Here is a 288,358-nt window from a genome sequence, read left to right on the forward strand (position 1 = left end):
AAAAATGCCAGAGGCAGATTTTAACCAGGGAACTTCAAAGAGCTAGAAATGGTCCAAAATGACCAATTACTACAGATTCTTGTGCTGAGGTCACTTCCCTCAAGGACAGGTAGGCTATTCAAGGCTCCCCACTCCCACTGGTGAGCTAAGAAACTTCCTTCTATCCAAGTAAGGCAATGGACAACACATGAACTACAACACAGCCCAGGATACAGCAAGGCCTGTAAACTGGTCTAACTAGTTTAGGAGAGGCAGGAAAACAAGGAATATTTTTTGTTTTTGTTTTTAAATAGAAACACACAGAAATGCAGAAAAGGCAGTAAGTCAGTAGTACAGGCTAGCACACTTTAGTGGGCAGCCAAACAATTAAATTAAACAGCAAACAAACACTTTTCGACTTGAATTAGACTAATTTCGACTAAAATGTACTTTTAAGTGCAGATAATAAAAAATGCAGTAAATAACTATGAAAACAGTTAAAGCTTGCTCTAGGTAAGCAGTAGAAGGTAAAACAAATATAAAAAAACAGCAGGATACTTAATCAGGAAAGCAGTCGCTTTTTTTCAGTTCTCTGTAGCCAGGAAGACTCAACAGGACCACGTGGAGCTGTGTCTGAAACCCTGCTTACAGTTTCTGCTTGTTTCTTTCACATATTATTCAACAGTTGTAACAAATCAGCTCTAACACATACAGGTACTGTCAGAAATGAGCAATGGATGTGATCATATCTGTTTATTAAACCTACTTAACCAAATCTCCCCAATCTTCTACTCCAGATGGGTCTTTTCTGTTCAGTTATTTTGTACTGCCAGCTCTAAAAGCTATCACTAATATCTTTTTAAATACTTCCCTTTTCTATGTTTAATCATAACGCTAGTAATATGCTATCTAAAGAACAGCATGCATAGTTTAGACATAAATTACTTGAAGCTGAACAGTTTTAGACAACTGCACAAAATATTTCCATGCTTAATTCTCCGTGCTCTATATTGTTTCAAGCAATTTGCATCCCTCTTTTCTTACATTTGCTTTTGTTTTTCTGATGTTATAAAACATGCATTCTGATCTGCAACATATATTTTTATTCTTCAGAATTATGACAGGCATTCAATTGCTTTAAATCAACTTAATTGTATCCTCTGTGGGATGTGCAAAATGTACTTTGCCTTACCGCGTATAAAACCCACTCCATTACCTTTTACAGTATATAATTATTGTGTTGTGTAGCATGCATTATGTTTCCTGTATTTTGCTGACTTCTGTTCTCCACCCACACATCACCTAGTCTCTTGTTATAATGTATTGTCAAGTGAAAAAAAAAACACAATCTGTGTGACAGGCCTTCTGAGAAAAAAAATGTTAAATTCTTTCTACTGCTGATACCACCTGTATACATAAGCATGCTTTTTGATTTAGGCTTTTGACTGTTTCTTATCCCCCTGTATGACATGCAGCCCTCATTTTTTCTTTGAGCATGTTCGTAAATTTCTCTTCTTAAATTGTCACAGAAATCATTGTGGCTGAAATTTGGTAAGATTCAAGATGACTGTCCCTGCTTATGAGAAATACGAGTTTGTAACATCCCCATAAAAACAAAGCACAACTTTCAGTGCGGATATTTTTTATATACGCTGCATCTCACATGTATCGCACAATGTATTATGTCTGCAGTCTGCAGGTGAAGAGTTTGTTTTACAATACTTGGCTTTTTCTGTTACATATGGTCTGTTTATATGTCCAGAAAATTCACAAAATAAATTATTGCAATGAGTTGTACTTGGCTTAAGTCTGGATACTGGGTGACTTCCTATTTTTTTATTTCAGATGAAGATTTTTCACATTTGTTTTAGCAGTAGTGTAACAAAAGGAGCTACTGCCAGCCTAGCTATATGGACTTTTTAAATGGTTATGTGCCATTTGTGAATGTCAACATGCTTCATGTAAAATGCTTGTGTGACGGATGTATTAAAACTGTATGTCATATTGTACAGACGTGCTGAAGAGATATTTTGCAAAGTACTGAGCAGAAATGTATATGCACTATTGTAACTGTTTAGCTGTATATATTTTTAACAGGGGAGACCGCAACACAAGAAGTATTATATATATTATTAGTATTATTATTATTATAGTATTAGAAGTATTATTATACAGCAGGAACTTCTCATTGTAACATTTGCTAATGTCTGTTATGTACTTCACAGATAAAGATTCTAGTTGTCTACTAATGTACTATGTTCTTCATCTGTAAATATGTTGTAAATAATTGCTATGTTAAATTGTTAATCACTATGTAATCCAATGTAACTACTGTCTGTTTATTTTAACTGTGGAGCTTTTCTCCCCGAGCCTCCACTGAAAATGGACCTACGTCCAGTCGGACACTCCCGGTCAACAAATGTATATAAATAAATAAATAAATAAATAAATAAAAAAGTTAACTTCAGAAGAATAGTTGAGACTGAAGTACTTTATGGCTGGGCCATAAAAAGAGATGTTATCTTTCTAAGTGCAGCAGAAGACATATTGTCTAGAACTAGAAGTTTTTTGTATTTTCTTTAAATATGGAGGAATGTAAATTATTTTACAATGTCCACCATTTGCCAGAATATCTGAGGTCTATATATTTTCACAGGTAGATGCTAAATGTTACAGCTGCATCAATGGTTGTGAACCTGGGAACTGAAGTCAGAATGACAATAAATTATGTAATTCTGCAAGTATCCCAGCAGTAGTATTTGGGATATTAAGTTAAGCACTCTCTGAGAGAGAGAGAGACTGAGCATTTTTGTATTTTGTCTTTGACCTGACAGCATCAGCTGGAAGACCGAGTCACCACATCAGTCTTGCCTTGCTCTTTAAGTAAGTTAACTAGGGTACAGTAATTTCTCTTAGATACAGTCAGAAATATAGCTGAGTTTAATTTAGATGTTTTCCTTTATTTATTTGAAACTGTCCTGCAATGTTTGTGTCTTGTTTGTGTCTTTCGGGTTTCCTGGTTAGGGGTCGCCACAGCGGAACTCCGGTCCGCTAATGATTGGTAGTGGATTTTTACGTACCGGGTTACCAGCCCTGACGCACAACCTTCAACGAAGGCACGCCCCATTCACATATGCCTCCACACAGAAGACGCTCTAGCTGGGAATCGAACGGGACAACGTCTTGCTATGAGGCGACAACGCTACCGCAGCACCACCACCGCAGTGAGACTGTCCTGCAATGTTGTTTTAAATATCTCCTATGATTTTGAACTCTAATGTAACTGTGATTATTTACTGAGTATTTTCTTGTTCTTTTATTATTTATTATTAAATATATTAAAACCTTTCATGGTGGCTGATATTTGTGAGACATATTTAAGTTCTGAGAGAACTTGCATATTTATTTGGTGACACAGTGGGCCACTCCTAATAGCCTTGCTCTTGGTCAAACTACTATTTGGATTAATAGTAACATTACACAGTAAGCTTGGACACCCTCTGTTAATGGTCTTAAAGTAGCTGATAAAGAGTTGGCTGGTGGCAGTAATAACTACCTTATAGCCTGGACAAAAGGGGGCATAACTAGTAAACCCATGCCAGCCTTTCCCAGGTGTGTGTGTGTGTTTGTGAATAAATCTTGTGAATAAATCAAATCTGAAAGAGTGTGTGTGTGTGTGTGTGTGTGTGTGTGTGTGTGTGTGTGTGTGTGTGTGTGTGTGTGTGTGTGTGTGTGTGTGTGTGTGTGTGTGTGTGAATGTGTGTGTGTGTGTGTGTGTGTGTGTGTGTCAGCTACTTGGGCAGGGACACAAATCACTGGTTGGACAAAGAGGGTGCTGGAGGTCTTGGCTTAGCCGCTCAGCTGAGATCTCAACTCTATAGCTGTGCCAGTGGGGAGTCATATTAGGGGTCTGGAGAAAGAGGGAGAAACCAGCCCCAGACTGACTATGGTCTCTGTGTGCTCTTAAGAGAAATTGCACTTTACTGTGTGTGTACTTGTCATCCTCCCAATGTATATCCCCCACTGGTGCTAGTGGTGAGGATTGAGGCTCCTTGATTACTGGGCCTGTGTTGGGACATCACAGTAGTATACCCATGTGTACATATTTAGAAATGTATTTCATGCATATGGTGTACAATTTATGTGTTGACATCTGAATGCATTGAGACGTAAAGGAAGTACTAGTGTTTTTGAGATTTACCATTTTCCTATTAATTATATTTAGCAGCACAGTGGCTCATTAGTACACTAGTAAGGTCTCTGGCTCACAGTCCCAGGGTTCATTCCAAACCTCTGCTCACCGGATATTTGCACATGTACACATACACACACAAGTGTACCTGTGTGGAGGAATGTGGGTTTGTGTATGTGTATATAGATGTGTGTGTGTGTGTGTGTGTGTGTGTGTGTGTGTGTGTGTGTGTGTGTGTGTGTGTGTGTGTGTGTGTACGCACACATACATATATATATATATATATATAAAGGGCAGCACAGTGGATAGCATTCTTGCCTCACAGCAAGAGGTTCTCAGTTTGATTCTTGGCTGGGGTGCCTTTTGTGTGGAGTCCCTGTGTTCTAATTGGTTTCCTCTGGGTGCTCTGGTTTCCTCCCACATTCCAAAGACATGCAGTTGGTGGAGTGGACATTGTAAATTGACCATGGGTGTGAGTGTGCATGCAAGTGTATGGTGTGGCAGTACTCCCACTGCAGGACAAGCGACCCAGCGGTGTAAACCTTGGCTCTAGATAATCATCACTGTTGAAGTGAAACCCTGACCCCATGTGCAAAAATGGGAAAAAGGAGTTGAAGATGGATAGATGGGTATAGATCTCTGTCTCTATGTATGTATATATATATATATATATATATATATATATATATATATATATATATATATATGTAAAGAGAGAGATAGATATAGATATCTATGTATGTATACACACACACACACACACACACACACACACATACATGCATTAAATGTTATTCCCTTCACCTTATGCAACACAAGGAATTTGTAACAAATATCTGATATAAAACAGGTATCCCTCCTGTCTGTAAGGAACAGTCAAGCCTCTTCTATTGTATTGAAAAGTTTCCTAAAAGGCCTCAGATGACTTATGTTGCACTCGGGTACTTAATGTGTCTATCCCCTACAGATTTCACTGAGAGGATAATGGGTATTTGCAACAAAATTACCACTGTCCAAACCTACCATGATCATCATATATTAGTATGGTCATAGTAACAAGTCAAAATTTCAGCCAGTCTGTAGTAAAGCAGTAATCTGTTTAATTGAGCTGTTTTGTAGTTTGACAGACGTGTTCCCCCTAGACTCATGAATCATCCTACAAAACCTGAAATTGAAAATTAACAGTCACATAGTATGATGAGTATATAAATGACTGTACAGAAGGAAAATCAAGTAAAACTAATTTTTGTAGGCACATAGATCATGTAACTGATTATACAGAAGAAAAAAAATAGATAACAAATGGAAGGACTCACATTTCACAGACTGTGCCCTTTAGATGGTCATCATCTACTCAATATATTTATTATTGATTAAATCTATGGAATATTTGATTAAGTAAATATAGCATTGACTGTAAAATTTATACTGTCAAATCAGATTTCAGATGCACTCATGCCTCATTTAGATCTATACAGGTGGTGTTCCAAAGTCTTAATTTCACATTTAACAAATGGGTTGCCGCATCTTTAAATTTAAAAGTATTGGACCAGTCATGCAATACTGCCAGTAAACAGTCAGCAAGACAAATATGTGGGGATATTTACTGAACTGGATTCAGAAAAAGCTCAGCTTACCAGCCAGAGGCACTTTTAGCGTAATGTAACCAAAGTTGGCCATGAATATTTCATAAAACATTAATGAGCTAAGTGTTAGCTGCTTGCACTTAGTTTTACTTGCCAACCCAATATGCATTTTTGGCACTTCATTTGCATCAGTGGGCAGTGTCGCACATTATAATTTCCAGAACATAAGCACACACACACACACACACACACACACACACACACACACAAATGTACCCATACAATTATGTGCAAAAATATTCAGGGGAAAATGCTGTTATGTAGGCTGTGTATCATAGAGGGATTAAACCAGGTGGGAAAATGTGAGAGTGAGCAGCTGATGTTGATTCACTCATCATGGTAGAAGGGCAGTGGTCCAGGCCACTACAATGCTGACATTTTCTAGAGAGATAAGTTTATGATATGCAGCACAGAAGAAAATTTCATTAGATATAAGAAAAGGCACCAACCTAAGAAAATGTAAATATAGTCCTGTATGGTTTCTTGTGCCCTCAAGTACTCTGTCTCTGGTGGGAGGATGTAGGCTCCTCATCGTAGATACCACCAGTGCATAATGGTATGCCAGCTGGTAAGAGGTGGAGAGCCTGGTGACAACCTTGGTAGTCTGGTAGTTTGACACCTACACTGGCAAGCAGGAGGGCATCCTCATTGACAGAGTTGCATAGCTGCCTGACCCTGGTTAGTGGCCCACCACTGGTTGTGCCTATCCAGGAGGATGGTTTAAGAAGTGACTTACCTTTGACTGGATATGGCACTGGGCAGCATGGGAGTAAGTTACTACCTCCATCCTATTCTCCATCATGGTACTCCCTTTCCTTGTGTATGCCTTCCCTACTCAGCTTGTAGTCCAAGCCTTACCATTGTTCATTGTCCTGCCTGTGCCTGTGTCTCTACTTTGTGTTCCCCATTTGTGTTAGCACCTCCCCATTGGTCTTTGTCTTTTATGTTTGTCTGATCCTACTAACCCTACTGCCATCCCTATACCCTCTTTTCTATCTACAGTTTCCCCTTTTTGCTTCCCACCTTCCTTTCTTGAATAAATGAAAAACATGCATCTCTCTTCCCCCAAAAAATATACCCTGGCTTTCCTTCCTCATCCCAGTTTTCAGTTCCACTTGTCTTTCTGTGTGTCCCTCTGCTTGCACCTTCCCCTTTCTGACTTTCCTGTATATCCATTTCCTTCCCATTTGTAGTCAGAAAATAACAGTGACTTTGCAGTGTAACCCCTTATCAGTGCTGTCAGCTGTGCTGGTAGCAGTGCATCAATGAGCTTCTGAATGCATGTCATTGTAAGCATGCTACACGCACACTACTGAGCATACCTCTCAACCTCTTGGAGCAAGACATCTGGACAAAGCCATAAATAAAAGTGGGACAAAGGCCCCAAAATAGGGACAATTTCTAAATATTGCTCTTAGAAAGTTGATAGAATAACAGGTTTTGCATTAGCATGAATTTTCTGAAGAATATGAATTTTGAAAATCAAATGTCTGTCATTATTTTATAACTTCAGTCTTTAATGATTTGTCACTAATTTCCCAGAAAACCACAGTTTTATTAAAAAATGGACCAAAAGTATGAGACAAAAATCTGGACATTCTGCAAAAATCTGTACAGCTGAGAGGTAGGCTACTAAGCTTATTAGGTCACATAACTGCATTCATACAGTGCTAGTCATTACACTAGTGAATTTTCTAATTAGTTTACTTGTCTCACAACATTGCTCCCACTTCATTGTTTTCATATTTCACCTATGGTATTTTGTCTTTACGTGGCCATGTAAATGTTTTTCTAGATTCATCCCATTAAAATGGTAAACTGAAAAAAAAAATAATATAACAATAATGTAATAATGCTTCTGGTGTAGATGTTCAGTTCTAGAGATCTATAAAATCTTTCCATGCAGAATCATCAGAATTGTAATTGAAATATTTGCATCGTTATATAAAAATCATGCATCTCCTCCTTCATAGAAATATTTTATCATGATTCCTATTTTAAAGCAGTGTAAATACCTTTTAGATTCTAATTCAAATAGATCCATGTCTTTACTGAGCAGAGACCATAACATTTTATGTCTATATTAACAGCCAGAATCAGTCTTAATCCCATCTTTAATTCATAAAGACCAGACTCCATGCCTGCTGAAAAAAAACACAAATTCAGGATAACATAAAAAAATAACAATATTGGGCCAGGGTTTTAAAGACAAGCTTGGTTGTAAGTGGTAAGGCTACAGCAAAAGGGGCCTGTTATTGAGATAATGGAAACTACCAATTCAGAGACACATTAGCTGCAATAAGGAAAACCTTCATTATCAGCTAATTTGCATTTCTCTGACTCACTTGGTGACTGTCACAAGCAGTAATATGCCCTCACAATAATCACTCATGGTGACTGATGTGTCATGTTAACACAAGCACCACTTCATACATTCCCCTACATCCATACATGCATCCAAGTACATCCTCAGACACACACACAAACACACACACACACACACACACACACACACTCTCTCACTCTTTTCATCAAACATCTCTGTCACCTGAATGTACTGATGCACATCCTCGTTCATTCACCCACACACACACACACACACACACACACACACACACACACACACACACACACACACACACACACACACACACACACACACACACACAGATGTACCTACCCTACCTCTCCCCTAACTAACCCCCTTATTGCAATCACCCAGACAGACAGACAGACAGACAGACACACACGCATGCACACATGCAAACACACATACTCATCTGACACCACTGATATGTCTAAACACACAAATACACTCACACATGCAGCCATGCACATACAAACACACATACACCCACACCCAGTAATATCTATTCACTAAAATCCCTGCCATTTACCTCTAATGCAGTCTCAGCCATTGAAAGTAATGGGTGAATACATGCTTTTTGCTGAGTTAATTACTACTTCTGGTGGTAAGGATTTATCTAGCCAAGCAGTTCTGTAAATCACTTGGCTGCATAAAGCACTTATTGCAGACATTTCTAGGAGAAGAGCACATGTCTAATTACTACCCCTACTACCACTACCCCAGAATGCATAATTAGCATTTGCAATAGGTCAGAGAGACAGCCCACCCCAGTGCTACACCTCTTTGAGATAAGCACTCTGGAAGGGCAGTCTAAGAATTGTAAATTGTTAACACAGGTTGTAAAAAGGGCTTACAACTGGTGCTAAGCCTTTTTAAAGCTGTACCTTACACCATGCAATTAACAAGAAAAATTTCACTTTAATAGGACTTGACCTTAAGAAAGCATTTGATTTTTTTGACTGGTCATATCTATTCAGAGTTTTTGGAAAATATAAAATTGTTCACTTGTTTATGTAAATATTTTTAAACATCTATATATTAACTCCAAAATGTATGGAAAAATTATTTGATCTTTATCAAAGATAAAAATGTTTACAGATAGCACAAATGAATGACTGCAGTGGTGGTGCTGCGGTAGCGTTGTCGCCTCACAGTAAGATGTTGTCCTGTTCGATTCTCAGATAGAGCATCTTCTGTGTGGAGACATGCGTGAATGGGTGTACCTTCATTGAAGGTTGTGCATCAGGGCCGGCAACTCAGCACGTAAAAATCTACTGCCAATCATTAGCAGATCGGAGTTCCACTGTGGCGACCCCTAACTGGGAAAAGCCGAAAGACACAACAGCAAAAAAGCAATGTTGTCCACCACCCCATTAAGTTTTGCACTGGCAAATGAACCCTTTGCAAACTATACTAGAAACAATATGAATATGAAATGTTTTGAATTTGATGGGGATTTGAAAATTAAAGTTTCTGAAATTGGTCAGTATTGATTAGTGTAACATGTGTAACCTTGATTTTTAAATTATTTAATGCCTGTGGGTACAGCTTGTCAGTTCACGGCAGTTGTTCCTGTCTGGCGGGTTAAACTTAATGTTTTGAAGATATACATTGTTTTGTATGTTTGTTCTAAGTTAGAAAGAATGGAGTATTCTAAAATGTCTTTAGTTTTTTTGTTTAAGAGTTTTCTTTAAAACAAAAAGTTGTGAAAATGTGACATAGGTTCAAACAGCGATGAGAAGAAACAACTATATAAAAAATCAGCTTGCCAGACATTATTGTGTACATGTAAAACAAAAGTCGAAAATGCGCATTCAAAAACTGTCATGTATAATGAGTGGGAACAATTGATTTTTATCGTAACAGCTATGCTTATCTTGGAATGTAAATGGCTTTACAAAAAGGAAAGCATATTGAATTATATTTAGAAATGCAGAGTGCAAATAGCAATGCTGCAGGAGACACGTTTGGAAGAAATGAGCATGTGAATTTGTCAAATTACAAAGAAAGGATTTCAGGATGGATATTCAGTAGAATATCAGGGACAAAGGAAAAGGGGAGTAACAATACTGATTGTTAAAGGGGCTCCAATAGTGACAGGAAAGAAAAAAAGACAGTAATGGTAGATTTGTTCATAGTATCAACCCAGTACTGATGGATTTACTGCACATCAGCAAGTCAAATGGCATCATAAATACTCAATCTAGGGATATAAACCTCTTCTGCAACATAAACAGAATGGTTTGTAGGGACAGGTATATCTTGCAGGAGACCTCTGCTCTGAAACAGACTCTCCAGCTACATAAAACAAAGTTCATCCCTGTCCATATTCAAGTGCAACTTGAATCTATGGATGAGAAACAGAAAGTTTACCCCAGGAATAACACTGTCCCTTGTACTGCTAATGGACAGAAGTAGCTCCTAAATGCTTTATCCTATGCATGTGTCCCCTCATATTATCTATGGTATGATTCCAGTTGTTATCATTAGGAGTAATGTATAATTACTGACCATGGGATGGATAAGGCGAATCTCTAGCTGAATGGGATAGGTTAATTCAAGCACAAAAGGGAAGTTGGCTAAGCTTAAAATGGCCCTCAAGGACAGCTAGCCTAGTACTTAACTATGAACCTAAAAGGGGCTTTTGGCAAGGGAGGAGGATTATGCCAGCATGTATTTACATTCCAACAAAAACTGCTATTATAGAGTTTAAGAATATTTTGGGGAAAAATGATCACATTTCAGCAGAGAATATTACTTATAGGTGTGGACTGGAACTTGCTTTGCAATAATGAGGGTGCATCGGGGGATCTAGAAGGGAAATATAATGAAGAGGGTATATTTCTGAAGAAATTTATGAAATTATTTGCTACGGAAGACATGAATTCAGGAGCAGGAACCAGGACAAATTTACATGTTATTCCCCAAGGTACAATAACTGGGCTAGGCTGGATAGGAATTATATTTCACAGGAACATGTGCATTTAATTGAAAACTTCAGCACCACCCAATAACTATTTCAGATCATGCACCGATAAAAGCTAAAATAAAAATGCATGGTAATGAAGTAAAAATGAGACACTTGCACTTTCCCACCTACTTGTTAAAAAGAGAGGAATTCAATAATGGGTAATGAAAATTATTCAAAATTTATTAGGGAGGATAAAAATTTCTTCAGAACAGATAGCTAGTGAGTGGAATAAAATGAAAAAGGAGTTGAAAATAGAGTACATATAAAAGAGAACAGCTATGGTTAAGAAGTACTAGGAATTATTAAAAGGGCTGACAAAGGTTAAAGTATTGCAGAATAAGGGGAATTTCATGGAATATTAACAGAAGCAACCACAGAGAGCTAAAGAGAAAATAAAGGAGCAGTTGGATAATAATAATGGGTTTAGAAAGACTACCGTTAAGCAAAGAGCACAAGAACTTTTAGCAGAGAGACTTAGGCAACACAAAGTAGAAAGGCTTGTCAACAAACTTAGGCAGCCGATGATAAGAGAAATAAACAGAGACCCTGTAATGATATTAGAGATATTTTGAAAACTTTATGAACATTTGTATAAAACAGAGGAATGTGGAAACCAAGAAAGATCATAAATGGAAATATTTATGGAAGACTTTATTATTTCAAGCTTAGAGGAAGGTGAGGCACAATAACTAATAGTTAGATAGGCGGAGAAGAGATAAAACTGTTATATATAATCAACCAGTAGGAAAGTCTCCAGGAACAGATGGTATTCCTATGGAAATTTGGAAGTTAGGAGGGAAGAAAATGATGAAGATCTGGAAGATTTTGTTTAGTAGTATTTTCAAAGGAGAGGAAGCATCATCGTCTTGGAAGAAGGGTGTGATGGCTGTATTAGCCAAAGAGGGATAAGACTTGTCAGATCCAGCTTCATATAGACCCATTTTAATTTTAAACCATGACTATAAAGTATGTACATCTACACTAGTTTAAAGAGTGTTAAAGGTGTTGGCATAAGCGATAGATATGGATCGATGTAGTATTGTGGGTGGGAGGCAAATATTTTACAACATTAATTGAACAATGATGATTCAGAGGGAAACAGAATGTAAGAAAATGCTGCTGTTGTTTGTGGATCTTGATGCAGAGAAAGCATTCCACATTAAGCTAAGTTTTTTTTTCATAGAACGTTTTCTTTTATTTTTAAACAAGAAACATCCTTATTAAATTATCATGTATGACACAGGCAATCATACATGAAAACAAACCATACTGACATAATTTTAGTTGCAAACATTATACATCACAAACCATGTTGACATAATTGTACTTGCAAACATTGTGCATCACTTTTAATCTATACAGTCATTGCAAGTCAAACATTATATAGCTCATGCAAATCCTGCCTTCTATTAAATCTCGTTCCTCCTGTGCATGTACTGTTCCTACAATTCCTATTTTTTCCTATATAATTTGCTCCTAACCTTTTCTAAAGATCTCAATTCCAGTTGTTTTATCTCTGTTACTATATTCACTACTCCCAGTAAAGTTTGTTTAGACTTTGATTTCCATTTTGTAGTATCTGCATTTTTGGCAGAGCACCATAATTAGACTCAGCAAGGCCTTACTATGTCTAGGCAATTCTGATTCTGTATCATAGCTCAAAAAATAATTTCTTTAGTTACACCATTCTGCTCACTCAATATCTCTGAAAGAGCAGTCTGCAGGAGAATCTTTAAAGTCTGCCAGTTCATTACGCTGCTAGAAAATATTTTCCCACTTACCTCTTTCTTCCCCATCATACCTTCAACATTTGCTGTCTACCTGAAGAAAAATTATTTGGAGTTTACTTGGGGTATGAAAATATCTACGTAAATACTTCCAAGCAAAGATTGTAAATCTTCTAGACTTTGTTGCATATTTGGGAGACATACATATACCCCCATTGTTTCTTTGTGAATTGCTTATCCAGTCTCTCTTCCCAGTCCTTTCTAACATCCTCTGATTGATTCGTATAGTCATCATGCAATATTTTGCATGCTCTACTAATTATTCCTTTTTTAACAGCAAATTCTTTTCTAGATGCTACTAAAACTCTACCAGATCTGGTCTTTCATTTAGGGTCCCTGTATTTCTTTCTTTTTGCCTATACTCTGATACCAGTCATTGACAGAGAAGGCAATCTCTGTCCTGCAGTCCAAATAAATGCTTGCACTTATCTGTTCTATTACCTTTCCATCTCTAACTATATTATTGTCTGTATCCCTAATGCAGTCATCCCTATATCAGCAGAATCTCTTTTCAATTCCAGTATTGACTTAGTTCTTTTAGAACTTTTTCTGCTATTTATAAATATAATATTCTGCATGGTTATTATATTCTCTCCTTAAGGCATCTCATCTAAAATCCAAGTCTCTTCTTGTTTGTTTCGCCACCACTATCCATATCATCAATCATCTTTGAATTTACAGGAATTACAGGCTTCTGATTGGTATGTTAACTGTAACTCTGAAACTAACCTTCAAGTCTGTTTCCTTCAAGTCTGTCTGTTTTCTTCAATTGGAAGAATCTATTCCAGCCTATGGACTCTTGCCATATTCATATTCCAGATAAAAAATCCAAGTTAATTGCTATTGTTATCCACAACTATCCCCTCAAAAATAAAAATATGGCTGATAAAAAAAAAAACCTGACCTGACCTGTTTATGCCTGTTTAAAAAAAACTAAACTTTCTTAACCTTGTGTATCTTATCTTCCATATCCATATAACAGAGCTTCCAATTTCTCAATTTTGTATTATCTTTTTGTTTAGTCTATCTCACATATCTTTTAGTTTTTACACATTATCTTTTAATCCTTTTTGAATCATATTTAATCCATACTCATAAGTAATATGGTTAGGTACATAATTTACAGCTATTGCCTTTTGTTTTAGCTTCATTAATTTTGCATCCAAAAAAATTTGAAACTACTCAAAAAAATGTCTACACAACATGAGATTTCTTTCTTTATTGGTATTATAAAATAATAATAATATCATCTGCAAACAGAGCCATCTTTTCTCTTACCCAATTATATCCTTGATCCTCTGAGCCTCCCTTCCACAAACCACACACTGATCCCTATTTCTGGGGACTTGCCTGTTGATTGGTTTATACATCACATTTTCATTCATTTCCTATTTCCTCCTAGTATAACAATTGAGCCTACAAACATTTCCATTTTGTATATTTTCTTGATCTCCATATTTCTCTGCTATATACAGACTTTCAAAAAAATTTCTGAAATATTTTACCTACCTCTAGGATCTCTTAACTTCCTTTATTATAGCTCCTACTTAAACTTACAACCCTTTTTTTCTTCTTGTTGCTGTTGCCTTGCACCAAAAGTTTTTGTGATCTCTTGCATTATTCAAAAAAACAAACTTAACAGCAATCTTTTCTGAACTCATGTATATTATATCAAGGTAATCTTTATTTTCTTTTAGCACTCTGCAATTGTTCATCTTCATAGTCTTTTCTTTCTTTCCAATATTTTAATTTTTTACATTTCCTGTCCTCTGAATAATTTCTTTCTTTCTCTTACCATATTCTCTTTTTCTTTTCCACCCTATTTTTTTTAAACTCCACTTTTTTGATCCTTTCCACTACCCATTCCTTAAATTACTCTGTTTTTTCAACAGGTAGGTGGAAAGAAGTAGTGTCCATTTTTTATTTCATTACCCTGCATTTTTTATTTAGTTAGTTATTGCACATGATCTGAAATAATAGTTTGGATATGTATCAAAACTGTCAAATTAATGCACATGTGCATGAAATTATAAAAATGAGACCACAATAAATAATTTCAAAACTTTTCCCACCTTTAATGTGACCTACAAACTGTGTAATTCAATTGTGGAAAATTGTGTTATGGTCTGATGAGAGCAAGGTTGAACCTTTTGGCCAAAATTCCTAAAGATGCATTTGGCATAAAAACAACACTTTGCATCACCAAAAGAACACCATTCCCACAGTGAAGCATGGCTGGTGGAAGTATCATGCTTCGGGGTTGCTTTTCTTCAGCTGGAACTGGGTCTTTAGTCAAGGTGGAGGGAATTATGAACAGTTCCAAATACCAGTCACTTTTGTCCCAAAGCCTTCAGGTGTCTGCTAGAAAGCTGAAGATGAAAAGAATTTCACCTTTCAACACAACAATGACCCCAAGCATACATCCAAATCAACCAGAAGAAAATTTAAGTTTTGGAATGGCCCAGCCAGAGCCCAGACCTAAATCCAATAGAAAATCTGTGGGGTGTCTTGAAGAGGGCTGTACACAAGAGCTGCCCTTACAATCTGACAGATTTGGAGCGCTTTTGCAAGGAAGATTGGACAGATATTGCCAAGTCAAGATGTACCATGCCGATAGACTCCTACCCAAGAAAACTGAATGCTGTAATTAAATCAAAAGGTGCTTAAACAAAGCATTAGTTTAAGGGTATGCACACTTATGCAACCAGCTTATTGTATATGTTTTATTTTTTATATTTTTTCCCCTAACTGATTTGTTTGTTTTTCAATTGAATTGTACAGGTTATAGGTCACATTAAAGGTGGGAAAAGTTTTGAAATGATTTATTGTAGTCTCATTCTTTTATATCACAAAAACCTTGCATTTTAACAGGGGTGTGTACACTTTTTATATCCACTGTATGTGTGAGACCATTAACATTTAAAAACAATATTGAAAGGCTCATTATGTTAAAAAATGATTTCCACCTTTTATCTGTAACAGTTTTTTTTTTTGTTAAGCATGTAGTACCAGCTTTTGTGTTACATGCATGCACTAATGCTTGGCAAGTTGACCTTTTATTAAGTTGGTTCTTGTCTTATCCATTTGAGCCTACGTCACATCTTAGAAAATTTTTTTGTTTTATTAAAAACCCTCAAACAAAATAAATACACCCCAATCCACCCCAAAAACCTATTAACTTAATATTAACACACATAACTATGTACATATTCAAATATTGAAGTTTTACCTTCCTAATAGAAACAATTGTCCCAAACTGACAGCCGAACTCACAAACTTGGGTTAACCTAAGAGGAAGGTTATCCATACTAAGACACATGTACAGCCTGTGTTTCTACTAGGTGGTGTCTGGTTTTGTCCTATCTTTATTGCTCTCCCAGAATGAGAAAACACTTGAATACTTTCAGAAAACATTACCTCAGCCATTGAAAGACAATAAATGAAAGAAGTATTCTGTTTTATTGCTCTTTATTAGATTGTCTCCATGGAGACATGGGAACCAGATAAAGGGACGCTTAACTTTACTGTATTCATTGTTCTTTTTTATTTATTTGTTTTCTCTTAAAACTTGTTACTAGATAAAACCAAGAGCCTTACTCTATTCATTTCCCTATGCAAGAATGAGAAAAAGCACATCATTTTTTTCTTGTATCATATTGTTTTCAACAAACCTTTTGTCTTTTTTTTACATTGCAGTGCCTGTGTTTCTTAAAACTGAACAAGAAGAAAGATAAAAGAATGAAACAAAAGCAGGGGCAACTGTTTAGTTTAGTATCCTCATTACACTTGAAAATAACTGAGAAAACGTTATAGCATGCAGATATCATGCACTGTAAAAATATTACTGTTAAGAACAAAAGTTTCTTTTACTTACAATTAACTCTTTCCTCTTCTCCTCCTCTAAGTGTTCATCCAAACAATAATGACATGAAGTAGGGCATATGCTTTCAAGTCCACTATACAAAGCTATGTCAAACCCAGAGCTGTTGGACATGCTCCACTTAAAGAAATCCCAATCCCTCCGAGCTACACACTTTAGGGACCTAAACCTTGTCACCACAATAAACAGAACATGCCAGAGGGATAGATTCCTGTCTCAGAGACTTCCCATACTCTGGAATAAACTACCTATTTATATCAAACAAATTTTCATTAGCACTCTTCAAGAAAAATCTTGATGATTGGATGGGAAATAGGAAATTCACCCCGGGGATCACCTCTGTGGCTCTGCTCGACAGTGGCACTAGAAAATAATTTTCTTGGGTGGCAAAAACTAGGGTACCTTTTTGGCTGGGCTTGTATAGGCCCCAGGGCCAATAGCCTAGTACCTACTTATGAACCTATGAACCCTACAAGTTTAACAAAGTCAAAACAGTCCAATATTTCAAAGTTTTCTTGATCTGTCTTGTTGCACAAATATAATTAATGCTTTATAATCCCACATTGTTAGTCAATTTCCAAGTTGCTGGTTTTATTCCTGTTTATATCCATCTCCCAAATACAGTCTCTGCTTCCTTTCCAATGTACTCTTGGTTCTTCTAGTCAACTCTTGTGCTTTTTTCTGTCTGCCAAGCATTTTCTGTTGAAACACTGGAAAAGGTTTCACTGGCAGTTTCTCTGTGGTGTTTATTATCAGAAGAACAAGAATTAGAATCTCCATCTGTTTCACAGACCACTTCACAGACTCACCACAATACTAGAGGCACTGTTCATATCTCCCCTCAACTATTCAATACATATACATCATAAAATTTCTCTTTCAAATGCTTTCACTCCCATAGCCCTTCCCACTCCTTTTACGAACAGTACCAACTTTTCTCCAAACTAAAGATTCTCACACACCACTACCTTTCCCTTATTAAACTCCAGTCTGACATACACCCAAACCCAGGCCCCTCTCACTCAACTACCTCTGACCCACTAGATCCCCTCAAGATAACTACTAATATCTCCCACATCCCACCACTCAAAGGATGTAGCTCTGACCTACTTGTAATACATTTCAATCTTAGAAGCCTCCTTAACAAAGTTCATGAATTCCATGCTGCCCTGGCCCTGTACTTCCCAGACATAGCCATAATTACTGAAACCTGGCTCAAGCCACACATAAAAACGGAGGAATTACTTCCTGCAGGCTACAGTCTCATCAGAAAAGATAGATTATCCAAACGTGGTGGTGGTATTGCTGTAATGTTTAAGGGCCATCTAAATCTAGTTCAACTCACCACTTCTCCACCACAACTCCCCACAGATGAAATCTTATCTACATGCCTGCATATCAACGCTGAAAAATCCATTATTATAATAGCCATCTATCTGCTCCTGCAAACAACCTCCCACTCATTGAAAACATCCTAGAATGGGCTCCTCCACTTTTTCTCAAGAAACTACAATACTCAGTGACTTTAATCCTGACTGGCTTACCTGTTCCTCTGACACCCCTATCAACTTCATTAACCTATATGACTTCACCCAGAATATCTCTCAACTGACACGTATTGACAAGGTTACCAACAAGCATACTTTACTTGACTGGATCTTAACAAAGAAATCCAAAAATAGTTATGTTACAGGATGCCTCCCTGATTCCTTAAGTGACCTGTCTTACCAGAAAATGCACCCAGAATATCAAAAAGGTTACATATCAATATGTACGTAATAAAAAACAGTTATCCCCCTCTTTATTCAACATATTTGTATGTGGACATGACTGGTCACCACTAAAAACCCTACAATTGGCCTTGCAGTACAGTACTTCAATAATACTTTCCTGCAAATACTCAGTAACCTTGCTCCAATCAGGAAAATTCATACTAAGTCCAAACAACTTCCCTACCTATCTAAAGAAGCTATTCTTCTTCTTAAACAATGGGACAAAGCCTGGACACTTTATCACAAAAACAAAAATAATAACAATTGTGCCTCCTATCAACAGCTCAGAAATCTAGACAAAAAGCAAATAAAACAAGACAAAAAAACTTACTTCCAAACATGCCAACAAAAATACCAAAACAATCCCCAAAGAATCTAGCAAACAATAAATCTCCTTCTTAATCCTGGAAAACTAACCACTCCAGCCTCAACAACTAACTGCTCCACAGACTGTATAGCTACCCAATTCAATACCCACTTTATCTCCTCTAGTACCTCATTACTTAGCAAGACTACCAATTCCACACTTTCCATACCACCCTCCTCCATGGACCCTAGTACTACTCCTTTCTCTCTTAGACCAATCCAAAGTAATTATATACAGAATCTCCTTACTAAAATAAAACCTTGTACTCTTGCTGCAGATCAGCTACCAGGAGAATTCCTAAAAATTGGTGCTCCATCCATCTCGTATCCTATATCTATTCTTATTAACCACTCTATCTCCGAACGGTATACTCCTCTTATGTGGAGAATATCCCATGTCATACCTCTTCACAAAGGAGGTCCCACTACCGACCTTTCCAACTATAGACTCATAGCTATTCTTTCACCACTTGCCAAAATCTTAGAAAAATATCTACATAAACAGATATTAGACTACCTCCTTAAGAATAACCTACTATCTAATACTCAGCATGGCTTTCGCCCCAAACATAATACTAACTCTGCTCTCATAATTTTTACCAATACTGTAAACCTCCTAAAAACCAAAAAACACCTTGTCTCTGCCAACTTCCTTGATATGTCAAAACCCTTTGACACTGTTATCTCATCAAATTCTCCTCAACAAACTTGCTTCGTTAATTTCAGCTCTGAAACCTTATGCTGGTTTTATAGTTATCTCTCTAACCATAAGCAAGGTACCTTATGGGAAAATAAACTTTCATCCCTATTACCCATTGGTGTTGGTGTCCCACAAGGCTCTATCCTGAGCCCACTTATCTTTATTATTTTTACAAATTATCTTTATTCCGCAGCTAAACCTGACACCATCATTCAATATGCAAATGATGCTTTCCTTTTCTGCTCCGCCCCCACCTTAAATGAACTCCAAGGAAAAACTCAGACTGCCCTTCAGAGCATCAAAAAATACCTATCAGGCCACCAAGTCATTTTAAATCCTAACAAACCAAAGCTTACGGTATTCTCCAATTCCTCCAGAAAAAGCACATAAACCCATCTCTCTATCTTTGCCTCCAATGGCACAACAATTAAACCCATTGAACATACTAAACTCCTCAGTGTTACTTTAGACAGCAGCTTAAAATTTGACAGACATACTGCTTTAACAATCAAAAAAAGTACATATAAAACTTGGTGCACTGTACAGGACTAAACCATATCTAACCAGTCATGCCAGAATAACTACAGCTAAGACTCACCTCCTATCCATCCCTCTCTACTGCTCACATGTTTTCACAAACGTTCGTAAATCAGACTTGAATAATCTTGAATCTTGTTATAATAAAATAGCTAAATTTGCTGCAAACCTCCCCCATAGATCTCATCATTGTACTTCCCTACAACAACTTAACTGGATTGAACTCTCTAACTTACTCACCCTCAACCAGCTAATAGTAGCCCACTCTGTTAACCCAAAGCCTGACTACTGCCCAGCCTTATCTGACCTTCTTCAACCCTATTCTAACCTTATCTCACTCAGGTCAGCAGATAAAATACTGTTCAAGGTTAACAAAACCCACAACTTTCATGATGACTCATTATATTCTCACACTATAGCCAAAGCTTGGAATTCTCTTCCCCAGCACATTCTATCCATTCCTGATAAACACAACTTCAAACAGCTCCTAACATAATATTTCTCAAATCACTGGCTATGCTCCTGCACTTCCTCTGGCTAGGCAATTCCTACTCTGAGCTTCCATTATCACTTGCAGTTACTCTCCACTTTCAACCTGCTTGTAGCAACACTACTCTTCTGCCAATCGAATAGCAAAAAAAAAAAAAAAAAAAAAATTGATACTATGACTTCAGATGTTGTTTCATTGTTTTAATTTTTTACTGTATTGCAACTTTGTGTATATTTTGTCTTTTGTTATTTAAACTGTGATGAAGATTTAAACATTGAACTATTTTACTCTTTTCCAACTTTGTTTATATTTTGTCTTATTAGCTAATCTATATTAACTATATTCCTATGTTTTAACATTTGTAACCTACTTTATGTATGCTGTTTTATTACTTTTTAACTATTGTAACATCTCTTGGGAGCTTTGCTCCTGGGGTCTACCTGGTTATCAAATGTAAATAAATAAAATCATTTTTGTTGGACAAACGTTTGTATTTCCTCCTTAGCAAGTTTTGCATCAAAAATGATTTTGTCCCTCTAGGAAAAAATACTCTGAAGTTAGCTGGATACGGCAGTTTGAATCTCACACCTACTTCTCGACATTCCCTGATTAGTGAAATAAATGTAATCCTCTTCTGCCTGGTGTACAGTGAGTAATCATTTTCCACAACCATTGTACTGTCTTCCATTTTTAGTACTTTGTCCTTGTGCCACAGTTTTGTCAGAATAACCTCCTTCTGCTGGTTGGATTGCATCCTTACTATTAAAAGTCTAGGTTGCTTTCTCATGGCAATATTTGGAACATACACATGATATGCCCTTTCAATTAACAACTCCTGCTATGGAATATCAGTCCAGTTGCTTATTTGTGCTTTCATAAAATGAATACAGTCTGTTCCTTCCAGCTGCTATGGTATAGCAGAAAATCTCAGTTTTTCCCTGTGTGCTCTGTCCTCTAATTCTATTATTTTTGAAAGATCTCTTCTTGAGCAATCTCATATTCAACCAGATATTTTTTCACTTTGACCTCCGATGTCTGCAGTTTTATCACCTCATTTGAATATCTGTTTAAAGTTTCTTCTATTTTATTTTGTTATTTGAGTTGATATTCTCTATCAGTGTTTCATTTATTTTAATCAGCTCTTAGCACATTTGATTTTTTTTCCCTCTAGGTTACTAGAAGTCATGTCTTGTAACAAAGCTGGAGGTTGCACTGCTTTTTGCTGAACAACTGCAGAATTCTTCCCAGTCAGTGTTTTTTCCTCACCTTTTGTGGTCGATTTTCTTTCATTTTCTCTGAATTTCATTTTGCAGGCATCCAGGCATTGCATTACTAGCCAGTTACTGAAATTTACTCAAACAAATTAGTTTACTGGCTGTCTCTTCTGAGTTGCTGTTTTCAAACTGGGTGAGCTGAAATTAAGCTGTTACTCAATGTGCAGCCATCTTTGAAGTCCATTAAGCTGGGATTTTTTGCAAAGGGCAATCAAAACCTTTGCATTCCATGATATAATGATAAGGATAAGGTTAGTTAGGAGAATGTATGAAGAATCTGAGGCAAGAATTAAAGTAGTACAGTTTCTCTCCTATAAGTTGTGTTTGAACAGAGGAACCAGGCTGTGGTGTCCTCTTTCCCATTCATTATTTGCTTATTTTTAGAGCCATTGACAAAGAAAATAAGAGACTTAGAAATTCTAGGATATAATTGATATGCTAATCACGAAAAGTTGGATTTATTTGCAGATGATATTATTTTGTAGTTGATAAATCCAAAAAAGGACATTTTGGTGTTGTGGAACATTTGAACATTTTATGTCTTTCTAGGATACAAAATTAATGCAGATAAAACAAAGGCTATAGCCATAAATTATGTACCCACACATGAACTGGTTCATCAATGCTCATATTTATGGGGACATGATAAAATGACATATTTAGAAGTATGGATTAAAAATTATTCTGATGTGGGAGCTAAGGGTATGTGGGAAGAGACTAAACAAAAGATAAAAAAACTGAGGAACTGGAAGCTGTTGCTTATGGATATTATTTATTTATTTATTTATTTGCAGTTTAACCAGGATAGTCCATTGGGCCAAGATGAGCCCTTATTCAATGGAGGCCCGGGAGAAAAGCTCCATGTATATACATTTAAAACAAAAACAACTTGAATTAATACAGAAATAATACTAAAATATATAAAACTGGGATCTTCAGAACTTAGTATCAAGATTACACAACTCTAGTAATAAGAACAAAAGTCAAAATGATAAAGTGGTGATAGTAACAAAGGATCTTATAGTGCACAAAGTAATAAGTTTGGAACAACCAGAGATGATGGAGCATTGTGTTATGGGTGGAATGCTAAAGTGTACAATCTGCAAGGCATAAAATGGAGTAATTAATGGTGAAAAAGAAGTGAGGAGGAAAAGTAACATGGAGTTGGTAGAGTTATGGGTGAAGAGGTTGGGAGAAGGGGGTTGTTAGGAGGAGGTTAGGAGGGGTGAGAGCAGGAGCATTCCCAAGTTGAGGAGAGATAGCAGTGGAACAAAGTTTTAAAAGAGGGCAAGTTCTGGGTAGTTCGGATATGGTGAGGAAGTGAGTTCCATTTGCATGCCAGAGAAAAAGACAGAAGTTGCCCAGGTGTACGTAAGAGTTTGTACACTTCAAGTAGATTCTGGTTATTGGACCTGAGGAATCGATTAGGGAGATGCCTGCTAAGGATGGAGGAGAGAGTGGGGCATTGAAATGGCTTAAAGATAAGCTTGTGAGCAGTAAAGAGCTGAATGTAAAGAGATAGTTGGGGAGATGTACCCAGTTTAGGGAGTGTAGGGTGATACAATGGTGAGAGGAGAATTTGGAGCTGGTGGCAAACTTGGAGATTTTATTGTAACATGATGCCAATTTAGCCTTAAGGGAGGTTTGTAGATTGGTGAGGAGAGGGGCCCCATACATGAGGGAGGGGAGGAGGTAGGTAGTAGAGTGGGTAAGCATAGATGGAGAAGTAAGGAAGCGATTATTATAATAAAGCATTCCAAGCTTCTGGTGAGTTTTCTTGATGTTGTTTTGGAGGTGAATGTCGAACTTTAGTTGTTCATTGATAAGGACACCCAGAAGTTTAGTGTAGGGGATGATTTCAATAGGAGTCATGCTTTGGCTTACTATAGTGAAGGAGTTTTTGTCTATTTTGATGTTTTTACATGGGGAAAAGATCATAATTTTGGTTTTGGCTGCATTGAGAGCTAGGTGGTTATTAAGCATCCATGTCTCAATGCTGCTAAAGGCAACCTGAGTAATGTGGATTAGTTTGGGGAGAGTCAGCAGAGCAGATCATAGTAGAGTCATCTGCATATTGGACTAGTTTGGTGTTTGGAATACAGTGATGAAAATTGTTGCTGAAGATATTAAATAATAGAGGTCCCAGGATAGAGCCTTGGAGGACACCTGTCAGAGTGTCAGGATAGGAGGAGGCACAGTTTTTCCACCTGACAGCCTGCTGCCTATTTGAGAGGTAACTGGAGGATCAATTTATAGAAGAGGAGGAGAGGTTAAGTAGAGAGAGTTTGGACAGAAGTAGGCTATGGGAAATGGTATCAAAGGCTTTCGATAGGTCTAGGAGAAGGGTTGATACAATGTTTCCAGAGTTGCGAGAGTGGTTGATTTTATCCAGGAAGGACAAAAGGGCTGTGGTGATACTATGACCGGGTCTGAATCCATGCTGCGTTGGAGTCAGCAAATGGTTTTCTAAGAGGTAAGGTAATAGCTGTGAGTGAATACATTTCTCTAGAATTTTGGAGATAAGAGAGAGAATGGCTATGGGGTGGAAATTGGAAATATCTGTGTTGTTGCCCCCTTTATGTAAGGGAATGATGAAGGCTTTTTTCCAAAGAAGGGGTGTGTAGGATTCTTGGATGGAGTGATTGATTAGAATACAGATAGGGACTGCTATGCCGGTAAGTTGTCTGGGGCATTAGAACATGGTTTTAATTTTAGGAGGAGTTTCTTTATAGTGCTGACAGGAATGGTTTTGAGGGTGAAGGGAGGGAGGTGGCTGGTGCTGGTAGAAGGAGACAAGTTATGAGTGTGAGAAGTGGATGGCGGTGATGAGTTGTTATGGAATGATGTGGTAAGCTTGGCTGTAGAGTCTGTGAAGAAGGAGTTAAATTTTGAGGCCAATATTTGATCAGGGGAGCTAGTGTCAGGGTGCAGATTGTCTTTTTGGCTGGGACTGAGCAGGGCAGTGATGCTACTCCAGAATTACTTAGACTTGGATTTGTGGTTGTTCTGAAGCCTACAGTAGTAAGATTTGTGATTGAAAGTGATTTGCATTTTAACTCTATTACAGAGCTGTTTGAATTCAGTAAGGGAGCTAGATGTCTTGTATTTTTGTGGATTTTCCATGATTTATCTGGGGTATACATGAGAGTTAATGTTTCTCTGGAAAGCCAGGGGGCAGTTTTAGATTTTATTCTTTTAGTTCCAGGTGGAGCGAAGCTGTTGAGTAGGTTTATGAATGAGGTATTAAAGTATGTAACGGCTTGGTCAAGTGGAAGAGTTCTTAGAGGATTCCAGTTAATCTGTTTCAAGCAGTCAAAGAAGGATTGAGGGTTAAAGTTGGTGAGGGTACAGATTGATATATAATTATATTGTAAGTGTAGGGAGGAGGGTGAACGACGTATAAAGGCAAACAGGTGATCACTAAGGGAATCGGGCAAGGTGCCAATATCAGAGATATTGTTGGAATGGGAGACTAATATCCAGTCCAGGATGCTGCCTGAAGAGTTAAGTTTGTTAGGCCTTGTAGGGGAGTTTATTAATTAAAAGAAATTGTAAAGGTTTATGTTTTGGGAGTTGTTGGCTGAGTGACTAGAAGTCCAGTTGATGTTAACGTCCCCAAGTATAATTGTTTCATTGTTTATATTGGATGAGAACCAGGAAGGTATGTCTTCCAGTATGAGGATATTGTTGCCAGGTGGAATATATAAGGTAGCTGTAACTATGTTTTTGTGGTTGTTGATTTTTAGGAGGGCCAGCATTAATTTGGCTGTAGAGAATAGGGGAATGGGGTGAGTGTAGGGTGTCACTATTAAAGAGGAAGAAAAAAGCAGAACTACTCCACCTCCTTTCTTTTGTATTCTGTCATGTCGTATGATTTGATAGTTGGGGGGGGGAGTAATTTCAGAGTTTTTCAGATGAATTTTGAGACGTTTCAGAGACTGAGACAATGTCAGGTAGGTTATGTGAGAGCCAGGCATGGAAGATGAGTATTTTATTACAAAGGCTTTGGCCATTTATTGTAGTGAAAAGGAGAGACTTGTGGAGAGAGGTTGAGGGGGTTGCAGTTGAGTTAGTATTCTGGTTGGCAGAGGGGCCAGGGTTTGGGTGTATGTCACTGGATAGGAGGATAGAAATTAGTTCAAGAAGATGGGATAAGTGTTATGTAGAGCTCTCAGGGTTGTGGTTGAAAGGATGGGAGAAAATGGGATAAGGCTTTTGAAGGAATGGGAGTATATTAGAGGTGACTAGAAGCTTTCTGTTAAAGAGGAGAGAATCACTGTTGTTAAAGAGGTGAGGGGAGATATTGCCAGAGTAGAATGCTTCTTTTTTGGGATGAGTAGAGGTTATGTGAAAGGTAGGGGAATAAGTGAAGCCAGGAAGGTAGGCAAGGTGGAGTAGGATGAAGAGGGAGGAGGGAAGAATTATTGTGAGTATTTTTTAGCAGGTATAGTGTACATAGCTACTGTGGTGCAGAATGGAGGTATAATGTGATGAAAAGGAGGCTAAGATAGCTGATTATATGGATTGTCTTTAGAAAGTGTGGATGTTGTAGTTGGGGAGTGAGGAAAGATTGACAGAGGACAAGGGGTGGATTAATTAGAAAGGGGAGGGTAATAGTTAATAGACTGCTGGTTATTATTTGATAGGTTGACTGAGGATATAGTAAGATACAAGCAGTGAAAATGTCTTTAATTCCTTTAATTTTATATACAGGTCAGGCATATGTTTATCAACAGGAGGAGAAGTTATGTACAATAATTAATAAAAAGTTGAAATTCATATGGAAGGGAAACAGGGCAAGTGTTTAGTGGAATAAGCAGATCCTCCCAGTTGAACAAGTTGGTTTAAGATTACCTGATTTGAAGGGACATTTTAAAGCTATACTTTTAAAGCTGATATGCATTTTGCAAGCAGAAGGTATATTTTAAAGTGGAAAGGGATGATGATGCAGGGGGGAAATAATAATGGGGGTGGAGAAAGGAAATTTTGCCATTAGGGATGATTGCAAGTAGAAGTACAGAAATAGGCAAGTGAAGGGTGGAATTTACTGGGGAAAAGTGGCAAAGGAACAAAGATATTTAAAACAAATAACTAGAAAGGGAGAGGTAATAAAGTGAGATGAGACCAAGAAGACGTTAGGACTGCATGTTAGAGACTGCCTTATCTATCAGGGATTGATGACGAAGAGTATAGGTAAAGAGAAAGGGATGGGGGAGTCCTGAATGAAAGGTCAGCTGTAGAAGAATTTTTAGTTGAATCTAGAAAAGAAGCTGCTGTGAAAAAAGTGAGAAGCAGTGATGCAGCGGTTATTGTTGCTGCTTCACAACAAGAGGTTCTCTGGTTCTATTCTCGACTGGGATGCCTTCTGTGCGGAGTCTGCATGTCCTTCCTGCATTCACATGGGTTTCTTCCAGGTACTCCGGTTTCCTCCCACATTCCAGAGACATGCATCTGGAGCATTTCTCCCTGGGCCTCTGCTGAAAATAGTCTCTGTCCTAGTCAGACTCTCTCGGTCAGCAAAAGTTAAATAAATATTAAATGAATAAATACATACATAATTAGTAGGGCACATAAAATATTGTGTAATAGCTATAAGAATCATTCCGCAGACATTAAAAAAGATTGGGAAGAGAGACTAGAAAAGCAATTTACAAGTGGAACAATGGGAGGACATATGTATGGCTCCTAAGTATGCAACAAAGTCTACAGGATTTTCGATTTTTTTGGAAGTGCATAGATAGTTTACTCCCCAAGCAGTCTTCAAAGAAATTTTCCTCAGGCAGATAGTAAATGTTGGAGGTCTGATGGTTAAAAAAGAAGTAACTGGGAATATGTTTTTGGGAATGTAATGAGCTGGCAGATTTTAAAAATCCCCTACAGAATACTCTGTCAGAAATATTGGAGGACCAAATCTTTAACTAAGTAAATGATTCTTTTGAGCTGGGACACAGGATCTGGATTGCCTAGACGTAGTAAGGCCTTATTACATTTAATTATGTTGGCTGCCAAAAAAGCAATTAGTAGAAATGGAAATCAAAATTTAAACCATCTGTTTATTTGAGGTATTGAATATTGTATGAAAATGGGATCTGTAGAAAAGGGAAAGAGCAAATTAGAGACAAATAAATGAAATTTTTGGGAACAATACATGCCAAATAATGTTCAGGTGGAGGTCATGTTAAAGGGAAGAAGAGAATTTTGCAATTTATATAATGTTGGACTAAATGGAAGCTGTAGCATAAAGAAAAAAAAAAACACAAATGTAATGTATAATGCATGTAAATGAAAAAAAAGTTAGTATGATCTATTTTTTCTATTAATGTATATGTGCCTATGTTTTTAGTGATAGTTTACTAAAGATATTATAAAATCAAGATTACGTGTTAGGATTAGCCAAAAGAAAAGTCTGACAGATGCAGGTTTAACATTTACACTCAAAGTTTACTAGATGACGCTTGCCTTCAAAAGAAACATCACATGTACCTTACAAACTGTAAGATGATTCTTAAAGCTACACTGCTACTAATTACATTTATTATAGAAACATTTCTGCTTCAGCAAGCCAAAAAAGTGTCTTTCTTTATGGTACATTAGATGGCTAACACTGTTAGAAAGTAGCTTTACATGTGTGCTAAACAAATATATACTGCCCGTTGCTCTTTAGCTTATCTGGCCTGTAGCTCTGGTATCCATTTAACCTGACCTCAGAGTTCTTTAAAAAGGACATGAGTCAGAGCATCAGGGTGACATGCAGTATAGGTTGTTAGCAAATTGCTTCTTGTTTTTCAGGGTTTGATTTTTTCAGCCTCTATGTGCCTGCTGTTTGACACTGAGAAGTCACTTAACCAGGCAATCTGCTGGGGCAACTCAGAACTTTGGTTAGGCTACTCAAGGATCTTATGCATTCCATGCCTAGTAAGCACCTATGAAGCTATGAACATACAGTAATCAAGGCTTTTTTGTTTTAAACACCTTTATTGAATTATAACTCGTGACACAGGTAAATTTACATTCATGTAAAACTAATCAATCTGGACTAACAAGTTCACTTTTACAGACATTATATTTCACATATATTGCTGTATATCATATAAACTAAGCAACATTATATAAATTATTCAATGCCTACCTTTTTTTTAAAACAAGAAACATCTTTATTAAACTAGCACTTCTAACATAGGCAATCATACATCTATATAAATGAAAACAAACCACACCAACACAATCCTAGTTGCAAGCATTTTACATCACAAACCATACTGACACTCCCAGTTGCAAACATTATACATCACTTATAATCTACCCAATCAATTTTCTTCAAACATTACATTGCTTATTTAAGTCCTGCCTTCTTTTAAACCTCACTCTTCGCCTGTATGTATTCTTCCAACAATTCCCATATTTTCCTATGTAGTTATCGCCTACCCTTTTCTAAATATTTCATTTCCAGTTGTTTTATCTCTGTTACAATATTCACTACTTCTAGTATAATTGGTTTAGATTTTGATTTCCATTTTCTAGTAATTATTTTTGTGGCAACCACCATAATTAGACACAGCAAGGCATTACCATGTCTAGACAATTCCGATTCTGTATCATAGCTCAGAAAAATCATCTCTCTCATCAGACCAATCTGCCCACCCAGCATCTCCCATAGTGCATCCTGCAAGGAATACTTAAAGTCTGTCAACTCACCACATTCTCAGAAAATATGTTTCTAATTACCACTTCCTTCCCCATCACACCTACAACATTTGCTGCTTTCCTGAGGAAAAATTCTCTGGAGTCTATTTGGGATAAGGTGATATTGATATTTAAGAACTATACTTCTAACATTTTTGGCATATGAATTAATATTCTTAGCACATTCAGCACATTTCCATACACAGTGAGAATATAGGAATGTAGGTGGCTATTTCCTTGAGGTATTATACTTTGAATTCATAACACATGCTTATGAGGTGTAGGTCCTTTCAGCATCAGCAGAATTTGCACCATTGTAAAATTAAGATGACTGTAGTCCTTCCATTTCTAATGACAAAAAATAATTTAGAGGAAGCTCTAATAGGATGGGAGCAGTTACATTTACAATAAGAGCCATTACACCTTGTCATGCAGGGGATGACGTTTCAAGTAAATAAACTTAGTAGAAGTGTAAGGTATGCACAGCAAACTCTGGATCGTACCTGCTTGAGAATAAAACATACAGAGATGTCAGATGTATAACAATGGTGTCAGATGTCTAACACAGTTTTTTATACCCAAAAAAAGAGGTTTAGTCAAAAATACAGTAATACACTAAATACATTTAAATAATAAAAAAAGAGTATGAGGACAGCAGGGAAAGAATGGGTGATGCTAATCTGTACTGTCGGTTAGCTGCTTTACTTCAGCTGAATACTAATGATTTATGTCAACATGTGTGACTCATGGTCAGAAAGGGAATGTCTGATAAGTACCCAAGGGAGTGGTGTAAACTGTGTTCAGAACAGAATGCTCAGCAGCGTGTATGTTGTGCAACGATCTTCGGTAGCTTATCTAACCTGATAATACAATGTAACTAACATTCTCTTGTATAAAACTGGTGTGGGACAGTAAAATAAGATTCACAACAAAAGGGTGAAGTGAGGTGAGTGCCAACAAAAATGTACAAATAATAATTTTCTTAAGCACAGTGACTACGGGAGGCCTAATTCTTTCTGTCACTATATAATTTTTGCAGTATGCTAAAACTTCATATTGAAACACTAAAAGCTCTTATGTGTACAGTACTGCACACACACACACACACACACACACACACACACACACACACACACACACACACACACACACACACACACACACACACACACACACACACACACACACTGTGCAGCCGTAACTTGGATGTTATCTACCTTGCAGTTGCAGTAAAAATGATAACTTCTGTTTATGAAGTCACAGGTTCCAGACCGTGGATAGATTAAATCATGAAGGTTCTTAAAAGTAGTTTAAATGAAGTGATAGACTTTATTTAAATGGACTTGTAGAAACTTTTTCATGGGCATTCTGAGTGCTTTCCCATTATCACAAAGTATTACATGCTGCATAAAGCACAGTAACAAAGTTGTTAGAAACTGTGTTGATAAATATTGTACTCAACTGGGATAATTTTTAAACATGAAACTAAGATACATAGTTCAGCTACTTGACAAAATAGTAAGAGTTTGACCTTGGTTATGTTTTGTCATACAAGATAATTATGTAAGAGCTGTTATTTATAGAGCCACTCAGTTAATTGGGGAAACAGATAAGTAACATCTGCCACTGTCTGAGTCATCATTGGTCACATAAGCAAAGGAAGGAATAGCAATTCACATCTAAGTGTGAAGAACTGGACAGCAGAGTATACCAGCAGCATGAAATTTACATTACTTCTAAAAAGCATGTCATTGAACCATTTAGTTATTTGTGAGACGGCGCAATAAAGCAATGTGCAGCAGACTTCATCTTGGAAAATCTCAGGAATTGGTGTAAATGAAGTAATACTTCATTTCAAGAGCTATACAGAAAACTGAATACAAGGTGTTTGAAGCTTTCCCGTATCTATGAGAGGAAGACTGAATGAAAAGGCAGGGTGAATATGCATCATAATACAGAGGGATTAATGTGTACAGTGGGAGAGGGATATCATCAGAATGGTTCCCATCTGCCATCTTGGAGTAGAACAAATTTAAAATTAACTTTAATCTTTTAATTCATTCAGTTATAGATTCATAGTTGGATACACAAGCCCAACATATATATATATATATATATATATATATATATATATATATATATATATGTATATATATATATATATATAAAGAACTTCAATGCCAGTATCACAAACATATTTTCTTAAAATGAAAGTATAGCAAAAAAGGGTTAAGGTTATAAAATGCTGATGAGTTTCATCCTGTAGCCCTGGGTTTAAATCCTATAATCTACACTTTCATGCTGTCTTTCTGATCATGTTACTTAACCTAGCACATTCTGAACGAAGACAGAATGTTACAGGAGGACCAGAAGAGTGCAGGCTAGAGGAGAAGTTGAGAGAGAGAGTTAAGGTGCTTTAGGTGTGTGGTAGGGATTTGACACAGTCGTTTTTTGAGGTGATAAAGGATGTGAGAGATAGGAAGGAGTCAAGAGTGTAGCCAGGCATACTCTTTGTACTCTATAGAGTAATTTTTTTTTTCTGAGCATCAGAAACCTTGGGGCTTTATCAAGCCATATTATCTCTATAACCATTTGAATTAAATATATATAACTTGCTTACAGAGAAGATTACAAATTAAAAACAATATCTCTAATAGTTTTTGACTGAGCACTAATTGCTGGGTGGGGGTAGGGGCAACAGCTTGAGAGATGCACCCAATTTTTAAATGTCAAGTGGGTTGAGTGGGTAGCAATAAAAGTCAGTGTGTACAGAATGGAATTCACTGACTATACCCTTGAAGAAGTCAGGCACAAATCATGAAGAGATGACTCAGTGGATAGCCAACTGGCTCACAGATAGGACCCAGGAAGTTAGACTTGGGGAGTCCACCTCTACAAAGAGGCCAGTCACAAGTGGAGTCCCTCAGGGATCAGTCCTTGTACAGCTTCTTTTTGGCATTTACTTCTCAGAAGTCAAGGCCAAAGTCAATGGTCTCTGGCTGACTAAATTTGCAGATGATTGAAAATTAGGAGCTGTCATTGACTCTCACACTGTCACAAATGTTCCTCAGTAGGGGCTGACACAGAAAAACAAGTGGTGTCAGAGCCATGGACTAAAACTAAATGTTAAGAAATGCATAATAGTATCCTTTGGGAAGTCATCCATCCCTGGTAACTATCATATTGACAACACACCACTTAGAGATGACCCAGTAGTCAGGGACTTAGGGACACACATAGATAGTAATCTAGCCTTTGACCATCACGTGTCTACAGTGGTAAGGAAATCATTCTATGTTGCGCAACTTATAAACAAAAGTGTGGCATCTAAGTCCAAGGAAGTCATTGTTCCACTGTATTCGGCATTTATCAGACCTATCATTGAGTACAATTCCCCCTTTGGTATGTACCTAACCAGGTATATCCAACAATTGGAAAGTCCACAGAGGTTCTGCACTAAAAGAATAGAGGGTATAAGTAAAATGTCCTATGCAGACTGCCTCAAGGCCCTATCCCTGTATTCTGTCTCCTACAAGCTTTTAAGGGAGATCTATGCCTGGAATACAGGGCATTGTCAGAACCCACTCTGATGGACCTCTTCAGTGGAATACATACAAGTGGAGCAGGAGACAGCAGGGTGGTGTATGGAAACAGCAACACAATGGATGAGCAAGACTCAAGGAAGTAAGAAGGAAGAAGTGGAGTTAAGCATCCAGGAAAGAGAAGACAAGGAGAAAAAGAGTGAAGAGACGGGTCGCGCAGTGGTGATAAGTGGTGAAGAGAAACAGAGACAGACGTGGCCAAGGATATAGCAACACCAGCTGAAGAACTGGAAGGAAGTGATCATCAAAGTACACTCAGGCAGAGGGAGGAAGGAAGGAGAATCAGGTGGAACAACTGCTTTACTTATGTTTCACTTTTGTTGACTGTTAGTTGCATGAAACATTGTCTTTTTACAGGAGAGATCCATGGTGTTCATACTAACAAGGGAAAATTTGGCTAAGATGCAAAAGAAATTCCCTTACTCTCCAGTAGGAGTGCCAGAATAGCAGAAAGGAGTGAAGCAGACAACTGTGATATCTCTTGATATGAACTTTCAAAAAATGATAGTGTTGTATTCAATGAGATTAATAAAGAGGGACTCTGTACTGCTAAGATTATTGAACTTGATGCTGTTTAAGTTTCAGGCTGAAGTCGATTAACTTCTGTGGAGTACCATCGCTCAATCTTAATCCTGCAGCTGCCAAAAATGTTGTGGAGCTCTATGTATTCCTTGCTGTTTATTCCCTCACAACACTTGCTTTTCTGCAACCTACATAACTTCACACAAATAAGATTCTCAAGAGACACTACCTAGAACATTTGCAGAGGTACCTGTTTATAAGTGGAGGGCTCATATACTGAAACATTTCTTATTGTAAGTCAAGGTGACCACCATGGACAGGTATTACTTTTGGGAGCATATGATACAGTGTTTGAACATATGCATGTATTAGGTAGGTACATGCTCTGGCTTATTTTCTTACTGAAGTACTTTACAATGTCATGTGAGGAAGAACCTTTAGTATAAGTGTGTAAGGCTTTTGAATCTGTTAAAGACAAAATACCTTGGAAACATTTTTGTTCTGATTTATATCTCATCGGGCATTGTACAGTTCAAAACATTGCTCAGAATGCTTATTTCACCAACAAAAGCATTACCTTTGTACTTTTAAGAATTGTGAAGTAATTTCTCCACTGAGAAAGGTACAAGAACGAGCTTGGACTGGATACTACAGGATGGGTGAAGGAAGTTGATTTGCTTGTAGAAAAGAATAAATTAAAACATTTCGATAATCAGATTGTAATTTTTAATAGCAGATGTTGGCTAGCGAATATGTGTTCTTTTTTATATGGCAGCCTTTCCCATTTTAAAGTACAGTATGATAGGAAATTATGCTCAGACTCTGGACAGTTAGGTCATTCTGGGGATGAATATGTTCATAAATGTACCAGAGGTGATGGTTCAAAACAATGAAAATCTAGATGTTGAAGACTTGAAGTCACACCTAACACTGATATCCTTCTACCTTTTGTTCTTGCCTCAAATGTACCCAACAGATTCACATCTCCAGCAAAACTGGGAAATGCTTCTACATAAGTCTCACATTCACTATGCAAACATCTAGGAACCCCTAATGACCCTACTGCTGATTACATTTAGTTTCTTTCTTCTAATCCTGTTTTTCCTAGAGCTCTCTGACCAACAATCCCTCCGTTACCCTCCTGACACATTTTCTCCCATGGCCTGGTTAGTATCCCACATCCATGGAAGGGAACTCATCCTTTAGGGGGGGATAATTTCTGGTAACCACATTTCATTTTCAAAGCCGGGGGTGAGAGGCGAGTACTAATGGACCATCATTCTTGAAAGGCATGGGGTTTCTACTTATGAAACTGAACCCCTCCAGTGGTGGCTGATTTGCTTAACTAACATACGCTGCCTTACCGATGCACATACCCACTGCCTTATATGTGTACATGGAGTCACTATCCCTGCACTGCCTGGCTAATGATGAATGTTAATCTGTGGTTCTTGGTACTGCATACTGTAAACAGTCCACTACACTGAGATGTCAACAGTGCAGTAAACTGGACTGCCCCCTCGCCATGGGAAGCCAACATCACTTCTCACTCCAACAATCCCTGTCTGGCTTGCGCAGTATCTAGGCCACTTAGTCAAACCCAGGTTATTTGAGTCATAGTCAGGGTTTTATTTTACTACAACATGGACCCAGGAACATGTTTTTTGTTTTGGCTGATAGTAATATGTCTACTGACACAATGACACTAAAAAATAATATTGTTGCCCCTAGCTTAAATAAACAACTATGAGACTCTTAACCATGAATGTTAACTTCTTAAAAAGTCTTCATAGCTGGTGAGTAATAGAATTCCTACTTTGATGTTTGTTTTTGTACAAGAAGATATGATTTATTGGGTCTACTTCACATAATCGAACATCCAAATGCTCTCATTTCATATGGTCGAGACCATATGATCGAACATCTGAATGTTCGAAAATGTGAAAAATAAATAAATAAATAAACTAAACAGTGCTAGCAGGGGGCCAAGCCCCCTGCACCCCCACACCCCCACTATTTAAATATACCAACTCCAAGATCGCACTATATTGCGGTAAAGGGAACTCTTCCCGTTCTGTGCTCTATGGAGATTCTCATTCAGACCAGACGAGCTTTTAAAAGTTCCATCATATGGTCTCAGCCATATGAAAGTCGAGCTTTTAAAAGTTCGACCATCTGAAGGGGACCCCATTTATCCTTGCACGTTAGGATCTTAGTTTATGCATAATAGAGGTAGTTCTTTGGTGAGGACACATGTTTTGGAGTGGTCTTTTTTAAATAATGTCTACATGCTCAGAAGTTATGAATTAGTACTATTCCACCAGGGAAAACTTTATTAATTGATTAGTGTATTTGTTATAGTTTTGACAGTTGATTTCTGTACACATGCCTGCATTTCCTAAACAGATGCATGATTTATGGCAGTTGCTACATTTTACCTACATTGGTAAACATTTCCTACTATTAGGTGGACATAAGTGATTCTTGTGTAATTAATATAAGGAAAAATTGTAAAGTTGATGCTGTTGACATTCATCCCTGCAAACAATCTTTTGCAGGATTACAGTTTGTTCTCTCTTGGCCTTACTTAACATGCATATTATAGGGAAAACTTTTGTTTTTAACAGCAGACATGCACATACATAAATATACCATTTAATTAATACATACTATGAAACCGTAAACACAATGTTTTTTGTATCATTGCCAATAGTGTCCTTAAGATAGACACTAACATGTTGGCATGCACTTTGCCCCTGTACATAATTTGGATTTGGATTGACCACTTAGCTTTGTGACATATGTATTCAGGTTCTGGGTACCTTATACAAAAATTATTTTAGAATACAAGTACAGGATATGGAAAATTATGCTTCCTTCTGAATCTTCTTATAAGAAACATCCCTTTAGTTGTCATAAAATCATATGTCAAGATAGCAAACTTCTAGAAGATTTGGTACAAATGCATTTTTCAGGAAAATAAACTCAAGTTCGAAGACTGGTTTAAATGACAGATGCTCACAGTTAAGAGAAAGAAAGAGGAAGTGTAAGACAGAGACCAAAGGTTAGCTTCCTATCAATACTGCTAGTTTAAAAAAAAAATGGAAAGCTGGTACAGTGACATCCTATACAGATCACTTAATGCAAGTGTGAAGGATAATAATCTAGTCAGGGAGGAAATTAAGGGACAGGAAAGATGGGGATAGTTGTGATGGGAACATTAGCTTATCTGATGATGTGATATTAAAATAACACATAATCAGAAATGGGCAGAAAACGAACAAAATGAAATATTCATCTTGGAATGGTTTGAGCAAATGGTGCCACATGGAACAATGAAAGGAAAAATCTTGGATCTTGTTTTCACTAGGCATAAGTGAAGTAAGGGCCAACAAAAATTGACAAAAAATGTTTTTCTCAAGCATGGTGACTGCGTTGCTTTATTGTTCTCTTTCACGAGTAGCTGTGGATTGCTAATTGAGTTGTTTTCATAAGTTAAGTACAATTTGGTGCTGCTGGTATCTTCTCCTTTCCTAGTCACCCACTCTCAGATATGAATTCTTGTTCATTTCCTAATTTAATATTTTTTTATTTATTGACATTTGTTTACTGGGAAAGTCTGACTGGGTAGTGGTACCCATTTTCATCAGACGTCCAGGGAGAAAAGCTCCCCAGTTCATTAAGACATACATATACATGTTACAGATATTCACAGTTACAGTGTGACAGCTGTATACAATTTGCAAAAGTCAGAAAAATAAGTGATGTTTTATGAGTATACACATTACATAAAATCAGATTAAAAAGGATACACATTATGTAGAATCCTACCAAACAGTATGCTATTAACTGACTCACCAAAAACTAAGAATGCTAACGGGGTGAATAGAGGAGACATAATATGTGACCAATAATTTATTCTGGCAGACTATTCTCATTCTCCCCAACAGCTTTGTGCATCTGTGAACAACAGCTCTCCCATAAAGTGGCCACACAGCACTATAGCTCACAATGCTCATGGAAAACAAAGTAGAAAGGCCTACAAAGACTCAAGTCTGGAATTGCAGAGTAGTTGATTATGACATAATAGGATGGTATATAAACGGGAGCTTGGATGGTGACAGGAAAGCAAAATAGTGGAGTAGCAATGGGAAATTATATTAAGGATAATCCTGAAAGGCATAGCAATGAAGCACTCTGAGCACCCTGAAGTTTAGTTAGCTTAAACCATCAGATAGTGGACAGTGTCCAACTATTCAGGTCAAAACAACTAGAAAAATATGAAAGAATAGCCTTTTGAGTTATTTGAGCTAAGCTAAAACACCAATCAGTAAGAAATATTTTTGAATTAAATGCCAAACAGTAAAAAAAATTGTTGCAATCAAAATTTCTTCATTTTTACAAATAAAACAGCTTCACGTTCTTTGTACCAAAACAACAAATCTTCTTGTTGCAGTTAAAAATATATTCACTTCTTAGCAGCAAAACAACAATTTTTTATTGGGTGAAACTTATATAAATTAGCAGATAAGTGCTGTGCTTATGTAAAGAAACTAGACATAAATCTTATGTTTATACATATTTCAAGAACAAAGAAAAATTCAACATTCTATTTAATGCTATAGAAATGTAAACATATAATTGTGATTGGTTAAAACTTAAATATCTTTTAGAATATATATTAGAATATAGGTGGTTTTAAAATTCCAGTAGCTATCTTGCTTCCAACTTCTGTGTGATTGAATGGGGTGTTTGCAGCCAGGAAATTCAGCAGTAAAACCTGAAGGAGAGAACTTTGAAAAAATGGTGTGCTAAAAGACTTATAAATGCACCTATGAGGATAGAGTAATTGGGGTCCGTGTGTTTGGTGTTTTTTATAGATACTTAAATGTGTACCATTAGGTGCTAACCATCTACTCAACTATGTAGACTAACTTGCCTAAACACATACTACACTATCTTTTGCCTGTGTGATTGGATAGAGACAATGTATGTGAGAAATCAGGAAGTAAAATCTGACTGGGTGAAAAATTGAAATGCTGGTCTGCTATGGGTCTTTTAACAAACACCAGGGAGTACTTTGTACTTTGGGTTATATGTAATTGGTATTTTTTTATATAGAAACTAAGTGTTGTTCTTGTTGGTATACAGCAGATTATCAGTTAAACAACAGTAAATGTTTAAAAATAAATAGGAGAATTTAAATAATAAGGAAAGCAACCCCACTTAAAGTGACTCTGTATGTTAAAAATTAATAAATATAGCTTGCATGTAGAACAGAGCTATACATAACATATTACTGAAGTATTGGTAGACATATAGAGATATGTAGAGAGGCAGATCTGAAGAAGCATTAGCAAAAGTGCTGCAGACAAGATATATGTATTAATTTTCAACATGCAGAGATGTTTTTTAAGTGGGGTTACATCCTTATTAAAGGTAGGAGTGGGCAACAAGCTGTTCAGCTGGATGAAGAGGTGGCTGGACCACATCGAACACAGGGTGATAGGGGAAGCTATCAGAGGTAAGAAGATAACAGATGTCGTGCAGTTATCGGTATTAGGCCCTGATCTATTTAATATGTTTATCTCTGTCCATATGTGGTGCATAGCAAACTGGATAAGTCTCTTATCAGGTTACACCAAGTTTAGGGCTGGTAGATGATAAGAGAACAACGCTGTAGAGAAACCTAAGGACATGGGAGGCATACTCTGAGAAATGATAATTCCACTTTAGTCCATCCAAGTGTAAAGTGCTGCACCTGCAGAATGACACCTAAGGAGATACCATGCAACTGGGAGATTCAAGCTAAAAATCCAGAAGAAGACAAAGCATGTGGGATTATTATTATTATGAAAACCCTAAACCATAAAGCTAAAAGTAAAAGGGTGGGGGCAAAGGCAAACCAGATGAATCCAGAAACAGGAAGATGACAGTGCTCCTTTATTATGAGGTGGCTAAGTCACAGTTGAAGTATTGTGTATAGTTATGAAAGTTTTGTAGGGTAGAAAGGTCATAATATCAGAGAGTGTAGACAGGAAAGTGTGATGCTTTATTTTTATCCAGCCAGTCTGTCTGCTGATCAGATCTCTATCAAGAAAGGAAATACAGTTTTGGACTGCAGGCTAGAGATGGCCTTCCCTATCAAGGATTTATATCATAGTACAGGCAAAAAAAAAAAAGAAATATGGGGATCCTAAGTGAAATACCTACACTGGTAGAGTTTTTAGTAGAATTTAGGAAAGAAGCTGCTGTTAAAAAAGGGATAATTAGTAGAGTATATAAAATATTGCATGATAACTATAAGAATCAATCAGAGGAGGTTAAAAAGGATTGGGAATAGAGACTGGATAAGCAATTCACAAAGAAACAATGAAGGGCTCTATGTATGACTCCCAAATATGCAACAAAGTCTAAAAGATTTAGGATCTTTGCTTGTAAGTGTTAACACAAGTATTTTTATAGACCAAGTAGACTCCAAATAATTTTTCCTCAGTTTGATAGCAAATATTAGAGGTGTGATGGGGAAGAAAGAGGTCATTGGGAACATATTTTTTGAGAGCGTAATGAGTTGGTAGACTTTAAAAACTCCTTGAGGACTACTCTATCAGAAATACTGGGTGAGCAAATTGATATAACTAAGGAAATTTATTTTGAGCCATGATACCGACTCAGAATTGCCTAGACATAGCAAGGCCTTGCTGTGTCTAATTATGGTGGCTGCCAAAAACAGAATTACTAAAAAATGGAAATCAAAGTCTAAACCAACTGTACTAGATGTAGTGAATATACCAACAGGGATAAAACAATTAGAAATGAGATCTTTAGAAAAGGGATATGAGCAAATTGCATAGAAAAAAAATTGGAATTATGGGAACAATATATACAGAATAATCCAAATGGAATATATAACCACAGAGTAAAACATGGTTGTCATGGTCATAAAAAAAAAACAAGCTTGTTTTGATTAAATAAAAACATTTAATCAAGAATGAGATAAAACCAGGAAAGTGCTTTCACATACGGCTTCATCAAACCTTTTAAAAACATATGATCAGAACAAGGTATTTAAATAACTTTCCAATTAAATTAAACCAATACACATTATAATAGAACCTACAGGTAATTAAAAGGTCTGACATCAGTTCCTCTACCAAAAGACTCATTACGTCAGTTCCTATAAGCATCGTGTATAAAACCTCATAACATTAAAACATTTGTAAAGCTCAGCATAGAAAGTTTTAAACATGTATAAAAGACACATATATGCAACCCAACATTTAATTTCTCATAACATGTTTTTTCAGAACTGATTTTTAATGAGGCTTTCTCGTTCAAGCCTTTACCTTGATCGGCCCGTAACCTAGTAATCCATCTGATCTCTTTATTCTCTGTCTGCACCAAACTATTTTTGAAATATATAGAAAGGCACTTAATACCTATATTGAATAAGAAAATTATGGTTTTAAGTGACAGAAAACATTTTTGAATGATTTGTACCATCATATAAAGACGCAATCAAAAGCAATGGAATTTTACTTTATACCACTTGATGTGCAGTCACTGTTTACAATGATCCCTAACAATACTGACATACAGTATGTTAGGAGTTATTTGTTTAAGCACAGTGACTACACTCAACAGTTAATAGATTTAATTTGCTTATTTACAGAGACAGTTGTTGAGAATACCATCTTTACCTTTGATACTATTACCTACATAAAATGGCATAGCTATGGGCACATCTAATGCCAGTAGCTACGCCAATATGGTAATGGCTTCATGGGAAGAAGAATTTATGTTTAATACAAAATGGTATAGACAATATGTTTCTTTTTATCACCAATTCGTTGATGATTTGTTCCTCATCTGGATTGGCAAACAAGATTAGCTGTATATCTTTTTAGACTATTTGAATAGAACTACAACTTTTTTGAAATTGTCTATGGTCAGTTCTTCTAAAGAGATTAATTACCTGGATGTTTACATTAACAAAATTGAGTAATAGTGAACTAGATATAGCAATGTATAGAAAACTGTGTTATAAAACAATTTTTAACACAGACACATTATTTTACATTACATTTTTAAAAACATAGTGAAGGGAGAAGGTTTAAGAGCCTGCAGGCTCAGTGCATCTGAAGAAGGATTTAATATGGAAATGTCTAGTCTTAGGACTAGGCTCACTATCAGAGGGTATGGTGCAACAGAGATTAGTGATACGCTGGCACAAATACCTATGTTAAGACAGGGCATAGGTTCACCTTATTTTTCTGCTAGATTGAATCCTGTCTAGAACAGCTCTACTTATACTATGAGCTCAAAAAAGGTTAGTGTACAACTTTTTTACACTAATGATATGAAAGGAACTATTAAAGCTATTAAAAGACATTGGGAAATCCTTATAATCCACCCATGCATTAGAGAGATCATAGGTGATCGAACATCTTTTACTTATAAAAATAAAAAGTCTTTAAAAAGAATTTTATGTTATCCAAGAGATTCTATTAATCATGGACAAAGTCTTAGTGAGAAGTTTATAAGAAATTGTTCTAAGTGTAATTATTGTGATTATATAGATAGCTCCATTTTTTTCATACATCCAGAAACTGGCCATAAACATTGGTTTAACATCGGTGCCGATTGCACTATACAACATGTTGTATATCTTGCCCATTATTTGGAATGTCAATCATTCTATGTTGGCAAGACTGATCGAATGTTAAAAGACTGCATTAGGGAACATTTATACAACATTCGCATTGACTCTATAAACAGTGCTCTTTCTAAGCATGTTTTAAGTACCGCTACACTACAGACATTTAAGTTTATGGCCATTGATAAGAATATACCAGATATATGATAAGGTGATATAAGGAACATGACAGAGAATAAAGAGATCAGATGGATTATTTGGCTAAGGGTCGATCAAGATAAAGGCTTGAATGTGAAAGCCTCATTAAAACCAGTTCTAAAACATCATGGTTTGAGAAATTAAGTGTTGGGTTGTGTATATATATATATATATATATATATATATATATATATATATATATGTGTGTGTGTGTCTTTTATACATGTGTTTAATACTTTTTATGATGACTTTTACAAATGTTTTACTGTTACGAGGTTTTATACACGGTGCTTATAAGAACTTAAGTAAGTGAGTCTCATGGTATAGGAACTGATGTCAGACCGTTTAGTTACCTTAGGTTCTGTTATGATGCTTGTTGGTTTAATTTAATTGGAAAGCTATTTAAATACCTTGTTCTGATCATACATTTTTAAAAGGTCTGATGATACTGTATGTGAAAGCCCTTACTGTTTTATCTCGTTCTTGATTAAACATTTTTTATTTAATTGAAAAGTTTGTTTTTATGACCGCTCCAATTGTGTTTTACTCTGTGGTTATGTTTTACGATTGGATTTTATAGCCTCTATTGAACCACCGAGCATTTACTCCCATAGTCGTTATTTTTTGGTATTTTTATCCACATGCAAAATAATGTTTTGGAGAAGGAATAAGGTTTAAAAGAAGGCAGAATTTGAATGAGCTATGTAATATTTGATTGACAATGACTGGATAAGTATAAGTGATGTATAATGGTTGCAACAAAAAATATGTCAATATGGTTTGTTTTCATTTATATAAATGTATGATTGCCTATATAACAAGTGATAATTTAATAAAGATGCTTCTTGTTTTAAAAAAAGAAAGGAAATATGGCTATTGGCTTCATCCACTAAAGTGACTGCATGGATCCCCCAAAGCTTCATTGAGCATTCTCCAACTTGATGCATCTAATTCAGCTAACATAACAGACACTGAAAGACAAACATCTGCTGCTTAAAGTGGATGAGTTGCACTGACCAAAATGTGCAATCTACCAAAGTATAAGCAGGTGAAAGAACTGTGAATAAAAAAACAAACAAACAAACAAAAAAAACTACTGCATGAAAGTTAGAAGAAAAAGATGCTAACCTGAAACACAGAATGGCGCACTGTTGCACAAGGGCAGTGGCTCAAGTGGTACAATAGGGTCACTGAACAGGGGGGTGTAGTTACACAACAGGAAGATGGGTCTACTTCATATTATCGAAGTTTCAAAACTCTGAACATCATATGTCCAAAGACCAGATAATCAAAATTTTGAAACTTTGGAAATCAAAGTAAAAAAATAAATAAAAACAAAACAGTTTTCTTTCATTTTTATTTATTTATTTATTTGAAATTTGTTGACCGGGTTAGTCCATCTGAGCTAGTGCCCTTTTTCAGCAGAGGCCTGGGGAGAAAAGCTCCACAGTACAAATAAAGCAAGTAGGAGAAAAATTTACAGTTCAGCATTTGCAACTAAAGATTTCACTGTACAGGTTTTGTGAGTGAAGAATTAAACACCAGTGGAGAAGGATAAAAATAAAATATGTACAATAAAAAGTATTTACATATAGTTTGAAACAGATAGTCTAGCTGAGGCGCAAGTAATAGAATTTAGGTTATGAGACATAATAAATCTAAGAGTGAGTATACCAGTGGTTCATAGGAACAAAATGGTAAGATGTAGAAGAAATGTAGTCAATGGTGTAGTATTTGAGTCATGGAGGCTAGTTTGGCATGGTACAGTCAGAGGGGAAATAAGAGGGAAAGCTAAAGAGAGAAAGGAAATTAGTATAATGCTATAGGAGGCAGGAGGGGTATGGGGAGTTAGAGTGGTGGATAAATGTAAGAGAGTGGCGGTTAGCCTAGATAGCATAATTATGGGAAAGGAGGAGGTAGTAAGGAGAAAGAATGGAAGAGGAGAGAAGGTAGGGAAGATTTTAAGTGGAGTGATCGCAGTGGCATTTCCAGGTGCTGTGGAGGTAATTTCTTAGAGCTGTCTTGAATTATTGTGCATGGGTGATATTTCTGAGGGGCATGGGAAGCTTATTCCATGCTAGTGCGGGAAGATAGCTAAAGAGGTTTTGCCCTTTTTTTTTAGGTTTATGAATCTGTAAGAGAGATTGGTCTGAGCTTCTGAGGGAATGTGGTGGGGTGTAGAGGGAAACAAGAGAGGATAAGCTAGGGCAGGAGGATGGCTTCTTGAGGATAGTGTGGATGAAGAGAAGTTGAGTAAATAAGAGTAGATTATGGAATTCTAACCAGCTAAGTGTTTGGAAAGCAAGACAGTGGTGTGATTTTTGTGGTAAGTTAGCTGCAAATTTAGCTATTGTGTTATATGTGGTTTCAAGTTTGGATAGTAGAGAGGACTTTAAGTTAGTAAGGATTTGAGAGCAAGAGAAGAGGTTAGGGAGAATATAAACCTGGGTAAGACAGATTCTGGAGTTTGGGGTGAGGAGCCTTTGATTTCTATAGAGTAGGCCGAGTTTTTGGTGGGTTTTCTATACACAGTGATGAACATAGAGGTCGGATTTAATTTGGTCATCAGTGATTACTCCAAGGAGCTTTGTGTGGGGTTCAGTAGAGATATTGGTGTTGTAAAGTGAAGAGATGGTGAAAGAGGACTTAAGATGGTTGAGAGATTTAGGTAGGAATAGGAAGAGTTTTGTCTTTTTTAGTGTTCAGTATGAGATGGTTGTTACAAAGCCAAGTTTCAGTGAGTTTAAAAGAAGTTTCAGTTAGGGTTAGCAGGTCCGAGGGGTTGTCTGCAATTGTGGTGATGGTGGAGTCATCCGCATGCTGCATGAGGGATGACTGTGGGCAAGATGTATGGAGTTGGTTGGTAAAAATGTTGAAAAGAAGGGGGCCTAGAATTGAGCCTTGTGGGAAGCCCATTTTTATGGGGAGAAAGGAGACAAGGCAGAGAGCCATTTGACAGATTTCTGTCTATTTGAGAGGTAGCTGTTGAACCAGGAGATAGTTGTGGGGGAGAGGTTGAGCTGGGCAAGTTTGGAGAGGAGGATGGGATGGGAGGCAGTGTCAAAGGCTTTGGAGAGGTCTAAGAAGAGGCAGAACACTAGTTTATTATTGTCTCTGGCTAGGAAGATGGAATTGGTAAAGGAAATGACAGCTGGTGGTGCTATAGTGGGGATGAAAACCATACTGGGTACAGATGATGAGGTTTGATTGAGATAAGACCGGATTTGTTTATGGACACAGTGCTCAAGAATTTTGGAGAGGGGAGAGAGTATACCAATAGGGCGATAGTTGGAGAGTTCAACAGAATTTCCACCTTTGTGAACTGGTAACAAAGAGTTGGGACAGTGAATTTGCATATAGAGCAGTTAATGAGGGTGGAGATTGGGTAAGCTATGGTGTTAGCAGCAGCCTTTGGGAAGATAGATGGCAGGTTGTCAACTGATGGGGAGCATGGTTTAAGTGTAAGAAGAAGACTTTTAATGTAGCTAGTCGGGATGGGGTTATGTGAGAAAGGGCAGTTTAGGAGTGGAGGGGTGGTGGGTGGTGTGGGAGTGGTATGGTTGGAGATTGGCATGCATTTGCTAATGGTGTCAATGAAATAGGTATTGAAGACAGAAGCTGTTTTTAGGGGAGATTTATTGGGGCATGGGTTGGGTGTAGAGGGGTTTCCAGGGTGGAGAATTTGTTTGACAGAATTCCAGAATTTATGGGGATTTTTTGGTTGTGCAGTTAGGGGTGTGTGGTAGACATTTTTCTTATCAATGTTAATGTGTTTTTTGGCCAGGTTATGGAATTCCCTATATTTTTGGAAATGTGCGAGTGACTTTGTATTTGTCCAGAGTTTCCATGCAGAGTCTCAGTTATGTATAAGAGACTGGGTTGGCTTGGTGAGCCAAGGTGAGCAGCATGATTTTACTCTGACAATTCTGGGTGGTGCTAGGGAATTAAGGGTGTTTAGGAAGATAGAGTTGAATTGGAGAACGGCTTCATTGAGAGAGAGGTTGGAGAGGAAGGACCAGTTAGTTACAGAGTTGGTAGTTCAAAAGTGTCAGGGTTGAAGTTGGTAAGCTTACGTCATTCTTTGAATTTATGAGATCTCAGGAGGTGAGGGGAGAATCTATGTACTCTTACAGGGGAGTGATCACTAATGGAGTCTGGTAGAGATTTGGGGTGGTGATAGAGGTTAGGATGTGAGACAAGAATCCAGTCAAGGATAGAGCCAGAGTTTGTAGTTTTGTGGAGGAAAGTGGGAGATGAGATAAGCTGGGTGTAGCTGTATAGGTTTTGGCTGGTTGTAGAAGAGCAAGAAGTGATGGCTAGCCAATTGACATTAACATCACCTAGTATGATAGTTTTGTTAGGTATATTATCAGTTGTACAGTGGATAATTTGTTCTAGTAAGGGTATGTTATCTCCAGGGGGTATACAGATAGCAAGAATAGTTAGGGTTTTGTGTTTATTTAGTCTGCAGTTAGCAATGATAAGTTCGGCTGGGTGAAAGGGGGAGTGGGTTGGTTAGGGGTGATAAGGTAAGGAGGTCAGAGTACATTATGGCTACTCCTCCACCTTTTTATGTCTTCTGTCAAGGTGAAGCCATTTTACATTTTTGCAGGGGGGCAAGCCCACCTGCACCCCCCCACCCCCTGCTACTTAAATATACCTACTCCGAGATTGCACTACAATGAGGAAAATGGTAAGGTTCTCATTCTGCACTGTATGAAGATCTCCATTCAGAACATTCAGAATTTTAAAACTTCGATCATCTGGTCCACGGCCATATGAAGTTCGAAGTTTTGAAACTTCGATCATCTGAAGGGAACCCCAAGAAGGCGTAGGGACAAGCCAAAGCAGGTTGACTAAATCAGCAAAAGAACAACTGAAGGCTTTATTGCAACTGCTGTACAGTAAACAATTCACAAGCAAAACCAAACTCCCCATGAAGCAGTTTGCCCCATACAGAATATAAAGAAGGAGGTACAAACACCCCATAAACACCTGTAAAACATACAGAAGGCATGTACAGGTAGGTGAACAGAGCAAACTTCAGGGGAGAGACTAGCTAGTCTGAAGGGATCTGCAAGAAGACAGACTAACCACTACTAACAGGTGATGGCATGGCATGGCAGGATAGGCTGTGGGAGCTTAGAGATGATATACAGGGTATGAAGAGCCAAGGGGGCAAGGTCATGGTGCAAATGCCTACAACTTTAGATGGTGGATAATGACCCAGACATAGGTACAGGTGTCATATATTTTCTTCTCAGCTAGCATCTTACATTTATGATGCGTTGGGGAGTATGGAAGACCATGGATCCATGGATAATGGACTCTTTAAGGACATCCTAATAGTTATTTTCATGACACAGTATACAGATGAGCTCATGAAAGCTCACTGTGTTCAGCCTGCACAAATCTTGAAGATGGCAGTGCTACCCGTCTGCACTCTTCTGTGTTTGCAACAAGGCCTGCTTATTGAAATATTTGAATATGAGAGAAAAGGCTGGGGCAGCCTGGTGGAACTAGGGACATGGGTACTTTATTGCTGTTGTCAGCCCTGAATGTAATTATCCTAAACCAAGTGAAGAATGGCACAGCTTCCCTGGAGCTCCCCTACCGCATCAGGGTAAAGGAGGCTGGTACCTCATCTGGTGGCAGATTTGCAAGCACTAAAACCTCTTTCACCTCAAGTTGAAATTAGGAATAGACTGATTACTTTAGACATAGCCTAACTTCTGGACCTAGTGCCACAAGCATCACCCGAGATAAATAGCCAGCCTTGGGTTCTAGAGTCAGAGAATGCTGACTGCACAATATTGCTGGCCATCTGCTCATAGTACAATAGTATGTACTGGGGCAAAGGTGACACCATACTTGTCAGACAAACATATTATGGTATCAAACACATATTCATAACCAGTCTGTGACTTGGTGGTCATTAAACATTAGGCCATAAGGCTGTATAAGGATATACTGGACCACAACTAGGCTGCTATAAAATTGTATACATTTACTGTCTATGTGTGTGGAAGACAGCATCCATTATCCACATGGGACTGTGTGCCAGGTATTGGATATTTTAATCTGTAATCAGCAGGCAGACCTTGTGCCATCCTTCCCCAGTGTCATCATTCCTGATAATGAAGTGCCCACTGTATAAGGGACATCCTCTGGCCTGATGTTCAGGACACTAGAAAAGATCTTCTAGGAACTATGTAGCCCATTCCTCCTTTGCCTCCAAATCATTTGCTGCAGTACTTTCCTAGGGAGGTACCACACCCTGTCTTTGCTGGCCCTTTTGGCACACCCCTCCACAATGGCAGCATGTCTAATGACATGGATGCTTCATACATGATGAATTTAACAAGCAATGCAGTCACTACTTCATCTGAGTTTGGCAGATGGTGATGGGCAGCTCTCCTAACCAGCTTTTCTCTATCAAACAGTAGCCAGAGTAATGGCCCTCCTCCTGCATTTAGTTTTACTAGTGCTGTACTACAGGACTCAGTGCTGAGAGCTCTCTTGTTTGGAATATACTTCTCTGAAGTCAATGCTAATGTAGAAGGCCTATCACTGACCAAGAATGCTGATGAATGCAAGTTGGGAGCAATCACTGAATCCCCCAACAATGTAGATATCCTTCAGAAGGGTATGACTTGGACAAATGATTGGTGTCAGAACCATGGTCTAAAACTAAATGCAAAACAAAAGCATAATTATACCTTTTGGGAAGTCAAATACCCTGCAAATGACAACATTGATAGAACTCCCCTAAGAGTGGACCCATAGGTGAGAGATTGCGGTATACATATAGACAGTAGCCTGAACTTTGACCACTATGTATCCACTATGGTGAGGAGGTATTTCTGTGTGACACAGCTTATAAGTAAGGGCATGGCATCTGGATCCAAGGAAGTTATAGTCCCACTGTACCCGATCCTCATCAGACCAATAATCGAGTACAATGCACCTTTCGGCATGTACCTGACCAGGCACTTACAAACCTGGAGTGGCCTCAGAGGGTCCTTACAAAAAAAAAATACAGGATGTAAACATCATGTCCTGTGCAGATCGACTAAAAGCCCTATCCCTTTACTGTGTGTCTCCTACTATTAAGGGGTGATCTATGCCTAACCTTCAAGGCACTCTCAAATCCAGCCTTGATGGAATTGTCACACATTCATAAGATGAACTGCATGAGGATTACCCAATCCAAGGATCTAAACCTGGTCTGTGACATGAACAAAAAGTGCTGGAGAGACATATATGTGTCTCAGATTACCCTTTCTCTGGAACAGGCCTCCTATTCATAAAGAGTAGAGCCCCTCCCTAACCCTCTTCAAATGCAGTTTGGATCAATGGATGAGAAATTGTAAATTCACTCCTGTGATGGCACCCATTTCCCTTATGGACAGGGGCAGTCTGTAAAACACTCAGAGGTCTAGGCACAAACCCAAGCCATCCTCTACCCCCCTTAGGCATTGATAATCAGGTAAAATCTGGATAATAATGGCTAGGCCTGAGCCAATACCCTACTATTCTCCTGTGAACCCATGAACCTATGACACCTATGTACTTCCACACACAGGTTCATTGCATCCAGGCATTGCTGACAAGCTGTTTGTGGAACCTGAAGCCTTCAGTGACAAGTATTGACATTCTACTGGGATAACACCATCCCATAGTCTGTATCCATGGTTTCCAGTGCTACTACTTTGTATGTACTGGAGAACATTTTCATCACCCCTAGAACACATTTGTAAGTGTTTCAGTAGTCAAGAGGGTATTCACCATTTCTCCAAGAGCCATCTGCTATGGAGGCTGCCATTACACTTCTTATAGCAGCCTAGTTGTCAGAAATATGATTATGTGGCAACTTGCACTTTTGGCTTTACTTTTCAGCTTCTTGTGTTTATCCACTATTATAGTCAATGGCTTGTGTGTCAGGGAGTCATATGGGAAGCAAGTAATTCAGCATGGACATGAAGCAGGACTTACTGTATCAGCTTTCTAAATTTGTAAGAGCAATATTTAAAAAATGTCCCTATTTTTGGGCCTTTGCCCCCCCACCATTATTTATGGCTTTGTTCAGATTTCTTGCTCTAAGAGGTTGAGAGATAGTTATGTATATATATATATATATATATATATATATATATATATATATATATATGTGTGTGTGTGTGTGTGTGCATTTGTGTGAGTGTGTAAGTACTAGTCGAAACAGTAAAACTGTCGATCCACACAACTTCGGACAATACTTACCAAAACAGAAAAACATCAACCCACAAAAGAGAAAAAAAATAATTCAAACAGATGTTTTTGGAGGGCAACCCCATGTGCCCCTATAACCCCTGCTAATTACACATACCAACTCCAGGATCACTCTACAGTGGGGAAAGGGCATATTCTCAATCCATACTGTATCATGATATTTGACTGAAAAGGATGGTACTCTTTGAATAGCTGATTTTTGATCAGCTGCACAGGCTTTCCCGCCATCAATGAAAACATACACAGATGAAATGCTATGGTTCCATTTAAACATACAGTACATACATACATACATACATATATATGTATATATATATATATATATATATATATATGTACACACTAATTCCATGACTGCTATGCTTTGAAGAAGGAGAAGTGATCCAAGATACCATAGTCTTGAACTTAGTACATAATTCCCAACATTCAATATAAGTATTTCAACCTTCATAGAACTGCATTTCTAGTCCTTCATATTGTAGCAATCACCTTACTAGAAGTTGATGGTATTGTTTAATGGATATGTACCTAAGAAGGACTTAACATACTTCTTTATAAAGTTGATGGTGGAAATATTAAACTTCAGCTCTAATGATGTACCTATCTTTATAAAGCGAGAAAAAAATCTGTCCCTAGACCCAGTACAAAACAAGGCAAATCAAAAGATGGAGCAACACAAGAATAGGAGGAAGATGGTACTTGAATGGATTCATTCAAGTGGGTAGTATGACCCTTGGCACTGACTACCTTACTGCCCAAGAGTTCACATATCTTACTCCTCAAGATGGTGAAGGCAATAGACTATATATCTGGCTAATTTCTGATGAATTACAGAGTAATATGAGAAATGGCAGTATGGCTCCACCCATGTATTCACATTGTAGTTTAGGGCAACAGAGTACTGATGATGACTCAGATGACCCAGGACAAATTAGCAGTGCAGGCAGTGTGGGAACTGGGAACTGGGAGGGACTGTGTCTTGCCAGCTTGTCCATCTCAAGGGAAGGGAGGCAACCCAGTATGTAGTGATCCCAGTAGGAGGCCATGGAAAGTACAGCAGCAGGTAAGAGTTAGGATGTGTGATGTGATCTGTCAAGGAGTATGCACACACTGTCGCCAGATTTAGGTGTGAGTACAGACATACATAGGCATCAGCACGCAGCCCTTGATGATTATCCTACATCAGTGGCACTTAGACTAAGGCTGGGGTTGGGCAGTTAGTCATGCAAACAAAAACATTTGATGTCCACTGCCTAGATAACAGTCTCGCTGTAATTATGTCTCACCCATGCAGGGACTGAATGAGTACAATTAGCAATGAGAATGTTGATGGCCAGAAGAAGTGAAAGACAAAAAGGTACAGGGAAAAATCCTTCCAGTAAGGGACACATAAAAAAGCTCATTGATCCCATAACCTGTCCTTTTAACAGTGTTGTAGGAAGGTGGGACAAACAAGGTGCCATTATTTAGGGGATGCTGGCAGTCTGACAGTTTACAAGTTGTCACTAAGGGATCATGGTCACTTAGCTTTTAAATTGTTACTTTTGTAGGTAGCTGATTGTTTATATGACAGCTTGTAATCTGTTTAACTATAAAAATAAATGTTATTAGATTTAAAGGTAGTTTAAAACAAAACAAACACTAGATTAATGGTTTACAAGCAGTCATGATTGTATGACAGCATGTAAGTCATCAAACTATTTTTCCCCAATTTCATCTCTATCACTCATTTCATATCTCCAACATCTGCTCTTCACTTGAGGCAAAATCCTCTGAAATTTATGTAGAGTATAAACGTACCTGTATAAACATTTCCATGAAAATCTATTGGACTTCATAATGTATCCTGGGGTCCTTACAAATGTATTTCCATTGTTCTTTTATAATTTGATGTTCTAAACTTCCCTTCCATTCTTTTCTGATCTCCTCTGATTGATTATTATAGTTATCATGTAATAATTTGTAATTCCTACTAATTACCTCTTTCTTAATAGCATATTTTGCCCTTGGTTCCAATAGAACGATACCAGAGTTGGTCTTTCATTCAATGCTCCACTACCCTCTCTGTCTTTATCTATATTCTGTCAACAGTGCCTGATACAGAAGGCAATCAGTGAGCTGCAAATCAAGCAACTAGTTGGCTTTTTCCCACTCTGTTACTTGTCCCTTTGGACTTATTTGCTCCCAGTGGCTCGGTTCCTTTGCTAGTTTCCTCCAGTTTCTTGTGCAATCCATTGCTTATTTTCCGTATCCTTAGTTGTTTGTATTCCTATTGGGAACATTTCCTTTCTCCAGCCCCTTGCTGGCTTATTTTTTATATTGTTGTCTGACACTTTATAAATATAATACTCTGTGTAATTATTTCAGTTCTCCCTACGGGTTTGCCTCCAAAATCCTAACCTCTCTACATCCTTTGTCCTTCCACCTTGTGCTATTATCATCATTTTCTCCTTTTGTCTTTACTTCTGCTTGTGTTATATATTAAAGTCTTAAAGAATTATTTCAAGTCAGGTAGTCCTACCCCCCATTCAGTAGGAATAATCAGCTTATCCCATTTTACCCTTGCCCTCTTCCTTCCCCAAATAAATTCCTTCAACTCCTTATTAGTTGTCATCCACAATGTTTCCCCTGGCTGATAAAATAATACCTGTCCTTTGTATGTGACCAAAGGAACTAAAAACATTATCACTGCCTGTCTGTTATTGTCCATGTCTGTGGCCAATGACTTCTAATCTCTTCTGCTTGGTATCTTCCCATGTATCTTTAGTTGGAATAACAGAATCATTTTAATCCATATACCTAGAAAAATCAACTTTTCATTACTTACATAAATATTGATTTTGTTGAACTAGTTCATATGTAGGCACATCATTTACCACAATAGCTTGTGTTTTACCTTCATTTATTTTACATCCCCAAAATACCTGAAACTGTCTTAAAATATACCATAGTATTCTAATGTCATAGTCAGGATTTTTTAGATATAGTGTAATATTATCCACAGAGATATTTTTTCCTGACTACCATGCTAATTGTATCCCTTAATTTGTGAATCCATTATTTTTTTCACTAAATGCTTTAAGTATATGGAAAATAGGAGAGGAAAAAAAGGACATCATTGCCAATTTGAGACAAACATCTGAGAAGCTAAGGCTTGTATGAATATATAAAACTGAAGGTATTTTATTCTACCCCGGGGATATCATAAAAACTGTTTTGAGACTGGTCCACGTAATGTTGACAATAACCCCCAGGTAATTTTTGGATTCACTAATTTCTTTGGTTTATATAAAATCTTTGCATATAAATTTACAGACTGGTGGATTTGCTAAAAATGGAAAGTAGTGACAGTTCATCACATGATTACATAATACGGTAGGAATGTTTCCTTTACATTGTAAGACCAGCAGAATGCTGTTGAAACCTAGAACCTTTTACTACATTATGAAAGGCAGAAATCAGAACTTTAATCAATTGTTGAATTTTTAAATTAAAGAAGGGCTGTGATTCATATATAGGTGCTACACATCTATGCAGCATGAAATGGTATGTAGCCTGTAGCATGATGCTGGCTGCAGCTAATCAGGTAGATATTAGGGTTAGCACATTAGTGCAAAACAAAGACATGATGTTATGGGGAAGCATAGTGCTAATCAGGTGCAGTGGATGAGTAGAACCTCAGAAGGGCATGTGACCAATGTTGCTGACATCACTGCACACTCACAATTAAGTGCCACATAGCCTCTAGCTGTGGTTGTCCAGATAGCCCAAGGAAGCTCAGCACAGCAAAGAGACAACCCAGTTCATCAGACAAATAGGAAGAAAAATGGAAGATAGGAAAGTAGTAGCAGCAGACTATGAAACACAAAAGGGCAACCATTAAGGTACGACAGGCTTGAAGGAGAGGAAGGTTAATTTTTTGTGGGGTAGGGGGAGAGAGAGAAATCCATTTTCAATCTATAAAGAACAAATTTAAATGGAGAAGGTAGCAAAGCACAGTTGTGAAAAGGACAGAGGGATAAGGGAAGATAGCAGTGATAGACAAGTAAACATAACACACAGACATAAACAGAGACAGGAGTTATAAATACAAAAGATGAAGATGAGAATAGATGGACACAAGATAGAGCGGTAGACAGCTGGTGACATGGAAGGCTGGACAATAATAATGTATAGGGAATGACACATTAGGTAGAAGAACACTTGGATGGGAAGAGGGTAAGAGCCATGAATGGATGCCACACTGACAGAGAGGGCACAATTCAACCATCAATCTCCTCTATGTCTGATATCACTGGCACACTGGGCTTCTGGCAGCCTGATGGTCAGGGCCTGCCAGGCACATGACTCAACAAACCATGCAAGGAGGGCCTTCAGTGTGCCAAGGCAGACATCCAGTTGTCAGTGTACCTTGGCAGATTCCGGCCTCAGCAGCTAATGCAAAATATTATGTGAAACCACTGTAAGACACTGTCAGATGAACCTGTCTCCCCCTCCTAAGAAGTGACCATGGAGGCTACTATTAATCTCTCTAGTTCACCTTCAGCAAAGTGACCACTGTGCCCTTGCTGAGAGACTCATTGACCCCCAGGTAACTGAGAACCAGAGGCATCAGCTGGCACTGGCTGAAGTGACTGTTCCCATTCCACCAACTTTACTACAAGTGAACCCATGGAGCAATGGGAAAAAGAGAATACATTACTACATACATACATAAACAAGTGCAGTTAAACAGTGGAAAGGCACACATGGCATATGTGCCCCCCTGCAGGAGAGTCACTCAAACCTCCTGTAAAATCCTGCCATGTAGAGCTCTTGTTCATCAGCCACTGTAAAATAAAGTGTGCACACCTCAGTACAGGGGTACATCAGGTAAAAGAACAGAAAGAAAAAGAAAATGGTTACAGTACATGTCCATTCCTCTCTTTCTCTCTCTCTCTCTCTCTCTCTCTCTCTGTGTTTCTCTTTCTCTCCCTGCTAAACTCTGGCTCCAACTACTGAAGCAAGTAAGGATGGTGCCAGTCCATGTCAGTACTCATGTTGGCACTGCCCACCAGAATGGATTATGCCAGTGACATCACTCGTTATCCTGTCAAGTTGAAATCATGCATCCGCCATCCACCAGTGTCCATTATAACCCCCTATCAGGCATTTCAGGAAGTCCGTGTATATAGAAAGAACAAGAAAATCTTGTTCTCCTTAACACATCATGCTGAAGCTTTGCATTCCACAGTGCCTGTAGTAGCTATGGTTACTCATGCAGGTTCACTTAAGGAGTAGATTGTAGTTCTGGGTTCATAAATACATGTTCAGAACTTGTACTGCAGCTGGGAACTACCAAATGTCTATATCCCAGTGCCGCAGCATTATGGCTGTATACAGGCTGTGCGCATCAACATAGTGGTCACATGCTTTCCTAGAACCATGACAAGCATGGCTAGTGCCAGTTACTGTGAGCAGAACATTTTGTCCTGCCTGTAAAGCACAGACAGTGGTACTACATTGCCCCATTAGCATAACAGAGCCATGTTGATCAATTAATGGTAACATCACAAATGCCAGCCATTTGAAAAAAGTTCTAGCTAATGGCACTTACATCAAACCTCAGAGTAAGTTTTTTTTTCTGTTGGGGCAACCTCCTCTGCACCCCCAATATGGGGGATACCCAAACACCCTCTGAACTTAAATACATGTAATCCAAGGTTGTACAACTGTGAAGAAAACTGAAACCTTTAATATTGCTGAAAGTGCTTTTGGCAATGTTATTTAACACAGCTCACATTCTGCACATTTGCTGTCAATTGATTAACAGTTTTTTCAATACAACCACCATGTTAAGACAACCTTGTTGGCATGATATAATGGGTAGGTGCCATTTTGTGTGAGAACACTTACAGATGAAAAACTGTGGAATATAGGACTTTGCATAGTAATTTTGTGGTCTTAGAGATACAAATAGTGAAGGAAGAAAACCCATCTGGTAATGTACCTTTACCTTATCACTGTAATCAACACATGGAGGACAGCAGTAAGATAGCTGCCATGGGGCATGTGTGAGGGGGAACACAGCTCCAGCTGTGGTGGTGGGCATACCGGACATGTATAGGATATCTAGGGAAGGACACTAAGAACATGATGACCCCATACATGTAGGTAGGTATGGTAATGCATTGTAAGGGAGGTGTAAAAAGGTGTGCATAGCAAGATATGGGACCAATAGGCAGATCCAGAAAAGGGTGCAGGTAACCCATGCCCATTGCTGCAGTGTGAACACAGTGCCAAAGAAACAGCTGCAGATCAGGGGAGAATGGGGCAATGGCCATAGATACATAGTCTGGTTCATAGACCAACTAACTGATATATAAGTAGAGGCTTTCCATAGGTCCCTGAGAGAGGTACCAGCAGGAAACATTCATGACCCAGGAGACAGAAGTGTTACTGCAGGTTGTGCATACACAGGGCATGTACATCCTGTGCAAATGTAGAGATGTCAAAGGGGTAGGTGTGGCAGGGAGTTGTGCAGGACATACATTTTTTGAGTGGCTATAATAGTTCTGTGCAACAGTTGTGGTGATGGGTAACCAATATGAAACTCTATGTAAAGAGCAAGGCATGGAACATTGCTGAGGACATGTCCACTGCAGAGGGTGGATGGCTAACACAGAAATGGCTCACAGAGGTGGAGGAGTTCTTGGTGATGCTGTCTAGGGTGAAGGAGCAGACTTTCATACCAGGTGGAGTGGCACAGATGTGGAAGCAGGGCTGGCAATGACCTCATTAGGGGATACACCAGTTTAGTATTACCTGCAACATGTGTACATGGCACAGTGCACTGCATGTGTGACGAGTCATCAAGGACCTCCTGCTTATGTCTTTTCAGGTACCCCTGGGCTGCAACTGCAACAACCCATGCATCATGGTATGTATGTATATTTCCATATGTTATACATGTATCCTGTTGTTTAACACTTGCCAAAAGTGAGTATAGTTGTATGCTTATGCTTAGTTATATCTCTTATATGTGCATACCCATTATAAGGGAGAGATGGGGTGGGGTATAGCACTGCCATGACTCCACGTCTCACTCTGATGTGGATAAAACACTCAACATAAATCATCAGATGTGCAGTTTAGTATTCCAGATGCAGACTGCTGCTCCCAACAGCATTGTGGTGATGGTAAGTGTGTTTCATGGCTTATGTTATGACACACAACACCTACACAGTAACATGGAGCAAAGGGACAGGTAGCAGACGTTGCTACTTAGCTTTTTCTGGTGCCAAATGTTGGTTCCATGGATGCTTTGGTGAAACACATGGCAGCTGCCCTCTAGTTTGTCTCTGTTGGCCATGTAGTCCATCGCCTGGGAATGTGTGAATGTGAGGTGGTTGGACTTGTGCAACCATACCCATACTACACAGACAGTTACTGAATTGGCCTCCTCATTGTCAGCTACTGCCACAGAATCTGCTACCTCCGGCCATTGGTGATATCACTGCTATGGGTACAAATATTCCTCGGGAGCAAAACCTGAGATTCTCACCAAGCTGCTCTTGAGTGGTCTAATATTTCTACACTTTCAGGATTCCCTTTCAACACATGGAATGCCACACCTGCTTGCTGCTGTCATACAGGTTGTGGATGACAATGGTCAATAAGCTTTTGACATGGGAAACTGTGACTGGATGCATGCACATAATGATGTAATTCTGTACCTTCTCTGCTACTGATTGCATCAAGCCCCAAGACTGGACACCACTACAATGGACATTACTAATGGTCATGCTAAAGCATCTCAACCACATCACTGAAGAGTGTGATCTCTGACTCCGTACAACATCCCTCCAGAGTAATTGCTTACCAAATTCACCTCCCATGACCCTTCCCCATTTGATAGTGTTACTATCACTTATCTCTGTGACAGCTCAACAACCATCTGTACAAGTGACAATGACTATGCCCTGCTCATCTCTTAATCTGCATGGGTTTATATCTGATGCACAGCCTGAGTATGATAATGTATGCTATGATGACCCCCCACTGGACCAGTAATCAAGAAGCCTCAGTCCTCACCACTGGCAACAGTGGGGGACATTCACTGAGAGGATGACAAGTACACGCACATTATTTCCAGATGCAGCTCTCTGCATCAAGTGCAATTTCTCTTAAGAGCACACAGAGACCACCAAAAGTCCGGGGCTGGTTTCTCCCTCTTCCTCCAAATCCCCAGTAGCACTCCCCATTAGCACAGATATAGAGTTGAGATCTTAGCTGAGTGACCAAGCCAAGATCTCCAGCACCCTCTCAGTCCAACCAGTGCTTCATGTCCCTGCCCAAGTAGCTGACACACACACTCTTTGAGGTTTGATTTACACACACACACACACACACACACACACACACACACACACACACACACACACACACACACATGGGAAAGGCTGGCACAGGTTTACTAGCTATGCCCCCTTCTGCCCAGACTATAAGGTAGTTTTCACTGCTACCAGTCACTCCTTATCAGCTACTTTAAAGCCCTGAGATAGAGAGATAGCCCCTTTATGACGTAGGCTATAAAGTGATTTAATTTCAGATATTTTTCTAAAGTTTACTGGATTGAGTTTAACCTCCTGTACCCCAGTCTCAACTGTTAAAATTTATACAGTTAAAAAGTTACAATAGTGCATGTACCTTTCTGTTCTCTTCCATAAGGGCACACTGTGGATACATTTTAAACACAGCACTGTTACAAATACATTTTCAACACAAACATCTGTACAGAGCAGTTTGATATGCACATGACATGCAGTTCTACTACATTTGTAACTCAACCATCTTATATGTTCACAAATGACATATATAATTATTTACAAAATTTCAGCTAGCTGTACTGGCAGTACCTCCTTTTGTCACACATGCATAATTTTATTATGTGTTATTTGTGTCATACTCCACAGTTGTGAACCAGATGCCACCTCTTTGCCAAAGTAGTGCAGCTACCTCTGCCTCGCATGTGGTACCACTGCTGCCTGTTCATCCCCAGACTGTACTCCATGCTTTTCTCCTGTTAGCTCTACTGCTATGGTTGACCCAGCTGGGACATTTCTAAACTGTACTGTTTCTGCAGTGCCATATTATGCAACATGGCACACACCATAAGTATTTTTCCTGTAGAACTCAGGTACAGATTGCAGCATACCATCTAAACTGTCAAGGCATCTGAGACAGTTGTCCAAACACCTGTTAAATAACTTCCATGTTTCTGTATGAGCTGTGTTGTATACCATCTGTGTCATGGGCTACAGGATGGAATGTAGAGAGGAGTAACAATCCATGGCTCCAAAGCATTTCCCATATCTCTTATAATGCACAACAGTCACACCATTGAATGTGGTGTGCTCCCTACTTGCATGATAAGTGTGTGTATAATGTCTTATGTATACCACCTATGTGTGCAGCTGCTGACTAGATGACCATGTAGGAAGTCTCCCAGCAGGAGCCTTTGGTATAGGTCAGATATGTAGCATATGTGTGAATCTTGGAAACTGCCTGGGTGGTGCATGCATACACTGTATAGAATTTCCAGGCCATTACACACACTGGATAGTTCAGAGAGTAGAAGATCTTCCTGCCAATGTATCTCAGTCCCAGTGGACCAGTTGGCAGTGTATATGCAATCTATGGTTCCCCAGAGCTCAGTGAAATGAGCTATGCTGGAAAATACCTGCATAGTGGTTGTTCTTTACTCTTCAGTCCTGGGGAACCAGATATGCTCCTACACATGTTGTAGCATTATGTTGAGGAATTAGTGTAACATACATGAGACTGACACATGCAGTATTGCTAACATGTCGCTCAAAGGTCACTGGAAGGTTCTTGTAGCTAGGATGGTTAATGCAACACATACTTTTGTGTTCATTAGGTTGGGCAGCCCATACAACCCCTTGATTCCACTTGTGAGTTACATAGTTTAAGTAGGTCACGTGTCATTTCCCTGTCTGCATGGCACCAGCCCTCTGTCTGTTAGTCTATGAGGTGATGGTATGTAAGACAATGATGGTGTCTTCTGTGATGGCATGATTGCCCACAGCATGCCATGTCATGGGCACTAACTCTGATAGTGTCAGTAACACATGTTCTGCAATAGCTACTGCTACTCCCAACATCTCCATTTCCATGTACACCAAAAATCCCCAGGGTTCAGAATGCATTTGTATAGAGGTGCAGTGCACCTATTTCATATGCTTTTGAATCAGTATAACACATTTGATGTCACCATCTGCATAATCCATGTGCCTCATCTGCAAAAGATTCCTTACTTCCCTATAATCATGTGGCCTTTTGCATGTGCTACATACTGTGCTGTCTTTCCACTTGTGCAACTCTGAATGGCCAATACCCTCCACGTTGTCACTGCTTGCAATAATTTGCATTGCACATTGTACTAAATATCTGTGAATCCCAGACAAGGTCTTCTTTTCAAGAAAAGGTAAAGCTAAACAATTACAATCTACAGATTTAAAATTTTAAATCCATATTTTTGACCAGCTTGAGACACAGACATTATTTATAGATGCAAATTCAACAACTTGAAATAGTTTTTGTTCTTCCATTGCTTAGATGACAAGCAGACGGGGTATTTTGTTTAGATGCTTTAATACATAGAAACTCATGAGGATGGATAGCAGCATCATAAAATATAAACAAACTAGTTAACAGATAGACCTTACATACATACATGCTTACATCTCAACAGCTAACTTCAAAATGTCAGTCAGGCTTGCATATGCTCAGTATTTATACACTTGTGCAAGCCCTTGGATAGCTTCTTAAAGATACATACACACGCACATTGATCTACATTCTCCCTCTTAAAAAGATTGCCCTTTGTAAAAAACAACATTAGAGTTAGACATGAATTACTGCAGACATTAGAAACACAATGTTCATGTCCAAGTTGCTTTGTATCTGTTACAGGGTTTAGAGATGCGACTATATCTTGTAACATAACAATCTGGACTACATTTAGCAACAGGGACAGTCTTTGGTGAACAACTCATATCAGGAACTTCTGGATTCATCACAGGAATGGAAATATTCTCTGGAACTTCCTCTGGAACTGGAACACCAGACAACTCACTTTGAGATAAAGAATCTTTCTCATAGGCCATGTGCTGTGGTATAGGCTGTGGTATTAAATGCTTCTGATTCCACCTAAAGTCTGCTCCTTGTGATTCCACAATGTATGATCTCAGCTCTGAGCAAATAACCTTCACAACACCAATCTGATTATAACCTCTGGACGTCTGCATCCTTACCACTTCTCTGTCTTATAATGGCTTGAGAGGTTTGCTGGTTTTATTGTAGTAGGACATATGGGTTAAATGCTTCTTGAACAGATTGGTTTTCACTGACTTGTTGTTCTTGACACATGGAACCAACAATTGACTACTGATTGGTAATGTGTTTCTGGTTTGTCTCGACAGAAGTCTCTGAGCAGGTGAACCAAGATGTTTATCATGAGAAACATTTCTGAGATTAAAGAGATTCTGGAAAACATCACTATTGTCTCATTTTGATTTCTCTAGTAACTGTTTTGCACTTTGAACTGTATGTTCTGCCAAACCAGTTGACTGCAGGTACTCAGGGCTACTTGTGACATGAGTAAAGTCCCATTCTTCAGCAAATCTTTTGAACTGTTGGCTTATAAACTGCATGCCATTGTCAGAAATAACTTTGTGCAGACTACCATGCACTGCAAAATTATGCTTCATCTTAGTAATGACAATACTGGATGCTAGGTTAGGAAGCAAGTCAATCTCAAACCAATTGGAGTAAGTGTCTACTAGCACCAAATAATGTTGACCACTCCACTCAAAGATATCAGTGGCTACTGTCGACCAAGGTAGTTTTGGAATCTGGTTTAGCTGAAGTGGTTCTTTCTGTTGATGCGGCTTAGTTCTATTACACATGGCACAAGATGAAAGTGCTCTCTCAATGTCTAGTGACATAGAAGGCCAAAATACTAGCTCTTTCGCCCTTCTTTTGGTAGAATCAGTTCCTGGGTGACCACAATGCAAGATAGTAATGTACTCTGGTTGCAGGGACTTTGGAGCAATTACTTTCAGATCTTTCATAATGATACCTTTGTCAGACAAAATCTCATCTCTGTATGGAAAATAAAGTTGCACTTCTTGAGGTAAACTAGATTGCTTTTACTGACATCCTTGATTGATAAAGTGGTTGAGCCTCTGTAAAACTGGATCTGTGGCTGTGTGATCTTTTAGCTCATCAAGACGTGTGGAAGAAAAAATTCTCACTTCCATTATTTCAAAATGAAGATTCTCATTCTCTTGCTGTTCTGTGTGTTTCTGGGCGATCTGGATAATGTATCCCCAAGATAAAGAACTTTGCCTTTCTTCTAAACAAGACTGAAGTTATACTTCTGCAGTCTCAACATCATACGTTGCAGTCTGGCTGGAGCTGAATGCATAGGCTTTATCAAAATAGTGACTAGAGGTTGGTGGTCTGTTTCGATCTGGATATGTCTACCATAAAAATAACCGTGGAACTTTAAACAGCTAAACACAATTGCCAAAAGCTCTTTCTCGATCTGGGCATACTGCAGTTCTCTTTGGGTAAGAGTTCTTGATGCATAAGCAACAGGTTGATCTTCTTGTAGAATGACTGCACCAAGACTAAATTTTGAAGCATCACAGATGTTAGTGGTTTGTGAACATAATATCTGAGAGTTTTTGGACTAGCAATTCTCTGTTTCAGGACATCAAATGCTCTTTGGTATTGCTCTAGCCAAGACCAGGATACATCTTTACGTATCAGCTCTCTAAGCGGTGATAAAAGTTGGTTCAAGTCTGGAATGAACTGCCTAGGTAGTTAATCATGCCAAGTAAACATTGCAGGGCTTGAACATTGTCTGGAGCTGGCATTCAAGAATGGCTGTTTGCTTAGAAGGGTCTGGTCACAGGCATTACTAAATAAATGACCAACATAAGTAACTTCTTGTAGCCTGAATTTGCATTTCTGTGAACTGAGCATAAGATTCATTTGATGTGCTCTTTCCAGATCTTTTCTGAGGTTTCTGTCATGTTCAACTTCACCATGACCTCCTGCTAGTATGTCGTCTACTATAATAGCACAAGGATACCCAGAAAATATTTGCTCCTTTGCACGTTGAAAGACTTCACTTACAGAATTTAGCCCAAATGGCATTCTCAAAAATCTGTACCTGCCAAATGGATACTGAAAGTAGTGGGCAATGGTGATTTCTTATTAAGCTGAATCTGCCAAAATGAACTCCTTGCATCTAAGACAGAAAAAAAACAGTGGCATTTGGCATCAGGGCTGTGACTTCTTCAATTGTGCACATTGGATGATGAGATCTTTTTAGTGCTTTGTTCAAATCTCATGAATCAATACATATTCTGATGTCATCTGAGCTTTTCTTATGAGCACCACCATGGAAGATATTCACTCAGTTGGAGTTGCAACTGGACAAATCACAGCTTGTTGCACCAATTTATCTAGTTCAGCTTTGACTCTGTCTTGCATGGCTATTGGAACTTTTTGAGCTGGCCTGATAACTGGACTGACCTCTGGGTCTAACTTCATGGAGTACACAACTGGAAGCTTGCCTAGTTTGTCTTCAAAAAGATCAGCATAGGTAGAAAAAATGTACTGGGCAAAATTAGAGTAGTGGTCTTTTATGCTGACTTGGTGGACTTCCTTATTAAATTAAAGCAGTCCCATTTTCAAACTGTGCCCTAATAATGACTTGACGTGCCTTTTGACCACATAAAATAATAAGTTGCAGCATCTGCCAGCAGAGTAACATGAAAGCACTACTGAGCCTTCAGTCTGAATTTCTTCACCTTCATAAGCAACAAGCTTTGCACACCTTGCCAAATCAAGCCTTTCACAATGACACACTCTAGCAAATGTTTTTGCTGACATAACATTGCACTTGGAACCTGTGTCAACTTTGAGCTCTGTGGGTTTGCCATTTATCTGAACAGTACAAAATACTTCATTTTTTGCCCTTAAATTTACTGCATAAACTGTTTCATGAAGCACTGATGCTATCAACATAAAGAGTGTGTGTGTGTGGGGGTGGGGGGGGGGGGTGGCTAAGATGCTGAACTGATAGCTGCACTTCATTTCAGCTCTCTTACCTCAATACAATTCCTGACAGGAATTTTACAAAATAATATTTAATTTGAAGAAATATTTATTACTAACTTATTTCTAATAACTTTGAGCATCTGTAAGGATAATTTTATTGTCAGAACTTGAATAATTCCTGTCAAATTAATTACTGGAAAATCAGCACCAATATCAGCTTTACAGCATGAGTCATTTAAGGAATACAGCACAAGACTCTTCTCTCAATAAAGACCTGCAATCTCTCATTACAAATATACAGGAACTTACAATAAAAATCGACAAGATGGACAATAAAATAGATACTTTTAAAGAAAAGTGCTCACAACAACTGGAACAGCTTCAAGAAATGTTTACACAGCAGAAAGGACAGATATCACTTATTGAACAGTCATTAAGTGACATTGACACTAGAGTCCAAATAGAAGAACAACAAACTGAATTCTTACTTCAACAGAACACATATTTACTAGAAAAGCTTGATGATATGGAAAATCGAACAAGAAGAAATAATATTAGAATATATGGTCTACCAGAAAAATCTGAAAGGGACAATATGATAAACTTTCTTACCACCTGGATACCAGATGTAACAAAAATACCTGAAGCTCTTTCATATGGTATAGAACGTGCGCATAGATCACTAGCAGCTTCTGGAAATAATTTTTCTCCAAGTAAGAACAAGCCGAGATCTATACTTGTGAGACTTTTTTCTACACAAGATAAAGATCTTATATTAAGAAATGCTTGGGTAAATTCTCCCATCAAATACAATGATTCATTAATACGATTTGACAATGATTATTCTACAAAGGTGGTTTCAAAAAGAAAAGAATTTCTACCAATAATAAAAGAAAAAGCAATTGAAAGTCCATCTTTTATTCCCAGCAAGACTGAGAGTTTTTCTACCAAATGGAATAAAAATCTTTGAAACAGTAGATTCAGCAATAAAATACCTTACCAACAACAACATCTTAACACATGAAGAATCTATGGACTGGACAATAAGTACACCGAAAAGAAATGCTGAAGTAAATAATTGGAAAACTGTTGAGCAAAAGAAAAAAAAACTAAAGGACAAATAATCTTACATATGTTATATTCTGTAAAAATCTAAATAATCTAAATAATAATACTAACAACAAAAGAAAAGTTCTTACTGTCTTCAAGTTACACCGAAACAGGTACTGTTTTCAATTATACTTTAAATGTCAAAATTAGCATAAATTTAAATACATTTATCTCAAATCACATCAATATACTAAGCATAATTTAAACATTACTCTATTTTTCATTATTATCCATCTATTATTTTCATATTCTTAATCAGAGTAATCAACGCATAATAATGTTCTCAAATATTTATTTATTTATTTATTTATTTTCTCTCCTTGTGTTTTGTTGTTTTTATTTTCTCTTCTTTTTATAAAGTCTTCATTAACTTAAATACTTTAATCAGTGTATGGTTATATTGCTTAATAGGTATAGTAATGGCTGCTATATAACTTATTATCAGTTACATCCCTGACGGCATTACTTTTTATAAGTTAAAATGTCCCTGTTTGGATAAACGTTAATGCTGGGCGGAAATGTGTTGCTTTCGAAATGAAGTATTTCAGTTTAGATGTATTATAAGACTACTTTAAATAATCTTAAAAGATGTTCTGCCTTTCACCCATATTGATATAGTACAGTGAAAAAATATGTTTTAAGTGACATTTTAAGGCTATAAGTCAGTTGTGTTGTGGCTCCGGACATCCGGAGTTGAGAGATGCTTGTGACTAGCTTAGTTATGCTGTTATCTTTTCTTTTGTAGAGAAATAAGGCATAGCATGTTTAAAATGCAAAGTTTGATAGTTGTGAACACTACTCCGCAAACTAGAGTGCTCGCGTGCACACTACATGAGTTTGTCACAAAGTAAGAGAAGGGAAAAGAAAAAAGAAAAAACACCTTTTCCCGCTTGGTTCTCGAGACAATTTAACAGCCACAAACATCACTAGAAACCCGAGTTACTTATTGCTTGTCGCATTTACTTGTGTACGCCATCCCCTGACTCTTTCTAATTGACGTCTAGTCAGGAAATAAGCTAGGTTCACATTTAAAGATACAGGAATATAAATTCCTTCTAAGGAAACATACATAACATATGAGGTTCATCTAAATATACACAGATATATACTTTTTGAAGCACTTTCAGCTTATGGCTTCTGATGTCTTTTAGCACCTTGATAGATAAGGACATATATCTGCTTGTCTTTCTGTCAGTTTAGTTTTCCAGACATTTTAGCTATCCCTTACTACGTTTTGTACAGCAGAGTTTAAAGAGCAGAAATTAATCATCAGCAAATAGAATCACTGCTGTTTTACAAATTCTCTAAAGAAACTAGTAAATGGCAAGCAACGGGCAGGTTTATTTTAAGGAAAATTGCCATTTGCCACACTGGTGCTCCTACAAAATACTACTAATGTCCTGCTGCCACAATATGCCCTCAAGTGGACAAATGGGATGCAACAAGAAGGTTAAATGTACATTTAGCAAATCAAGCATTTAAATAACAGTATAATATACTAGATAGAGAAAGTAAAAGCAATAATCATATAAACAACTATAATAAGTAACATAACAACAGAGGATTTAACCCAATGTGTCAATTATACAATATTTATATCCCATATAGGTTTGAACTTTGTCGAAGCATCTGTGTTCTACACACATATTGTATTAAATCCAATTTGAGTAGAAGAGGGAGAGGCTTAGCCCACACCCTAATTTATTATTAAGTTGCCATGCATTGTGAACATATATTGTGGCAGGTACTCAGCAAGCTATCCATCCTTAGATGGCTCATGCTGTTCCCATTTACTCATCTGAATAATGACTGCGGCTGTACTCTTCTTATTATATTACCTGGCTGTGGCTTCACCCTTCTTATAATATTACCTGGCTTTTTGCATTATCAAGAATGACACAATACTAGTGTATGTGGGTATATCATGTTACTGTTAGTGTAAACAAAAATGCTTGACAATGCAACCGTAATTCTCAAACCTTTCTGCAGACAAATGTATAGCATTGTCTAGCAGTTGAGAGCCTGATTGTTCCTGATCAGCAGACCTGTATTTTCATGTTCCAATATCACTACATGAAAAGACACCAGTATTAGTCTGCAAGTTTAGTAAGCAGTAAATTCATCAGGGATTAATTCGAGGGGACACATATTATAGCTAAAGCACTTGACATTTGATAAGTGTATCCTCTCAATGATGCGTTCTATCTAGTCATTAACTGTAAAACAACTTTTTCTGAGAAACATTGTTGTAATGCCATAGTTTAAATACATTTTGTCTATTTACTGCAAAGTGGGTTAGGAATTTTAACCTGTAACATTTTCATACATAATAGTTTAAATCTTAGCAGCTTCCATTATTTTAATATGTTCACCAGTATACTTTTTAAATACTATAATGAGAAGCTCCGGATGTTTAATTCTAAACTTTTATTTAATCATAAGATTAAATTACTGGTGTTAAGTAAGCCAAAATTATATCTCCAGCACTTATTATCAGCAGATAAACTCACTGGTTAAGTGTCAGTCTAAGCTGTAAGAGTTAATATGTGATATACATAGATGTTTGCTTTGAAAATGTGGTCAAGTGCACTGTAGTTTTAACTCTGTACTATGTCTTTTTGATTATACAAAGTCCCTCTGAAAATTGATAAAAGTGTTAACAGCAAAACACTCAGTCAAGTAACAACATTATAAGTAGTCTCTTGGATAATGGGAGATGTCTAAATTTTTATCTTGTTGTCTCCAGCCATGGGAATTGTCTTTGAAAAGCTGAAAAATACAATCAGAGGAACATATTTAATGTCTTCTAAAGAAATATTAATATACTTGTACATTGTATTGCATTTCAGTTTATGTTAAACATGAAATATGATGTGGTTTTAGAACTATTCATGTTTTTATTCCAGTCTGACTTTGCAAATACTAATTTAAACACTGGTTTTGGACTTGAGTAGTCTAAAAGCCACAAGCCACGATGCTTCGCTAGGGACGGCTTGCACCTGTCACCCCTGGGCTTTTGGATATTGGCAAAGGCTCTTGCTACCCCCATAGTGCCTTTTTTAGGCAAGGCTCAAAAGACAAACCCACCTCCATAGGTATCACAAGGGATAAGAAACTAAGAGTTATGCTACTCAATGCCAGAAGTCTAAACCTCAAGATGCATGCACTCGAAACTCTCCTTAGCATGGAGAACATCGATATCTGTGTAGTAATAGAAACCTGGTTCAAGGCTCCCGAGAGCACCCCAGCACTACCAGGTTATACCTCATACCATGCTTTTCAGCCCCAAAACTTGGACCGAACCACAAAAGGATGGGGAGTATCAATATTCGTCAAAGGTACCCACACCTCCAGGTTGGTGGCACAGCACAAAGCATCAGAGACTATACATGTGCAACTAACAGTGGGTAAAACTGCCTTCCAGTTTATAGCCTGCTACAAACCACCCTCCCAAACCCAGGAAACCACTCGGCCTTCCTGAGAACACTGGAAAATATGAAGGTCTCTCCAAACACCATTATATTGGGCGACTTCAACTACCCAAACATAGACTGGGAGCATTACTCTAGCTCCAACACCCTAGCCAAAAGGTTCCTAGAATTTATAAACTCAAATGCTATGGAACAACTTGTTACCACTCCCACAAGAGGGGAAAACATACTGGACCTGATCATCACCAACATGGGGACTCTATGCTCCAGACCAGAAGTGTATCCCTCACTGGTAAGATCAGACCATAAACTAATCTCACTGGATATTCACAACCTGACCCCACCCCCTGCCCAGAAAACCACAGTGAAAAACTTCTCTAAAGCAAATTTCACACTCCTCAAAACCGAGGTGGAATCCTTCAAAGCCCCTGGGCCTGTGGAAAATATGGCCCAGACCGCAGAATCCTTTATAAATGCATTCTATGAACACCTTCAGGAATGCATGGATCATGCAATCCCAAATAAAACCAAGACCCAATCCTCCAAAGACAGACGTCCTGTCTGGTGGACCCCAGCCATAAACAAACTATACAATAGAAGGAGGAAGCTACTACATGATAGAGCAAAATCCCAAAAAGGGAAGGCATCTCTGATCAGTATTAGCAAAAAACTACGGGCACTCATAAAATCATCTAAAGCCAGCTTCAAGAGAAAAATTGCACAGGACACTAAGGATAATCACAAGGCTTTCTTTAGTTATGTTAGGAACCTGGGTGGGAATTCCCAGATGTGCTCAGAATTAGTCCAAAATGACAAAAAATACACCGAACCCACAGACATTGCCAACATCCTAGCTGACAGGTTCAGTGCAAACTTCTCCCCCCTCCCCACCAAAAGGGCGAATATCTATCCCAGCAAAGTGCTGCCCCCCTGACATCTCAGATGCTCAGGTAAGAGCCGCCCTCTCCAAAGCTAAAAACACAGCATCAATGGGACCAGACGGTGTCCCGAGCTGCGTCCTACATGAACTCCAAGAAGAGCTAAACCCAAACATAAAACTACTGTTCAATCTCAGCCTTACTACAGGATATGTACCCAAAGAGTGGCATACAGCAACAGTGGTCCCTCTCCACAAAGGTGGTGCCTCAACGGATCCTGGAAACTATCACCCCATAAGCCTGACTAGCTTGGTCTGCAAAGCTATGGAAAGGGTCATCATGGACCTCATAAATAAAGATATTGGGGACCTACAGACACTGGATCCTACCCAGTTCAGCTTTGTTAAGGGCAGATCCTGCCTCTTAAACCTGGTCGATTTCTATGAAACAGTCACCAAGGCCATTGACAAGAGGAAGGTGGTCCACAAAGCCTACCTGGACCTCGCAAAAGCCTTTGATACAATACCCCACTCGGGCATTATAGATAAGCTCACCAGCTTAAATATAAACCCCTATGTCACTAGATGGGTTGCAAACTGGCTCAAGGACAGAACCCACATGGTTAGAATTGCTGGAGCCATGTCAGACTCCAAACCAGTTACAAGTGGCGTCCCACAAGGCTCAGTCCTGGGACTTCTCTTGTTCGGTATATATTTCTCGGAGGTACAGGCAAACACGGAAGGACTGTGGCTGACCAAGTTCGCAGATGACTGCAAACTGGGCACCATAATCAACTCTCCAGCCAACACAAGCATCCTCCAAAAGGGCCTCATAGAAACAGACAACTGGTGCCAGAGCCATGGCCTCAAGCTAAACGCAAGTGTCTGGTAGTCATAATCTGGAAATATAGCATTGGGAGACCTACACTAGAATGATGCCAGTCACCAGTGGATTTCCCCAAACATCATTAATGGAGTACTCCTTCTAGCCATTCCCTTCTTTGCAGTCACAGTCACTGTCAGTGACCTCTGACTGACTACATTAGCAGGTGATTGCATATTAGGAGCTGTCACTGAATCCCACACAGAACCAGCAGTTATCCAGGATGGCCTGAGACACACATTTAGTTGTTGTCAGAGCCACTGACAAATAATAAATGCCAACAACCACACAATACTATCCTTTGGGAAGTCATCCACCCCTGGAAAATATAGTAGTGTCTGCACACTGCACACAGCTGAGCCATTACTTATGGAGTTATGGACAAAGAGAGTAATGTAGTCTTTGACTTTCACTGGTCGGTAAGATGTGAGGATCCATTCAATTTTGTACAGCCTATGCAGAAAGGTATAACATGTAAATCCAGACTCAGTGAGTGCAGTGGCACCTTTGCTATGCCACTACACAGGCATATCTTACAACTGTATCAGCCACACAGGTTCTGTACTAAACCAATACACATTGTAGATAACATGTTCTATGTAGTCCGTGTCAAGACTGTACATGTGTAGTCTGTGTCCTACATGCTTTGCATGGAGTGTGTATCGCTGCCATACAGTGAGGTGTCAGATCCCACTGTGTACCTCCCATGTGTCCAAGGCAGGACTAATATATGCCTTACCTGTTCTACCCACCTGTACCTCCCATGTATCCAAGGCAGGACTAACATATGTCTTACCTGTTCTACACACCTGCACTGTCACTGTGGAATAAATAGTACATGCTGGAGAGATGGGTATGTAACACAGACACTACACCCTATATGTAACAGCCCCCCCATGCATGTGAAGCACACATCTCCTGTAACACACATCATGTGCAGATTACACAGTGGGGTGTAGAACAAGACAATCATAATTGGTGTAGGACAAATGAGTGTAATGGACACAGAAAATTTGTAGATGGGTCATCTCCATCACCACAGCTTGTAGATGTGTTAGCTGTTGAAACCCTGGTGACACTTATCAAGGGTATCAGACCTTTTCATAGATTAGGGATGCATGAGTAGGCTGAATGACACCATTGTCCTTGTTAGCCTGTTATACACATATGAACCTATGGAGCCATGCACATATAGTGTTGTACCTTGCTGAAGACATATTTCTTCTGTGCTGACATTCCATTCTGTGCTGTGACGTGTATGGGTTTATTGCCACTGTGTATCCATAGGTGTCCCCTACAGACTCCTGAAACTGAAACATAAACAGGTCCATGACACGCTTTTCATTGTGTAAGTATACAGCCATTACAACATCATACAACATAAGGTACATAAAATTATGTGACTTACTCATTAAAAATGTAAGCATACAGTATCTGTTAGTAACCAGTACAAGTGGCATGGCAAAGCAACACTGCATTACAGAAGTACATATTAATTTATATAGTCACCCTGTGCATCAGACACATAGCTTCATTTCTCTGCATCGATGACAAGGATGACAGGGATGTGGCATAGGTATCATCACTTGCACAGGGTGTTGTGTGGGGGTGCAGGAGGCCTAGGGTGACCCAATAGGTTGAAAGCAGGTGTGTGAGTCAGGAAGGGAAACAGGCAAGATGGATCATGGAAATGTGCCTTGTGTGTCTGTAGGTGACCTGATTGTGTCAGTGGAGTGTGAATGTGTGTGTGAACACAGTCAAGCTCAATGCTAGCCCTACATGTGTGTATGTTGGATAGCTTTGAACCATGCATGGTAGAGATGACAGTTCACAGTCTCTGCCCCCGAACATGTGAAATGGCTTTGCCAGGAGTTGCACTGGCACCTCTATGCCCAAAATCAGAAGCAGTATTAGTACCTGACGGTGACTACTGTCTGCTGGGGCCATATCCTACATGAGACACCCAGGACCACAAGCCCATGGCCCGCCAAATCTTGGTGTGGACAGCACACTCCCTTCTGGAGTGGTGGATGTACTGCCAGTATGGGAGTGTATTTGTGCATGGCCACGAGGACTGTCAGCAGATGAGGTTGCTGACCTAAGTCCATGAGTCCAATGCTCAACTCCAACCAGACATTCCAGCACAATGTGCATTCCAAGACAGATATTCTGCAATCTGTCTCAGACCACCTTCTTTCCACTGCATCAGTGAACTGATCCAAGGTGTCACCAATGTGGTGGAGGCAGTCACGGATGTCAGACTGTGCTGCATCCATAACCCTGAGCATACATCTGGAGTTCCTTTCAGAATGTGCCTGTGCCTCCATGATGGCCCAAAACATATGCCAAGTGACCCATGATGTGACACCTGCAACAGGTGGTGGAAGGACAGCAGGCCTTCTACCAGCATCCCTATCAATCCACCTGTATGGAACCTCACCAACTCTCTGGCTATGGCCAGTGTCTACGCTCACTGGAGCTATAGTTGCCACACTTTCCTGTTCAATGTCCCCACCCTCTGCCTGTCCAATATATTTGTGGCCTCCAGGGACTGGGTATGTGTAGGCATACTGACTGTGTGCGATGATATTGAGGGCAGAAGAGGGAAGTCAACTTCTGGGACAGATTCAGCCCCTGAAACCCCCACCTGTGCCTCATTCTGGCCACCATCATCAACAGAGTCGGAAGAGACACTGCCATCAGGTTGTGTAGGGGACAGAGATCAAACCCCCTGGCCACCCGTAATAAGAAAGGGAAAAGGAGTACAATAATACCTGCACTATTATGCTCTGCAGTACTATGTTGCAATATATGTAAAGCTCTATACACTGTTGTCACTAATACAGACCTGTTTAAAATCCAACATATAGTAGGACATGAGGGGATTACTTTTCCCACAAACAGCTGTAGTTACTTTTAAATAAAAGCTCTTTACACAGCAATCTCATCATCAACAATGAGGTACACTGTTGACATTTGTGAAGACTCTGCACAGTTGACACATATGACGATCTATAATGTCCTGACAATACTGTCACATCTATCAGTGTGGTCACACCTACAAGGCATAGGTAGGACTCTAACATGTGTGCAGGCAGAAAATATCTGTGTAGTTAGCAATCATGCCAACAGTACAGCAATCCAAGCAGCAGGCCTGGGATGACACTTTAGAGAATACATTTGTGTAAATCTACATCTGTAACAAAACAGTGTTGTGCTTACCAGGAGCAGGACCACAGCCTTGTCAGATACCTGATGGACCTGTGAAAAGTTGAGGAGAAGGTAATGTAAGTACCACCACATGTTGCACTATAACAAGATAATATGTCCATATATCTCACATTTACAGAAATTACTGTGTTAATTGTTATGTTGGTCAAAATATGAGCATGAGATTCAAACTGCAGTTAAACGCCTCCCACCCAATGAAGAAAGACCTGGCACTCACATAAAAATATGTACACCCTGACACACTGAATGCTACAGTATTCCAATGGAGATCAGGCTAAGCTTACCTGCATGGTTCTCTGCCGTGGCAACTGTGGCACCCACATGTACATTTTACGATGTGATGGATACCTGTGAGCTGTTGTGTTCCTAAGTTCGCCAGGAATTCCTCAGTGGCTGGGAGTGGTTGTTCTGCTGCAGGCCCTCCAATGGTAACACCCTGATCCCTGGCTACATATGCTGCTCTTCTACAAGCAACATTAATCATGTCTGTTGCACGGTGTTGAACCTGTTCATATATCCTGCCCTGATGACCTATGGCATTCACATCACAGACAAGGTCAGCCCACAGTGTTGCCCACTGTTCCCTGTTTTGCCTCCCCTGGACAGTAGGAGTTTATGGTGTTGACAGAGGTCTTCCTGTATCATATCATTCTCTGCACCCATGAAAGGGGCACAGCATCTGGGATACATTTTTCCTGAAAGACAGCAAAATGGGAAGACATGTCAGTATCACATACGTGGAAGTACACAATTTAGAGATGCAACAAGAGCATAATGGCTAGCAGTATCCACTGCTTGATAACACATGTCATATTCCAGTGTGTAAGCATACTAAGCATGTGGACACAACTAAGATACCAGCGACAGTCAGCTGTTTCCATGTGTGCCATGACAAATTCTGCTGTGTGATCATACACCCAACACTGGAGTCCATTGTAGTGTGTCCCCTGTGGGCAACACCCTTGATAATATGTCAAAGCAACAGTGCCAAAGAAATAGCAGTGTGCTAATACAACCACTATAAAGGGACAGTCCCATGAGATCAGTGTGTCACATTGAAAAAAAAACATTCCACCCTTGATGTATTGTACGTCCTCTGTAGGTGTAACAAATCTAGAGATCAATGACATGTCATTATCATAGTTCTAAGAAAGGCATAATGCCTATTCAGACATATGCCTCATGTTGTAAACAAAAAGATTGCATACCTGATGGAGTGTTGATATGTGCAGATATATAAAGCTTTTGGCAATGCGTTTACTGTGTGAAGAAAGTATCATACAGACTGGTCCCCTAGCCAGCTGTTTACCTTTTTAACATGCTTCTCATTACCAGGTGATTGCCTCTTAACCAATCTGTGGTTCTGAAATGCTAACTGCAACTAACACAGCTGATTTGCAGTATCATCAGCCAATGACATGCAACCACTGAACAAGATAGAAGGCCTTCATGTAGATTAGAAGCCCTTTCAGATATGTTGTGCTAGCCATTACTGGGGTCAAGAGACTACGTCATCACAGAGGGTAGGTCTGTAGCAGCTACTTTTACATCTGATGTGTGTGCTACAGGCTGCAGCTGCTGCTGCAGACAATAGGCATAGGCAGAGACTGTAAACACTTTGGAGGACAACAAGCTATAAGAGTAACTGTGGGAGGTGTGTCAGCCTTGTTGTAGAGGCAGAGCCAGAGTGAGGGTACTTCTTCCACTCAAAGGGTACCCCTTCCACTCAAATTAAGGACTGTGTTTAAGGTAAGTATGTTAGGCAACATTATCACTAACACAGTAATAGGCAAGATGTTTGTTGTGTCCTTGACCAACATGGGGGTAAATATAACATTAAGTCAACCATTTGGGCAACTGTCAGACCATGTGTTACAGTGTGTTGCTCATTTGGAATGTGCATGCTGGCAGCCCTTGACACTAGCATGGGCTTTATATGTGTATGTTAGTTGTGCAGCTGTGCTAATCTGTAATGTGATTATGAAAGAATTGTGTACGTCACTCTGATATTAGTGGGCCTCATTTAAATTACCTGAGTTAACATCCACTGTGAATGCATATTAATGCATGACCTGACACTTTATGCATTTACAGTGTTGCTATAGGGATATGTGAAATGTGTTCCTATCTGCAGGTCTGTGACTTCTGTGACAACCCACCACTAGACCAGTAATCAAGGAGCCACAATCCTCACCACTAGCACCAGTGGGGGATGTATACCTACAGGATGACACATAGTATTTCCAGATGCAGCTTTCTGTATCAACTGCAGTTTCCTAAAGAGCACACAGAGACCACAGTCAGTATGGGGCTGGTTTCTCCCTCTTTCTCCAGGTCCCCAGTAAGACTCCCCACTGGCACAGCTATAGAGTTGAGATCTCAGCTGAGTGGCCAAGCCAAGACCACCAGCACCCTCTGTGTCCAATCAATGCTTTGTATCCCTGCCCAAGTAGCTGACACACACACTCTTTGAAGTTTGATTTGCGCGCACACACACACACACACACACACACACACACACACCTGGGAAAGGCTGGCAGAGGTTTACTAACTATGCACCCTTTTGCCCATACTATAAGGTAGTTATCTCTGCCACCAGCCAACTCCTTATTAGCTACTTTAAGGCCCTTACCAAAGGGTGTCCAATGTTACTGTGTAATATTAATGCAAATGGTAGTTTGACCAAGAGCAAGGCTATTAAGAGTGGCCCACAGTGTCACCAAATAAATATGCAAATACTCTCAAAACTTAAATATGTCTCAAAAAGATCAGCCTCAATTAAATAGTTTAATATATTTAAAAATAAAAAATAAAAGAACAAGAAAATACTCAGTATATATTCACAGTGACATCAAAGTTCAAAACCACAGGAATATTTAAAACAACATTGCAGGACAATCTCAAATAAATAAATAAAAATATCTAAACTATGCTTCACTATATTCCTGACTGAATCTTAGAGAATTACTATACCCTAGTTAAGTTACTTAAGAGCAATGCAGATGTGGTGAATGGATCTTCTAGTTGTCAGGCCCAAGACAGAATACAGAATGCTGTGTCGCTCTAAGAGACTTCTCAAATTAATATCTCAAATATTACTGTTGGGATAGCGTGCAGAATGACATCATTTAACAGACTGAGCTACTGAGTCACTCTTACCACAGGTGTATTTATCAAGATATAAGTGCACACATACAAGACGTGACATATGTTTTTTACATCCATCATTATGTGAAAGGCTTTATATGGATGTATTTCTCTACCAGAGTCCCAGTTGAACATGTATGTTGCCATTAATGTTTTAGCAGGTATATTTCTAAATATTGCTGGTAAACATCCACATGTACCTGCTATTAGAGACCTCACTTACATCCATTATTCTGTGTCTGGCTTTCTACTGGTGTACTCTTCCACCAGACTTTAAGTTACACTCCCATTTTTTCCATTACTCTTTAACCAAGTTTGCGAGACGTGGCACAATACGCAGCTCTGCTTAAACTCACTTAATGACTGTAACTTGCAGTTTATTTCACCTATTTTTCTAAAAGTTACTATACTGAGGTTAACCTCCTGCATCCCAGGATTCTGTGTCTGGCTTTCTACTGGTGTACTTTTGCTTAAACCTTTGCTTAAACCTGTTTTACTTAACAGTTGTGTGGCATGACACATTAATGCAGTGGTCTGCAGGTGTGATGGTCTTGGGTTCGAACTAGGGAACAGGTGTTTATTTTGTACATGTATATTATCATTTAAAACACATATATTTTTTTTGGGAGGGACAGATGACCAGTTTTTTTTTTAAGGTGAGAGTGGATTGTTGGGGAAGGGACATAGGTACATGTGGGGGAGGTAAGTTGGGTAGGTGAGGAAGCTTTTGCAGACAGACAAGACAGCAGATAGGGGTGGTGTGTGACACAAGAGGGGGTTGAACACCTTGGACGGGGAGGGTGTTGTGGAATTGCAGTCTCATGTGCCTCCATAAGGTAGCAGCATGACCCATGTCCTCACCCATGAGACTGTTGGCACTGCTCCGTCACTGTCCTGGGGGTGGCAGTGGTGGAGGGTGGGCTCTGGGGTGAGCCTACCCCACCAGGGTGGCCAGCATGCTGTCCATCCGGTGCAGGAAGCATCCAAACCCATACTACACAATCCTGTGCACCACACCTGGCTGTTCCTCATGGGTGACAACTCCCACTCCACCACCACTCTCAGAGGGGGGATGAGCCCCGTCCTGAGGAGCAGAACTACCCAATGGCACAGGTAGTGCAGGAGCAGCAGAAGGGGCACCACCAGGCTGGGTCCCAGATGTGCTGGACCCCGATGCCACGGTTGGAGGAAGCAAGGTAGGTGGATCACTGGAGACTGCCTACCTTGACGCGTGGTAGTAAATTAGTTATAACAATAAATTAAGGTTAGTAATGACCAAACCAATGTTAGTGTTAACATAATGGAACATAATATTGATTAATCCAAATACATATTAAGGTATATTATGTGGAACGCAACAATAAATAACATAACAGTAAGTATGCTAACAGCAAGCCAGTATGAAATAACCCATAAGGCCAACAAAACAGTTAGTTTAACAGAATATATTAATATTAAATCATGATAATAAATAATAATAAATTAAAGAAGATAAGGGCTGGGGAGAGAGAGAGAGAGAGAGAAAAACATACCATTAGTGACATTGCAGATGATATTCATATACAGACTGCTAATACATAATTCTGCAGGTGTGCAGTGTCAGTGTAATTCTTCTATAGATGATGTAGCATGTACATACCTCTCAAGCTGTTAGCATGGGACAGTATGGGCCAAGCACTAACAAATGCAGGTACAAAAATACACAGAGCTGTTTCACATAATGTGCACATACAAGACTACCAAGGTGTTCTGTAAACAGATCTGAAAATACATTGCAGTCGAGGTAATCATTTATCTGCTAATCATGGACCAGACAGATTGGGTGGTTGTATTTACATTACGAAAAATCATGACAGTTGGGAAGTATGTTTGTGTACATTAAGTAGAATAGACAGCCATCATGTCTTAGTTGGCCGGCATGGGAGTAGAATCCAAAAGCTGTGACTGCAGGGGACATCTGCAAATAATGTCATGTGACTCCACTCTTTTCATCATTCTTGACAAGCTAATTCTTTATTTTTCAGTGAGTACTGCTTGGTGCAGTGGTTAGTGTTGCTGCCTCACAGCAAGAGGCTCTCCAGTTTGATCCTCGGCTGGGGTGCCTTCTGTGCGTAGTCTGCATGACCTTCCTGTGGTTGCATGGGTTTTCTCCGGGTGCTCCAGTTTCCTCCCACATCCCAAAGACATACTGTAGGTGGATTGGATCACTGGAGACTGCCTACCTTGACGCGTGGTAGTAAATTAGTTATAACAATAAATTAAGGTTAGTAATGACCAAACCAATGTTAGTGTTAACATAATGGAACATAATATTGATTAATCCAAATACATATTAAGGTATATTATGTGGAACGCAACAATAAATAACATAACAGTAAGTATGCTAACAGCAAGCCAGTATGAAATAACCCATAAGGCCAACAAAACAGTTAGTTTAACAGAATATATTAATATTAAATCATGATAATAAATAATAATAAATTAAAGAAGATAAGGGCTGGGGAGAGAGAGAGAGAGAGAGAAAAACATACCATTAGTGACATTGCAGATGATATTCATATACAGACTGCTAATACATAATTCTGCAGGTGTGCAGTGTCAGTGTAATTCTTCTATAGATGATGTAGCATGTACATACCTCTCAAGCTGTTAGCATGGGACAGTATGGGCCAAGCACTAACAAATGCAGGTACAAAAATACACAGAGCTGTTTCACATAATGTGCACATACAAGACTACCAAGGTGTTCTGTAAACAGATCTGAAAATACATTGCAGTCGAGGTAATCATTTATCTGCTAATCATGGACCAGACAGATTGGGTGGTTGTATTTACATTACGAAAAATCATGACAGTTGGGAAGTATGTTTGTGTACATTAAGTAGAATAGACAGCCATCATGTCTTAGTTGGCCGGCATGGGAGTAGAATCCAAAAGCTGTGACTGCAGGGGACATCTGCAAATAATGTCATGTGACTCCACTCTTTTCATCATTCTTGACAAGCTAATTCTTTATTTTTCAGTGAGTACTGCTTGGTGCAGTGGTTAGTGTTGCTGCCTCACAGCAAGAGGCTCTCCAGTTTGATCCTCGGCTGGGGTGCCTTCTGTGCGTAGTCTGCATGACCTTCCTGTGGTTGCATGGGTTTTCTCCGGGTGCTCCAGTTTCCTCCCACATCCCAAAGACATACTGTAGGTGGATTGGACACTCTAAATTGGCCCTAGGTGTGAGTGCGTGCATGTGTGTGCCTTCTGTGGAAGGTTGGGCCCCAGGCTAGCAACTCGACACCGTAAAACTCCACTGCCAATCATGAGCAGACAGATGATCTGCTGTGGTGACCCCTAACCTGGAAGAGCCGAAAGAAGAAGAAGACTGCTTGATTTCTTTCTAACTTAAGAATATCTGCCTATATACTTCATCCTTAAATTTTCAGGGTCTACGTATTAGTTTCCCCTCAAGTGTTTGGCAGTGCTCTGTACAGATTCAAACACCTTGAGTGACATTTTTCCTGTAAAAGAAATATATACGGAAACAGCTCCAGTACTTAGTAATAATGACTATCCCTCCTGGCATGTCTAAAGGTCAGTTCCCTGTGCTTTGTCCTATTAACCTGGTGAACTTGGGCATTCTGAGGCAGTGTAGCAACTGCCTCATGTACACAGACAGTCCTCTTCTCTTACCTCAAAACACTCAGACATGTGAGAGATGCACTTATATATCCGAATTGGAAGCCATGCACTCTCAAGCCAAGACCGGAATAGCTGGTCAAGAGGAGAAGGTCATCTGCACCACACCACATGCAACACATAGCACTCCAGAACACCCACCATCACAGCTCTCATATAAAAACACAAACCACACACCTACCTTCATGGAGGCTCTCAATAGAAATCTACCCAAAGAGCAGAGACCTCTAAGGCAGAAACGCATCGACCACCACAACACAGCACAAACCACAAGACATATAGTTCACCTACACAGTGTGCGCCTCAACCTAAGACCCTAAGGCAAAATAGTTGGCCCAATACACTAATCCTAGGTGACTGGATAGTGAGGCACCTGATGTCCCACTCACTAGGTTGAATAAGGAGAAGGTAACAGTCAGCTACCAGGTGCCAGAATCTGACACATAACACATGCACTCAGGTCACTCCACAACAAGTACAAGTATGACTCTGTCACTGTCCATGTGGGTGTGAATGACCTGAGATGCACTTCCCTGGACTACATAAAAAGAGACATGGAGGAGCTCTTGGAATATGTGGCCCAGGCAGGTATGACCCTAGCCCTGAGCAGCATCCTACTGTCACTCAGAATGATACTGCAGTACAAGCAGAAAATGACTGACTTCAACAATTGACTAATTTTCTGGTGTCATTCAAAGGGGATCCAGTATCTGTCTGCTTGGGATGACATGACTGGCAGACCTCGATGCTTTGCCAGAGATGGCCTGCATCTGTCACCCCTGGGTTTCCGGATACTGGCTAAAGCTTTTGCTACCCCAATAGTGCCTTTTTTAGGCAATGTTCCAAAGACCAAATTACCACCATAACAGCTATAAATAAATGCAATCTGAGGGTTGTGCTGCTCAACACTAGAAGTCTAAATCTCAAGATGCACTTGCTCGAAAAATTCCTCAAAATGGAGAGCATTGATATTTGTGCTGTAATGGAGACCTGGTTTAAAGCAGCAGAAAGCACCCCTGCACTACCAGGCTATAACTCATTCCACATCTTTCAGCCCTAGAACATGGACCGAAGCTCCAAAGGTGGTGGTGTCTCCATATTCATAAAGGATTTGCACACCTCCAGACTAGTAGCCCAGCTAATGCATCTGAGATATTTCAGGTACAACTAACATTGGGTAGGATGGTGATTCAGGTTGTAGCCTGCTATAGGTCCCCAACCATGTCCCAAGACTCTCACTCCACGTTCCTAAGCACCCTGGAAACTATTAGGGTCCAACCCAAAACTCTCACAATAGAGGACTTCAGTTACCCCTCTATCAACTGGGAAAACTACTCATCCACCAATACACTGGCCCAACGCTTCCTGGAATTCATCAATTCCAATGCCCTGGACCAGCTCATTCTTACCCCCACTAGAGGAAGCAACATCCTTGACCTAGTTATTACTAACATGGGCAACCGTTGCTCTACACCAATAGTCAATTCCTCCCTGGTTAGATCCGACCACAAACTAATCACCATGAAAATCCACATCTCACCCACACACCCCTGCAAAAGTAACCACCATGAAAAACTTCTCCAAAGCTGACTTTGGGCTCCTAAAAACAGAGGTGGCTAACGTCATGGCACCCATGTCAATGGAAAATAGATGCATGACTGCTGAATCATACACCGATGCACTGTACGAACATGTACATAAATGCATGGAACTAGCCATACCCAACAGAACCAAGACGCTCTCCTCCAAAAAAAGGAAGACAATCTGATGGTCCCCTGCCATTAATAAACTCTACAACAGAAGGAAGAAACTGTTGCAGGAAAAGCTGAAGTCCCAAGACTGGAAAAACTCCCTTATTAGCCTCAACAAAAAGCTGAGATCCCTCATCAAAACCACTAAAGCTAGCTATGAAGGCAGAATTGCTGCTGACACTAAAAACAACCACAAAGCCTTCTATAGTTATATCAGAAATCTCCACTGCAATACCCAGGTTTGCTCTGAGTTACTGCACAATGGTACCTCCTATACTGAGCCAACAGATATTGCCAACATACTGGCCGACAGATTCAGTGCCAACTTTACCCCCACAAAGGACCAATCACAATACCAGAGAAATGCCAGGCACCCAGCATTACTGCAGCACAGGTCAAAGCTGCTTTGTCCAAGGCCAAGAATACAGCTTCCATGGGACCCGACAATATCCCTGGATGTGTTGTACATGAACTACAAAGTGAATTGGCACCACATCTGTGTGCTCTCTTCAATCACAGCCTCACCTCAGGCTTTGTCCCTATCGAGTGGTGCACTGCTACAGTCATCCCTTTCCATAAAAGGGGAGTGACTACAGACCCTGGGAATTATCGCCCCATTAGTCTGATGAGTCTGATATGTAAGGCTATCGAGTGCATCATCATGGACCTAATTACCAAGGATATAGGGAATCTCCAAACTCTAGATCCCATTTAATTTGGTTTTGTGAAATGTAGATCATGCCCGCTCAACCTGATTGACTTCTTTGAGTCAGTCACCAGAACTGTGGATGAGGCCAAGGCAGTTCATACAGCCTACCTCTATCTGGCCAAGGCCTTTGATACCATTCCCCACTCAGGAATTATTGATAAACTCACCAAACTAGGCATCAACCCATATATCACTAGGTGGGCTGCAAATTGGCTCACAGATAGAACCCACAGTATGAAAGAAGTGGACTCCCAAGTCAGACTGACGACCAGAAATGAGTGAAGTCCCTCCTGGGTCCTCTCTTCTTTGGCATCTACTTCTCAGAAGTCCAGGCCAACACGGAGGGACTCTGGCTGACCAAGTTCGCAGATGACTGCAAGTTGAGAGCCATTATTAACTTTCCAAGTGATGTAGACATCCTACAGGAAGGCCTCACTGAGACCAATGACTGATGTCAAAACCATGTCCTTAAGCTTAATGCCAAAAAATGCACCATCATCCTCTTTGGGAAAAACTCAGTTCTCACTAATTACCACATCGATGGGAGTCCACTGAACCCTGAAGGCGTTATAAGAGATCTAGGGACACAGGTTGACAGCAACCTCTCCTTTGACCAACACATTGCCACTGTGGTCAGAAAGTCCTTCTATGTGCCAGATCTCATTACCAAGGGTTTTGCATCCAGGAAGAAAGAGGTCATCATCTCTCTCTACTTTTCCCTCATTAGGCTAATCATCGAGTATAATGCACCATTTGGCATGTACCTCACTAGACACATGCAACAGTTGGAAAGGCCACAAAAATACCTCACAAAGAGGATCCTAGGCCTTAAACACAAGTCCTACATGGGCAGACTAAAAAAACTCCAGCTATTCTCTGTCTCATTATCATCTACTAAGAGGCCATCTCTGCTTGACTTACAAAACCATGTCTGATCCAGCTCTGTTAGAAATGCTACATCTAAAGAAATCCCAATTCCCTCCCTGTCACACACTCCAGAGACCTCAACCTTATTACCACAATCAACAGAACATGCAGGAGGAGCAGGTTCATAACCCAGAGACTGCCCATGCTCTGGAATAGCCTTCCCATACATGTCAAGCAGAGCACCTCACTGTCCTTCTTCAAGAGAAATCTTGATGAGTGAATGGGAAGTAGAAAGTTCACCTTGGGGATCACTCCAGTGGCTCTACTTGATAGAGGCACTGGGAACTAATGTTGGTTAGCACAATGCCAGGGCACTTCTATGGCTAGGCTTGTAAAGATTCCAGGGCCATTAGCCTAGTACACACCTATGAACCTATGTAACAACTGACTGCAGCAACTTAGAACAAACAAGCAATGAAAACAGCCCTACTGCAAGTATTTGGACACATTCAGTTATAACACCACAATCCTGCTTTACACTTTATTTGTATTGCTGCTAAGTATCTAAGAAGTATACACATGATACCTGCCCATAATTTGGGCTTCCTCACTCATATACTTTGCTCCTGGAGTGGGAGGAAAAGAGAGCATTATGTGACTGAAAGTGGCCTGGAGACAGCCTTGAACCATACTGTGGGTTGTGCAATACATTTATCAGGCAATTACTGTTGCATTCCACAGTTATTGCAGTTTTACAGTTGACTGCAGCAACATTACAATAGACAGGCGATGCATATAGCTGTACTGCAGTTATGTTATGACACCACAATCCTGATTTACACATTATTGCTTACTGTTATTGGCATTGTTTATTGGTTATTATTTACTGCACTACAGTTTTTATTGTTTATTGTTTATTGCATTACAGTTATCATAAAATATCCATACTTACCAAACTCACAGTGCATCCTGGCCAGGGAACCGGCATGAGACTGCATGTTGCGAGCCCTCTCAGCTGCAGCTGTTGGAAGAGAAACACACCATTATGCATATCGGTTTTGGACAGATTCCGCTTGTATTTTAGTAAAGTAGTGGCAAAAGTACTTACATATATGTGGGGCATGCCCATCCCTCACCTCTTGGACCCAGGTGTCCAAAGTTCCCCTCTTCCATCACTTCAGGTCATCATAGTGGTGACAACAGTGCTCACCAGTGCGGGAGATACCAGTAGCACTGGTAAGATCCTGGGTTAACCGATCCCAGGCCTCAGCCTTACATTCTGAGCCCTGGTAATTGCTCTACAACATACTAGGTTCATAATTCTGTACCAGGAGCCCAACAAACACTCTGGAATCCTGCACAACCCACCTCTGCACACAAAAGCGCGCACCCTCACCAACACTGCCTGGCATACCAACAGTTAGTAAGACTCTAACAAATGTTGCAGAATTCCCACCTATTGGCCTTAATATAGACTGTTCCCCCCCCCTTACATGTCATACTGCAACATTCCAAAAAGCGCCATGTTGTTTAGGGTCACGCAATCCTGCTTAATGGAGCTGAGCATTGTGTAAACTCGCACAACTGTGGTTTTAGGGAAGCTTAGCAACGTGCAAACAGTAGTAGTCAGTAATCATGTTTAAGCAGTGCTTTGCACCGTGCAGCTCTTCCAAATGTAACAAATTTGTTTTTACATTAAGTAAAACACTCATTTTCATTACAAAAAAGGTATGACTGCTAGGGACTCGAACCCATGACCTACTAAGCTTTAGGCCATGACTTTAACCATTTAGCTACTTGGATATTATGTAAACTAGTATACCTTCACTTATACTACCAAGCTACCTGTTATGTTGTTAAGTCCCATGTCACACTGCGCAAACGGGCTTAAACATAGCCAGAAATAAATAATTAGATCCAGTTTCTATTTTTAGATGGCTGGCAGGTGTCTGTTCTGTATGTGTAAGCACAGCTCAGCTTTGCTGCACTCCACTCCGTGTAAACATATATATATATGTGTGTGTGTGTGTGTGTGTGTGTGTGTGTGTGTGTGTGTGTGTGTGTGTGTGTGTGTGTGTGTGTGTTTGTGTGTGTGTATTTGTGTGTAAACGGGATTAATTACATCTGGTTTCTATTTTTAGATGTCTAGCAGGTATCAGCTTAAGCACAGTTTGGCACTGCTGCACTCCGCTCTGCACTGTGCAAATGGGTATTAAAAAATAAAAAAAAAATTAGGAAATTAAAACACTAAATATTCAGTCACATACATTTCAACACTAGCAGGGTACATTACATAGATTCTTACCTTTATATAACATCTGTCCAGGAATTCTCTGGACAATCCACAACCATGGGATAGCCACTACGTGACTGCCTACACAGATTCAATATCCCTGTTACTATGCTCTCCCTCGGCAGTGCACCATTATTAATATTCGTGGTGTGCTGCTGAGTGGAAACCGGGGCCGTGTACACAGGTACATTCCATGTAGGCTCTACATGGAGCCTACACAGAGTTTGTTGAATCCTGGAGAGTGTTTATCAATCTCTTATATTCAATTTGCCATATGCAGTAAATCAAGTGACATCCCTCATTTCATAAGGAATTGTTTTATTATTTAACATATTTAAGGCATTTTGTTCCATATTACAGTTCCCTATACGGTTTAATAATTCTACTTTCTTATATTGAATCAGAGAATACAAATCAGTTACCCCTTTCACTGTATGCTCCTCTATATTTAGCCTCATTTCTTAACAGGCCTCCTCGCTTCTACATTCTTTCTTTTGCTTTTCTTACACTGACTCCCAGACCATAACATATTACGTATTTATTTGACCTACATACACTCCTCCCAGCATTTCCCAATCCTGCTTTACTGGGTTTACTCTTAACCACTATATGAAAGAAAAGACCAATACACCAAGTTTTCTTTCCATATCCTTAGGTATCCAAAACAGATATTCAACATATAACTTATTACTAAGTATCACACATCTGTTAAAAACAAATACTTTCTTTTTCACTCATGCTCCATTTCTTCCATTTTTAACCTACTTTTGCATTTTATGCAGAACATCATTCCAATTACTTTCTACCATTCATTTTAAACAAAACTTCATACCCAATATTTTAATATTATTTTATTCCTTTTTAAACCCACAGTCTATATATACTGAATATGCATACAGAAAGTTTCACCTTTATCTCTATTAGTAACAGCTTTCTTGTGTTGCCTGTACTCATGCACTATTTTTTGACTAATTTAACAGAAATTTGTTCTCCACACAGACTGTAGTATCTTCAGCAAAAGTTATCACCTTAGTTTAGTCCCCATATCTACCTCATTACATAATCCCTCTATTTCTTTTTCCTGTTATCTGATTAGTAAGCCTTTTATAATGCACACAACAAAAGACTAACTGGACATCCTTATAACAAGCCAATATTTTTGTAAATTGCTTTACATATTTCCCTATTTACTAGTGCTTTTCTATAATACATTATATTTACTAAAAAACTTCATCCAATAGCCAATGCTATAATCTGATGTCTGACTCCTACAGTGGCAAACTATCTGGAAATATACAGAGCTAAGTATATTTTTGGTTCTTCAGAATTGTGTACTGTAAATTGTTGCTGGACTAATTTTATTCAGAGTTGTACACTGTTATTTTTGATTCACTGTATACTTTTTCAGATCTCTGCTGAAAGTGTTTTTGTCCCACCTCTCCCTATTTTCTGCTGTGTCTTAAGTTGGTATAACTGGTTTTTACAGCTTGTGTCATCTGACTATCTGAAGGATTACTTGCATAATAATAGACCCTGTTAGTTAACAGCCTGCATTATCATTGCTAGAACCTGTGTCTAACAGAACTCTTTTCAAACTATCTGGAAATATACAGAGCTGAGTATATTTTTTGGTTCTTCAGAATTGTGTACTATCAATTATTGCTGGACTAATTTTATTCAGAGTTGTGCACTGTTATTTTTGATTCACTGTATAATTTTTCAGATCTCTGCTGAAAGGGTTTTGTCCCACCCAGCCTCCCTATCTCTGGTTTGTTGTTTAAATTTGTTGGCTTTTGCAGTTGCCCACCCCACTGTAGATTTGATCTGGGACACTCCCCCCGGTCCCATCTCTTTACCACATTCTACCTAAAGTCTGCACTTGTTTTTAGTCATTTTTAATTTAATTGCATTTTTTTTAAACTGTGTTTGGTCTAATATTGCTACATACTCAAGTGTGCTAGCTTGCACTGCATTTGAATTGTTTTACTGCTGTTTTAGCTACTTTTCTGTAAAAACTGTAAGCTGTTTCCTACCTTTCCTGTAACTAGTGTAGTCCAGATATAGATTTGCTGAATCCAGGACTGTATGTAAGCTTCTGAGCCACCCCCCCCAAGCCTTTCTTTGTTGGAGGGAAGCCTTCTAGCTTGTCAGTGGGAGTGGTAAGCACTAGGTAACCTGTCTACCACATAAGGAGTGGTTCTGGCCCAGAAATTGTAGTTATTGGCCATCTGGACAATCTTTTCCATCTCTCTCAACTTTCTGATTTGAAAGCCTGCATTTGCACTTGTTTCTTTCTTGTAACTAGTCTAGTGCAGATACAGATTCTTAGTTTTAGCACTTGAATTTGCTTACTCGTGCTTAGCACTTGTTCAGAACTTGTAAGCACTAAATAAGCCACTAATTACTATAGCACTAAACCTTCTTCATTACCTAGAAGAAAACAGTTTTTGCACTTAATTTTCTCACTTGCTTAGAGAAAAACAGCCCTTGTACTCACTTTCCTCACTTATCTAGAGGAAATTAGTTTTTTATTCAGGCATGTCCAAGAGTCAGCTCCCAGTGTTCTCTCCTGTCTATCTGATGAATCTGGGCATCTTGGGGCAATGTAGAAATTGCCTCATGTACACAGACAAACCTCCCCTCCTACCACCCAACACTAAAACCTGTGAGAGATGCACTTATCTCACCAAACTGGAGGTAAAGCTCTCTCCAACCAAGACCAAACTTGACATTCAAGAGGAGAAGGTAAACACTTGCACCACACCACACTTATCACATTATCTCAGTAAATTTACACCACCAAAATCCACACATAGAAACACAAAAACATTCGCGGAGGCTCTCAGTAATAATCTGCCGAAGCAACAGAGACCTCCAAAGCAGAAACGCAAGCAACTTCCACCCCCCAACACAACCCAAATGACACATAGCCCACAGACTCAGTGTGCCACTCAACCACAGCCATTAAGGCAAAACAACGTATCCAACACACTAGTCATAGGTGACTCTATAGTCAGGCAAACTGATGTCCCACTCACCAGGCTAAAGAAAGAGAAGGTTACTATCACCTGCCTGACGGGTTCCAGGATCCGCCACATAACCCATGCACTCAGGTCACTCCACAACAAGTACAAATATGACTCTGTCATTGTCCATGTTGGTGTGAACAACCTGAGACGTACCTCCCTAGACTACATGAAAAGAGACATGGAAGAGCTCTCTGATCTTGTAGCCCAGGCAGGTATGACCATAGCCCTGAGTAGCATTCTGCCATCGCCCAGAATGATACCACAGTACAAGGACAAAATGATTGACTTCAACAATTGGCTGAGCTTCTGGTGTCATTCTAGGGGGATCCAGTATCTGCCTGCTTGGGATGACATGGTCAACAGGCCACGATGCTTTGCCAGAGATGGCCTGCACCTGTCGCCCCTGGGATTCTGGATACTGGCTAAGGCTCTTGCTGCCCCTTTAGTGCCTTTTTTAGGCAAGGTTCAAATGACAAATTCACCACTGTAACAGGAACAGGCAAGCAAAAACTGAGGGTAATGCTACTCAATGCTAGAAGTCTAAATCTCAAAATGTACTCACTTGAGGCACTCCTTAAAATGGAGAACATCAATATCTGTGCAGTGACTGAGACCTGGTTCAAGGCTCCAGGGAGCACCCATACACTACCAGGCTATAACTCATACCACACTTTTCGGCCATGTAACCTGGACCAGAACACCAAAGGCAGAGGTGAGTCCATATTCATTAAGGATATCCACAGCTCCAGGCTAGTTGCTCAGCATAATGTATCCGAGGTTATCCAAGTGCAACTAACTCTGGGCAAAACTGCAATCCAAACTGTAGCTTGCTACAGATCCCTCACCATGCCTCAAGATTCACACTCCTCTTTTCTTGATGTACTGGAAAATATTAGGGTTCAACCAAACACCCTTATAATGGGTGATTTCAACTACCCCACCATTAACTGGGAAAGCTACTCGTGTACCAACTCCTTCACACAACGCTTTCTGGAATTCATAAACTCCAATGCCCTTGATCAACTTATCCACACCCCCACCAGGGGCAACAATATCCTAGACCTAGTCATTACCAACATGAGTGACCGGTGTTCCACACCTGAAGTTAGCTCCTCGTTGGTCCGATCTGACCATAAGCTAATCACCCTTGATATCCACATCCCACCCCACCGACCATTAAGGAAACCACGGTAAAAAAATTCTCCAAAGCCAACTTCATGCTTCTTAAGACAGAAGTGGTGAACTTCATGAAACCCATGGAGATGGACAATACAGTTACGACTGCTGAATCCTACACAATGCACTCTATAAGCACTTACACGAGTGCATGGATCATGCTATCCCAAACAGAACCAAGACGCTATCCTCCAGAAAAGGAAGCCAATCTGGTGGTCCCCTGACATAAACAAACTGTACAACAGAAGGAAGAAATTGTTGCAAAACCGAGTAAATTCCCATGAGTGAAGGAGCTCCCTGGTCAGCCTCAGTAAGAAGCTGAGATCCCTTATAAGTTCCTCCAAAGCTAGCTACGAAAACAAAATCACCACTGATTCTAAGGACAACCACAAAGCATTCTATAGCTTTGTCAAGAATCTCAATGGCAACACCCAGATCTGCTCTGAGTTACAGCACAACGGCACGAAAATTACAGAACCAACTGATATTGCCAACATCCTGGCAGATAGGTTCAGTGCTAACTTTACCCTCCCCCTACCCGCTAAAGGGCCCATATCTATACAGGAAGAATGCAGAGTCCCTGTAATCACAACAAAACATGTAAAAGCTGCACTCTCTAAAGCCAAAAACACAGCATCCATGGGACTGGATAACATCCCAGGCTGCATTTTGCATGAACTTCAGAACGAACTGGCTCCCCACCTAAGCACCATGTTCAATCATAGCCTCACATCAGGCTTTGTGCCCACTGAATGGCGTACAGCAACAGTTATCCCACTCCACAAAGGGGGAGCCACCGCTGATCCTGAGAATTATCGCCCTATTAGCCTGACGAGCCTGGTCTGCAAGGCCATGGAACATATCATCATGGAACTCATAAACAAAGACATTGGTAAACTCCAAACTCTGGATCCCACCCAGTTCGGGTTTGTGAAAGGCACATCATGCCTCCTGAACCTGATTGACTTCTTTGAGGCAGTCACCAAAGCCGTAGATGAGGGTAAGGTGGTTCACACAGCCTATTTTGACCTCGCCAAGGCTTTCAACACCATCCTCCATTCTGAAATTATAACTAAACTCACTAAACTAGGTATAAATCCCTATGTCACAAGATGGGTTGCCAACTGGCTCACTGACAGAACCCACACTATAAAAGTTGCACACTCCAAATCTGACCTCAAACCAGTGACAAGTGGAGTACCACAGGGTTCAGTCTTGGGACCTCTCCTGTTTGGTATCTACTTCTCTGAAGTACAGGCTAATACATAAGGCCTCTGGCTAATGAAGTTTGCGGATGACTTCAAACTAGGAACCATAGTCGAGTCTCCAAATGATGTGTAAATCCTACAGAAGGGCCTCGCTGAGACAGATACCTGGTGTCAGAGCCATGGCCTCAAGCTCAATGCCAAAAAGTGCATTGTCATCCCCTTTGGTAAAAACTCTGTACCCATGAACTACTACATAGACAACAGTCTACTTAACACCGAATGTGTGTGATAAGAGACCTTGGGACCCAGGTGGACAGTAGTCTGTCCTTTGATAGTCACATCGCCACAGTAGACAGGAAGTCCTTCGACGTGGCACACCTCATCATAAAAGGGTTCTCATCCAGGAAAAAAGAGGCCATTGTTCCCCTCTACTCATCACTCATTAGACCCATTATAGAGTACAATGCCCCTTTTGGAATGTACCTCACAAGACATCTGCAGCAGCTGGAAAGGCCACAGAAGTACCTTACAAAGTGGATTACTGGCCTCAAACAGATGCCCTACACTGACCATCTCAAAAAACTCCAGCTTTACTCCATAGCATATCGCCTACTCCGAGGTGATCTCTGCCTAACATATAAAGCTATGTCAAACCCAGAGCTGTTGGACATGCTACACCTAAAGAAATCCCAATCCCTCTGAGCTACATGGTCTAGGGACCTAAAACTTGTCACCACAATAAACAGGACATGCTAGAGGGATAGATTCCTGTCCCAGAGACTTTCCATACTCTGGAACAGGCTACCCATCTATGTCAAGCAAAGTTCTTCTTTAGCACTCTTCAAGAAAAATCTTGATGAGTGGATGGGAAATAGGAAATACACCCCGAGGAGCACTTTTGTGTCTCTGCTCGACAGTGGCACAGGAAAATAACTTTCTTGGGTGACGTAAGCCAGGGAACTTTGTTGGCTAGTCTTGTGTAGGCCCTCAGGCCGATAGCCTAGTACCTACCTATGAAACTATGAACCCATAACTGTTGATGCCAGAATGGAAGTATTTTCCTAGGCCTTTCTTCTGTATCACAGATACATATCCAAGCACACACACACACACACACACACACACACACACACACACACACACACACACACACACACACACACAAATCAATGGACAATTCAGTGTCACAACCTAGCCATCACATGTCTCTGGAATGTGGTGGTAGGTGACTGGAATGCACTGAGAAACCCCATGCAAACACAAGAAGGACATGTAGACTGCACACAGAAGGTGTCCCAGCCAAGAACAAAAACATAGAACCTTTTCCTTTGAGGCACTTGCTGCTAAATACTTTACCTCTTTGCTAACTCCAACTTTTTTTATAATACTTCTCCCAGTATCCTGGTATTAATCTTATCAAAGTTTTTTGTTGAGATTCCAAGATAGCTGCAGTCAGAAAAGCAGATTGATTAGCGCTCTCACATTATGAAAAAAACAAAAGTGGCATGAAAAAGTCAGTAAAGGCTGACAATAAGGGTAAAATTCAGTCTCTGCTTAGTCACTACACTGCCTGGATGTCAGCAAGGAAAAAAATCTGGCTATAGTAAGAACAAATTGACTAGAAAATGAGATGAAAAAACTCTGGTGGGAAAGAGCCTTGCAATTTCAAATCCCAGAGCAGCTGTTTGTCTCCCCTGGTGTGTAATCATCCTCCTTAATCCAAACCATTCTTCAGGTCAAGCAGATCTCTGCCCCCCCCCCCCCCCCCCCCCCCTATATCAAGCAGTGGAAATTTCAAACTTCTCTCTTGAGCACTGGGCACTCACAGACACTTGTCCTGCAACTAAAGAGACTAAACACTAATGTAGGTGCTTAACTACCAAGTGTCCAGACAGTAAAATACCTTACCTGCATTCACTTAAACAAATGTTAGTGAGTGTAGTAGTACATTCTGCTGTATAGTTCCTTAATCAAACCTCCGTACTGATGTCACCAGGAATAAACAGCTGTATAATGCTCTCCAGTTAGTGCCCCCCCAAACTAAAGTCAATTTTCTTTTGAGAAATACTCAGATCTATAAAATAGCATTTCATTTTCTCTCCTGTTTCATCTGTAACTAACTCCAGATTTAATTCGATATCCTTTTAAGAGTGTCAGTGCAAAATTGGATAATGCCTACACTTGCCTTGATTTTACAGTATAAAGTAGAGTGACTGTGGAAAGTAGCATACCTTTTCTTAAGGTTCACTGAGTGGTTTCTATTCCTCTTGCACTTCACAGTGGGTGTCTGCAGAGTTCATTTGACCATTGGCTAGCCTTCTTCCCTGTAGTCTTTACCCCTCCCTCCTCCAGCTCTTGTTCTGTATTGGAAAGCCTGAGGTAATTTAAACCCAGGGTGCCATTTTGTTTTGTTTCAAATCCCACAGCAGCTGTTTGTCTCCCCTGGTGTGTAATCATCCTCCTGTAAGCTTTTACATTTAAGGTATGCTATACATTGTGGTTTAATACATAATTCTTTAGTACAACAGCTTATACTATCTGTTTCTGTTATTTTTTAACACTGCAGGATACCTTTAGATAATTCTGCTTAATGGACTGCTGTCACATATGCACCTAGATATGTTCTGTTTTCCTTGTTTACCGTTATAGAGCTAGAAGGGCTATTTCACATGTTGCATTTCACTGCTCTGTCTAACTGCATTGACTAGTTTTTAAATATATTCAAAGTGTATCTTGCTTAATTTAGTAGAGAACTGCTTTATGTATTATTTACATTTTACCTTTGTATGTTGCCATTTATGTTATCAGGTGCTGAAGCAGGAATAACCATTACCTGATGATTTTGTTATTGACTATTGCTAAACCAAGTCCAATCTGACTGGTCACGCAGTATGTGCTGTCTTAACCTAATGCTCTCTTACATTTTTCTTTTATGTTTCTTTCAGTAATCCAAACCACCCATCAGGTCAAGCAGATCTCTTCCCCCCATATCAAGCAGTGGAAATTTCAAACTTCTCTCTTGAGCACTGGGCACCCACAGACACTTGTCCTGCAACTAAAGAGACTAAACACTAATTAATCCAAACCACCCATCAGGTCAAGCAGGTCTCTGCCCCCCCCCCCCATATCAAGCAGTGGAAATATCAAACTTCTCTCTTGAGCACTGGGTACTCACAAACCCTTGTCCTGCAACTAAAGAGGCTAAACACTAATGTAGGTGCTTAACTTCCAAGTATCTAGACAGTAAAATACCTTACCTGCATTAACTTAAACAAATGTTAGTGAGTGTATTAGTACATTTCTGCTGTAAAGTTCCTTAATCAAACCTCTATATTGATGAGTACATCACCAGGAATAAACAGCTGTATAATGCTCTCTGGTTAGTGTCGCCCCCCCCCCCCCCCAACTAAAGTCTATTTTCTTTTGAGAAATACTCAAATCTATAAAATAGCATTTCATTTCCTCTCCTGTTTCATCTGTAAGTAACGCCAGCTTTAATTCTAAATCCTTTTAAGAATGTCAGAAAATTATACTCTGTGCCCATAACATAGTCTATAACTTAGTGCAAACGTACAGTTTAAAATACAGTTAAAAATTCAGTTTAACATATAACCATTTAAGCTAACACTACATACTTACCAAAGCCTAAAGAAACACTTGGAGTTAATGTTAGCCCGCTGCTCTTGGGCTTGCTCCTCTCCTCTCCCTGCCCCCAATTTCCACCTGCCCCCACTACTTCTACTTTTATTCTAACCCTTAATCATCTGACCAGTTGTCCAACCCCTAATTCCCTAACAACTAGCCCAACCCAATCATCCTACCTCCCCCCACCCTCTAATCCATTTACATCCCACACTGATCCCACTCCCAACAACACATTCCCAGACAAAACACCTCTACCCTCACACACAACCAACCAGGAATCCTAGTTGTACTACTCACTCAAAGTAGTATCATGTTACCCACACTCACATCCCTATCACTAGCTCTACTATTGCTAACCTTCCTAACTTCCTTACAAACAGACCTACTGCTGCACAACTTTTATGTTAAAAAGTTTTTTAAATGTGGTTTTTATATTATGTTTTTAAGTTGTATTTGTCCTTGCATATTTATTCCATTAATTGATGCAAAGGTTTTATTGGTTAATTAGTTAATTATTTAATGTGAGGAGTTATATAAGCATGTGTATTTTTGTGGGTTGTGTTATCTGATGAAGTCTGAGGACGAAAACGCATTGTGTGTTGTCAGCGTTAATAAAACTTTGTGGATTACTACTTCGTGTTTGGCGACTGCTTTTTCCAAACTCCTGGTTTGGTTATTTGGTTGCTGTTGGAGTTCTTTTTTCCCTTTTTTCTTGGTTCCTTACAAACAGACCTACTGCTACACAACTACTCCTATCACACTACCCACACTAGCCCACCCTCTCAAACCCACTCACACTTCTACATCTGCCCCACAATCATAAATCTTACAACTACATATTACTCACTAAGAAAAATGACACCATCTCACCATACTAAGAAAAATTCTCATAGACCAAGCTCACAAACAATTATTATTAAAAACACATACTGACACTTCTACAAGCTCTGCTAACCTCTGGTGATATTCGCCCAAATCCAGGTCCCCTCTCAGCCAGATAAATATCTGACATGCTGATCCTAAAACTCAACATAAGAAGGATTACCAACAAGCTAACAGACCTACATGCATTCATAGCCCACTATAACCCTGATGTACTCACCATTACAGAGACCTGGCTTAAACCCAGTATCCAAGATGAAGACTTTCTCCCCCCAGGGTATAAAACACTTAGATCTGATAGAACAAGCAGGAAAGGAGGAGGAGTAGCCATTCTCTTTAAAAACACCCTTAACCTCCAGCTCCTGCACGCCACACCACCCACTTTTCAAAATACTGAAGTCCTATTTTCTGTCCTATCCATAAGAAACACCAAGGAAGATCAATATAATATGCTGCTACATACCTCCAGGCAGCAATTCACTCATAATAGAAGACATCCTACACTGGATAAAGGACAATCTACCTCAGGAAACAATCCTACTAGGAGACCTTAACACTGACTGGGCAGCCTGTAATTCCAGCAGCCCCTCTACACATATCAATCTATATGGATTCTCTCAGCTAATTGAAGAACCAACTAGAATAGATGAGAAAGAAAGAATCCATACTGGACTGGACACTAACCAACTATCCCAAACAAAACTATACAGTAGGCTGTCTCCCAGATGACCTACGTGATCATCTCTCCACCTTCCTACTCCACAAACACTCCAGTCACCCCAAACCAGTAGTCTACAAATTCATACGAGATGACCGTAACCTTACCTCACAATACCTAAATACTGTCCTAAGCCACTGCAATTGGGAACCACTATGAACACTTGGGTTAGACCAGGCAGTAGACTACTTCAATACTACTTTCTCTAACATCCTTAACAGTCTAGCTCCCAGCAGAAAGATCAGAGTTAAAGCCAACTATGCACCCTGGCTAAATAGGGATACCAGAGCCTTACTAAAAGCTAGAGATAAAGCCTGGAAAATCTGGAAAACTGACAAGCCCCCTAGCTCCAGGCAATACTAGCAACAGCTTAGAAACAGGGCCAAGGCTGAATCCAAAATAAACAAACAAAAAATATTTTCTTAGCGCCCAAAGGGAATTCAAATAATCCACAAAAATTCTGGCATGCCTTTAACTCCCTACTAAAGCCAGGCAAAACCATTACTCCAGCACCCAGCTCTACTAACAATATCCTAGACATAGCTTCTCAATTTAATAACCATTTTACTAAATCCATCTTAGCCCTGTCTGGTCAAATAACTAAAAACAGTCTACCTCAATCACAACCTAACCTATCCCACATCACCCCCTCTTTCAGCCTATCACCAGTGCCCACCTCAACTATCAAAAAACTTCTCCTAAAACTAAAGCCAACCACACTGGCAGCTGATAAAATACCTGCTGAGTACCTAAAAATGGCTAGTGACTCCCTATCATATCCTGTCTCCATCCTAATCAACCACTCCATACTAGAATCCTACATACCCAAACTCTGGAAAGTATCTCACATCATTCCTCTCTATAAAGGAGGTAATTCTTACGAATTCTCCAACTACTGACCTATTGCCATCTTTTGCCCCTTATCCAAAATTCTTGAGAAATGCATCCACTTGCAAGTGATGACATTTCTTAACACACACAGTCTACTATCTACCACACAACACAGTTTCCGTCCACATCACAGCACTACCACAGCCCTTCTATCCTTCACTAATCATATAAAACTTCACAGGAATGATCACAAATATGTATCAGCCATTTTCCTAGACCTGTCAAAAGCATTTGATATGGTCTCCCACTCCATTCTGCTAGACTCACTAAATCATTATCCTTCACCTCCTCTGCTATAGCCTGGTTCAGAAGCTACCTATCTGACAGGCAACAATCAGTCCAGTGGAAAGGAACTCTGTCTACACAACTTTCAACCACCATAGGAGTCCCACAGGGCTCTATACTGGGCCCGCTATTGTTCTCTATTTTCACAAATAACCTCAATAGCTCTACACAACATGCCACACTCATACAATATGCAGATGATCTATGTCAAGCAAAGTTCTTCATTAGCACTCTTCAAGAAAAATCTTGATGAGTGGATGGGAAATAGGAAATACATCCTGGGGATCACTTCTGTGTCTCTGCTCGAAAGTGGCACAGGAAAATAACTTTCTTAGGTGGCGTAAGCCAGGGAACCTTGTTGGCTAGGCTTACATAGGCCCTTGGGCCGATAGCCTAGTAAATACCTATAAACCTCTGAATCTATGATTCAAATCTGGTCTGTTCCGCCTCATCTCCCACAACTCTACATACACTCACTCAAGATACCTTTAACTCAGTAGAAAAATGGATGTCGGGTATCCAACTAATTCTAAATCCCAAAAAGGCAAAACTGCTACTATTTACCCCTAACAGATAAAAAAAACCCCTCTTCTTTACCATAACATCTAAGGATGGCACCACCATCTCCCCTTCTAAACACACCAAACCTCTGGGCATTGAAATAGATAATAATCTCCACTTTGATTTTCGCATCTCACATACCATAAAACTAGTACACAAAAAACTAGGCTCCGTATACAGACATAAGTCCTTTCTCTCACAAAAAGCAAGAGTCACTCTTGCACAAAGCCACCTCCTCTCAACTCTATTATATGCAGCACCAATCTTTACCCAAGTCAGACAATGTGACCTAGACAAACTAGAATCATGCTACAATAAAATAGCCAAGTTTGCTACTAACTCAACCTATAGAACTCATCACTGTGCTGCACTAAAAGAACTAAAATGGCTTGAGTTACCACAGCTACTTAACTATCACCATCTGGGCACAGCCTACAATATTCTCAAATATCCTGAAAAAAACCCCTCATTATCCAACTTACTTACTGTCTATACTGCAAACTGGTACCTAAGATCCAGTGAAAAATCTCTCCTCTCCATCACCAAGGCTAACAATAATGCAGAGAAAATGCTCTACTCCCACACCATTGCCAGAAATTGGAACTCTCTTCCCCTAGCCGTGTCCACTGCCCCCTCCACATCCATATTCAAAAACTCCCTCAAATCGCACCTTTTTAGTACCTGGTTATGCCCTTGTATCACATAACCCTACCCATACCTACTATTAACTCCCCAAACTCCTCTCTGATCACATGCTGGATCTCTGATCCCCTGTAGGCCTGGTCATCTGAAAGGGTACTTTTAACTGTAGAATCTTACTTGATATATTTTCTTCTCTTACCAATGTATAACTGACATTGCCTTTTTACCTATGTTCTATATCTTCTTTTACCTGGAGTGTTTTATTAATTTCTTGTTGTTATATTACTATGCTCAGCATACATGATAAAACCTGTTTTGTGTATTATGCTGGATGCACTGTAACTGACCTTGTCTTTTACCTATGTTCTATATCTTCTTTTACCTGGAGTGATTTATTAATTTCTTGTGATATTACTATGCTCAGCATACATGATGTAACTTGTTTTGTGTATTATGCTGGATGTACTGTATTTGTATAACTTGATGCCGGAGCTTTTCCCTCTGGGCCTCCGCTGAAAATGGACCTGGTCAAGTCAGAATTTCCCGGTTAACAAATGTAAAATAAATTAAATAAATAAAAAGCAGTTCAGGTTTCAGCTTTGGTAATTCCACTAGGCTAGTCGACTCTTTTCAGGGGAGACCTGAAGTAGTATTTATACTTATAGGGGAAAATTTGGCCTAGACATCAGGGGAACTTACCCTACTTTTTTCAATAGGTGCCATGGGATCTTTTACATCCACCTGTGCTACCACCAACTCAAGCAGATGGGACCTCCATTTAACACCTTATCCAAAGGATGACATAGTCTAGAGTGCAGTACCTTCCTTATGCTGCACTATAGTGCCAGTAATCCATCTACCTTGTGTGGGAATAGGACCCACAGCCTTCTGCACCAAAAGTGAGTGTGCTATGTGTTGCACCACTGACTCTATATGAGATGGCTTATAGTAATTTAGAAGAAAAATAAATCAAATGCATTCACATGGGTTTTAAATAAGTGACAGAATGGAGGAATTTATAAAGCCAAATGACATAAGGCCAGAAAGAAAAGAAAAAGCTTTAAGCAGCCATTCAAGTGAGCTGACAAAACTCAGAAAAAAGAAGTTAAATTGAAGGAAAGGCTGTCTGAATATGAAGCTTCTCAAGAAGAACTACTTCAAAAATAGTAGAGTTAGAAGACAGAATATGCAGTGATAACCTGAGACTTGGTGTTGTACCAGAGTAGCTAGAAGGAATGGTTTCCATATGGTTTAAGAGAGTGCAGATGTGCAACTGGACTGGTACTCAACAGCAGGATTTGTTAATTGAAAAGGCATGCTATGTGCATGTTCAAAATCTGGTCATGAGAAAGAAGCTAATATGCAGTGATACCTGCAGAAAGAACTGCTCCTGACAAAATTTTGGAAGAAGGAAAAAATATTAAAAGTTGGGGACACCAGACTGTTTGTGAAGAAAATTCTTCATTGTAATCCAGTCGGAACAGAAGCAAGTTTATCCCTCCAATCAAGGAATATCAAGAGGCAGGTGTGAGATTCAAGTTACTGTATCCGGATATCATTAGAATATTTTTCCTGGAGGATCATACACATTTTTGGATGCAGAACAGGCTACAGAAGAAATAAAAAAAAGTTTTCCCAGCAAAGAGTGAGTCAACAAGCTGAAGGGGGCTCTGCTTCTCATTCTTTTGACAATAACAAAGCCCACAGAATGATCTTGCCTGTAAAACCTTTTCCATTGTATCAAAGGAAAATTATGGAGTGACAGGAGAAAGCTCAGGAGATGGGTAGAAAAATCTAAAATACCTTTAAATAGAAGAATTGTAAAATGTAATTTCCATAAGATGCAGTTTGGACATGAGAACTGTGATTTTCTAAGACTTGACTAAAAAGTCTGCATGTTTGTTGACTGCATTGAATTGATGAGAGGACTCTTAAACATAAATCCCATTTTGTCAATGTTCAGAAGGACAATGAAAGCACAGAAAATGTAACTGCAATTATTTTTTTTCTCTAAGTAATGTGTGTATAATAAATTTATTGAAGTAAAATGCATGTTATATTGTAAAGTATTTCTTGCATTGTGTGCGAGGTATTATAATTGAGAGATGGGGAGGGTGTCTTATCAGTGACTTCTGTTTTTGCTAGTGATATTAAAGCAAAAAAGTACTTCTCTTCAACTGTAATGTGTCTGCGGTTTATACTGTAACAAGATAAAGTCTGGATATAATCAATATAATATGATCTTGGGCTGCTAGGGGTGTAAAAGTGTACTGATCAAATTATATTAAAATGTAATGATTTCCATTGTTTTTCTACAGTTGGAAGTATAGACTAGTGTTCTTCATTTACACTGAAGTCAATTATTTTTTGTTTCTTCCAAGAAAACAGGGTCGAATATAGAAAGCACAAAATTGTAGTTCCCAGCATTTCAAAATGTCTGTTTACTGCATTTGTACAGCTATTACGTTTTTCATTAGAAAGTACCTGCAATTGGAGACAGTAAGGCTACAGGTACAGACAATTCATTAGGAAATGACTGAAGAACATGCTCTGAGGTATTTGCACAGCACACCATTTGACTTATTCACTTAGGTCTAGCCGATACACTTTTTTCTTAAGAAAAAAATCATATAACTGACAGCAAATAAGTTGTTTTTTATGTCTGGGAGGGAAACAGATATATGACAAGGAGAGTTGGTGTATGTGCAAGAGGGAATACAGGCTCTAGCAAGCACTTCCAGTGTGATTAAACTTAACATTTGAATTGATAAACCCTGTGGGTATAGCTGTCTATTTGGGGCAACTGCCCTTATAAGGAGGAGTAACTTCCTTTTTGGAAAGTCTGTATAGATTGGTGTGCTTGCTGTGAGTTTAATAGGGTTGGGGGTTAAAATACACACATATATATATATATATATATATATATATATATATATATAAATAATTATAATAACAATAATAATAACATCTAATTTCATAACATTGAGACCAGAACATCTAAAACCCATAACACTGAATTTCATAACATCTAACAGTACAAATCACATGAAAATAACATCCCCTCCACATATAATGACACCAAACTACCAAACACACTTTTTACTACGTAGCCCCCACATGGGTTCATAGAGAGATGAGAAGGTTGAAAGAGCAGCCTGACAAACATTAGAATGTGCTTGTAAGTTGCAAATTGGAAATCTATTTTCAAAAGAACTATCATGTATAATATATTAAAGTAGAAGGATGTTATCAGAATGACTGCTTTATAAATTTTATCATGTAATTTAAATGACTTTGCAGGTATAGACAAAAGCAAAGAGTACTTAATTATATTAAAAATATATAGGATGCACATAGCGATATTACAGGAGACAAGTCTTAGAAGAAATTAACGTGAATTTGGCAAAGAAAGAACTTCAGAATGGATATTCACCAGGTTATCATGGACAAATGAAAGGTGGGTGTAATAATACTGAGTGCAAGAGGGCGTCAGAAGAGGAAAAGACAAGCAATACAGATTGCACTAACAAGTACTTATATTACACCTAAAACTAATGCTATGAATCTTAAAAGAAATTTTGGAGAAAGAATTAGCCTTCAGCAGGAAATATTATTTATGGGTGGGGCCTACAGCCTGATTTGCAATAGTGAGGATCTATCAGGGGGATATAAAAGAGAAAAACTACAAAAGAGGTTATATTTCTGAAGACATATATAAGAATATTTGGAATCAACATGAGTGACCGGTGTTCCACACCTGAAATTACCAACATGAGTGACCGGTGTTCCACACCTGAAGTCAACGCCTCATTGGTCCGATCCGACAATAGCTAATTACCCTAGATATCCACATCCTGCCCCCACCCCCCATTAAGGAAACCATGGTAAAACATTTCTCCAAAGCCAACTTCATGCTTCTTAAGACAGAAGTGGTGAACTTCATGACACCAATACAGTTACGACTACTGAATCCTACAAAATTGCACTTTATAAGCACTTACATGAGTGCATGGATTGTGCTATCCCAAACAGAACCAAGATGCTATCCTCCAAAAAAAGGAAGCCAATCTGGTGGTCCTCTGCCATAAACAAACTGTACAACAGAAGGAAGAAACTGTTGCAAAAGAGAGTAAAATCCCACGACTGGAGGAGCTCCCTGGTCAGCCTCAGTAAGAAGCTGCGATCCCTGATAAAATCTTCCAAAGCTAGTTATGAAAACAAAATCGCCACTGATTCTAAAGACAACCACAAAGCATTCTATAGCTATGTCAATAATCTCAATGGCAACACTCAGATCTGCTCTGAGTTACAGCACAATGGCACTAAATATACAGACCCATCTGATATTGCCAACATCCTGGCAGCTAGGTTCAGTGCTAACTTTACCCCCCTCTCACCCCCTAAAGAGCCCATCTCTATACCGGAAGAATGCAAAGTTCCTGTAATCACGGCTGCACAGGTAAAAACCACACTCTCCAAAGCCAAGAACACAGCATCCATGGGACCAGACAACATCCCAGGCTGCGTTCTACACAAACTACAGAACGAACTGGCACTCCACCTAAGTACCATGTTCAATCATAGCCTCACCTCAGGCTTTGTGCCTGCTGAATGGCACACAGCAACAGTTATCTCACTCCACAAGGGGGGAGCCACCACGGACCCTGGGGACTACTGCCCCATTAGCCTGACGAGCCTGGTCTGCAAGGCCATGGAACGTATCATCATGGAACTTATAAACAAAGACATTGGTAATCTCCAAACTCTGGACCCCACCCAGTTCGGGTTTGTAAAAGGCAGATCATGTCTCCTAAACCTGATAGACTTCTTTGAAGCAGTCACCAAAGCCGTAGACAAGGGTAAGGTGGTTCACACAGCCTATCTAGATCTTGCCAAGGCTTTCAACACCATCCCCCACTCTGGAATTATAGATAAACTCACTAAACTAGGTATAAATCCCTATGTCACAAGATGGGTTGCCAACTGTCTCACTGACAGAACCCACACTGTGAAAGTAGCAGACTCCAAATCCGACTTCAGACCAGTGACAAGTGGAGTACCACAGGGTTCAGTCCTGGTTCCTCTCCTGTTTGGTATCTACTTCTCTGAAGTGCAGGCTAACACAGAAGGTCTTCGGCTAATGAAGTTCACAGATGACTGCAAACTAGGAGCCATAATCAAAACTTTTAACGATGTGGACATCCTACAGAAGGGCCTCACTGAGACAGATGCCTGGTGTCAAAGCCATGGCCTCAAGCTCAATGCCAAAAAGTGCATTGTCATCCCCTTTGGTAAAAACTCTGTACCCATGAACTACAACATAGGCAGTAGTATACTTAACACCGAAAGTGTGATAAGAGACTTTGGGACACAGGTGGACAGTAGTCTCTCCTTTGATAATCACATCGCCACAGTAGTCAGGAAATCCTTCTACGTGGCACACCTCATCAAAAAAGGTTTCTCATCCAGAAAAAAATAGGTAATTGTTCCCCTCTACTCATCACTCATTAGACCCATTATAGAGTAGAACGCCCCTTTTGGTATGTACCTCACAAGACATCTACAACAACTGGAAAGGCCGCAGAAATACCTCACAAAGAGGATTACTGGTCACAAACAGATGCCCTACGCAGACCATCTCAAAAAACTCCAACTTTACTCCATCACATATCGCCTACTCAGAGGTGATCTCTGCCTAATATACAAAGCTATGTCAAACCCAGAGCTGTTGGACATGCTCCACTTAAAGAAATCCCAATCCCTCCGAGCTACACGCTCTAGGGACCTAAACCCTGTCACCATAATAAACAGAACATGCCGGAGGGATAGATTCCTATCCCAGAGACTTCCCATACTCTCGAATAAACTACCTATCTATATCAAACAAAGCTCCTCATTAGCACTCTTCAAGAAAAATCTTGATGATTGGATGGGAAATAGGAAATTCACCCTGGGATCACCTCTGTGGCTCTGCTCAACAGTGGCACAGGAAAATAATTTTCTTGGGTGGCAAAGGCCAGGGTACCTTTTTGGCTGGGCTTGTATAGGCCCCAGGGCTGATAGCCTAGTACCTACCTATGAACCTATATACCTATGAATTTACAAGCATATTCTCAGAATTTACATATTATTCCCCAAGGTACAATAATTGAGTATTTAATTGACAACTTTGAAACACATCCAATAACTATTTCAGATTGTACACCAATAAAAACTAAGAAAAAATGCAGGGCAATGGTTTAACAATGAGGCACTGGCACTTTCCTACTTATCTGTTAAAAAGAGAGGAATCTATGGAATAGGCCATGGGGAATGACTTGAGAGTTATCAAAGAAGACAGAAATTTCAGAAGGATAGCTAGGGTGTGAAATAAAATGAAAAAGGAGTTTAGAAATATGACAGAAATAAGAGAGAAAGAGATATGAGAAAGAAGTAATGATAATTATATAGAGAAGTTGTCAAAGGTTAAATTATTGCAGAAGAAGGGGAATCTTACAGAACAAGAAGTGTGAAAGTAGCTGACTCCAAGTCAGACTGCTGACCAGTCGCGAGTGGAGTCCCACAGGGATTGGTCCTGGGTCCTCTCCTGTTTGGTATCTATTTCTCAGAAGTCCAGGCCAACACAAAGGGACTCTAGCTGACAAAGTTCACAGATGATTGCAAGTTGGGAGCCATTATTAACTCCCCAAGTGATGTTGACATCCTACAGAAAGGTCTCACTGAGACCAATGACTGGTGTCAGAACCATGGCCTTAAGCTCAATGCCAAAAAATGTGTCGTCATCCCCTTTGGGAAAAATCCATTTCCCATGAATTACCACATCGATGGTAGTCCACTGAACACAGAAGGCATTTTAAGAGATCTGGGAACACAGGTTGACAGCAACCTCTCTTTTGACCACCACATTGCCACTGTGGTCAGAAAGTCCTTCTATATGGCACATCTCATTACTAAGGGTTTTGCATCCAGGAAAAAAGAGGTCATTGTCTCCCTCTACTCTTCCCTCATTAGGCCAATCATCAAGTACAGTGCCCCATTTGGCATGTACCTCACTAGACACCTGCAACAACTGGAGAGGTCACAAAAGTACCTCACAAAGAGGATCCTAGGCCTTAAACACTTGTCCTGTATGGACAGACTCAAAAAACTCCAACTATTCTCTATCTCATATCAGCTACTTAGAGGCAATCTCTGTTTGGCTTACAAAGCCATGTCTGACCCAGCTCTGTTAGAAATACTACATCTAAAGAAATCCCAATACCTCCGCACCACATGCTCCAGGGACCTCAACCTCATTACTACAACCAACAGAACATGCTGGAGGGACACGTTCATAACCCAGTGACTGCCCATGCTATGGAATAGACTTCCCATACATGTCAAGCAGAGCACCTCACTGTCCCTCTTCAAGAGAAATCTTGATGAGTGGATGGGAAATAGAAAATTCACCCTGGGGATCACTCCAGTGGCACTGGGAACTAAGGTTGGGTGGCACGATGCCAGTGTAATCCTATGGACTAGGCTTGTAAAGGCTCCAGGGCTATTCGCCTAGTACACATCTATGAACCTATGAAGAGCTATTACTGAATGCTAAAGGGGAAATAAAGGAGTGTTTGGATAATATGCATACTTTCAGTAAAGTTGCTGTTGATAACAATCCCAGAGAACAAAAACTCTTAGCACAATGACTTAGGCAACATAATGGTTGCTGCAAAATGTAGGGAGCCTATGACAAGAAAAATAACCAAATAGCCTACAAAAGTATTAGAGATATTTTGGAAATCCTTTGAAAATTTGTAGAAAGCAGAGTAATGGGGAAATCAAGAAAAATGCACAAATGGAAATATTTATGGAAGATGCAATTATGCCGGTATTTGAGGAAGATGAGACTCAAGAATAAATAACATGGATAGAAAGGGATGAGATAAAATGGTGCTGTATAATCAATCAACAGGGAAGTATATAGGAACAGAAGCTCTTCTTGTGGAAGTTTGGAAGTTAGAAGGGAAAGAAAGTGATAAATGTCTAGAAGATTTTGTTTAACAATATTTTTACAGCAGGGACAGTACTGACATCTTGAATGAAAGCTGAGGTGGCTGTATTACCAAAAGAGGGTAAAGATGCTTTAGATGCAGCTTCATACAGAGCAATGACAATAACGTCAATTTTAAACCATGATTGTAAAATGTTTGTGTCTATACAAGCAAAGAGAATGGCAAAGGTGTTGCCAAAAGTGGTAGATATGGATCAGAATGGTTTTGTGGAGCTTAGGCAAACATTTGACAATATTGACAGAACAGTGATGATCCAGAGGGAAGCAGATTGCAAGAAAACACCGCTATTGTTGATGAGTCTTGATACAGAAAAAGCATTTGTAACAGTCAGATGGGATTTTAGGGCAATGTTAGCAATGGCATTCCCTGATAGAATAAGAGGGTTAATAAGGGGGATATACAAAAGATCAGAGGTGTGAATTAAGGTGGAAGGGTCTCTCTCCAACAAGCTGTGCTTGATCAAAAGAACCAAGCAGGGCCATCTTTTTTCCCTGTTGTTATTTGCTTTTTATTTAGAGCTATTAGCTCAGAAAATTAAGCACTCACAAATTCAAGAATATAACTGGTATAGCAGTCAAGAAAAGTTAGCTTTATTTGCAGATAATATTATTTTGTACTTATCCAGAAATGAATATTTTGCTGTTGCAAAACATTTTGACACAGTTTTGTGTCTTTTTGGGGATTTAAAATAAATGACGATATAAAATAAATGAGGATAAAACAAAGGCTATAGAGGTAAACTCCTTACTTACACATGATTTGGTTCAGAAATACTAATAGTTATGGTGACATGATAAGATGGTGTATTTACATTATAGCGGCTGAGGATATGTAGGAAAAGATATTACAAAAAAACTGAGAAGATGGCAACTGTTTGATATGGATATAGATAAAAAATAGAAATATGCCTTATCTGTTTGTATCAACCAGAGGATAAGATGTAGATAATAACAGAACTGAAGAAATTTATGTGGGGGAAGAGAGCAAGAGTTAAGTGGAATAAATTGATTCTCCTGATTTAAAGGAGTACTTTAGAGATTTCTCTCTCTCTCGCTTTCTCTTTCTCTCTCTCACACACACACACACACACACACACACACACACACACACACAAATACATATATATCTTATCCTTTTTCGAATGGCACTAAAATTGATGTGAATAATGTCGACACCAAATGATCGACATTATGCACATTGACTCACTACTGTGCATGTGCTGAGCACAATTTTGTAGCATGTAAAAACCTCAAACAAAATTAAAAAGAAAACATTGTGTTTTTCAGGGGACAAGCATCCCCTGCACCCCGACAGCCCCTGGTAATTATATATTCTACTTCCAAGATCACACAGTTCTCAAATTACCTGACTCCTAGAATCGTTCACCAACCAAACACCCTAATAATGGGCGCCTTCAACTACCCCACCATTAACTGGGAAAACTACTTGTGTACCATCTCCTTAGCTCAACACTTTCTGGAATTCATAAACTCCAATGCCCTGGATCAACTTATCCACACCCCCACCAGGGGCAACAATATCCTAGACCTAGTCATTACCAACATGAGTGACCGGTGTTCCACACCTGAAGTCAACTCCTTGTTGGTCCGATCCGACCATAAGCTAATCTCCCTTGATATCCACATCCCGCCCCCCCACCCCCACCCCCATTAAGGAAACCACGGTAAAACATTTCTCCAAAGCCAACTTCATGCTTCTTAAGATGGAAGTGGTGAACTTCATGACACCCATGCAGATGGACAATACAGTTACAACTGCTGAATTCTACACAAATGCACTCTATAAGCACTTACATGAGCACATGGATTGTGCTATCCCAAACAGAACCAAGATGCTATCCTCCAAAAAAAGGAAGCCAGTCTGGTGGTCCCCTGCCATCAACAAACTGTACAACAGACAGAAGAAACTGTTGCAAAAGAGAGTAAAATCCCATGAGTGGAGGAGCTCCCTGGTCAGCCTCAGTAAGAAGCTGAGATCCCTTATAAGATCCTCCAAAGCTAGCTACAAAAACAAAATCGCCACTAACTCTAAGGACAACCACAAAGCATTCTATAGCTATGTCAAGAAACCTGATGGCAACACCCAGATCTGCTCTGAGTTACAGCACAACAGCACGAAAATTACAGAACCAACTGATATTGCCAACATCCTGGCAGATAGGTTCATTGCTAACTTTACCCCCCACCCGCTAAAGGGCCCATATCTATACAGGAAGAATGCAGAGTCCCTGTAATCACAACTACGCAGGTAAAAGCTGCACTCTCTAAAGCCAAAAACACAGCATCCATGGGACCGGACAGCATCCCAGGCTGCATTTTACATGAACTTCAGAACGAACTGGCTCCCCACTTAAGCACCATGTTCAATAATAGCCTTGCATCAGGCTTTGTGCCCACTGAATGGCGCACAGCAACAGTTATCCCACTCCACAAAGGGGGAGCCACCACTGATCCCGGGAACTATCGACCTATTAGCCTGATGAGCCTGGTCTGCAAGGCCATGGAATGTATCATCATGGAACTCATAAACAAAGACATTAGTAAACTCCAAACTCTGGATCCCATCCAGTTCAGGTTTGTGAAAGGCAGATCATGCCTCCTGAACCTGATCGACTTCTTTGAGGCAGTCACCAAAGCCGTAGATGAGGGTAAGGTGGTTCACACAGCCTATCTTGACCTCGCCAAGGCTTTCAACACCATCCCCCATTTTGGAATTATAGCTAAACTCACTAAACTAGGTATAAATCCCTACATCACAAGATGGGTTGCCAACTGGCTCACTGACAGAACCCACACTGTAAAAGTTGCAGACTCCAAATCTGACCTCAAAGCAGTGACAAGTGGAGTACCACAGGGTTCCGTCCTGGGACCACTCCTATTTGGTATCTACTTCTCTGAAGTACAGGCTAACACAGAAGGCCTCTGCTAACGAAGTTCACAGATGACTGCAAACTAGGTGCCATAGTCAAGTCCCCAAATTATGTGGACATCCTACAGAAGGGCCTCGCTGAGACAGATGCCTGGTGTCAGAGCCATGGCCTCAAGCTCAATGCCAAAAAGTGCAGTGTCATCCCCTTTGGTAAAAACTCTGTACCCATGAACTACCACATAGGCAGCAATCTACTTAACACCAAATGTGTAATAAGAGACCTTGGGACCCAGGTGGACAGTAGTCTCTCCTTTGATAGTCACATCGCCACAGTAGTCAGGAAGTCCTTCTACATGGCACACCTCATCATAAAAGGGTTCTCATCCAGGAAAAAAGAGGTCATTGTTCCCCTCTACTCAACACTCATTAGACCCATTAATAGAGTACAATGCCCCTTTTGGAATGTATCTCACAAGACATCTGCAGCAGCTGGAAAGGCCGCAGAAGTACCTCACAAAGAAGATTACTGGCCTCAAACAAATGCCCTACACTGACCGCCTCAAAAAACTCCAGCTTTACTCTGTAGCATATCGCCTACTCCGAGGTGATCTCTGCCTACCATATAAAGCTATGTCAAACCCAGAGCTGTTGGACATGCTACACCTAAATAAATCCCAATCCCTCCGAGCTACATGCTCTAGGGACCTAAACCTTGTCACCACAATAAACAGGACATGCTGGAGGGATAGATTCCTGCCCCAGAGACCTCCCATACTCTGGAACAGTCTACCCATCTATGTCAAGCAAAGTTCTTCATTAGCACTCTTCAAGAAAAATCTTGATGAGTGGATGGGAAATAGGAAATGCACCCCAGGGATCACTTCTGTGTCTTTGCTTGACAGTGGCAGAGGAAAATAACTTTCTTGGGTGGCGTAAGCCAGGGAACCTTGTTGGCTAGGCTTACGTAGGCCCTTGGGCCGATAGCCTAGTACCTACCTGTGAACCTATGAACTTATAATCTGCTACTTTTGTCAAAGTGCTTTAGTGGAAGGAGGCCAAGATGGGATGGATAATATAGTATAAGCAGAGAAAAGGGGAATGCTACATAAAAGACTAGTTCTGGCTGAGGTTTTACTTGAGTGTAGAACAGAATATGCTGTTCAAAAAGGAATAATTATTATGGACTATAAAATATTGCATCATAATCATAAGAATCTATCAGAAGAGGCTAGAAATTATTGGAAAGAGAGATTGCAAATTCAAGTTACAAGGGAACATTTGGAGGACATTTGTATGATTCCCGCATATTCAACAAAGTCTACAAGCTTTAATTTTTTTACATGGAACTGTTTGCACAGGTATTCTTATATCCCAAGCAGACTTCAGAGATATTTTCCTCAGGCAGACAGCAAATACAGGAAGTGTGATGTGAAACAGTGAAGTAACTGGGAACATATTTTATGGTAAAGTGAGAGGATGGAAGATTTAAAAAATTCTTTGCAGTGTAATTTGACAGAAATGTTGGGGAACAAATGGTGGCAACTTGGGGAATGATTATTTTGACCTGGTATATATGATCTGAATTGCCTAGACATAGTAAGACATTACTAAATGCAATGCTACTGGCTTCCAAAAAAGCAATTATTAGAATATGGAAATAAAAATTCAAAACAACCATAACTGAAGTAATGGATATTGTAGAGGAGGTAAAAGAACTGGAGGTGGAATTTTAAGAAAAGGGAAGGTCTGGAGTTGTAGTAAAATTTAGAAGGCAGGCAATGAGCAATTAATGTGATGGAGTGAATAAAAACTATTAAAAAAAAACCTGTAGGTATACTGCATGAAAAGAAGAAATGGAATTGGGGTTATGGGTTTTCTTCTCTATTAATGTATGTGTAGATGTAACATTTTTAAAAATATCATGTTTAATAAGGATGTTTAAAAAGTCTTATCAAAGGCTTTTTGTCAGTCTAAATGTATTATATAGCTATTTTTTTATACTCAACCTAAATATGTATAATATTTTACTGATATGCTCTATCATATTTCCTCCAGTCGTTGCACATTTGTTTCTTGGGAATCCTATTTTTTCATTCATTTAACCTTTTTAATATTATGTCTGCAAATATCTTGTAGTTTGCAGTCATTATATTAATTGTTCTCCAACTACCTACCAGGGCAGTGTCAAAACGGCATTTATATTGTAACACTGAGTGGGGGTGAGAGGAGATACATACATGCCATAACAGCACTTCTACTATTATGGGGCTTGGGGTGTGGGGGAACGCAAGACATCAGGGATTCTACAAATGTGCCATACCAACACGTAAATGATTATGGTAATCAAGGTGGGAGGGAACCAAGGGAGGGCAAACAAGTCAGGGGGGACAGGTAAGGGGAATGTGGTGTGTGTGTGTGTGTGTGTGTGTGTGTGTGTGTGTGTGTGTGTGTGTGTGTGTGTGTGTGTGTGTGTGTGTTTGAATGCGTAACTGTGTATGTGAGAGAGTGACTGTGGTGGGGAATGTCATTGCTTACAAGAATAGCAGTTTCCTATATCACAGTAGTAACTGCCATTCAGAGAAATGCAAATTAGTTAATAAAGAGGCCTTACATTGTTGTGACTAACATGTCTCTAACTCACAGATTATTTCTTTGTGAGAGCAAGGTCATTTTAGCACCAGTAGTACAGTTTGTACTAGGCCCTTTAATGAATTCCTGAGACTATCCTTGTCAATAAATATTGCAAAATTGTATTCCTAGTTCCTCTTATTTTATTATATTTGTCCTTCCTCTTTCTTAATAATACATTAACATACTCTTACTCTTTATTTTTAAATATTCTAACTGTAGTCAATTAACAGTCCATAATCTGACATAACTACTTAAGAGTCCATAACAAAAATGTATACAGAATATAAAAGCTTGTACAAATTTTTCCATACAGATAAATGCAAATTTCACAGCTTATTCATCAAATGTTTTATCCTTTCTGTATCACAACATTATTTTACATTAAGAATTCAAGTATATTGGGGAAGCTGTCTGTTCTTGTCTCTATTTAGATTACTATACTGTCATCTAGAAGTGGGATATTTAGAAAATGGGAGGAGTAAATAGCACACCTTCCACTGATATTGCTTGTAGTTATACTCACCATCTTCAGCAACTATGAAAAATAGCAAAATAAGAAAAAAAGAATGAATTATTGAACTTGAATGTATATGCAGCCTGTTTTAAAGGTCTGCAACATGTAATATATCTAAGAGGTTTTCCGATATACCCTCAGTTATACAACTCTTCATCTTGCATTTTATTGTGTGATCCATAACTTGTATATTAGCAAATGCAACATGTAATTCTGTAAATGTAATCAATGTTCTACAACAAGGACCATAAGGAAATATGTATGTTTAAATTCTGACCACAGAACACTTTGTAACAGGCTTGATTAGCATTGACATTAAAAATTTCATCAGGGTAGATCTGTGACAATTTAGGTTTGTAAAAAGTAGATCCTGTATAATAGGTTCACAGGTTCATAAGATGTTACTAGGCTAGTGACCCAAAGTCCTTACAAGCCTAACTGTATGTACCCCAATATAATATTAGAGGAAGGATACTGCCTAAACTCGAGGTCTTAATTAGCAATGACTGTCCATATCTAGGAGGGTCATAGGTGAAATCCTCAGCAGATATTTATGGTTTGCCATCCAGTCATCCAGGCTACACTTAAACAGAGTCGTATAGTGGCTCTGTTTGATGTGGATTGGTAGCCGATTCTAGAGGAGTGACAACCTCTGAGAGACATACCTGTATCTCCAGCAGGTCTTATTTGTATCTCAAGCCAGGTTAAGCTCCCTGGAGTGGGTGACTGGTGTCCCATTTGACTTGCAGATGTGCAGCATTTCCATTCTGTTTGGATCAGAGATTGCTGTGTAGACCAAGCACAAGTCTCCTCTAAGTAGTCTGTATGCTACTGAGTATAGTAGCAGCTATTTCAATCTTTCAGTGTGTGATGTGCTGCAGACCCTGAATTTTCTTAGAATTCTCTGAGGTCTCAAGTTGCTGCAGGTGCCTGGTAAGGTACACACCAAAAGAAGCATTGTACTTGATTACTGGCCTGATAAGGGACAAGTACAGGGGAGTTATAACCTCTTTCACTCTTGAGGCAATGCCTTTGCTAATGAGGTATATGATGTAGAATGCCTTCCTTACCACAGTAGACACATGGTGGTCAAAGTTAAGGCCACAGTCAACTTGCATTCTCAAGTCTCTCACTACTGAGTTGGTGGTTAAGGTATTTTAATTTATATGATAGCAGGCAAATCATTTTTATTGAAGGGGATGAAAATGCATTTTTAGCACTGAGTTTGCGTCCATGGCTTTGGCACCAATCATTGGTCTGCATAAGTCCCTCTTGAAGTATATTGACATATTTTGGGTCCCAAAGGGAAAGGAGGTTTTACTCCAGGATGTTTCTAGTACCCAGAAAAGAGGGTACTTGGAGACCAATTCCAGATGTCTCTCATCCACTTTTCTGAAGGTGCCCTCTTTTCAAATGTTGTCCCTTCAAACTTTGTTCCCTCTTTTGCTTCCTCAGGCTTATATGGTGCCTCTGGATCCCAAGGATGCTTATCTCCATATCCTAATCCATCCCCCTTTTCAGGAAGTTTTTACATTTCTTTGTTGGCTCGTGGCAATTTTAGTTCTCTGCTTTGCCCTTTCTACTGCCACAAGGGTATTCATCAAATGCTTCACTCCTGTGATTCATTTTTGCAGGATTCAGGAGATCCAAGTATTTCCTTACTTGGATGATCTTCTATTTGAAGCATCCTCTCCAGAGATCCTGTTGCAAAATCTTCATGTTGCCCTTTCACTTCTGCAAGGCCTGGGGTTCACAATAGATTTAAAAAAGTGTTTTCTGAATCCTTCTCAACACCATGTTTTTCTGGGGTACACAATACAGAATGTGCTTATGTTGGCATCCCTCCCTCCTCCCAAGGCCTTAACACTCATTTTCTTTTTTCAAAATCTTCTTCCCCTGGCCTTTATAACAGCCAGGAAATTTCTGAGAGCTCTGCAGTTCATGGCATCCACCATTCCCATGCTCCCTCTGGCCAAACTCCACATGAGATAGTTTCAATGGTTTCTGAAGTCAGTTTGGCTTCAACATGCTCATCCCCTAGAATTTGTAGTTCCTCTTCTACCTTGTCTCAAGAAGGAACTTCACTGGTGGATCCAGCAGTTGTCTCTAAATCCACGGCTTCCTTTTATCGTCTCTTCCCTCTCAGGAGCTGTTCATACATGCTTCAGATGTAGGATGGGAGCCAGCTTTTGGCTCCCTAAAGGTGCAGGGGTATGGTCACCTCTTCAACAGAAAGAGCACATCAATGTGAAAGACATGAGAGCTCTTCTGGTGGTGCTTCAGGCTTTTCATCCTCTTTTTCCCCAGGACCTCTCAAGGTATTTACAGACAATACCACAGTGTGGTACTCCTCAAATAGATCTTTTTGCCTCTGCTCTGAACAGACTTCCTCTTTTTTGTGCCAGATTCCCAGGTCCTCTGGTTTGGAAGGTGGATGCCCTATCTTCTTCTTGGATGGGGATGGTTCTTTACAGTTTCTCTGCCCTTCCTATCATTCCAAAAGTCCTGTTCAGAATTCTACAGGATGCTCCCAAAATCTTGTTGGTAACTGTTCCCTCTTCTTCTGCATTTAGCCAAGGACAATCACCACAAGTTACTTCACATGGTAGACCTACTCACACAAGACAAGGGTTCTCTCATCCATCTCCACCTGTCTACTTTTCATCTGACACTGTGGGTAATATGATTTTGATTCGACATAGACACCTTTTTTCTGATGACTTACTTAGGGTCCTGCAGAAAGCCAGGAAATCAATTACTAGGAAATCCTACTTATGCAAATAGAAGAGTTTTTCTGTTTGGTGTCTTTCTCATAACCTGGATCCACTTTCTGTGGATGTCTCTTTGGATCTGTCTTATGTGTGTGTGAATTGCCCAATGTTGGGTTGGCTTATTCATCTGTTAAAGCCCACTTATCAGCTATCTCTGCCTGTCTTTATCTCCTCCTTTGGCTTCTAGATTTGAAGTTAAACAATTCCTCAAAGGTGTCCTTCATATTAGGCCTCCCAGGAAGCCTGTTCCCCCTCTCTGGGATCTTAATTTTGTTTTGGAAAATTTGACTCAAGCTCCTTTTGAGCCTGCAGCTTCAGCTTCCTTGCAACATTGTTCTTGGAAGACTGTACTTTTTGTTAGTCCTACTACCAGATGGGTGTCTGAGCTCCAAACCATTATGGCTTGTCCTCCTTTTTTGGTGTTTCATAAGGACAGGGTGTCCTAGTGTACTAATCTACTTTTATGTCCAAGGTGGTGAATGAATTGTCCCTTAATCAGTCTCTTCATCTGCCCACTTATTTCCCTTGTCTGCAATCTGACAGTGAGAATGTGCTGCTCACACTGGATGTGCATAGACAACTCAGATATTATTCAAACAAGACTAAGACTATTAGGAAATCTGATCAGCTCTTTGTTTCCTTTCATTCTAGGTCCTTAGGATCAACTGTGTCCAAGCAGACAGTTTCTTCTTGGATTTCTAAAGCTATTTATTTTTGTTATTCCTTTCATGGTAAGAGCCTTCCTTATTCTGTTAAGGCTCATTCTGCCAGAGTTATGGCTTCTTCTGGTGCTGTTTTCAAGTATTTGGATACTAACTCTGTTCTTGAGGCAGCTACCTGGACTTCTTTTCATACATTTACCAAGCACTACAAGTTGGATGGAATCTCCAGAGCTAGAGCTGGTTTTGCTAGGGCCATCCTTCATGGCTTCCTAGAGGGCTCTGCTACTCCTTCCTCCTCCCTAGTTTCTTCATGAGCTTTGGCCCTCTCCCTAATGTAATGAACACTGCAACAGTGAAATGGAACGACATAGTACAGTTGTGTAAAATCTTACCATAACAGTAACTATCTTTCTCTTCACTGTTGCAGTATTCACTCCCTCCTGCCTCCCCCTGGTCAGCTTGTCTTCTGGATGTACAGGTTTCCTCTTTTTTTTTCTTGGACTGGCATTCCTACTGGGGCTTCGGGTTCTGAGAATTGTATGTCTGGACATCACCTTTATACCTTACGCTAGGCAAGGAGCATACATGTGATGTACAGCATACCTTAAAGCAACTTAAATCTTTGGTATACTGGCTGGATGTCAGGCTGCCCTTGGCAGGGGATCCCTAATGTAATGAATACTGCAACAGTGAAAAAAAGGGCATCTGACATTATGGTAAGATTTTACACAACTGTACTTTATTTGTGTACCTACAACTCTTAAATGTTTCCTGTCAGGTACTCCATCAACATCATTTGTAACACAAACACTACACAGACTGCATGGTAAATGAGGATATTATTCTATCTTGTTTGCTAATTTCCCGCCTTTTCTAACTAGAATAGTTTCTGGAATCTGCAAAAGTACCTCACCAAGAGGATCATAGGGCTCAAACAGATGCCATATGCTGCCCGGTTAAAGAAACTCCAGCTCTACTCAGTGGCATACCGCCTGCTCAAAGGTGATCTGTGCCTGACGTATAAAGCTATGTCCAACCCGGAATTAATGGACATGCTGCACCTCAGAAAATCCAAATCCCATCGAGCTACGCGCTCGAGAGACTTGAACCTCAGCACTGAAATAAATAGGACATGCTGGAGGGACAGATTCATAACCCAGAGGCTCCCTTCACTCTGGAATAAAATCCCAGTCCAGGTTAGGCAGAGTCCCTCATTGACTCTCTTCAAGAGGAATCTTGATGAGCGGATGGGAGATCGTAGGTTTACCCCGGGTATCACTTCTATGTCACTGTTAGACAGAGGCACAGTATACTAACCTCGAAAAAGGGCAGAGCAAAATTAATTTAAAATGGGTGGCGAAAGCCAAACACACTCTGGCTAGGCTTATAAATGCCCTAGGGCAGATAGCCTAGTATGAACTTATGAACCTATGAATAAATACGTGCATTTGCAATGTGTGAGCTTGTTTTAGATCAGCAGATCCATCAGCAGATCCTGTTTGGGCATCCTGCAGACTACTACAGCACCAGAAATGAGAAAGAGAGACTTTCTGTGCTAACTGCAAGTACTTTTTGCTGAATTTTCTAATTTTTGCTGATTTTGGTCATTTTTATTATCTATAATTCTCAGAAAGCTTAAAATGTAGACTAGCTACTTATTTCACTGTATTTCTGCCTACAAGTCGTTTTCCCAGTTGTGCACTTGCTTTGCTTTATTTAAAAAGTTTAAATTTTCAAATTTCTAATTTTGCAACGTTTTAATTGAGTTTACTGTTCTGGGCTATACACTCAAGTGCATTAGTCTTTCTGTGCTTATTTACTGTATAATTGCATTGTTTAGCCTGATTTAACAAAAAAAAAAAAAATTCTATCTTGTTTGCAAATTTCCCGCCTGTTCTAACTGGAATAGTCCAGTTTCCAGGCTGTACTGGTTTCAGGACTTTAGTTTCAGTGTTCAGAGCTATCCAGACCTTGCTGTGGTAGGGGGAGGTCCTACTGCTTACCAGTGAGAGTGGGAGCATTGTACTGCCTATTTAACACTAGTGGAGTGGTTTCCAGCTCTGAAATTGCAATTTTATTGGCCATTTTGGGCTGATTTCTATCCCTTTTAACTTTCTGACATAAATAGGCATGTTTGCGTGCATTTGTGCACTGCTCAGTACCGCAGGGCTAAGGTTAAACTATTCCTGGTGCCAGAAACTCTGCTCTTTGAATTTTCCCTTAGAGCTAGCTAGTTTATCAGCAGTAGCACTAAAATCTGTATACCTGTGACTAGCACTTGCTCTAAAACTTGCTAAAAAGCACTAGGAAGCCTAATTTGTTACAAGCACTCACCTCTCCTTGGTAATAAGGAGAAAATAGTCATAGGCACTAGACAGCCTACAATTGCAAGTACCTTGCCAAAAAGTAAGGGAAAACAGCTATTGTATTACACAAAGAAAGCACCTAACCAGGCATGCCCAAGGGTCAGCTTCCAGTGATTTCTCCTGTCCACCTGGTAAATCTGGGCATACTGGGGCAATGCAGCAATTGCCTCATGTACACAAACAACCCTCTCCTCCTACCACCAAACACTACAACCTGTGAGAGATGCACTCACATAGCCAAACTGGAAGCAAAGCTCTCTCCAGCCAAATTTGTGCTAGACAATGAAGAGGAGAAGGTTAACACCCACACAACACCTCAAACAACAGATAGTCCTTCAGAACCCACACATAGCAACACAAAACCCACATATGTGGAGGCTCTTAACATTAATCTGCCCAAGCAACAAAGACCTCCAAAGCTGAAACACAAACAAACACCATCCCCAAATACAACCAAAGCTCACAACACCAGTGTGCCACACAACAGCAGCCCCTAAGGTAAGATAACGTACCCAACACTTTAGTCATAGGTGACTATAATCAGGCTCACTGATGTCTCACTCACCAGGTTGAACAAGGAGAAAATTACAGTTACTTGCCTGTTGGGTGCCAGGATCCACCACATAACACATGCACTCAAGTCACTGCACAACAGGTACAAATATGACTCTGTCATTGTCCATGTTGGACTGAATGACTTGAGACCTACCTCCCTGGACTACATGAAAAGAGACATGGAAGAGCTCTCAGATCATGTAGCCCAGGCAGGTATGACTCTGAGTAGCATCCTGCCATCTCCCAGAATGATACCACAGTATAAGGACAAAATGATTGACTTCAATAATTGGCTAAGCTTCTGGTGTCTTTCAAAGGGGATCCAGTATCTGTCTGCCTGAGACGACATGATCGACAAACCATGATGCTTTGCAAGAGATGGTTTGCACTTGCCGCCCCTGGGATTCAGGTTACTGGCAAAGGCTCTTTCCACCCCTATAGTGCCTTTTTTAGGCAAGGTTCAAAGGACAAAACTACCACTGTAACGGGTACAAGCAAGCAAAATCTGAAGGTAATGCTACTCAATGCTAGAAGTCTAAACCTCAAGATGCACTCTCTCAAAGCTCTCCTAAAAATGGAGAACATCAATATCTGTGCAGTAACTGAGACCTGGTTCAAAGCTCCAGAGAGCACCCCTGCATTACCAGGCTACAACTCATACCACACTTTTTGGCCACCAAACCAGGATTGAAACACTAAAGTTGGAGAAGTGTCCATATTCACCAAGGATATTCACACCTCTAGGCTGGTTGCCCAACACAATGCATCTGAAATTCTCCAGGTGCAACTAACACTAGGTAAGATTGCAGTACAAATTGTAGCTTGCTACAGATCCCCCACCATGCCCCAAGATTCTCACTACACCTTTCTAAACATACTGGAAAATATTAAGATAAAACCAAACACCCTAATACTGGATGATTTCAACTACCCTGCCATTAACTGGGAAAACTACTCCTGTACCAACACCTTTGCTCAACGGTTCTTGGAATTCATAAATTTCAATGCCCTAGAGCAACTAATTCATAGTCCCACCAGGGGTACCAGTATTCTAGACCTGGTCATTACCAACATGGGAGATTGATGCTTCACACCAGTCGTCACCCCCTCGTTGGTCAGATCAGACGATAAGCTAATCACCCTTGACATCCACATCCCACCCCCACCCCACCCCCCTTTAAGGAAACCTCCATAAAAAACTTCTTCAAAGCCAACTTCATGCTTCTCAAGTCAGAAGTAAGAAACTTCATGACACCCATGCAGATGGGAACTAGAAGTTCAACTGCTGAATCCTACACTAATGTGCTGTACGAGCACATTCACTCGTGCATGGACAGAGCCATCCCAAATAGAACCAAGACGCTGTCCCCTAAAAAAAGGAAGCCAATCTGGTGGTCCCCTGCCATAAACAAGTTGTACAACAGAAGGAAGAAACTGTTGCAGAAAAGAGGAAGAACCCAGGATTAAAAAAAACTCCCTCACCAGCCTCAGTAAAAAGCTGAGATCCCTCATAAAATCTTCCAAAGCTAGTTATAAAAACAAAATTGTCAAAGATTCCAAAGAGAACCACAAGGCATTCTATAGCTATGCCAAGAATCTAAATGGCAATGCACAGATCTGCTTTGAGCTACAGCAGAATGGCACTAGATATATTGATCCCAAGCATATTGCCAATATCCTGGCAGATTCAGTGCTAACTTCACCCCCCTCTCACCCCCTAAAGGGCCCATCTCAATACTGAAAGGATGCCAAATTCTGGTAATCATGGCCACTCAGATAAAAAACGCACTCTCCAAAGCCAAGAATACAGCATCCATGGGACCAGGTGACATCCTGGGCTGTATACTGCATGAACTACAAAATTAACTGGTACCTCACTTATGTGTCATGTTTAATCATAGCCTCACCTCAGGCTTCGTGCCCACAGAGTGCCGCACAGCTACACACATCCCACTCCACAAGGGGGGAATCCACTTTGGATCCCGGGAACTACAGTCCCATCAGTCTGACGAGCCTGATCTGCAACCCCTGGAAATATTATCATAGAACTTATAAACAAAGACATTGGCAACCTTCGAACACTGGACCCCACCCAGTTTGGGTTCATGAAGGGCCAATTTTGCCTCCTGAACCTGATCGACTTCTTTGAATCAGTCTCCAGAGCCGTGGAAGAGGGTAAGGTGGTTCACACAGCCTACTTGGACCTCGCCAAGGCTTTCGACACTATCCCACACTCTGGAATCATAGATAAACTTACTAAGCTGGGCATTAATGCCTACATCATTTGATGGGTTGCAAACTGGCTTATTGACAGAATACACACTAAAAGTTGCCAACTCCAAATCCAGCTCCAGACAAGTGACAAGTGGTGTACCGCAGGGTTCTGTCCTGGGACCACTCTTGTTTGGCATCTACTTCTCTGAAGTACAGGCCAACACTAAGGGACTCTGGCTTACAAAGTTCACAGATGACTGCAAGGTGGGAGCCATTACTGAATCCCCAAATGATGTGGATATACTACAAAAGAGCCTTACCGAAATAGATGCCTGGTGCCAGAGCCATGGGCTCAAGCTAAATGTAAAAAAATGTCTAGTTGTCCCCTTTGGGAAAAAACACGTACCTGTGAACTACCACATAGGTGGCAGTATGCTAAACACCGAAAGTGTGATAAGAGACCTAGGGGCACAGGTGGACAGTGGTCTCACCTTTGATAACCACATAGCCACAACAGTTAGAAAATCCTTCTATGTGGCACACCTCATTCCTAAGGACTTTTCATCCAGAAAAAAGGAGGTCATTGTCCCTCTGTACTCATCCCTCATTAGACCCATTATGGAATACAATGCCCCATTTGGTATGTACCTCACAAGACATCGGCAACAACTAGAAAGGCCACAGAAATACCTCACAAAAAGAATCACAGGCCTAAAGCAGATACCTTATGCTGACCATCTAAAGAAACTCCAACTATACTCTGTTGCATATCGCCTACTCAGAGGCAATCTCTGCCTAACATACAAGGACATGTCAAACCCAGAGTTGTTGGACATGCTACACTTAAAGAAATCCCAATCCCTCCAAGTCACACGCTCCAGGGATCTCAACCTTGTCATCATGATGAATAGAACATGCTGGAGGGATAGGTTCCTGACCCAGAGACTCCCCATACTCTGAAATAAGCTGCCCATACATGTCAGGAAAAGCACCTCAATGGCCCTCTTCAAGAAGAACCTTGACGATTGGATGGGAGATTGGAAATTCACCCTGGGGATCACATCAGTAGCCCTGCTAGACAGGGGTCCAGGAAAGTAAATATTTGTGGGAAGCAATAGCCAGGGAATCATTATGCCTAGGCTTGTATGGGCCCTAGGGCCGATAGCCTAGTACCTATCTATGAACCTATTATACCATTAATAAAAATTCATATACTTGTCATAGGTCATACATCACATTAACCACATAATTATATAATGGTTCACTGGAGCAACAGTAGAAACAATCATAGGATCTGCTGTACTATAACAGGCTGATAGTGATAGCAGAATGTCTGTCGACGATGATGCTCTTGTTCTCATGACACAGCCTCAGGACAGTGACACAGAGTGGCAAAGCATACTGGTAAGGTCCCCTATCCCACAGCAGGTGGATAACTCCCTAGGCAGTGACAAAGCCTAACACACTCAGTATAATGATGAAATGACGTTACCATAAGGGGAAGACCATTTATTTTAACACCTCTTTCTTGTGCACAACCTGAACCCCTTGATGAAGATACAACCCTTTCAGAGGTAGCAGTACCCACTGTTTTGCTTGTACACAAGGGTGCCAGGTGAAGACATTTTCCACAATTAACTCCAGAGACACACAAGGCCTTGTCTACCCAAAAGCAGATGTGCCATGATATAGTTCAGGCTCAGGCCACTGAGCGTCAGAGGAAATTGACCAGTAAATGAGGGGTGTTGATGGCCAAGGACAATACAATGCAGATCCTCATGCACAGTATTGTTTCACACATGGAATTTATGTAAGCTTCCATTCTCACACTAGTAAGCACTTATGAGACACACATGGGGGACACAGCTGGACATAGACAAGGGAGTGTCTGCATGAATGGTGGATGAGCAGGCTGTATACCACATATACCCCAAGAAAATACTGTAGGCATTCATGTGGATTCCCCAAATAAGAAGGCAGTTAGGTTACAGATTTTCACAGCATGTGGTAGAACCTTTCTGTCAAGATCTAGGTCTAGGTCCCACAGTACTGTTAGGTCAGTATGAAGAGGTTCCCTGGCATCAAGTAGATCCCATTGTTGGAGTAGCTCAGCATCAAGCTGACATGGCAGTAACTGCTAATGATCTCTGAGACCATCACCAACTCTAGCTTTAGGGGGATATTTTGCATGACGCCTCCCAAATGTAAGTTAAATTTTGAACAGCAGTAATACAGAACTTACTCACCATGAAGTCACTTCACAAATGTGGGGTATATCAGTTCACAGCATGTACTTCACAAAACAAATGCTGCACTTTTTCCTTGTACCTGAAAGAAAGGAGTCAACAGCAAAAATGTAACTGAATAAATAAAAATGAACAGCACCAATGACACATTTCATGATACCAAGAGTATATATTAAGGAAATCCTGCAGTATTCTTGAGGCAGAAGTCTATGAGTTACCCACCATATTTCCAGTTTGTCTCTGAAAGGTCCTTGTGTCAAGTCTAATGAGGCTATAGATACCTTGGTATCTATAGGTAAAGGAAGGATATGCATTTCCCCATTTCTCATTTGTAGGCTCAACAAGTTCACCAAAGTCCTTTTTATATCCCTGCCCACTCTAAACCTGTCCAATAACTCCTGCTCAGTAAAGTTAAGGTGAATTATCCTTAGCCTATACCTTCTTGTCCTATGCTGGTTGGCAATGTGTTGTTCACTGGGTTTTGGCGTAACTGAAACAAAGTAACTCAGAGGGGGACACAGCCAGAATTGCAACAAAACCGAGCATCTTCATGGATGATAAAGTGGGCAGAAAAAGCACAGATTCACTTTTTATAATCCATCTGCACATGGCATAGATACACATCAGAAAATGACTATGAATTGCAAAATGCAGGAACAGATACACATTTACATAAGAAAGTCACAGATTCACCGCGCATTCTTCATTTGCATCTCATTATTCCCTTATTTGCATAAGACACTGTCATTTTCTAACTGATTCACTTTGGCACAGCTAATATCTCAGAATCACATCTGAGCTGTGGTTGTGCATAACCCACTCAAACAGTTGCTCATTTAAGTATAATAAGTTTGAATGCTACCCTTGGACTGGGCTCCTTTCTTTGACAGACGTTACTCAGTACAAGCATGTGATGGGCCCTGCCTGCAAGTACTTCACCAAGGGGAGTTCCATTTCTTTAATAACAGCTAAGCAGTCTATTTTTCTGGCATTTCAGCAAACATCTTATTATCTCTTCTTGACCTGTCTTCCATTTCAACAGTTTTTGCTTTTAACTCCTTTTCTGAGTCTCCATAGCAACTACCTTAAGTTTATTTTTTCAGTGCTTGCTTCAAATTTCAGAACCACATCTGAATAGGAAGACAGTGTGCTCTGTTTCTTCCAAGCTTTTGTTATTTATAGAGACATAGTCTTACAATGTATCTCACATTTTTAGCATTTCTGCATAAATTATGTCAATTTTGTATTCTTTAGCTGCTTGAGACATTTCTAAAAGTGTTCCTTTTATATTTTGGATACCTATGCTCCTGGTCACATGGTCAATCTACCCCTCAGCACTTTTAATGTTTTTTTTCTACTTTTGGCTTACCTGCTTTTTGTGACCTGGAATGACGTAAATCCACTTTTATCATGTTTGCCTGTGACTGTACTTTTAAACCTGTTTTAGGGGACTGGCACTTTATGAATTTTTATCCAAAATGGAGAGGCAGAGTTATGGATAACACTGCCAACACCAAGCCAATACCATTCCAGAAGTGCTGCATTCTTCTAAAATTTAAGTAATTAACTTATTTATTGTTTTCTTGTCTATTTTCTACTTCGTAGAAAATGTAATTATCATGCCTTCATAAATTCTTACCACTCCCTTCCTGATACAAAATGATTTTAAGCACAGCTTTTGCTGTTATAGCCTGCGTCCGTTCTGGAATATCTTACTCTTAAACAACCCATGAACTCCTTTATTTCTTTTCCCTTCCCTTCCTTGTTCTGTTTCATTTTTTTAATTCACTTTTACAATTAGATACTATTCATTGCTCTATAGTGAGCCTTCTGTTTCCACAAATATATATAAAACATTCTTTCTTTTTAATTACATACTCTAAACCAACAGTTATCATATCTCTTGCCAACAGTGAATCATTATATACTTTTCTTAACTCTGGCTAGTTTTAGTTGTATCAGTTTTAAAGTCCCCATTCTATATAATACATTTCCTTCTTAGTAAAAATTGTTAAATTAAATCTCATTGATTTGTTCTTAAACCTTTAACTCACCATATATGTTAATTATTTTTGGATAGCAGCCACAAGTATTCCTCCTTGCTGCAGCCCTCACATCCCAATTAATGCAATGTGTCCTCCTTTATTAATATATGGAATTATGTCAACTCACAGATGGCAATTTCAGTAGATCCCATTTGAATGAAATAGTTCCATGAGAAAAATAGTTCAGTAAACCAATACTAAAGCTTTTTTTACCTCTGCACGCCACATATAGGGTGACACTGTCATAGCCCCAAATTATAATAAAGTGGGATTCATTGAAATGGGTTTCAGTAGGACAGTTTAGAGGGAATGGGGCTCTCTGAGATTGCAGTCAGCCAGCTGTCACATTCCATAATACAGCTTTTTGTGCTCCTATTGAAAGCATTGCATCTCCTCTCATTGCTCCAAAATAATATTTTTTTTCTTATTAATAGCCTACAATTCCTAATATTCCTGTGAAAATAACCACAGCTTTTAGATCTTGTAAAATATTTTCCTCTTTCTTCACTCTCTCCCCTTACAGTAATTTTTCCTAGATTTAACATTTTTCTCATATATTTTCTGTCATATATTTTCATTGATGTATCTTATTCCATTCTACTGTGCCTTTCCATCTTCTGCTTCATTCCTCTATTTACTTACTGTGCGACTGAGCAGGCAACTTAATCAGAGAGTGCTCTGGGAAATTGGGCTAGGCTCCTCAATGGTGTCCTGTACCTCGTGCCTAATAACTATATATGAACCGATTTCCACTACTGTTTTCTGCTCCATATTCTTCCCTCTTCTTTTTGTCTACATGTTTTTCTTCTTCAGGCATCCATCTACAACCCATTTTTCCCATTTTTGTGCATTGGGGTGGGGGTGTCACTTCAACAGTGACAATCATCTAGAGCCAAGGTTTATAAAGCTGGGTGGCTAGGCCTGCCACTGCAATTCTTCCACACACTCGCACAATCATACCTACGGCCAATTTAGAGTGCCCAATTCACCTACTGCATGTCTTTGGAATGTGGCAGGAAACCAGAGTACCCGGAGGAAACTCAAGCGAACACAGGGAGGACATACAGACTCCACACACAAGGCACTCCAGCCAAGAATTGAACCACTGAACCTCTTGCTGTGAGGTGACAGTGCTATCCACTTTGCCACTGTCAGGCAAATCTTTCATTAATAACTTTAAATCAAAACCAGCAGGATATTTTTGATACTTTTTAAAATATTATGTCTTTTATTTAATTGCAACATGTTTTATTACAATTCACAAAATTATGTCCTCTCTTTCTCGTGACAAAAATTACATTTAATACCACATGTAACGTTTTTACTAATAGGGGCATTTTCTCCACTGCATAAACATTTAATATGCATGTAAAAATAATTAAATTTTTGAACCATATTTTAACATTCTCTTTGTTGACCATTATAAAGCATTTGTATTCTGTCCCTTCCTATGTAAAATGATACCTGCAAAAACACTGCTTGGTGGATTTTAGTCTAAAGTTCATCATTTACTCAACTACATTCCCATATTCCAAACTCATTTATAATGGGTCAGGGTCATATAATACAGTATAAGGTTTCTACAACCATGTTGTAATGTAATTTATGTCCATACTCTCACTTTCCAATATCATTGTCACTTTGTTCCCTAAAGGCTGGAAAACTGGCACTGCCTAAAAACAAATTAAAATTTTACGGTCTTTTAGGCATTGTTACTTCTTTTTTTTTTTCAAAATTGCTCAGTAAGCTTATAGAAAAAAGTTTACTTCAAATGTAAGTTTTGTTACCTCTGCAAATGTACAGTGGATATAAAAAGTTTACACACCCCTGTTAAAATGCAAGGTTTTTGTGATATAACAAAATGAGACCACAATAAATTATTTTAAAACTTTTTCTACCTTTAATGTGACCCATAACCTGTACAATTCAATTGAAAAGCAAATTAATATGTTAGGGGAAAAATATAAAAAATACAAAACGTATAATAAGCTGGTCACATAGGTGTGCACACCCATACACTAATAATTTGTTGAAGCACCTGTAGAGACTCCAATAAAGCACTGCAGTGTGATGAAGTAGGTGAAGGTTAGCATGGGCCCTCTTTCTGATCTTGAATTAAAAAAAAAAAACATTCATCATTCACAACTTTAGCAAGTACCATTTTGGTGCAATTTAATTTTTAAATGTGAGTGAAGAGGGTGGGGATGTATTTCAAAGCTCATTGACTTAGGACATGTAGCCTTTTCAATTAAAAAAGGAAGGCTTAAGTTGAGTTTTAAGTTACCACAGTCCGTGTCCAAAGAATATTTCTTCAAAACAGACCTTACAGCTGCCTTAAGATGACTGGGGAAATTACTCTTCATTAGTAACATCTAGATTACCTACATAAAATCTGGGAACATTTCTCTGTACACAGCCTAAAGAAATGTACTTAGAACTAAGATTCACCATATAGAAATCACATGAGTTTACTCACTGTTTGCTTCTCATGCAGATGTCTCAGGTATAGTGAAACTGTTCTAAGAAAACAGAATATTCTGCTATATAGTCCTGGGTATTGACTAGAGTATCTATGGTTTTACATTGGGATGAAACAGCTAGGCTTGAAATGACTTCTGGGTTGATAGTCGAGTAACCTCTTACGATCCTTTGATTATATGATCATTGCATGTCCCCTTAACATGGAGGTGGATGATCTTAGACTTGATGTTGATAAAATTTATTGGCAAAAAGCATAAACTATACAATATTTTCATAAAAAAATACTTGAATGTAGATGTGTCGGACTGCAGAGTCAATCTACTATTCAGAATGGATGGGCAAGTTGTCTTTTAATTTCAGCTATCTTTTTGGACAAAAGAAATTTCTTTTTTATGGGACAGTGTTGATTTTCAGGCCACATACTAAGCCTTCAATTTAAGATTGTGTTTATCAAAGCCAAATGTATTTAGCTTTTTCTCCAGCCCTAATATCAGTCTATGTAGCAAGTTCAGGGATTTATGAAATCATGGGGCTTCATTTTCTTCTGACAAATGACTTGTAGAGATTAGCAGGCAAACATGTTTGGCTACAACCTGACTGATGGCGTTGACCTTGGCAGGACATCTGAAGTAGATGTATCTTTAGTATATCCTCTAGCACCACCATTAGGCCTTCAGGCTTAGTATCTCTCAAAATGCAATGCTGGATCATCTCCTCTGAGACAGCCTGGACAAAAGGAACCAAATAATGAATCTTACAGACTGTTGACCTGAATATGTCTAGTCCAACTGAAACCCCATTATGGCTACAAACATGGCTTGATTCCATAGCCATGTTTATGATGATTGACAAAGTCTGGAGATCATTTGTTCGCAGACTGCTGTAGATATAGCCTTAGTAAAAACAATCAATGCTGCCCATACCCAAGTGCAGTAACTAGGTATGTGCTTTTGCACTCAACTTCTTACTTCTTCAAAGGATGCCATCTTGCTGCTGATATCCAATAGGCATACTATACTACACATATCATTTATAGCTCTTTGATCTCACAGTCGAATAAGGTGTTAAGCTGGTCTGACAGGATCTTCTTGATCAAGCACTGTGCTGATTATTGTAGTAAATTTCATTTCTGTTAGTTTGCACTTGCAGAAGTAATGCATTACTTTGCTCTTGTCCCCCTCCAATTTTTCTTTTTGGGTCCAAAAAAATCCAGTAATGAAGGAAAATTAAGAAAATAATTTTAACAACAATAAACGTGGACATTGCTTACATTTTTGTTGTTATTCTAACCACTTGTTTTCTCTCTGTAATTTATCACAATTCACCATAAAAATGTTGCCTTCCCAGCTGAAGGCCAATCCAGTAAATCTGTTCTTCCATCATAACCAGTGGCACTATGCAAACACTTCTCCAGGTGATTCAGACCTATAAATGTTTGATTCCTCCCTGTCTCCCATATGACCATCACCTGTGTGCAGCACTATTGTTTTTCCACTTAAAATCAATGTAATAATAGCAGACAGAGGGAATAATAAGTGTATTAATTTACTGTACTTTGCATTGGAGCTTTAATGGGGGCACTGTAGCAGTACCATATGTGTACATTCTATTTTAATCTCACCTTATACCTGGCCACTAATAGCTGTAACAAGACTTGGTGCTTACTTCTTTTTAGCTGTTTGGTTTGGTTTCCCTAAAGTGTTTGAGCTGGAATCATTTGTTTCCTTTTTCCTGTAAAATATGTTTGCTCAAGGATGCATTTTCTATTAGTATTTTTCTTTGCTATCTGGTAGACTGATCTGCATGGGTCTAAAAGTGAGATTTTGTTTATTTTCTGGGACTGCCACATTTTATTCATTCATTCATTTATTTTGTTGACAGGGAAAGTCCAAATAGATGGAAAACCCATTTTCAAAAAGAGACCTGGGCAATCACATGATATCCAGACAACTGTATACATACATATGCAGTGTAATGAATTGCTTGAGCATACAATGCAAAAAAAAAAACTATTGTTTAACCACATAATAGTGAGAAAATAAAAGAAATTTACAAGATACATAAGAATATTCATCATACAGACATATTATGCGTGCAATACAGTGATATGAGAAATCATTCAAAGGTAGATCAGAGTGAGTGTTTAAACTAACAAAGTTTAGACCTATAGTATTTTATGAGATGACAGTGTGGTAAAATGAATTTTCATAACAATGTAAAGAGGAAGAGAGTATGGAACAATGTATGTGGCCAAGCAGACATAATAGTACAGGATAAGACAGACTATTACTGGCCAAATAATCATTTTAAACAGAATGGTATAGAATGGATAAGGATAGTGTAACGGGATTATCCAGGTGTGGTGCATGAGCAAAACCTTGAGTCCTTTAGGTATTATTTCAATAGTAGCTTCAAAGATTTGTCTGAGTGAGAGGGGAATGGAATTCCAAACTTTAGAGACATACGAAGAGTACAGTGAGTCATCTGCAGCATTGTTTGATTTAATCTGGATCCAAAGCCGAAGGGAATAGCTTGAAAGCAGTGCTGGTTTCTGTTGAAAATGAACCCTTGCTTCTTGCTAGAAGCTCTATATGAAAAATTTTGATTTCTTTCAAACATTCTTAAACCAATAGAATCTTTAACAAATTTTGGAGAAATCCACCTTTCGTCAGTTTTCTTCAAAGAAAGTTTATTCAGATTAGCACTTTTGTCTTCTAGACTTCATCAGATCCAAAAGGTTAGAGCATAACACTGATCTATTCATCTGTCGCTACAAAGTTTCTAACTCTGACAATGCTTTGGTCACACTACAGCTTAACAAAGTTTGGCTATACTTTTTTTTGTCAATAAGCAGTTGTAGCATGATATCTGAAATAAATCAACAGCACACAATTATATTTTCTTTTCTAGCTTACATAGAAGCAATGTTTGAAACAATTCTACTTGAAGAAAGCCATCCTGACAGTGGTGCATTAGTACCCCACTTAACACCAATGTGGAAAATAAGAGGTATAAAAGCCAGTAAAAGCTAACAATTTGAGCAAAATTCAGTCACTGGTTAGTTACTACACTGCTTGGATGTCAGCAAAGCAGAAATCTGGAGAAAGTAATAGAAACTCAACTAGTAAAGAATAAGAAAAACTGATGGGGAAGAGCCTTGCAAGTGTTAAGCAAAATGCAGTACATGTTTCAGCTCTGGCACAGTCAATGCTTTCATTAATTTAGAAGAAAAATAAATCAAATGTATTCAGTGGTGTTTAAAATAAGTGAGACACTGGAGGAGTATATAAAGTCAAATGACAAAAGGCAGAAAAGAAAATAAGAAGCTTTAAGCAGCTATTCATGAGAGGTGATAAAACTGCAGAAATCATAGGATGAAATAAAATAAAGACTGGCTGAACATGAGGCTACTCAAGAAGAACTGTTAAATAATAACACTAGAAGACAGAGTACACAGAGAAAACTCGGATTCTCTGCTATACCTGAGAAACTGGAAGGAATACGATTAATACATTTTATGAAAGTAAAAATAAACAAATAGACTAGTATTCCACATCAAAATTTGATAATTGAAAGGGCAGAGCATGTATATTTTCCAAACAGGCATGAGAAAAATGCCACAATTTACATTAGTAAAGATGTAATCATACCAGCAGAAAAAACTGCCCCTGTACAAGTTAGGATATCAGTAATAACCATGTTATATCTGCAGTGATGGTGCTGCAGCTGATGTCAGTGGAGTACCTGATAATTAAACATTTAACACTTGTATGCAGGGGCGGCTCGTGGCATTGGACTGCTGGACTGCAGCCCCCTCAGCAAAAAAAAAGAAAAAGTACCTTTTTGTGTTTTGTGTAGTAGACAGTATTCTTTTTTTTGTTTACTTTGTCTCCGAGTCCGCGACTCGGCAAGTTCCTTCCTGCCTCGGCAAGTACGCTCATACACACTTTAACCGCCTCGGGTTGCGGCAGTTTTAAATAAAGACTTTTTTTTTTTTGTTTTTGTTGCAGCCTGGTGAACTAATTAAGGCATCATTGTGATACCCAGCAGTCTATGCGGTTCCAAACCGCATAGAATTGGAAGGGGTTCAGACTGCGACGTCCGCAGGCACGTACATGATGTGCTTGGGCTAAATGCTGCTGATTGGTTGTCGCTCTCTTCCCGGGCTTTATGTGCTGGGAAAAGAGTGAGAATCAAACAGCTTCAGTTGTGGACTGAATGATTCGTGATCGTGACTGAGTCAATCACACAGGGAAGGTCAATCTCTAAGGATTTACCTATTTTTATATATTTATTTGGGCGGCCTAACTATATTAATTTTTGGCAGCTGTGCTGAAGAAGAAAAGTGAAGAAAGAAGTAAAACAATAAGTTAGAAGAAGAAGAAGAAGAAGAACAGAGTACAGTACAGTACAGAGAGTTTTCTTCTTGGTGGTATGTATAATATACATTTTATTTTTTATTGTCCCAGCCAACTGCATCTTTGGGCATATGGCTTTGATCCAACTGAAATTAAATAATTGTTATTGTACATTTAGTCATTTATAAATATGTAAACAAATAGATGAGCCACTGAATCGATATTGATCATAAGCTTGAGTCTCGTTTGCAGATGACTTACACACAGGTGAATGTTGAAATAAGTAAATATCACTTACATGGAAATGTTATTATATTTAGACAAAAAAAAGTTTTGGTATATTTTCATTAAGTTCACTCAATTAAATAATTGAAACTTTCTCAGGCCGTGACAGAATGCATTCAATTAAAATGCATTTTATACATGACTGTAAAAAAATGTCACTGGCATGTTTTGACAGATAAAATGCTTTTGTTAGAAAAGAAATATCAAGCTTTCCAACCTATCTCCATTACAAGTTTTAAGACAGTGTACTAGCACTGTTTCAGTCGAATGCATTGCATTGTATTTCCCAGACAGAGTGTTTCACAGGGCACTCTGTATCACAGGGACAAAATGTAGCATTTAAGCTATGCCATGTGTAACCTGAGACATTGTCCATTCTTGAACACTATGAAATATCATTTGGATAACTATCATTACTAGTAGAGATTGCTATCCTTAAAAAGTCAGATGTGACAGTGATCTTTTGGCAGTGCAAAGACCAGACAACTTGCTTGCATGTTCATAGCTTATCTTTGAAGAATGCATTGAAACAAAATGTGTTATAAGAGTTTGCTGGTCCTACCTAATGCAGAATGTCTAGGCATTGGTAGAATTAGCTGATCTATACTGCGCAGAGCTACCTAGTGCCTGTCTGTAATGAGGTGCCTGGTGCGTATTAGCCCAAAATGTAACAAATCCTCTCAAGCCAGTGGGCCATTAGCAAGCTCATCCCCTGCACTGGGAGCTTGCGTCTCACCCTCATAATTAAGACAATGCTTTAGAATGATAACATATCTCACTTTCCAGAAATGTTGATAACTCAGTCCTCCTCAACATACATTCCCTCAAAGATACTGTATATCAAACATATGTACAAGATATGAGTGTGCACACTGAGCATTCAGGTTAACAAGGTTGATTCATGCACACTGGGTATTTATGTATACAAGGTATACAGACACATTTTTTGGGGTCTTTGTCCTACTTTTATTTATGGCTTTGTCCAGATTTCTTGCTCTAAGAGACTGAGAGGTATGTGAGGTTGCTAATTAAACCCTGGTCACCAGTATTACTAATGAGAACTTCTTACTGTACACCACTAAGCTGGCTGCCTGAGATTCAGTGTTCCTCAAGTCTTGCCTACCTGCTTAAGTTGTTTTGCATTTACCTTCAAGCACTGTGCGGAAAGGAACTGTGGACAGCCAAGGCTGTCAAAATCTTGAGAGGCTTTCATTATAGCCTTGGACCTTGGATGTAACACTATAATTATGTTTGAAAATCTGGGTGCAAAAGGTACCACAGAAAGAATGAAGGTTTCTGCAGACTTGCCTGTTTCTTGCTTAATTGCTTGTGGTGTTTGTAAAATCATGAACATAACAACACTCCCTAGCAGAGAAGTGTTCTGAATGAAAAAAATGCTTAGTGAAACTGGTTGTATTCCCTCTTTTTGTTCTGAACCAGCACGACCTAGGTATTATAATGCATTTGAGTGACTCATAATTTGTTACAAAGGTCAGTAGCAAGTTTGCTGTATCTTAAACGTTACAGCCACAGGATGCATTGCTAAATATCTAATGTCAAGTCTGTTTCACATGCTTTTGAGAAGATTCCATTCACAGTAGAGTGCTCGTGTAACTGTAAGTTAACTATTTTGCTTACGTAGTCTCATCAAACCTGCAGAACTTGGATTGAGTAGGATGAATTACTGGAGACTACTGCCTCAATTCTAACACAGTCGACCATATTCCTCCATCTGTTGTAAAAATACAAATTCCTCTCTGCATTTGTAAAAATAAATGTTTATAGGGTTGTTAGACGTAATGCTTGAATGAAGAAAAATAATGTCATCTTGAAGGAAAAACCTCATCTGTTGAAGATAGGTGCATATTTAGGTTTAGACTTAAAAATGACCGTCCAGGTCACACTTGGAGCAAGTATATTGTGGGTTACAGCTGTTAGTAAAAGCATGGATCCTCATTATTACAATGGGAATCTTATCTACTGTATAGGAAAGGATGTCTGCTGAATTATTAGAGTTTCAAATAACACTACTGAATAATATTTGTATTTTGTTTGAAAGGATCCTTCCAGTCTGTATCACAAGGATTATTTTTTTTTATCTACTCCTAAAACACTGTCACACAATGTATTACAGTATTAGTCCCATAAAAGTTAACATCTTGAAGAAATGATGTAAAGCTCTTCATTGTAGACAAATGCATATTTAGGTTTAGACTAACATGTAAGTACCTACCCTGGTTGCACTTGCAACATACACACAGTGGCGGTTGTAGTGAAAATGTATGGATTCATTTCATTTCAATGAGAATCTTTTTATTTGTAAGTGTAGGATGTGTGCTGAAGTACCAGAGTAAAGTTTCACAAACACTACTGAATATTGTTTGAAGATGATCCTTCCTCTTTGTATAATGAGTACTGATGAAATCCCAAACTACTGTATCACAAAATATTATGACATTTACCCCACAAAGTTAATGTCTTAAAACACTGACTTAAAGAATTCTTTTGCAGGGAAAATCCCCTTACACTCCCAAACTACTGCTTCTCAGTGTGCTAAGTCTGAGGTTACACCACCTTGGTGCTAACCGCTGCACCACCGTGGCCGCCTTACACAAAACAGTTCTGCAGTCCCTAAATATCTGCCATACTGACTGAGCATTTATTTCATGTAAATAAGTATGTCCAGCATTGATCCCATTGCACCATAGCTCCACCCCTGTTTAGTTGACCACGCCCCTTCCTGTTGGCCCTGCCCATTCAGCTGTCTCCTGCAGCCCCCCTTTGATTTGAAGTCACCAGCCGCCACTGCTTGTATGTACAGTTTCCATCGCAAGTGGAACTAGCTTGAGATGACCAATGCCAGCAAAACACTGACCTTCTGAACTGCCTGTATGTGGATGCTGGAGGTGTATAAAAGTACTGGTGGCCATGCCACTTCAGGTAATTCTTACACCATCATCCTTTACATCAGTCATTGCTTCTTAAAGAGATCAGGTTCATAGTTAATATGGTTCATAGATTAGTACTAGGGTAACTGCCCTTGTGGATTATTTTAAGCTTAGCTAATTACTCCATGTGAAAATCAGACCCTGCACCTTGTGTCTATATGGTAGACACCTTAACCATTATGACAACTTTCCAGTAGTGGAAGCTGTACCACCAGTGTTGCTACAGCAAATTGCATTCTGCGTAGCTTTTGCCTTTCAAGGCCTACCATATCATTAGCTCTGTTTCAGTCACTGTGGCAAGGTGTGGTTCCTTCCACTTATATGATTTATGTCAGCTACAATTTAACTGTATACCTTTGCTTGCTCTGCCTGCTTAATTTCTCTTTTTCCCCAAAAAGCATTTTCCATACATCCCTAGTACACCTATGAAAATGTGGTTTTCCTCAGTAGCGAAATTGTCTTTCCTGTGCCTTGTTCACTGACACTGCAACACCTCTTCCCCAGAAATACAAGTTTGGAAATAATTATATAGACCTCTGTATGAGTGTTACTTGTCCTGTGGCATGCATTTCACTGAATAATTGAACATTTGTAAGACAAACAAAAATGACTTCTGTACATGATAGTTTTGCTAACTACCTTTTCTGTAATAAATTTCCCCTTTCAATTCTTCTCTGTTATATGTTGGTCACCTAACTTATTTGTAAGAATACGTACAGTTAAATGTAGGCCCATGATGCAGTAATGGAAGGGTAGGGAAACAAAATAAGAAGCAATGTTTCAGATGTTTACACCTTGAATTGCAAAATGGTTGCCTGCACTTTAGTCTCAAGTATTTCCAATGCCAGAAACCAGTTAGCAGCAAACAAATTTATACATGTGAAAGTAAAGAACACAGAACCAAATGTAATACTCTTACACACCCATACTAATTCTGTATATAACTACAGTACTATTTTAAGATTTCCCACCTTGCCAATAAGTAAGGGGATATTATTGAAGATGTCAAATTAAAATGCACTGATAAATGCCTGTTTCCAATAATTTTATCTTAACTAGGTATGTTTAAATTTTTTTAATTCATACTTTTAATCAACCTTTGTCTAAATGCAGAGCTCAGAAATGGTCAAAAATGGTGAACATTAAAAAGTCTGAAGAAAATTTTGTTAATTTATGAAGTTCTTATGCACATTTGGGCATTTTGGTGCTCAGTTCTATGAATTCCATATGATTTGCTTCTCAACAAATTTAAAAGTCAGCTCTGGCAAGAACACAGTTCAAAGTTTTCAAGGACTGAACCCTCCAGGTATATTAAAATAAGTCCATGTCCTCTATTGGCACACCTAATACAGGCATACCCCAAATATCTGTACTAGGCCCACTTCTTATCTCTCTCTTGAACATCCAAACCTGAACTAACTATTCAACTATAATAATAGGTAATAACCATGGGTACAGCTTTCAATATGGAACAGCATCTCCTATTTGGAGTAATAAACACCCCTTTTTGGAAAGTATATATAGTTTGTGCATATTTGTTTTGAGTTACATGATATTTTTTCTTGTGAAAACACATTTAGTTTTTTTTTCTCTTTTTTTAAACACCTTTATTAAATCATCATTTAGGACATAGGCATACATACATTAATAGAAAAGAAAGGAAACCATATTAACATTTTTTCCATTTGCATACATTGCACATTATACATTATATATATATATATATATATATATATATATATATATATATATATACAGTTTTTCTTTATAACAACTCTCATTTAGTCCAGCACTACAAAAATTGCTCAGTTCCTGCCTTCCCATAAACCCCACGCCTCCACTTGAACATTATTTTGCATGCATTGTTCCCACAAATTCCATTTATTTCTACATAATTTGGTCCTCCCTTTTCTAAAGATCCCATTTCCAGTTGTTTTATGTCTTTTATAATTTTTAATACTTCAAATACAGTTGATTTAAATTTTGATTTCCATTTTCTAGTTCTTGCTTTTTGTCAGCCAATAGAATTAAACTTCATAAGTCCTTACTAATATTAAAGAATTGAGACACTGTGTCCCATTTCAAAATAATAATTTCCTTACTTAGAGTCATTTATTCCCCCCATATTTCTGACACAGTATTTTGTAGGGAATTTGTAAAATCTGTCAGCTCATTACACTCCCAAAAAACATTATAGGAAGGTACTAGGCTAATGGCCCAAGGGCCCTTACAAGCCTAGCCAAATGTACCCTTGTTACCACGATCGTCTATTGCCCCAGTTCAGGAGGGACACAGGTGGAACCCCCAGGGTGAATTTACAGTTACCCATCCAGTCATCCAGATTGCATTCGAAGAGGGCCAATGAGGTGGTCTGTTTGATGTGAAGTGGGAGTCTATTAAATAGTTTTGCTTCAGTTACCTCTTTCTTCCATATCACACTACCAACATTTGCTGTCTACCTGGGTAAAAATTCTATGAAGTTTTCTTGGGGTATACAAATACCTATGCAAATATTTCCAAGCAAAAATTCCAAACTTTCTGGATTTTGTTGCTTGCTTTGGAGAATATGTCCTCCCATTGTTTCCTTTCCAGGCTCTCTTCCCAATCTCTTCTAACTTTATCTGACTTATTCTTATAGTTATCATGCAATATTTTAGATGTCAGTTTTTATCCAATTTTTTTAATAGCATCTTCCATTCTAGATTTGACTAAAAACTTTACCAGAGCAGGTCTTTCACTTGGGTCTTCCCTATCATTTCCCCTTTGCCTATACTCTGATATCAATCCCTGGTAGGTAAGACAGTCTCTAGTCTGTAGTACAAACTTCTGTTTGGCCTCATCCCACTCTACTACCTTTCCCTCTTATTTGCTGCCAATACATTGGTTCCTTTGCTGGTTTTCTCCAGTAAATTCCAAACCCCTCTTGTCTATTTTTGTACTGCTACTTGCAGTCATCTCTACTGGCAAAAATCTCCTTTCTCCATTCCTGTGTTGGCTTAGTTCTTAGAATACTTTCTCAAATTTATGAATATAATATTCTGTATGATTGTTGTTATTCTCCTCAAGGATCAGCATTAAAAATCCCACTCTTTCCTTATTTCTTGAACTCTTACCCTACTTCAACATCATTTATTTTCACTTTGAATTATAACCTTCTGTATGTGTTATGTATATAAACCTTAACTTCTTAGCTCTAAAATATCCCTTTAAATCCAGTAATCCTAAACCATCTTGTTCTATTGGGAAGATCAACTTATCCCACTTAACTCTTGCCCTCTACCCCTTCCAGATAAAAATATGCCTGATCTGTATAAAAAATAAAGGGACTAAAATCATTTTCACTGATTCTATCTTAGTATCCATATCTATAAACAAGAGCTTCCAGTTTCTCGGCTTTAGTATTATCTTTTGTTTAGCCTCTGTCTACATATCCTTAGCTGCTATAACAGAAGCATTTTAATTCATACTCCTAAATATGGGTATTGCTGAAACAATTTGTGTGTGGGTAAATAATTTATGGCTCTAGCCTTTGTTTTATCTTCATTCATTTTATATTCTTGAAAGACTTGAAACTGTCTCAAAATGTTCCCCAACACTGAGATTATATTTTCTGGATTTATCAAGTACAAAACAATACCATTTGCAAATAAAGCTATGTTTTCTTGATTAACATACCAACTATACTCTTAAATTTATGAGTCCATTATTTTCTTTGCTAATGGCTCTAAATATAAAGCAAATAACAAAGGGGAGAGAGGACATTGTTCCTCTGTTCAAGCACATGTTATCAGAGAGGACCACATTTTGATTCTTCCCTCCAATCCTTCATATAGCGTCTTAACCTTATTATTGTATCAAGGAATGCAAATGCTTCCATTGCCCAACTAACATGATCTCAATTTTCTCTATTAAATGTTTTTTCTGCATCAAGACTCACCAACAACAGCGACAGTATTTTCTTACATTCTGCTTCCTTCTATATCATCACTGTTATATTGCTGCTGTCAAAACTTTGCCTCCTCTCCACAAAACCATACTGATCCATATCCATCAATTCTGGAAGATATTTGACATATTTTTAGCTAGTATAAATATAAACATTTTTGTAAAGGTTTAAAATTGAAATGGGTCTATGTAAAGCTGAGTGTGATGGGTCTTTACCTTCTTTGGGTAATACATCATCCAAAGCTTTCTTCCAAGATGCCATTTCTTCCTTTCCTTTTAAAATACTATTAAACACATTTTCCATATCTTCATTAAGTTTTTCCCTTCTAGCTTCCAAACTTCCACTGAAATAGCATCTATTGTTGGTGACTTTATTGCAGAGTGATTATACATCATCATTTTTATCCATCTCCTCCTATCTTAACTATTAGTTGTTCAGCCTCATCTTCTTCTTCTTACCTTGGCATTATTAAATCTTCCATAAATATTTCTAGTTGTTCTCTTGTTCGGTTTCCACATTCCTCTGCTGTACACAAATGTTCATAAAATTTTCAAAATATCTCTAATACCTCCATAGGATTTCTAGTTATTTTTCTTGTCACAGGCTCCCTATGCTTGGCTGCAACCCTTTTTGCTTTCTGTTGCCTAAATCATTGAGCTAAAAGGTTTGTGCTTTGGAGCTGTTCTAAAAAAATAGCTGCTTAACAGCAATCTTTCTAAACTCACATATACTATTCAAATATTCCCTTATTTTCTCTTTAGCAATATCTAGTGGCTGTTCTTCTTTTTCTGTGAGATTACCAATATTCTGCAATACTTTGACCTTTGTCGGCCCATCTACGTAACTCCTATTACTTCTTAACCATATTTATTTCTTTTTTATTTCTACACTATTTTAAACTCCATTTTCATTTTATCCCACTCACTAGCTATCCATTCTAAAGAAATTTATATCTTCCATATTAACTTTTGAATAATTTACACTACCCATTCATTGACTTCCTGTCTTTTTAAACCAGTACTTGGGAAAACGCTAGTGTCTCATTTTTACTTCTTGACCACGCATTTTTATCTGCTCATGATCTGAAATAGTTATTGAATGTGTATTGATGCTTTTAATTAAATACACATGTTCCTGTGAAATTTACTTTCTATCCAGTCTAGCCTAGTTATTGTACCTTGAGAAATAATAAGTAAATTCCATCTGAGTTCCTACCACTGAATTCATATCTTCCATACAAAATATTTGCATAAATTTCTTCATAACTGTACCTTCTTTTGCTATATATTCCCTTCTAGGTCCCCTGATACATCTTCATCATTGCAAATCAATTTTCAGTCCTTATCGACAAGCAATATTTCCTACTAAAAGCTGATTATTTCTCTGAAAACTTTCTTAAGCTCTATAATAGCAGTTTTTGGTGGAATATAAATACATGCCAGCCTAATCCTCCTTCCCTGCAAATAACACCTTACTACCATAAATCTACCATCAACTGTCTTTTTTTTTCTTTTCAGACACTATTGAAGACCCTCAAGCAATCAGTATTATTATTACCCCACCTTTCCTTTGTCCCTGATATTATACTGAATAGCTATCCTGAAATCCTTTTTTTGTTAAATTCACATGCTCTTTTCTTTCCAATTGTGTCGACTGTAGCATTGCTATTTGCAATCTGCATTTCTTAATATAATTTAACACTCTTCCCTTTTTGTATATACCTGTAAGGCTATTTACATTCAAAGGTAATATGCATAGAGTAGCCATTATAATAAAAAGCTATTGTTTCCATCTACTATACATAATTTTTTGACTGTACATATTCAACTTTCGTGTTACATTTACACAGATCAAAAGCTGGCAGTAGGTGACCTAGGCAGTCACCTAGGGCCCTCTGTCTGAGAGGGGCCTGCTGGCTGGGGACTGCCACATTTTGTTTTTAATTAACAAAATTAAATTTCTTCTTTAAGGGCATTTGTTCTTCTTTAAGAAAATGAATACCTTTTATGTCTGTGCATCCCTACATGCTTTGACACACACACACACACACACACACACACACACACACACACACACACACACACACACACACACATTGTACTGTTGCTTCTTCTTGTCCACACCTGTAATTTAAACATAATGAATGTTCCACATATGGTAAAGTTGCATTCTGTAATGCCTGGATCTTACTTCAGGATTAATGTATGTGTTCCAATGAACTTCAGAATTGGATAGAGTAGATGTGTGTGTGTGCATGTTAATTTTCTCAGGTTCAAACCCTATACCTTAGGTACAGAGATGAGTCTAAATCCTTTACACCAACTACCAGAGCACTCAAAGTGCATTTTCAAGGGATTGAGCTTCAGTGTATTTTCAAGGAATTGTGAGCTTCTGTGCATTTTCAGGGAATTGTGAGCTTCAAAGGTAGAGAAGTTTATTGCTGCTAATGCTAAGTGTGTCTTCCATGGGTTGAGCTTCATTTTATTTTCAAGGAATTGTGAGTTTCAAGGGAAGAGTTTATTGGTGCTCATGCTAAGTCTGTTTTCAATGTGCAACTGATTGGATTAACAAATGGTCATTACTGTTTGTGCTATATAATTTGAAAGCAGTGATAGTAGCACAACAGGAAACATACTTGCTTTTTATGCAGAAGTCTACGGGTTCTACTCCCACACCATGTAGATGGATTGCTGATACCGTGTCATACTTTAAGTGGGCTACAGTCCTGAGTGTGCCATACTTTGTATGAGATGCCTTGTAACCATGAACCTGTTGTCAGTTTGTCCATTACCTATTGCAATATTACCTGCTTATCACTTTTTAATGTAACCTAGGCAATTTATTCTTCAAGGGCAGCAGACACTGAATTTGTAGATTAAAAACTAAAATATGAAGTTGTTTGCTAGCAGCAACCTCTTCATTAGTTGCAGATGTCTTTAATATGGAATTATTCAGATTACTTTTACTTTTGCAAAGATTGTAAATATTGACTAATATTGAGTGTCCTTTTATGGCTGAAATGTTCTGAAATGGACAGTTTTGTCTTTATTGGTTCATATATTTTGCTTCATTGCTTAGTGGAAAAATGTTCAAAACTACAAATTTAAAACACTCTAACAAGAGGTGCTGTATTATACAAGGGATATCATTTAATACAATCGGGAAGGTGACTCAAAGAACAAGTACATGTTTGCATGGTCCTAAAATGTGTGCAAGGGGCCTAAGGTTTGAAAATAGCCCAGAGGTAAACTTTATCTGCCACTGGCTAGATGCATTTTCTTTAAATGTGGGTTTCAGTGCTGTTTCATTCACTGTGAGTGTCATGGTGAGAGAAATTTGCTGTTAAAGCTTTTATTGTGAGACTATATTGTTTTGTTTAGCAAATGTCTATCAGTGTTTATGCTATAAAATTTGAAATAAAACTTTTAAATTAAATCCAGATATATGTAATCATTTTAAAAGTAAAGAAGAAGAAAATAGTATGTGCACTGATAGGTCTGAGCAATGTTTATGGTAACTGGGGAGAAATAGCCAAGTAATGGAACACTGGTATGGCTGCAGGTGTGGGATGGGGTATGGGGGGCTGTGTTTTGTGTGTGTGTGTGTGTGTGTGTGTGTGTGTGTGTGTGTGTGTGTGTGTGTGTGTGTGTGTGTGTATGTGTGAGTGTATGCGTGTGTTTGGGGGGGCAGATCTATTACCCTGCCTAGGCCCCCATTTGATCAAGATCTGGCTCTGAATGTATAGATTGTTTGGCAGGCTGATTTTTATACAGTTGCTCCTTCTCATTTCCATTTAAACTTATGTCACATTATACAAGACTTTTTTGCATTAATGAAAACCCTCAAACAAAAACTTAAATACTTTTTAAGAATACACCATCCCCTACTACCTTAGAAAACACACAATACTATGCACATTTTCAATAAATGAAGTTTAACCATCTATATAGGAACAATTGCCCCAAATTGACAGCTGCACCCACAGGCAGTACCTAATCTAAAGTTAAGGTTATCCATGCTAAAGCGCATGTTACAGCGTGTGTTCCCACTTGCACCAATTGTTGTCTTTTCATTTCTTTCTATTTCCCTCCCAGATGTCAAAATAGCTTGCATGCTTTCAGAAAACATTAACTTTTAGCCCTAAGAAAAAAGTACAGTGACTACCATAAAGTAAAAGTAAATTGTGCACTATTCTGTTAAATATATTAAAGTATTTAAGGTTGCTGGGTGGCTACTATTTCTTAGTCACTTCTAATAATTTCAGATTTTATTTTTTACTGAACTGCTTACCATTGTGCCTTTAAATTTTGCACTTCCTTCAGGAAAGAGTATTTAGAACTCTCAAGGTTAATTTTGAAAGCCATGCTGTGATGGAGAAAAGAGGTGGTTTTGGATGAGGTGGGACATGATCTGTGTGTGGATACATTTTTCAAGTATCTTGAAGATTGGTGAGAGGATCGCAGTGGGGCAGAAATTTGAAATGTCATTGTTTTTGCCACCTTTCTGGGAAGATATAAGCCTTTTTCCACAGTTTAAGATCCTGCAACTGATCTGTTAATCAGGATACTAATGGGGTAAGCTATGGCTTCAGCAGCAGCTTTTAGGAAGGAGGGTAGTAAGTTATCTGGGGCTTTTGAGCAGGGTTTTGAGCTTTAAGAGTAGTCTTTTTATACTTGTGGTAGAGATCAGTTGGAGTGTAAAATTGGGGACAGGGAGTTAGGGGAGGGAGGTGGGTGTAGGAAAGTTTGGGAGGGCGAGAGGGATTTGGGGAGAGGAGTGCTATTTATGCTGCTAATGTTTGGAAAATTGGCAGTAAGGTCAGCTATGCAGTTTATAAAGAAGATGCTGAAAAGTAGTGCTGTTTCCTGGGGTGTCTTGTTGGGCTGTGGGTGGGGACTTTCTTTGGTGCCTGGATTAAAGAGTGAGGAGATGGCATTCCAGAATTTTTTTGGATTCTGATTGTGGCTGGATTGGAGCTTAATGTAGTTTTTTTTAAATTTTTTTGGACTAGTTTCTTTACTAGGTTACAGAGTTGTTTGAAGAGCAAAATGAAGTCTTAGTCTTTGTTTTTTCTGTAGTGCTTTAGGATTTTGTCTCTGTGATGCATGAGATCTTTAGAGGGTTTGGTCAGCCATGGTGCAGGATTGCTTTTTATCCTTTTTTTGCGTAAAGGTGCTTGGTTGTTTAGTGGATCTATAAAAGAATTATTGAAATAGTCAAAAGCATTATCTAATGGGAATGTTTTTAGTATGTTCCAGTTTATTCTTTTAAGGATGTCAGAGAAGAGTACGGGGTTGAAATTTGTTAGGTTGTGAGATGTAGAGTACATGGAGACCAGCGAATTTAGGTGGGGAGGTGGTCACTTAAGGAATCAGGGCAGGTGCCGGCTTCAGATATTTTGTTGGGATGTGAGACAAGTATCATGTTCAGGATAGATCTGGAGGAATACTCACAGGATGGTCTGGTTGGGGAGTTGATGAGTTGGGTGAAGTTGAATAGATTTATATTGTAGGTAGAGTAACCCTACTGGAGTTCCACAAGGCTCCATACTCAGCCCACTACTATTCAATATCTTTATCAATAACTTCCACACCTCTATTTCCCATACAGATGTAATTCATTACACAAATGATTCAGCAATGGTCTGCTCCGCCAACTCAATTTCTGAACTACAACTTAAAACACAAACTGCTAGCTCTGAACCCAAACAAAACTAAAATCATGATTTTCACCTCATCCAAGTCCACAATAGTACACAAAGATACTTTCAAAATCTACAGCCAAACTAAATCCATGATAGAAATTCTCCCACACTCAAAACTTCTTGGAGCAGTCATTGATGAACAACTAAAATTCGATGTCCACATACAACAAAATATTAAAAAAAACATCAAAAATTAGGATTGCTTTACAGACACAATCAATACCTAACCTCCTCCACAAGAAAAACCCTCGCATCCACATAACTCCTCCGCTGTCTCATGTATGGCTCCCCTGTACTTATTAACCTCCAAGCCTCCTTAAAAGCAAAGCTGGAAGCCTGCTATAACAACATATCCAAATTTGCAACAAATTCCAAATACTCCTCCCACCACTGTAAGCCACTTCAATCTCTAAATTGGCTGGAACTACCAAATTACCTTGACTACTTACAGCTTACGACTGCTCACAAACTCATCTTCAAACCCTCTGACTATCCATCCCTTAATTCCATCTTCACTCCCTACCTCCCTAACAGGCCCCTTAAACCAGAAAACACAAATTTACACCTAGTTCACGAGCCTAAACGACCTCCTGGACAACTTATGTTCTCTTTCTCCCTTGTCAAAAAATGGAATGCTGTCCTATTATCTCTCAGAACAACTCTTAACCCTGTCAGTTTTAAATCCTCGCTACACTCATACCTCTCCACTACCTGGAACTGTCCTTGCTCATAATCCTATAGTAGCCCACCTTATAACTCTACTCTTTACTAACCTATTAACTCTCTCTCTCTCAATATATATATATATATATATATATATATATATATATGTGTGTGTGTGTGTGTGTGCGTGTGTATGTTTGTGTTTATGTATGTATGTAAATATATCAGGAAGGATGTTTGCTTATCTATAAAACTTGTTTAGCAAATTTCCAGGTTTGATATTACGTTTAGCAAATTTCCAGGTTTGATATTACTTTACAATGTGTTATATACCCAATACTGTTAATTGTATTACTGTACATTACTATTCTACTGTCTTTGCACTATGCAATTTCTATATTACTGTGGAGCTTTTCTCCCTGGGCCTCCACTGAAAGCAGGCTCATTATGGCCCAGTGGACTTCCCTGGTTAACAAACTGCAAATAAATAAATTAAATAAATATTTCATCAGTACAGTTTTACACTCCACCCCTCCCCAGGAACTGAAAATCGCAGTATTTTATTAACTTTAACTGGGTATGCAGGAGTTGTCTCATTTTCACTGACAACCAATTAATATTTAGAGAAAATGATACAGTATGTAAGAGATGTAATTATACAATGTCACCAGAGGGAAGATTCATACAGAAGCACTCAATATCAGATTACATATTACTGACCCAATGAAGAGAAAATGAGATGTCTTACCAATAAATTGGTGCTGCTAAACAGTCAGTCCAAAATCACAAAGAAAACCTTGCACCAAAACCACAAATTAATAAAAACTCTTTTAATGGTATCTTTAATCTGCTTCCTCAGGCTTCACAATACAGCTTTGAGTCAATTCTGTTTTATAATGATCAATTAATCAAACAATTAATGTCTTAAAGGTCAAGAGATACATTTAACACAGTTATGCAAATATGTAAGCTCTGGTTTTAAAGAAAACACTTCATTTAAGCCAGGAGCTGTATCAGCCCTAAAAAATAAAATCCATTTTTTCTCACATCTTTCAGTTTTATTTAAAATGTCACCACCCCTACCACAAATTTAAACTTGCTCTAAAATACAAAATTTAAAAGAATGTGTGATACCTTTCTCTTGTATATGTTTGTATAGTGAATTTGTCAAAACCTGTCTTTTAATTTCTGACACATGACTACTAATACGATTTTTTAACATTTGATTTGTCTTTCCTATATAGAAAGATGTACATTGAGTACACTTTGCCATGTACACAAGATGTTTAGTTTTACGATTACCACTAGCTCATATGTAAAACTCTGTATTTCTAATAGGGTCAATAAAACATACAAGAATATATATATTTACATAAAGAACATTAGTTACATTTTTAGTACCCTTACTATTAACACTGGACACATTCAGCTTGCATTGTTCTTTATAACATAATTTATGTTTTAAATTTAAACTTTTCTGTGAATATAGGATGGTCTTTTCATACTGATATCTCTTAACTCTGGAATATGCAAAAGTATAGACGAGTGTTTCTCAATAATTTGTTTTATTACTGGTGTATTCTGATCATAAGTTAAAATATAACTACAGTCTTGACGAGCATTATGAGTGGGTAGTAAATTTTTGGACTGTTTATTCCTATGCTTATATGAATGTATAAGGGCATATTTAGAATCTCTATCTGCCAATATTTGTTGTTTAAAAATGGCTCCCTTCTCTCTATGATAACCTCTTTTTTCCAAAATCATTAGTCTAATGTTCTAACTGTTGATGTGACTGGTCATTTTTTGTGTTTAATCTACTCACCCTTACCATTTGATTTAACATTATATTATCAAACATATACATAGGATGCATACCATCTCTTGATAGATAAGTACATTTTTAACAGGTTTCTTATAAAGCATAGTGTCCCAGTTTACCTGTTAAAGTTTTTATTAAAGTAATATCTAAAAAATCAATTCTACGATATTAAATGTTTTTCTTAAATTTTAAGAATTTAGTAATGGTATGTAGATACTCTTATCAATTCATATAACATAGTCAATGGACTGTCCCAAATGAAAAAAAGGTCGTCCACAAACCACCTGTAAAAACAACACTGTCCTTATAGTTATTTTCTTGGGTATTAAATATTGCCTGCATCTCCCAATTATTCAACACAATATTAGCATAGGTATTTGCTACAGGGGTGCCCATCGCAACCCGTTTGCTGCTTGTAAAGTTTATCTAAGAATATAAATACATTATTTTCTAGAACTAAATGTAACAGATTACAAATTAGATTTATATTCATATGTTCTAATTGAGGGTGACTAACCACATACTGTTTAAGCATTTCAATACCTTTGTCATTTGGGATGCAGGTAAATAAGGAATCTACATTAAGGGTGACGAAATAACGAGTTAATACTGAATTATTCTCTAACCAGCTAAACAACTGTTCCAAAAATTCTGTTGTATCTTTAATAATAGTAGATGATGTGTTTAAAGCTTGTTTTAATTCATTCTCTAAGTATATAGATATAGGTTCAGTAATCCACCCACGAGATGACACAATTGGGCGTAATGGTGGTTGTGTAATTGACTTGTGTATTTTTGGGATTCCATATATCATTGGAATCACAGGGGAATCCACATTCAGAAAATCATATATCTCCTGATTTACTGCTCCCTATTGTAACATTTCAGATAAACACATATGAACTATTTGAATAATATTATTCACCACTTTTATATTAATACAGGCATAGTCAGATACATCTAATAATTTTAACATGGATGTAACATACTGAGCCCTATCTAAAACAACGCCTCTACCTGAATCTGCTGGTTTTATCACTAGACCATCATTGCTACATAGCGATGTTAAAGCAGATATTTCTTCTTTATTAAGGTTATAAAATGTCCTACTAAAATAATCCTCAGTAACCTCAAAAACACTCCACCTAAACAACACCTGACACAACACTTACAGCCACACCCTTTGCAGGCTCAACTACAAAGCCCCATAAGACAAACCAACATACTATCCAATATTTTAGTCATAGGAGATTCAATTGTGAGACATAAAGATGCCTCACTCACCAGGCTGAATAAGGAAAAAATTATGGTCAGTTATCTATCAGGGGCCAGGATCAGCCAAATCACCCACACACTCAAGCAATTAGACCACAAGTACAAGTATGACTCAGTCATAGTCCATGTGGGTGTAAATGACCTGAGTCGTACCTTCCTAGACTATATGAAGAGAGACATGGAGCTCTAAAATTATATGTGTCCCAGGCTGATATGTACCTAACAATGAGCAGCATTCTACCTTCATCAAGGAGGATGCAAAAATATTTACAAATAATTGGCTTAGTTTCTGGTGTCATTCCAAGGGGTACAATATTTGTCTACATGGGGGGATATGGTCAACAGACCACATTGCTTTGCTGAGGATTGTCTGCCCTTGTTCCCTCTAGTCTTTTGAATATTGGCTAAAACATTGTCCTCTTCCATAGTGTCTTTTTTAGGCAATGACAGACTGACAAACCTTCCAACATAGCAAAACCAACACAAGGGAATCTAAAGTTGTTACTATTCAATGCCGGTAGGATGAACAAGAAACTCCACTCCATCCAGGCTGTCATCACCATGGAGAATGTGGATATCTGTGTAGTTACTGAGACATGGTTTAAAGCCACGGAGAGCACTCTGGCCGTGCAGGGCTACAGTGCCTTCCTCACATTTAGGCCAGCTACTACACAGGCAGAGATCAAGGGTGGAGGTTTTTCACGCTATATCAACAACAAACTCACTTTAAGACTAGCCAAACAGGGCAACAGACTTGAGCTTCTCCATGTCCACATTTTCATAGGCAAAGTCCCATACTACATCTTTGAAAGCTGTAGGTCATCCTCTATGAACCAAGAAACCCTCAACTTGTACTTGTACTTAGTGGAGGCCCTCACCATTAACCAAACACCATAATCATGGGTGGCTTCATCTACCCCTCTATAAACTGGAATACTGACATGACCCCAGACATATAGGCCCAGAGATTCCTGGACTTTGTAAACACAAAAACCTTGGACTAGATAGTCCATATTCCCAGTAAGGGTGCAAACATACTCAAGCTGGTACTCACAAACATCAGAGAATGCTGTCACCCCCCCCCCCATATAGTGCCCTGTCTGGTAAAGTCAGACCACAAAGCTGTCTCCTTTGTAATAAAAGTCAGTTCTGTGATCCTGGCTAACCCCATAACATCTAGGAGCTATTCTAAGACAAACTTCTTACCACTAAGTGATAACTTGCCAAAATTTCAAGTACCTCCAAACAGTGAGAACACAGCTGCCTATGTGGAATTGTTCAGAGAAACCCTGTACAGTCATGTCAATAAATGCATAAAGACAGCTGTGCCTAATGGAAATAAGCCTAAAAGTAACTCAAAAAACAAACCACCCTGGTGAAATCTGTAACATAAACAGGTTGTACAACAAAAGAAAAAAAGTCATAACTAAGATTAGAAAGTGCTATGCCCAGCATGATGAAAACAATCTTATCAGCCTAAATAAAGAGGACAAATTAAGCGTACTAATGTCAAATTCGAAGCAAAGATAGCATCCCAAGCAAAGGACAACCACAAGGCTTTTTTTTTATCTATATCCAAAACCTCAAAGGCAGCATATAGCAGTCTGTAGAACTTATTGAAAATGGAGCCCCTACATGGAGCCAGAAGATATAACAAATCTGCTGGCCAAAAAATGTTCACTCCTCTTCTCCCAGCCACCCCCCAGGAAACACCATCAAAGAGCCCTCCCAATGATCACTAAGGAACAGTCCTAGATATACTGTCTAACACCAAAAAGTCTGCATTGATGCACCCCAATAGCATCCTAGGATGCCTCCTAAATAATCTGAAACATGACCCATCAGGACCACTGGAGCCAATGTTTAACTATAGCCTCCAGACAGGCTTTTTACCGTGCAAATGGAGAATAGTGCCTTTTTTAGGTAAGGTTCAAATGACAAATTCACCACCGTAACAGGAACAGGCAAGCAAAAACTGAGGGTGATGCTACTCAATGCTAGAAGTCTAAATCTCAAAATGCACTCACTCGAGGCACTCCTTAAAATGGAGAACATCGATATCTGTGCAGTGACTGAAACCTGGTTCAAGGCTCCAGAAAGCACCCCTGCACTACCAGGCTATAACTCATACCACACATTTTGGCCATGTAACCTGGACCGGAACACCAAAGGTGGAGGTGTGTCCATATTCATTAAGGATATCCACACCTCCAGGCTAGTTGCTCAGCATAATGCAACCAAGGTTATCCAAGTGCAACTAACTCTGGGCAAAACTGCAATCCAAATTGTAGCTTGCTACAGATCGCCCACCATGCCCCAGGATTCCCACTCCTCTTTTCTTGATGTACTGGAAAATATTAGGGTTCAACCAAACACCCTAATAATGGGCGATTACAACTACCCCACCATTAACTGGGAAAACTACTCATGTACCAACTCCTTCTCTCAATGCTTTCTGGAATTCACAAACTCCAATGCCCTGGATCAACTTATTCACACCCCCACCAGGGGCAACAATATCCTAGATCTAGTTATTACCAATATGAATGACCGGTGTTCCACACCTGAAGTCAACGCCTCATTGGTCCGATCCGACCATAAGCTAATTACCCTAGATATCCACAGCCTGCCTCCACCCCCCATTAAGGAAACCATGGTAAAAAATTTCTCCAAAGACAACTTCATGCTTCTTAAGACAAAAGTGGTGAGCTTCATGATACCCATGGAGATGGACAATACAGTTATGACTACTGAATCCTACACAATTGCACTTTATAAGCACTTACATGAGTGCATGGATTGTGCTATCCCAAACAGAACCAAGATGCTATCCTCCAAAAAAGGAAGCCAATCTGATGGCCTTTTGCCATAAACAAACTGTACAACAGAAGGAAGAAACTCTTGCAAAAGAGAGTAAAATTCCACGAGTGGAGGAGCTCCCTGGTCAGCCTCAGTAAGAAGCTGCGATCCCTGATAAAATCCTCCAAAGCTAGTTACAAAAACAAAATTGCCACTGATTCTAAAGACAACCACAAAGCATTCTATAGCTATGTCAAGAATCTCAATGGCAACACTCAGATCTGCTCTGAGTTACAGTACAATGGCACTAAATATACAGACCCAACTGATATTGCCAACATCCTGGCAGATAGGTTCAGTGCTAACTTTACCTGCCTCTCACCCCCTAAAGAGCCCATCTCTATACCGGAAGAATGCAAAGTTCCTGTAATCATGGCTGCACAGGTAAAAAACACACTCTTCAAAGCCAGGAACACAGCATCCATGGGACCAGACAACATCCCAGGCTGTGTTCTACATGAACTACAGAATGAACTGGCACCCCACCTAAGTACCATGTTCAATCATAGCCTCACCTCAGGCTTTGTGCCTGCTGAATGTCGCACAGCAACGGTTATCCCACTTCACAAGGGGGGAGCCACCACGGACCCCGGGAACTACCGCCCGATTAGCCTGACGAGCCTGGTCTGCAAGGCCATGGAACGTATCATCATGGAACTTACAAACAAAGACATTGATAATCTCCAAACTTTGGATCCCACCCAGTTTGGGTTTGTAAAAGGCAGATTATGTCTCCTAAACCTGATAGACTTCTTTGAAGCAGTCACCAAAGCCGTAGACAAGGGTAAGGTGGTTCATACAGCCTATCTAGATCTTGCCAAGGCTTTTGACACCATCCCCCACTCTGGAATTATAGATAAACTCACTAAACTAAACCTATGTCACAAGATGGGTTGCCAACTGGCTCACTGTCAGAACCCACACTGTGAAAGTAGCAGACTCCAAATCCGACTTCAGACAAGTGACAGGTGGAGTGCCACAGGGTTCAGTCCTGGGTCCTCTCCTGTTTCCTATCTACTTCTCTGAAATACAGGCTAAGACAGAAGGTTTTTGGCTAATGAAGTTCGCAGATGACTGCAAACTAGGAGCCATAATCAAAACTCCTAACGATGTGGACATCCTACAAAAGGGCCTCACTGAGACAGATGCCTGGTGTCAAAGCCATGGCCTCAAGCTCAGTGCCAAAAAGTGCATTGTCATCCCCTTTTGTAAAAACTCTGTACCCATGAACTACAACATAGGTGGTAGTATACTTAACACCAAAAGTGTGATAAGAGACCTTGGGACACAGGTGGACAGTAGTCTCTCCTTTGATAATCACATCGCCACAGTAGTCAGGAAATCCTTCTACGTGGCACACCTCATCACAAAAGGTTTCTCAACCAGAAAAAAAAGAGGTCATTGTTCCCCTCTACTCACCACTCATTAGACTCATTATAAAGTACAATGCCCCTTTTGGTATATACCTCACAAGACATCTACAACAACTGGAAAGGCCGCAGAAACACCTCACAAAGAGGATTACTGGCCACAAGCAGATGCCCTATGCAGACTGTCTCAAAAAAACCCAGCTTTACTCTGTCACATATCACCTACTCAGAGGTGATCTCTGCCTAACATACAAAGCTATGTCAAACCCAGAGCTGTTGGACATGCTCCACTTAAAGAAATCCCAATCCCTCTGAGCTATATGCTCTAGGGACCTAAACCTTGTCACCATAATAAACAGAACATGCCGGAGGAATAGATTCCTGTCCCAGAGACTTCCCATACTCTGGAATAAACTACCTATCTATATCAAACAAAGCTCCTCAGTAGCACTCTTCAAGAAAAATCCTGATGATTGGATGGGAAATAGGAAATTCACCCCGGGGATCACCTCTGTGGCTCTGCTCGACAGTGGCACAGGAAAATAATTTTATTGGGTGGCAAAAGCCAGGGTACCTTTTTGGCTGGGCTTGTATAGGCCCCAGGGCTGATAGCCTAGTACCTACCTATAAACCTAAGAACTGCAGTAATCATCCCTCTGCACAAGGGCTGTCCATCACAGATCCCAGAAACTACAGACACATATGTCTCTAGTCTCATATACAAAGTCATGGAAAGAATTATCTTGGAAAGGATTAATAAGGACATAGAAAACCTTCAAATACTGCATCCAACCTGGTTTGGTTTCACCAAGGGCAGACCATGCCTATTCCACCTGATGCAATACTTTTGAGAATGTCACCAAAGCAATGGATGAGGGCAAAATGGTGTATGCTGCCTATCTTGACCTGGCTAAGGCATTTGATGCAATATCCCACTTGGGCATTGTAAACAAACATATGGCTATAGACATGAACTCCTATGGTATGTGCTGAATAACCAGCTGGCTTTCTCATAGGACCCATGAAGTTAGGTTAGGGGAAACCACTTACACAAGGAGGCTGGGTACTAGCAGAGTCCCTCGGGGCTCTGTGCTTACTCAGCTCATTTTGGCATCTACTTCTCGGAAGTAAAAGGCAATATTAAGTGCCTCTGGCTGACCAAGTTTACATATGATTGCAAACTAGGAGCCGTCACAGAATCCCCCAAGAGACTAACATCCTACAAGAAGAATTAACACATCGAAGTGACTGGTGTCAAAGCCATTGCTTAAAACTCAGTGCCAAGAAATGCATAATAGTAACCTTTAGAAAGTCAATCAAACTAGGAAATTACCTCATTGATAACACTCCCCTAAGAGTAGAATGAGTAGTCACGGATTTGTGTATGTATATAGATAGTAACATAGAGACCAGATTGGCATAATGGTTAAGGTCTTCACCTCCCATTCACAAAGTACAAGGCCAATGCCTGCACAAAGTTTGCATGTTCTCCCTCTGCCTCTGTGGGGTTCCTCCCCATCTCCCAAAAACATGCTGAGTGTTTCCATTTCAAAACTCACCCAAGAATGGAGTTGTGGACAGCAGCACAGGTTCTTGATGGTGCCCTATAGGGGGAACAGTTGTAGAGATCACTCCATTTGGGCATCTACTGTGGTGTGCAGTATCCTCAAGATAGGAGAGCATGGATCACAGACTGTGCACCATGGCAGGGCTAGCCACTGGACAGGGTAAAATATGGTTCCAGATGATTTGGTCATGTTCAATAATGTAGCCAAATGGGCATAGGTAATTACTGGTGATAAGAGAGATGAGGACCCGGCCTACTCTGACCTATGCCAGGGACATTTGATAATTGTGAGAGGGGTGTATGTGCCCCTATTGGCCAGTGTGTGTCCACTATAAAGCCCAGCAGCCCTCAGTCAATTGGGTTACTGGGAATAGCTCCATTGAGCAAACACTGGATGTGAAACTAATCAAACTACCAAACATGAACTAAGAATTGCTACACTCAACATAGGTACACTGACAGAACGGAGCTTAGAAGAGGATGACGTGATGGTAATGAGGAGGCTGGACATTTTATGTATCTTTCATTAAGGGGTGGTTTGTCAAAATTCAAGCCCTTTCAAACCCTGAAAACACAGCAGCCTATGATTAATTGCTCTCAAAAACTCTGTACAACCATGTCATGTCAATGGCTGTACACAGGTTGCTTTCCCTACCAGATGTAAGCCCAGATCTAGCCCCAGAAACAAACCAATAAAGCAAAAATCAGGAAGGGTAATTCCCATAAAGATAAAAAAATCTCTCATCAAACTAAATAGGCAAATAAGAGGGCTAATTAGGTCAAACAAAGCCAACTTTCAGGTTAAGATAGCTTCCCAGGCGAAAGATAACCATAAGACCTTCTTCAACTTTGTGAGAAACTTCAAGGGCAGTACACAGGAGTATACTGAACTGGTGGTTAATGGTGCCACATTCACTGAGCCTGGCGATATATCAAACCTATTAGTAGACAAATTTATTTCCAACTTTACCTCCTCTCACCCCAATTATCCCCAAAGAAATGCCCTCAAAAATAACCCCTCCAACTATAACTAGGGAGCATTTACTAGCTGCTTTCACTAAAGCCAAAAACACAGTCATGGTCAGACCTGATAACATCCCAGGGTGGCTCCTAAACAGTCTAACCCACCCCCCTCCCAAGAAATGTCCTCAGACATAACCCCTCCAACTATAACTAGGAAGCATGTAATGGCTCTGTTCACTAAAGCCAAGAACACAGCCACAGTGGGCCCTGATAATATCCCAGGATGCCTCCTGAACACTCTAAAATATGACTTATTAGGATCCCTGGAGTCACTATTTAACTATAGTCTTAAAACAGGCTTTGTGCTACAAGAATGGAGGACTGCAATGATCATCCTCCTTTATAAAGGAAGACCTTCAACAGAACCTGGAAACTACAGACCCATTGTTCTTAAAACAGTGTTATTTGCAAAGCCATGGAAAGAATTATATTGGAAATTATCAACATGGACATAGGAGGCCTCCAGACACAGGATCCATCCCAGTTAGGCTTTGTCAAAGAAAGGTCATGCTCACTCAGCCTGGTGGGCTTTTTTGAAAAGGTCACTAAAACAATGGATGAGGAAAGTGGTTCATACTGCCTACTTAGATCTAGCTAAAGCATTTGATACAATACCCCACTTGGGTATTGTCAAAAAACTTATGTAACTAGTCATAAACCCTTTATAACATGCTAGAATTTGAGGCAATCAGTGAGGCCACCTCCACAAAGAGGCCAGCCATCAGTGGAGTCAGTCAGGGCTCTATGCTGGGCCCACTCCTCTTTCAGAACTACATCTTGGAGGTCAAAGCTAATGTCAAAGGCCTCTGGATGTTCAAATTCACAGAAGATTGCAAACTGGGAGCAGTCATTGAATCCCCTCCAAGATGAGAACACCCTTCAGGAAGGTCTGACATAGACAAATGCTTGGTGCCAAAGCCATGGCTTAAAACTCAATGCCAAGAAATGCATTATAGTACCTTTTGGGAAGTCAGCCACCCTGGATAACTATGTCATCAATAAAACACCCTTAAAAATTGATTCATAAGTCAGGGATCTGGGAACTTGTGTAGACAGTAACCTAGCCTTCAACCAACGTGTCCTTCTATGCTGCTTAACATATACGTATGGGCATGGCATTTAGACCCAGAGTGGTCATTCTATGACTGTATTCAGTCCTCATCAGACCCATCATAGAGTACAATGCCCACCTTTGGTATGTATCTGACCAGAAACATGCAGCAACTGAAACATCCACAAAGGTTACTTACAAAAAGAATACAGGAAGTAAACGAAATGTCCCAAGCTAATCACCTCAAAGACCTGTATTTTTACTCTGCATCATACAGTCTACTGAGAGGTGATCTTTGCTTGGCATACAAGGCATCCCCAGACCCTATTTTGATGAACATTTTGCACATCTTCAAAACAAACAGCATTAGAACTACTTGATCAAAAGACCTGAATTTTACTTGCAATATAAATAGGACATGTTGGAGACAGAGATATGGCTCTCTGAAACAAGTTCTCCATCCATGTGAAGCAGAGTTCCTTCCTAACCTATTTAAGCACAACTTGAACCAATGAATGAGTCATCAGAAATTCACCCTTGGTCTGGCGCCTATGTCTCTGATGGACAAAGGCAGTCAGCAAATCACCCCATATATAAATCAAAATTGTGGCTCACATTTGTATTGCATGGCTAGGCTTATAAGGGCCCTAGTGGTCATTAGATTAGTATACACCTATGAACTTATGAGAGGGTGACAGCTGACATGACACCCCATCCCAATATAGAAAATTTGGGAAAAAAGGGGGGTGATGATGATAAGGTAGAAAGGAAACCATTCTATGTTGCTCAACTTATAAGCAAGGCCATGGCATCTAGGCACAAGAAAGTCATTGTTCCACTGTATTTTGTCCTCACAGGCCCATCATTGAGTACAACACCCTCTTTGATATGTACTTGACCAGGCACATGTAGCAACTGAAATGTCCACAGAGGTTCCTCACAAAAAGAATATAGGGTGTAAATTGAATGTCCTATGCAGATCGCCTCAAATTCTATCTCTGTACCCCATTTTCTGCAGCTTGTTGAGAGTCAATCAATGTCTAGCATGCAATGCATCCTTGGATCACACTTTGAGACCTTTTCCATATCAGCAAAAAAAGTAGCATCAGAATTACTTGATCTAGAGATTTAAGCTTTGTTTGCAAAATAAGTAGGACACGTTAGAGGGACAGGTATGTGTTTCAGAGAATTCCCCTTCTCTGTACAGGCTTTTTTTTTAAACACCTTTATTGAATTATCACTTGTGATATAAGTAAATATACATTTATATAAAAGTAATCAAACTGTACTAACAAGTTCATGTTTACAAGCATTATACTTCACATATATTGTCATATATCATATAACCTAAACAACATTACGTAAATTATTCAATCCCTGGCCTTTTTTTAAACAAGAAATATCTTTATTAAACTATTACTTACGACATAGGCAATCATACATTTATATAAATGAAAGCAAACTACACCGACACAATCGTAGTTGCAAGCATTTTACATCACAAACCATACTGACACACTCCCAGTTGCAAAAATTATACATCATTTATAATCTACCCAATCATTTTCAGTCAAACATTACATAACTCATTTAAGTCCTGCCTTCTTTTAAACCTCATTCCTCCCCTGTAAGTACTGTTCCCACAATTCCCATTTTTCCTATGTAGTTTGCTCCTACCCATTTCTAAAGCTCTCAATTCCAGTTGTTTTATTTCTGTTACTATATTCACTGCTTCTAGTACAATTGGTTTATAGGTTCACAGGTTTATAGGATGATACTAGGCTATTGGCCCAAAGGCCCTTATAAGCCTAGCCAAGAATTTTTCCCATGTTCCCTCAAAGTCAGCACCTGTTTCCCCTATCCAGCTGGGACACAGATGGGATCTCAGAGGTGTAGCTTCTGTTTCCCATCCAGTCGTCTAGGTTCCTTTTAAAGAGGGCTAGAGAGGTACTCTGCTTGACATGGAGAGGGAGTCTATTCCACAGATGGGGGGAATCTTTGTGACACAAATCTATCCTGCCAACAAGTTCTATTAATGTCACAGACCAGGTTGAGGCTTTGTGTGTGGGTTGCGTGAGTGGAGTTTGTCTTATGGATATGTAGCAACTACATCAAGGCTGGGTCTGAAATGGCCTTTTATGCCAGACACAGGTCACCTCTGAGCAGTCTGTATGAGACTGAGTAGAGGGACAGGGCTTTTAGACTATCTGTATAGACACTGGATTTTCCTGGTCAGCAACCTCTGTGGTCTGTCCAACTGCTGCATGTGCTTGGCAAGGTACATGCTGAACTGGCATTGTACTTGATAATGGGTCTGATAAGGGAGGAGTACAGAGATGTTATGACCTCCTTGTTCCTGGATGAAATACCCTTATTTATGAGGTGGGCCATGTAGAAAGCCTTCTGTACAATGGAGGTAATGTGGTGGTCAAAAGTCAGGTTGCTATCAACCTGGGTGGCCAAGTCCCTCACAACTGACTGTATGCTTAGTACGTTGTTATTAATGTGATAATTAGTGGGGATGACATTTTCACCAAAGGGGATAATGATGCATTTCTTGGCACTCAGTTTGAGGCCATGCTTCTGGCACCAGTCATTAGTTTGGGTAAGACCCTCTTGGAGGATGTTCTCATCACTAGGGGAATTTAAGACAGCACCCAGTTTGCAGTCATCTGCAAAGCTGGTCAAGCACAGACCACTGGTTTTGGCTTGCACCTCAGAAAATTATATCCCAAACAGTAGAGGCCCCAAGACTGATCCTTGGTGTACACTGCTTGTTACAGGTCTACTACTAGAGTTGGCTTCCCCTACTTTAACTGAGCGGATTCTATCAGTGAGCCAGTTAGCTACCCATCTGGTAACATACAGGTTGATGTCTAGCTGGGAGAGTTTATCTATTATGCCCGAGTGGAGGATAGTGTCAAAGGCTTTGGCTGGGTCAAGGTAGGTGGTATGCACTGTCTTCCCCTTGTCCATGGTTTTGGTGACTGTTTCGAAGATGTTGACCAAGTTTAGCAGGCATGATCTCCCTTTGACAAAACCAAGCTGTGTGGGGTCAAGCATTTGGAGGTTGCCAATGTCCTTGTTTATAAGGTTCATGATAATGTGTTCCATGGCCTTGCAGATCAGGCTAGTTAGGTTGATGGGCCTATAATTGCCTGGGTCAATGGATGCTCCACCTTTGTGTAGAGGGATAACAGTGACTGTCCTCCATTCAGCTGGGATGAAGCTGGTGTTCAGGCTTTGGTTGAATAGGGTGTCTAATGGAGCTGAGAGCTCATGCCTGAGTTCATGTAGGATATAGCCAGGGATGTTATTGAGTCCCGTGGAGATTATGCCTTTGATAGGGCATTAAGGACCTGCTCCCTAGTGATGAGGGGAGTGGGGCAGGTACTGGGGATGTCCTGGTTTACTGATGAGGAGGACAGCGGGATGAATTTTAGATTTTGATTTCCATTTTCTAATAATTCCTTTCTTGGCAGCCACCATAATTAGACAAAGCAAAGCCTTACCATATCTAGGCAATTACGATTCTGTATCATAGCTCAAAAAATCATCTCCCTCATCACACCAATCTGCCCATCCAGCATCTCTGACAGTGCATCCCGTAGGGAATCCTTAAAAGTCCACCAACTCACCACACTCCCAGAAGATATGTTCACAATTACCTCATTCTTCCCCGTCACACCTCCAACATTTGCTGTCTACCTGAGCAAAAATTTTCTAGAGTCTACCTTGGGTATAAAAATATCTATGTAAACATTTATAAGCAAAAATCCTAAATCTTCTAGATTTTCTTGCATATTTGGGAGACACACATACATATCCTCTCATTGTTTCTTTGTGAATTGTTTATCTAATCTCTCTTCCCAATCCTTTTTAACCTCCTCTGATTGATTCTTATAGTTATCATGCAATATTTTATATGCCCTACTAATTATTCCTTTCTTAATGGCAACTTCTGTTTTAGATTCTACTAAAACCTCTACCAGTGCTGGTCTTTTGTTTAGGGTCCCCTATTTCTTTCTTTTTGCCTATACTCTGATATCAGTCCTTGATAGGGAAGGCAATCTCTAACCTGCAGTCCAAATAAATTCTTGGTATCTTCCTATTCTGTCATCGTTCCCTCTCTAGTTATTTGCTCCCAATACATTGGTTCCTTTGCCAGTTTTCTCCAATAAGTTCCAGCCCCCTCCTGCCTATTGTCTATATATCCCTAATTGCAGTCATCCATATCAGCAGAATCTCCTTTCTCCATTCTTATGTTGGCTCAGTTCTCAGGATACTTTCTGCTACTTTATAGATATAATAGTCTGTAAGAATATTGTTATTCTCCTTAAAGACCTGCATCCAAAATCCCAGTCTCTCCTTGTGTCTTGAGCTTCCGCCCTGTTTCATCATCATCCCTTTCCACTTTGGATTATAGTTTTTTGCTTGCTCTATGTATACAAGCCTTAACTGTGTAACTCTGAAATACCCCTTCAGATCAGGTAATTCCAATCCGCCCTGTTCTACTAGAAGAATCAGCTTACCCACTTGACTCTTGCTGTCTTCCCTTCTAGATAAAGTCCTTCAGCTCTTTATTAACTACTATCCACAGCTTCTCCTCTGGTTGATAAAAATATGTCTGACCTATGTTATAAGATTAGTCGGACTAAAACATTTTAACTGCTTGTATCTTACCATCCATATCCATATAACAAAACTTCCATTTTCTCAGTCTTTGTATTATCTTTTGTTTAGCCTCTTCTCATATATCCTTAGCTGCCACACCATAATCATTTTAATCCATACTTCTAAATACTTCATTTTATCATGTCCCCATAAATATAGATATTGCCAAACCAGTTTATATGTGGATACATAATTTACTGCTATTGCCTTTGTTTTATCTTTGTTAATTTTGTATCCCAAAAAGACTTGAAACTGTCTCAAAATGTTCCACAACACTGTAATGTCTTTTTCTGGTTTTGTCAGGTATAAAATAATATCATCTGCAGATAGAGACAGCTTTTCTTCACTACCATACCAATTATATCCTTGAATTTCTGAGTCCTTTATTTTCTTTGCCAATGGTTCTAAATTTAATGCAAATAACAAAAGGGAAAGAGGACACCCCTACCTGATTCCTCTGCTCAAGCAGAAATCATCAAACAGGACCCCATCCACTTTAATTTTTGCCTGCGATCCCTCATATATCCTCCTAATCAACCTTATAATTTTTTCAGGAAATGCACATGCTTCCATTGCACTGCTCATAAAGTCCCAGCTTAGTCTGTCAAAAGCTCAAGACCTACCAACAACAATGGTATTTTCATACATTCCCTCTGGATCATCAGTGTTCTGTTAATGTTGTCAAATGTTTGCCTCCCCTCCACAAAATCACAATGATCCATATCTATGAATTTTGGCATTACTTTTGCCATTCATTTTGCCATCATAGACATAAACACTTTATAATCATGGCTTAGTATTATAATGGGCCTGTACGAAGTTGGATCTGATGGATCTTTACCCTGTTTAGTTATTACAGCTACCACTGCTTTCTTCCAGGATGTTGGTACTTCTCCTCCTAAAATACTGTGAAACAAAATCTTCCAGATCTTTATCAGTTTTTTTCCCTCCTATCTTCCAAACTTGTATAAGAATACCATCTATTCCTGGGAACTTTCCTGTAGATTGGTTATACATCACAATTTTATCTCATCTCCTCCTATCCCAACCATTTGTAATTGAGCCTCATCTACCTCTAACCTTGGCATATTTAATTCTTCCATATATAGTTCCATTTGTATCTTTTCTTGATTTCCATATTTCTCTGCTTTATACAAACTTTCATAGAATTTTCGAAATATTTCTAATACCTCTACCTGATCTCTTGTTACCATCCTTGTTAAAGGCTCCCTAAGCTTAGTGACAGCCCTTTGTACTTCTTTTGCCTGAGTCAATGTGCTAAGCATTTTTGTGCTCTAGTGTTATCAAAAAACAGTTGTTTAAGAGCAATCTTTCTAAACTTGTGTATATTATCAAGGTAATCCCTTATTTTCTGCTTAGCATTCTGCAGTTGATCCTCTTCTTGTTGTATGACATTCTCCCTATTCTGCAATACTTTAATCTTTGTCAGTCTCTCTATATAATTCTTGTTGCCTCTTAACCATAGCTCCCTTTCTTTTATTTCCACCTTATTTTAAACTCCACCTTAATTTTTTCCCACTCCCTAGCTATGTTTTTCGAAGTCATTTCTATCCTCTCGAATAGCTCCTGAATAATCTCCACTACCCATTCCTTAAATTTCTCTCTTTTCAACAGATAGATGAGAAAGCACCAGTGTCTCATTTTTTTTATTTCATTACCCTGTGTTTTTAGTTTAGCTATTGGTGCATAATCTGAAATAGTTATTGGGTTCATATCAAGACCTTCAATTAAATGCACATATTCTATGAAATGTAAATTCTGTCTAGACTAGCCCAGTTTTTAAATCTTGGGGAATAATATGTAAATTCACTCCGAACTCCTATTACTGAATTCACATCTTCCACGCCAAATAATTTCATAGATTTCTTCAAAAAGCTACCCTCCTTTGTTATCTTTTCTCATCTGGCCCTCCCAGACACATTTTCACTGCTGCAAATCAAATTCCAGTCCCCACCTATAAGTAATATTCCTTGCTGAAATTATTATTTCTCCCAGAATTTTCTTAAGCTCCATTATAGCAGTTTTATATGGAATATAAATACATGCAAGTATAATCCTCCTCCCTTGCCATTAGCCCCTTAGCACTACAAGTCTGACATTATTATTTTTTTATCCTCTTCTATCACTAATGGAGCTCCTCTTGCAATTAATATAAGTAGTCCTCTTTTCCTATGTCCCAGATATTCCACTGAATAACCATCCTGAAAACCTTTCTTTATCAAATTCACATGTTCATTTCTTTCCAAGTGTGTCTCCTGTAACATACCTATTTGCACTCTACATTTTGATATAGCTCACTATTCTTTCTTTTTTGTATTTATCTGTGGACCATTGTCATTTAAAGACATTACAGAAAGTGCCATTGAATTAAAAGTTATTAATCCCATCTTTTATATATAACACCTTTTTTGTTAAATGTCTAATTCCAACTTTTGTGTTACATGCATATACTGTTTGAAAGGTTGATCTTTTATATATCTGTTTCTTGACATATATATTTGAGCCTATGTCACATCTTACAAAACTTTTTGTTTTATTGAAAGCCCTCAAACAAAAAAACAAACAACCCCTCAATACCCTATTATTTTAATATTAACACACAAAACTAACATCTTCAAATATTGAAGTTTTGCCCTTCTAATAGGAACAAATGTCCCAAATGGAAAGCCACACTCACAGACCTGAGTTAACCTAAAATAACGGTTATCCATGCTGATACGCATGGTGCAGCCTGTGCTTCCACTAAGTGCTAACTGGTTTTGTCTTATCTTTATAGCTGTCCCGGCTGGGAAAACCCCTGAATACTTTCAGAGAACTTTATCTCCTAGCCAGTTTTTCTTTTTTTTTCCCCAAGCCAGTCACTCTCCACCAGACTGTGACCAATTTTTCTTTGTCAGATTTTCTCCATGGTGACATGAGAACCAGACAGCCAATTTGCCATTAACAGATTGTTTCCATGGAGACATGAGAACCAGACAGTCAATTTCTCTTCATCTGATTGTTTCCATGGAGACATGAGGGCCAGATACAGAATTGCTACTAAGCATGCATTCATTTGCTAGAAGCAAGCCTCGTAATATTCAATGTTTTTTTCATTTACTTGATTTCTCTTAGAACTTGTTACTAAATCAATATAAAGTCTTTAATCCAGTCATTCCCCCCATGCAAGAATGAGAAAAAAAGCACATTAATGTTTCTTTTGTCATGCTGTTTTAACCAGGATTTATTTTACATTGCAGTGTCTACATTTTGTAAAACTGAACAAAAAAAAAAAAAAAAGAAGGGGGAAAGAAAGGGAGAAAAAGATTACCAGCACATATTTACAATCCCCATTACACTTAAAACTAACTGAGAAAACTTTACTTTATAGTATGCAACATACTATTAAGAAAAAATGTTTTCTTTACTTACAGTTAACTTTCTCCCCTGTCTCCCCCCTTCCCAGAGCATTTTTCCAAACATTAATGACATGAAGTAGAGTATATACTTTATAGTCCCTCACAAGTCCAACAGATTCTGAAAAAGTTCAATATTTCCAGATTTTCTTGTTCTGTCATATTTCACAAATATAATTATTACATTGTAATCCCACAATAAGTTATTGGTTTTATTACTGTTTATCTTTATGTCCCAAATCCTGTCTCTGCTTCATTTCCAACATATTGTCAATTCTTCTAGTCAGCTCTCATACTGCCTTGCTTCTCTCCAACATTTTTCATTGAAACAGATGAAAAAGGTTTCACAGGTACAGTCTCTCTGTGGTCTTTATTACTAGAAGAACAATAAGCAGAATCTCGTTTCACAGCTCACTTTTTGTTAGACAAACTGTTGTATTTCCTCCTTAGCATGTACATCATCAAAAAATGATTTTGTCCCTTCACGGAAGAATACCTTGAAGACAGCTGGTACAGCAGCTTGAATCTCACACCTCCATCTTGACATTCCCTGAATAGTGGAATTAATTTTCTCCTCTTCTGCCTGGTGTACAATGTGTAATCATTCTCCACAAACACTCTGCTGTCTCCCACCTTTAGTATTTTGTCCATCTGCCACAGTTTTGTTAGAATCAACTCCTTCTGCTGGTAGGATTGCATCTTTACTAATAAAAGTCTAGGTTGCTTTCTCATAGCCAGGTTTGGAGCATACAAATGATGTGCCCTTTCAACTAACAATTCCTGCTGTGGAATACCAGTCCAGTTGCTTATTTGTGCTTTCATAAAATTAATGCAGTCTGTTCCTTCCAGCTTCTCAGGTATAGCTGAAAATTTTAGTTTTTTTCCCTACGTGCTCTGTCTTATAATTCTATTATTTTTTTAAACATCTTTTCCTGAGCAGTCTCATATTCAGCTAGCATTTTCTTCATTTCAGCCTCTGATTTTTGTATCTTTATCACCTCATCTGGATATCTGTTTAAAGCTTCTTTCATTTTCTCCAGCCTTTTGGTGTGTGTGTTGATATACTCCATCAGTATTTCATTCATTTTAACCAGGTCTGTGTGCAGTTGTCTTATATGTTCCTATAGGCTACTAGAAGTCAGGTCTGGAGGCTGCACTGATTTTTGCTGAACAACTGCAGATTTCTTCCCAGTCACTGTTTCTTCCTCAGAAAAAAAAAACATGAACTAGCCAAAACTGACAGTGTTAAAACAGCCAAACCACTAAAATAGCCGCCACATCTGAGGGATAGAGAGGAAACACTTAAAACTTTAGCGTAATAAATTAGCTAAATAAGGGTGTGGCTATAGGTTCTCTAGTAGCCCCTGCTTTAGCTAACATTTGCTAACATTGTTTTGGGGTAGTGGGAATATGAGGTTATTCTGTCCATGAAGGAAGAATGCAAAATATTAGATTACAATAGGTTTGTCGATTACCTTTTTTTAATAATAGAGGGTAATAAAGATGACTGTGTTAACATCATTGATAAATTAAATTCTAAATCTGAATTTTTGCATTTTACCTTGGGGGAATGTGGCTTGGATGTCAGTTTTTCTGGATGTTAAATTAAACTGGAATCAAGACAGTAGGTTTTTTGATAGTAGTATATATAGGAAAATTGTGTTTTCCAACAATTACCATCATTATCGTAGTTGTCATCCATCTTCTTTGAAGAAGAACATCCTTAAGAAGCAGTACATTATGGTCTCTTGGATGACTACAAGTGAGGAGAAGTTTGAAAAAGAGTTGGAATTTATTACCACTTTATAGTTTCATAGTTTCATGGTTTAGTACTAGGCTATCTGCCCTGGGGCATTTGCAAGCCTAGCCCTAGAGATGTGGCTTTCGCCACCCCATGTAGTGGTTAAGGTGTATAGAATAAATTTAGAATACTGTGCCTTTGTCTAGTAATGACACATTGAAGACCCCCTTACTTATTAAAATTAGTTTACTGTGCCTCTGTCAAGTAGCGACACAGGGGTGACCCCCGGGGTAAACCTACGATCTCCCATCCACTCGTCAAGATTCCTCTTGAAGAGAGTCAGTGAGGGGCTCTGCCTAACATGGACTGGGATTTTGTTCCAGAGTATGGGAAGCCTCTGAGTTATGAATCCTGTCCCTCCAGCATGTTCTATTCATGTTTGTACTGAGGTTTAAATCTTTGGCTCTCGTGGTTCTTATGGATTTTGATTTTTTGAGGTGGAGCATGTCCATCAATTCCTGGTTGGACATGGCCTTGTACGTCAGGCACAGATCACCTCTGAGCAGGCGGTATGCTACTGAATAGAGCTGGAGTTTCTTTAGCCTGGCAGCATATGACATATGTTGGAGACCCTTGATCCTCTTGGTGAGGTACTTCTGGGGTCTCTCCAGCTGTTGTAAGTTCCGGGTGAGGTACATACCAAATGGAGCATTGTACTCAATCATGGGCCTGATAAGGGAGGAGTACAGGGGCACGATGACCTCCTTTGATCTGGATGTGAACCCCTTCATGATAAGGTGAGCAAGGTAGAAAGTCTTTCTAACCACTTTGGCAACGTGGGTGTCAAATGAGAGGTCACTATCAACTTGGGTCCCCAGGTCTCTGATTACTTTTTCGGTACTCAGTGGGTTACTGTCTATGTGATAATTTGTGGGTACTTTGTTTTTCCCAAAGGGGATGACTATACATTTCTTGGCATTCAGTTTAAGGCCATGATTCCGGCACCAGTTGTCCGTTTCGGTGAGGCCTTTCTGTAGGATGTATGTGTCAGCTGGTGTATCGACTATGGCGCCTAGTTTGCAGTCATCTGCGAACCTTGTCAGCCACAACCCTTCCATGTTTGCTTTCACATCTGAGAAGTAAATGCCGAACAAGAGGGGTCCCAGGACAGAGCCCTGTGGGACACCACTTGTGACTGGCTTTGAGTCTGACATGGCTCCCGCAATCTTGACTTTATGGGTTCTGTTCTTTAGCCAGTTTGCAACCCATCTTGTGACATATGGATTTACATTTAAGCTGTTTAGCTTATCTATGATCCCCGAGTGGGGTATTGTGTCGAAAGCTTTAGCCAAGTCCAGGTAGGCTGTATGGACTGCCTTGCCCTCATCAATGGCTCTAGTGACTATTTCAAAAAAGTCAACCAGGTTCAAAAGGCAGGATCTGCCCTTTACAAAGCCGAACTGGGTGGGATCAAGTGTCTGTAGGTCCCTAATGTCGTTGTTTTTGAGTTCCATAATAATTCTTTCCATAGCTTTGCAAACCAGGCTGGTCAAGCTTATGGGGTGGTAGTTCCCAGGGTCTGTAGTGGAGCCTCCCTTGTGGAGTGGGACCACTGTTGCTGTACACCAGTGTTCAGGTACATATCCTGTAGTAAGGCTAAGGTTAAATAACATTTTTATATGCGGGTTTAGCTCCTCTTGGAGTTCACGTATCACGCAGCCGCGGATACCATCAGGTCCCATAGATGCTGTGTTTTTTGCTTTGCTGAGGGCGGTTCTCACCTGGACATCAGAGATGACAGGGAGGTTACATTCAGCTGGGATGAGTATTTCTTCTTTTGGAGGTGAGGGAGGGGAGAAGTTTGCACTGAACCTGTCTGCCAGAATGTTGGCAATATCTGTGGGTTCGGTAAATTTTTTGTCGTTGTGTACTAACTCTGAGCATATCTGAGGGTTTCCACCCAGGTTTCTAACATAGCTGAAGAAGGCTTTGTGGTTATCTTTAGTGTCCTTAGCGATTTTTCTCTCAAAGTTGGCCTTGGATGTTTTTATGAGAGAACGTAGTTTTCTGCTAATGTTGATCAGAGATGTCTTCCCTTCATGGGATTTTGCTCTGACGTGCAGTATCTTCCTTCTTTTGTTATACAATTTGTTTATGGCTGGGGTCCACCAGACAGGACGCTTTCCTTTGGTGGAGAGGGTCTTGGTTTTATTTGGGATTGCACGATCCATGCATTCTTGGAGATGTCCGTAGAAAGCATTTGTGTAGGATTCAGCATTGCGGGATGTGGTTTCCATTGGCCCTGTGGGCTTAAATGATACCATCTCAGTCTTGAGAAGTGTAAAGTCGGCTTTTGAGAAGTTTCCTCACTGTAGTCTTTTGTGCTGGGGGAGGAGGTGGTAAATGTATATCCAGGGCGATTAGTTTGTGGTCAGATCTCACCAGTGAGGGCAATACTTCCAGTGTGGAGCATTTTGTCCCCATGTTTGTGATGATTTGTATTATTTGTAGCTAGAGGTTATAAAAAAGGATTTTTGGTAGATGTAGCACTGAAAAAAGAGAAAAAAGAAGTATTTATTTTCCACCTATTCTAAGAGAAGATTTTGTCTCCAGAGGGGATACCTGTTCTGATGTAATGACTACCAATAGAAATTTGATTTGTAATTTAGACATTAATGGTGACAGCCTGGATATTAAAAATATTATTAGTAATAACTGGAAGATAATCCAATACAGGGAAATAGTGAGGTGGTTAAAACGGTAGGTAGTGGACCTAGTTTTGTATATAAAAGAGAGACTAACATCAAAACTATCCAACAGAAGGATACTACTGGGCTGTCAACTACTTGTAGTCTTGCTACAAAAGAAAATGGGATGTATAAATGTGGAATATGTAATATGTGTTGATATATAGCCAAAGGGCCTTGCATTTGTGTTGAACATCTTAAATATGCTATTAGTATATTAGGATGCTATAATTGCAACACCAAGGGCAAAGTATATCTTAGTAGATGTTCTGGCTGAGATGCCTATTACATTGGGATGACAGACACTTACAGGATAGAATTAGAGAGCATGTGTATTCAATTAAAAAGGGGGATAGAAATAATGTACTTTATAAACATTTTAGATGTTGTACTAAATATAAAAAATTCCTTTTTTCTGTTCTTGAACAGATACCTCTAGATATGAGGGTCAGGGACTACAAGAATAAGCTGAAAGTAAAAGAAACAATTTGGCAGTTGAGATTTGGGGCTGATAAATACCCCGGTCTGAATGAGATTATAAATAGTGTGTTTTTTTAAGAAATAGAAGGCTTAAATTAAATAAAGTTTAATATTGTAGTTTTAGGTTTGAAATGTTTTTTTTACATGTTTTTGGTTTATAAGGGGTTTAGATATTTAATTTCTTTTTAATTGTTTTTAATTGGTTATTTAATGTGATTGGTTTAAGTGATCTATTTAAATGTGAAGTTTGCCAATGTATTTTTTCTGAAGAAGTCATTTGTATGACAAAAGTGGCTATTAAAAGTTTTATTATGATAAAGTTTGAAGTGTTTTGTCTCTATCCCTCACATTTGGTGGTTATTTTAGCAGTGTTTCTTCCTCACTTTTTCTAGCTGTTTTTTTTTTCCAGGTGCTCTGTATTTCATAGGTTCATAGGTAGGTACTAGGCTATTGGCCCTAGGGCCTGCACAAGCCTAGCCAAAAAGGTACCCTGGCTTTCGCCATCCAAGAAAATTATTTTCCTGTGCCCCTGTCAAGCAGAACCACAGAAATGATCCCTGGGGTGAATTTCCTATTACCCATCCAATCATCAAGATTTTTCTTAAAGAGTGCTAATGAGGAGCTGTGTTTCACATAGATATGCAGTCTGTTCCAGAGTGTGGGAAGTCTCTGGGACAGGAATCTATCCCTCCAGCATGTTCTGTTTATTGTGGTGACAAGGTTTAGGTCCCTAGAGCGTGTAGCTCAGAGGGATTGGGATTTCTTTAAGTGGAGCATGTCCAACAGCTCTGGGTTTGACATAGCTTTGTATGTTAGGCAGAGATCGCCTCTGAGTAAGCGATATACGACGGAGTAAAGCTGGAGTTTTTTGAGACGGTCTGCGTAAGGCATCTGTTTGAGGCCAGTAATCCTCTTTGTGAGGTATTTTTGTGGCCTTTTCAGTTGTTGTAGATGTCTTGTGAGGTACATACCAAAAGGGGCATTGTACTCTATAATGGGTCTAATGAGTGATGAGTAGAGGGAAACAATGACCTCTTTTTTTTCTGGATGAGAAACCTTTTGTGATGAGGTGTGCCACGTAGAAGGATTTCCTGACCACTGTGGCGATGTGATTATCAAAGGAGAGACTACTGTCCACCTGTGTCCCAAGGTCTCTTATCACACTTTCGGTGTTAAGTAGACTACCACTTATGTGGTAGTTCATGGGTACAGCGTTTTTACCAAAGGGGATGACAATGCACTTTTTGGCATTGAGCTTGAGACCATGTCTTTGACACCAGGCATCTGTTTCAGTGAGGCCCTTTTGTAGGATGTCCACATCATTAGGAGTTTCGATTATGGCTCCTAGTTTGCAGTCATCTGCAAATTTAGTTAGCTAAAGACCTTCTGTGTTAGCCTGTACTTCAGAGAAGTAGATACCAAACAGGAGAGGACCCAGGACTGAATCCTGTGGTACTCCACTTGTCACTGGTCTAAAGTCTGATTTGGAGTCTGCTACTTTCACAGTGTGGGTTCTGTCAGTAAGCCAGTTGGCAACCCATCTTGTGACATAGGGATTTATACCTAGTTTAGTGTGTTTATTTATAATTCCAGAGTGGGGGATGGTGTTGAATGCCTTGGCGAGATCTAGATAGGCTGTGTGAACCACCTTACCCTCATCTATGGCTTTGGTGACTACTTCAAAGAAGTCTATCAGGTTTAAGAGACATGATCTGCCTTTTACAAACCCAAACTGTGCGGGGTCCAGAGTTTGGAGATCTCCAATGTCTTTGTTTATGAGTTCCATGATGATACGTTCTATGGCCTTGCAGACTAGGCTCGTCAGGCTAATGGGGTGGTAGTTCCCAGGGTCTGTTGTGGCCCCCCCTTTGTGGAGTGGGATAACTGTTGCGGTGCTCCATTCAATGGGCACAAAGCCTGAGGTGAGGCTGTGATTGAACATGGTACTTAGGTGGGGTGCCAGTTCATTCTGTAGTTCATGTTGAAGGCAGCCTGGGATGTTGTCAGGTTCCATGGATGCTGTGTTCTTGGCTTTGGAGAGTGAGGTTTTTACCTATGCAGCCATGATTACAGGAACTTTGCATTCTTCTGGTATAAAGAAGGGCCCTTTAGGGGGTGAGAGGGGGGTAAAGTTAGCACTGAACCTATCTGCCAGGATGTTGGAAATATCAGTTGGTTCTGTATATTTAGTGTCATTGTGCTGTAACTCAGAGCAGATCTGAGTGTTGCCATTGAGATTCTTTTCCTAGCATCCAGGCAGTGCATTTCCTAGCCAGTTACTGAAATCTACCCATAAACATAAAAGTCTACTGGCCTTCTCTGTTGAGTTTCTGTTTTTACACTGAGAGAGCTAGAGTTAAGCCATTACTCAATGTGCAGCCATCGTGGAAGACCGAGTCTACAGAGGTATTTTTATACCCCGGGTTGACTCCAAAGACATTTTCCTCAGGTAGACAGCAAATGTTGGATGTGTGATGGGGAAGAAAGAGGTAACTGAGAACATATTTTCTGGGAGTGTTATGAGCTGGCAGACTTTAAAGATTCCCTGCAGGCTGCTCTGTCAGAGAAACTGGGTGAGCAAATTGGTGTAACCAAGGAAATTATTATTTTTTTTAGCTATGATACAAAATTGGAATTGCCTAGTTGTAGTAAGGCCTTGCCGAGTCTAATTATGGTGGCTGCCAAAAAGCAATTACTAGAAAATGGAAATCAAAGTCTAAAACAGCATTGCTAGAAGTAATGAATATAGTAACAGAGAAAACAACTGAAACTGGATCTTTAGAAATGGGTAGGAGCAAATTACATAGAAAAAATGGGAATTGTGAGAACAGTACATGCAGAGGAGGAACGAGGTTTAAAAGAAGGCAGGATATGAATGAGCCATGTAATGTTTGTCTGACAATGACTGGATAAATTATAAGTAATGTATAATGTTTGTAACTAAAATTGTCAGTATGGTTTGTGATGTATAATGTTTTCAACTTAAATTATGACATTATGGTTTGTTTTCACACACACACACACACACACATATATATATATATATATATATATATATATATATATATATATATATATATGTGTGTGTGTGTGTGTGTGTGTGTGTGTGTGTGTGTGTGTGCGTATGCATGATTACCTATGTCATATATGATAATTTAATAAAGATGTTTCTTGTTTAAAAAAAGACGGAGTTGTTTTTAGCTTTAATAAGCTAGCCTAAGTTCATGAGTTGAAGCTAAGAATATGAGGACTTGTAGTTATTCTTAGCTTCAGCAGCTAGCTTAAGATTATGAATTGATCATTCTAATATTATTTTTCAGTTCTCTGATAATATTTTATACCATTCTTGTTATAGGAAAATTTGGATATACTGTATAATTTATGGCTTTTTTTGTCAACTGTAAAGGTTATTTATGTTGGCAGGTCATCAGTGTGATTTGTTTTTGAATTTTCCACTGCACTTTGCTTTGGTTGGGACTGCTAATTCTAATTGTCTAAGAGAGTAAAGAACTTGTTTGTAATGATGAGTACTGCATCAGGGTCTGAGCCCATGCTGTTGAAAGTGAATTTTGAAAAAAATCACCTTAATGTGCTTAAAATATGTCAGAATGTCGATTAACTGCACTCTGCCTAAAAAAAGGCACTATGGGAGCAGCAAAGGCTTTAGCCAATGAGCGTAAGCCTTTAAACGAGAGGTGCAGGCCATCCCTTGAGAAGCAAATTGGACTTTCCATCATCTAATCCCATGCTAATACATACTGGATCCCCTAGAATGACAGCAACTATATATCCAATTGTTGGAGACAATTATTTTCTCTTTGTACCTGGGCATCATTCCTGTTGAATCATTATGGTTTAGACCAGAGTCTTACCTGCATTTGTGACATGCATGGAGGGTTCTATCATGTCTCTATGTGTTTTTCAGGGTTTTGTGTCCCAGAAGATTTAATTCCACATAGAATGTGACCCTTGTTAACTTAATGTTGTAGGTGTATGTAGAGACGGTAAGATGGAAATTCTTCAATGAGACTTATTCTTACTAGTTCTAGGAAGTTGTAGGGCAGTTTTTTTAATGGTCTCAGTGTAAGGAATGTTAATGTGATTTTTTTGAGAATGTGGTGGAGGTGGGGGTGTGAGTGCATGATGCTTACTGTGCATTGTTGTAGGTGAGAGGGATGCCTCCACTTTAGGTAAATATTTGTCTCTCACAAACTGAGTTATTTGTGTTAAGTTGTGTCTTTCGGCTTATCCTGGTTAGGGGTCGCCACAGCGGAACTTCGGTCCGCTAATGTTTGGTAGTGGATTTTTACGTGCAGAGTTACCAGCCCTGATGCACAATCTTCAATGAAGGCACACCCATTCACGCATGCCTCCACACAGAAGATGCTCAAGCTGAGAATCGAATGCGACAACGTCTTGCTGTGAGGCGACAATGCTACCTCAGCACCAAGAGTTCATTATCAGTGAACATAAGGCAATTCCTACACTGCCTCAGGACAAGTACTTAAACTCCAGCTTAAACCCCATCTCAATACTCTCTGGCAATGTCCCTGTTCCAAACCTGATTAACCACTATCATTTACCCTTCTCTTACCTCACTATCCTTAACCGCTTTTTAACAAGGCGCCTCGCCTTTGTAACTGACCTATGTTTTTTTTTTATATGCTGCTGTTGTTTTTTTTTTTCGCAAGATGTGATGTATCTTTATATTGTATTTAGAACTCAACTATCTTCCTTTTTTTGCATTAACAATGTTCATATGTCTGTTATGTACTTGGAGCTTTTCTCCCCGGGCCTCCGCTGAAAATGGACATGTATCCAGTCGGACTCTCCCGGTTAACAAATGTAAAATAAAAAAAATAAATAAATAAGTACTGTAAAGATGACAAGAGAAAGGAAACAAGTTGTTAGACCTTCAATATGTTCATAGCTATGTACTAGGCTAATGACCACTAGGGCCTTTTTAAGCCTAACCATGCATCCAAATCTCTGACAAGTTTGCTACCCTTGATAGGTGTAAGTAGAGGCTTGGGAGATGAAACATTTACAAGCTAAGGTCTGTGAGACGAACCATTTATAAGCTGCTTGTGTCCATTAGAGCCATAGGTGCCAAACTAGGGGCGAATTTCTTATTCCTGAACCACTTGTCCAAGTTACACTTGAATTGGGTTAGGAAGGAACTCTGCTTCTCATGGATGGGGAGCCTGATCCAGAGAAGTCTTTGGGATACATACCTGTCTCTCCAGCAGGTTCTATTTATATCACAGGCAAGGTTTAAGTCTGTAGCATGGGTAATTCTAGTGCTGTTTGTTTTGCAGATATGCAGAAGGTCCACCTGAGTGGGGTCCAACAATGTTTTGTATGCCATCATAGATCTTCCCTCAACAGTAAATAAGAAATGGTTGCTGAACAATAAATCCGGTTTACCAAACGAAACAGGAATAGTGCTGAAAGTAGAAAAAAAGGAACCATGGCTAAAGTTAAAAGCGGCTTTAATAATAAAATGTTAAAATCACTCTTCTTCAAAGTACAAGAAGTTAAAGTAACTCTTCAGCATAATCCAAAAGTAAAGTTGCTAGTAAAAACTTTCATCTTAAGACTTCTACGTGCTAATCTGGGCTAGCCTGAAGAAGCCTTAAGGCAAAAGTTTTTACAAAATTCACTTATAGCAGCATTTTTCCTTATGCTGCCACAACATATGACTTCACTAAAGAGTTCTTTGCCACTTGACTATGTGTATATAGTCAGAAGCATAACTAGCTTGGGGCAAAGGAGGCAGCTGCCCCAGGTGGAAAGTGCTAGGGGGCATGGGCATGATCAGGTTTTTAGTGCATTGCCACAATTCAGAAATGGATGTCATTATTGTATTTGTGGTCTGAACTGAAATGCTTTAGCACTCCATGTATGACATACATTGTAGCAGTTGCTTGCCAAAAATGTACCCTTTGTTCATCATTTACTTTTCTATTCTCCAAATCATGAACCAAAACCTCTTTTGTTCATCATTTACATTTCTGATCTCCAGATCACAAACTAAAACCTTTGGCTAAGTAAGTTTGTAGATAACTGTAAACTAGGAGTCACTGTTAGGTCACCCTCTGATGCCCCTACCCTGCATCAAGAACCTATAGTTGTCAATGCATGGTGCAATAATAATAGGCTTAAATTAAATGCTAAAAGATGCAATATTTTGCATTTGGGAGACAACCCTTCCCCCTGCATACAGCATAAATAATACCACACTCCAAAATTCAAATATTGTTAGAGACCTTGGAATTTGGGTAACTCATTTTCTTTTGATCATCATATAATCACAGCAGTCAGGAAGTCCTTCTACTTAGTGCAACTGATTACCAGTGGAATGTCATCCAAATCTAAAGAGGTTATTCTCCCCTTAAATTCAGCACTAATTAGACCAATTATTGAATACAATGTCCTGTTTGGAATGTACCTCAATAGACATGTCAGACAGCTAGAGATACTCCATGATGTGAGGCACAATGGGGGAAGGCCTTACATGCCTGGATGCTTTGTAATGAATGTATACCAAAATATTCCAATATGCGTTATTACACTTATTTATTTATAAGATGACATGGTTTTTGTTTTTAATGAACTTCTTCTGTCGTGAGACTTGTTTTAGTTGCATGTTGCACACATCCCTCTTAGCTTATTAGATTTTTGGTTTTCTGACCCCATTTTTCTCACACACACACACACACACACACACACACACACACACACACACACACACACACACACACACACACACACACACACACTCTCAGACACACACACTCTCAGACACACACACACACACATACGCACACACACACACACACACACACACACACACACACACACACACACACACACACACACACACACACACACACACACACACACACACACACACCTCAGAATTCCACTATTGTTCATTTTTAGGTGTATACTTTACGGGTCCCCTTCAAAACATCTAAAACCCATAACATATAATTTCATAACACTGAGACCAGAACATCTAAAACCCAAAATATCTAAAACCCACAACAAGGAATTTCATAACATCTAACAATACAAATCACATGAAAATAGCATCCCCTCCACATATAACGACATATAATGACACCAAACTACCAAACACACTTTTTACTACGTTTCTCCAGGGGGGGGGGGGGTCTTGATACAGTGGGGTTAGGAAATTAACTTTTTCCCATTGTAGTGCGATCTTGGAGTTGGTATATTTAATTTACAGGGGGTGTGTGGGGGGGTGCAGGGGGGCTTGCCCCCTGCAGAAACGTAGTAAAAAGTGTGTTTGGTAGTTTGGTGTCATTATATGTGGCAGGGATGTTATTTTCTTGTGATTTGTAGTGTTAGATGTTATGACATTTGATGTTATGGGTTTTAGATGTTTTGGGTTTTAGATGTTCTGGTCTCAGTGTTATGAAATTAGATGTTATGGGTTTTAGATGTTTCAAAGTAGACACGTACTTTACATAACTTAAGTCTACCAGTAAGGTATTTAAAAAAAAGCTTTTGATTAAAAAGGTATTCTTTCCCTATGTCACTTTGTATTTTATCAGCTTGCCTGGAAAAGGTTTTTAATCTGTTAGAATAAAAGAGGTAGCATTTATTATTTGTAATAAGTATACAAGTCTTTTCTGAAATTATAGATCACTAAAGGTAAAGTTATAATGATGTGAGTATAATTGTCCACAAGACAATTGTCTACTTTTACCTACTGTCTATAAAGGAAGTTCGAAGATGTGCATTTCTTTAACACTTTCCTATTTTGTGGGCTATTAACATAACAGATAGTTTTATTTCTAATTAAATGGACGTTATTACTGCCAGTTAAATTTGGTATAGGGAGATAAAGCCTTGACTACAACTCAAGTGACTTGAGTTCCTGTAGCAGTTCATGTACCTGTTGAAGCTGCATGAAAGGAAAGGAGTGATGCTCAACTTGTCGGCTCACCTCTCTTCAGGAGGGGGTCTGATGCACATGCCTGGGCACTTATTCTTATTGTAGAATTCCAGGTGTAGACAGAAGATCCAAAGGGAATGCTGGCTGTAAGTGGGGCAGAGGAGTCTTGAGGGTTTACATCATCCTTGGAAGCAAGTAACATTCCTTGCAGATGGCCACAGCACGTTGAACCCTGGGACATTTATGGGCATATGCAGTGGGGATGGGGCACTAAAATTACAAAACTTTCTGGCCTCTGATGGGCGATGGCTCTGTACTCTGTTGCTCATCTCTTATCTCCTGAAGGAATAAATAGGTAGTGAAGTGAGGCAAGTTTGATGGTCACAGAGGCAAAGTCAGAAGAAAAGTATGCTGGTGGAATTGATTGCATCCAATGACCAAATCTTTTTAAGTTATCCACAGACTTAATCACAGCCTATCACACATAGACTGAAATGTTCTTTTACAAGATATGGAAGAATTTCTACAAAGTGATTCACCCATCCATATTTACAAATACTTGTTGTCTTCATCAACAAACACAGTTATAGAAAGTGCTGCTCACTGGTTTTAAATAGTTTATTATTAGAACAGCATGTAAGATGTAAAAATAATTTGACCCTAAATGTATTAAGAAATCAGTGGCAGATACAGGGAGTGGTGCAGGAATAAGGGCCCACTCCTTTTAAGACTCAAAACCTGCTACATGCAGCGATGAGGCTTCTCCTCAGCTACAAACATACACATATATGATTTAACAGGCTAGGTGTGCTTCCTCCTTGGTAAATTTCTAGATCTGTCACTGATGTTTGTCAAGGCTTGTAGGGTTGACAGTTCAGTAATTTATAAAATTATATTCTTCTAAATTCTGGACACTCAACAGAAAAGTTATTGTCTGCAACATGAGCCCTAAACTACGATTCTGTTTATATTAGGGCACACCTTATGCACATGCAACTTTATCATTTTTTTTCCTGTCAAAATATTTAAGACGTTTCTGATAGGAAATAAAAAAGTTTGAACAGCAGCAGACCTCTGATATGTTTCTGAAGCAGTGAAAGCAGTTTCCCCTGCCTTGCCACCTGGGTCTGGAAAGAGAGAGTCAAAAAAAAAAAAAAAGAAAAAGGAAAAAAACGTTTTTTTGCAGTAAGAAAGAAGTAAATCAAAAGGAAGATGCAGAAAAGGAAGCTGCTTTGAAACCAAAGGAGAAGCAGAAGTGAAAGGGATGGTAAAACACAGGTAGAATAGATTTCAGGGGTAACAGTAGACTACAGATACGAGGAACCTGGCTCCAATAAAGGCTGTCCCTTCCAAGATTCCTCTTGTCAGAGGAATAGCTGGTACAAACACTTCCACAAAACGCACTGTTGGATTCTTGTTAAAAGTTCATGGACCTTAATTGGAAGGGGCAGCCTTTATTGGAGCCAGGTTCCTCATATCTGTGGTTTGGTGCTGTTTGTGGTTGTCGTGTTTTTGGGTAACAGTAGACTACAAAACAGACAGAATATGTCTACAATACAAGAGAGGATCAATCCTGCATATGAAAAAGTAATGAAGTTAAATGGAGCATTGTCTGATTGTATAAAGATGAATAAAAAAAGGATGAAGCAGCTAGAAGGGACCCTCTCTCATCATGTGGATGAGATTTCAGGGATGCAAAAGTCAGAGGTGTGCATAAAACAAAGAATTGCCAAATTAGAAGCTGCCAAGAAGAAACCACAGAAAGGTTGATCTTGCTGGAGGATAGGTCACATAGAGAATATATTTCTCATGAATGACCTAGAGAAGGCAAAAGGAGCAAGCTGTGCCGACTTTATGAAAAAAAGAGATTGCACAATGGACTGAGATACCACCAGAAGAAATCTATACTTAGAACAGAACATTCATGGCAGGAGGAGCAAATAGGAGGGTGCCAAGACCTATCCTTGTCTGGTTTCAGACAAACATCCCAAAAGAGTGGGTTTTGTCTGACTTGTGAAAAAAAAGAAGGCAACTCCAACTAGGTAATAGCAGAGTTTTTGCAGATATTGATTACTTATTGGAAATGAGGCAGAGGCAAAATAAGTTCAAACCAGTAATGAAGAAATGCAGAGAAACAGTCCTGGGGTTCAAGCTCATGTATCCAACAAGTCTAAAAGTATTTTCCCAGGAGAGTTCAAGGTGTTCTTAGATGCAAAAAAAGCATTACTGACAGTGCAGCATTTTAGTGAGACTGGGGGACTTCAGGAAGGAACAGCCAGCGGTGCCAAGAACTGTGCATAAGCTCAAGACAAAGGCCACCCCACTTTTAAGGGACAGATTGCCATTAAAACCTTTTCTGATGTTCAGCAGAAAGGTGGAGGTGAAGCAGAAGGAAGTAAGAGTGCTATCAAAGCTAGTGACAGAAGCTTTGAGAGATGTTCAACTTCCAGGACCTAACAACATGAAACTACCAGATGGAGAACTGCTAATTATAAATCTCTCAAACTGGACTACTACATTTGTGGCAATGATAGCTGTATGCAGGTGCAACAATATGAAAAAGGATAAAAAGTAAATTGAGGGATGAATAATTAGCAAGGAGGCAGTGGATAAAAATGATAGGGGATATTTAGGATAAGGCTAGACCCAGCACTCACTAAGCTATGGTAAGGTTAAATGTATGGTTAATAAGGGAAGGGGAAAGGGAGTAGGTATATAAGAAATAATGATAAAATACTAAGAAAATGACTGCCAAACCCAGTGATAAGTTACAGTTATAAAAGCCATTTGTATCGGGAGAGTTTCTAGCCTGTGCTAAATATGTAACTTAAATTAAGATTCAACTGAAAAGGAGCAAAGGAAAAACTGAATAGTTCCAGTAATTAACACCTTTGAGAAGTGACCAATGGGGTACAGAGACATCGAGAGGAAGAATAAGATTATTGAGAAAGAAGGGAGGATAAGGCAGTTGGCTCAAAAGGTGTTGTGCTGGTGAGTTGTGTTGAGCAGCAAGTCAAGGGGAGGAGCTAGTTACAGGGCACAACTGAAGTGTTCGGAGGGATTCACAAAGAACGCAACAGAAGGTGATGTAGGACATGTCAGCAAGGAAAAAGGAGAAAAAGAAATACAACAGGACAGCTATTTAATTTGGTAGATGAACATGCGGATCAGAGAAAGATGGGAATCTATCCAAATGCGGATAGATTTTTGATGGGAAAACATAGAAGGAAGAGGGGATGAGAGATAAGAAGACAACTGTAAGTAAGATGAAAAGTTTGCAATTAAAAAAGCAGGTATTAGGCATGGCCAAGATGCAGCTTAGTTAGCAGCACTTTTCTTGATATCTGACAGTCTTTATATTTACTTACAGGAAAAATTGAAAAACCAGGACTAATTTCTTCACAAAAATTACAGGATCTTCTTCTTTCGGCTGCTCCCGTTAGGGGTCGCCACAACAGATCAACTGTTTCCATTTCTTCCTGTCCTCTGCATCTTGCTCTGTCACACCAACCACCTGCATGTCCTCTCTCACCATATCCATAAACCTTATCTTAGGCCTTCCTCTTTTCCTGTTACCTGGCAGCTTCATCCTTAGCATCTTTTTCCCAATATACTCTGCATCCATCCTCAGCACATGTCCAAACCAACGTAATCTTGCCTCTCTGGCTTTGTCTCCAAACCTTCCAACCTGGGCTGACCCCTCTAATATACTTTTTCCTAATCCTGTCCATCCTCCTCACACCCAGTACAAATCTTAACATCTTCAACTCTGCCACATCAAGCTCTGACTCCTGCCTTTTTGTCAATGCCACTGTCTCCAACCCATATAACATAGCTGGTCTCACTACCCTCTTATAGATCTTCCCTTTCACTCTTACTGGTACTTGTCTGTCACAAATTACTCCTGACCCTCTTCTCCACCCACTCCATCCTGCCTGTACTCTCTTCTTCACCTTTCTTCCACACTCACCATTACTCTGAACTGTTGATCACAAGTATTTAAACTCATCCACCTTCACCACCTCTACTCCCTGCATCCTCACCATTCCTCTATCTTCCCTCTCATTCACACACACATATTCTCTCTTAGTCCTGCAGACCTTCATTCCTCTTCTCTCTAGAGTATATCTCCATCTCTCCAGGGTCTCCTCCACCTGTTCCCTACTCTCATTACAGATCACAATGTCATCTGCAAACATCATAGTCCACGGGGACTCCTGTCTGATCTCGTCTGTCAACCTGTGCATCACCATTGCAAACAAGAAAGGGCTCAGAGCTGATCCTTGATGTAATCCCACCTCCACCTTAAACGCATCCGTCCCTTCCACTGCAGACCTCACCGCTCTCACACTACCCTTGTACATATCCTGTACCACTCTTACATACTTCTCTGACACTCCCGACTTCCTCATACAATACCACAACTCCTCTCTAGGCACCCTGTCATATGCTTTCTCTAAATCCACAAAGACACAATGCAACTCCTTCTGACCTTCTCTGTACTTCTCCATCAACACTGTCAGAGCACACATCGCATCTGTAGGGCTCTTTCCTGGCATGAAACCATACTGCTGATCACTAATCATCACCTCTCTTCTTAACCTAGCTTCCACTACTCTTTCCCATAACTTCATGCTGTGACTGATAATTTTAATCCCTCTGTAGTTACTACAGCTCTGCACATCACCCTTATTCTTAAAAATCGGTACCAAAACACTTTTTCTCCATTCCTCAGGCATCTTCTCACTTTCCAAGATTTCATTAAACAATCTAGTTAAAAACTCCACTGCCATTTCACCTAAACACCTCCATATTTCCACAGGTATGTCATCTGGACCAACAGCTTTCCCTTCTTCATCCTCTTCATAGCTATCCTTACTTTCTCCTTGCTAATCCACTGCACTTCATGATTCACTATACGCACATCAACCAACCTTCTCTCCCTCTCATTCTCTTCATTCATCAGCCCTCAAAGTACTCTTTCCATCTGCTCAACACACTCTCCTCGCTTGGGAGTACTTTTCCCTCATTATCCTTTATCACCCTTACCTGCTGCACATCTTTACTTGCTTGGTCCCTCTGTCTAGCCAATCAGTACAGGTCCTTTTCTCCCTCCCTCCTTAGTGTCCAACCTTTTATACAACTCTTCATACGCCTTATCCTTAGCCTTTGCCACCGCTCTCTTTGCTATGCACCTCATCTGCTTATACTCTTGTCTACTTTCTTCATCTCTCTGACAATCCCACTTCTTCTTTGCCACCCTCTTTCTCTGTATACTCTCCTGTACTTACTCATTCCACCACCAGGTCTCCTTGTCCTCCTTCCTCTTTCCAGATGTCACACCAAGCACCTTTCTAGCCATCTCTCTTACTAGCTCTGCTGTAGTTACCCAGCTATTCGGTAACTCTTCACTGCCACCCAGTGCCTGTCTTAACTCTTCCCTGAACATCACCTCACAATTACTCTTTTTCAATTTCTACCATTTGATCATTGGTGCTGCCTCACGCTCATCCTCCTCTTCTTGATCACCAATGTCATCCTACAAACCACCATCCTATGCTGCCTAACTACACTCCCCCCTGCCACCACTTTACAAAAATTACAGGATATAATATTTAAAGGTCACTGGTTTGTTTTATCAGAAAAAAAATGCCAGCATTTAACAAAATTTCTGTCAAAACTTCAACAGAAAGGCTACTGATACTGTCACAATATGAGCAACTCAAAATGCAACTTTCAAGACCAGTCTTCAAAGAAGAACCTGCAAACCTTATTAGTCAACATGCCTGAACTAACCAAAAAATTTGATAAAATGGACAGTAAACTGGATTTGTATAAAGAAGAAACCTCCAGACAAATCGAAGTTTTAAAAGAAATTATGCAGCAACGAAAGATCCAAATAACCAGGATTGAAAACTCATTAAATAAGCTGAATGGGAGAGTAACAGAACGTGAACTACAAGTGGAATTTCTTTTGAAGCAAAATACATCTATAATAAATAAAGTGGATGATCTCAAGAACAGATCCAGGAGGAATAATCTTCAGATTTATGGTTTACCAAAAAATGTGGAGGCTCAAAACATGACCAATTTCCTCATAACCTGGCTTCCCAAAGTTTGAAATATGCAAGAAACCTCTTCATATGGAATTGAGAGGGGAGATTGGTCTTTGACTAAATCAACCATGTACTGAAGGAATCTTCCATGAGTGCCTAAGACACTGGCATGTCAGAGACAACCATGATGTGTAATCACAACACACATAATGTCCTGCTGTGTCAAGGGAATAGTATCTGAAAAGTTATCATCTGCAACTTGGAATACTGAATGTGTTTGTTGATGCTGATAAAGGCCAATATGGGAGATATCTTATTTGGGAATAGAACATTTTTCGTTCTTCAGCTTTACATCCTGTTTATTGACCGTAGTCTGTTCCAAAATCTTCCGCGGTGGTGCAGCGGTAGCGTTGTTGCCTCACAGCAAGAGATTCTCCCGTTCAGTACTCGGCTGGAGTGCAGGGAGTGCCTTCTGTGTGTAGTCTGCATGTCCTCCCCGTGGTTAGGTGGGCGTTCAAAAGGCATGCGTAAATGGGCGTGCCTTCGTTGAAGGTTGAACGTTGAGCTGGCACCTCGGCGTTCGTGAAAATTTACTGCCAATCATTAGCAGAGCGGAGTTCCGTTGTGGCAACCCCTAGCCAGGAAAAGCCGAAAGACAACAACAACAAGGAAAAAACAAACCAAAATCTGTCATAGTTTGTTTTTTCTCTTCACAGGACAAAGAACTGTTTCTGAAGTCAGCATGGGCTAATTCCCTAATTAAATATGACAACATTATTAGGTTTGATAATGACTATTCTTCTACAGTGGCAGCAAAAAGAAAGGAATGTTTATCACTAATTAAGAAACTTAAACAACAACAATTAAAAGTTCATATTTTATTTCCAGCCAGACTTCGCATTTTTTTCCAGGAAGGCACCAGAACCTTTGAAACCTTGGATATTGCAGTTTCTTTTCTTTCTAAAAACAACTTCTTACATCAAACAAAAGAAACTGATTGTTTGGAACCTAACCTCAAACATCAAGCTGAGAAGAATAACTGGCAGACAACAGGAAAGAAAAGTAAAAAAATTAAGGACAAATGACTTTCATTATTTAATTGTTAAAATATTTTTTTTTTTGCATTATTAAGCACCTGTAGTTTATGGACAGAGAAACATAAATCTTCAGCATTCTACACAGTCAGGAAAAGGTAACTCATATTAATTTATCTTTATTACTTTGAATTTATAACCAACATTAATACTTAAATCAAATAGACAATACAGTCATAAGTATAGGCACTGCTATTCCTGTTAGTAATGCTTATGGGTTACCTAATATACACTAAGAAACTGAATGGCAACTGGGGATAGTTGTTTTTGGGCTGGAAATTATACTAATAGTGTCACTTGAAAGTTGGTTGCATCGACTCTTTACTTATAGTTGATAGCATTGCTTCTCTTCTAACAAAGCTTTAATAATGTGTTTAGTATAGATAAATAATTAGTTTTTAGCATACATGATTTACACATGAAATGTTTTAAGATGTATAGTAACTCATTTATACAATATTTATAATCAGTTTTTAGAAATTTTTTTTTTTTTTTTTTTTGTAAATCTGTAAAATCTGTGGTAATACATCTCATGCATACCTATATCACTAGGTGGGTTGCAAACTGGCTCACAGGTAGAACCCACAGTGTGAAAGTAGCTGACTCCAAGTCAGACTGCCGATCAGTCACGAGTGGAGTCCCACAGGGTTCGGTCCTCGGTCCTCTCCTGTTTGGTATCTAGTTCTCTGAAGTCCAGGCCAAAACAAAGGGACTCTGGCTGACAAAGTTTGCAGATGGTTGCAAATTTGGAGCTATTATTAACTTCCCAAGTGATGTTGACATCCTACAGACCAACGACTGGTGTCAGAACCATGGCCTTAAGCTCAATGCCAAAAAATCTGTTGTCACCCCCTTTGGGAAAAACCTAGTTCCCATGAATTACCACATTGATGGTAGTCCACTGAACACAGAAGGCATTATAAGAGATCTGGGAACACAGGTTGACAGCAACCTCTCTTTTAACCACCACATTGCCACTGTGGTCAGAAAGTCCTTCTATGTGGCACATCCCATTACTAAGGGTTTTGCATCCAGGAAGAAAGAGGTCATTGTCTTCCCTCATTAGGCAAATCATTGAGTACAATGCCCCATTTGGCATGTACCTCACTAAACACCTGCAACAACTGGAGAGGCCACAAAACTACCTCACAAAAAGGATCCTAGGCCTTAAACATTTGTCCTATATGGGCAGACTCAAAAAACTCCAACTATTGTCTGTCTCATATCACCTACTTAGAGGCGATCTCTGCTTGACTTACAAAGCCATGTCTGACCCAGCTCTGTTAGAAATGCTACATCTAAAGAAATCCCAGTCCCTCCGCACCACACGCTCCAGTGACCTAAACCTCATTACCGCAATCAACAGAACATGCTGGAGGGACACGTTCATAACCCAGAGAATGCCCATGCTATGGAAAAGACTTCCCATACATGTCAAGCAGAGCTGGCCCTCTTCAAGAGAAATCTTGATGAGTGGATGGGAAACTGAAAATTCACCCCAGCGATCACTCCAGTGGTTTTACTCTACAGAGGCACTGGGAAATAAGGTCGGGTGACATGATGCCAGGGTAATCCTATGGGCTAGGCTTGTAAAGGCTCCAGGGCCATTAGCCTAGTACACATCTATGAACCTATGAACAGAGTAAGCCAGGTAGTTCGAGCAACACACAAAGAATCATAAGCACCACACTTGAATTCTCTAGTTTCCTGTCAGAATCACGAGCTGATTACACTGTTTTTTTCTTTTAGAAGTCATCACCTAGCTTCACAAACTACTTCTGAAGCCTGGGTTTTCCCACAGTCAAACAGAGGCACTAAAATGAAAGTAAAAGAAGTATGGTGATGTCACTGCTTTACAGCACTCAGATATAGTTGTTTTATCATTCTAAGCTCTTAATGTGACACACTATTTCACTCTAAGTGTATTAATAGTTTACCACAGATTATAATTTAATGGTTTAGTAAAATATACAGTAAAAATAATAAAGAGTTTTGCTTTACAGCTTTCATGTTAAGTCTACACAATTACTGATTAAATATCTACTTTTCATTACAAACAATTAATTGATTTGAAAGTTTTCTGTCACAAAAACAAATCATCGGATAAGAGGAGGCAATTTCATTTTGTAGTCCACATATCTATTCCACTCTGACATTTATCTGCAAACCATAAGAATAGAAGTCATGTATAAGGAAAAGTTGCTGATTACAGTTTTGTATTTGCTGATATTTCTTTTTAGTCTATGAAGGAAAATGTCAATTATATAGTTTTGTGGTCCTTTTACACAGCAGTCATGACATTAGATAAAGGCAATACATCTAGGGCTACAACTATCTGTAAAAGGGTAACTTTGAACATTAAAATAAGATCACATACAAGTGAAACTTTTAAAACAGTTTTAGTGTGATACAGATTAAGTTACTTGTAAATGTTTCTCAGCCTGTTAACGCAGAAAAGGAAACTTGCTCAATACCTTACTGCTATCTGTATCAGTTCAAGTATGCTGACTGCATTGCCATCTGACTTTATAATTCAATGTGGATTGTTAGGTTCATAGGTTCATAGGTTTATACTAGGCTATCTGCCCTAAGGCATTTATAAGCCTAGCCCAAAGTTTTGTGGCTTACGCCACCCTTTATGTTAAAAAATATTGTGCCCATTAGTTTGTTTTGCCTCTGTCCAGCAGTGACACAGAGATGATTCCCGGGGTAAACCTACGATCTCCCATCCACCGGTCAAGATTTCTCTTGAACAGAGCCAGCGAGGTGCTCTGCCTCACATGGACCGGGATTTTATTCCACAGCATAGGGAGTCTCTGAGTGACAAATCTATCCCTCCAGCATGTCTTATTTATATCCGTGCTAAGGTTTAAGTCGCTTGCTCTAGTGGATCTGGTAGATTTGGATTTTTTGAAGTCGAGCATGTCCATTAATTCCGGGTTGGACATGGCCTTGTATGTCAGGCACAGGTCACCTCTGAGCAGACGGTATGCGACTGAATAGAGCTGGAGTTTCTTCAGTCTGGCAGCATAGGACAGATTTTGGAATCCCTTTATCCTTTTGGTGAGGAACTTTTGGGGTCTCTCCAATTGCTGCAGGTGTCGGGTGAGATACATCCCGAATGGGGCATTGTACTCGATCATTGGTCTGATAAGTGAAGAGTACAGGGGAACAATGACCTCACTTGATCTGGATGTGAATCCCTTCATGATCAGGTGGGCAATGTAGAAGGTCTTTCTAACCACTTTAGCAATGTGAGTGTCAAAAGAAAGGCCACTGTCAACCTGGGTCCCCAGGTCCCTGATAACCTCTTCTGTGCTTAGTGGATTGCCACCTATATGGTAGCTTGGGGTTACCTTGTTTTTCCCGAAGGGTATGACTATACATTTTTTGGCATTTAACTTCAGGCCATGGCTCTGGCACCAGCTATCAGTTTCCGTGAGAACCCTCTGAAGGATATCTGTGTCCGATGTACTTTCCACTATGGCGCCCAGTTTGCAGTCATCTGCAAACTTTGTCAGCCATAGTCCTCCTATGTTTGCCTGTACTTCTAAGAAGTAGATGCCGAACAACAGGGGGCCAAGGACTGAGCCCTGTGGGACACCACTTGTGACCGGCTTGGAGTCTGACATGGTGCCAGCAACTCTGACCCTGTGGGTTCTGTCCTTTAGCCAGTTTGCAACCCATCTTGTGACATATGGGTTTACATTTAAGCTGGTAAGTTTCTCTATAATACCTGAGTGGGGTATTGTGTCGAAAGCTTTTGCAAGGTCAAGGTAGGCTGTATGGACTGCCTTTCCCTCATCAATGGCCTTGGTGACTGTTTCGAAGAAGTCGACCAAGTTCAAAAGGCATGATCTGCCCTTGACAAAGCCAAACTGGGTCGGGTCCAATGTCTGCAAGTCCCCTATGTCTTTGTTTATGAGTTCCATTATGATCCTCTCCATAGCTTTGCAGACCAGGCTTGTTAAGCTTATGGGAATTATCCTATAAAATGTTAGCATGTCAAATAATATTGTATATAAACCAAATCTTTCTATGTATAGGGTTGTTTTAAGTTAACATAAGTTACACTTCATCTTTTCAGGAATTTTAAAATGTATATAATTATATACATATGTCACTGCTACAAGTTGTGTAATAACTTTTCAATAATCTACTCTAAGTAAACCAGAGAAACAATATCTAAACACAAATTATACAAGCTAACTAACATATGGGTTTTCATCTTGTTTTTGTGTTGTTTACACTTAGAAAAGAAAAAGAGAAGGTTTTAACATAAGAAGGAATGTTGAAAGATTTGCTTATAGTAAACGTGCATTATAAAATTCATAAGTACAGCAGTGTAGCCTATATTTAAGCATAAGTGTAAGACAATTTCTAAGGTTAAAGATGATTCATATCAACCTGCATGATTTCTTGATATGTTATTGGGATTGTTAATTCTTGTCAACCTTAGTAGACTGAATTTAGAATATATCAGGCTGGTTAATAACCATAAGTTTACTATCATAATTATCCTATAGAATGATAGCATACTTTCTGACTAACAAGTAATGACTTGTCAGGCTCGGAGTATAGTGCCTGCGATAGGGAGAGGGACACTTTGATGCTTTGTCATCTTAAGTGTAGGGGTTACAATAACCCCATGGATAGAAAGGGGTTCGTGGTTCAGATTTTGATACTACAATGTTTCTTATGTTTTCTTTTTTACTAGCCTAAGTATATTAGTCAAACTTAAAGGAAACTAAAACAGTTTTTTTTATTCACAGCTGTACATAAACAAGAGCTTTTATACATTATTCTGCCTAACAGAATACAAGTTCAATTAAATATACATATAGCAGTATTTAAATATAAAGGCAATCTCAATTAATGTTAATGGGTTAAATAATACATTTAACAGACTAAGTTTATTTAAATATATTAAAACTATAAATCCACAACTGATATTTCTGCAAGAGACACATTTATTAACTGAAGACCTTAATTTACTCAGCTTCAATGTTTATACAGTATTAACAATTCATCACATAAGAAAAAACAAGAGGGTAATGATTTTATGGAAAAATTCTATTATGCCAAAAATAATAAGCTCATATCAAGATAAATCTGTGATGCTTTGTATGAAAATCATCTCAATAAATGGTAAACTGCATACTTTTATTGACATTTATTGGATACCTGGGTTGAGTGCAAGTATAGTTAAACAACAGTTAGAAGAAGTAATCCAGTACTCCAAAGGGAACTTGATAATAGCTGGGGATTTCAATTGTATGCTAGATGATAAAAACACTGACTATAAATACCAGAAGGAAAATTGCAACATCAAAAATAGTAGCAGAATTTGTTGACCTATATAATCTTAAAGATGTTAATGAATATGCAAAAAATATTCTCTGCATTATACATTTTTTTTTCACATAGGTATAACACACACTCAAGAATAGATGGAGTACATATATCAAAGGAAATAACCACCTTTCTTAGCAATGTTAAAGCAATCTCTTGTCCATTAACAGACCACAATGCAATTACTTTTGAAGTAGAAGTTCATAACAAACAAAAGGTGACAATCACTAGAATACCATCCTATATAAAGAGTTTAAAGAATTTTATATAAAAGAATTTCTTGAATTAAACATAAATGAAGACACTTCGGGAATCTTATGTATGGGATGCATTAAAAGCATACATATATGGAAGAACATTAACTCGGTACAAAAATAAAAGGAAGCAATGGGAAAAGCAGTTAAACTAAACTTCAAAGGGAAATAGATATTATTAAACTTAATATACAAAAAGGACATAGCTAATTAACTAGTGATTTAGCAATGAAAAATAAAGAATATACTGAAATATTACATCATAAAATAATGATAGAATTAGAAAAATCAAACATATTTCTTATTCAATGAATCCAAAGAATCAAAGGAAAATAGCAAATAGAACTAAGAAAGTTATTAAAATGAATCAAATAAAAGATATAATTCCAAGTTTAATAAGAAAATCTCAGACTTAAACCGCATCCTAGAAACATGCCAGTTGCGCTATCAAAAAATTAATACTAGCAACACAGAGATGAAATCAAAAGAAACAATTAGAAACATCCTTCAGACTAATATAAACCTCAAGATACAGGAACAACAGAGTAGACACATTGACAAGCAGATGACAATGTCCGAGTTGCAGAATCAAATTTAAAAACTGAAACCCAATAAAGCACCAGGAAATGACAACATAACACCAAAAATGTATAAGTTATTGCCCAGAGAAGCTAACCAGTTATTGCTGAAGGTTTTTAACCAGGTTAAACAAGGAATATTAGTTCCACCTTCTTGGAAATATAGTGTATTCTCACCTATTCTGAAATCTGAAAAAAAATCCCTCAGAATGTTCTTCTATAGGCCCATTTCACTGTTAAATGTAGATTACAACATTTTTATGGCAACACATAGAGAGAGAGAGAGAGAGAGAGAATTAAACATGTATTACCATCATTAACTGATCGACAGGTTTCAAAAAAGATAGAAACACCTACGATAATATTAAAAGTATTATTGCCGTGATAGATTATGTTGATTTAAGTAAGAGAGACATGACTCTGGTGAGTCTAGACATCAATAGCACCTTTGATTCAATAGACTGGAATTATTTACTGGTGGTACTAGAAGAATATGTTTTTTCACAACAATTCACATTCTTAATTAAAACACTATATGACAATTCTCTGGCCTGTGCTAAGATTGGGTCATGTCTCTCTACTTCTATACCTATTAGAAAAGGAACTAAGCAAGGATGCACACTTTCACCTTTACTGTTTGCATTAGCAATTGAGCCTTTTCCTAACTGTGTTAGAAATGAACACAAATATAAAAGGCATAGTAATTGGAAATTAGAAAATAGAAATGAAAATACAATTATTTGCTGATGACATCCTGTTGACAATAGCTGATAAAGATAAATCATTCACTGAATTATTCCAAACATGAACTTCTTTAAAACTATTTCTGGTCTTGTATTTAATGAAATCAAAACTAAAATTTTACTAATTAAATCACATATTAGGAAATTAAATAAATAATGACTTTATTAAGTACTTAGCACCTGATAATAAAATTAAATACCTAGGAATCTTGCTAACTAGCAACACAAGAGAAACAATAAATATTAACTATATTCATATTCTAAGTCAAATAAAATCATTAATGCAGAAATGGAATAAGATGTTTTATACAATGGAAGATAGGCTGTATATAATTAAATCAATAATTTTCCACAAATTGTTATATTATATACAATCCTTTTCCACCCCTCCTACTAATTATACTGCAATACAATAAAATTATGCTGAATTTCCTTTGGTTTAACAATAAGCCTAGAATTGCACTTAACAACCATTTAAAAGATTGGGAGAAGGGTGGAATTAATTTACTAGATACAGAGATTTATTCATTGGCATCTATTACTAAAACAGTTACTCTATGGCTGAACTCAACTTATACAGCCAAATGGAAATTAATCCATGAATCTATATGTAATATCATTAGTAACTCACCACATAAACAATATAATATAAATCCAACAAAAGTCTTTAATAATGTGATGAGACAACATAATATTTAATAAAAGTATAAAAACAAAGTATAGAATTGTTACTGAAACAATAATCCTGTTTAGAAAATATATAAACATGAACCCTATCTATCTATCTGTCTATCTATCTATCTATCTATCTATGTATCTATCTATCTATCTATTTATTTAACATTTGTTTACTGGGATATTCTGACTGGGTGAAAAACACATTTGCAGGGGAGGCGTGGGGGAGAAAAGCTCCAAAGACAGATAACACTACTTAAAAACACAACCTTTAAAAATAGATACATTTTGAAATACAAACATTATGGAACAAAAATAAACAGAAATATTTAGGAATAGCATAATGTCTAAAGGTTACATACATCATAAAAAGTACATTCAGTAGAATGAATAGGGTAATTGTAAAGCAAGATGTTTTTAGTTAAAGTTAAATGAGAAATATTAGTAACATTTTGAACTGTATGGGAAATTAGGAAATAAGAACATGAGAAGAGAGAGAGGCAAGAGCCTAAGATATGTAAGAAAAGAGACTATAGTGAAGAAAGTAAAGAGTGGAGTGGAGAGTAGAGCAGAAATAGGGAATGGGAGAGAGGGGTAAGGGAGAATAGGAGTAGAGGCAAAGGTGAGAAGTTAAAGGTGAGATACTTGAAAGAAGTTGAAAAGGATGAAATATTACAGATGTGGAGGGAGTTAGAAAGAAAGTAAAAGAAGCAAAAAAATTACTTAAGGAAAAAGTAGTATGAAAGAAGAGTAAGTTGAGAAACGGAAAGACTAGGGGAAAGGGTTTAACCAGGACAGGTAAATGAAGGGGGATAAGAAGGAAAGTAAAAGAAGTAAGCACATTACATATGGTAGCTGTGATGTAGAAGGAGAGTAAGTTGAGAAACTAATAGATTGGGGAGTGGGTTTAACCAGGACAGATACAGGAACAGAGCCAGTTGTTGATGAGGTAGAGTCTTAGTTGATTTTTAAAATGAGTGTGGTTGACAGTAGTGATTATGGGTTGAGGGATAGAATTCCATATTTTGGAGGCTGCGGTAGCGTTGTCGCCTCACAGTAAGATGTCCTGTTCGATTCTCAGTATAAGCGTCTTCTGTGTGGAGGCATGCGTGAATGGACGTACCTTCGTTGAAGGTTGTGCGTCAGGGCTGGCAACTTGGTACGTAAAAATCTACTGCCAATCATTAGCGGACCGGAGTTCCGCTGTAGCGACCCCTAACCGGGAAAAGCCAAAAGACACAACAACAAGTTAGAGTAAAGAGTCTCCGGCTTTATTGTCGGATTTAGAGACCTGCAATAGGGATTTGTGTAAGGAGCGAAGTGGGAGAGTGGTAGTATGTGGGAGAAGCATTAGTTGAAGAGCAGGGGGTTTGTCAGGTTGGTGTACTAGCTTGTGAGAAACAGCGAGTCGAGTATAAGTTAAGTATTGTGGTGGTTCTAGCCAGCTTAGTTGATGTAAAGCAGAGCAGTGGTGAGACCTGTATGGGGAGTTGGAAGTGAATTTAACTGTTTTATTCTAGCACGATTCAAGTCATGCTATATCAGTTTTACTTAAGTTAGTGAAGATAGGCATAGCGTGTAGTAAGGTGGAGAGAAGATGAGTTCTGGCTATTGCCTGTCTAGAGTAGTTAGTGAGAAATAGCTGGATTCTATACAGTGAGTCTAGTTTGGTATGCGTTTTCTTAATTGACTGAGAAAGGTGTAGGTCAACTTTCAAGTTATTGCCAATTAAAACACCTAATAGCTTAATTTGGGATACAGCTGTTATTAAGGTTTAATTATGTAACTGGAATATATATTACTAAACTGCTAAGCCTGAAAATGTAAAGAGAAAAGTGGAAAGGTGGGGTGGAAAGCACTGCAGGATATGGCTCTGAAGGGTGCCTAGTCACCCAAACGTAGGGAGCAACAGCTCCAATATTGGGAAGGAAAGATCATACTCAAGATGTGTGTATAATTCACAGAATGTTTGTAATAGCTGGTGTGATGAAGCCATAGTGCAAACTAATTGTCAGAAGGTGCACGTAGTTTTAAATAATTGTGAAATGTTTTGCTTTCAAAGAATGTTATATTTGTCTGTTGGTTGCTGGGAGAAAATATAGAGACAACATGAAAATGTCAAGTCTTGTACAGTGGCACAGAAAATAATACATGGAAAGGAGACTGCTGGGATAAGCAAAGCAGGGCATACATGTGGAAATTCTAGGTTCGAAAGGGTGAGAAAGAAGGGCATAAATGCTCATGTGCTCATGGCTAAATTAAGCATAATGATTTGGAATACAAATGGCCTTATGGGACAAAGTACAAGAGAAAAGCTGTTGGCATATATATATATATATATATATATATATATATATATACATATATATAAACATTCAGCACAAATTGTCATGTTATGGGAGATGCACATAAATGAAGAAGCATATAAAAATTTGATCAGGCAGAGCGGAATGAAAGATTATAGCTCACATATGCATGGAGAAATAATGGTGTAATAAAGTTAATAAATAAAGGGTGCAAGTTTCCAGTAGAAGACAGAAAGAGATAAACAGGTAGGTAAGGTATGTAATAGTCAAAGGGATCTGTCAGGGGCATAGGCTTACACTAATAAACACGTGCATACCCCACCAGGACAGCAGAGAAGGAGCGTAAAGGAATTTTGTGGAGTTTATAGCAGCAAGGAATATTGTTGATGGGAGGAGACTGAAACATAATTCCAGACAGTAAGGATGTGTCAGAAGGGTCTGAGAAATTCAGACTTGGAAAAGAAGTAAGGTTTCTAGTGAAGTACTTGAACTGTTTAGATTGCAAGATGTGAAAGGAGAGGGGCAGAACAATAACTTTACACATTACTTTCAGCAGCATGAGTAATGGTCAAGATTGGAGAGAGTCAGTATATCAGTGGAAAATAGTGAACAGGTGTTGAGTAGTGAGGCACACCTAATAACACTATCAGATCATGCACCAGTGGCTGTGCAGTTAGTTAAACAGCAAAATGATTGTAAACTAAGGCACTTGTGGTTTCCCACTCACTACATGAAAAAACAGGATTTAAAGAATGGATAGGGAAAATGTTAGAGTACCATTAGGACAGCATTGAAAAGGTAGGTGATAGTGACTTCATGGAGAATTGGGAGAAAATAAAGAAAATAATGCGATATATAACAATGAGCGGAGAAAGGCAGGAAAGGGAAAGAAGAAAGGAAGAAAGGAAATAGGAGATATCAACAGGGTTTGAAGAAGGTAGAGTTATGTCAGAAAAAAAGGTGAAGATATGACAGATAGCATTTCTCACTTTAATTTCTCCAAAGTCTTTTGGGTTTCCAATACAGTGGTGGGAATTGACTCCATTCTTAAGTTAAATAGTATTCAGCAGGAGGAGTGAGGTTTAAAGGAAGGCAGGAATTGAGAAATTTATGGAATGCTGGAATGATAATAGTTATAAAGAAAGAAAGAAAGAAAACATGTGATGTATAGTGCATGCAAATGGAAAAAAAATAATATGGTTTGTTTTCTTTTCTATTAATGTATGTGTGGTGATGACCCCCATCTCTGGGCCAGTAATCAAGGAGCCTCAATCCTCACCACTGGCACCAGTGGGGGAAGTTCATTGGGAGGATAACAGGTACACATACAGTATCTCCACATGCAGCTCTCTTCATCAAGCACAACCAGGCACAATTTCCCTTAGGAGTACACGGTGAACACAGTCAGTCCGGGGCTGGTTTCTACCTCTTTCTCCAGATCCCCAGTAAGACTACCCACTGGCACAGCTATAGAGTTGAGATCTCAGCTGAGTTTCCAATCCAAGACCTTCAGCACCCTCTCTGTCCAAGCAGTGCTTCATGTCCCTGCCTAACTAGCTGACACACACCCTCTTTGAGATTTGATTTACACACACAGACTCACACACATAAACACACACACACACACACACACACACACACACACACACACACACACACACACACACACACACACCTGGGAAATGCTGGCACAGGTTTACTAGCTATGCCTCCTTCTTGCCCAGACTATAAGGTAGTTACTACTGCAACCAGACACTCCTGCCAGTTACCTTAAGGCTCTTACAAGGGTACCCAATATACTGAGTGAAATTAATATTAATACAAATGGTAGTCATCCCTCTGCACAAAGGTGGGCCATCTACAGACCCTGGAATCTACAGACCCATAAGTCTCACTAGTCTTATATGTAAAGCCATGGAAAGAAATACCATGGAGATGATCAACTGAGATATAGTAAACCTCCAGACACTGGCCCCAACCCAGTTTGGTTTTGTCAAGTGCAGATCATGCCTACTCATCCTGGTGGACCTCTTTGAAAAGGTCACCAAAGCAATGGATGAGGGCAAAATCATTTACACTGCCTACCTCGACCTGGCGAAGGCATTTGACACAATACCCCACTCAGACATTGTTGACAAACTCAGAAGGTTAGGTACAAACCCATATGTCACCCTGTGGATAGTCAACTGGCTCACAGACTGGACCCAGGAAGTTAGAATTGGGGAGGCCACCTCTAAAAAGAGGCGAGTCACAAGTGGAGTCCCTCAGAGATCAGTCATTGAACCGCTGCTTTTTGGAATTTACTTCTCAGAAGTCAAGGCCCATGTTGGTGGTCTTTGGCTGACTAAATTTGCAGATGATTACAAATTAGGAGCTGTCATTGAATCTCCCACTGACATAAATGTTCTCCAGGAGGGGCTGACACAGACAAACAACTGGTGTTAGAGTCATGGACTAAAACTAAATGCCAAGAAATGCATAATAGTATCCTTTGGGTCCTCCATCTCTGGTAACTATCATATCGAGAACACACCCCTTAGAAATGACACAGTAGTCAGGGAATTAGGGACACACATAGATAGCAATCTAGCCTTTGATCATCACATGTCTACAGTGGTGAGGAAATCATTCTATGTTGTGCAACTTATAAACAAAAGTGTGACATCTAAGTCCAGGGAAGTCATCGTTCCACTGTGTTTGGCATTCATCAGACCTATCATTGAGTACAATGCACCCTTTGGTATGTACCTAACCAGGCATATCCAACAACTGGAATGTCCATAGAGGTTCCTTACTAAAATAATACAGGGTGTAAGTAATATGTCATATGCAGGCTGCCTCAAGGCCCAATCCCTGTACTCTGTCTCGTATAGGCTTTTGAAGGGAGATCTATGCCTGGCGTACAGGGGATTGTCAGATCCCACTCTGATGGACCTCCTGCATATCCACAAAGCAAACAGTACCAGGATTATCCATTCTAAAGATTAAACCTTGCCCGTGATATAACTAGGAGCTGCTGGAGAGATAGGTATGTATCCCAGAGACTATCCCGTCTATAGAACAGGCTCCCCATCCATGTTAAGCAGAGTTTTTCCCTAATCTGTGCTGTAGCCTATAATTATAACTTTTATAATCTCCTGTAGTATTAGTTACTAGCTGGTAGGTGCTGTGCGTTGTTTGTTCACCTACCAAATCTAATTGTAGTTGTTCCGTGAGTGTGAACCCATTCTCTGCTTCCTCCAAGTAAATGCTGAATTGCCTCTCGCTGAATAATTGTCCTTGTTGCATAATCTCTCTGATCTGCGAAGAGTGGCTTCCTCTAAAGGGGTTGATTGCTGGTTTATAGTGCTGTAGCTGGGTGGCCACGGTAGTGCAGTGGTTAGCGTTGCCACCTCACAGCAAGAGGTTCTCCGGTTCGATCCTCAGCTGGGGTGCCTTCTGTGCGGAGTCTGCATGTCCTCCCTGTGGTCGCGTGGGTTTCCTCTGGGTGCTCCGGTTTCCTCCCACATCCCAAAGATATGCTGTAGGTGGATTGGACACTCTAAATTGGCCCTAGGTGTGAGTGTGTGCATGTGTGTGCCTTCTGTGGAAGGTTGGGTGCCGGGCTGGCAACTCAACACTGTAAAACTCCACTGCCAATCATGAGCGGACAGGTGATCCGCTGTGGCGTCCCCTAACCGGGAAAAGCCGAAAGAAGAAGTGCTGTAGCCCTGGGTTTTAACATGCTAATATTTTCAGCAAAGGATGTACATTTATACCAAAAAGGGAGGCAAAAATTACTGACCTTATAGCGGAATTAAAATTGTTTACTAGAAAAATGAATTTAGCAGTAATTTTTCATAATGCTGCTACAATACAAAATAATCCTTTACATATTCCTAGCAGCTTTAATCCCAGTTTACATCCTAGGATAAAGCTGTTTGAAGAAATGTGTGATTTGGATTTCAGACACCAATTACAGCATAAAATATCATCTCATGAATGTAACATTACTCAGCAATAACAAAAAAATGTTAAATGATTTAAAACAAAGAGGCTATCTTCGTATTATGCAGCCTGATAAAGGAGGCGGACTGGTAGTAATGAATGTAATGGATTATAATCAGTTAATATTACAAATATTGTATGATGATGCATATATAGAAGCTTCAATTAATGAGATCAATATTTCTAATGCTAGAATTGATTATTATTTAGAGGATATGCTTATGAAAGGACAAATCACCAGAGAGGCCTATGCATACATGCACGTAGAGAATCCCAGGATACCAACTATTTTTGGAGCTCTCAAAATCCACGAGGATTTAGAAAATCCACCTTTGCATCCAATTGTGGATGCTGAGGGCTCCAAGACGTATTTCATGGCAAAGTATATAGACATACAATTAAAGGATAGAATTTTTGAATTACAGCATATTTGTCGTGATTCCTGGGATTTTCTCTCCAAGGTTAACATGTTAAAAATTTCCAATATTCATGACATCACATTTATTACTGTGGATGTCAAAGATCTTTTTACATGAATACCTCAGGATGTAGGCTTGGAATGGTTTACTGAATTTTTTACAGAGAAAATGGTTATAGGCCAAGATAATATCAATACCCTATAACATCTTCTACAATTGGTATTAACTAATAATTATCTATACCATGACGGTCATTATTTTAAACAAGTCAAGGGGGTAGCAATGGGCTCTCCAGTGGGCACATTGTATGCCAATGTAGTTATGGCCACATGGGAAGATAAATATTTGTTTCAAGAAAATCTTTAAGAAAAACTCAAAACAAACAACCCAGCAGATGGAAAACAGGAAATCCAAATGGTGTAATATCAAGCACCCAACTCCACGGCAGTTAATCACTATTTTATTCACATAAAAACAGGGAAACAGATTTTATATATATATATATATATATATATATATATATATATATATATATATATATATATATGTATATATAAAAGAATGTAAGAAATTGTAGTTATTGTTGTTATTAATTCCTTCTTAGTAGAATCTCATATATTAAAATATGTATTTATCTTTAAAAAACACATAAAAAACACACATACCAAACTTTAAAAGTCATTTCACTTGTAAGTGCCACTAAAAGTTGAAAGGGAATGGTAAATACAAAATTCAAACATGACAATTGTATTTTTATAAATAAAATACATAAAATTCCAGTACAAATAATATATCTATGTACAAAATCCTATCCACTTAGTCTATATGTTATGTTCTATATGTACTGATATTAAAAACCATATATGTACTTATAATATATCTTATATCTTATATAATTATTCGTTCCTTGAAGTGTTATAAATATATATATCTGTAAGTAAATATATGGATAAAAGTATGTTGTATATATACTTTTATATACAGATATATAAATAAAAATATATATGTATATATTTGTATATGTTATATTGTGTGCAAATATTTCTATACTATATTGATATAGTGGGGGTATAAAATATGTTATTTATATAATTTGTTAATATAGTACTAAATATAAAATATTAAAGTATTACAATATTAAAATGTTTAGAATAGATGCGTCCAACCTGCGGCCCATGGGCCGCATGCGGCCCTCAGAGCTCTGCCATGCGGCCCTCTACCTCTAACTCCAGCATCGATGTATGCATGCCCCAGAACACTTTTTTGTTGTGTTTTTCGTGGCCGTGACCTGTAACTAACATCGGTGTGCGCATGCACCAAAGCATCCTTCTAGTTTTGAGTTTTTTGTGCCAAAGAAGGGTCTGTGTGTTCGCGCCATTATTTCGTGCCAAAGAATCCATGTGTGTGTTCTTGCTGAAGAGGGACTCGTCTATGGATTTGCTGCCATTGCCTTTTAAAGAGACAGCACTTAACCTGTGTTAGGTAAGTATGGTGTGAGTGAGTGCATGCATGAAAGCAGAATGTTTGTGTGCGTGAAAGTAGAAGTGTGTGTGTGTGTTTATGTGTGCATGACAGAGAGACAGAGAGAGACACATGCACAAAGAGGCTAACGTACAAACAAGTTAGTTCACAAATGCATCCTACATTAAAAATACACTTTCATTAAATTGCAGCTTTTCTGACAAGGAGAGTGTTGTATTGAATATGAAATCATACCTCTCAACTGGATTTTTGCCTCATCTTCCAATTTGTATCTTTTGCTTAGGAAATAAAAGTAGTCATCCAAGGTAATGCAGTCCCAGGGATTAAGAATGAGACAGCAGCCTAGGGTTAATGGGTCAGTAATGGATTGACTAATGTGGGACTGTAGCATATAAAGTTTAATGTTTTTTTTGACAAACAAAAAAATCACCCAGTACTGTCTTGTCATTGGTGGGTTCTAAGCAGTGGTAGATTGGACAGCAGTAAACATATCTTTGGTGGATCATCAATACTGGCAAATCAAGTGGGCAGAATGTCATTTTTTAAATGTTGGGGGTTTTAGTGTGTGTGTGTGTGTGTGTGTGTGTGTGTGTGTGTGTGTGTGTGTGTGTGTGTGTGTGTGTTTGTGTTGGGAGTGCTGCAATAGTAGATGATTATTAAAGACAGAAACTTACAAACTGTGGAGAATATGTTTCTTTGTTTCAAAACCTCATACTTGGGTACTACGAATGCCAAAAAAAAGATTTTTTAAGACATAGCTTCTTGCCATTTACAGTGGATGGATATTTACATGTAATGGACAATGTTAGCAGTATGAGTGTGGTCCTGTAGGGATCTGGAGGATGCTAAGTCTACCACTGCCAATGTATTGTAAAGTGACCTGGAAATGGATATTGGGATGTTACTGAAAAAATACAGCAAGTGGGCTTTGAAATGTAGTTTAATTAAACAAAGTGCACTTGCAATTTACAGGCCATAATTTAATTTATTTCAGGTAGTCCAGATCCTGGTAGATTGTATACCATTAGACTTAATTAGGGAGAGGTGTCATTATGTGGAAATAAGCAGACATAGTTTCAGTGAAAGCTCTGTGGTTGTTTGCAGGTAGGAAGTTGCAGTATGTGGAGCCAATGTGTTTTATTATTTTTAATGGATTTGTCATTTCAAAGTATGGTTTTCTTTGTTGCAAAAGAAGGCAGGATTGAATGAGCCATATAATGCTTAACTGACAATAATGGGATAGAAACATTATACGTGATGTATAATGTTTGCAGCTACACTTGTTTCAATGGTGTCTGTGATGCATAACTATTTTTGGGCCTGTGTCCCAATTTTATTTTTCGCTTAGTCCAGAATTCTTGCTCTAAGGTTGAGAGGTATGGTTCCATGCTAAATCAGAAGGTTGTGTTTACCTTGGAAGACTTTTCAGCATAATTATGAGAAACAGAGCATTTTTAATATCTCCACTTATTTCCGATATAAACTGCCATGTAACCTTGCAAATAACTTTCTTATTACACTACTTTAATTCTTTTGGAATTGACAGGTATGCTTCATTGGTTCGGACGTAAGCATAGTGTGCTGTGACTGATTTCTTGCAGCAGTCTGTGTCTTACTTATCACAATAACTTTTCTGTGTTTCTGGGTATGTGATCAATTTAACAGTTTTTTATTTTCCAAAATTAAATAAATACATAATAAATAAAAAAAAGTAATCCTTTTTTCACTTTGAGATATTGACAAAGTGTGGGAATTTGTTTTTTTCAAAAGCGATGGTCAGCATTACAGCTTAGTAAACGGTCAGTCTGTGAATACCTTCTGCACAAATTAAAATGTCTGAATGTCAATTGGCTTTAGACTGGAGGGAAGTTATATGTTTACTCCAGTATGTAGTATGATCTTAGAGAGTTTATAGACTTCTTATTGATTTAATTTTTGCTGAGCAGTTGTTTGTTGATTTATTGATGGTCCTTTTGCTGGTGGGAAATTGCATGGATGAATCCATTTCTATTATGATTTTTTTTCCAGATATTTTGACTTCCAGACAATTTCAATCAGTGAGACTGTGTCATGTGATTACTGAGGTTGCCCATTTTACAAGTAGGGGCTCCTTTTCTGTGTGTGTGTGTGTGTGTGTGTGTGTGTGTGTGTGTGTGTGTGTGTGTGTGTGATGTATACTGAATATATTTTTGCAAATGGAATTCTTAGTTAAATAGGCCCCTCTTCTTAGACAAGTAGACTTGAGTAACCAATATTAGATCTTAGCCATCCAGCTGGGAAAGTTTAGCATGTGGATTTCCCTTCCAGTTTGATGAAAGCTATGCTACTTACTTAAGGAGTACATTCATGGCTATCCATCCAGTTGTAGTGTTGTTGAACTACATTGTTTGATAATGAGATGAGCTTTTTACAGAAGTTGAAAGTTTTTGCGTCAAGAACCTGTCCATACAAAGTGGCTTGTTTATGTTGCAGTGAAGGCTGTGGTCTTTGTAGTGAGTGTTTTAAATATAACCAGTATTTCTGAGGTGGAGAAAGTCTCACAAGGCAGGATCTTTCTTAGCCTGGAAAGCAAGCCAGTGATGAAATTTATAGGGGCCAGTGAGAGACAGAGGAAAGCAAGAAGCTTTTTAGTCTGTTTGGATAACTAAGTGAACTCAGTCCTTTGACCTTTTTTGTCAGAAATGGTTGTAGTCTTCTTTTGGCATGGTGTTTTGCTGAGGCACGTGCCAAAAGGGGTGTTGCACTCAATAATTGCTCTTGTAAAGGAAGAATACAGGGATGTTATGACCTCATTGTCCCTGGATGAGATACCCTTATTAATGAGGTGGGCCATGTAAAACGCTTTCTGTACAACGGAGACAACGTGGTGGTCAAAAGTCAGGTTTCTATCAACCTGGGTGCCCAAGCACCTCACGACTGACTGCGTGCTTACAACATTGTTATTAATGTGATAATTTGTGGGGACATCACTCTCCTCAAAGGAGATGATTGTGCATTTTTTGGCATTTAGCTTGAGGCCATGTTTCTGGCACCAGTCATTTGTTTGGGAGAGACCCTCTTGTAGCTTATTCAGAATTGTTTTATTAAGTCAGTAATGTGAATTCTTTACTTTATTGCAAATTTGTTGGCTTATTTTTGTGGATTATAGTATTGTAGGACTGCTAATGTTGACATTGTATGTAGATGGACTGCTGGAGTGGTTTTCCCAGTGAGAAATGCTAGTGCTGTATTGAATATCTGTTTATTTGTAAAAAAAAAATCTATATATTAACTAAGATGTTAGAGTTAACTGTTAGATTAGAGAATTAGAATTAGAATGAGAATTAGAATTTTAAGGCAAATATTAGGCATTTATTACATTTATTAATTGTTCGAATGCACCTACAGTACAGCCAGGAGATCGACTTTGGTCTCCTGTGGCAGCGAAAGAGTTAACTATATGATATATTTTATATGCGGCCCCAAGACAATTTCTGTTCACTCAATGCGGCCCCGGCAAGCCAAAAGGTTGGACACCCCTGGTTTAGAATATTAAAATATTAAAATTGTTTATCAAATAGCTGGATGATATTAACTGGATAATGTTACCCATTGTGAAAATGTTTCTTAGGGTCTAATGCAAGTACTTTTAATGCTGGTGTAATAGATATACAATCATTCAAACCTTTGCCATTACAGGCGTCTAATCTGAGCTGCCATCTCATTTCCCTGTATAATAGTTTAGTAGTCCAGTCTCCCCCTCTGTCTGGACTCTCAACAATTTCCAAAGCCCAGAATTTAAAATTAGCATTAGGACATACCATAGAATGTCTATAGAGTGCATTATTGACATTTTTGCGGTTAATGTCTCTAATGTGTTCATATATTCTTCTACGTAGGTGTCTCTCAGTTTTTCCTACGTAGAAGCACCAACAGAATGTACAGTATGCTAAGTAGACCAGACCTTTGGTGTAGCAGCTACTATATTTCTTTGCTTTTAATGTAGTGTGTAGACTAGGCAAATAAATAGATTTTTCACCTGCTATAAACGGGCATTGGGGACATCTATTGCACCTAAAAGTCCCTCTTTTATGACTAAAAATCGAAGAATTGTCATCAGATCGTTCTTTCCCATTCTCTAAGATGTTTTTTAAATTGTAGTTCCTTCTATAACTATACATGAGTTTATTCTTAAAAACATCTACCCTAGTGGGCATGGTTTTGAACATTTCCCACACACTGTTGATACTTTTTTTTCAACCATTCAATGTTCTTGTGGTATGTCAGAGTCAAATATGGGGTATTATTAATAGGATTTAGGTCCCTCTGCCCTGAATCAAATGAAGTCCCCCATTCTGTGTAGATACATTACTGCTCAACAGTGGGGTATATCTAGTGTTCCTATTTGTAGTAACGCATTTTTTTGCTTCCTCAATTAGTTCACTCGGGTATCCCCTTTGTAAAAACATGTTGTTCAAGGTATTTAATTCATTCAGAAATACATCTTCTTCACTCGTCATCCTAGAAGCCCTGATCATCTAACCCCTTACAATATTCTTTTTTAGTACAAGGGGGTGGTCACTATCAAAATGTAGATATGCATTGGAGAAATTCTCTTTCCGATATAGGGCTGATGTGTATCTCCTCATTTCTTCGTCTTTCATTAATTTAACATCTAAGTAATGAATTGCGCTTTTTTGGACCTCATGTGTGAAGCTCAGGAATGGTGTACTCTTATTGATGTATTCAATAAAATTATATATTTCTTTTTCCTGACCTTTCCATAGAATTAAAATGTCATCCAAGAATCTGAAGTAACTATGCACATGTTGATAATATTCAGATGTGAAAACATAATTCTTCTCCCAGAAGAGCATGACGATGTTGCCACTCCTTCAGTTTGATGATAATATTCTCCTTGAAAGTAAATAAAGTTATTCCTTAATACCAATTCCATGTTTTCAAGTATTATACGAAATTCTTCAGGTTTTAGTAGGTCCATGTCCGTAAGAATCTCTTCAAACCATACTAGCCCTATGTCATGGGGTATTACCATGAAAAGATCTTTAACATCAATGGTTATAAAGATGATTTCATCATTATAATTTACATTGTTTACTTTTCTTAGTAAATCCCATGAATCGATCAATAAATGTTGATATTTCAAGTGGTAACCCTTTAATTTGGCATCAATATATATGGCTAGTGGTTGTGTCTTTGATCCCTGTGCTGACACAATAGGTCTCATAGGTGGATCAGTAACACATTTGTGAATTTTAGGGATGCCAAAAATTGCTGGAACTACTGGTTTACTAACCATAAGAAACTCAAATAGGTCTTTGTCATATAGCCCTTGTAATAAATTGTCTTCAAGAATAAAATCAATTTTAGAGTATGCTATATTTATTTCATTTCGAGATACTGTAGTGTAACTTTTGTTATTCAATATATTCAACATTCTCCTCGTATAATCCCACTGGTCCATAATGACCATGCCACCACCTTTATCAGGTTTCATTATTCTAACTTTTTTATTTCTTTTTAATGACGAGAGAAGCTTATTTTCTTCTTCTGTCAAATTTGTCAGCCCAGTATTGTGATGGTGTGGATAATTATTCCTAATGACATTACACACAACATTCTCAAAACTCTGAATGTCATGTTGAAGTGGTGGATTATACGTACTGCGTCTTTTTGGCCCTTTAGACCCATTAGCAGTTGTATTATTCCCTAAGATCACAGATAAATTCAACCTTCTAGTAAAAAGTTTTATATACAATAATATATTACTAATACAAGGTACTTGATATGGCACAAAAGTGAAACCTTTGGTAAAAAGTTTGAAAAAAGTGTCAGAAATATCCATTCCTGTGAAGTTAAAAATGTTAAAATCATTGTAAGAACAAACAATAGAATTCGCTATTGTGCTTTCCTTTTCATTCCCAACTAAAGAGCTTTGTGAAAAAGTTTCGTGGTTGACATCAACTTCCACAAAACTTGTACTTAATTTCTGTGCTGTCGGTAGTTCCCCGCCGGCTGGGCGTAGGATGGCTGTTGTGGGGTCCTGTTTTTTATCCTCTCTGACCTCCTGAGGCCAAATTCCTCTAAAGGGAAATGGTTATTATAATATTCTTCCTGATAATTTACCCTGTGGTCATTTGTATCACCAACAATATGTTGGTTCTGATATTCAACATTATTATCGACCTCATGTATCCCTTCCCTGTTGTGGCCAGTATAATGTAGGTAGTTGTAATGTTTAACACCCCGAGTCTGATATTGTCTATGATAAAATGTGTTGTCATTATAAGCATTATTGGACTCGTAGTCCTTTATATCCCTTCTTAATTTAGATATTTTCCTGTTATAGTTATGTGATGTAGTAGCATCAACGTCTTGTATAGTTCTATAGTACATTCGTTTATATTCGTCAATAGAAAATAATAGATCTTCAGATATCTCTTTGTATAATCTATCAATAGTATTTTTGTCTTTTTCCATTCTACTTATATTGTGTTTCATAAGTGCCTTAATGACAGATAACCCACATTCATCAAAAATAGCACTTATTTCCTTAAATAGTATTTCATCTGTTTCAAAATCTATATTATTTGGAAATTTTGTAATTCTGAGTCCCTTAGGTACAATGTGCTCATGAAGGCATCTACTAAAATACCAATTTTCCACAGACAAATTTTTATACTTAGTTAACAGCATTTTAAAATGTTTACATTTATCTTTGTAAGTAGTGTAATTATTATTATGTTGTTCCTGTTCTCTTACATTATTATTTAAAAAAAGATTTGTTTAACCAGTTTTGAAAGTCCATGTTGTGGTATCTTGTGTAGTCTTCTTCATTCCTATGACGAACTTGATGTCTTTCAGAATTATTCACAGGACCAGTCCTCTCTTCCTGTGTGTTCGGTAGTTCTCTATGTGGTCCAAGAGCCCCTCTCCCTTGTGATACTGTTCCGTTGATTTTGGGGCTGCTCTGTGCACAAGGAATGGAATTCCCAGCTTCATCTTGTGCACAATTCTGTGAGTGACTTTGAATGATTCTGATTAACTCACTAAGAAGGGAATTGTCACCCGACATTATGTATGTATTATTACTCTTGTTGGCACACTCAAGGGTAAAAAAGATAAAAAACTCGTTGCTTCCAAACAGAATTCACTTCAACAACCTGTTCGGTAGTGGAATCTAATGTAAACAATGTCCGTGATTCAAACCCACTAGTTGAAGTAATTGAGGTACACACACAGTCAAAAAATTGTGTTCTTAAACAAACACTGCTTGGCTGTAAGCAATAGTTAGAAAATTTAACTGATGACCTCCTTGAAATGCTTTAACGTGTTGGCTGCTTAGTATGGTTACTATGAGTAGCTCAACTCAAAAAGTACTCAAAAAATGTTTATAGTGTAAACCATAAAGTACATACACAACCCCTGGTGGAATAGTGTAGATATAAATATCTCTGTTAAGGAAAAGTACCTGTGTTTTCGTACAAAAAGACGTCTTAAATGACGTGCTGCCCTTTATATCCACTTCAAACCAGGCTAGCGAACAATGTAAGACCCGAAAGGATCCAAGTAATCAAACGACCATCCCAGGAGTAAGCGTACAACCCGTTCCGAACTAACCAGTACCATCCGATCGAGGAATACGTGTATTCCACTCCAAACACCGGAAACCTTGCTTCAGGGAAAAGCGCTAAACCAGTACAGCTTCGGCTGTTATCAAGCACTACACCAACGTGAAAAACTCAAATGTATTGAAATCTTGCTTCAAGGGAAATACTTGCTTCAAGGACAAATAATCCACATACAGCGTAACCTGCAGCTGAATCATGCTGTATCAAGTGCTAGTAGCCCAGATACCGATTGGTATTCCAAAACACACGTACCGCTAGTCAAAAGGGTGCAGCTGTAACACTCAGAAGGACACCTTGCTCCACGCTGGAAAAAACAGGAACCAAGAAAATCTTTAAGAAAAACTCAAAACAAACAACCCAGCAGATGAAAAACAGGAAATCCAAATGGTGTAATACCAAGCACCCGACTCCACGGCAGTTAATCACTATTTTATTCACATAAAAACAGGGAAAGAGATTTTATATATATATATATATATATATATATATATATATATATATATATATGTGTGTGTATATATAAAAGAATGTAAGAAATTGTAGCTATTGTTGTTATTAATTCCTTCTTAGTAGAATCTCATATATTAAAATATGTATTTATCTTTAAAAAACACATAAAAAACACACATACCAAACTTTAAAAGTCATTTCACTTGTAGGTGCCACTAAAAGTTGAAAGGGAATCGTAAATACAAAATTCAAACATGGCAATTGCATTTTTATAAATAAAATACATAAAATTCCAATACAAATAATGTATCTATGTACAAAAACCTATCCACTTAGTCTATATGTTATGTTCTATATATATTGATATTAAAAACCATATATGTACTTATAATATATCTTATATCTTATATAATTATTCGTTCCTTGAAGTGTTATAAATATATATATATACTATATCAATATAGTATAGAAATATTTGCACACAATATAACATATACAAATATATACATATATATTTTTATTTATATATCTGTATATAAAAGTATATATACAACATACTTTTATCCATATATTTACTTACAGATATATATATTTATAACACTTCAAGGAACGAATAATTATATAAGATATAAGATATATTATAAGTACATATATGGTTTTTAATATCAATATATATAGAACATAACATATAGACTAAGTGGATAGGTTTTTGCACATAGATATATTATTTGTATTGGAATTTTATGTATTTTATTTATAAAAATACAATTGTCATGTTTGAATTTTGTATTTACCATTCCCTTTCAACTTTTAGTGGCACTTACAAGTGAAATGACTTTTAAAGTTTGGAATGTGTGTTTTTAATGTGTTTTTTAAAGATAAATACATATTTTAATATATGAGATTCTACTAAGAAGGAATTAATAACAACAATAACTACAATTTCTTACATTCTTTTATATATACACATATATAATTATATAATCTCTTTCCCTGTTTTTATGTGAATAAAATAGTGATTAACTGCCGTGGAGTCGGGTGCTTGGTATCACACCATTTGGATTTCCTGTTTTCCATCTGCTGGGTTGTTTGTTTTAAATATTTGTTTCACTCACAATATATGGAATATGTAAAATGTATTGTCGCTTTTTGGATGATCTCTTTTTTATATGGAATGGTTCCATAGACGTCATTGCTGAATTTATGCACTTTATGAATAGTTGTACTGATTTTTTACAGTTTACACATGAAGTGGGACATGACAAGATATCATATTTAAATGTTATGTTAACTAAGGATATATTACAAGCTATTTAAAAGCTGGTATATTTAGGAAAAACACTCCAATAAGTTTTTACATTTTACCAGCAATCACCCATATCATGTTAAGAAAGCTGTTATAAAGGGACAAATGGTCCGTGCAGCTCAGATGGTTACTGATATGCATGATTTTATAGAAGAATGTCAGTATATTGGTAATATGTTTTTAAATAGGGACTATCCTAAAAAGTTTGTAGATAGTATTATCACTGATGTGGTGAACAAAAGAAATATAGGTTTTTATAAACCTTTATTATCAACATGTATTACTGTTGATTCAGAATCATCTCCTGTAAGGTCACCTTCAACTATAGTTCAGACAATGAAACAGTCAAATACAAACAAGTATGGTAACGTAAGTTTTATAACAACATACACAGATGATACTGCAGATATTATTCGTCTTATGTGTAAAAATTGGACATTTATTACAGGTGACACAGACCTAACCCAAATTTTGGTTATACAACCTATGGTTATTTATAAAAGGGACCGGAATCTAAAAGATTGGTGTAATGCATGCTCTAATTTTGTTGTAAAAACTCAAGGTAAAATGAGAAAATGCAATATGTGTACATATTGCTGTTATATTTTAGAAATGGATGAGTTATCCATAATGGGAACACGTATTATCATTTCAGGATATTATAACTGCAACACAATAGGTGTCATATATGCAAGGTAAAATGAGAAAATGCAATATGTGTACATACTGCTGTTATATTTTAGAAGTGGATGAGTTATCCATAATGGGAACACGTATTATCATTTCAGGATATTATAACTGCAACACAATAGGTGTCATATATGCAGCAATATGTTCAAATTGTTCTGCCTATTATATTGGCAAAATGGAACGAAAGTTAAAACAATGCATATACGAGCACATTTATGACATCAATAAAAATTCACATACTAATGCACTTTACAGACACATAGAGCATAATCCAACACATAAATTCAAGTTTGTAATATTAGAGCAAATTCAACAAACTCCAAGAAGAGGTCCCTGGAAAACATTTTTAGAATCAAGGGAATATTGGTGGCAAGTTTATATAAATGCTACACAATTCCCAGGTTTAAATGATTCTATTTCTATTTCAAGTATTTTAAAGTTAAAAGTTTATAATAGATAGGGCATTGTGCAATAATTAAAATATTTAGAGTTTTAGTGTTGGTTTTTAACAAATATAATTAATTTTAATTGGATAATTGAATGGTCATTAGCAAGCAAGGTTTACTATAAAACAAGTTGTTTTTATTGTAATGGTTGTCTGAGGAAGGCTGGTGTCATAGCCGAAAACGCTTACCTTTTGGAAACTAATAAACTTACACTACTATTGGACTGTTCTTACGCTGCCTATTTGGTTGGTTTGGTTCATTCATTTTTGTTTATAAATAATAAAAGAAGACAATACTAAATATCTGTTCACAGTGACATCAGAGTTCAGAATCACAGGAAATATTTAAAATAACATTGCAGGACAGATTCAGACAAAGAAACACAATATCTAAACTAAGCTTCACTATATTCCTGCCTGAATCTAAGAGAATCACTATTCCCTACTTACTTACTAGAGCAAGGCAGATGATCTGGTGAATGGTCCTTCTTGTTGTCAGGCCCAAGACAGAATACAGGGTGCTCTGTCTCACCAAGACACTTCTTAAAATAATACGTAAAATATTACCTCTGGGATAGCTTGCAGAATGACATGCCTTTTGGTTATCTGACTTCTAGTTCCCATGCAAACCCCACATTGCTGGAAGCTGGCAGGATTTAGCATCTACTTGTAAAAATACACACACACACACACACACACACACACACACAAGGGCTTTTGCTCAGATCTGTGGCAGGTGCTAAAAGTCATAAAACAATTTCATACCTCCATGCTTCCAGAGTAGTAATTAATTCATCTCAAAGATAATACAGAAAACTTCCTAGTACAGATTTTGTGTCTCTGGCTGCATTGAAACCTGTGAGATAACATCTTTATGCCCTAGCCCAATAAAGTGATTCAATTTCAGATATATTTTAAAGTTTACTGGACTGAGGTTAACCTCCTGTTTTCCATATTCCTCGGTTAAAACATATACATTTAAACAGTTACAATAGTGCATGTACATTTCTGTTCTGTCCAGTAGGGCACACTGTGGATACATTTCAATCACAAGCACTTTACAAATACCTTTACAACACAAACGTCTGTATAAATCAGTTTGATACACACATGACATACAGTTCTAATACATTTTTAACAGAAGCATCTTATATAAATAATTTTGATATTCACAAATGGCATATAATTATTTACAAAATTCCAGCTAGCTGTGCCGGCAGTACCTTCCCTCTTCCCATATGTGCGTTATGTCTTAAGTGATAATTTAATGTTTGTGTCTTTCGGCTTTTCCCGGTTAGGGGTCGCCACAGCGGAACTCTGGTCCGCTAATGATTGGTAGTGGATTTTTACATACCGGGTTACCAGCCCTGATGCACAACCTTCAACGAAGGCATGCCCCATTCACGTATGCCTCCACACAGAAGACGCTCTAGCTGAGAATCGAACGGGACGTCTTGCTATGAGGCGACAACGCTACTGCAGCACCACCTATTACGGAAAATTAAATGGAAAACTGTCTAAAAGCAAAAAGACCAGGTAAAGAAATACGTAAATGATATTATGGGTACATAAAGGCAACATTAGCACAAGTGTATTTTGACAGCAGTCCTAGGCATACTAAACTGGTGGCACCAAGATTAAGGCATCAGAAGGTGAAATCCTTAACTAGTGGCACAATGATTACAGCATCAGAAGGTGAACAGGAGCATTGTTATAGTGAGGGTCCCAACATCAGGTGTATGGGTTAGAGCGCATGGCCCTATTTAAAAGAGTTATGGCATTTTACAAGGACTGAGGAAGTACTATGAGAGTTTGTACAGAGGGGAACCCTGGACAGAGGAACAAGACAAGTTGATACTGGTCTTTTTTGAGGATATAGCACCAGCTAGATTAGATGAGGGCATAGAAAACAGATTGCTACACAATATTACAAGTGAAGAAATTAAAGCTGAAGTGCAATAGCAGTCTGTGTCAGTGTCCCAGAATGAATGGTATACCAGTAGAAATATAAAAGTTAGCAGGGATTTTAATCATAGAAGTGTGACAAAGACTGTTTAACAAGATTTTTTTTATTTATTTATCCTTTTTTATCTGGGTTAGTTCATCTGGGATGGTGGCCTCTTTCAAAGAAGACCCAAGATGATATGTATACTACTAGGGAAAGTTGGCCAGGGCATCAGGAAATGTCCCCTACTCTTTTCAATAGGTGCCATCGGATCTTTAACATCCACCAAGCTAATACTCACTCAAGCAACTTTTTATTGGAAATACCAGGATTACGGAGGGAAGCAGTGGTGATGGTTAAAAAGAAGATGAAAGATCCAGTATACCCAGGATCATACAGACCAATAACAGTCTTAAATCATGATTATTAGATCTTTATGATGGCTGTCGCAAGTTCAGTAACAACTGTGCTCTCAGACTTAATAAATCTTGATCAGTCTGGTTTTGTTTTAGGGAGGGCACATTTCTTACAGCATAAATAAAACAACAGAACAGAATTCATTGGAGAATAAGAATGTTAATGTTAACATGATTAGATACAGCAAAAGCTTTTAAAAGATTTAAAGATATTTAAAACAAGTACTTTTTAAAATTTGTTTTCCTAGAAAGGTATTTTAAAGACATCATGAAAATATATGAGGAGGCCAAAGCACACATCAAACCAACAGAAACATTTCCTGCATCCCTGGAATTCAGATGGAGTACAAGGCAGGGGTGCCCACTGTCCCCTCTATCATTCACAATATATAGCGAGCCCACTAGTGACAAAGATCAGGCAATCAGTAGTCCAGGTGTACATCTGATATGATAATCAGAAAAAAATAGCTCTATTTGTGGATGATATAATTTTTTTGTATTACAGACTCAGAAAGAGATATCCCAAAATTATTCAAAGTATGAGAAGAGTATAGAAAGATGGCTGGCTATAAAAGTAATGAACAGGGCACAAAGGCAATAGTCTTGAACTATGTACCAGTTCACAAATTGGTACAGAAATTTCCTTACCTCTGGGGCCATTATAAAATGAGATACCCAAGAGTTTGGATAGAGGTAAATATAAAACAGGCTGGAAGACATATATAGGAGGAAACAACAACAAAAATTATCAAGAAAATAAATAGGTGGAAACTGGTAGTTATAAACCTGGATAATAAGTCTAGTGTCAGTAGCTCAACAGGTAGCACACTCGCCTTTGGTGAAGAATGTAATGGGTTCTATTACCACACCAGGTGGCTGGAGTGCTGAAACTGAAGTTCAACATAAGAGGGGAGGGGTGCTGTACTCTTGAGTGTATCATCCATCAAGTGAAACGTTAAACCGAGGCCCCATCTACCTGAGTTGGTAGTAGGTCAGAAAGATGTAAAAGATCCAACAACACCTATTGAAATAGCTGGGGAAGTTCCCCAATGCCCTGGCCAAATTTCTTCTAGCAGTATCAATACCACCTCAGGTCTCCCCTGAAAAGGAGCTGCTAGCATAGTGGAACTAACCCAGTCAACAAAGAATAAATAAAAAAATAAGATCCAGGTGATAAGGATGATTTTGGTCCCACTGGTTCTGCACTGTAGGTCAAACATATTATGAAAAACCTGACAAAAAGATATTACAGAGCAGCATACTGGTTCAGCAGTTAGCATTGTCACCTCACAGCAAGAGGTTCTCCGGTTTGATTCTTGGCTGGGGTGCCTTCTGTGCATAGTCTGCATGTTCTACATGCATTCACTTGGGTTTTCTCCCACATTTCAAAGACGTGCATCTGGAGTATTTCTTCTTGGGCCTCCATTGAAAATGGGCTTTATCACAGTCGGACTTTCCCAGTAAACAAATGTAAAATAAATAAATAAATAAGGAGCTCAAAAATATTGTAATAGATTGGGGGTGTGGGCATGGGGTTGTGGGAATGCCTGATCTTGAATCCCACTGTAGAGGCACTCAAATGAGATTCAGCTATTTTATGTAGTTCAGGGACTATGAATCAAAATGGAAATGGATGGTAAAGAGGAAAGGAAAAGGAATCAGAAAGGATAGGATTTTGGAGCCAGGTTGAGAGAAGAGATGCTAAGATATATATATATATATATATATATATATATATATATATATATATATATATGGGTCTATGTTGTTTTATCGAAGTTTTAGAACTTCGAAACCTATATGGCCAAGACCATATAATCGTAGTTTTGAAACTTTGAAAACACAACAAAACCACCAAACAAAAACAAAAAATGTTACCTTTACATTTTTGCCCACATGGGGGGCTGTGCCCCCCACAACCCCTGCTACTTAAATATACCAACAGCAAGGAAAATGGTAAATCTCCCATTCCACACTGTACAGCGATCTCAATTCACAGTGTTCAAAGTTTCAAAACTTCGATCATATGGTCTCGGCCATATGGGTTTATAAAACAAGGTAGACCCATATATATATATATATATATATATATATATATATATATATATATATATATATATATATGGGTCCACTATGTAATCTCAAAATATTGAAATCCTGAAATTCAGTATTTTGAAATTACATAGCCGAAAACCCAAGCACAACTCACAATTCCGAAAACACACAACCGCAAAATTCAAAATGCCGAAACTACACTACACATACAGTACACACACAAACAAACACAAAACTCCCCTCACAATCAAATAAATGCATCTGCGCCCTCCACACCCCCCTACTTATATATTCTAACTCCGAGATCGCACAAACAGAAACACAAATGAAATTCACACACACACATCTTACAGTCCCTCACACACACACACACACACACACACACACACACACACACACACACACACACACACATCACAGTTACAACACACACTTATACACACTAAAGCCCCTAATCAACACATTTACACACACAAACTTACCTAAATTCAACCGATACATCCACACACCGCACCAGCGGAAGCAGAAATTCAACACCTCCGTGCTTCGGGATTTTGAATTTTGTGCTTCTGGCGGTTTCAGAACTTTGAGTTTTCAGCTATGTAATTTCAAAATACTGAATTTCGGGATTTCAGTATTTCGAAATTACTTAGTGGACCCACAGTGGGAAAGTTAATATAGTAAAGCAGAATAAACTGCAAAAATGGTTGGGGAAGGTGCAACTGATAGGAACAGAGACAAGGAGTGGAACTAAATGAGAGATTAACACAGCAGCAGGTAGATGGAATAATCTGAGGTACTGAAAACAAACAGAACAGGGAGGAGGAGGAGTGAACGAATAAGAAGTAAAGGAAGCATTCAGTTTGGAGAGATATGAGGAATTCTTCTACATGGGTCTGGTGGCAGTGTGGAAATAGAATAGGAAATGTCCAGTGCCATTGGAGAAAGACATAAACTACTAGATTTCCTCAAAGACCCAAGACAGGAAGGGGCCATTAATAAGCAGATAATAAGTATATCTTACAAGATAGTACTAGGGAAGTACAGAGAATGGGCTAAACCTATGAAATAGCAATGGAATAGCTTATTAACAAGACTGCAAACAATGCAAAACTGGTTGGTAGTATATGCAGGGCAGCAAATACACAGCACATTCAAAGAGAATCCTTGCATAAATATTTTTACACTCTGAATCAAATATTGAGAATGTTCCCCATAGTATAGGTGCATTCCTAAAGATGTAATACGCAAGAAAGTGGAAACTTGGATTACATATTTTGGGAGTAGAAAGTTACTAGATTGGAAAGCAGGCATGCAGGAGATGGTAGGTAGCATATAGGACAAAAATATCACAGTGACAAAAGAGTTATTTTTCTGAGTTGGGATCCACTGTTAAAATTGTCAGGTCATGACAAGACATTAATGTCTATATTAATGCTAGCAGGAAAAGTGATAAGTGCTGAATAAAAAAGAGCTGTACAAGTCCTGATGCACATAAAACAACAACAACAAGAACTGCAAATGATGGTGAAAGAAAAAAAAGAAGATGGCCTCGATTAGAAGAAAATGTAAACAGTAGTAGCATTGTGGTTGCAGTGAAAGAAACTCAAAAACATGGGGCTAACCGGTTATGAATCTGTTCTGTAAAATGGATTGCTTACTGTATAATTTACCTTGCTATTTTAATATGGATTAGTAAATGTTAAATGTGTTAAAAAGGTTTGAATAGCATCCTCACAGTTTTGGTAAGGTTATTAAGCAGTTAGATATTATATGTACATGGGTTACTTTGTTCATTAAGCAGTTTGCATATCAGTTAATGATTTTGTTTTGCATTGTGCAGGTCAGATGATGTGAATGCTCAGCAGCAGAATGACTGGTTACGTGCTTGAACATCCTTGTCCTCTCTAGACTTCTTCTTACTCTTTCCTGGGTAGTCATTCTGTATTGCTGTTGGGCAGAAACCATGCCATTCAGACTTCACCACCTCACTGAGATCCCCATGTGACTACCCATTGATCCATGTAAGTTCCTCATATCTCCCAAACAGATGCTTGATGAAAAACACAACATAAACTCAGTTTTTTTAATTACCAATTCAGTCCATTTTTTTTTAATCTGCTCCTGTGCTAACTGTAATAGAAACACTTCAGCAAAATCCCCTTTACATGCCAGTTATAAACTTAAAACATTTTTAAATTATTTTGATTTCAGCCAGCTGTTCATTTTGTTTATCAGAACTTTCAAGTAAAATATTTGCTTAGAAATAAGTTCTCCTTATAGTGTAACATACAACTTTATTAACAGACACATTGAGAAATGACAACTGAATGCAGTATCATATAAAAACTTTTCGAAAGCTTTTCCATTGCTCTAGAACCAACTTCATTCAGGTAAGCCCTTTTAAAATTGCTTCTTCAAACACAGCATTCAGTACTAACAACACAGTTATTCTTTCCAAATGTACTGTTCAGCTGCCTCCAGAGAGAATCAGCTTGTCACCACTAAAACTAAAGATTTATTCATTAAAGCTTATCTCTGAAGTCACAACACTAAAAGTCATTTTTCTATTTTTTTTCTCTTTGTTAACTCTAAGAAACTGTAGAACATGCATGTAGTAATACCTGAGTGGTAACCGGTAGCACCAAACCTCTTCAAGGCATTTTGATACCTGATGACATAGTCCATGGGCATCATTGCTTCTGGGAAGTTTGGTATTGCCCAATATGCCCTACCATGGATGACACCATTATTCTTTGAAAATTTACTATATATGAAGCTATTTTAGGTGTTAATTTTTATAATAATTATTTTATTCAATATTTTATCCACTTCATGTTTTATGCACTTGCATGCACACAGCATGCATGAGTGTGTGTAAGCATGTGGGCACATACACATGTTTCTGAGTGTTATCTGAACTGTCGTGTTATGCATAAATAAGTACCTGTTGAACAGCATGTTCACAGAGGAATGTGCTAAATTGTTGGGGAGCCCCGTGCATGTGTTTTGAGTGACTTACTTACCACCATTATTTTCTGTGAAGTACAGTTGTCTTTCTTAGTGCACTACAGCGGGATTTGTTATAGTTTTAGTTTTCTCTTTGCAAAATGATATCACTGTGCTTTCTTTGCTTTGTAATCTATGGGGAAAACTCATGGGACTACAGATGACCTGGTGTAGGATTGGTACGTTGTAGACACGTGCTGACACTGGTCATCATACTTGTAATGGTAATGTCAACCACAATGAACGTCTGTATAACTGTGAGAGACTTGACACACATAATGATTTTAGCTGTGGTGCCTTTTCTCACCCATTTTCTAACAATGCAAAAGGTGCTAAGACATACACTTGTATGCCTACATTAATCTTACTAGTTGTAGCTTTGTGTGTAGTCCCGCTCCAGTCCTGCTGTATACATGTGATGTACAACACCTAGATCTCAGTTAGATATGGATTATGTATGTCAGAGGGTAAATTGCTACAAATTTATCAGAGATTTTATTGCTTAACAAAAAAGAATGGTGCCATTTATTACTTTATTTCTTATGTTCACATATGGGTTTATACTACACTTTTAGGGACTTGCTTTTTATTAAACTGACCATGTTAAAATAATCTAGCCCTGTAGTATGTAGAATGACCAATCAGGTTTCTCATTTTGTCAAATCCATTTTCAGCCATGAATTAATAAAGATATCCCCTAGCAAAGTTTACTATTTCTTTAACTTATTCCCAGTTCTTTCCCCAGCTAAATTTACACAGATTCCCTTTATGTTGTTATGTGGATGATTTAAGCAATAACCCACGCCTGGGTGTGGGTAATGCTGGATTTACCCACAGTTGGTGTGGTTTGGTCACGAGGGTGAAGCCCGAGTGGCCAAACAAAGACAACCATGGGTAAATCCAGCATTACCTACACCCAGAAGTGGGTTATTGCTATTATACAATGACATTATTTAAGAAAAAAATACTTTTCTTAAATAATGGCATTGTATAATGCCTCCTTGCTGCCCTTCCGCGGCTGTCCAGTATTCTGCGGCAGTTCTGATATACTGCGCATGCATATGGTTATGCAGTACATCAGAACTGTGTGTGGAAGCAACGGAGAAAGGAAGATCTCCGTTGCTTTTAAAAACGTGTCTCGCTATGTTAAAAGAGTTTAACATAGCGAGACAGCTTTAAAAAAAAGCAACGGAGAAAGGAAGATCTCTGTTGCCTTTTTTAAAGATATCTCGCTATGTTAAACTCATTTAACATATCGAGATAACAGCAACGGAGCTCTTCCGTTCTCCATTGCTGTCAAAAAAAAAAAATGGAAAAAGTCGGGGCGACCGGACCTTTCTCCATTAGTATAAGTCTGATTTACAATGTGCATGCTGACCAATCAGCGTGCATGTTTTGGAATATTAATGGGGGGGGGGGTCGTTGTATAATTACAAATTACCCATGTAATGAATATCTAAAGTTATGTTTCACAGTGATAAGCACCTCAACCCATAGTGATTCTGTCGTCTCCTGCAGCATACTTCTTACTTTCAGTTCTTACAGTGACTTTTTTGTTCTAAGGTGAGTATATGCATACTTTTTATAGATGTATTTGACTTAAATATGTTAATGGGTATTTCAAACACTAAGACTCCAAGCAAATTTTAAATAAACATATAGTTAGTCTCAAGTACTATGAACTGTTAGGTTATCACTGCTCTTCCCTGTGACTTACCTTTAACATTTTCATGGCAGCAGTAAAATGGTCCCTAGTGCCCTCACACAGTGAAACTGACACTGCATCCCTAACTTCCCAGTTCTTATAGTGTTGTGATGAATATTGCAAAATACAACCAAGAACACCCTTATGTTGTCTGAAATTATGACCCCATCCTGTCTCTAATAGGTTAACAAAGTTACTGCCAAGGAGGCCCCAGCTGTAGTTGAGAGTAAGTTTTATTTTCTCAGGAACAGCAGTGGTGCTGTCTGGGGTGAGATAAGGAAATGCAGTGTCACATATTGTTTGCGACAATTTGTAATGTTGAATGTAATGGGGAATGGGAGTACAACTGCTGGTGAACATTGCAATAATTTGAGTACAAGGACACTGTGTTAACTGATTTTCCTTGCTTTGATTGTTAGTACACATATCCAAGTTGCTGAACAACCTGTTTGACTACCTGTTCTGTATGGTGTGTGCTACATTATACAGCTACTTAGTTTCTGCTGTTATGTAATACACAAAGCAACTTCTTAAACTTTATAAATGAGAAATTAAGAACCTTGTTACTGTGAGCATTGTAGTTAAGAATACTGCAAATGTCTTATATATACATCAGAATACCTGTTCATACATCACAGTAGTGATTGCATATATATATATATATATATATATATATATATATATATATATATAAACATAGCCATAACAAGCTTCAAAAGCAGTTTATATAGCTATATTAGGGATGCACAACAGAAGAAATTAAATATTTTGTTGTCTTCCACCCACTAAGTGAAACAAGCAGGCCCCCTGGCTCAGTATGTAACAATTACAATATTTCTCACTGCTGACTTGCTCAAACCTATGCATATTCATCTCTGACATGCTTTGAACTATATTACTAATGAGATATGTGGGAGGACAACTAGAAAACAGAGGGAAAGGATGTGGAAAATGAGTAAGCCGCCTTGTTTGGGGAATAGTTTTATTACTACTGGGTGGTTCCAGTCTGCAGTTAGTCACTACAAGTGTGTTTGTTGCAGAATATGAGGTTTGATGTCGCTATGGTGTGTCGCCAAACTTGTACTGCAACAGGAAGGAACATTTAGCTAATTCTGATCAGGTCACTGACCATAATATCTGTTAGGTATGTGTTCCCAAAATAGATTTCTCAATCACATAACAAACTGGCTGATGCAATCAGCTAAAATAATAATAATCATGACTTTGTAGCTCATATTTTGACAACAAGACAGCAATGAATTAGCTCTACTCAGGCAGTGCACCTTAAATAATTCTCAACCCAGCATAGATGTTCTGTTTTCATTTCCTATGCACTTCGCTTAACAGTCTCTAACATTATATGAATATAGTGCATTGTTTCATCTCTTTCTCTCTCTGTATCTCTGTCAAGCTCTTTCACTTTACTGCTACATTCCATTAACTTTTACAGTTCATGAATGGAACAATAAAGAACTTCAGTTCCGAAGTCTAGGAACAGGACTTTCTAAAAAAAAAAATCTTTTTTCCATTTAAACTGTCACACACTGTTGCTGCTACAGTTTATGCCATAGAGAGAGCATTAACGTAATTCAGTTTAGACTGCAAACGCAAAATACTGGCATTTTAATGCTGTTATTGCACTGAAACACAATCAGGATCTGCTGACTGTAGTACCTAACACTTTGCAACTTAGATAGCTGACTCCTTTGTCCCACCCTATCTACGGCACTGACTGTTCTCACAAATTCCATTTATTTCCATATAATTTGTTCTGCCCCATGTCTAAAGACCGCACCTCTGGCTCTTTTATCCCCTTTACAATATGCACTATTTCAGTTAAAGCTGGTTTAGACTTTAATTTCCATTTTCTAGCAATTGTTTTTTTTTTTTTTTTGGCATCCAATAGCATTAAATTTAGTAAGGCCTTACTATGTGTAGGCAATTCAGGTACTGTGCCCACAATATTTTTGACACAGTACTCTGTAAGGGATTTTTAAAATCTGTCAACTTGTTACATAACCCCCCCAAAAAAAAAAAAATGTTCCCAGTTATCTCAGCATTTGCTACTTACCTGAAGAACAATTCTCTGAAGTCTGCTTGTGGTATAAGAATACATATGAAAACACTTTCAAAGAAAAATCCAAAACCCTCTGAACTTTGTTGAATACTTGGAAACTTCTCAGATTTAATCCCATCATTCTGTAAATTGCCTTTCTAGTCTTTCTTCCCAATCTTTTCTAACCTCCTCTGATTGATTATTATAAGTTATCAAGCAATATTCTATATGCCCTACTAATTATCCTTTTTTGTCAGCAGCTTATGTTCTAGACTCGACTAAAGATTTTACCAAAACTGGTCTTTCACTTAACACTCATAGTCTAATATCAGTCCCTAGTAGGGAAGGTAGTCTCTAACCTCAATCCGAACTTCTGCTTGGCTTCATTCCACTCTATTACTTTCCCCTCTGTAGTTGTTTGTTCCCCATACCTTGGTTAAATTTGTCAAATTTCTCCAGTACATTCCAGCTTCATCTTGTCTGTTTTCTACACTCCTACTTGCAGTTTTCAACATTCCCCTGTTGGCTTAGTGCACAGAATATTTTCTGCAGCTTTATAGAAATGGCATAATATTCTTGAGAGTAAAAACAAACCAGTACTAGACAATAACAACATTGCTGTGTAGTCTACCTCAATAACTGTGCTCATTTTTTAAGTAACAACGTCCCTTTCTCTGTTCAAAAAGTGAAAAGTGTTTTTCAGTGTTTGATCTTTCCACCAATCTGCAAATATCTCTTCCTGTTTTGCCTCTATATTTTTCTTTTAGAACATTTTCATGTTGCTCAACCACACACACACACACACACACACACACACACACACACACACACCTGGGTAAGGCTGGCACAGGTTTGCTAGCTATGCCCCCTTCTGCCCAGATTTTTACCAAGAGCAAGGCAGTTAGGAGTGGCCCACACTGTGTCACCAAATAAATATGCAAGTACTCTCAGAACTTAAATATCTCTATAAAGATCAGCCACAATGAAAGGTTTAAATATATTTAATACTAAATAATGAAAGAACAGGACAATACTAAAGATCAATTCACAGGGAAATCTGAGTTTGAAATCACAGGAAATATTTAAAACAACATTGCAGGACAGGCTCAGACAAATAAACAAAAATATCTAAACTAAGCTTCACTATATTCCTGACTGAATCTAAGAGAATTATACTGTTCCATAGAAATTTACTTACTATAGAGCAAGGCAGGTATGGTGAATGGTTCTTCTTGTTGTTGTCAGGTCCAAGACAGAATGTAGAATGCTCTGTCTTACTAAGAGACTTCTCAAAATATTATCTAAAATATTACTGCTGGGATAGCTTGCAGAATGGCATCACTTCTTGTCATCTGACTTCTAATGCCACGGCAACCTCCCCCCACCACACACACACTGCTGGAAGCTGGTAATATTTAGCATCTACCTGTTAAAATACCCAGACAGGGGCTTTTTCTCAGATCTTTGTTAGGTGCTGGAAGTCATTAAACAATTGCATTCCTTCATGCTTCCAAGGTAGCAATTATTTCACCCCAAAGACAATACAGAAAGCTTCCTAGTATGGACTCTGTATCTCTAGCTACATTAAAGCATCTTTATGGTCTAGTCTATAAAATAATTTAATTTCAGATATGTTCTAAAGTTTGCAGGACTGAGGTTAACCCTCCGGTTTCATCTGTTAACATATACATTTAAACAGTTGCAGTAGTGCATGTACATTTCTTTTCTCTTCCGGTAGGGCACACTGTGGATACATTTTAAGCACAAGCACTTTACAAATACCTTTTCAACACAAACATCTGTACAGAGCAGTTTGATATACACATGACATACAGTTCTAATGCATTTGTAACACAAGCATCTTATATAAATTAGTTTGATATTCACTAATGACATATAATTATTTACAAAATTCCAGCTAGCTGTGCTGGCAATACCTCCTTTCATTACATATGGATTCGAAAATATTTGATTTAGTCCACACCATTATAAGCACTCTTATGTTCAATATCTACAATTTCCACATCACTGGTCAAATCTGACCATCATTCATTATCACTCACTATGAGAGCTAAACCTGATTTACCACAAAACCCTTCTGTCTTTAGAGATTATTCAAAGGCAAACCTACTCCAGTTAACTGATAATCTGATAAATATTGTCTGATAAATAGGTTCATAGGTTAGTACTAGGCTAACTGCCCATGTGGGCCATTTTAAGCCTAGCCAATTACCCCATGTGAGAATCAAACCCTGCACCTTGTGTTTGTAAGGTAAACACCTTAACCATTATGCCAACCTCCCACCATCTGATGAAATTTAAGCTCCTCACCTTGATGGCCCCATCTCACATGCTGCCACATTTGTGGAAAATATCTATGGCCATCTGAAAGCATATATTGAGGTATCACTCCTCATTTGATACAAATATAATGCTAAGTTCAGGAATAGACACTAATGGTAGAATGCTAGTAAAAACAAACTATACAATAAGAGGAAGAAACTCATAGCCGGTAATAGCAAACTTAATACTCAATCTCCCAGAGGAGAACTCAGAAAATTAACAAAAAACTCAGAAGCAAAATGAAACCCTCCAAAATCAAGTATGAACTGAAAACTGCCACCTATCCTAAGGAAAAAAACTCAAAGCACTGTGTCATAAATCTTAACAGTAATGCCCAGCACTGCACAGAGCTAATACATAACAACACTTACTCATCCCCTGAGGACATAACCAACATATTTGTAGCTAGACAAATTCAGCTCAACCTTTACTCTGCTATATCCCCTTAACTTTCCCTAGCATATTAGCATATCCACTCTTTCTGATCACTTCTCTATCCAAATCCAAGCACACCAGCTATGGGTCCTGACAATGTGCCAGACTGACTTCTTGTCAGCACCAAATGCCATCTTGTAGACTTGCTTCTAAATGTATTCAGACTCAGCCTGGATCTCCTGTGGATTCATACCAGAGGTATGGAGAAATGCTGTAGTCATCAAACTGCATAAGGGGGACTCAGTACTGACATTGGAAAGTATAGACCTATAAGCCTCACCAGCCTTATCTGTAAAGCAATAGAGCTCATCACTATGGACCTTCTTGACAAGGACATAGGCAGTCTTTGAGCTCTGGATCTGAGACAGCTTGGGATTTTTAAAAGCAGCTCTTGCCTCCTGAATCCAGTGAACTTATGTGATCACGTCATTGATGCATTAGATGCAGGCACATCGATTCACACTGCCTACATGTACCTTGCCAAGGCCTTTGTTACCATCTCACATTCTGGCATTATCAATAAACTACTCAAACTAAACGTAAACCCCTATGCTGCCTGCTGGATATCAAACTAGCTTACTGATAGAACCCAGTCTATTAGTGTTGGAGGCATGCTCCCATCTAAAAGAGTAGTTACCAGTGGTACACAACAGGGATTGGTCCTAGAACCACAAATCCTTGGTATTTATTTCTATTCTGTCAAGGCTGACATCAAGGATGTGCAGCTGACCAAGTTTGCAAATGATTACAAACTTAAAGCTGCCATAAACTCCATATCTGACTTCCAGATTCTCCAGGAAGGTCTAACATGCACAGACAAGTTGTGTCTGGACCATGGCTTTAAACTAAATGGAAAAAATGCAGCACTGTGTCGTTTGGCAAACCTGGACACCCATGCAGTTTCCACACAAGTGACATCCTTTGAAAACTGATTCAGTTATAAGGAACATGGACACTTTTGTTGACAATTAATTATTCTTTGATCACCATGTATCTATTGTCATTAGGAAATCCTTTTCACTAGTCAGACTGATCACCAGGAGTATATGTTTAAGGTCTAAGGAAGTTATCATCTCTACATACTCCTCCCCTATCAGATCAATAATACAGTATAATCCCCCCTTTGGTATGTAGCTGTTTAAGCACACGACTCAGCTTGACAGAATGCAGCACTTCCTCACTAAGACAATCAAGGGCATGTCTTCCTTGTGCTAGGTAAACCATCTTAAAGCTCTCTCTCTCTCTCTCCTGTTTTCTACAGGCACTTCAGAAGGGACCTCTGTCTAGCCATGAGAGCCTCAAAGAATCCAGTCGTATGTGATTTCCTGCACATCTGCAAACAAAATGACAGCCTTAACATTTGCTCAAGAGAACTAAACTTCTACTGAAATATAAATAGGCCCTGCCGGTATCTCCCAGAGAATCACACTTTCATGGAATAAACTTACTTTGTATGTAAAAAAAAAAGAAACTTCCTAACCCTTTTTATGTGTAACCTGGATAAATGAATGGGTAATCATAAACAGACCTCATGCCCGACCCTTCACATCAATGGATACTTATGAAATGGGCTGTTGTTGCTAAGTAACAAATGATCCTATGGCTCAACAGTCTGGTATTAACCTATGAACCTATACAGGTGTGGTTACTATACCTAGAAAATAAGTGAAACCTCCCTTAACAGGGAATCCTGGTGTACAGTGAGCTTGCCTTATCTTGTGTAATAGAGAAGAGGATTGGGATAATCACTGGGTGGTCAGTAGGATCTCTAAGGCTTAGCAGAAGGACCAGGGATTTATGGATTATAGGCTATCAAGGGACTGGTTAGCAACACTAAAGTGTCTGATGTTGAGAGAGTTGTGGAAGAAAACCTGTAAGGCCCCTAGATATGCAGCTTGGTACAGATGATTCTGAACATTTGGGTGGAAATGCCTCCACAAATACTCTTACAACCCAAGGAAGCTAGACTTGATATATCTGGGTCACCCATCAACTTGTTGGAGACATGATATAGGTGTGGTGGGAACATGTTTGCAAATTTTTGAAGTTGCCCAAAATTTCTGAATTTACGATGTATGTCCAAAACCTGATTTATGAGCTCTGGTCTGACAAATTCATCTTATCTCCCCTGGAGTTTCTACCAGGTAGGCTAAGTATGAGGTTCTGCTAATTTCTAAAAAAAGTGATAACTAAGAATGTGAAGTGGCTATACCCACCAAATATTGAAACTGTCCATAGGTTACTTCCAAAGTTAGCTAGGACGGAGTCTTGGAATTTGTTTGAAAACCAGAAGATGTGGTCGCCATGGTCCCAGTGATCTACAGGGAGATTTCCAGTTTGAGTATAAATGCTGAACATCTGTCCTAAAATGGATATTTGTATCATTGTTAACATGTTAGAAATGTTGACAGAACTGAATAACTTCTGAAAAGATATGTTACTTGCGGTTTCCTACCCTATTTGTTAATAATGTTTTAGGTGTACAGTTATGTAAGTATGCTCATTTTTTGTACTAGTTTAATGTTTTCTTCTCTGTTCTTGTCAACCTGCCTGAATAAAGTTTTTCATAATGACAAATAAAAAAGAATACAAAATTGCCAAATCTGCCTTCAAAGAAATCAAAAGTTCCGCCAGGCTGAACTATCAGATACTTTTTCTGTATGCCATGAGTTTGAATCTAAAGATGATTGGTTAGTCTGAGACCATTATATTATATTAATTAAAATATAATCTGTTCTGCATAGAGCTTTTTTTTTGGAATCCCACTGGTTCTTTATTCTTTATTGCTTAATGCCTGAGATAATGGCTGATCCTAAAGAACTCACATCAACCATTGCCCAGACTCAAAAGAAGAAAATGTTAGAAAAAGTAAGTATAACAGTTTACAAATGTAGAAAGACTTAATGGTATGTGCAGATGAAGTATAGAGGCAAGCTGAGGAGAGGTGTTTTGCATAATGAATTTGTGAATATGAAAAAGGAAAATAAGGTCTGTCCTTTCCCTAAGTAGTCAGGTTATGCAATGATGTTCAAGCTTTATTTTAATTACTAAGGATGTGTAGGTCTTTGAAATTTTGGGTAGAACAGAAGGGGGGGGGGGGGTCAACATTTGAAATGTTGTGGAGGATACCTTTTCCAACTGATTCTCATGCTTAAGGTACTATGAAACAATAGATTTTGCAGCAAAAGAAGAGATAATGGTTGCTTTTGTTACTGGAGGGGGTAGTATGAATTGTTTGGTAGGTGAGGAAGGATGAAGGGGTGATCATGGAAGCTGCACTATTAGCACCAAATATCAGGGTGGTGAATTTAGTTTTGACATTTTCTGCAGAGAAGATAGAGTTAGTCAGAGTAATTTTGGACCTGCTGAGAATTTTAATTTCGGTTAAGAATTTTTTGGAATTTCAGAATATTTGCATTTGTTTATTGCAATAATAATTTGTCTTCTGGGTTTAAATGCTGTTGTCATACTGATTTCTGAGGGACATATATAACGATTTAGGTGCTGACAGTATTTCTCTAATCCAGATTGAATAGGTGTTGTCTTTCATTTTCATCAGCTGAAGGGTGTTGCTAAACATCCAGACATCACAATTTGCTTAATTGTAATGTAGGGTGATAGGCAAGTATTTAGTTTGTAGGGTGAATAAGACAGCATATCAAGATCTTGTGAGAAGTAAAACTTAGCTAATGTTCAATGTTTGGTTTAAAGAACATGATGTGTTGCACGATTTGTTTCTGCAATGCTTGTCTAAAGAAGTTGATGTTTACACCCCCTAGGAGAAGGAAGTTGGTTGATTGACTGATTAATGTGTGATGAGTGAAAGTGAAGCAGTTTACCAAAGGCAGTGGTTAAGGACGAGCTAATTCAAAAGGGCAGTCTGAATTTTTGTAATACCATGGGTAGAAATGTCTGCAAGGATCTAAATCAGAGTTGAATTCATGTGTGTCAGGAATATATCAATTACCTGTAATTTCAGCTAGGATTTAAATAATAGGAGGCAGTCTCATCTAATTCATGTATTTGGCTTCTCTTTGGAGCTCAGTATGCAGATAGAGAAGTGGAAGTTTAGGAGATACGAGTTTGTATTAAATTAGGTTTCACAAAAATACCAACAATGTCCATCTTATCATGTAGAATCCATGTAAGGTTGGGGGTCAGATTTAATGTTGTTTCCACTGCAATTAAGGAGACTGAATTTTATTCCAGTAAGAGTGTGATGGATACTGGGGTCAAGGCTTGAAAAGTGGAGTTATTTGGAATAGCACTGTATCATAGTCCAGGGTATCTCCTGACAGTAACAACAGAGTAAATATAGAATTTTTTTTAGGTGCAATTTGGGAGACTATATGTTTGTTATGTGGCTTCTTAAACAGTTTTGTTAGGGTAGAAGAATGTGATGGAGAGAATGAAATTCAGAAGGATTGCAGGTGAGATGTGAAAAATGTACTTAGACTGAGACACTAAAACTAGAAGGAAAATGATAAGGAAGGAGTTGATGTAGAAAAAGAAGGCGAAAAATGATACCAGTGTAATGTAGAGAAGACAAGTGAAATGAGAGTTTATTGAAAGAATTCATTCTGTAGCACAACAGATCAGAGTGATTGTTATAAGTCAAGAAAGTAGTTTGAGTTGTTAGGTGGTGTTTGACAGAAAAAAGTACAGCTGTCAGCTAGCTGATTGTCTATAGGAAAAGAAGAATGAAGTTAGACTATGAAAGTGTACTAGCTTTTACCAAGGATATCACAGAATCAGCAGAGGTTAGAGGCAGTACAATAGCTTATGCTTAAGGAGCTACAAATAAGAGTAGGAGACACAGTTGTGGAAAGAGCAGAACTTTAACTCCTATCTAATGTTTTGCAGACAAGAGGTGAAGCGGAAATAGTATAGCTGTGATATTGATTTAGTTAGCCATATTCCTAGATATTTTATTTTCGCAAGCTCATTTAAATAAGGGTATTGCTGCAATAAATCACAACTAGAGTGATAATTAACCAATAAGGCTTCCACTGTTGTTTGAATAACTTTGCATCCAGAGGGATTTTCTAGTGCCCATTGTCTGTCAAACACCACTACCTCATCCTTATTAGTATTAGCTGAATAGAATGGCACATCATCCACAAGCAAGATAATGTTTGTCTATGAACCAGCTATAATGTAACCTTTATTTGAGATGCTGACTTTAGATATGTTAGTGGTCCTTACTGTAGCACAAATATTAGCAGGGACATGGAGCACCCTTGAGTAATTCCCCCAAATAACTCAAATGATTCTGGTAACATTCCCCTATTTATTTCTATTTTGTGACCCTTAGTAAATAATCAGAATTACATGAAAGAAGCAATCTGTGAATCCAAATTTTGCCAAAAATGCTTTCATAAAGGTCCAATCAACTCCTCTGAATACCTTTTGGTATATAGGCTTTTTATTAACAAAGACTTTCTGTACTGACTGGCATCATATATATGCATGTATGCCTTCAGTACATTGCCAAATGGTCGCTGTCCCTCATAAAACCACACTGATTTAAAGCTATTATGTCTGGCAAAAGTCTTGAGATTCTTGAAGCCAGAATTCCTATAAATATTTTATAATCATGATTAAAAACTGATATCAGACTGTAGGACAGCAGCAATAAAGGATCATTGCTATCTTCAGGATCACCAATATTATAGCTTGTTTCCCCTGTCCTAGTTATAACATATCCATCCAAGACATGATTAAATAGTAATAATGCCCATGTCTAAATCAATCTTTTCTCAAATTTCTGTTGGAATACTATCATTTCCCAAATGGTTTACAATTCTGTTACTTAGTTAACTGAACTTTAACCTCTATCAGCATAATTGAATTTTAAAATACCTTACACTGGGTTTCCCACAATTTTGCTAGTGGGACCTCCTCAATAACATATTCAACTGTGCCCCATAATCTACTGACTTCTCTTTTTTAATTTTTTTGTATACAACTGGTTTTAAAATTACCTAAAAATGTCTACAATTCTCCTCTGGTTCCTTGAAGGAATACTTGTGTGCCCATTCCTTAACCTTATTACTGATCTGTCTACTAACTGTTGTTACTCTTGTTGTAGTTTATTGGTCAGTATTGCTTAGGATAATGACAAATTATCAAAGTATACTGATTTTATGGCAGCTTTCAAAAATTCTGACATTCCAGCTAAATATTCCATCCATTAATTTTCTTTTTTTTTTCTGATTCCAACTTCTTTCTTTCCTTCTCATTTAGTATGCTTTGTGGTTGCTGCAGTAACTTTATTTCCATTGTTTATAGTCTTTTGTCATTTTCCCACTCAGATGCTGATTTGTCCCAAGACAGCAGTCTAAATACAGATTTAAAGCTATCCCAATCTGCCAAGATATGCTGTCCCTTAACAGCACCCATCCAACAACCCCTTTTCTCCCATTTTTACATATGGGTTAAAGGAGTCACATCAGCAGTTACCATCATCTAGGGCTAGCCCTGTCATGGTTATTCTTCACATCACACAAATGCACTCACTCCTATGACCAATTTAGAATGCTCAATCCACCTACTGCATGTCTTTGAAATGTGAGAGGAAACCAGAGCACCCAGAGAAAACCCATGCAAAGACAGGGAGGAATGCAGACTCCCGACAGAAGGCACCACAGTTGAGAATCAAACCAGAGAACTTCTTGTTGTGAGGCAACAATAACTGTGCCAACCTCCTCTTAACAACATATTTACCTAATAATGCTAGCAATTTTTTTCTTTGTTTCATATTCAAAATTTTCCATTCTTATGTTGTGAGTTGCAAGCCTCCAGTGCTTCCTGCCTACTTTATAGCCCCTCACAGATAACTCACTATTCGTGGGATATGATCTGATAACAAGGAAAAGGCTTAAGCTGTTCAGCTAACCAGCATTCTACTGAGATATATAAACCCTGTCTCATCTGGACTATGTCTGATGTCTAGAGTAGTAAAGGGAAAATGCTAGTGAATCCTGAACCAGATCTGCCACATCAGTTGAACCATCTAACCTAGTGGGTGTCTTGAAACACTTCCTCAGTCTTTTTTTTACAAAAGCACAGTACTGACAATGTTATCAAGAACTTGATATTTTCTATTAGTGATATTGTTTTGCTTATACCATCACCATATAGAGCATCTTATACCATTAGACAAAGCAGTCTGTTTGTTTGAAACAGATTCTAAATAATCCTTATTAATTTAGCATCCATGTTTGCTCTTCTTTATGACAAAAATAGTTGTGAAATACAACAAACAGGAATAGAAACCTTGATTTAAAATCATGCCTAATTCTTCTGCTTGATATGCACCCTAGACACTCTGAGAGAACAGTTGTTCAGACAAGCATGACTTCTGTTCAGCAAATCCATGCTATGTCCAGTCCTGCTATAATCTTATTTTTTTTAGAGTTAATGCTTTTCATCATTTAGCGGTGACCTTACAAACTGATCCTGGGATTCAGAAAGGATTGTCTTGATATGGACACCTTAATTCAGAAGGTTTCTGCATTGCTGTTAGCCATTCCAATTCAGACTTCTCCCACAATGGTTTTCCCTGGACAAAAGCTATAATAAAGAAAGCAGTCTCACTGGGTAAGCCACATGCTAATGTGAGAGTCTGGGGGAGTGGCTAATGTTAATTAGTTACGTGTTCTCACAAGGAAATCATGAATCAGAGAACTGTACTACCAAATTACAATCTTTTGACAGCATTCACCAATTCACTCCTGTGGAAGTAGCTACTGTGTTTAGTGTGACTACAGGTAAGAATAGTGGAGGTGTGTGTGTGTGTGTGTGTGTGTGTGTGTGTGTGTGTGTGTGTAGGGGCATGAATATGGCTGAATGGATAAATGTGTTGGCGTGTTGTGTGTGTGTGTGTGTGTGTGTGTGTGTGTGTGTGTGTGTGTGTGTGTGAGTACATGCAGGTAGAGGGGTACCTATGCTATTGCAATGCATGGGACAGCAGGGAGAACACTAGAGTGACCAGGTCTGACATCACAGTATTTGAATCAGAGACATGGTAATAAGCTGCTAATGAGGTGTAGCTGCAGCTGTACCATATCTCTGAACTGGAGATTCTTTCATGCTTAGTGACCAACCCATGTTGGCCAATGAGCTCAGGTGTAGGGAAGCTCTTTGAATCCTGGTCTGAGTTTGAATTCACAACTAAAGTAGACCATGTGTAATTACAAGAAAGTTTCCAGCACATTCTATTAACTCTTACTCACCCAAGGCCTTTCTAAATCCCTTCCATAAATTGGAATGGCTTCTGTATGGTCCTATTGTGTTATCCATGATTTTGTAGAGTTTTGGTAACCATGGAATCGGAAAAACACTCAACCCCCTCTTGGGTTTACAAACTGTCTTGTCTGCAAGGTATTACAAACCTTATCTTTACAAATTTTTCCAATTTTTAAACATCTTTATTAAATTATTACATTTTAATCAGAAACATGGGTACACATACATTAATAGAAAATAACACAGATGATAATAACAGTTCCAATTGTTATTGTCATGCTGTATACATATGATTTCTTTTTTAACAATTTTCATTCATTGCAACATTTCATAAGTTGCTTAGTTTCTGCATTCCCCTTAAATCTCACCCTTCAAACATTATGCAGCATAGACTGTTCCTACAAATTCCATTTATTTTTTATGAAATTTGCTCCTTTGCTTTTCTTTAGATCCAAACTCTGGTTCTTTTATCACCTTTATGATATACTATATAATATATTCAGTACTTCAATTGCAGTTGGTTTAGGTTTTGATTTTCATTTTTCAGTAATTATTTTTTTGGCAGACAGTATTTTCCTACACTAATATATGTTACAACTCTTCCACATTGCAGATATTGTATATAATTAAATTCTGTATGCATTTACTTTACTTTTACTATCTTTTATATTTTATGCTGTAACCCTTCCCTATTTCACTGTGCTTCTTCGGTCTTTTCTCTAACCATTCCTTTATATTTTCCCTTAAACTGTGTACTTTCTTGACATAATATTAATCCACAACCTATTGGACTGTGGTCATGGTCTACCACTACATAAAGCAAGTGGCTAACCTGCTTCCTGTCCTAGGGTCTTACTGAATAGAGAGGAAGGGCTGGAGTGGAATTTTTGGGGCTGGGGATGGAAGGGGGTTATTGCAGTCCCAGCTGCTCCCCACTGGTGGAAAGGCTTTGTTGGACCCCTGCCTCCCTCTGTGATCCTACAGCCAAGTTATCTTTTGATAGGCCTTTCTACCTTTGCGTTGATTTCCTTTTCCTTGTCAAGGGGAAGAACTCCTGTGTAGGGGTATTTTTGATTGTATTCAGATAAGAGGTGGCGGAACATGTGCTTTACAGGTTCCATGTTCTTTCCCTTATCCTCCTACATCTTAAATGCACTGTATGCCTGGGGTCCAAAGAGCAGCTCTCTATTTAGGGGAGCACTGAGGAGCTGCACCTTCCCATCTTCAGACAGAGACAGTACCATTAGCCAAGAATGCATAAATCTCAGCTTTCCAGAATTTTGCAGAATGCCCAGATTTTTGCCTCACATTTTTGGTCTGTGCCTCCTAAAATGTATAGTTTTATAGCAAATCCTTGAGAACTGAATTCACTAAATGATGACATACATTTGAGTTTCAGACTTCATATCCTTAAGAAAATGCATGTTAATGCAAAACCTTTTATTCAAGCATCTTTCTAAGAGTAATACTTAAAATTCATGTCTATTTTTAGGCTTTTGTCCCCCCATTATTTTTGGCTTTGTGCAGATTTCTTATGATAAAAGGGTAAGAGGTACATGAAGAGTGCCTTCTAAGGACAAATTCCATAACCACAGCCCAGATGCTGCATCCACAACATCATACCCACATTTTAAATTGTGATTTTCCAAATGTAGTGAGCTTGAACCTACTAGAGCAAGGTAGCTCTCCTGGTTTCATCCTGCACCCCTCCACAACTTATTTAACAGTTTCTTGAGGACATTATGTTGATATTTAAGGAACTGGGTTAGGCAGATGAGGGCTTGAAGATCAGGATTGCTGAAGAATATACCTTTTATCCATACCTATCCAATCTAATCTAATTCCCTTGTCATTATGGAGAGTGTTACATCCTACAGACTAGTCTAGTTCTTTTGGCAGATTACAAGAACATTGTGTCTGGATTTGCTATAGGATTTTATATAGGAATTTGTAAGGTGCAAAACCCTATAAAACCAGTCATGTCTGCAGTGGATTGGGAGTCTAGCTCCATGGTAGTATAGTCTCAAAAACATCTGTGAGGGCTTCCTGGACTGGAATAATAGTTACTAGTTTTGGACAACCTAATCCCAGTCTCATGTCTCTCCTCATGTGCTTTCCACTAGAAATGCTCTGTCATAAGGGAAAGATTATCATCAATATACAGGTCCCCTGGTGGAGAATTAGAAGCCAGAGTGTCCTCACTGTCTATGTCATTTGGATCAGGCTGCAGACTCAGATGATGTCTGAGAGAAGAAATCAAAGACCATGGATAAAACCCACACAGAGACAGGGAGTGCATTCATACCCCATGTGATGCCTGTGCACTGGCCAGCAATCAAGGACCCTCAATCCTCACTACTACCACTAGTGAGGGGCATCCATATAGGGAAAGAATAATAAATACACACACAGTAAAGTACAATTTCCCTTAAGAGCACACAGAGATCACAGTCAGTCTGGGACTGGTTTCTCCCTTTCTTTCCAGGTCCCCAATAAGACTCCCCACTGGCACAACTAGAGGGTCCAGATCTCAGCCTAATGGGGAAGCTAAAACCTCCAGCACCCTCTCTGTCCAACCAGTGTTTTGTGTCCCTGCCTAAGTAGCTGATACACACACACACTTTGAGATAAGACAAACCAAACTGGAGCGAGAGTAAAGTTAAGCGCTTTCATCCCATTTATTACAGAACTTCCTCAGAACATTGAGATAAGAGTTTATACAACCACACAGACACTCCTGGGGAAGGCTGGCACAGATTCTCCAGCTGTGACTCTTTTACCCAGACTATACATTAGAAATCACTGCTACCACCCAGCTAATATTTATCAGTTATTCAAAGGCCCTTATGAAAGGGTGTCTAATTACATTGTGCAATATTATTATCCGAATGATAATAATAATAAGTGCGACTGAACAGTCAAGATTCATTTGGAGTGACTTGGTACAATATCACTATATACATGCAATGTACTCTTAGAGCGTAAATTACCTCTATACAAAACAGCCACAGTTGAAAGGTTTTAAAATATTTAATGATAAATAAGAACACAATACAATACTTCTTACTACCCAGTGCTAGTCAAGAGTTCAGTTATCATAGAGAAATACTTAAAATAATACAGTAGAAAAGTTTTGACATCAACACAGAAAAACACTTAGTCTAATCTTCCTAATTTCTAGCTATTTCTAAGAGAAAACACAGTTCTAAAATCCTACTTCCATATAGACACAGGCAGAGTGGTGAGTGGGATGTTCTCAAGACAAATGCTGTAATGCTCTGATTCTTTCTGTCCTTAAATTGATAACACAGTACCACTGATTCATTTCAGATTACATAATTTCTTTCTGGTTCTCAGGCTAACAGACTCTCAGAGGTTAATAGCCTTTGATCTTGCAGCTGATCAGAAAGCCAAAACAATAAAAGAAATTATATATGCAAATTCTAGCTTTTAACTCTGGCCTCAAAACAATAGGCAGAATGCCTTTATCTAGACATCTCGGCTCCAAGTTTTGACATCAAAGAATCGACTTATCAGCTTTGTTACAGCAGAGTGCACTGTTGTTACATTTTTGCAGTTCCACATTTAACACCATTTTTCCCATTTAAGAAAATAAGCCTGTGGCTTATTTTAATATTTACAAATGACAGAATTATGTACAAATTTCTATCTGGCTAGGCTGGCAGCCTTCACCTACCTTCACACACCACACAGAGACAGGAAGTACATATGTATTCCACAAGGGAGTACATTCATATTCCATGCAGAGATAGAGAGTACATACATACTCCACACTGAATGAATAATAAAAAACTCAGCCAGAGAATAAAGTGCTGTTAAATGATGATGCAACTCAATTCAACATTCTGCCAATATTCAGCTGTTATCACATGCATGCTGCCCAGACCACCACAACCAGCCACTTATTGAGTACAGTGCTGATATCTGACTGTGATGGAAAGAGGAAACGTATGACCAATTTGAAATACACTGTAACCCTCTCCCACATACATTCAGTCATTTTCATCATAGACAATCCCCGTGCTCAATTACAGCCACTTTATTGAAGGTGCACATCTCAGATATCCAGATTTTCTTAAATAATGACTATCTGGCTTCTCACAAAGACACACTACTTCTTCAAAGCTAAAAACAATGACAGCTTAACTTGAATGCATGACAACATTGTCAATCATTTTCATCCACTGACAACCCCTGTACCCAGAGATTAAAGCCAACTTTACTGACTGTGTATACCTCAGCTACCTTGATGTAATAAAATAAAAATTATAACTACTGCTAACAGTAATTTATTTTAACTCCCTACACATAAACATTCGCATATACACAAACACACACACAAACACACACATGACCATCAATTGCATCTGTTTGTAAGGGTGTGACAAAATACCTTAGGTATTTGGCTGTGTAAAATGAATGAGGAATATATAAAATCTGCCACACAGGAATTTATCTTCTCAGCTCTACTCTCAGAACAGTACAGTGTGCAACCACTCCATATATTTCAACCGTTTATTTGAAGAACCAAGGAGAAAGCTAAAACTAAGGGCAGACAAAGGATCAAAATCAGTAACAGCTATTACCTTTATATACTTAGAAACATGGTAGAATGACATGCTTTGCAACAGATTTATTTTATTTTTTTTAAGTCTGTTAAGTCTGGAGTCCTCATCAATTGCCAGGGGGGAAAACATAATCTTTACGAGCAGCAGACCAAAATATGAGGCAAAATCAGGGATAATTGAGAGCTTATAGGCAATAGCAGCAAGTTTGGTATTAGCATGTTTTTTTTCTTAAGGATATGAAGTTTGAAACTCAAATGTTTGTCATTACTTAATTATTTCAATCCACAATAATTTGACAGAAAATAACAACTTTTATGAGGAACAGGCCAAAAATATGAAACAGAAATCTAGACATTCTGCAAAATTCTAGACAGTTAAAAACCTGCAGCAATCCTCACCGATTTGCCAGATAACATATTTCACACAAAAAATGTATTAGAACTGTATGTTATGTGTATATCAAACTGCTGGTACAGAATTGTGTGTTGAAAAGGGTTTGTAAAGTACTGAGCTTAAAAATGTAACCACAGTGTACCCTACTGGATTAGAACATAAATGTACCTGCACTATTGTAACTGTTTAGAAGTATACATTTTCAACAATGGAAACTGGAACACAATAGGTTAATTTCACAAAAATAGCTGAAATTAAATTACTTTATGACAGCAACAGACAAGATGTCTGTACTAGGGAGCTCTCTGTGTTGCCTTGAAAGAGAAATAACTACTAGGCTTGAGATGTGGAAGTGTTTTATTGTTTTATGACTTCCAACAGTTGCACAGATCTGAGCAAATGCCTTTGTTTATGTATTTTCACAGGTAGATGCTAAATGCTACCACCTGCATCGGTGGTTGTTCACCTGGGATAGAGTCAGATGACAAGAAGTGATACAAACTATCCAGCAGTTATATACTGAGTATTCTGTATTTTTCTTTGACCTGACAGCATCAGCTGGAAGACCCATGTACCACATCTGCCTTGCTTGCTCTGTAAGTAAGTCTAGGGAACAGTATAATTCTCTTAGATACAGTCAGGAATATAGCAAAGCTTAATTTAGATGTTTTTCTTTATTTATTTCAGACTGTCCAATGTTGTTTTAAATATTTCCTGTGATTTTGAACTCTGATGTTACTGTAATTATATACTATTTTCTTGTTCTTTTATTAATTATTATTAAATATATTTAAACATTTCATTGTGTCTGATCTGTCTAGATATATTTAGGTCCTGAGAGTATTTGCAAATTTATTTGGTGACACTGTGGGCCAGTCCTAACAGTCTTCGTGAAACTACCATTTGTATTAACAGTAACATTACACAGTAAGATTGGACACCATTCATTGAAGGCCTTAAAGTAGCTGATAAGGAGCTGGCTGATGGCAGTAATAAGTACCTTATTGTCTTGGCAGAAGGGGGCATAGCTAGTAAACCTGTACCAGCCTTTCCCAGGTGTGTGTGTCTGTGTATAAATCAAACCACAAAGTGTATGTGTGTGTGTGTGTCATCTACTTGGGCAGGGGCACAAAGCACTGGTTGGACAAAAAGGGTCCTGGAGGTCTTGGCTTGGCCACTCAGCTGAGATCTCAACTCTACTGCTGTACCAGTGGAGAGTCTTACTGGGGATCTGGAGAAAGAGGGAGAAACCAGCCCCAGACTGACTGTGGTCTCTGTGTGCTCTTATGGGAAACTGCACTTGATGCAGAGAGCTGCATCTGGAAATACTGTGTGTGTGTAACTTGTCATCCTCCCAGTGTACATCTCACACTGGTGCTAATGGTGAGGATTGAGGCTCCTTGATTACTAGGACAGTGATGAGGTGTCACACAATTATTAAAACGGCAGGAATTAGTGCATTTCATTATGCCAGTGGCATGCTATATATAGTAGTTGTTTGAAACTTGTAGCAGTACAAATATTGCATTGCTAATTTGTAAATTGCTAAACCCTGCATAAATAATCTGTATCAGATGTTTCTGCTAAGGATATTCTCAAGGATATTATATGGCCAAAAAACTGCTGAAAAAATTACTTTCTGCTAACAGTGAATCAAAAATCAAGCATTACACATTGCTTGATTGGCATTTGTTTACCAGGACAGTGCACTGGGCCATTAGGAGCCCATTTTCAGTGGAGGCCCAGGAGAAAAGCTTCAAAAAATAAATGTACATAGAAGAATGATGAACAATTAGAAATAATTACACAGAACAAGTTAAATGACAAGCATATAAACATGTGACAAAAACAGAGGTAACACTAACAAATGTCAATTTGTACAATTAATTCAAACATATTACAGAGTGGGATGCACCTATAGTGAGCAAGCAACATTATTTGAAGCTTCTGCCATAGAGGTAGTCAGCCTATTCCAAGTAATTTTATAGGCACACACAGATTACTCACTTTCTTCTTCCTGGCTCAGACAATCTCAGTCACCTGAAGCATATATAGAGGTAAAGTGGAATCAATTGGACTAGTAAGTTTATGAATATAAGAAGAGTTTCAGAAGTAGAGGTGGTGAGGAATTAAAAGATAGAGGCTTGGTACAATTGCATGTTAGTTTACAACATGTATCCTGTCAGTGTAACCAGTACTCTATTGAACTGACAGTGCCTACATCTCCCAGTTACATCCTCAAATTACAGTGCAAATAATACCACCTTGTACATGACTGCATCTTTAAGGTGTCTACTGAAACTCTTCATTCCTTACACTTGTAATATGAACTCGTTTCAATTTCCTCCTTCCACCTAATAACAAAATTAAATTTCACCATGGAACTATCTCACCTCCTAATAATCATTTCCACTTTCTCTTCTGGCCATATTTAACAACTACCATACCCAATTGAATCCTGTGCATTTCACACCAACACTACATCCAGGCTCTACAGCATTACATATGTACATACATACATATATACATATGGACTTTCATACTTCATACACTCATGCACTTTACTTACATGCACACACACAAACACACACTTTAAATACTTACCTTCGTTATACAAACTGTCAGTAGCAAGCAGAATGCCTGAAAAAGAAATATTGTATACTATTTATTCCCACACTTGCGCTTCTTCTCACAGATTAGTCACTTTCTTCTTCCTGGCTCAGATAATCTCAGTTGCCTGAGGCAGACTAAGCCAATAAAAAGTTCTCTGTGTTGCTCCTTGCAGTAGCCCAGTGAGACACTAACTAAGCTGTACTTCTGTTGATGCCGATTGGTGCTGAGGAAGTTCAGATGATGGTCAGGTAAACCTAATGCCAGGCTGTTTTGCAAACAGCCTGGTACTTGAATTAACCTGATTTGTGTGTGTGTGGGGGGGGGGGGGGTTGTTTTGTTTTTGTTTGATTATTTCAGATATCCTCGGATCTCCACAAATGAGCAGAGTTCTGATAACCTGAAACAAAGGAAAAACTTAAAAAGTCAGCTGTTATTTAAAAGTAACAGTTGGCTTTGTTAATTAATTCGATACAATTTTGCTTCTGTTATTTTGCTGAGTGGGATGCATCTCAGCAGCCAGTACCACAAACTGCAGTAGCCCACTTGGGATGGAAAGAGATGACGCTCTGATGATAAAGAGGCTCACTTTTGGTCTTACTTCATGAGAAAAAGCTTTTCCAAAGATAGCACTAGCTACATGGAACCATTTGCCACCAGAAATCAGAAATGTGTTTGACTATAATGATTTTAAACCAGTCTTGTAGATTACTTATCAGACTTTTACAAGTGTAACAGTTTTAGTGAAAATGGTAAAGAGTAGTATGTAAAACATATAATAACTGATCACTTATTTTTTGTTTCACTTTTTTCTTCCTAGCCACTGTGGACTTTTCCCAGCCTGTAGACACAATTCCATCCTGCTCAGCTTCTCATGCATTGTTAGTAATACTCAAGCGTAACCTTTCACTAGAAGGGTTCTCCTGGAGGAAGATACCCACAGGTTCAATAAAGTTACGGATTGCCACATCAGAAGAGAAACAGAAGAGTTGGGCTATCACGCTGTTGCTGGCAGACTGGGGAATTTTTATATACATTCTGGTCTCTCTCCTTTACATGCTTTAATGTGCTTTCAAGGGAGGATGTAGAGGCTAATGAGGGACACTCCCAATTTATGGGGTGATGTTATCTGAATCCTGATCCTCCCCCCAAAGATGAACCTTAGTGCAGTTCATCCATTTCCTAGGTTGGTATTTGAACATAAGTTGCTTGAGTCATAGTCAAGAAATCATACCTACCTCTATGTCACACAGCCATCCAATATAACAATATAATAAAGCTAATACAAAATCTAAATTTGAAGTTTCTTCCCATAAAATCAGTTTCAATTCTGCCCATCTCTACTCATCTCATCAGATGAGCTGCCTAATAACTGCAGAGTCACACACTGCATCCCACAGAAGATTAGTGTTACCAAAGCTAAAACTGAAGTTTCTTCCCATAAACACAATCCTATTTCTACCCATCTGTACTCAGCTAATCAGGTGAGCCGCCCAATAACTGTAACAGCATGCACTGCATCCCACAGAAGATTAGCGTTACCAAAGTGAACATTGAAATGTATGTATTTTTATGTGCCAAATAAGTTGTTTTTTGAAGCTCTTGGGAATTGGTAAGGTGCACGGCTGAAGGACAGTGTAGATAAGGACCAAATAATTTCTATTATCCTGACTCTATCATTAATATTTTCCTTAGCTTACTCTTTCCTCTTTTTCTATATTTTATGCACAGAGAGGTTAATTTAGACCCAAAATTACCTTGGTACTAAACACTCTCCACTTATAGTTTTTTGCACACCATCTGAGATGGTGTTCTACTTTTGGCTGTGGGTAGGACCCACTCCATTCACCCTTGCTGTCACTCAGGTCACAGTCACTTGGGCTGACTCTGTTCTACCTCCCTTCCACTAAATCCACATTTATACAACCACACTCCACTTACTAAAACTGTTTTCCTCCAATAACAACACTCAGTATAGCTTATTGTCCCTCTTAAATAATCATCATGTCACTTACAACCTACTAAACCCAGAACCTACTTATTTACACTTTATTTTTGTACTATCCTATTACTACCCTGGGATAACTCTGAACTCTAATACTCCCTATTTCCCTGCAGCATCCCACTCCATCCTAAATACTGATTACTACATATGCTATAACTCACAAAATAATCTACAGTAACTGCAGCCAAATTTTTAAAAGCTACCTTGTTTCTACATTCACAAACCACCTATTCTGCAGTAACTCACATCCTTCTACCCTTCACCCTCCATCAAATACCCACTTTTAACATACCACTTCTATCATTTCCTTCATCTCTCAGAGCTCAGTAAACACCCTCTTCTAACACACCGCCTCTGCCTCACCCCCCCCAGCCTAAATTCACACTATGCTGTTCAGCAATATCTACTTACTCCCATCCCTCCTCCTTCTGTCGTACTCAGCATGCCTAAAACACCCACCATCTTCCTCTCAGCTAACCTGCACAGGTCCCCTTACAATCATTTACAAAACCCATAAGTTAATTTTTCTATCATTACAACCATAATGGTTTCTAAAAATTATATACTCAGTATTATTATTATTGTAAACATGTACTAATTTTTAATGTAGTCCAAACAAAATTAAGCAGCATAGGCAACCATGTATCATCAAAAATGCCAGGAACTCACTCTTAAAATAGATAAAGTATTTTATTGTGCACAATAAAAGACTTTATCTCTTTTAAGAGTGAGTTCCTGGCGTTTTTGATGGTACATGGTTGCCTATGCTGCTTAATTTTGTTTGGACTACATTATATGCTTTTTACTAGCAGTGAGGCATTTATCCTGTGGAGTGTTCTGTGTTTCGTTTTCATGTACTAATGGTTGTTGTTTTTTGGTTTCTGTCAATGTGTATGTTTTTATTATACACTCGGTATTTATTATATTGTATAGTAAACAGAAGAATATGAAGCATACATGAAAAACAAAGCATTTGATAGTACAATCTAGAAGATAAAGAAATGATATAATAGTTAGTAAAGTTTACAAATATATAGTTCCTATCATTGCTACAAAAGAAGTTAAGTCTGTTACATTAAGTAGGTTTATACAAACCAATTACAACTGCCAGTAGCTATTTACAAGTAAATATATTCCCACATGGAAAATATGAATGGTGTGAGGGGGATATATAGGTGAAGTGAGGATAAAGGAGGGATGAGTTAGGGGAAGAAGAGACAGAGGGGAAAGTGGGGAAAACAGTCATGCAAATAGACATGGAAAATATGAATGGTGTGAGGGGAGATATATAGGTTAAGTGAGGGATGAGTTAGGAGAAGAAGAGACAGAGAGGAAAGTGGGGAGTTAGATAGTATATAGATATATACTATACACATGCACACACACACACACACACACACATATATATATATATATATATATATATATATATATATAGTAGATAACATAAAACTGAAATTTTTATTTCCTCTCTAAAGTTAAATAATCACAAGCCCATATGCATTATAGATATTTAAATACCTCCTGGCAACAGCATTGAAACAGCAGAGGATGTTTCCACTGGGTTTCAATTGAAATCCTACGACAAACAATTATTCTTGGTGATCTCAAAGTCAGCTGGCTTATAATCAACAATAATACCTCAAACAGTGCAATACATCTACATGGCCTTACCCAACTTATTATCTCCACTACCCAACATAATAAACAGTGACAGAGAAACCACCTTAGACTGGATAATGACCAACTCATCCTAAAAATCATCACCAGTGGCACCCTCTCAGATACCATCAGCAACTACTTATCTACCCTAAATAATTAGAGACCACATCACCCCCCTAAACATTGTTACAACCAAGCCAGAGACCTCTCTAATTTCAATAAAGAATCTTTCATGTCAAATATAAAACTCTTCAACTGGAGCCCCCTTAAAACTCTCCCACTAGAAGAAGCAGTAACATTCTTCCTCAATGCCCAAACCCCCATTAGAACAAAAAGGATCAAATCTAAACCAGCCCCATGGCTAACTAGGCAAACTAAACAAATAATGAAAGGAACAAAACCTGGAAAGACTTGAAAAGACTAAACACTACCTCACACCTAGTAAACGTTAAGCAATTAGAAAACTTAGCAAAAAACTCAAATTAGACAAGAAAACTTACTACACTAATCAACAAAATAACCAGTTTAAAAATTCCAAATGTTTCTGGTCATTCATTAACCAACTCCAAGAAAAAAACAGCTAGCCTACCCCCCATACAGATACAGACTGTATTGCCTCAATTTTTAGCAAGCATTTAATTCAGAAAGTTACTTCCCTCCTACAAAATTGTACTTTTACAACAGATATAAAGCCACAACCACTGTAACAACTCAAATGATTTTTACTTTAACTCAGTCCTTATTTCCACCATCAAAAAAGGCTGAACCTGCTTCTTTCCCAGATAATATCCTTTCTGAATATCTAAAAATTGCAGCTGAATCTTTAGCTTTACCAGTCTGTATCCTTGTATATCACTCCAGAAAAGAAAGCTATGTGCTCAATTTGTGGAAGAATTCCTACATTTTACCACTTCAATAAAAGAGGCAAAAGACAAACTACAAAACCACCACCCTTATTCTAAACTATTAGAGAAATGCATTCATGCCCAACTCCTAAACTTCCTTCTAGATAAAAACATTCCACCACCTGCTCAACAAGGTTTTCATCCACACCACAGAAACACCAGTGTGATACTTAGGTTTACATCTTTCATAAACTATCACAGAAATAAAGGTAATCTAGTATCTGCAGTTTTCTTGCACTTTTCAAGAACACAGTCTCCCATATCCTACTCATTTACAAGTTACCTGCTCTTGGACTTAACATCACATCTCTCTCATGGTTTGAAAGCTATCTCACATGAATATCCCAATCTGTAAAATGAATCAACTCCTTCTCATTTCTCCTACCTATATTTGTGGGAGTACCCCAAGACTCCATCCTTGACCAGCTTCTTTTCAACCTCTTTGTAAATGACCTACATAAATCCAATAAGCATGCTATCATAGAGCAGTATGATGATGACTCCATTCTTCTGTGGTCTGCCACTAATGCAGATAAATAACTGCAAAGCACACAAAAATCTCTTACATCTCTTGAAACCTGTATCTCTAAGTCTGAACTCTTTATAAACCACATAAAAATCAAATGTAATCCTATTCTTTCCCAAATAGCATTCTAGACTAAAACTCTAATTTACAATTATTAAACTACACCAAGACAGAAATAATATCTTATACAAAATTGCTAGGTGTGATAATTGACAAAAACCTGACATTTGATATTCACATAAGGGAAGTAATAATAAACTCACCAAAAACTTGGAGCACTGTCGTGGATCAAAACTGTGTCTTACTTCTGCAGCTGGGATACAACAAGCCTCCAACCTCTTACTTTCTAAACTCTTTATGCTTCTCCCATACTGATTCGTTTTCAGTCCACACTATCCATGTTAGACCAGTGCTACAACAAAATAACTAAATTTGCAACAAGTCCACACCACAAATCCTATCACTGCCTGGTCCTTAAACAACACTCCTGACTTGAGCTACCACACTGCTTAGATCTTACCCAACTAGGCCCGACAAATAAGCTCCTCAATAACCGTATCACCCAGCCCTAACAAATCTATTGCAACCTTACTCACCAAACAGGCCTAGCTAGCAGGCTCTTCTTCAAACATCTAAGTCACATAACTCAGCTAGCAACTCCCTGTACTCTTCCTTTGTTTTCAAAATGTGGAATTCCTTGCCGCCATCCCTCAAACAAATCCACAACTATAGAAAGTTTAAATTTCAGCTTAAACATACCTTATAGACAACTGGCACTGTTCCTGCTCTACTCCCATATAACTGCACAGACTCTACCCCAAGTCTCCACCATCCCCTCTCACTCACCTTTTTGACTTCACTCTTCTTCCTCCTGTCATTAGTTTTTTCTTCTTCTCTACCAAAACAGGTTCTCAACTTTATCCCAAGTTGTCTGTAAGCCTTCCTATAAATAGCCACCTTGGGTATAAGTATACCTATATAAACACTCATAAAAATAGAAAAATAAATGCCATTTGAAGGCATTTGACCAAGGTACCAGAAGCACCAGTAAACAGCTCAGTTTGCAGTCTGTACTGCTTTGGATCTGGTTTGTTTTTTATTTTTCTGTAAGTATACCTAGACAGTCAACCCAAAAATCTTTCCTCTCATGTATTACTCTACCAGTTGAATTGCAAATAAGTACAACTACCCTACTGTAACATCTGAGTACACTGAAAAGACATCTTGGAACTGCAGTATGTTTCTATTAAACTGGATGTTAAACCACACAACAGGTTTCAGTGACACTGCACTTGCAAACATTCACTGCTTATATTGTGTAACCAACCACTATTTTTTTTCTTGTGAAGCTTTTCTCTTCAGGTCTCCTCTGGAAAGGAGCCACTTCCATGTGCCCAGTCAGACTTTCCCTGCAAACAAATGCTAATAAATAAATAACCAGTTATTTTTAACTCTAGTTAATCTACATTGACTTTATACTTCCCAGAGTTTTGCTATGCCTGATCTGTTAACTATAGATTTGCAAATATGTGTACAAAAATGATTAGCTCGAGATATGCCAGTTACAAACCTTTGTTGCTCGGTCTTTATTTACTCTACAATGTCATTTACTTAGTTCTCATCAACTACCTGTGCTGTTTGCTGTTTTGTCTATGCTGTTTAGGCCTAACCATTTTAAATTCCATGTTATCATCAAATTTCTTCTCTTGTTTACAAACTAAAATTCTTTACAGGATCCACTATTTCTCAATTAAGTCTAAATTGGTTATTTCTGGATGAAAGAAAAAAAGGGAAATTTTTTTGTGGAGTAACAAGCCCCCCTCCACCCTGTCATCCTTCCTTACTTATATATATTAACTCTATGGCCAGATGACCACAGAGAAAACTGCATTTATTATATTATACAATATTGTAATCCTGTCTCCTGGCCCAGGTCATAACTGAAAGGTCCTTGTACCACTAAGCCACCTCAGCATCTGATAACTAACAAGCAAAAAGTCTTAAGTTAATTTTATTTGCTTTATTAATATCCCAGTGCCCTCTTCTAAAAGTTCAGCTCTCTGTCAGCACTTCGCATGTGTAGCAAGGAAATAAGGATCTGAAGAACCTGATGGCCGAACAAAACACTACTGCATAGAGGAAGTGAATAATGTGTATAGGACAGCATGTGAACTGAAAGGATAATAAAGTTGTCTATGCCAAGCACAAGATGTAAAGTATAAGCACGGCACATGTATTTAAGTCTAACTTGCCAGGTCCAGCACAATACTTTCTGTTATATTGTTTGCACTTTTGCAGTTTGAAAAAAAAATGTGTATGTTACAGCAGTCAAGTACCATCTAAAATAAATATTGCAAGACAGTATTACAAGTATTCTCCAACCCATCTTTTCAATTATTCATTTAACCTGGTAGCTAAGCACTCCTAGCACAGTAATTTGTTATAACTGTCTGGCTTTTACTAACTTCTGTTTGCTTTATCTGTAGTTCTGTCAATCATTGATAGCTAGAAACAGGAGGCTTATCTGAAGCCAATGCTGTTTGTGTTAGTAGCTGCAAATTGATTAGAACAGCTGTCACCTAGTAACTTTCCTATGAGAAATCTCTAAGCATCTGCTGTAGTAGTATTCAAAGATAAATATATGTTTTCTGCTGTTACCTTCCTGCCTAATGTCTGTCTTTCTTTATGAAACAAAGCAGAACTTGAACTTAACTCAGCTGTATTGTGTAGGTATGTCACCTTTTTGGCTTCATTTTGTCTGACCTTTTTCTTTCCTTAATTATTTTTTATTTATGTTTCTCTATAAACAGCTCAGACATGTTGCACCAAGCTATTTGACCTACTGACTAGCACTTAGAATATATTAATTCAATTATTATGCTTACTATACAGCTAAATATGAGGAAGGGAATTAAGGTATTATGCAAGCACTTTTGTTTGTTGACTGTGAATGTGCAATTGGATAAGAAGCATTTGAAGTGGAGGTCCGAGGGAAAGTCTGCATACAAGTTACAGTCATTGCAACACAAAAACACAAAACCATCAAATACTTTGCACAGTGCATATAAAATGCATGCAGCAACAAAGTTACAATAGAATCAGGTTATCAAGTAAGAGATAAAATGCATTATAAGAGACTGCATGATATATATATATATATATATATATATATATATATATATATATATATATATATAAATAGCCTATTGTACATAACATACAGGTCACAGGTTGAAATATACGTGGCATTAGAAATTACTACAGATGTTGTGTAAGACTGTGTACAGTGCTTACAGATTATATAAAATGCTAGGGAAGTCAAAAAGGCAGAGGAAATTGAATATGTAGGTAAAATAGTAAGCAGGGCTTTTTTTGTGACAGTATGCTCCAATACGATGTACAGGCACCTCAGCCATGGTAGCGGCATCTTCTCTTTTAAGGAGAACCATGCATACATTGCACGCCAACATGGATATAAAGATGTGCGGAATTTAAACTAGCCATTCCAAGAAGGTGAGAGAGAGAGAGAGAGAGTGTGTGTGTGTGTGTGTGTGTGTGTGTGTGTAATTTAAACTAATGGTTCTATTTGTTTCTGTATAAGAGAGAAAGTGTGTGCATGTGTGTGTATGTATGTATGTAAGTTAAACTAGCTGCTCAGTTCGTATGCAAGATTGTGTGTGTGTGTGTGTGTGTGTGTGTGTGTATTGCTGCTGTATGAGAGAGAAGTGTGTTTGTGTTGCAGTGTGAGAGTTGGTTTGTATGCATACATAATTTAAACTAGCGGTCCCGTTTGCTTCTGTATGAGAGTGAAGTGTGTGTATGTGTATGTATGTGTGTATGTAATTTAAACTAGCTGTTCTATTCTTATGTGAGATAAAGTGTGTGTGTGTGTGTGTTGCTGTATGAGAGAGAAGGTGTGTGTGTGAGAGAGAGAAAGATTAGGGGTGTGTGTGTGTGCATACCTTTCAACCTCAAGTGCAAGAAATCTAGACAAAGCTTAGGTTCATACTAGGCTATCTGCCCTAGGGCATTTATAAGCCTAGCCAGAGTGTGTGTGGCTTTCACCACCCCTTAGGATGAGAATACTATACCCATTAGTTTGCTGTGCCTCTGTCCAGCAGTGATACAGAGATGATTCCCGGGGTAAACCTACGATCTCCCATCCACTCGTCAAGATTTCTCTTGAACAGAGTCAGTGAGGGGCTCTGCCTCACATGGACTGGGATTCTGTTCCATAGTGTAGGGAGTCTCTGGGTGATGAATCTGTCCCTCCAGCACGTCCTATTTATATCCGTGTTGAGGTTTAAGTCTCTTGCTCTCGTGGCTCTGGTGGATTTGGATTTTTGAGGTGGAGCATGTCCATTAATTCCGGGTTGGACATGGCCTTGTATGTCAGGCACAGATCACCTCTGAGCAGACGGTATGCGACTGAATAGAGCTGGAGTTTCTTCAGTCGGGCATCGTATGACATATGTTTGAGCCCCTTTATCCTTTTGGTGAGGAACTTTTGGGGTCTTTCCAACTGCTGCAGGTGTCGGGTAAGGTACATTCCGAATGGGGCATTGTACTCAATCATTGGTCTGATAAGTGAAGAGTACAGGAGTACAATTACCTCTCCTGATCTGGATGTGAATCCCTTCATGATCAGGTGGGCAATGTAGAAGGTCTTCCTAACCACTTTGGCAATGTGAGTGTCAAAAGAGAGGTTACTGTCAACTTGGGTCCCCAGGTCCCTGATAACTTCTTCCGTGTTTAATGGATTACCACCTATGTGGTAATTAGGGGTTACCTTGTTTTTCCCAAAGGGTATGACTATACATTTTTTGGCATTTAGCTTAAGGCCATGGCTCTGGCACCAGTTATCCATTTCTATGAGACCTTTCTGGACGATGTCTGTGTCTGATGGAGTGTCAATTATGGTGCCCAGTTTGCAGTCATCTGCAAATTTTGTCAGCCACAATCCCCCTATGTTTGCCTGCACTTCAGAAAAATAAATGCTGAACAAGAGGGGGCCCAGGACTGAGCCCTGTGGGACACTGCTCATGACCAGCTTAGAGTCTGACATGGCACCAGCAACTCTAACCCTGTGTGTTCTGTCCTTGAGCCAGTTTGCAACCCATCTTGTGACATATGCATTTACATCTAAGCTGGTGAGCTTTTCTATGATGCCCGAGTGGGGTATTGTGTCGAACGCTTTTGCTAGGTCAAGGTAGGCTGTGTGAACTGCCTTACCCTCATCAATGGCCTTAGTGACTGTTTCGAAAAAGTCGACCAAGTTCAAGAGGCAGGATCTGCCCTTGACAAAGCCAAATTGGGTAGGATCCAGTGTCTGTAGGTCCCCAATGTCTTTATTTATGAGTTCCATTATGATCCTCTCCATAGCTTTGCAGACAAGGCTCGTCAAGCTTATGGGGTGGTAATTTCAGGGTCCATAGAAGCACCGCCTTTGTGGAGTGGGACCACAGTTGCCGTCGCCATTCTTTGGGTGCGTATCCTGTAGTAAGGCTAAGATTAAACAGCAGCCTTATGTGTGGGTTTAGTTCCTCATTAAGTTCGTGTAGCACACAGCCGGGGACACCGTCCGGTCCCATTGATGCTGTGTTTTTTGCTTTAGAGAGAGCAGCTCTCACCTGGGCATCTGAGATGTTTGGGAGGCTAGACTCTGGTGGGATAGATATTTCTCCTTTTGGGGGAGGGAGGGAGAAATTTGCACTGAACCTGTCTGCCAGTATGTTGGCAATGTCTGTGGGTTCAGTGATTTTTTATCATTTTGGACTAATTCTGAGCATATCTGGGAGTTTCCACCCAGGTTTCTAACATAGCTAAAGAAGGCTTTATGATTGTCTTTTGTGTCATTAGCGATTTTTCTCTCAAAGTTGGCCTTGGATGATTTTATGAGTGATCGCAGTTTTTTGCTAGTATTGATCAGAGATGCCTTCCCATTTAGGGATTTTGCTCTGTCATGTAGTAGCTTTCTCCTCTTGTTGTAGAGTTTGTTTATGGCTGGAGTCCACCAGACCGGGTGCCTGCCTTTGGTGGAAAGGGTCTTGATTTTATTAGGGATTGCTTGATCCATACATTCCTGGAGGTGCTTGTAGAAGGCATTTGTAAGGGTTTCAGCAGCGTTGGTTGTGGTTTCCACTGGCTCGGGGGTCTTGAAGGATACCACTCCAGTCTTAAGAAGTGTGAAGTTTGCTTTTGAGAAGTTCTTCACTGTGGTCTTTTTTGCTGGGGGTGGGGGTGGGATGTGGATCTCCAGTGAGATTAATTTATGGTCTGATCTCACCAATGAGGGATATACTTCCGGTGTGGAGCATTTTGTCCCCATGTTTGTGATGATCAGGTCTAGTATATTTTCTCCTCTTGTGGGAATGGTGACTAGTTGTTCCATAGCATTTGAGTTTATGAACTCAAGGAACCTTTGGGCTAGGGTGTTGGGGCTTGAGTAATGTTCCCAGTCTATGTTTGGGTAGTTGAAGTCACCCAATATGATGGTGTTTGGAGAGACATTCATACTCTCCAGTGTCTTCAGGAAGGCTGTGTGGGTTTCCTGAGTTTGAGAAGGTGGTCTGTAGCATGTTACAAATTGTAGGGCAGTTTTACCTATGGTTAATTGCACCTGGATGGTCTCCGATGCTTCGCGTTGCCACTAACCTGGAGGTGTGGGTATCCTTTATGAATATGGATACTCCCCTCCTTTTGTGGTTCGGTCTGGATTTTGGGGCCGGAACGCATGATATGAGGTATAACCTGATAGTGCTGGGGTGCTCTCAGGAGCCTTGAACCAGGTTTCAGTCACAGCACAGACATCGATGTTCTCCATACTGAGGAGGGCTTCGAGGGCGTGCATCTTGAGGTTTAGACTTCTGGCATTGAGCAGTATTACCCTTAGTTTTTCTCCATTTTTGTTTTCTAGGGAGGTAGGTTTATCATTTGAGCCTTGCCTAAAAAGGCACTATGGCTTGACATAATGGGGGGACAAAAATAGGGATAGATTTTAAATATTGCTCTTATAAACTTAGAGAGTTGCTAGAATAATACCATTTGTGTTAACATGAATTTTCTGAAGGATATGAAGTCTGAAACAAAAGTATATGTCATTATTTAGTGACTGCAATCCACAGGTCTTCCCAGTGATTTACCAGAAAACCACAAATTTTACAAGGAACAGTCCAAAAATATGAGGGAAAAATCTGTACATTCTGTGAAAATCTGGACAGTTGAGAAGTGTGTGTGTTGTTGAATGAGAGTTATGGTATGTAATGTTCTAGTTGGGGGGGCAGGTTAGTCAATTTACTTGATCAGGCATGATCCTGTAATTTGGTTACAAGAGACAAAAGCCTGAATCTTCTATACCACCTACCAGACTGCTGAAGGAATTGTAACCTGCAATGGAGACAAGAGCCTGGGGTGGCAGCGGTAGTGCAGCAGTTAGCATTGCCTCCTCACAGCAAGAGGTTCTCCAGTTCGATCCTCAGCTGGGGTGCCTTCTGTGCGGAGTCTGCATGTCCTTCCTCTGGTCACGTGGGTTTCCTCCGTGTGCTCCGGTTTCCTCCCACATCCCAAAGACATGCTGTAGGTGGATTGGATACTCTAAATTGGCCCTAGGTGTGAGTGTGTGCATGTGTGTGCGTTCCATTGAAGGTTGGACGCCGGGCTGGCAACTTGACACCGTAAAAACACCACTGCCAATCATGAGTGGACAGGTGATCTGCTGTGGAGACCCCGAACCGGGAAAAGCCAAAAGAAGAAGAAGGAGTGGAGAGAAGAGCCTGAATCCTCTATACCAGCTACCAAGCTGCTGTAGGAATTGTGAGCTTCAGTGGAGACAAGAGCCTGAATCCTCTACACTAACTACTAGACTGCTGAGAGGAGTCTGAATTTGAGTTTCAGTACATTTTCAGGGAATTATGAGTTTCAGTGCATTTTTCGAGGGATTACGTTTCAGTGCATTTTCATGGAGTTGTGCGTTTCAAAGGAAAAGAAATTTACTGTTGCTCATGCTGTTTTCAATGTGTAACTAACTGTTTTGTTTAGCAAATGGCAGTCACTGTTTGTTAGTAGCATAATTACTTGTTGGTTTGTCAGTCATTCCCTATTGCAATATTACCAGCTAACCAATTTTTTTAATGATGTTGTTGTGTCTTTCGGCTTATCCCGGTTAGGGTTCACCACAGCGGAACACCGGCCCGCTAATGTTTGGTAGTGGATTTTTACGTGCTGAGTTACCAGCCCTGAGGCACAACCTTCAACGAAGGCACACCCATTCATGCATGTCTCCACACAGAAGACGCTCTAGCTGAGAATCGAATGGGACGTCTTGCTGTGAGGTGACAACGTTACCGCAGCACAATATAACACAATATAGGCAATTCATTTTTCAAGGCAGCAGGCACTGAATTTGTAAATGAAACACTGAAATGTAAAGTTGTTTGCTAGCAGCAACCTCTTTGTTAGTTACCAATCTGTTTAATGTGGAATTGTTTGAATGACTTTTACTTCTGCGGAAACTGTACTTATTGGCTGATATAGATGGACTATAATGACATAAGTTTGAGTGGCCTTTTATGGTTGAAATTTTCTGAAACTGGTAGTTTTATCATTATTGGTTCATATATTTTGTTTCATTGCTTACTTGAAGAATGTTCAAAACTACAAATTTAAAACACATTCTAACAAGTGGTGCTGTATTATACAAGGAATATAATTTAATACAATCAGGAAAATAAATCAAAAGAATACATGTATGCATGGCCCTAAAAATGTGCGCAAGGAGCCTATAGTTTGAAAACAGCCCAAAGATAAACTTAATCCTCTAATGGCCGGATACATTTTCTTTGAATGTGGGTATTAATGCCGTTTCAATGATGCACACTGATAGGTTTGAGCTGTGTTTATGGTAACTGGGAGAAGTAGCCAAGTAATGGAACACTAGAATGGCTGGGCAGGGGTCTACTGTGGAGGGGTGGGGGCATGGATGCAGGACATTATATTTTTTTACTTCTTAGCCTAATTAGCCTCTTATACCACTGATTATGCATAGTATATTTGCAATGTTTGTACCTAAACATAGAGAATCTAAAATGTTCTTCACCTCAAAACCCTGTCTTAATCGTCCTACCGTTCATTTCCTAAGTTACTTCATTATTATTTCTGTCTGTATTATATGCATATGCAGAATGTCATAAAGATTGCATCTCTTGTGATTTATGGCCAACGATTTCACAAATTTCAAAAATGATGGAACTTTTATTCACTTTGTAAATTAGTCCATTACACTGTGTGTGTAATCAAAGAGGGAAAGGAAAGAGGGCATTGGTACACCCCTTCAAAAAGAGCACAAATGAACAATTATATTAACTCAAGAATTATGCAGGTACATTTTAAGATTATTATCCACTATCATCCTTAACAATTTGTTGTGAGAAGTGACTTCAATTGTTCTATTATTAAGAGAGAAGATTTTATTTATTTTTTCATGAAAGAGAATTTGGAGAAAGAAGTATTTTTTGGGGGGTTGACCCAAATGCAACATATGTGTACCACCACCTTTTTGCAACGCCTGCTTACACTTTTCTAGTTGTCATCATTTTTTTCAGAAGAAAGGTTTAGTGAAAGGTCAGGCTGTTTATGTTGCAAGAATGATATCCCAGTATGAAGAGGTGTGGGACAAACTTATGAAACTTAAACATATGTTTAGTGTAAGGGGATATCCAGAGAATATAGTTAGCAACTTGATTAAAGAAGTGTGTGATGGTTCAGAGGGTGGGGGAATTCAAACCCCTACTAGGTTTGGGGCTCAGTAAGCCACCCCAAAATACTAGTGAGGTGAAATATGAAAAAAACTATCATCCAACGCAACCATTTTTCCAGTGAGATTACATATATAGTTAAGCATAACTGGAATATTTTTAAGTTAATAAAGACATTCATAATATGGTGGAGGTAGCACCAACATGTATTACTAAAACAGTCAACGATTTCAAACAATTATTTGAAAATAAAATTTCAGGCTTTTACCCCAAGAAGTGGGGACATATTCTTGTGGGTGTTGTAAACAGTGTCTATACATTACAAAGGTGCAAACCCTTACACTGGACAACATTCTTAAAAGTCATGTTATATTTCAAAAAGGTAACTGCAATAAATCTAGGATTGTTTATTTAGCAAAGTGTGATCAATGTCCAGCATAGTATATAGGTAAAAATGAAACATCTCTTAAAACACAAATTTATAAACACATCTATGATACTGCAAACCACACAGAATCCAACACAGTATACACACATTATACAGACTGTTCTGGTTTTAAAAAGTTTTCCTGTGGGATTTTAGAAATTGTCAGGATTAATCCCAGATGGGGTGACTGGAACTGTTGGCTTACTTACAGAGAATTTATGTGGCAGCTTAGACTGTGTGCTAATTTTCTTCCAGGTTTAAATGAATATGTATCGATTGCACCAGTACATAATATTAGGGCTGACAGACTGTAAATGTATTACTTTGTCTTTACCAGTGTGCTTTATTTACTAATAGATTTGCACATTAAATGATGTTTCATGTGTTATGGAAGTATCTTGTACACCTGTTTGCATCAAAGCACTGCCTTTTTAACAGTATAAAAAGTGTTGGCTTATCTGCTCATGCTAGTCTGATGAAGTCTCTCTGTTGAGACAAAAGCACCCAATTATTTTATTTATTTATTTATTTATTTTTAATAAATTATATTATTTTTTAACCAATGATTGGATCCTCAGTGGCATTATTTATGTTTGGAGTCTGAGTTTGGTTAACATAATGCTGTATCTTTCTACTTTTTAATATAATCTAGTTAGCAAATATATGTGTAATTGTTAATATATATTAGTGTCTATTCATATATATTACTGAATGTTTAAAAATATTTGCAGTATGTTGGAGATTTTCTCCCTAGGCCTCTGATGAACAGGGGTCTTTGACTAAACCCAGTCAGACAAAATAAAAGCAAAATAAATATTTGAAAGCTCACATAAGTTTATTGTTTTAAGGTTATGCAATCATAATTTCTCTAATGCATCTCAGGCATATGTGTTGTAGGAACTTTTGAGTTTATTAAAGAGGTTGCAGGTGTGTTTGTGAGGAGGGTATGACCATGAAACAGATGGGGTAGACTTAGCTCTAGCCAAGGGTAATTCTAACATTTTTAGAAAGGCAGGGCTTGGTTCTGTGTGGTGTATGTACCACAGAGATTGGATATAAGCATCAAATTGTAGGTCTTGGTAAATATCTTACACTTCCCACTTCTTGTAATAGAATATTATCAAGAATGATAATCTTTAGGAATGGAGCCCTTTCTAGTACATTAACTAGAGAAGTATCCAATAGTTTCTTAATAGTCAGTGGATATCTGAGTGAAAACAGTTCAGGGATGTTCTTGGATAGAAATGAGGATTGTCAAAGAGAATGTTGTGGAGTCATCACTGTACTGAACTAGACTCGCTCCTTGAAAGGCAGTCTGCATATTTACAAAAATTAGAAGACAGCCAAGCAAACAATTTCATAACTCAACAGTTAAACACTGGAAATAGTGCAAATTACACTTTCTCATTTTCTGCTTTCACTTTTGATTTTCAAAGTAGCTAGCAAACTAGTCAACTTGATGAGGGTGACTGGCCTTGATGAGGGTGAATGGCAAATTGCAAGACACTTAAGAAAATAATAATTACGTGAATTAAAGACTTTGGAGGAATTGCAAGAATATAGTTGCAACCACTTTTGTCCTTGTTAAGTTCTGGAGATAGAAACTCAATAACACAAGTAGTGCAGTATCAGCTCAATTGTTGGGTCAGAATGCTTGCTGACAAGAACACAGTAGATGAGTAGATGGGTTAAAGCTGGGGATGATTTTCTTGTTTTAGAGGGGGGATTTAATAATTTGTTTCCAAAGATGAGGGACACACCCTTCAAAAAAAGCTTATGATTGAACATAATGGTGATTGGATGAGCTAAGTTTAAAGGGACACTCTTCCGCTTTTAAAATCAGTTTCTTGGTAGAGGACTTTGATTACATTTTAGCGCTCTGTAAGTCACATGTTCACACAGAAGCAGGGTTTTGAGATGAGCTTTTTACCATGCGGCAGGTCAGAGTTCACAAATTTCAAATGGGGTGGATTATAGGAAGTTTTAAGAGTTTACACTTTGTCCTTTTGTATTTTCCTTCCCCCACCCATAGGCTATTAGATTAGTTGAATGACTAGTTTATTCTCAGCCAGAGATGCTTTCTGTTCACACTCAGGTCTGCAGCATTTGCAGCAGTGAAATAACATCTTCTTCAGTATATGCTCATTTTTTGTAAAACTGTGTGGAATGATTATCCCAGCCTATGCAATTATGTTTCCTTTTTTTTTTTTCATTCTTGCTGCTACATGCTTTTCCCCCTACACCGGTAATTATTTTTCATATAGTCTGCAGCAGTGTTGCTTATTAGTGTAGACATACCCTTAAAATCAGTTTCCCTCATTTCACAGGACAGCATTGCTTTGGACAGTTGCCTCTTGCAAACAAACCCATTGAGTTGCAATCTAATATTCTAGAAGAATAAATTGTTATAACTTTTCAAAAAATGTCAGACAGTGTTGAAACTGATTATTACTATACTAAAAGTATTTCCTATTAGCTGATACCCTTCAAGAATCACAAAGTAACTGTTTGCATAATACTGCTTCCATCCAACTGAATTTATTTTCTTTTTTCTTCCCTGCATTGCAATAAAATATTTGGAGCTTTCACTCCTTTCCTGAATATTTGACTGCAGTAGAGTTACACTGGTTACCATTTGAAAGTTGAGGCAAATGTAGTCTCTATATTTCCCCATTTTTTCCAATGTATGTGCCTAAGTATGCATGCAATATATAATCTAAATTTATATTCATGTGGTTATAAGGGCAGCCACAGTGATGCAGTGGCATGCGTTGCCACCTCACAGCAAGAGGTTCTCCGGTTTGATCCTTGGCTGCAGTGCCTTCTCTGCGGAGTCTGCATGTCCTCCCTGTGGTTGCATGGGTTTCCTCCCACATCCCAAAGACATGCTGTAGGTGGATTGGACACTCTAAATTGGCCCTAGGTGTGAGTGCGTGTGTGCCTTCCGTGGAAGGCTGGACTGGTAACTCGACACTGTAAAAAACTCCACTGCCAGTCATGAACAGACACATGATCTGCTGTGGTGACCCCTAACCGGGAAAAGCAGAAAAAGAATAATTCATGTGGTTATAAAACCACAGCCTTGCTATATCTTGCTGATAGACTTGAAATCCAAGGCATTCTTGAATGCCTGTCAAACTTGTATATGCTGGATATGTGATGGTTGTAATAAAATACAGGCATTATGTATGCAGTGCACATAATTGTTTTAGTGGTGCAATTCACTGTTAGTATTGGAATTCTCATAATTTTTCTCAAAGGGGCCTCTTTTGTGACTGTGATGGCTGTGTTGACTAGACCACTTACCCCCTTATCAAGATTGAAATACATAATAATTTAAATAAATAAATGCATGTGTCATTATTTGTTTATTATATATATATATTGCTTTGGTTGTTTAAAATGTATTTGCGCTATATTTTTATGTTTTTACAGATTTACATATATTTGTATGTCTCTCTCTCTCTCTCTATATATATATATATATCATATAAATGTGAGTCTGTATAAATCTGTGTCTCTATATTTGTGTTTATGTATACAAATGTACAAACACCCATATGTGTTGGTGGATGTTTACCTGCACATACTCGTACACTGGCATGCAGGAGGTATTTTGACTAAGGTGACAGTATAGCTGCTCCTAACAACATCCTTGTTAGTGACCCTTTATTGAAGGTTTTACAAGTAATCTTTTCCATTGGTTATATGTCAGTTGACAAGTAACAGAGTATTCTTGCCTTCAGTCATCTATATTTTTAGAGAGGATAGTCTTACTTGTGTTGGCACAATCTCAGACTGCACTGGATTTTTTTTTCAGGATAACTGTTGTCATTTCCCTAAGAATTTGGTGGGGGGAGGTACTTAGGATGAAACAAGTTCAGAATCAGGTGGCCATGAGTAATTACATGTAGACATTAATTTGCCATTACAGAGTTGGAGTTCTTTCTGGATATACAAACAGGAGGCAAACAAGGTACTCCCTACTCAAAATTGGACAACATATGTACAGCAAAAAGGGAGAGGTGAAAATAATTGGACATTAAACTATGTTGCTTCCACAGTGGACTCAACTCAAGAGAGTGGCATGGGAAACAGCACCAGTACCAGTGTGGGTACAAATTCATTCAGAATATCTGTGGACATATCAGAATAATAGCTAATAAACATCCTCAGTACTGGTAATTAGGTGTCTTACAAAAGGGTACTACAGCAGTTTAGAGACACTAAGAAGATGCAAGGTTGTCCAGTTGTATGGCTCATAGCAGTAAAACAATGGAGGCCACATACCCTGCTACTGTTAGAGGCTGATTAAAACAAGTTGAAGGCAGCATTACACCTGGCAAGCTATCAGCTGGCTGCACAAAGCCATGGGTTGGCAGTACAAGCCCTATGGGACAAACTCCAAAATATATGTCATTGGTAATACAAGAGATGGCATAACAGTTAAGGTGTTCTCCTTACAGACACAAGGTACAGGGTTTGATTCTCACATGGGGTAATTGACTAGGCTTGAAATGGCCCACATGGGCAATTAGCCTAGTACTAATCTGTGAGTCTATCTATTGTGCTGTAGATTGTTTTTCAAAGCCTGTTGTTTATCAGCCCTATGTGGGACATTTAGTTGGTCAGAATAAGAAGATTCTAATGATAAATATGAGCAACCTATGACTGATCAAGAGTGAAGAACCAGTGGCTGGCTCCAGCCAAAGGGGCCACATAATGGAATGTAGTATAATGCATACAACATTACCAAATACTGTGCCTCCAAACACAGAAGTCCACTCGCACAGTTTCATCATAGACTGGTACTCAAGAAGGAGAAGTTTTCTGTCATGAGAAGGGTACCCTGCTTACCCTGCTCCAGATGAGAGCTGTATTGAAGAATACAGCAGCATGATGAAGCTTGGACCTCAAACATGTACCCCACACTAAGTTAGATTGCACGTTCATTTAGCATAGCGGCAGCTTCTCATGTACAATGGGCAAGGGCATCATGGGAGTATAATAAGAATTTAGGAGGATGGAAGTGCAACATTTATGAAAGATTTCTGAAAAAATGTCTAACATTTTTATTTGCAGAATCTGGGTGTTACCTGTAAGACACAGACTGCACCTTCCAACAACACCCTTTTTTAACTGGAGATTCCTGCATGTTTGATTGCCTGTTACCTTGCTGGTGCTCTTCTATGTGAATGGAAACACATGTGTTATATATCACCTTCAGGAACATGGTGACATTACCTGCAATGTGTTGTGGTACAAAAGTTGTAACATGTAAAATTTGTGTTAAAGCCCAAATTATGATATTTACACTGAGGTCACAAAGTTTGCTGAGCTGTACACCCTTACATAATCCTTACTGTTGCCTACTATTCATGATGATACTTATATCGAGGGTTCAAATGGCATTTTTGATATGTACGGTTCTTGCTCTGTATGCCATTCTTCAGCAGACAGAGTGCTGTCCATCAGTAGTGTACCTGGCCCATTCCACACTGCTTGACCTCATACAGCTATGCAAAACACACACTCCATTATGAACACCCACACCAAAGACTGTAATGTTTTACAGACACAGAAATAGAACATGGCTAGCACAACAGATATCTCTCCCAAGGAATCCTATACTTGCAATGCTACACATGGTCTGTATTCCAAAATATTCTGGATGGATAGCTGGGAAATCATAAATCCTCTGTGGAGATATATAGCGTGGTGTTTCCTGATTCTGGAGCTTATCTCACTCGACAGTACTCAGGCTTAGCTGAGTATGCTTCTCTACGGTCCTTTGCATTGTAAGCCTACTATATACCTATGAAATGCATCAACCTAATGTATAATTACCAAGTGTCTTACAAATGTCCATGCTGCATATAGAATATATATGCTGACAATAACATTAGTTTATTGATGAATGTATTTCCATAATCTGTCTCATTTGCATGTCATATTCATTGGTATATACTATTGACCACACCAATTTTCATACCACCATGATTGATACAGATACCTCTGAATTGCACATGCTCTGCATGACAACAATTACTGCACAGTTTAGCTTTGCACAGTGTGCTATTTCTTCCTTTTTGAATAACCCCCCTACTCTGTTTTATATCCTGTCAAGATTACCAGCAATGAACACAGATAACATGGTACCTGTCAACAAACATGCAATTGTGTATTTTAATAAATAATGAAAAGAAGGTACCATGAATTAAACTTAACCTCTGTATGAAATCATTTCATTTATTCCCATTATTTCTTTATTCAGCTGTTTACTTATTAACTTCAGTTTAATAATCATGTAAGTGGGTGGCTAACACACCCTATTGAGTCACACACAACCTGAGCTACATGGTTCAAGACACAAACAGAAAATTGGAAATAGAATAAAGAATTATACCACTTTCTGAAAGAATGTCAAACAGTTTGGTTAAATGCAGAGGTGGAATTCAAGCACGATGATATAGCTAAAAAAAATATAAGAAATGGAAATGCAGTCAAACTATAACTTTGAGAGCTAGAAGGGCATTATTGCTCATACCTGAAATATTTGTATGTATGCACATATGCAAAATGTATAAATAAGCTATTTAATAGAGAGTCTATGTTAAATATAGAAGGGTCTCCATTTTTATTTTTATGTGCAATGGTGCTTTTTAAATTGAGTGTGCATTACAGACATCTTACGTTGTCGTGATTCATCAGCAAATTGTCTCTTTACTGCAAAGTATTGCATTTGCTCTCAGTTGCAATTTATACTGTTTCACTGTAAAACTGTTACATTATATCAGAAATAGCTATCTATAACTAGATATATCATTAGTTATGAAACAGCTAAACAAAACTATGACTTTACATGGAATCTGTGTCTGCTTGCTTGTTTCTTTATTTTGTAAAATAAATAAAACAACAATTTCACATGGAATATGTGTGTCTGTTTACTTAATTTATGTATGTATGTATAAGATTGTACTGGTTACTTCTAATTAGGAACATGACTGCCTAGTGTATAGAATATGAATGCAATAAAAGCCACTAATATATTGTGATTTCATGACATTTCAGTTACAATTTAAGGCATTTCTCTCAACCTCATAGTATAGACAGAAAAGCCTTGACAGAAACATTTCATTGGCTAAAGTAGTAGTTACCAAAGTCCAAGATAAAAGAATGGAGGACAGTTACTTTCTTCAAAAGTGTTACATAAGAACAATAAGATACAAGCAGAAGACAGAGCACATATGACTTAAGATGACTGATGACTCCCCAGGAGATACCCTCTACTGTTTATCCCCCAGCTGTTACTAAAGAACGGGTCCTTACTGCACTCTCCTGAGCTAAACACACTACAGCAATGGGCCCTGATAACATCCAGGGATGCCTCCTAAATAGTTTGAAACATGACCTGTCAGGCCCACTAGAATCTCTATTCAGCTACAGCCTCCAGACATGCTTCATCCCTAGAGAATGGAAGACTGCAACTGTCATCCCTCTACATAAATTTGGACCATCAACAGACCAAGGGAACTACAGACCCTTAAGTTGGACTAGTCTTATTATGCAAGGCCATGGAAAGAATTATGTATCTAATAAAGACAATGGAAATCTTTAGAAACTGGATCCGTCCCAGTTCAGTTTTGTCAAAAGTAGATCACGCCTACTAAACCTGGTGGACTACTTTGAGAAGGCCACTTGGGCCATGGATGATGAGCAAAATAGTGCATACTGCCTACCTCGACCTGGCAAAGGCATTTCACACAATACCTCACTTGAGTATTATAGACAACCACACAAATTTAGACATAAATCCCTATGTAACCTAATGGATAGTCAAATAGCTCATGGATAGGACTCATGAAGTTAAGATGAGGGAATCAACCTCTACCAATAGGCCTGTTACTAGTGGTATTCCACAGGGCTCAGAACTGGGACCTCTCTTGTTTGGAATATATTTCTCTGATGGCATAGCAAATATAGAGTGCCTTTGGCTAACCAAATTTGCCAATGGCTGCAAGCTGGGTGCAATGAATGATTGATTCCTCCAAAGATGTAGATATCCTTGAGGAGGGTGTGAGAGCCACAAACAGGTGCCAGAGCATAGCTTAAAACTCAATGCAAAAAAAAAACATATTTATAACCTTTGGGAAGATGACAACCCCTGCAAATTACAACATTAATAACACTCACCTAAGAGCAGACCCAGTGATAAAGGACTTAAGAACTCAGGTTGATAGTGACCTGAACTTTAATCACCATCTATCCACAGTGGTGAGAAAATCCTTCTATGTGGTGCAAGTTATGTTATGCCATATTCAGCACTCATTAGACCAATAATGGAGTACAATGCACTATTTTGGCACATACCTGACCAGGCATTTGCAACAACTATAGTGGGCACAGAGATTCTTCATTAAAAGAATACAGGGTGTAAATAACATGTCCTGTGGACTACCTCAAAGTCCTGTCTCTGTACTCAGTCTCCTACAGACTACTGAAGGACGATCTATGCCTAATCTACAAGGCATTCTATAGTCTAGCCCTGATAGATCTGCTACAAGTTCACAAAACATGTAGCACAAGAATTACCCAATCTAAAGACCTAAACCTCATCTGTGATATAAACAAAACATGTTGAAGGAACAGGTGTGTGTTTCAGAGATTACCCCTTCTCTGGAACAGACTTCCCATTTATGTGAACAGAGCTATTCTCTAAGCATATTCAATGACATTTGGACCAATGAATGGGAAATCATAAATTCAGCCCTGCTTGCCAACTGCGGCCTTTATGGACAACAGGAGCTTGTAGGTGCTCTAAGGCACAGGCATATACAGTAAACTCTCAGTTAACCGGCACACATGGGGATTGGTAGATGCCAGATAACTGAATTTCTGGTTGCTTGAGAGTTACTATTAAAAATAGGCCTGACTGATACTGTACCCTATAATATTTCTTTGATATGACTTGTTTTCAGGTTGGGGAGAGAGGGAATTTATTCCTATCTTCCTTTTTAAAACTCTAAAAACGTAAGGTATGTTTCTGTGAGTGGAAAACAAAGTGCAACACACAAAAATTGTACTGTATTTCTTCGATATTTTTTTGCTGGTTGCTTGAGTTCTAGTCAACTGCGAGTTTACTGTGCCAAAGTCATTCCAGTCCTGTCCTTGGGCATTGATAATTAAGAAAATGTAGACATGAATTGCTAGGCTTAAAAAGGCTCTAGGGCCATTAGTCTGGTAATCCCCTATGAGGATTTCTTCTAGTCAGTTGCAAATGCATGAAATTGCTTTCCTTAGAAATCTGTGAAACAAGATGATGTTGGAATTCAGGAATACTTATAATAACCAAAATCAGCTACAGTGGAATGTAGGAAAAGGTAGGATACTGGTTAGCAATGAGCTTCTCTTTAAATAAGCTATACTCTACTGGATAGGACACTGATGTATACACTGTATTTTATATAGCATATATCATGCACAGAAGTAGGTTAAAATAAAAAAAGACAACCGGGTACACAAGTCCCAGGATAAAAAAGTGCCAAATCCTCATATGCGCACTGGTTCCAGAGTTGGAAAAAAATGACAGTGTAGAATCTTCAAGATACAAAAATATTCCTACAATTGGGCTCAGAGGGAGGATGCACCTTCCCCCCACACATCATTAAAGAAGGAAGCAGTAGTCCACAAAAACTGTTAGGTTAGAAAAGTGTCATAAAGATGATAGAGTGGTCTTTTGAGGATAAGGAAGAAATTGTGTATTGTTACTATTATGCAAGAATCCCAGAATTTCCAGAAAGATATTCAAGAAGATTAAGAGAGAAATTAGAGGAAAGAAAAAAAAAACTTACACAAGAAAAACTGTCAAAGGCTTCAAATGCAAATTTGTGTTCATTAATACAACCGATCCAAGAAAAACATTATATAGGCAAAGAAACTTCAGACTGTTTGGAAAAGAAAGCAACCGAAGAAGTGCAAAAATATAAAGAACAAAACCTAAATTTTTGAAAGGCATAAAAAAAATAAACATGAATGTGTGAAAGAAAGAGAGATCTGATATGGTGCAATATTTATGCAAAGGAGAAAGCAAAGTAATCAATACAAAAAAGCAGTGCCAAAGATATTTGCAGAGAAATACAGACAAGGGCATCCAGATTTGAAAACTACCACAATACAAAACACAAGATCACAAAAGAGGAATGTAAAACAGAAGATTAGTAAATTAGAAGTTAAACAAATATAAGCTGAAGTTATGAAATACCTGCAAAGTGAAGGCTATACTGTACAAAGTCTAACACAGGTTATGTCACAGCATGATAGAACAATGAGTCCCCAAAGTATGGAGAAACAGGAATAATGGTAGACGTGTAAAGAAGAAATATGGATAAGGGAAAAAAAAAGAAATTTAATATGGTGCAATATTTATGCAAAGGAGAAAGTAAAACAAAATCAATACAAAAAAAGCAGCACCAAAAATATTTGCAGAGAAATACAGGAAAAGGCATCTGGATATGAAAAATTTCACAATACAAAAAGTAAGAAAACAAAGGGGAAAGTAGAAAATTGCTGGAACCTGTGTTCTAAGAGACTGCCTTACAGACTATCTGCAAATATACAGAGCTGAGTATATATTTTTTATTATAGAGTTTGTTAATTGTTGCTTAGATCTCTGTTGAAACTGTTGTCTCACTGTTCTGAGACTGATCTGCAAATATACAGAGCTGAGTATACATTTTTTGGTTTTAAAGTTTGTACTGTTGCTTAGATCTCTGTTGAAACTGTTTTGTCCTAACCCTTTCCCTATTTTTGGTTTGTAGTTTAAATTTGGTGGCTTTTGCAGTTGCCCGCTCCACTGTAGATTTGATCTGGGACACTCCCCTAGTCCCATCTCTACCTAATAAACTCTCTCTACACTTGCTTTTAGTCCTTTTTAATTTAATTGCATTTTTTAAACTGTGTGCTAGCTTGCACTGCATGTGAATTGTTTTTACTTCTGTTTTTGCTACTTTTCTGTAAAAAAAAAACAAAAAAAAAACTGTAAGCCTGTTTCCTACTTTTCCTGTAACTAGTGTTCCAGATACAGATTTGCTGTATCTAGGACTGCATGTAAGCTTCTGAGCCCCGCAAGCATTTCTGTGTTGGTGGGAAGCCTTATTAGCTTATCAGTGGGAGTGGTAAGCACTAGGTAACCTGTCTACCACATAAGGAGTGGTTCTGGCCCAGACATTGTAGTTATTGGCCGTTTGGGCAAGCTTCCATCTCTCTCAGCTTTCTGATTTGAAAGCCTGCATTTGCACTTGTTTCTGTCCTGTAACTCATCTAGTGCAGATACAGATTCTTAGTCTTAGCACTTAAATTTGGTTATTCATACTCAGCGCTTGTTCAGAACTTGTAAGCACTACATAAGCTACTAATTACTATAGCACTCAAATCTTCCTCATTAACTAGAGGAAAACAGTTTTTGTACTTACTTTTCTCACTGGCTTAAAGAAAGACATCTCTTAAACTCACTTTCCTAACTTATCTAGAGGAAAATACTTTTTTTATTCAGGCATGTCCAAGGGTCAGCTCCCAGTGTTCTCTCCTATCTGCTGAATCTGGGCATCTTGGGGCAATGTAGAAATTGCCTCATGGACACAGACAACCCTCTCCCCCTCTCCTCCTACCACCCAACACTACAACCTGTGAGAGATGCACTTATCAAGCCAAACTGGAGGTAAAGCTCTCTCCAACCAAGACTGAACTTGACAGTCATGAGGAGATGGTAAACATTTGCACCACACCACACTCATCACATAGTCTCACTAAATCTACACCACCAAAATCCACACATAGTAACACAAAAACATTTGTGGAGGCTCTCAGTAATAATCTGTCTAAGCAACAGAGACCTCCAAAGCAGAAACGCAAGCAACATCCATCCCCCAACACAACCCAAATGACACATAGCCCACAGACTCAGTGTGCCATTTAATCACAGCGAATAAGGTAAAACAATGTACCCAACACACTAGTCATAGGTGACTCTATAGTCAGGCACACTGATGTCCCACACACCAGGCTAAGCAAGGAGAAGGTTACTGTCAGCTGCCTGTCAGGTGCCAGGATCCGCCACATAACACATGCACTCAGGTCACTCCACAACAAGCACAAATATGACCCTGTCATTGTCCACGTTGGTGTGAATGACCTGAGATGTACCTCCCTGGACTACATGAAAAGAGACATGGAAGAGCTCTCCGATCTTGTAGCCCAGGCAGGTATGACCCTAGCCCTGAGTAGCATTCTGCCATCACCCAAAATGATACCACAGTACAAGGATAAAATGATTGACTTCAACAATTGGCTAAGCTTCTGGTGTCATTCTAAGGGGATCCAGTATCTGTCTGCTTGGGATGACATGGTCAACAGACCATGATGCTTTGCAACAGATGGCCTGCACCTGTCGCCCCTGGGATTCCGGATACTGGCTAAGGCTCTTGCTGCCCCTATAGTGCCTTTTTTAGGCAGGGTTCAAATAACAAATTCACCACAGGAACAGGCAAGCAAAAACTGAGGGTAATGCTACTCAATGTAAGAAGTCTAAATCTCAAAATGCACTCACTCGAGGCATTCCTTAAAATGGAGAACATTGATATCTGTGCAGTGACTGAGACCTGGTTCAAGGCTCCAGAGAGCACCCCTACACTACCAGGCTATAACTCATACCACACTTTTCAGCCATGTAACCTGGACCGAAACACCAAAGGTGGAGGTGTGTCCATATTCATTAAGGATATCCACACCTCCAGGCTAGTTGCTCAGCATAATGCATCCAAGGTTATCCAAGTGCAACTAACTCTGGGCAAAACTGCAATGCAAATTGTAGCTTGCTACAGATCCCCCACCATGCCCCAGGATTCCCACTCCTCTTTTCTTGGAAAATATTAGTGTTCAACCAAACACCCTAATAATGGGCGAGTTCAGCTACCCCATCATTAACTGGGAAAACTACTCGTGTACCAACTCCTTAGCTCAACGCTTTCTGGAATTCATAAACTCCAGTACCCTAGATCAACTTATTCACACCCCCACCAGGGGCAACAATATTCTAGACCTAGTCATTACCAACTTGAGTGACCGATGTTCCAAACCTGAAGTCAACTCCTCGTTGGTCTGATCCGACCATAAGCTAATCACCCTTGATATCCACATCCCACCCCCACCCCCCATTAAGGAAACCACAGTAAAAAAATTTTCAAAAGCCAACTTCATGCTTCTTAAGACAGAAGTGGTGAACTTCATGACACCCATGCAGATGGACAATACAGTTACAACTGCTGAATCCTACACAAATGCACTCTATAAGCACTTACACGAGTGCATGGATTGTGCTATCCCAAATAGAACCAAGACACTATCCTCCAAAAAAAGGAAGCCAATCTGGTGGTCCCCTGCCATAAACAAACTGTACAACAGAAGGAAGAAACTGTTGCAAAAGAGTAAAATCCCACGAGTGGAGGAGCTTCCTGGTCAGCCTCAGTAAGAAGCTGAGATCCCTTATAAGATCCTCCAAAGCTAGCTACGAAAACAAAATCGCCACTAATTCCAAGGACAACCACAAAGCATTCTATAGCTATGCCAGGATTCTCAATGGCAACACCCAGCTCTGCTCTGAGTTATAGCACAAAGGCATGAAAATTACAGAACCAACTGATATTGCCAACATCCTGGCAGATAGGTTCATTGCTAACTTTACCCCCCTCTCACCCCCTAAAGGGCTCATATCTATACAGGAAGAATGCAGAGTCCCTGTAATCACAACTACACAGGTAAAAGCTGCACTCTCTAAAACCAAAAACACAGCATCCATGGGACTGGACAACATCCCAGGCTGCATTTTACACGAACTTCAGAACGAACTGGCTCCCCATTTAAGCACCATGTTCAATAATAGCCTTGCATCAGGCTTTGTGCCCACTGAATGGCACACAGCAACAGTTATCCCACTCCACAAAGGGGGAGCCACCACTGATCCCGGGAACTATCGACCTATTAGCCTGACGAGCCTTTTCTGCAAGGCCATGGAACGTATCATCATGGAACTCATAAACAAAGACATTGATAACCTCCAAACTCTGGTTCCCACCCAGTTCGGGTTTGTGAAAGGTTGATCATGCCTCCTGAACCTGATTGACTTCTTTGAGGCAGTCACCAAAGCCGTAGATGAGGGTAAGGTGGTTCACACAGCCTATCTTGACCTCGCCAAGGCTTCGAAACCATCCCCCATTCTGGAATTATAGCTAAACTCACTAAACTAGGTATAAATCCCTACGTCACAAAATGGGTTGCCAAATGGCTCACTGACAGAACCCACACTGTAAATGTTGCAGACTCCAAATCTGACCTCAAAGCAGTGACAAGTGGAGTACTACAGGGTTCTGTCCTGGGACCTCTCCTGTTTGGTATCTATGTCTCTGAAGTACAGGCTAACACAGAATGCCTCTGGCTAATGAAGTTCACAGATGACTGCAAACTAGGAGCTATAGTCAAGTCCCCAAATGATGTGGACATCCTACAGAAGGGCCTCACTGAGACAGATGCCTGGTGTCAGAGCCATGGCCTCAAGCTCAATGCCAAAAAGTGCAGTGTCATCCCCTTTAGTAAAAACTCTGTACCCATGAACTACCACATAGGCAGCAATCGACTTAACACTGAATACATGATAAGAGACCTTGGGACCCAGGTGGACAGTAGTCTCTCCTTTGATAGTCACATCACCACAGTAGCCAGGAAGTCCTTCTATGTGGCACACCTCATCATAAAAGGGTTCTCATCCAGGAAAAAAGATGTCATTGTTCCCCTCTACTCGACACTCATTAGACCCATTATAGAGTACAACACCCCTTTTGGAATGTACCTCACAAGACATCTGCAGCAGCTGGAAAGGCCACAGAAGTACCTCACAAAGAGGATTACTGGCCTCAAACAAATGCCCTACACTGACCGCCTCAAAAAACTCCAGCTTTACTCCATAGCATATCGTCTACTCCAAGCTGATCTTTGCCTAACATATAAAGCTATTTCAAACCCAGAGCTGTTGGACATGCTACACCTAAAGAAATCCCAAGCCCTCCAAGCTACATGCTCTAGGGACCTAAACCTTGTCACCGCAATAAACTGGACATGCTTGAGGGATAGATTCCTGTCCCAGAGACCTCCCATACTCTGGAACAGGCTACCCATCTATGTCAAGCAAAGTTCTTCATTAGCACTCTTCAAGAAAAATCTTGAGTGGATGGGAAATAGGAAATACACCCTGGGGATCACTTCTGTGTCTCTGCTCACCAGTGACACAGGAAAATAACTTTCTTGGGTGGCGTAAGCCAGGGAACCTTGTTGGCTAGGCTTGTGTAGGCCCTTGGGTCAATAGCCTAGTACTTACCTATGAACCTATGAACCTAAAAGAGGATTAGTAAAGAAGAAGTTAAAAAAATAGAAACTGAAGTTATGGACTATCCATGAAGTGAAGGATTTAGTGTAGAAAATCTTACTGGAGTAACATAACAGCATGATGGAATGAGTCCCTAAATTAAGGAGAAACAGGTAGAATGGGAAGCATCCGATCACTTGCCATATGAAGATTGTCTGGAGTGTTCAGTAGGAAATGAGTACAAAAGTTCAGTTGGAGTTGGCAAGAGAAGGAACAAGAAACAGCTCTGATGCAGTTGGTGATAAACAAGTGAATTCCCATATGAAAGAGCAACAGATGATGCAGGATGCAGCTGAAGAGAATATGTCACAGGAAGATGTTCAGGAACTTTCCACAGAATGCCTGCAACAAACACAGAACAAAGAGTATGCCTTTATTTTAGAAGAAAATGACCTAAGGCAAAAGTTGCTTGATTTAAAGGGAAAATTAAATTGCTGTCTGTGGCAGGATTGCTAGAAATTGTGCATACTGCCTGGGGTACTACTCAGGGATTAGCCATTAAAATCATATATGTACCCATCTATAAATATAACATCATTATAATTTAAGTTTGTAAGTCTACTCATACATTTGGGATATTTACAGTCAGTCAAGGACCCCTATTACCTAAATGACAATTGGATATTATATAAGTAGGAAAGAAAGCTTGGAGATAATACTCATCACTTCAATGTTATAGGAATTAGTGGTGCACTAAATTCCATGTCAGATGACCTAAATATCCTACAAAGACATTCAGCTTTAGCTTTGAAACCCCAGCAGGTAAAGGATCTACTATATCAGGCTTTGAGAGCAGCCACCATTATAACATATCTTCATGAAGAAGTAGAGAAACACAATAAAAATATAGTAGCCCCATGGGCTCAAATGACATCCTAGGATGTTTCATTAGTGCTATACAATATTCTGTTTTACTTCAGGGTTTGTTCATAAGCTATGGCAAAGTTCTAAAGTGGTTCCTATCTACAATGGAGAATCTGCTGCTTCTTTTTGGACATATAGAACCATTAGTGTTACCAGTAAAATGTGCTGATAGAAGAGGATTATTGTGCTTGTTCAGGTAGACATGGGGTGGCCTTCTGCAACCAGATAAATATCCTATCATTATGAGATAATATGTTATTGGATAGGATGGTATCATGGAATATCAATAAATATGCATAAAGGACAATAAAAAGTCAATTAACTCAGATGATAAAAACTATGAGATTTGGTCCTTACGAATATGGGGCAGCTATACTCCCTGCCAAATGTAACTTCCTCTACTGTCAAATCAGACCAGAAATCATAACTTTAGACCTTTTAGCATAAGAAATCTGGACAAAGTCTAAAATAATGAGGGGACAAGGGCACAAAAATAGGGATATAGTTTAAATATTGCTCTTATAAATTTAGAAAGTTGCGATTGTAACATATTTTTGCAGTAGCATGCATTTTCTGAAGGATAAGAAGTCAGGAACTCAAATGTATATCATTAGCTAGTGACTTCAGTCCTCAGTGATTTGCCAGAAAACCACACATTTTATAAAGAACATACAAAAATATGAGTCAAAGATAGATATGGACATTCTTCAAAAATCTGGGCAGTTCAAAGTTATGCCACAAATCATTCACATTCTCCATAAAACTGAAACCTGAAGCAACTTTGCATATGTCAGTATTCAGAAATTATGCAAAGGCTTATATACTAAAACTGAATGATGATATATATATATATATATATATATATGTGTGTGAGTGTGTGTGTGTGTATACATATACATGGAGACACAAGCGCACATTCGTGTGTATGTTGTGTGTATAAAGTGGTTAGTTGAATTCTGCTCATTTTCACTCAACTCATAATGAACAATTTTTTAAAACTATAAAACTAAAATAAAACAGTCCTTTTCCAACTTCGCCTATCAGATTAAACTTAGCAGGCTAGCAAAATGAAACAAACCAAACTGAACAGTTCTCTCCAAAACAAGCTCTCCAGTGGTTTGAAAACCTTAGTTTATAGCATTACTGACAATCAAGTATGCATATTTTCACTGTTATGTTCTTTACAGCAGTCATAGTACTCCAATTCACTCTTCCACAGGACAAAAGTGAATGTAGAAAAGAAAAAAAAGGAATGTAGGTATTAACTTATTTATCAAAAAGATTAAGTCACAGATAGTAAATAAAATCAAAAAATGTAGATGACTTGTTATATACACCATCATATTTTATATTTGTTGTACCAATAAAACCTTGCTCTTTACTTTTTATATTGTTTATGTGAATCTTAATGCAAGTCTGTAAATGGATGTTAACATCTGTTATATTAGTCAGAAGGAATGGGTGGACCTTGCTACTGCATATACTGACTGGAAAGCGGCAGTCCCCTTAACAATCACCACAGATGCTTCCTCTGAGAGGTAATTAATTGAGTCCTTCAGGGATCCATGTCCGTACCTCTGCTATTCAGCATATACTTCTCTGATCTCCATATCATATAAGGGGCTCTCTAGTTAATCAAATTTGAGGATGATTATAAACTGTGTGTCATTCTAAGGACACTGATATGCAAAGCATGTAACTTGAACTTACATATGTTAATAGCTTGTGTTCAGAGAAGAGGATAAAACTAAAGGCTAAAAAAATACAATATTGTCACATATGGAAAGAAAACCCTCAATAGAAAACACCCCTTTCCAAAATGAACATATTGTCAGAGACCTTGGAACATGGTTAGATAATTCCCTCTTTTCACCATCATGTCACAATAGTGGCTAGGACATTCAATCTATCTGGCACAGTTGATAATAAAGGGTACCTCCTGAAGATCCAAAGAAGTCCTTATCCCTCTATATTCTGTAGTGATTAAGCCCATCATATAAATCAATACCTCCTTTGGGAAATATATTAGTAGACATATAAAGCAGTTGGAAATACCTCAAAGGTTCTTAGCAATAAAAAAGATTGTCAGCCTTAAAAAAAAAAAAAACTGAGCTATCAGGAGAGTCTGGAGGCTCTGTCTCTGTATTCAGTGTTCTATAGGCTCTGTAATGGTGATGTGGGCCTTGATTTTAAAGCTATTAGGAATCTGGCAGTCAAAGACCTCTATGTCCACAAATCAAACTATCCAGCAAACATCAGCAGGACCAGAGATCTGAACCTGTTTTAGCAAATTAACAAATGGTGGACAGACAGATTCCTCATGAAATCACTATCCCTTCCCTGGAATAAACGTCCACTCCAGATTGAGCAATGTGAAACTGTCTAACTCCTTTTTAAAGAAATTTACAATCGGCTGGGTATTCACAGTTTTACCTACAACTTGTCTAGCCTAATGCTCTTTGAAAAAGGAGGTAAAATCTAAGGGTGGGTACTGGTAAGGAGTAACTGGCCACATGATAATGTCTTGTATTGCAAATGCCTTGTATTTTTTATGATTCTACAACTGTGACTCAAATGACTCAGATAGATGTTCATGGCCTAGAGGAGCCTCGGGGAAGTGAGTGGCATTGACATACATCTATCCCCATCCTAGGGAATGGTGGAAATCTTCTAAACAACATTGTTTGATCTCACTGAAGATTACAGAGAGGTATGTAGTGAGTCAGCCAGGGACACATGCTCAACTCCTGCCAAGCTGCTTCATCAGTAACCTTCTGAAGGGATACTACATTCTGAGGATGGCATGCATGGAAACATGCACATCTACCAGACAGGAGGTCATTGTAGGGCCCTCACACATGAGCATGCATGCTCGCTGTTGGGGGGGGGGGTTACATCCCTGATGGCTCCCTAAATGATAGTCCCTCTTTTATGGCTGTCACCCTGGGGACAAGGAATGAGTGGCCAGTTGGTCAGTGGTGGGGAGGGATGATGGTTGGCAGGCAGCAGAGGAGAAGCAAATAATAAAAAAGAGAAACAAAAACTGAAGCTGAAAGTATCCCTGCATTTTTTAAAATGCAAAATAATGTTATTTGCAAAGTAAAATTCCCAGAAATTCATACAAAATTGTAGACTGATAAACAATAACAAAATTGAGTTGTGGTAATACTTGTTGGTATTATATGAGAAAAATAAGCACTGTGACAAAAACATAGAAAGTGAGAAGAATAATGGAATAGCTGAGGAAAAACACTGCCAGTAGAAAATGCAAGTTTTTTTATCCATGTGTGTACAATGTTTGCAGCTACCGTCTTAACCCTATACTGCCAATAGGTGCACTTCTGGAGAACTCATTTTAATATCAGGAACAAGATATGGATAACTCTGATTAAGGAAGAAATATGGTGCACAAGTCTGCATCAGAAATCACAAATAAGATATTCTAAAAGCAGTTTCTCTATATAATGCTGGAGAAAAGAAGTAGAAGGGCAAGGGACATTTATTCTAATACCACAAGAAAATCAAAATAGTAAAAATGATACCATTGAGTCAAGTAAACATAAGCTAATCAACGTTCTTATAACTAAGACCAATTTTGATACTCATGTCCAAATAATTCATAGTGGCTGTCAGACACAAAATGAGCAAAATCATCTCATGCGACATCCCTCCATGGTCACACAAGAGCATACTTATCTGACTTTGTCCAATTACCAGCACACATATCTGTTACCTACAACTCTTCACAAATACATATGTACATCAACTGGTGAGGCAGGATAAAACATTGCTGCTTAGAAATAAGTAAGCAAACACTTTATGTTTTAAACATTGTGTGCTCATGATAATATTGATTAGCAATGGAATCTTACAGTAGCAGACAACGTATTTGCCAGAAGCTAGGCAAACATATATGACAGATGAGACTGGCATTTCACACACAGTACTTACATCCCAAAGGTGTGTCCCCCACACTTCAAAATGCACACATTCTACAGACAATGTTACAGTAAAGAATAAAAGGAAGCCATCAACACTGGGGAAATGGATGTGAGATGGCATGACAATAAATAACAAGGTAACAAAATTATAATTGCTTGCATTGTTGACACATGTACCCAGAGTGTTTATAAACATTAATATATTAATAATGCCATTCACCTGAAGCTTTATATACAAATTGCAGAAACATAAGGAAAATGCTACATCTCAGTGTTCTGTTGACTGTCTCTGACTCCAACTTGTCCTTTATTATATAAACAAAGTGTGAGAGAAATCTGAGTGCTGTCATCATGGATCACAGTGCTACATCAACCGAACTAGGCTAATGTGAACTAATATAAAATAGTGATTTTATATTGTGCCAGTAGGTCTTTTAAGTGTCTCATCATGGAGTTAATATGCTATGAATCATCTAAGGAATCTAGTAGTAGGCTAGCACACATGTTCCTGCCCACTACCCACAAACAAAATAGGACTAACCTTAAACCACACACATGCACATTTACTGAAATAAGCAAATACTCAAATAATCTGTAGAAATGAGCCCAAAGGTTGGAAAATCCTACCCACACATGGAAATAACTGCCCCTCCCAAACCACAATTAGGATAGGAAACTAAGAAATCACACAAATGAATTCCAATACTGCACATTATATCAATTAAGGAAAAATGTAACGAAAGTGCACTAAACTTGTACTTCGTACTTCCTCTTCAATGAAAATACAAAATATAATATCTAAAAATGAGTAATTCATCATAGTTCAAGGAAAAATCTCTCAGAAGTATTAAAAGTTGTACATTCCTGTAATATTCAGCAGCCACCTGACTTCAATTATATTACATTGTGATGCTACAGCAGTTTCTACCATCATATTTATTTTTCAAAATGACCCCTCAAAGACCTTCCAAGTACCCATGCAACAAAACAATCATCCCTAATACAGTCTTCAAAAGGTTCTAAATTTATAATTCTTCCTTTCCTAAAAATCAACCAGTTTTGTTTTAATTATAGGACAAAAAGAATTAAGCGGTATAAAAGGATCACACTAAACTCTTTTCCAACTGTTCCCTCTGCTGTAAGTTCTGAAATGAAACCAAAATCCTTTAGAAAGTTGGAATCAGGCCCCACCACTAAAGGTTTTGGTACAACTACTCATATACTGAAATTGGAACCCTTTCACGGAGTAGTTCTCGATAGCAAGGAAATCTCTCAGTCATACAGAGAGAACTCTGTTTCCACTGTCTCATCAAAATGAATGGACACATTTTCACCTCATTTCACACCTTTTGTGGAATTCTCTTTGCTATTGAAATGTTTTCAGGTAACTATTGAACTTGTAGCCAGCAATGATGAAACCAAGTTTGTAGTAAAACACTTTTTACTTAAGGCTTTCTATACCATATATTATAGCATTCTTTAAGAATATTACAGTTATGACTGCAGTGGTGGTGCTGCGGTAGCGCTGTCACCTCACAGTAAGACGTTGTCTCGTTCGATTCTCAGTTAAAGTGTCTTCTGTCTGGAGACATGCGTGAATGGGCGTACCTTCGTTGAAGGTTATGCGTCAGGGCTGGCAACTCGGCACGTAAAAATCTACTGCCAATCATTAGCAGACCGGAGTTCCACTGTGGCAACCCCTAACCGGGAAAAGCCGAAAGACACAAAAGCAACCATTATTTGTATAGGTTTTACTTAGGATGTAAGTATAAAATGTTAGTTAAAGTGTAGTTAATGGTATAAATTACAAAAACTGTGTATTTGTGAAGAAAGACTGAGATGAAAAATTGTGAAATAATAGGTTCATAGGTTGGTACTAGGCTATCGGCCCTAGGGCCTATACAAGCCTAGCCATAAAAATTCCCTGGAGATACATAATACTGTATGTTAGTGCTAGATGCATATGATAAATGGCAGCTTCACAGATAATTTACAAACAAGCATATTTCCCTATGTTCCTTATAGGTGACTGTGTGGTCATCATACCTCTCAACCTCTTAGTCCTAGAAGTCTGGACATAGCCTAAAATGGTTAGGGAACAAAGGCCCAAAAATAGATACAGATTTTAAATATTGCTCTTATAAACTTAGAAAGGACTTGTGTTAGCATGCATTTTCTGAAGACTCTGAATTAATGTCTGTCATTGTTTAGTGACTTCATTCCTCAGTGATTTGCCAGAAAATCACAAATTTTACCAGAAACACACAAAAATAAGGAAAAAAATCTGAACAGTTTGTGAAAACCTGGACAAATGAGAGATGTAGTGGTCACTCATCATCACTGGCAGATGACAAATAATGAAAAGAGGATTACAACCATTCATCTTTACTGAGATGTTATGAATCTTATTTTCTGTAAATTCATTTACTACTGGAGTTGAAGCATGCATAGTGACTAGGTAGCCAGTATTGGTTTGCATTCCAGAGTCACCTAAATTTGAGGGTCTGTGCTGGCAAATGTATATATTTAAGTTAGCAGAAAGTAAGCACTGCAAATAAATGAACAACAAAATATTGATATTCAATGTAACTTATTATAAAAAATATGTTAGTGGTAGAGCCTGGCTCCATGTCTTGATTACAATGTGACCTATTACAAAACAATATGCAGTGAACATCCTCCAACCTGGAAGAAACACTACAGCCGCACCAACCAGAGAAGGCACTAACCTTGATATAGCCATCAGCTTCAATAACTATTTTACCTCCTCCATACTTAAATCTCATAAATGATACATATCCTACCCACAATCCCCAAAGCCCAAGAAAATGCCACCCTCTTCTCATTCAAACCAGTGCCAGTATCCACCATCCAAAAACTTTTATCAAAGCTCAAACCAACCACCCTTGCTGTCGACAATCTTCATGCCGAATACCTTCAACTTGCATCCACGACCATAGCCTACCCCATTTCATTACTGATAAATAGATCCATCTCTGAACACACCATCCCATCCTTGTGGAAAACTTCTTTTATCATCCCCCTTCACAAGGGTGACCCCTCTACTGACCTCCCTAACTGCCGACCCATTGCCATTCTGTCACCCCTATCAAACATTCTGGAAAAGTGCATTCACCACCAACTCCTCACCCATCTTCTCTCCAACAACCTACTCTCCAAAACTCAACACGGATTCCGCCCATCCCATAGCTCCACTACTCTACTGTCCTAATTAACTTCAACAACACAATAAACTCATACAGGAACCAAGGCAAACTAGTTTCTGCCACCTTTCTAGATTTATCTAAAGCATTTGATAGAGTCTCCCATAATAAATTCTTAACCTGCCTCTCTGTACTCAACCTCAACAACCCCACCCTGCTCTGGTTCACTAGTTACCTAAACAACCGCCTTCAGTCTATCAAATGGTGTAACTCACTATCCCCCCACTCTCTGTCACACACGGCGTACCTCAAAGTTCAGTTTTCATCCCCCTCCTCTTCAACATCTTCACAAATCAACTCCACCTATCTACCACAAAAGCCGACATAGTCCAATACGCTGATGACACAACTCTGATCTGCTCTGCATCCAGCTTCTCCAACAAAAAGCCCAACAATCTTTCACAGAGATAGAAAATTGGCTAAATATATCCCAACTGATATTAAACCCAAAGAAAACACAAGTTATGTTGTTCCACCCAATAAAGACTAATAACCTCACCTTCTCCATATTCTCGGCGAACAAGACCCTCATCACTCCAGTCCCAGAGGCCAAACTACTTGGTCTTACAATCGACCAACAACTAAAATACAATAAACATATATCCATAACTGTCTCCATAGTCCACAAAAAGCTAGCAAACCTCTATCGCAGCAAAAGACTTTTAACCTCCAAATCTAGAATTGCCATAGCTAGAACCCATCTCTTATCAATATTACTTTATGCATCCCCTGTGCTAACAAACCTAAATAAAACCGAGCTGAACAAACTCTCCACATGCCACAACAAAATTGCCAGGTTCACAGCCAATGCCAAATCATGCTCCCACCACTGCCAGTCACTACACTGGCTAGAATTTCCTAAGTTATTATGAACCTAGCTCACCAAATACTATACTATCCAGACAAAACTCCTCCCGGACTGGCCTTCTAAGCTTCCACAATTCAAATAGGCAACTACAATCCAGTAACAAAGCCTTGATAAAAGTTATCCCATGTAAAAACAGCTCCAGTGAATCTCGATTTTCATACGAAGTCACCAAAACATGGAATAGCCTGCCTCCTGACCTCAGGCTACAGTATTGCACACCCACCTTCAAAAGCCTCCTCAAATCATACCTTTTCACCAACCACTTATGTAACTGCAAAGGACATCCCTGAAGCCTCACCCTACAGTAGGAAGTTAATACCTGATGCTTCTGGTGAATACTGACACTGCACTCTACCCTAGCTCATTGTATCTATTGTACATATTGTAAATCTGTTCTTACTACAAAGTTCTCATGTACACAACTGTACCAACCCTACAAAAGTGCGATGATTATGTATTTGTACCACAACTTTGCAATTCTTATTGTTAACCAGTCTACAGCATGCTCTCTAACTTATCATTCACACTTTGTAACCTTGAAGTTCTGCCATGTATTTACTCTTTATTCTGTAACTGTAGGGAGCTTTTCTCCCCAGGAATCCACTGAAAACAGAAACTAGCTATCCAGCCGGACTATCCTGGTACACAAATGCTAAATAAACAAATGATACATACATTTTGTTTGACCCCTTATTTTTCCAATTTGTGTGTTGTAAATGAGATTTACCTGTAATCTGTAATGATGTGAAATTAAAACTTATATATTTCCAATAGAAAGATTTCATTTCCAGCATTTCATTCGCTGCATCTTCGCTGCCCTTATCACAATCCTCCTTAACTTTAATTTCCTCTCCAATTTTTATTTTTCACCTCTTCTACTTTTCAGAATACATTGATCATATTCTCTCCATTCTTGCATATGAAAAACTAATTTGCTCTTCCCTGAACATCTAATCTCTTTACACGCAAAAAAAAAAAAAAAAAAAATGCTACATTTCATGTACTTTGTTTAGTTGTACATCTTATGTATATTTTTTTGCACCTTATCATTTATTTTTACAATCCATGTATTTTTTCTTTGTAATTTCATAAATCTGTATGTTGTATGCTGGACCTTTTCTCCTCAGGTCTCCACTGAAAAAGGGCCACTTGGCTCAGTTGGACTAACCCAGTTAACAAATGTCAAATAAATATGTTAGTGGTAGAGTGTGGCACCATGTCTTCTTGAGTCTCAGTGACTTCCTGTTAAGGGACTTTATGTTCCACAGCCTGCAAGCTGCACTATAATCGGTTTGGGGAAGAAAATAGTTAACTGATTTAGTTATCTCACTCCCTAGCAGAATGAGGATTATAGTTGGATCACCACAACAGAATGTCAAGTTGCACAAAGGAAAAATCTTCTGTTGGTGCACTTGCAGTAAAAGGTATTTAGAGCACTTTACCTTCATGTAACACCTACTGGGTTTATAGTTCTAGAATAAGACTTCAAGGACCATGAGTATATCAACCATACTGTACTAAGTATGCCTGTGTAAACAGCTTGTCTGAATCTCCTAAGACAAAAAATATGTTAAATCATTAGAATGCTCATAAGTGTACTTGGTGGCAGGGCACCTTGGTAGAAGTGAAGCCATATACAGTCAGCTCAGGAGGGGTATATAGCTGTCAAGTAATCTCCATTTAATGCTGTCTTGGGTCACTTGGCAGGAGTGATTGCTGGACAGATCCAGAAAACCACAACATGCAGAGAAGATACACTGGCAAAGTTTAGCTGCAGGGGATGAGCTCACCTTCCAGCTTTAGAAGACCTCCCATTTACCTAGAGAATCTGGGAACGGGAATTTAGAATGGATCCTGTTCATGATTTCAGTAATGTAGGTGGTAGCAAGCATCAGCGGCCTAAAGGGGTCAGTGCTTGTCATGGCAGTAACCTAAATTCTGTTGGTGGCCATCTGAGGAGAGACCAGCTTTCTTGTTATTATTAAAAAAAAAGCACTACAAGGAGGCTGTGGTTGCAATGTATATTTGCCTTTTTTTTCTCCATCAAAAAGGAAGTACAGTTGACATCATGACACGATATTGCATTTTCAAAAAATGCATCTCATTGCCGAGGCAATATATTGGGTGTTAGCTGTAAGACACATATTGCACCTTCCAACAATACAGTTTGTTGTACTTGTTGGGTTTCCTGCATATTTAATTGCCTTGTAACTTGCTGGTGCTGTTCACATGCATGGAAGTACTGGTCTTATAAAACATGTTCTGGAACATGTTGACATTATCTGGGATGTATTGTGGTAAAAAGGTGCACTGTGTGAGACTTGTGTCCAAGCCTTCAGGATATTTACTTAGAGGCCACAAATGCTGTTTAGCTCTACACCCTTCCATAAGCCTTACTTTTACCTACCATTCATGTGATAAGTTTAGTTCTTGTTCTGTGTGCCATTCTTTGGGACAGAGAGTGTCCTCCAACAGGGTACATGGGCCATCCCACCTTCCTTGATCTGATAGAGCTGAGCAAAATCCCCACAATGAATGGCCACATCAAAGATGGCAATCTTCACAGACACAGAAAATGTTGGAACAATAGCTTTCTCTTCAACCAAAGCTGATGACATATCTGAAATTCCCACTCTCCTGCAAAAAAATGTGCATTATCTGTTGAAGTCCCATCTCACAACCTCTCATTCAGGTCTTCAACCTGAGGCTTTGTATGAGTTATACCCCCAAGGTATGGTGAACAGCTGTTGTGATGCCCTTACATAAAGGATGTCCTCTACTGACCCCCAGAATCACAGATCTATTAGTTTTACTAGAAATATTTGCAAGAATAATGAGTATGTTTTAGTTAAAGTAATTCACAATGAGATAGGTGACCTGAAATCCTTGGATGCTAAACAGTTTACAACAGGAAAATCGTGTCTGCTTGCCTGGATTGAGTTCTTGGAAAGGATTAAACAGGCCACAGATAGTTGATATATACTCCATGCTGCCTACATGGACCTTGTCTATGCCATTGGCACTACCTTCCATGCTGGAATTATTGACAAACTGTCCCATTTCAGCATTAACTCATGGAGCTTGCTGGTAGGTAATTGGCTTTGACAGAAACCCTACTGTTAAAGTCAGGGTTGCTTGCTCTAGAAATAGTGTCACCAACAGTGTTCCACATTGTTTAAACTGGGTACCCTTGCCTTTGATATACATGTATGCACAAATGCAGAGAAAGAGAAAAAGATAGAAATATAGACAGGTATATGTCTTTTTAGTGATACTGACTCTCAATTTATTGAAACTCAACTTATCTAAACCAGGAAAACTAAAAGGGGCCATGGGCACCACTCCTGGACTGAACTTACAAATCTCCATCCATTGATCCAAACTGCATTTGAAGAGGGTCAGATAAGGGCTCTATTTTACATGAACAGGAATCATGTTCCAGAGAAGGGGTAATTTCTGAGACACATATCTGTCTCTCCAGCATGTTTTGTTCATTTCACAAACCAGGCTTGGATCCCTAGATCTGGTGACACTCGTGCAGTTTGTCTCGTGAATGTGCAACAGTTCCATCAGGGCTGGATTTGTGACTGCCTTGTAGGTTAGGCATAGATCACCACTTAATAGTGAGTAGGAGGCAGAATAAAGGGATAGAGCCTTTAGTCTATCTGCATACAACACTTTCTCTGGCTATGCACGTGCCAATATAACACTCTCCAAAACCAGACTCCTTCGGCTGTAATCCCATACCTTATTACAGCTCTAAACTTGCATAACTTTTCCATCTCTCACTTAGCATAACTGACCGCATGTGCACTTGCTCTGCCTTTCTAAACTTCTCAGCAGCTCATGCCTACAAACCTCCAAGAGTTAATAATCATAAAACTGATATTCTGTTTGTATAAACTCCATTAATACTCTTAACACTGCACACCATAAGTGTGTATTGTGTATGTAAATACTCTGTACTGTTGTGTTCATTCTACTCAATGTATTGAGACTGTAAATGCTCTGTATTGTGTTATTTCATGTATGTATTGTTTAATCTATGTGGAGCTTTTCTCCCTGGACCTCCATTGAAAATGGCCTCACCTAGGCCCAGTGGACCTTCCAGGTAAACATATGCAAATAAATAATGTTTACACCCTGTATTTTTTTTTTGTAATGAGTCTATGAGGAAGCTCCAACTGTTGTAAGTGCCTGGTCAAATGGATGCCAAAAGGTGCAATGTACTTGGTTATTAGTCTGAGGTGGGCCGAGTACAGTGAGGCTATAACTTCCTTGGATCTTGATACCATGCCTTCATTTATAAGCTGTGTGACATAGAAGGACTTTCTCACCACTGTGGATACACAACAAAGTTCAGGTTACTATCTATCTGTGTACCTAGATGTCTCACCCTTGAACACACTCTTAGGGTGTTCTATTAATGTAATTTGCAGGGGTATTCGACTTCTCAAAGGGTATGATTATGCATTTTTTTTTGCATTTAATTTTAGGCCATGGCTCTGGCACCAATCATTTGTCTGACTTAGACACTTCTGAAGAGTATCTACATCATTGTGGAATTCACTGATTGCCCCAACTTGCAGTTGTCAGCAATCTTAGTCAGCCAAAGGCCTCCTACATTAGCCCTGACTTCAGAGAAGTAAATTCAAAACATGAGTGGTCCCAGCACTCAGCCCTGTAGTACACCATTAGTAACTGGCCTCTTGATAGATCTGGATTCACCCACTCTAACATTTGTTCTGTTCACAAGCCATCTGGTGACATTAGGATTTATGCCTAGTTTTGTGAGATTATCTACAATACTCAAGTGGGGAACTGTATCAAATGTCTTAGCCAGGTGAAAGTAGGCAGTATGCACTGTTTTAGCCTCATCCATGGCCCCTAGTGATTATTTCAAAGAAGTCCACCAGACTGAGCAAGCATGACCTGCCCTTGACAAAGCTGAACTGGGTTGGATCCAGTGTTTGGAGGTTTTCTATGTCATTAGTTATCAATTCCATGGTTATTCTTTCTATGGTCTTGCATATAAGACTAGTTAGACTTATGGGTTTGTAATTTCTTGGATCTGTTGATGGTCCCCCTTGATGCAGAGGGATGACTGTTGCTGTCCTCCACTCCACAGGGAAAAAAACAGTCTGCAGCCTGTGGCTAAATAGAGATCCTAGTGGTCCTGTTTCAAGTTATTTAAGAAGCATTCTGGAATATTGTCAAGACCCATTGAAGCCCTATTTTTAACTCTATAGAGCAGTGGTAACCTGTTCTTTAGTGATAATTGGTAGGGGAATGGTGGAGGGTATTTCTTGAGGGGTAGCCAGGGGTAATAGGGAGGAGAAATTTGAGCTGTATTTATTGGCCAGCAAATTTGCTATATCTTCTGGCTGAGTATAGCTGATGCCATCTAAAACTAGTTATGCACACTGTTGGGTATCACCCTTAAGACTGCGGACGCAACTGAAAAATGCTTTATAATTATCATTGGTTTGGGAGGCTATTTGTTTCATCAAAATATGTTCTTGAAGACTAGACTAGTCTCCTGATTTGCTTATTTAGACTAATGAGGGAGTTTTTGCTCTGTTGTGCATATTCTCTCTTATTTCTAGACAGGATTTTCTTTCTTTTGTTGTACAACCTATTTATATCAGAGGTCCACTGGGGTGGCTTATTTTTTGTGGGTTGTCCTAGGTTTAATTCAATCTGGTATTGCCATTTTTATCCAGATGTTTACATGCTCATACAGGGTTTTTGTGTACACCTCCATACAGACCTCAATGTTTTCTGGGTTTGGGGGAGCTTGGACACTAGTAATGGTGTCACATAAGACGTAGTTTGCCTTAGAAAAGTTCTTAAAGGTTCTGGGGTTAGGTGGGTGTTCTAGTTTCATATTTATTTCAGGGATACGGCTTTGTGATTTGATCTAACCAGCAAAAACATTACACTTGAGGGGGGGGGATGCAATGCCCTACCATATTTGTGAGTTCGAGGTCAAGGATATTTGTACACCTAATGGGAGCACAGAGCAACTGCTCCATTTCATTTGCATTGACAAAATCTAGAAATCTTGGAGTCTACATGTTAGTGGTTGTGTATGCTTCCCAGAA

This window comes from Protopterus annectens, chromosome 2.part1, assembly GCF_019279795.1.
Source record: "Protopterus annectens isolate FY-2018-M chromosome 2.part1, PAN1.0, whole genome shotgun sequence".
Taxonomy (NCBI): Eukaryota; Metazoa; Chordata; order Ceratodontiformes; family Protopteridae; genus Protopterus; species Protopterus annectens.